Source organism: Chamaea fasciata, unplaced genomic scaffold, assembly GCF_029207755.1.
Source record: "Chamaea fasciata isolate MVZ Bird 193981 ecotype frontalis unplaced genomic scaffold, bChaFas1.0.hap1 SCAF_6, whole genome shotgun sequence".
In the NCBI taxonomy this organism is placed as follows: Eukaryota; Metazoa; Chordata; class Aves; order Passeriformes; family Sylviidae; genus Chamaea; species Chamaea fasciata.
Genome location: NW_027094091.1, coordinates 16356184 through 16592868, shown reverse-complemented (window position 1 = coordinate 16592868; position 236685 = coordinate 16356184). Strand labels below are relative to the sequence as shown.

The following is a 236685-nucleotide window of genomic DNA, read 5'->3' as shown; positions in this document are numbered from 1 at the left end:
CCTGAAAACAGGAAAGACTTTACATCAGAAAGGAAAAACTATCTGGTTTCATTACATGTGGCTTCAAGTTACATTACAAAAGGTTTTACATGGCTTTGATCCTCTAATTTGGCTAAAAACGGGGGGGAAAGAAAAAGTGATCTCCATGTGCACACCGCTGTTTCAGTGCATGCATGTGACTAAATTAGATATGCTGCACCAAAATGAGTGTGTTCCTCGCAGACGTGCTGCATTTAAATGCATAGAGTGCAAAGTCAAGACAGATTAGGTCAAAACTCCTTGCTGCCAGCTACCTTGAATTCTTAATCATACCTGCTGTTGTTCAGAGCTGCTCAGGGGAACCAAAAAGCCTGACTAAGTTCCTACCCTGAAAAACAAACAAAAAAAGTATGCACTTTCTACCATTATATAGCCGTGCATGTACATACAAACACACTAAAGATTTTACAAGAAGAATCTGTTTTCCATAATGCTTTCTTATGGAGCCACAATTAAGTCAGTCTTTAAGAGAAAATATTAAAGAAATGACTTCAAGAAATGACTTCACTAGAAGCAGTTTTACTACCATAGTACTTTATTTTATTTTTTTTGGTTACAGACCTCCTGTCTTTCATTTTTGTGTGCTGTTGCTGAAGAGGAATTACCAATTCTCTTTGTTCCCCTGGAGCTTGGAGTGCAGCACTGAAGAGCAATCTCCTTTCTCACTGATCCTCGGCAACAGTTAAATGGGGCAGCAGAGCAGAGCTGAGCAAGAGGAGCATGAAAGTTTTCCCAAAGTATCACAAGTGATTGCTCCTCTAACCAATAGGCTGCAGGACAGACCACCAGTTCCATACCCAGGTTTGGTGCACTGAAATCTTCTTTTCTTTTAGCAGATAAGAGTTCCAGTGGCTCCAGGCCAGCCAAGTTGTGTTTACAGCTGCTTTGCATCACTGAAGCAGCATGAAGCTGCTTAAATCTACAGTGAATCTGGCCCTAGATGTCTTAAATCTTTAATATTTTCTGTCTCATCTAATACAGTTGTTTTCCTGCATTTTACAAGCCTGTTAATTGCCATGTGAAATTCAAATGAACTGTGATCCCTTCTGCTAAAAGAACTCATACCCAAACACTCCTTTCATGTCTGCATGAAATAGGGTGACTTGTGTAGCTGGTCACTATTTTCTGGGCTGTAAGTGTCCTTTCTACAAAAGTTTGAAAATACATGTTTGTATTTGTTACCCACAAACAATTACAGCAGTTAATTTCCTTGTGAATTCCCTGCCTAAAACTTGATATAGCCAGAGATGCTTCCTCTTCAGCATTATTTCCCAAGCATGAACGCCTTACCTATTTGAATGTTTATACTTTGTTCATAGTAAAAACCCCAAACAGAACAGATAAAATGGGGCATATTTTCTGTTTGTAGTGTTTGCATGTGACTGCTAAGCAGATTTTCAGTGAGCTCTAGGCCTCTTCGCCCTTCCTTTCAATTACCCTGGTTACAGGTTGCTTTTCGGAATGAAAACGAAGAGGCATCATTCTCCATGTCACACACAGACTGGGAGTTTTATTACTTAAATGTTTTGACAGCCACAGTTCCCACTGATTGGTACTAGCACTTTGCCATAACAGTTTAATAAATAATCCTTGATTTTGAAATGCTGAAATGTTAATTATTTGGAGAGTGTTCTATCCATCACCAGCATGATGTTTTACCTTGACTAGACGCCTCAAGTTATCTTAGGGAAGGCACATGCAGGAAGGTGATTGCTGTGACTTTCTGCAAATGGGAATGAAGAAGTGTCATCTGGGAAGGCTGTGGGAATGGCAGGCACAGTCAGACCTGGAGTCAGGTGGGGGGGAAAGGGGAAGCAAGTAGTGTCGGGGATGCCTGGAGCAGGAGAGAAAGCATGAATTCCAATGGCTGGTCTGTAGTTTGTGATAATGAATGATGAGCAGAGTTTTGATCACTTGAGACTTTTGCTTCTCACCTTTAAGCTCCTTTTCAAAGTTATGGTTTGCTTTTTCTCACTACGGTTTTTTGCCATTTCTTTATTTTTCTTTTAATTTAGAACAATAATGAATCTTTTTATGCAGAGCAGTATGCGCTGTGCCCCATGATCTTGCTGTGAACATTCTGTGTAGATCTATGTGTCTTCTGTGGTCAGTTTTATTTACTGTTGACATTGTCTCATGTTCTTACCTTCCCTCTACAAAATAAGCATAAAACTACACAAAAATGAGTGAACTGTTAGGGAAGGAAATCCAATGAAAAACAAAACAAAACAACCCCAAAACAAACAAAAAAAAAAAAAAGAAAAAAAAAAAAAGAAGGAAAGAGAAGAGAGAACAGGCAAACCTCAGACTCACCAAACTTGCTGTTTCAAAATAGCAAGCAACTTATAAAACACAGGTCAGAAGGTACTCCTCTTATTGCTGTTACCATAGCAGAAACACATAAATGTGATTAAATAAATAAAGCTAATCAGAAGCAAAAGAAAAAAAATTCAGTAAAACCAGCTCAAGTTAATGGAGTCTCAGAGGACTTTGAAAGAAAACATAGTTCTAAAGATGTTCCGTGAGAGATTTTAGGCACAGCTGCAGGAAAAAAACCCCAAAATGTATCCTTTTCCTCTCTCTGGAAGCATTAAATCTGTTCTGGAAAGTAAACAAAGTCGACAAAGTTTCATAGAAACAACAGATTGAAGCCTAGGATGTTAAGAACTATGAGAAAGAAGAAAAATGTCCTGAAGAAAGGCTACTGGATAATTTTAAGGAACTTTAATGTCAGAATAAGCAACCCAGGCACATTAATCCTATCTTTAATTCTCTTTTGTGATATGGAAAGTATCCTAAAATGAATTCTAAAAAAAGGAAAAGTAGTAGCAGACAAAACCGGACAACAGTTCCTCTGGTGTAAGTCTACAATTCTGTAAAATAAATAAGTTTATATCACTCTGTGGCTGTCGGACTGTTTCAGAGGACCTAGCTAAACATTTTCTGAATCATAAAGGCCATTAAAATGTTTTATATCTGTATCTGGATGTATAACTTTCTTCTTTAAGGCCGGTCTTCTGATCCCTCTACAAATTTTAATGAATACCTGAAACGGGAACAAAAAAACCAAGTCTCAATTTCCTGTACCTAGTATAGGGCAGTGATTGAGAGTACTGAGGCTGGATGTGTAGAACTACAGGAGTTTAACTGGAATGAAATTAAAGGATGGAGTTGTAAAGACCAGAAAACACTACTAAGATGAGCATTCTCAAATAAAGTTGTGGATCTGGGAGGCAGTTTTAAAGCCTGTTCCCATGGCTGAGCAAAATTCCTGCAGCATGCTGTAGAGCTGGAGCCTATTTGCAGGGACAGTGGATAGCCAGAAGTCTTGCTGTTCAGTGAGATGACTGTTTTTTCTCAGCTTGACAAATGACATGCAGCTCTGACAGAGTACTTCTTCTTTGCTGGCCATCACCCCTACGGACACTGGCCAGAACAGCAGCAGCAGCAACATACCCTCCAACTCTGATTTAATCACATGGAGCCCAGGAGACTAGTGAATAGAGCTGTTAACTCTCTGTTTAGTTTGCTTTTCCCATCTGTGTTTTATTAAACTGAGAGCAAGATTTATTCACTTTTTTTAACGTCATGATCTGTTGGTGTCCAAGATGATGGTTGATGTTAAGGTATACATACACAGTTTAACCTGGCTGAGGGCCAAAGAGGCCTGATTTCCAGCCTAGACAATTTATTTACAGAAGGACACTAAATCCCTCTGCTCAAAAATATTTTAAAAAGGATGAGCATGACTTCCCAGTCTCCCAGGAACACAATACATGCAGAACACAGTGAAAGAGCAGGCTCTCCAGGCATGCAGGCAAACACTTCAGTTTGACTGTACTCCTAACAGCCCCTACATAGTCACAGCTACCAATTTTCTGATTTCTACTCCAGGAATCTTAAATACATTGGAAATACCAGCTCTTTCTATAAATACTTCTAAAAACCAAGAATCCAGAATGGCTCAGCTGGTGAACTGCAATTCATGGGAACTGAAATTATGTGCCAGGCTCTCCACTGTAAGGTGGGATAGCTGAAGCACAGACACTTGCATCCCTAATGAGCTACTGCAGGAATAACACTTGCTTCAAAAGGAGAAAAAGGAACCAAAAGATGGGATTTTGAATTGCTTTGAAAAGATACACTTTTCCTCAAATAATAGGGTTAACTCAAGACAGAAATATCAAGTGTGTGTCTGTCAGAACTGTAAAGGGGTTTTTGAAACATGTACATTTCAAGCAGCAACAGATAAAGCTCCCAAAATAGAGCTTCAATACAAACAGCCCCCAAGACTTGACAGTTTTCCAAAACTGCCGAGCATTTTCTTCTTAACAGCGAGCTCCCTACCATAATATACCACTCTCATCTCTTAGTCATCACCTTAGTCACCACATCTTAGTCATCCTCACATCAAAACTAACATGGTGACAATCCACTTCCTCTAGTGTCTTGCTCCCATCCCTGCAAGTACACTGTGGATTATCAGGTCTGCCAGACTTCTTGTCATTTCCAAAACCTCTGCATGCTCCTCTTTCCAAGCAAATGCCTGCATAACATGATATGAGTGATACTGTGATACCTACACAGAACACCCTCATATTACAATGATTCTTGCAGTACTAAGGCTCATGGTGTCTCCCTATGGCAATAAAAAGTATCCTGAAGGCAAAATTGTTATAACAATAGATCTTATAAAATGAACTGTATGTCTCAAATCTCGGTCGCAGCCTACCATTGGTTTGCTTAGAATAGTGTTTTTAATCCCTCAAATATCCATTAGCCCCAGAGAAGTTAACACAGACTGCTGAATCTGGCTCCATGTGTGGTAGCCACTGCTCTGAATTGACTTTCAGTGTTAACAAAAGAGCAATGTCTTTCGTTAGCTTTATTCAAGAATGGCTTTTTTTCATGCTCTTTCACAATTTTGTCCTCTGTGAGATGACAGTAAGAGCTGTGCATGAACCAGCACAAATTAATCAGTATTCATGTGTTTTCTCTTTTTTACAGCTTTTCAGAACACTGGCAGAAAATGATGGAATCTCCAGGTTTTATTTTTCTTAGTTTCTAATGAAAGAAGTATTCTAATTGTATGCAGTGCTAAACTGAAGTGAGAACTTGGCCACTATACTGAGTCGTATCCTTCAGCTCCGATGCATTTTATGGATTTCATTCAATACATTAAAAGCAGACTGTATGAGAGTGATTCCTACAGGAGGTAGCAGACACAAGGAGAAAAACCTAAGCCCTAAGCTCTGTGTTAAGAGCTGTGTGACTTATGTTTTTAAATGAGAACTGGTGTCTGGAGTGTTCTGCAGTGAACTAAATTCTCCACTATGGCAGTGATACCTAAAGTGACAGTTCTCTCAGATTCCCATTTCCCTTTTGGGGAATACAAGTACAAGGCAGCCTATTATAGCAGTATTCTAAGAAACTTGGTCTAAGTATTAGAAAGGTGTTAGAGTGACCCATCCCTTTGAGGAAGTTATCTCTTGTCTTGCACAGTGGCACTTTTTGATGCTTGAGGTGGCATCAGTAGCATTACTGAATCACCAGTTGATGTAGATGCCTTGTCTTTCTTCAGAGGGGCAGGTGACAAAGCTGGGTTCAGTTTTGGGGTGTTGGGTTTCTTTCTTTCTTCTTTCTTTCTTGCTTTCTATTTTAATGGGCTTTTTTTTGGTTCTGCTTGGAGACCACAAAAGGTCCCTCTCTTGATGACCTACCTCAAGATCACCAGCAGCTACCAGTATTGCTTGAATACCAATGCAAAGTTCATTTTTCTCTGTCACTATGAGTACAGAAAGCGATCCAGCTCCAGATACAGGGACTTTGAGCTCCAAGAGATCTTTCCATAGCCAAGAACACTGTTTAAGGCTGTTAGGCAAAAATGTCTTCTTTCTCCTCAAAGCTACCCCTATTTACAGATATTTTAGCACTCCCAGAAGCTGCAAAGAAGTCCTTATACCAAAGGCTGTTTCATTGGATGTTTAGACAAATTCTAAAGTAGACTAAGTAAAATAAACACAGAATTATTTGTAAAAAATATATTTTAGAGAAGAAAAACTTGTTTAAATATCATCCCATCCAACTGCTTAAATTGAAAATACTTAGTGAAAATGAATCCCTCCAAGGAATCAAATGACTTGCTAGAAGAACTGCCAAACTGCCATTTTTATAACCACTAAATTACTAGGATTGACTCAATTTGCCTTCTCCTGCAGTGTACTTTATTTATAAGTCTTTTTCTTAGTTTTGGTGTAAGTTCATCTGAGTTCATAATGCACAAACATTTTCAGATGTCACTGCCTCTTGGTGTAATAATCCCAAGTCAATTCTTTCTTCCAATTTTCAGCAAGGAATACACTAGATTTAGGGTTGGGTTTTATTCTGTTTTTTAACAAATATTCTTTGCAACAGATATTTAATTAAAGGCTGCTAGACAATTTAAACTTCTCAGAAGAATACAAATAAAAGCTGTTAATGAAGTAAATATCTGTTTAATTTACAAACATCAGTAGCATTACTGATATCAGTCCAAATATGACAAAGCACACTGCATTACACATGTACATCTAACTTTTTTGTAAAAAAAATAATAAAATAAAATTGAAAAAACATCTGCATTTTTACAGGGTACCCTGGATTTTACTGAAAGAAGAACACAACCCGCTATTGATTACCAGTTCTACATTATAATTTAGCAGCAACATGTTAACATGGGGAACATTAGGGCAGTAAAGTAGTTTTATTATTTGGGGAAAATCACAGTTTTTGATAGCACAGCCTTTTTTTCTTTTTTTATAAAAAAGGTAAAGAGCTCCATGGGAATATTAATTCATAAAGATCTATCTTCTAATGTCATTTTCTACACGTCATCTTATTTTCTGTAAGTACTGTATATAGGGAAAATTAACTTCTCTACAATTGCCATCTAGTGTAAAGACATTTTCTGTAATATATTACACGTTCTTGGAAGGTGTCCTGAATATCTGCAATATGTGAAACCACAAATAGTCACTGCTTTCTATTCAGTGACACCAAGTGGTCAGATTCTAAGGAAAAGTAAAAGGGAACGGAAAGGAAAAAACAGACTGAAAACATTTACCCCAAGACGACATGCTACGTTAGTTCTATTGCAAAAAAATCCTGATTTTTAAGTCCTTTTAAAAAAATTACAAAAATACTGGGACAAATATAAATTAATATATATTAAAGCATTGAAAAACAGTAAAAGGGATGGCCTAAAAGGGTTAAGTACAATGTACTTTGATACAATAAATATTTCTCAATGAAACCCAATACTGTATAGAGTTGTTTAGAACTCATAGAAACAGAAATCCATATTATTACTAATTTACCCATCAATAATCTATTTTATCATCCCCAGAACATTTATATTACAAAAAATTAATACTGTAAAAGGGAAGATAAACACATTTTTATGCTTCTTTTGTTAACATGCTGACATAAAAGTACACATCATCAGGAGATTTCAGGATTATAGTATATTCTTGTATCTCCATTTCCCATTTATAAATGAGACCCCGTCTTCTTAAGATGCTTAATAATTCCAAAAGACAAAATTTGTCTCAAACAATTGTTATTTCTGTATAACCTCATTCTTTTTGCTCGTAAAGCTTCCTCATCCATAGGTAAGTGATTGGCATGGTCTGTCAAAACAATAAAATAGACTGATACAAAAGTGAAAAAAACAAGCCTCCTGTTCTGGTCAGTATTTCATCTCTGAGCTGTTAAGTTGAAAGTCACATGTATAGTGTCAGTGTATCTTCAGCATGTTACAAAGAAGAATCCATGTTAAAAGCAGTTAAAGTTTCCCATCTCTGCTGCAATGTTACCAGGTCTTTATTTTTTTTTTTTTTTTCTTCAAAGCTCCTCTTGGGTATGAGAAGTCTCAGTTCAAGCACTTGAATCTTTTTATTTTTCAATGAAGAAAAAGTCTTTATTCTCATAATAAAAATAAGTCTGTTCTGTATTTTACAATATATTTCAAATATTTCCACTATGAAGCATTAATTAGTCCGACACGGTCAATAAGTATACAACATTTTCAAAAGACAAGTGTGACAGGGACACTTAGGAGGGACAATTTGTACAGCCACACTTCACCACTTTTTCAACCTCGTCCACAAACGATGACCCGTCCGTGCACTCGAAGGAGTATTTCCGCCTCTTGCTCCGTAGTGGCCCACAGCACTGCCCGGCTGAGCACCCGCCCTTACACTCTAGTCTCGATACCTTCTTGGTCGTCTGGCACGCAGCGTACCCTTGCTGCTTTTGGTAGTAATCTCGGACTCGTTCCCCTCGACAAGAGATTTCTGCAGGAAACAACGTTTAAAATGAAAGACACAATTTTGAGACGTATGCAGCACAGGAAGATGCTGTGTTACTATTTGCAGTTGGGATTGATATTTTAAAGTTTGACTGAGACTTTATTTTGGAAACTAGTGGCTCTACTGAATGGAATTTGATTAATGCTGGGTTTCATTCCCTATACCTCCTATTTTCGGTAAAGCTTATATACTATGTATACGTAAACCATAAATACGAAGCTATTACAATGACAAGAAAATTGGAAGCTTAAATCTTTTCCTCTTTTATAAAAATACACATCCTCTTTTGCTACATTGCTTGCAGCTGGTTCCGTTTACCATAGGGAAATGTTTCAGAGAGCATGCAATTTAATTTATTAGACCTGGAGTTTAATATTATTCAAACTCTTATTTAATATAAGTTACATTCTGCTAACTTCATAAATTACTGAGGTATAAAGGCAGCTAAAAATGAGACATCTGTTAAAAGTTCTACAACCGTATTCTTCTATTCACATCTATGTACAATACAAAATAAATGCCATCTGGGGTAAGGGAAAAGGAGGGAGAGGGAGAGCTTTGATAGACAAAGGAAAAAGAAAAAGGTAGGGGGAAAAGTCATCCTGTTTTCATCCATCTCACCTGCATAATTCGCTGTGATAAATCAGTTGAAGCTGAGAGGTCAAAAGTAGAGTTTGTGATAAAACTAGGAGCAGAATCATTGGATTTGGCTTCTCAGTTGCAGAAGGTAGAGAAACAATAAATACAGAAAGATACAGCAGGTAAAAGGTAGTAGTTAAATATAGTAAAAATGTGTTTCTGAATAAAGGCAAAAAAAAAAAGAGAAATGTTTTCACAGCAAAACATTTGATGAAAAAATCCTCAAAATGCAATCAAATTCATGGGAAAGGCTTGATTTTTCTCTCATCAAGATAAATTCTTATGGTAGAAAAAAAAAAGCAACAAATGTGAGTGTAGTGGAAAAAAAAATTGGTCATGTTTTTGGCTGTTCATGTGCTTGGCTGTTCATGTTTTACTAAAAAAAGCCTATTTTCTAAGACCACAACAATATTAATGATTTTTTTTTACCTTTATCACAACTGTCCCCCGTGTATCCGCTGCCGCATTCGCAATATGGTTTCCCAAGTCCTGAAAGCCTGCATTTGCCATGTTTACACCTGATGGATTGGCAGGGGTTAAACAGCTTTTCCTCTTCATCACAGAGGACTCCCCCATGTCCCTGCAGGCATTTACAACTGTATGAAAATGCATTGATCGGCAAGCAGGTACCATGCACACATCTACAGGGGAAACAAGCCCAAGAGAATAAAAATGAATTATTCATCAAAGTTCAGGCTAAGCAACATTAACTACAAATACTTTGGACTGTATTCAGAAGAAATTGCTTTTGTTTCTAATGGACTTTTTCAGTGAGATGCAGTGAAGTGGTTTATAATTGGTATGCAGGTTTACACAAAACAAGCTGCAGTACAGAAGTCCCTCTCACCAGAAAATAGCCACTGTAGATGTGTTATGGAAAAATTTTACAGGCCACAGTTACAAAAACCAACATTTCCTGTCTGCCTAAATTTTAAGCATGCTTTTGAGAAGAACACAGCAAAATCAAGCCAAAGAAAAAAGAAACTCACCTGAAATTCTGGTTCGTGTATCATTTAAAAGAAACTCCATATTGTCACTTACGAAATATGGGGCTCCCAGCACAAAGACAGGTCAGGCACTTCCTAAGAGAAACTATTCTGACTCAAGAAACAGTAGTTTCAAGCTGAACACGTGCTATCCCTTCAAATACATTAGTCTGTATTGCCAACTGCAAATAGCAGAGTCTTGTAACTTCGGAGGCAGGTCTGTACTCCACTGCAAGGCAACAGCACTCACCCAGAATTCATAACAAACCTCACACTAGAGGAGGCTGTGCATTATCAAGTCTCACCAAAAGTGTATAAAGCAGCTTATTTCCCAGTTGAGCTTTGATAAACATTTGTGGCAGGCACAAATCTTGTTGTTAAGACAAAAAAGATTGTGAGTTAACCTGCACCTGCTAAGCTTTGATGTACATTAGTATGGGAGCACAGCTGGTCTTCTCTTTGAGAGAGAGGTGGTGTTTCCCAAAAGGAGGATACTTAATTACCTGTTCCTAGCTGTAAGCTGAACATTAGGGGATTTCATCTTCTGAAATCATCACCAATGACTTGGAATAAAATTACTTCCTTTTCCTCATTTAGCAGCACAGGATCAATACCTTCCTTCCAAAGAGAACGTTCTCTTTAACTGTTGTTTCCATAGAAAATTTTTCTATCTACATAGATCTTCCTAGGGAGATCACAGTGAAAATTCCTCTATGGGGAGGAATGCAATCCTGACATACAAGTCAACTTTCCTGATGTATCTGCTCTCTAATATTTTTCCTATCTGTAGTGTATGACTCTAGAACTCACAACCTAATTAGTATGTTATGACAGCCACTTAAATGAAAAAAAATTGAGAGAAAAAAAAAGAAAAAATCCCATTTGATCTAAACCAAAATAATTTGTTTCAATTTGAAGATCGCAAAAATTCATCTAAAATTGCATGTCATCTTAAAAGAAGTCTATTAAGAGCAACACCTCATTTTGAAATTTTTAAGATAACATTAACAGTTTGGGATTAAAACCTGCAAATATAAAACTAATTGGTTAAGCACCTCTAACATCTCTATTAGTCTGTATTTTGAAGCAACCTCATTCTCTACAAAAATTGAAAACTGTTCCTGTGTTTGAAGTCTGATATTCCAAGACTGTTATTAAGCAATTCAAAATGGAAGACTTAGGCTGTATCACAGGGCAGATAGCTTTTTTTTAGTTTTCATTATGTTCAGCATTTGATCTTTTCACCATTTATAAAACATCCACTTTTAGGACATCTGATCTACAAAGTTACTCAGGTGGCACTGACATCCACCCTGTCATACTCTATACAGGCTTTAGATATCAAAGCAATCTGTGTCAAGATCTTTGGTAAAGTTTTGCTTTGACTTAGAAGATTATTAAATTTTAGCTAATGCAAACTTCCATACTTTTGTTTCCACCTGCTCTTTGAAGCTCTAAATTTCATCTTCAGACTGTACTGAAAGGAACATCAAGCTAAGTGCAAACTCTCGGGCACAGTTTCATGTCATCTAATTTTAGGTACCTGTGTCAGGCACTCAAGTTGGATGTGTAATTGCCATAAGCTCCAGATACAGGGGAGAAATGAGCTTATCTAGAGCATGATTAGACAACTTGAGGCCTTATTTATTCTTTTGAAATGTTCTTACTCCTTTACTGACTAGAGAACAAACTTTGGTCACTATATTTTGAATTCAAACACCTAGATGTAGGTAAAATAAATGTGTCTAAAGCCTTTTCATGATGTGCAGGGGTCTCTAAAAGATCACCTATATTTTTGAGACAGAGATCTCAGTGACAATTCTGTTGCTCAAAGCACAATGTCAAACTTGGATAAAATGCATCTATTCAACAGACAATTTAGAGATGTATCAAGAAATACAGTATTAAAATCTCCAGGAAGAAAACAACAACAAAGCCCTTCTCCACTCCAAATAAAAAACTTTGGTTTGACTTTCTCTCTGACTTTCTCTTTTAAAAGCTCACAGTACTGTATACAGCTGAAACAAATGCAATATTTTAAAGAGCAAACAAAATATTAATGCTATACTCACTCACTGTCCTTTCTTTGATACTGCCTACATCTGAGAACAATAACTTCATTATTTGCTGCAAAAAGTGCTCAGTTTGGGTGCTCATGTGCACAGGTATAAGAACCAAGGAAGAATCTAATATTTCAAGGACAGTCTGAAGAAATTGTCTGGCTTTTCTGGTAGTAGAACTTGTGGGTACAATTTGATGCTATTTTTTAATCCTGAAGTATTGAAGAATAAAGTCACATTTGCATTTTTTAACCTGCTGTGTCTACCTTTTTTTAAAGTTACTGTGAAAGAGGACAGCCTAAGAAAAAGACCAATAAAAATGAAATGCTGTAATGATACCATGTAAACCTGACTGGTCTAGCTCTGAGAAGAGTTCAAAACTTCAAGATACTGAAAGAGTCTATAACCAATCTAAAGAAAACTGTGTCGCAAAGCATGGTAACTGCAGTATAAAACTTTATAGGGTCAGACTCTCCACACACTGTGTGTAAAGATGATTTAAACATCATTTTATATGGGAGCTGAAAATCATCTTATTAGAATCTCATAGCAAACTTAGGCCACTGTTCCTTAAAAGTCAAAAAATTACAAAGGCAAATGCTGCACTGAAAAAGCAGCAGCTAAAAGATCTGAGCCGGCCTGTTGGAAGGAAGGAAGGGAGGAAGGGAGGAAGGGAGGAAGGGAGGGAAGGAGGGAAGGAGGGAAGGAGGGAAGGAGGGAAGGAGGGAAGGAGGGAAGGAGGGAAGGAGGGAAGGAGGGAAGGAGGGAAGGAGGGAAGGAGGGAAGGAGGGAAGGAGGGAAGGAGGGAAGGAGGGAAGGAGGGAAGGAAAAGAAAAGAAAAGAAAAGAAAAGAAAAGAAAAGAAAAGAAAAGAAAAGAAAAGAAAAGAAAAGAAAAGAAAAGAAAAGAAAAGAAAAGAAAAGAAAAGAAAAGAAAAGAAAAGAAAAGAAAAGAAAAGAAAAGAAAAGAAAAGAAAAGAAAAGAAAGAGAAAAAGATATCTGCCAAGCTGTAATAAGGACAGTGGCAAAGACACACAGAATAACACCTTTTTGCCCAAGATCAATAAGTACAGAATAACTTTGAACTTCTGAAGTTTCTGATCTTCTTGTGCTGGGAGTCCATGAACTCAAACTGAATCTGTCTCTACAGTAAAATTGAAAGATAAATATGCATAGATATCAATACTATAATATACACAATTATACATATATTTCTCTATCTCCATACATTTATATACAAGTACCTCTCTAAAGATATTTATAAATATCTAAAATAAAATTTTCTGCTCAAATCAGTAAATAGAATTAACACACTCAGACAGAAACAGAAGTTCACCATAAAGACCGAAATCTATTTCCCTGCTAAAACCTGGGGTACTCTGAAAGCATAAAATATTAGATATGTCCATTGTCAAAAACACAGTAGAGAATATTATTATTATTACTAATAATTATAATGATAGTTTAATTACCTCATTCTATACAACTGAAAATAAGCAAATAGAGGTTTTTTTCCATTTGCGACTTCTTCAAAATTATTTTTGTGCCAAGGGTCATACCCACAGTTGCATCAGTGCATCTCATTACAAAAGAAGCCCATACAGAAGTTTGTAATAGCACCTCCCAGGCTTTAGGCAGAACTTCAGTGAGATGTGTGAATCTGCTCCCCCTAAACTGAGGGCTTTCCTTCATAACGTTTGTGGAAAGAACATATATACTCTAACTTGGATGCTGTTCTCGCTTTTACATGCCCAGGTTATGTTGCTTCTTGCAAATGTGAACTTCTATGAAAAAAATACACATAACAGGAGACTTATATGAATATTATACTACTGTTTTTTCTTGAGGAAGGACATACTTATTTCCAAGACACGGGTCGTTAGTTTGTTGATCACAGAGCGGTCCGGTCCATCCTCCTTCACACTCACAGGAGAAGCCTGACTGGCTGGTAGCGTGGCATGTGCCATGCACACAAACTTTCTTATGACAAGGCTCACAACCTGGCAGAATTCCCACTTGCAGTGGCACATTTCTGAAGTCCTGAAGTTCGCTGTTGATGTATAGATTACGAATGCAACCATGGAAGCTGGTGCCATTCTGTCCTGGTGACTGGCGTATAGCTGCTATGTTATTTTTCACAGGCATGCCTAGGAAATTAATATCAGCAAACGATCAGTGTAATAATCTCATCATTTTCTATAATAATCTCACATTTTCTCTATTTTTAAAAAACTTTTAAAGGAATGCTCCTTCTTAATTAATTATTTTTAGCTATTCAGACTAGAACCACGAATAATAGTTTTTGGAAATTGTCCTGGCTGTCAAGCATGCATGCAAACCAGCTCTAAAACTCTAAGTGTCTAACTCACACTTAAGAGATGAATATAAGACTTTATCAGAAGGGAAGCTCAGAGCTCTGAAAAGGTCAGCTTTGCCTGGCTTTGACCTAATGCATTTAAGTTCAGGATAGCACACAGTTTCTGAATCCCAGAAAAACAAATTTGTTGAAATTTAGCAGCTGATATGTCATTTTTTGTAAGCTAAGATACTCAAATCCAGAAGAATTTACTAGGACTAGCCAATCAAAATGGAGCTAGCATACACATTTCAAATGTGAAGTTTTGCTACGGAAAATTTCTTGGAAAGGACAGTTTAACAGGTTGAGGTTCCAAAACCAAGAATACTTTTGTTTAGCATGTCTCAAAAACAGATTAATAAAATAAAACTAAAAGCCATTCATAGTTTGCCATTACAGTCTAAACCAGTCAAAAATAATAATTCAACATCAAACTACTTCTGGATATACACTTTTAGATAATGCAAATATCCTCAGTGTTGACCATTTTCATAGTAATTCCTCTGTTACAGTCTATAGTTGTTATAGTGTAATTAGAGCAGTAGGTGTTTGTGACGCACTTATCCTGTTACAATTATTGGAGAATAATTCAGAAAGAACATTACTATCAAACTTTTTCTTGTAAACTTGAAGTTTCTTCTACTCCTACCCCCTGCTTTTTTGTTTTCTTTTAACTTATTGCCAACATATTAGCCTATAGTAGATAGCCCTTAAGATACTGCTTTCTAATAATGAATACACAAATACCTAAATGAGTCCTGAGACTCACAAGTAAAGGAAATCAAAGTGCACTGAGCATTAAAAAGGATCTGTTTACCTGAAAATAAATATTCTTTTTAGCTGCATAGATTTATTCCTAGACAAAATCAACAGTTTTCATTCTGGTACTTAGATAATGACAAGAAAGCAGCAATGTTCTGCATAGTTGCTCCTTAACCATGTGAACTGATACTTCTAATAATTTTCTATATTACTCTGAACAGTTAAGAGTCATGCAGAAAGAAATACTGTGCAATCTTATGAAGTAGACCTGCCGTTCATTTAGGGGTTATTGTAATTTCATTTGTGCTAGGCTTCAGTGATTATAGAAATGAACAATACTGTATCCATACTGTTGAAGAGCCTAATCTTCTTTGATCTTATCAGTTAAGTAAGTGTATTGGGTTTGTGTGGCAGGCTTTGAGTAGTGTGGGGGCTACAGGGGTGGCTTCTCCAAGAAGCTGCCAGAAGTGTCTACCACATCCAGCTGGCTCCAGGATGGACCTGTCAAGTCTGCCTTGGCCAAGCCAGCCAGCGATGGTACCAACAGCTATGTGATAACATAGCTACAAAAGAAAAAAATCCCAAAAGAGTAATCGTGCAGATGTGACCAGAGAGGAATGAGAATATTTGAGGAACAGCTCTGCAGACACTGAAGTCAGCAAAGCAGGAGGGGGAGGAGGTGGTCCAAGCACTGGAGCTGAGATTCCCATGCAGCCCATGGTGAGGCAGCTGTGCCCCTGCAGCCCACGGACGTTCACAGAGGAGCAGAGATCCACCTGGAGCCAGTGGAGGAGACCCATGCCAGAGCAGGTGGATGCTAGAGAGAAGACTGTGACCCCAGCCTGTGCTGGAGCAGGCTCCTGGCAGGACCGGTGGAGAGAGGAGCCCCCACTGGGGCAGGTTTTCCTCAGACTTGTGACCCTGTGGGGGACCCATGCTGGAGCAGCCTGCTCCTGAAGAACTGCACCCCATGGGAAAAAAAGGGACCCATGCAGGAGCAAGTTTGTGGAGAACTGTCTCCTATGGGAGGGACCTCACACTGGAAGAGGGGAAGGACTCCTTTCTCTGAGGAGGAAGCAAGAGATGAACTGACCAGAACCCATATTCCTCACCTACCTGCATTGCTTGCAGGGGATAGATAATCAGGGGCAAAAGAGTTAAACCTGAGAAGGAGGGAAGGGTAGGGGGAAGGTGTCCTTAGGAAATGTTTCACCTCTCCTTGTCCTACTGTTACTTGGACTGGTAATACATTAAATTAATTTCTTCAAGTTGAGTCTGTTTTGCCACATCAGTGATTGGTGAGGGATCTCTCCTCATCCTCAGCTCAACTTATGAGCTTCCATTGTATTTTCTCTCCCCCATCCAATTGAGGAGGAGGGTGATAGAGTGGCTTTGGTAGGCATGTGGCACCCAGCCAGGGTCAAACTGTAAAATAGGCTTTGAGCTATTATATTTAAAGGATTCAGACTGCAAACAACCATGAGTTTCCATTTCCTCACATTTACTTGCCATATTCTCAAACCAGGGACAGGGCAGAGTCATCAAGGCCCCTTCACCCTCTTGTCTCCCTTGAAATCCACACTCAGCTAATGTTCACAGAAAATACTTGAAGTATCTCAGCAGAATAGATGCACTGAACTTACTCTTCGTAAAAATAAAAGATGTATAAAACTAGGCACACCTATGCAATGCTAAACTAGATGTTATATTTGAAAGTGTCAGGAAACTTAGATGTGATTTCTGGGAACCAAATAAGCATGTATGTATGATACCAGACAATATGTGCTGTATCACACATGATTCAAAAATTTTCTGTATATATTCTCTAATAAGGGAGACGTTTGGAAATGCAATGCAAACATATGCACAAACTTTCAGCCCATACACTTTTGCTTCTTCTAGCAAGATACCAAATGTCAGAAGGCCAAAGTGTGTGCAAAACCTGCTTATATTCTTTAGCAATATCTCTTAGGTAATTTTTATATAAAGATTCTTTGCCAGTTAGGAAAGAACTGACAAAAAAACAATACATACAAATATTTCAGATCTATTTTTGGCAAGGTAAGAGAGTAGTTCCCACCCCCTTTTAAGCTTTTGGATGCTAAATCTGACTACAGGTAAATTACTGTTCAAGGAGGCAAATGGTAGGAATCTCTCCTAAATAACAGTCACACAGTAAAACTGTCGAAACAAGTATCTAATTCTAGAAAATGCCAGAACGGATCAGGCACAAATGAGAAGCAGCTGATACTCTACCAGTCTCAGAAATAGGGACATCCATGAAAGAAGGTGCAACTCTCAACTAGGAAAATATGCTCTAATTTCTGAGAGAAGAATGTGAAGTATCAGTGATGTCTGTGACTCCTTTGAAGAATTTTTGAGAAGAAACAGATTGTCCCTTCAGAATTCTTACAAAAGCCATGCACTTTCAATATGATTTACTGAAATTTGTTACAGAAAGACTGAAAAATAACAACCACGTGTATTCTGACCACACAAAAGAGCCATACACTCGGAAAAGGCAAAAAAACCTCAAAAGGTATAAATCAAATAGCTCACTTTTGGTAGAAGTAATGTTGAATTGCATGTTTCAAACTGTGACATTAAAAAGAAATTAAAAAAGGGGAAAAAAAGAAAAAAAAGAAATAAAGAAAAAAGAAAAAAAAAGACAAAAAGGGGAGAGGCAGGGAGAGAGGGAATGAGAGCAGACACTGTACAAGGGTTTGCTGTCAAGTCTGAATTTCAGCCTGCCAACTGAGGTGATGCTTATCAGAAATGCCATTTTAGCAGGAAAGTGGTAAGAGTAAGTGTAAGCTACATGATGATTTAGGTGTCAAACTAAGACTTTGGCAAAGATAAAAATACTGCATAAAAACCTAGTGAGAATTTAAGTTCTCAACTGATGAAAATGTGTAATCAAATTCTCTAAAAAATCTAGGTATAGTTGGGTAAGAAAAAATTTATTGAACCTCAAAAAGATGGGTAATATAAAGATACAAGAGTAAAAATTGCCCATCCTGAGAATTTTAAAAATCATGAATAGGTAAATTAGATAAAGAAGAGGAAAGATTAAGAGCTGAACATCAACCTACCGCATTTTTTTCCCTTTATTTTGCTACCATGGGCTTCTATGATTGGTTTTCATTATTTTTTGGATCAACATTTGCTATGATAGCAGAAATAATTGTCTGTTTAGAGCCTGAATGGGAAGAATTAAAATAGAATAAACACAGAACCTCCCTAAGGAACATGCACTAGAATGCAAAAGACTGCTGCTCTTAGGTATCAAGCCACTAAGAGAAAAGATTATTTCTAACAGTTATTCCCGTTATACTTGAAGATGATGATGCAGATCAGTATGATTCTCCTAATGGAGACACAGAGTGAAGAAGCAAGGAAGAGAACCATATGTCACAAATCAACATCGCACTGGTAAGAATGTGCCCAGAATAAATGTTTACAGTTGGCAGTCTAGTCTCATTTCATCAGAAGGTGCTTATAAGAGACAGGAGGAGGATTATTGTTCTGCACTAAGCTCAGCTTTCAAGTGGCACAATTGGCCTCAGCAGTATTAAACAAATTGATGTCGACAATACAGGTAAGCAAGCAGTCAGTGTCTTATTAGAGTCTAGAACCTCTTCTCCCCAATGTGGCATAGGGCACTGTTAACAGAAGTGATACACAGGAAAAAAGGCAGCGTGCTTCTACAGGGCAACCCTCATTTGAAGGCATCAGTACATCACACAAATGCACTACTGATGGCATAGCTTTTTGCAAGGAGGCAGGATGCTTAAAAAGTTATTCTCAGACATAAAAGAATTAGGCAAAATAAAAGTATTTTTTTAACAGAAAGAACAGAACAGAATAAAACTCCTCACATGCCTCTTGCAAGAGTATAAGGTTAAACTAAGTAGAACATGAGAATCTGTAGCATTTAAAAAGTATTTAAAAACCATACTGAATCTCTGATCACTAAGAACTCAGACTTGCTACCAAGTAAGGAGGCATTAAGTGTTGGCTGAATTTTCTGACTTTTACCTGGATTGCACAGATCCATCAGAAATCCATCAGGAATTGCTAGTTAAAACAATGTATTTCAACTCATAGTACTACAGAGTAAAATGGCATCAAATGATCAAATTTTTTCAAATACTTTAGCTGCTCAAGTTAAAGAATGAAACAAATCATTTTTTCTTCTCAAACAAACAAAAGCCAAGCCCTGACTCATAGAGTGAGGCAACTGTCTGGGCACATTCTTACCTAGTGTCCCAACTCCTATCAGCCCTACACTGTAAGATCTCCAGACAAATTATACTTCATGGCTTTATACACCGCTATCATCCTTTTCCTGCAGATATCAGTACAAGGAAATAGGCATGTAAAATGAGCAAAACAGAATGTTACCAATCTACACTTTCTGAATAGGCATTACTAAATCTTCATGCAGCTACAATATGTTAAGCAGACTTCTTCAGTATAATAAAAAGCTTAATAACATAGAAAATGACAAAATTTTACAGTCATAAAAATAAACATAATTATAAAAAAGCAACCAGTGTAGTTTGAGGACATATTATTTCTTAAAATTGAAGCTATTGACATTAACTGCCAAAGTTTCATCTTAAGGTGTTATGTCAATGAATGAATCTCTAAGAAACACAAGAACGTGTTTCTTAAAGCATGTTACCAGAGTAAATTATCTATAATACCTCTAGTAAGAAGCAATAAGATCCTCTTACCTCCCACATACAGTGGAGAATCAAAATTCAGAGTGGATTGCTTGGACAAATTGGTAATTATCTTGGGGCTTCCTCCATCAATAGATAAAGATAGAATCTGATCCATAGCTAGCAGCTCCACAATGTGGAAATTGCCGTCATTAATTGTTTCCACACTGCAAGAAAACCATTAATAATAAACAGTTGATGGTCAGGTTAGAACGGCTTTTTACCTTTTCCCCCCTTATGAGTCAATACAGTTTCAGAACAGAACTCCTCCAGGAGTGCATTCTCCTGAAAATTACATTTTAAACAAAGACATGCACATATGCTTAAAAGCCAATAGAATACAACATCCATTCTTCTGCATGAATGATGACAGGGCTGGAATACCTTTTCTATGAAGACAGACTGAGGGAGCTGGGGGTGTTCAGCCTGGAGAAGAGAACGCTCTGGGGAGACCTACTGGCAGCTTTTCAATATTGAAAGGGGACTTACAAGAAAGATAGAGAGAGACTTTTTACCAGGGCCAGGGGTAACAAGACACAGCCCCACTCTTTTAAATTGAGAGAGGATAGATATAGATCAGATAGAAACTCTTAAGTAAAACAAGTCACATAAAGAAAAAGTTCTTTAATATGAGGGTGGGTTAATATGAAACATTGGGACAGGTTGCCAGAGAATTTGTGGACTTGTTATTGGAAATGCTCAGGATCAGGTTGGATGGGGCTTTGTACAACTTAAATCTAGTGGAAGTTGTGACTGCCCACAACAAAAAAGATGGAACTAGGTGATTGTTTAAGGTCCCTTCAAACCTAAACCATTATGTGATTCTAATGTTACTTCAAGATCATATTTGCACGCAACTCTATGTGTTTCCTACATTTTGCAGAGTGTGAGTTTACATATCTTGGGAGTATGAAGGCCTGAGTGAACTCCAGTGATACATAAATCTACTATTTCATGGAATATAGAACTGCATCTAACTTTAGGCCTGCCAGACGAAATCATATCAATGGTCCGGACAGCTCCACCGACACGTGCAATAAAGTTATTTGTTATCTTTATTGGGCATGGTAATTTAAGCGTGTTCAGCTTCTGGCTAGTACAGTGAATATGATTTTTTTTCCTCCTCATCTACATATAGCATTTCCTTCTGCTTACTAACAAAAACTCTCTAGAATGAGAATGCCTGAAGGTTCTCAAGGTGAAAATTCTTGTTTCAAGCATGGTTCTTACCCTGAATAAGGACAACCTTACTCATGCTACTAGGCACAAGAAATGGCTGCTGGTGCTTATCAGCCTCAATATCTACATAGCAAGTGCTTAAGTGCAGGAACTACTCTGCACTTGAAGACAGTTTAACTACATCAGAGAAGGAAGAATATCATTACTCAATTCTGGGACTGAATATATCACTGTACTTGCATAACTTGTAGTCCATTTTCCACAGGAGAAATAGAGCTGAATATATGCATGGAAGGTATGAGATGTAGTCCAGAATCCAGACATTAAAATCATTCTCATGAAAGCCTTTATTTGTTTCAGGGCACCATCAAGTAAGTGAGTTTAATCCTATGAAAAAAGTTATTTAAATGAACCAATTGTATAATGGCCTGAAATGGACAGTCACACAGTCAGTAAGCTCTTCTCATTGAGAAAGCAGGATAGCTGAAAGGGATTAAGTTCCTAAATCTCAAGGCAAAAATCAAGCAAATTACCTTAAAACATCCTTAGTGATGTTTTAATTAACCTAACTGCCTTTGTCATGGAACAGATCAGCAGCACACTTGGTCCTTCACAGCTGTGACACATTAAATAGCTTCTTAGCCATTTATTACCAGCTCTGTGAACAGCTTCTGCTCACTGTGGATCAAAGATCTGCATAGTAGCATGCATGCTTTACATAAACCCAGCTCTATTTGAGAGTGCAAACACATGACAGAGCAGACAGTGGCACAATAAACACTTTATGGGAGCTGCCAGAAGGGGGACTGCCAGTTTCCATGGGGGGAATGGAAATGGTCAGGGTTTATCATTCCTAAAGAGGAAGATTTATTCCAGGTATCAAGAAGTTAGTTTGCTCTGATCAAGCAATATAAAAGATGCTGTGATGAAGTTACTTAACACATTTCAATGAACCCAGGCAAAAAAAAAAAAAAAAAAAAAAAAAAAAAAAAAAAAAAAAAAAGTACTTAAAATTCTGGACTTTGGGAAGCAAGAAACCCTAATGTAATGTTCTTGTTTCAAGGAAACTTTTTTTACAACTTCTAAACCTTTCACTACATATTATTTAAAAGAATAAGAGCAACACATTTTAAAAGCAAGGGGTCATTCCAGGGATATACAAACCATAATGTGTAAAGTTAATGCATCTCTGGTAGGAGTGATTATTAAAAGCCTCTGGTTTAAACTGTTTCACTGGATAAAATTTACTGCAGAAAGAGACACCCTCCTAGGTAAGGGTGACTTAAATTGAAGGGGAAATAAACTCAAGGCATATCTGCAATATTTGCTGCCAATGCACTTACATTACTTCTAGCCCATTTCCTGTTGGAGATATGAGAGCTGAATGCATAGATCGTAATGAAAAGCTGTAAGAAGTACTGATTTAAGACTTCTGGTACTCTGTAGAAGAATAATGATCAGGGAAGAATGATCAGGGAAGAAATAGTCCCACATTTCCAATAAAATATGATGAAAACTAGTTTCCAGAATGAAAAGATTTTTTTTTTCTTTTGTGTAAAAAAGAGTTAACATTTTAAAATGGATGCCCAGACAGAACAAAACACAAGTGGATCAAATTTTTCCAAATAACCATCTCTAATGAATAAACATGATTTATTGGTCTTGGCAGTGACATCATCTGGTTTCTCAGATTGACTGATGAGTGCTTTTGGGATGACGGCTTATCCTACAGTCAGTTCCCATAACTGGGAAGACAGGAGGGAAACAAGGGAGGGTACGAAGGAAGGACTGGTCACATTCCAGGAGACAGCTTTAATGGGTAACAAAGGTACAGAAAGACAACATGCAATGAATGGATAAAAAAAAAGGTAAAGACCTTAAAAAGAGCAGGAGATATCATGAAGATTCTGAGAGAGTAAAATGGTAAGAGCTAGAAATAATGAAGGGATTTGAATAAAATGTGTAAAAGATTCTGTGCTACAACATACTCCTTTCTAGAACCTGAAATAGAAATTAAACAGTATTTGTAGAGCTATCACTAGATGCATGTATATACCTATACACAAATGTGGAAATGGCTTCCAATATAGAGTGACAAAATCACAGACTCATTTAGGTTGGAAAAAGCCTCGAAGACCAAGTCCAGCCCTGCCAAGTCCACCACCAAACAATGTCCCTATGTGCCACATCTACACTTCTTTTAAATGCCTCCATGAATGGTGACTACACCATTTCTACACCTGGGCAGTCTGTCCCAACACTTGACAACCGTTTACATGAGGAAATTTTTCTTAATATCCAATCTAAGGCCCTTCTGGTGCAACTTGAGGCCTTTTCCTCTTGTCCTATTGCTTATTTGTGGGAAGAGTCTGACCCTCACCTGGCTACAATCCTCTTTCAGACAGTTGTAGAAAGAGATGAGGTATGCCCTCAGCCTTTCCTCAACAGCAGAAGACTTCACTTCAGTTGGATTATTACATGATAGTTCTCAAATATCTCAGAGACACGCCATCATGCTTATTAGGAATGAAATGGAGGTCAATAACAATAACAGAAACAAAAATAATAACACTCAAACTGTGTATCTGCTTCATCAAACAACTGTGCCACTTTGCAACATGTCACTACATTTCCCATCCCTCTCTTCACTACATTTGCATTCTTCATTCATCACGTAATTCAGAAGAGACGATCAACTATGTAGGGGAGATGTTTCTTCTTATTTTGTAACAGTAACCTAATTGGGACTTTGTTAATTGTTCAGTTTGTTGTTAACCTCTTCCATGTTCATGTTTGGTTTTTTTCCCCTGTGAGAGTACCATTTTTCAATCTTTCTCTAGATAACTATAATGGACAAGTGTGAATTACCAGTATTTATTATATGTCAATAATGCCAGAGAAAGCATTACATTTTTGAGAAGGAAATACATGTTTTGAAAGGGAAGCAGTATTCTAGATAGATTAAAGAAATGAGAGCCAAAATAACTTGGAACAATATATGACCCTTAGTCCTATTGCTTTTTATTCTCAGACAGATGTACCTATTAAGGTAACAATCAACAAAAGCAATTAAACTCCTGAAAAAAGAATCTAAACTTCTTGTGTAGCCCTAACCCAGGGAGAAAAGAAAAACAGTATTATTTCAAATAGGAATATAATAATTTATAAATATAATGTGTTTTCACTGAAATGTCCCTAATAGAATGCAGAACAGTGTCACTGTTAAAACTCTAAAAAGAAAATATACCTATATATAATTTTACAACAAAAGGTGTAAATAGAGCAAAAAGAAGATTCAAGGAAAAGTGATGTAATACTCCCCCTTTACTTCTGAAAGCAATTTTAGCACCAAGCGGGCAGTCAAGGCCAGGAAGTGATGCCAGTTGTCTTTCTGCTCACTCTTGCAATGACTATTTGCTAATTCTTCTAAAGTTACACAATACCTCCCAAAAATTCAGATAACAATTTTTCAGAGAACCAGAGAAATACGATTAAAAAAAAAAAAAAAAAACCTTCTCAAAAATAATCCTACAGAAGCAGCTATGGATTCTTTCTCTTAATGACTCTGGAAGCAAAAGCCATTTCTTTTTCAAAGGTAGTGCCTTTTTTCAGAATCAAGTTTTTAGCTTTCTCTTCACTTGCCAGGGAAAAATCCCACATTATATGACTGCCTAACAGAGAAGAGAAGCTTCTATTTAATTTCTGCTTATACAGTGTAGTTTTTCATTTTACTTAGCACACCAGGAAATTATTTGGCAGTTACAACAAAGAAAAAACTCCACTGGTACATGTGTCTCTTACACAAATGTACAAATATTCTGCTGAGAGCTAACTCTTATTCTATTTTAATGCATCAAAAAATATATTGTTTGTCTGACATATCTGCATTACAGTCACTTGCCAACCAAATCACATCTTTTGGCAAGAAGTTTTAAGTGTCTGACAACACATTAATTTGCATATATTTCTTTCAACCATGTATTAAAAAATGTGACTTTGATATAAGTAACGAATATAGGTTTTGTTTCAATAAAAAATGTGTTTCATCTAGGTTCACCTGTAAATAGCAGAGGCAGGATATGATCCTGTGTCATAGCTGACCCTCACTCTACCCCGGTACAGTTCCACTGCTATATGATCTTTATCGCCTTTGTACAGCAGGATCCCACTGTCTTCATCTGTGGCAATCTAGTTAAAAGACAGAAATATTTCGAAACAACTAAGATTAGGTATTTAATAAAAATGAAGGGTTAAGTGCATCTCTGAATTGACTGCCATAGTCTGTAACTTCATTATAAAATTCTTTTTTGAAGGATAAGCTGACAAAACTCTTCAACTTCCCATCAATAAGCCCATCTACTTCAATGTGAACATAGAGTTACTGCATTAACTCTTCTGGATTTTTAGCTCAAACTGTGAAAAGCTCTTTAAGTGAGACAATGACAACTTTGGGTCATTTTCCACACAATGAAAATTCATTCTTTCTCTTTTCCAGAAAAGAGGATCCACAACACAGGCAAACTTACCTGCAGAGTGATATTGGTTTGGGGGCGTATCTTAGCTGAAGGGATTTGCAGATAGGATTCTTTGTTGACGAAGTTTATACTAATCAGCTTTTCACATTTCTCACCCTGGTAGCCTGATAAACACTGACAGATTGGTTCACTTTCTTTTATGATACACTGGGCCCCATTTTGACATTCATAATTATCACAAGGGCTGGTGCGAGGTAGAACCATTGGCGGTGAAAATTCACAAAACAAGCCACTAAATGAAAACAGAAAACAATCAGTGTTTCCAAGAAAAAACAACTTTGACAGAAGACATACATATTCATACTGCCTTCAGATCTTTCTCACCTGTACCCTTCTGGGCAAATGCATGTATATCCATTAACTGCATCAGTGCACTGTGCTCCATTTTTACATTTGTTGTCCTGGCAGTCATCAAAGTCAATATCACAATGCTCACCTACATATCCAGGTGTGCAATCACATCTGTAAAACAGGAAAGCAAATTGGATAGCACAGTGCCTTTTAATAATCCAGTGTGATTATGACGAAGTTAAGGAACTACTGTATTGTTCAAAAATCAAGGGGAAAAAAGGCATTACTAATACTTTGTGTGCAAAGACTGTATAGCTTAATCATACTGTTAGACAGGGAATCTATATATGTAATGAATACAGGTTTGCTAGTTAAAATGTTTACACACCTTCCATTATATTAAATAATTGTGTGCAAATAAATCTAGAGAGCCCTCATGAATAATTTAGACAGGTTTTAGAATTTATGAGCAACACATAGGGATGTTACTCATGGCTGCAAACACTAAACATAATCAACATGCTTGGCTGGTGAAACCAAGATAAATAATCCAGTGCTTGTACTGATGGTTATTTTCTTTGTCAACTGAACAGCTATGAATGGACCAATGGTCCATCTATGCAGTTTAAAGGTTATGCATATTTTTTTGCTTATAAAGTTCTAAAGTGTGATTTATTACAAATAATACTCCCTGTCATCTGCCCTCCCTGAATCCCTTCTGATCTAGAAACAGCAGATCCTCAAGACAGTATGTAATGATTTTTGTTTGTTGGTTTGTTTGGGGTTTTTTTTTTCCATGTGCAACTCTCATTGCTAATGTTGGTGTCAGTTCTTCAGGGAATTCTCATATATAGGACTGAGTGAATGCCCAGAACTTTGTAAAAAAATTATTGAAAAATATTAAAAATCCATGCATCCATATGATAATTTTAAAAATTAAGATGTTTTTAATTGATTTCATTAGATATTGTGATTCCCTCCTCAGTGTTATTTCTTTTACTATCTAAAATTTGCCCTAAGATGGCAAGAGTAATTTTAAATAGCCATGTGAGTTTAAATTTGGTACTTCAATCAAATATGTCTCATTTTTTATTCAACAACAGGTGGAACCAAGACAAGGGAAAAAGAATACAAAGCATCCTATTAAAAATCTGACTGAGATACATCTTTAAGTATACTGCATGTGCTATTTTCTGATTCAAAAGTAACAGGAAAGATTAATGAACTGGACAAGTATTAGACACTAAACTAGGTTTATTGAAGTGGCATAAAAAACCCCATAATGCACTACAACAGAAACCCAACAATTTTTCTATTTTCCAGTCTGAAACTATGCACGGAATTTCACATTCAACTAAATATTTAATATATTTTGCCATATTTTAAATAAAATGTCAATTCATAAGTAGTGGGAATGACAATAAATAATCTGATTTTAGCACAAAAGCATGCTGTGCATAAAATAGGTACTTGTGAGAACAATTTAAATTTGCAGGTTTCCTGTACTTATTAACCTAAAGCCTATTAAAACAACTTTAAATTGTGCATACTAATTAATCATGATAAGGATATGGTGTAATTAAAGATTAGCTTTCCTGGGGAGGGCCTTCTTTACTTTATACCTTCCAGTGTGCCTTCCTAATAATCTCTTTCACAATTACTTCTCTAAAAGCAATATAATTATTCCACTTCAATTAAATGCAATTATTTTCCTACTGCTCAAACTCCTATAAGAGTTTTGTATAGATCAAAATAAAGACTACCCTGTGTTTCTATCTACAATCTGGTTGGAATTAGACCTTTTAAGGATCAGTAAAACCCAGTAAAACATACTTAAGAAAATAATGCAGCTTTACATGAAAATCATGGCCTGTTCTGCCATTAGTATTTTGAGAATAGAATTGGCTTCCACTTAAACAGAAGGAAAGGAAGCTCAGCAGAATTGAAAAATACAAACTTCGATTCAGTTGGACTCTAACAACATTTCAGACTTACTTGTATCCTTTGGGTGTCAAGATACACTTTGAATCATGCTGGCAAGGATTCAGGTTTTGGGCACAGAAATCTAATTTCTCTTCACAGAGTTCACCTGAAATATAATGTATGTTGTCAATTCAGTGAAAATGTCACAGTGACTTGGAAATAGCAATGAACAGAATTTTAAAAGCAATGGCTTCAATATCCTTTGCTAATACTAAAATATGCATACTTCTTTACATAGTAATGAATACCTTTATAATAAATACTAATAAATAAATGGTAATAACGAAAAAATAAAAATAAATAATAATATACCTGGTAACTCCTTTATAAACAATATCAAATTCAACACAAATCATCTATACATAGATATAAATGTTAATTTTGTAATTCTTTTTCATTTACAGTATTTATCTAGCTCTGCTATATAGTAACACTAGCAATTAAACTCACTAGAACAACAAAAAAATCAATATGGTTTTCTTTTACTTATTTCTAAGCACATTACACACAGAAATAGCCAGATTTGCACTATCACTATAAGTAATCTATTACCTGAAAAAAAACTGTTAATATCATTGCATGTCAATACAATTCCAATTATCCAAAAATGAAAACTTGTTTTCTACTTTTCCTTAAATATGACTCTCCATTTTTTTGCATTTGTTAATGTACCATAATTATCTATAATCTGTTCTGTGAAAAGAAAAGAAAAAATAATCTATGTAAAATATCTATCCTTCCCTGATGATAGAGGTAGTGGCTCTAATTTCCAAAATGGGCTTATAATCTAAAAAGTATTTTAATATGGTTAAAAATTGTTTTATTTGCAATTTTATGAAAGGGAAACACAGGTTTGTAAATAGCATCCATATGAAGAATATATTTATAATAAACAGATATAAACCCTGTGTCTGCTGAATTCAGAGACTGACAGGTCCATCAGACTCTAAAACTATGGAAGGAGTAGGTCTGTCCCTGTCCTTTCTCCTGTAATAAAACATGAGCTGGCAAGCAAAGAGAAGTAAAACTGTACATTACAATGACAATGAAAAGAGCAGAAGAAAGGAGAAAATGATCAGAGACTTTCACTGCTCAAATTAAACTTGCCTTCAAAGAGGTGACATTTGGTATCCCTCAGTTTTACTGAGCTGAGCATGGCAGTGGCTTGCAGGGTAGTGGAAAAATAAACAAAACCTTAAAAATAGCTGAGGAACAGCCTATATTAAAGCAAAGGTAGAGAAAAAGCCAAAACTGAAGCAGGAGCAAAGAGGGTCATGGTTAAAAACACAACTGAAAAACATATACTAAGTGCGGAAAGAAATGGGACCTCTACATCTTCAAAAATGAGAGGACAAGCCAAAAAAACAGCTGGACAAGTATTTTGCAGCCATTCAAAAGATACAGACTGGTTCTACACAAAGATTTAAAAAAAAGATAAATAAGTAAATAAACAAAAAAAAAAATCACATTCCCAATTTGGAAGTAGTGCCTTTTCTCTAAAAACTAAATAAAGGTTTGAGTTAACATAATAAAATGGCCCTCATGAAGAGGTCACTTAAGAGCCTCAGGAAAACTGTCAGTAAAAATGTGACTTAGTCAATATATGTAGGAAATTGAATGGAGATCAAATGCAGACCACTGAAGATGACTAATACAAAGGATTATAATTCTATCCTCAAAGCCTCTTCAAGCTCTCAATGGAATTATTAGTCTGGAAATGTAAAACTGTTATGACTAGGTCACTGCACAAAGAATCCTGAAATACCAGGGATTGTTTGCATCCCACAATATATTAAACAAAACCCAGATCCCTTTCTCTTTTCAAAGGGTTTTGTTCAAACAAATACATACATAGCATTTAGTTAATTCGCAGAATTTCTAATAGCTGAAATCTGTTTAAAGACCAGTAGTGTTCAAGAGTTAGATTTAAGTATGGGAACAATGAGTTCAGATTTAAAGGATCATGGGAGTAGAGTAAGCAAAAATTACTGTTGTTTTAACCTAGTTTGTGCACATTCCCATAGTTTAGAAATGTATGTATGTGTCCACATATATGTGGATATGTATGCAGACATACACACACCTAGGCAAATATCTTATTATGGCATATATTGTGTATTAGATTACATGCAGAACTGAAAATACTTGACACCCCAACTACAAATAATAAAAATGTGGTTGTACAGTACTAAAAAGAACTTGGATAAAAGCACCGCTAAATATTCCCAAGATTATTAAATCTGACAGCGTATCACAGTTTCTGAAAGTGACACACTGAGCCTATCTCCCAAGCAGGGCTGGAGCCTACTGTCCCTTACACATTCACAGCAATAGTTCAGTGAAAAGAAAACCAAACTACCTGAAATGGCAATTTAGGAGTGGAATAATAAGAACAAGCATTCTTACCATTCCTGTCAAATTCATTAAACTGATCTTGCTGCAGGATATTAGTTGGGCTTAGATTATCATTGGCAGAGATTTCTGAAATAACTTGAGTGGTAAATAGTTTTACTCAATAGTGTCTAAGCCTGTACAATTTTGTAAATCTTCTCTCAAGTACTCATAAAATACAGAATCTCTTAGATTACTGATTTCTTAGATTTCTTACACTGCATTTTTGTATCCATAAGTTGCCGGCCCTAATATCTTCAGAACCACACTGAAAGCTGCATCACCTCATGCAGAGTGCTCAGGGACACTTGAAATCTCATTTCCCACTCTTGGCTGTGAATCCTACATAATGATTGGGCATTTAAGTTTTAAACAGGTTTACAGTTTTGAAAAATGTCCACTTCAAATTATAAAATCGCTGCTACACTACCAGGCATACTGTAGCCAAATGGCTTGCAAACATCACCAAATATCACCAGGCATTTTTGAGATTATGGTCAGAGTTTTATCTGAGTGCTCTGTAGAAAAGCACATAGAAGCAGAACTTTTTGTGCTGTGACAGCAGAAAACTAAGGAAACATTTCCCTTGCGTTTGCAAATTGTATGCATGGTGAATCATAACCCTGAAATTTTAGTTAAACAGTCCGTAGCAAATAAGAAACAGGATGGTGGCCATGTAAAGACTCACGTAAAAAATACTATGACCACAAAAGTTAGCTTTACTTATTGTACAACCTTTAATTATAAAAAAAAAAGGTATCACTAATGACAGATTTGTACACAGGATCAATAAAGAAAAAATCAAGATTGAATCCAAATATGTACGTCAGATACTCAATTTCTGAATGAAGACGTAAATACCAGAAGAACAGGCTAAGATAATTCAAATGTCTTGTAGAGCTAATAGATAATAACTGTTAATATTAATAAATGCTAATAGATCAATATTCTGAATGGAGCATTCCAAAATAAAACTGTTTCTGAAAAAGATAAAAGAAAAGGTAAGTAAACTATGGGACATGGAATCTAAAACACTGAAGAATATAGTTTCCTGGTAAAGAAACCCCTCCTTCAGCACACTGAAAAACCATTCTGTTATTCAGAATTTAAATGAGACAAGGTGAAAAGGAGTAGTTAATTTTGTTGAAAAGAAAAGATAGTGATGAAAGTGAAACACTCATCAGACAAAAAAAAACGGGTTTACCAAGTTAGGCTCCTTGGCTTTACTGGAAGGAAATCTCAGAGAGTTTCTTGATTTGAGAAACATAATACAAGGTTTAAAGAGCATCCTTCAAAATCATCAGAAAAGGTTGTGAAAACAGATCTCAATTCAAGGAAGCTTGACACCAGTATGTGAGTCAATATTCTTTTATTCATCTAAAAATATTGTAACTGAGGCTTCTGTAAGAGCTTGGTTAACTAATTATGTTTTTGAAAGATGGGAACATTTCTGTACGTAATAAAGAACAGACAAGTTTGCTTAAAAATAAGTAGCGGATAAAGTGTCAAAAATCCTGTGAAAAGCTTCCAAAGTTTAATTAGAACCAGCAATAACTCTTTTCATAAGACATCTGGCTTAATTAATCTAAGGGAGTCTGGATTCTGGTATAGCGTAGCATTGAAACCAGTGGAATTATGTGGTTGGCACAAATGAACACGACCCTCCAAGCTGAAGACAAACATTTACTGAGATATTGCATAGAGTATGATGTAGACTTGAACAGTCAGACAACATTATTAAATACTGATATATATTGATGATACTTTATAAAGGTAACCAAAGCTGTATGTCTGCTAGATTCACAGGTCAGTTTGTGTTTCCCGTGTGTGTTAATTCACTCTTATGACTTGATAAGATTATAAATCACTAAAAACTTAACCATGGAATTAACCCTCAAGGAATCATGGTTTAACCCTCTAAGATCATCTGAAAAAAGCAGAAGAGACAAGACGGCCCAGCACCCTTCCCAGCTGAATCCTAAAAGTGTCTAATGTTGGGGAATCCACCACTTTCCTGGGAAGATTATTCAAATGGCTCTGTGCCCTCATCATAAAAAGTTTCCCTCTTTGTTAATTCTAACTAGCACCTCTCCAGGAATAACTTGTACCCATTATCCCTCCCCTTTTCCATGTGACTGCTTGCAAAAAAGGAAGTCTCCGTTTCCCTTGAAGCCACCTTTTAAACACTGGAACAGGGTGATAACATCTCCCCAAGCCTTCTTTTCTCAAAGTGGAATAGACCTTTAACTCTGGATTTTACATTACATAGGTAATGTAGTGCAACAAATAATGAGTAACAAGGCAATGAGGTGGAAAAGGATTTACATCTTTGTTATTTTGAATAATTGGGCAATAAATTTAAAATAAAGCAATGTCAGTCACTACATTTCCGAATGAAGAGAACAGCTCTAACAAAAATGGACATGGGCTTCTTAATATAATAGCACATTGACAATTACAGTCAAGTTTATGAAGGAACAGGTTTAAAATCACCCTTGCTAACAAAGCTGAGTTTGAAATTCAAAAAAAAACCTAAACAGAGAATCCAAAAGCAAAAGTAGTCAGTTTTAATTATCAAAAAACAGGTTTTTCCTAGAAGACTTATTCCCTCTTCCAAAGTTAAAATACCTAATACCTACCACAGATACCACAGACTAGAAAGACTTTATGCGTGTGCCTATATATCCATTCCAGCTTCTGAGCTTAGTTATGATATACTATGAGTCAACTTCTGATGTGTTTATGTTTCATCAATTAGGTAGCACTATCTGACTCTATGACTGGAAATCTCTGTTTAATACTGTGGCTCAAACAGACAGTAGAGCGCAGAAGGGGTTGGAAAATGTCAGCGCCATTTAACAAACTATATAGAGAAAACTGCTGCATTTTTATTAAGTCTTGAGTTAGATGTGGGGTTAAAACATAAATTATTTCAGATCTTAAGCTCATTATTCAGAAAATACAAACAAAAAAATCTACTATATGAGGGACAAAATCTCTTAGAATTAATAAAAGTTTGCAGTAACCGTAGGAGACAGTTAATAATCATAAATCTGAACTTTTTCTGGATTTTAATTTTAGAGTCAAATTGCTGGACTGTTCCCATCTTTCACCATAGCATGGTATTTTTATCTATCCCCCATGCTTGTGGATCTCAATGTAAGATGGGGCTTAGTTTAGTTTAGCTTAACATTTCCATTTGTTTTATGTACACTGCTAACAGCAAAGAAATAGTAACTTTTAGGCAGGCAAGCTTTAAGACAATTAAGGTAAACAGAAGCGTGGATCACAGACTAGAATGAGTAATGGCAGTGATTGAACCAGAAGCAGCTATCTCAGCTTGCCACAATTATAATGCATATTTCCCCTTTATGCAAATGCAGTAAGATTACTTATATACTTGAGCTTTTAATATAGAATAGTAATTTAAAGTATATTAAGCTAGATGAAATAGAAAATCTTATAAGTGATAAAAAGCAAGAGTAACAAATGCATCTCTTTATTCTACGAATCTGTAACGTGCAGTTCTTACAAGGATGAGAATTACGACTTAATTTGATGGAATTATTTAACTTTTTATCAAGTTTGATATGACATGATTTGCACTTGATTACATGCATGCTTAAATTTCAGGAAGGTACTTATCTGATTACCAAGTGAATTCAAAGTAGCAATGCTACTGCTTTCTTGCAGTGGCAAGAAGGTTGTGTCTAAGGCTTGTGTAAACTGAGACAATTTCTTGGAATGATCCTTTTTTTTTCCTAATACTGTCACAATTCAAAAGATGTCTTGAATGATAAAACTGACTGATCCTCCAAGCGACTTCTAAGACTATCAATAACTTTCATGTTCAGCTGGAAAGCTAACATAAAAATGTATCACATACACATCTGCTAAGTTTTGGAGCCAAACTTAGCTCACATCCCCTGGATGTTTGACACTTTGTTTGTGAGGAGTTTGTCGTTTCTACAATCAGTAATTTTAATATGTTGCAGTTCACACTTGTGTAATAAACATGAAAAACAGAAGGATATTTCTGTTGTCCAGATGAGTAATAATAAAATGCAAATACAGCAACATGTCTAAATGGAAGACAGTTTAAGCACGGAAAACCTGTGGCTCGAATAATTTTCTGAAAAGGTCTTATACTCTGCTTCAGTTAGAGAAAAAAAATATGCTATGAGTTTAAGTTGTAGGAATTATTAATCAGATGTCTAAATTAATCAACATAGGTGTTATTAAGCAACGTAGATGATATAACTGCATGTCTTGCTCAACATGTTATTTCATGGATAATGAACATATTTTTATTACTACATATAGTATATTATATTGCTTCAAAAACTGAAAATATATTTATCAAATTAATAGCAAATATACCACAAAACTAGTCATTTGCGTTTAAAACTAAATATGCAATTTTATAAATATGCTGCTACTGATTATTCTAGGTCTCAGATTGAATATATGATTGGATTGCAGAGCAGATGGTTTATCTCTGTTAGTGTGATAGGTGCTAAGCAGAAACTTAAAAAAATTTAAAAATCAAACACCCAAAGTTAGTGTCATAAATCACTTCAATATTACCTTTCTTCTACCATAGCCCTGGATTAATATGGTCATTTAACTTTCTTTAGACATTTACAGTAAATAAGAAGCCACAGAAATGAGGAGCAAGAAGATTGTCATTTGATACTCCACCATATATTCTAGTAACACAATCTATTGAAAATAAAGCAAAACAGTGCAATAACACAGAGAATATATCAGCATGGAACCAAGGGCTGGCTTTAAGGTTAGGAGAATAAGGATTTCAGAACACAATAATGTAAGCTTTTTTTAGTCCCATATGAATGTCTGCACAAGTTTTTAATACATCTGAAAAAAAGACATTGACTGCAGTATTAAAGTACTCCTGTACAGCGATCTGCATCTTTAACAACATTCTTTTGCCATGTATTCAACACAACAGCCAAGTGCCTAATTTGAGGATTTGCAGTGAGCTTTCTAAATGTTATCTATATATGATTTAGTCATTTGTAATAACTGAAATCCATGCACCTTTAAGAAAAGGAAAGTGAGAAACCAAGGTAAGTGAAAATAGGCTTAAAAGACAACTGACCTTTCTCCACTTCATTCAGATTAGCAGCTTGCAGTGACAAAGACAGAAGAGACAAGAGACTTTTTACATTGTAATACAACAGCATAGCACATTAAGCTAATGCACAACTATAGCAGCAGAGAGGTTGATACAGCAAACGAAGCAAGCTTCAAAGTCTCACCTCCAGCAGAACAAAACAAACAGAAGGGTGAGAAGTACATGCCACCAGTGGCGTAAGAGAGGTTTTACTTCTGGATCAGTTAGTTCTGTGATCTAATGACTGATGACAATGAGCAAGAGCAATGATTATCTGTAATCTATAGAATGCACATAAAACAACCTGAAGTTTACTAGACTGGGGTTAAAATAAAAGAGATGGTAATGTTAAGAGAATAGCAAGATAAAAGAGTGCAGGACATAGTGAGGTATTTTTAATGTTTTCTTTCTCCAGGTTCCATCAGAAACCCAGAATGTCTGCTGATTCCATTTGCCTACTGTTGTGTCACAGTTACAGTCTGGGATCTTGAGAAAGCTCAAATTATAGTGCAAATACCATTCTTTGTCTTTCCACCTGTAACTGTGGTGGTTGTTGTAAAACTTAACTGAAGCAGAGCAAAACTGATTCCTGATTCGTGTGCAACAACACCACAATAAGCTTTCTAATTGTTTTTAAATCAACACAATATAGTTGAGAAGCGTTGATTTTCAAGGGATTGTTAGAAAAGTCAAAATGAGACTGTTAGGTTTTACACTGCAACGTTCTTTGCAGTTCATTTCAGATTCTAACAAGCCCTCCACATAAAAATAAGATTTCATAGTCAAGAATGATTTACATTTCACACCAGCATGTTTCAGCTGACTTCTTCATTCAGTGCTACTGAAATGTAAAGCATATTTGCAGATAATCATTCACCCAGAAAAATATTCTATGCTGGTGCAATTCTATGTTGAGTTATGTGTATGCTGTGACATGTTGAACAAAGGCAATTCAGAGTATTGTTAACCGAATTAAAAGAGGACAGGACCAGCCTACAGTAGCATTTTCCTGGTATATACACTGTGCCTCTTAGAGCTCAGGGACTTTCTGAGCTAGAGATCAATACCTCTGAATTAAAGTCTTTGTATATACTGAATATGAATATATAGCCTGTTGTCCTGATTATTAAGGTTTTTTGGGCCAGCTAGTACATGAATTCATTTAGTGAAAAATCTTTTCATAAAAAACAAACATTGGAAATATGCATATCTGATTTTAACCTGTTAGAACAGATATCAAAATCCAAATGTTTACAAAGTTCCTCATGAAAATCACTCTATATATACTTGATAGGGATTGTGTTATTTATCTTTCAACTCAGTTATTGGTGAGAAAAAAAGAAAAGTTCTACAAATTATTTGATACCTCATACACACTTGAGGCAACTGTAAAATTACTTTATATTCTGAACATTCCCCTTTTTAGATCCAGATGTACCCAGACTGCTTTCAGTCTAATTCTCAACACTGAAGGTTATTTATTATGCAAGACCATGAATGACAGATATGAGGACCCCCTGGCTAGCTCAATGTTTTACATTTTCACCTCATAACTTATTTCAAAAATCACTTAAGATCTCACACATTGTATCCTATTCTTAGAGGCTTTGTATGAGGGATAGTAAATTGTAGAATTCTGCACTTAACTCTGTGTAATGGAAAAGCTAAATTTTTGCTATAATTACTATAAAATGAGTTGAGGCTCTAGTGATGCATTTAAAAAAAGGCGCCTTTAAAAAAAAGTGTTGAAAAAAGTCTGATGAGCTAGTGTAAATTCTCAACAGCTTTTAACTGGGAGGTTAAACTTACTGATTGGAAATAGATTGTTTTGATTTCTTTTAGAACTGGTGAGAAGAGTCTCACGTGTCTTACTGACTTCAGTAGAGACTAAGAGCAGGGATTGTATGTGTAAAACTCACAGTATGATTATGGTAAAACTATGCGCAGATATGAAACAAATTTAAAAATGCATTTTCTTGTATTTTGACTAAAGAAGCACAACTGCAATACAAACATCAAAAATTTTATCAACATTTATTCTCTCCCTTTTTTCTCTATCCATAGATATATATAGAGAAACGATTCAATTTTTATTTCAATTTTAAATTTAAAATTTACATTTCATTTTCAACACTCCAAAAATGCAACAGGCACACTTGATCAAAGTTTCAGGCTAGCACCTAGCTATAGACAAGCCTTTGTATCCACCTTAAGGATATTTAATAAAAAGCAGTCCTTCCCCTGGCATACTGTGAATCCGACAAGCTATGAACTGTTAACAGTTAAAGGCACCCAAAATAAGGTTGAAAATGTAGAACTGAGCAACACAGGGAAAAAACACCTGCAAAGCTGCAGAGGAGGAATGCACTTGCAAGGGAACCATCTCCTATGAAATAGGAGCATGAAACCACTAAAGAGCAATACTGGACTGATGTGACTTTGCTTTGCACACTTCCAGCCTACACAAGAGAATACCTGATCCCATTTTTAAAGGAGATAGCAACTGATCCAGGGGAGCTGAACTTGACTCACATATACCTGAAATATTAGTTGTAGGAGAACTGCCGTTTCTACTTACTGCAGCTGTTATTTCTTATTTCTTTCCTAAAGGCTCAAATTGTCAATTGCACTTAGGTATAAAGGTATTGGTACTTGGCAAAACAGTATTTTCTCTTACGAAATTATGTCTGTCCTTCCACAGATGGATCATCCATGTATTGTTAAATAGCTTTTTGGCTTTTGTATCACTTTAGATATTGTAGCTTATCCTGCATGGGGAAATTTCTACCAAACATTTACCCAGAATAAGTACTGGATGAATACCTCTATTAGATTATGAAGTTATATTTCTTATACTTGTGTTTTAACATCTTCACTTGCTGTGCATTCCCAATACTGAAACACTGATTTTAAATCTGAATATCCTAAAACAGGGGAGCAATCCAACAGTCTGAAGAACTAGTGATGGAAACACTTTGGATGAGGAAGGAGTTAGCTGGGTTTTCAATAAAAGAAATTAATTTATGCATTCACCTCCCCTTACAGTTTCCCAGAGCTCAACTTTGATCAATTAAAGTAAAAATATAGGATGACTGAGTAGAATTAACTCCCAAATTATGGTGGATCTTACATTTCTTATTTATGCATTACAAATCATAATGAATTTAAGCTCTCTGTTCTTTCTAGTAGTCAACTATCTGATAGAAAATAGATCTGTCTGATTAAAAGATCTTTAAAAAATTCAATGCAACAATAGATCCTACTTCCTCTGTGCTGCTGTTCCAACTATCCTCCATTTCCACAGAGACCATGACAGCAAGCAAGAGATCCTCTGTCACAAAGAGAAGGATATGCTTTGGCTTGGTTGCCAACTGACAGGAACAAAAAACACTTGTCTTTTTATTCTGTGCAGGAAGCATCACACTCAGTATTAACATTTCTAGCGGAGTACAGGACAGCACCCAGGGGTGCCCAATACAGTTCCCCAATGGCACAGAAAATTTCTTTATAGTAAAATGAGGATTAAGGATAAAAGCAGAATAGTTTTTCAGATTTCTACAGCTATAGAGGTCCTCCATGGGGGTATCTAGGCAAACAGTAAGGAGAGGCACATTTTGAATGACCTTTAAATATATAAATGCAGTAATTTTAAAACTAAAAAAAAAAAAAAAAGGAATTAATGAGAGGCATTAAATCTAGTTTTGACTACAAACCATAAGGGAGAAAAATATGGAGGTACACCTGGTATTAAGTCAGTTGTAGAGTAACTACTAATATACCTGCAAAGTAGAAAATGTTACTGTTCTGCTAGGAATTCTTGAATTACCTTGCGCTTTCTCTTATACTCCTACCTGTATATTCAGGTGGACAAAGGCAAGTATAGTTATTAATTCCATCCACACAAGTAGAATTGTTTTCACAGTCATTGTCTTCACAGTCATCAACATTTACTTCACAGTTTTCACCTTCAAATCCATCTGCACAAGTGCACCTGTAATACGGAAAACCAAATAACCACACGGACATTTTAGCTGGGGAGTACAGACAAGGAGTTCTGTAATTAATAGAATTACAGTAGAATTATAATAGTCCACAACAGAACATGGCTGATATAATGTAAAAAGCCTTTATGTTAAACAATCTCAAAGTATTTTTTATAATTTAAATTACAGAAAAATGCTTCCAAAGTTATATCTTAGTCTTTAGTTTAAGGACCCTGCTAAATTAAATCATGGAGCATTCCTTTGGAAAAGCATTCTTCCTTTACATTGTCAGATTATATTTCTCATGGAAAGTATTCCTTTTGATTCTTTAAGGGTAAATACATGGAAAATACTGTGGAATCAGCAATTAGTATGTAATAGTAGTTTTCCACAATCATTCAGTTAAATACACCAATATAAAACTCTCTTTAATGTACTTGCGTTCATAAAAAAAAAAAAAAAAAAAAAGCCTGCATAAATTCTTCTAGGCAGTAATTTAATTTTTGCTTTTAATCATGTTTCTGCAAAATAAATACATCAAAATAGATAGTAGATGTAGAAGTCACTCAAACATGACTAGACATACATTTTCACGTAATTTGCACTACCTATAATTTCTAAAGCTTACACTATGAGATTGCTTTAATTTTCAAAATATGTAGTGTTCAAACAAATAAGTGAAAAAGGTCAAATTCTGAGGCATGACTATGTCAATTTAAATTCTTGAGGCATAGTATTAAGATGTATACACTTAAAATTTAATAGAAGACTATTTAATCCTTGGTCAGAATTTGGATTAAAAGTAAGAATAATGTCATAACGAATTGCAGGATAATGAATTGTATCTTTCTGAAGTGTCATTTCTAACAAGCTTGAGGTGTAGATTATAAAATGACTAATAATCTCACATAAGAATGCTAAAGAACTTTATTTCATAATTCATGAAGTACATCTGGTGTAATTGTACTGTGTGATTAAATAACTGAAGATTAAAAATGCTCACAGCATGTTTATCTGCTGGCATAGTGAGTTTCAAATGAATCATTAATTTTCTGTTTCACTGGGATTTACATTTTATCATTTACATGCTGTCTGTTGAAGTAATACACACAACAACAGATGAATTATGAGATTTTTTCAGCAGGGATCTAGCTAGCTATTAATTAACATAATGGAGTCAATACTATGCTGTCTTGACCTGATATGCCTCAACTAATCACAGTCATTTGTTACTGTTTTTAACAGATTCAAAGCTCTAGAAGCTTTCCAAGGATGGCAACATGTTCTGAAAACTTCCAAAGCAGTAAAAATCTGCCTCTGTGGTGTTCTCACCAGTAAATACAGAGAACCTAAAGATTAACACCAACATTAGTTTACCACAAAAATCTCAGTAGTTTTCCATCCTGTTATTACAATTAAAAAACCTACCAGAAACCATCTTTTTCTCCTTCTTTCAAATGACAAGTTCCACCATGGTGGCATGGGTTACTAATGCAAGCATGAATGGGAACATCACAGTCTTGACCCTACACAGGGAACAACAATTATAATGTAAAAAGAAAATACAAACAGAAAGGGAAGGGAGAAAAAAAATGCTTAAAGGTTTTTAAGGATAGGCTTGAATTTTAGTAAGCTTTTTCCTCTTCATGCAGTACTTACCTTGAAACCATATGGGCATGTACATCTGTAGAAGTCAACTGGGTCATTATTGCAGGTTCCATCATTTTTACATGGATTTGATAAACAAGGATTACACTTTGCAAGAATATTAACATCCACAGATCCTTAAAAATACAAATTGGATAGTCAGAAACAAGCAACTAATAATTTACATTGAACAGGATCTATCTGACATGTTGCTTTAAATTTTAAAATGCACTTTGTATTTTAGACTTCATGGTGTTTCTATATTAATGAAATGCTGAACTGTCCTTCATTCTCTTGATGTGACCAAATAAATATGGGATTGGATTTTTAGTTTAAGTATCACTTTCTAGTTTTTGTTAAGAAGCTGACACCAAAATGATTCCCAAATTCCTATTCTCTGAAAGCTGTACAGCTCTGATCCATGATAATTACCTTTCCTTTGTATTAACAAAATGAAGAATACAATTTCAGCTTTTGTTTTGTTAAGGAGTAGGAATTGCCTGTGAGGAAAAGGGCTATCACAGTTTTCAATCCTTCACATGATGGTGTTACTGAAAACACTTCTTTAAATGCATTTTTGTTTCAACCTATTTTTATCTGTTAAAAGACTTGTATATAAAAAAGAATTTGATTTATAACCTATTGGTTAGTTTAGTTTTTCAAATTGCAGGTATCCGCGCTCTTGAATAAGCTCTGAGAAAGAAATTTCTCTTGTAAACCAAGAAAAACTAACAGTATTTTATTGACACAGATAGATACATGTAACTAAGATGTTTTAAGAAAAACCATGACACAGCCTCAAACCAGCTTCTAGAGAAACCTGTTCCAAGAAAAACTTTAAGCTCTGACATGTTATGACTCCTCTCTTGCATACAGCCTCTAAAGCAGTATTTACACTGCTAATGAATTCACCAACTTTAGTACAATGCAATGAAAGTAATAATTTCAGTTAGATACTTGGATTTTAAACCCAGACTTCTGAAATAAAAAAGCCATTAAAACAATATACTAAATGATATATCATGAACAATCATCTGTAAATTCATCACAGGGGAAAACGAACAGTACACATGCGTGTCTTAGGAAAGAAGTCTGCTTGAGGTACACAAAAGGAAGGTCAGAAGGTCTGTTCTTAAGCAGATCACCCATTCCAGATCTGCTTATAACCTTACCTGGTATCAGAAAACCACAAGGCCCTGGAATCTCTAGAAGCAGGGCATGGATGATAAAGAGGTAAAAGTACAAGATTGAGAAGCTGTTAGAGGCCACATTAAAAAAATGAAAGAAAAAACCCACCCACAAACGTAAAAAAATAACTGGAAAAAGAAAATATTAATGGAAGATTCTGGCAGTAAAAGAATTCATAAAATTAGAGTAAGGTAAAGGGATTTGTTGAGCTTTAAAACTGAGATAAGACTTGGATATAAAACACCATTTTCACTGGGAACTATTCATTATGTAGGTAAAATTCAAGCACCCAATTCACTATCAATTGAATCCATAGATAGTGATAAGAGGGAATTACACACTACTCTTTTCCTGTAAATACATGTACAGTAGCAGACCATCAACAGATACTCTGAAAACAGCCCTTTTATTTATGGGTAAAAATTTTGTTTCTAATAGGAACATAGTATCTTCCTAATTTCTATTATTCAGCAGTTTAATTTTAAGCATAAGATAAATTTACTTATCTTTTAGCAACAGACTCAAAATGTCTTACAGGGCCATATTGTCATTGAAAAGCTGCTGATCTGCAATCTGTAATTGTGAGCAGCTTCATAGGACAGTGGCAAGAAAATTATTTTTTTTTCAAAGGTATCCATAATACCAGATCTCCACTTTTGGAAGTGAAACAAATACACAGTTCTTACCCTGCATAATAATATAAAGGATCTTTTTGAATGAGCAAGAGGGAGTAAGATATAATTTCTGGACTGTCTGACAGAAACATAACAATGATTGGAGGCAGAAGTGATACAGTTTGTTAAACTGACAAAGCTGGAAAATAACTAAACAGGTTCCTCATGTCCATGCAAATACTCCTTCAGCTGTATCCCTATGACAGTGTGCAATAAAAGCATATCTGCAATATTGTTCAGTGGATGTTGGTAAAGAAAAAGGTCAGATTGGCCAGCAAATGTCCTATCTAAAAGGAGGCTAAGAGATATTGCAACAGATTAGTGTCATATGCAATGAACACTGGCATGACCAGAGAGATGTACTGGTGAAAAATTTCAAGAAGGATTCAGAAGGAAAAAAAAATTCACTGGCATCACAAGTAACAAGATGGCTTCCAGTCATATTTATCTACCAAAAAAAAAAAAAAGAAAAAGAAAACAAGTTTTTTGACAGAAAGTCTAAAGAGAAAAGACTGCATAGATTAAATATGCAGTAAAGAAAAACTTTGGATAAGAAAAACTTTGGATAAGAAAAACTCTGACAAAGTCCCACTGCTTTGCTTTTATAGGAACAAAATGACAAAGTGATAAACCTCACCTTTGAAGACACATTAAAAGATGAGTAAGTCAAAACAACTCGAATATTGCCTAGACACTGAGAATAAGTTACTTCTATAAGATTAAAGAAAATATTCATCTGATGCCTCAGAAATCACAATGAGGTTAGTAATGGCTTACAAATATAAGAACACTTTTTTTTTCTTTTTAAATTGGAGTTTCAATGTATTTAAATCAGGACCATGAAAAATGAAGCTACAGTAGAAGCTTTCTGTGTTTTCAAAATATTTAAGGGGTAAATCAGTGGACTAGAAAAAGATTAAACAAACCAAGTTCTCACTTGATGTAAAGCAAAAGGGTGCTTTTCTAAGAAGTAATAGTACAGTTCAGAAAAAGAACCTAGGAATTAACAGACAATAATATAAGTTGTGATATAAATGCAGCAATATTGGTACCAACAGGGAGTTAAATACCCTGAGACACCTGCCCGTTTAACAACATTTAGATCGAGACCTCTGTAGTGGTTATCCCATTCCTTTATCTACATTTTACTTGCTTTGCTTTTTGTTTGGTTTGGCTTGTGCTTTTTTCTGAAATATCAGAGACATATTATACATTTAGTTGCAGACTGCAAGGATTATGGACTTATTTCCAGTTTTTATGGTGAACAGCTTGAAGGAAAAATGCTGAGGGAAGTGTAGATGTTTAAACTCTTATCCATGACTGAGCCAGTGCAAAGTACCTGTGTACATGCTGTACTTTGATGTACTATGTACAACATGAGGAATACTGTACTGCAAGTCCAAAGACTTTTTTCTCCATTTATTTTAAAAGAGATAGGAACTAAAATTTTTAAAATAAATACATTTCCTGAATGGAACCAATGGCTATATCCATAAGTATGAGTAATAATGACAAGGCTGAGTTAAGATGCTATAATAAATGTATTTTGAGTACAAAAGACTTTATTCACAGCTCAACTATTTGTAAAAATTAAAAAGTGACACTCAAAGAGAAAAAAACCTCAGCAACAGTACCTTGGCAAGTAAATTTCTTAGAAGGAGTTGTGAGAAGAAGTTTATCTGCCATTTCTCCAGGACCAGCACAACGTGCAATGCCAGGTTCTTTGTATTCTGATTTTACCCAGTCAGATAGCCACTGCATATTACAATCACAATAAAGAGGATTTGCTCCAATAGCACTGTGGAAAAAAGACAAATGAAAAACGGAAGTCAAGATTTTTTTCAAGGCTGTTTTTTAAAAAAGAAGCCAGAAAACGGGTTGGCAAAAACCATTCAAAATGCAAACCTGCTCTCCCACCACCAAATTCCTGTTACAGCACTAAGTGTCTGGATTTGGGTTCTAGATCAAGAAGTGATACTTTTAGTAGAAACATAGTCCAGAAATCTAGATGTTCTTAACAGCACTACGTGTGAACTTTGGTGAGCTACTACCAACTAGCTCTGTTTCACTGTTGGTTTGTAATGATAAAGGATCAGCTACATCAGCAGAGTGAAACTGATACTGGGCAATTTAACAAGAATAAAGTCTTTCTTCTGAAGGAATCAAGACAATTCCACAGACTTCTGCCCTGATATTTCTCCTTTTCAGTTTATGGCTCCCAGGCTGGTACAAACCATCTGTTTCTAAGCTTTCAAATTGGATTTAATTATTTCCTCTTTGGAACTGTCTCACTGAACTCACAGCTATGCGCAGGAATTCTGTAAGAGTTCTTTGCTGCATAAGTAAATAAAACTACATTATCCTAGCTCTGCAGTAGTTACAAAAGAATTGCTTCATTATGAAAGCAAATCCGTTTCTTTAAATGATAATCCGTGTGACTTGTTTTTAATTAAAAAATAATTTAGCTAGAGATTTTTAGAATTATTTTCTGTAACAGCTTTTTAAGTGTTTATTTTCTCTGCAAGAAACTATAAATACTCTTAAGACTCTGAAAACAATGAGACATTGTGTAGTTAATTAGGAGGATTGAAGCCTTGTGCTATTCTGAAAAGATGTACTCATGTTCCTTTTAAGAAATACAGTAATCATGGAACTTTTAACAGATAATCTCAACATGTGCAAACACTGTCAAATGGCTGTATTAGAACATCCTCCTTCTCCAGATGTTTCAATACTTTCCATAACTTTGAATCCATGTGTCTTCTAGAGATACAAGAAAGTCTTTGGCAAGCAAAGGCAGTAGGAACTACCAGAGCTGAAACATTTTTTTCTGCCCCACTGAGCAGAAAGCCCTCTCATATTAACTTTTTAATAAATTCAAGCTGTACTCAAGAAAATATACATATTTGTTCAGTCAGGCTTAAGTCAGAGCAGGAAAAAAAAAAAAGGAGATTAAGTAACAAGGGAATTTCCCATGCAAGGAGAAACACCTAGAATTTGTCCATTCTGTATTTGCAAAAGTGGATTACAGCCTGAACTAACAGAATTGTTCTGCTAAAATCAGAATATTAACAAGGACAACTGGTATCCATTAAGAAAAAAGCACCAGCAACAATCAAATCTATCCAAATTTTACTGATATTTCATGCAGATAAAATTAGTTTATTAACATTTGAATGAATTATCAATGACTGAAAGTTTAATCAGTATGAAGTTTCTGAGAGCTAAATATAAATGTCCAATACTGAATGAAAAGCAGATAATTAAGTTTTTAATAACTGCTGCTGTTCAGAACCCCTTTCTTTGGGCTGGATAAGCCCAGCTCCTGTAGCTTCTCCTTACAGCTCATACAATCTAGCCATCTCCCAACCTTGCTTGCCCCTATGCTGGATTTGCTGTAGTTCATAAACATCTGCTTTCTACTGGAGAAACTGGACACATATTCCAGATGTGGCCATAGGAGGGCCAAGCAGAAAAGAGTGATCAGGATCCTCAGTCCTCTGGCTGCTCACTTTAGCCTTCATTGCCATGAGGACACAATGCAGACAAGTTCAACTTGCAGCCCAAGCAGCAGGCCCAGGATTTTTCTGCTGAGCTGCTGCCAGCTTTCTGGCCAGTGCCCGGCCTCTGCACAAGCATGAGCTTCTTCCAGAGAACTTCTTCTCATTATGTCTTTCTTTGGCTATATGAAATTGGCTAAGCATAACAACAACAACAACAACAAAAAGTATACCAGCTGAATACTTACAGGTGTGATAACGCTGAAAGATCATTAAAGGCTCCTTCAGGAACAACAGAAATATCATTGCCATGTAAAGACCTTAAAAGAAAAGAAACCCAATAATATCAATGCATAAAAAAATCATCTTGGTTAACTTGGCAAGTTAAACAAGTTAACTTGGTTAACTAATAATCAAGGTTAACTTGGCAAATTTCATTTTCTTTCACAGTCTTCAGCTTTTCATGTGTTTTTTTTTTTCTTACAGTTCCTCAGTGTTTCCAACTGTTTGCAGTTTAATTTTTTTTTTTTTTTTTTTTTTTTTTTTTGGTAAGCTCTAACTGGCAGCTTATATGTCATTTGGCTTTTTCGTATGCTGGGTTTTCATAAGAAATATAAATACTGTAATTATTTTAAAACTGAAAAAAGTTGATAAAGTAGGTACAGTTATGCAAAGTAACAACTGGATTTAGAGATTACAGATAGCAGAAGAGTTTCTGATTTTTTCAGGATCTCCCTGAAATTTGCATTAATTATGTTCATATGTTCTTTTTAATCTTTCATGGATTCATAGAACATACAGACATTGACTGTTAATATAAGTATTAATATTTTTGTCTGAATTTGACAGTAGAGGTAGAAAATGAAAAACTTCATTAAGCATCACTACTGGGAATAGTGATACTTCTTTTGTAGAAAACCTGCTGGTTTCACCAAGCATCTGAAGTTCAACAAGGGCAGGTGCTGCATTCTGCACCTGGGGTGAGGCAGTCCTGGATGTAGGTTCGGGGTGGGGAATGAGATGCTGGAAAGCAGTGCCAGGAAAGGAACCTGGGGGTCCTGGTCAGGGGAAAGTTGAACATGAGCCAGCAGTGCCTTGGCAGCCAGGAGAGACAGGCCTGTCCTGGGGTGCATTAGGGACAGCATCGCCAGCCAGGCAAGGGAGGGGATTGTCCTGCTCTGCTCTGAGCTGGGCAGGCCTCACCTTGAGCGCTGCAGGGCAGGTTTGGGAGCCACAAAATAAGGAAGCTATTAGAGAGTGTCCAAAGAAGACTAATGACAGTGCTACAGAGCCTTCAGAGGAAGCTGTAGGAGGAGGGGCTGAGGCCACTTGGTCTGTTCAGCCTGTAGGAGACTGAGTGGAGACCTCATTGCAGTCACAACTTCCTCATGAGGAGAAGAGGAGGGACAGACACTGATCACTTCTCTGTGGTGACAGTGACAGGACCCAAGGGAATGGCCTGAAGCCGAGTTAGGGGAGGTTTAGATTGAATATTAGGAAAAGATTCTTCACCCAGAAGGTGGCTGGCATCTGGAAAAGGCTCCCCAGGAGTCAAAGCACCAAGTCTGACAGATCTGAAGAAGTATTTGGGCAATGCCCTCAGGCACATGGTGTGATTCTTGGGGATGATGCTGTGCACGGCCAGGAGTTGGACCAATGATCCTTGTGGGTCCATTTAATCTCAGCTCATTCTGTGATTCTGTGAAAAGTCTCTCTCCTTTTCTATACATTCATTCAGTTACATGAATATCTAACACATAGAATTATGGTTCTTGAAATTATCCATATTTGTACTGAATAACTGAAATTATGAAAGCACACTTAAATAATGTCATGCTTTAGGTATTTAATCCAACCAAATATTTAAATGGTTATAAATGACCCACACGGAGGCAAAAATTACATGTTCTGCTGTGGACTTTTGAAAAGGAATCTTTGCACACTTTTTTCTTAATGACAAACTGAAGCTGTAAATGAGACTGATTGTTCTTTATTTTCCTTTGTCCATTTTTGTGCCCTGTCAACCATGTTTTACCATGTTAGTGGTAAATTGGAAAGTTTTCTTTCAACCAGAAAGTAAAGTTATTGGTTTTCAATACTTAATTCTGATATCATGGCTTCAGAAATCCTCCCCCATTAAATGAAACAAGACAAAGAAATTTACTGTTGGAATAAAAATATTCAAAATTCAGGTGCAAACTCCCTGATACATACTGAAGTAATTTCTGCATATGGTATTTTTACTAGACTTCAATGCTTATAACAAGGAAGAACGTAAAACAAAAAAAGAAATCCAGCTGACATTAAAAATCAGAAAAGTAGGAAGTGCATGTCTTAGATTTTTAAGGCTACAGAATTATCACTTCTGAAATACTTGATAGGTGTTAAAATCTGCTAACTTCCTATGGTTCTGCGATCTTCTGTACACAAATAAAAAATTACAGAAAATAGCAATGATCAAAAAATAATACTTACAATAACCTAAGTGACTTCAACCCATCAAAAGTCTGTGCAGGAATACATCTTAGGCGGTTGTAACTAAGAATTCTGAAAATATATAAAATGCTGTCAGCAAGTGTATCAGCTATTCAGTAAACTATGCAGAGCATGACCAAAATCAGCTTTTGCATGCACAGCTAGTCAGGAAACTAGTTATTTTACAGCCTCCAAAACAAGCAAGTTTTAATATCAACTAAACTCCCTTTCTTTCCAAGACAAAACACCCCACTGTAATGCTTCCAAAGAGTCACTGCTACATGTTTAAACTTACAAGGTGAGCAGCTGAGTCATGTTGCTGAAGCTCTGGTTAGAAAGAGTGCTGATTCTGTTGTTACTTAAATCTCTAAAAAAATAAATTCAGAAATTCAGACCTTAAAATGAATGCCCCAGTCCCAAAACACTGTAAGTTAAACTGACAGACACATTTTCATTAGTAGAAGTAGTATTACCATTGATAAAACCATTTAAAGCAGCACCTGTTTTTACTTTCACATGCCATATATAAGCCCAGCAAGTTTAGATTGATCAATAAAAAGCATTCTCATTTCAACACAGATGAAAAAGCAGTGTAATGCATTCTAATACAATAGCAATGCTCATCATGCTACCAAGTTAATAATGCAATCCCTCATGAACTCAAGCACAAAAAATGAAAGCAATGTTTTAAAGTGGAAGTCATTCTAGTCATGTCCCTAATGACACCTAAGTAAATATCATTTAATACTCTACTTAACACGTACATGATGAAGACATCAAAGCCTAGAGCTATTATTATAAAGAACTTAGATTTACAGAAAAAGCAATAATGTCTTCTTTGGTCAAAATTCTAATGAATAGTCTTAAACATAATTATGATGGAAACTGTAGTGGTATGCTGATGGCTTCAAAGATGCTGCATTAAAAGTGAATATTGTCTATTTTTTATTCTCACATTGTTCTTTGCTTTTAATTTTATGTTGACTATTTCAGTATTGTTTCATGTATTTTGTGGTGAAATACTGCCTTTGTTTCTGAGGGAATCCTGGTATATTAATCTAAGAGCACTGCTAAATAGCCATGCAATATACATATTTCCCCACTTGAAATTTTCATGTAAGCATGGAAGATGACTGACTCATAATAAACATATTAGGCAAGTATAACAGAGAAATACATTCAAAAGAGAACAAAAAAGATAAAAATAAACTGCTTTCTCTGTTTATCTGGAACTCAGGAGACTTGTATGTAAGTCTTTGTTAGACCACAGGACTATGCGCAGTGATTTCTTTTTGCAAACACAGCTGAGGAACATTCTCAACTATATTACAGCAGAATAAGTAAATGCATGGAAGAGTTTAAAATAATGTGCGCTGCAGCTCTCATAAATGGAGACTGTAAATACTCATTTGCATTCTATTTACAATTCATCTATTCATAACTTCCCCAAACCATTCACAAAGATTTCCTATAAGTTCCACACAGGATAGACTTGACAATATTGCAAGGGCTTTTTTTCCGATAATATTTGAAAAATACAAAAAGTTTTGAAAGTGTGGGCTTTAAAAAAATTGTGACAGTGACTTCTTTTGTCTAACATGAGGTAAATAAAGGAAATTAATTTCTTGTTTTTGAAATGCTCTAAACCCAGTGAAAAATGAAATTTAAGGGATTCAGTTACTCCCCCTCCACTTTTCTTTCTGAATAAAATGAAACCACAAACTGCTTTAAGAATGTAACACAGTTCAGCCTCAGCTGGTATAAATTTTTATAGTCTTAAAAAAGACCATGGAAATTACCAATGGAATTACAGGCATTTACATCTACAGTTTTCCTGTTTTTCTCACTGTACATTTAGAAGGTAAAGAAATCATATTCAAACCATTCACGAAGGTAATAAATTTTAGAGCAACTAATGTTTTGCCTGAAATCACATAGTGAGTCAGCAATAGAGTTGGCAACAAGGCATTTTAGACAAGCTCTCTCCTTGGGTCATGAAAACCATATACTTTGGGAGAAACAATTACCCTGACTTTATAAGATCTTATGTCTCTTTTGAGGTCAACTATAATTTTTGCTTTGTTATTTTGTGATGTAATCACTTGAATAAAATACCCATGCTCATAAAATGTGAGTGAGTATATTATATGTAGGATGTGATAAGAAGAATAAAATATCCTCAGTTATAAAATATTTGCAGAATATGTTACCTTTTGCAGGCTTTTTCCTATAAAAAATTCAGGTATAATTGAGTAAGCTATTTTGTTTTGCTTTTAATTTCAGTAGAGAACATTGCTTTAAAACTACTTACATGAGTGTCAAATGCTTGTAGTTGGAAAGCTCTTTTGGAACAAGGGTAAACTGATTTCCATCCAAATAACTAAACCAGAAAAATAAAACAAAGAGCATTACATATTTCATTAAAATAGGAGCATCTTCATCCACTAATCTATGAATCCAACAGTAAAGTTAATAGCAAATGAATACATACTATTTCATTTTATAAGAAAACCTACAAATTTTGGTTTTTAGAGTTAGAACTGAGGATTGTAGCCTAAGATCCAAATGCAACTGTATCACATACAATGCATATGATGAAGTAACATAATAAACACCATCTCTTGCATTATAGTTTCTATTTCATGATGATTCTGCAAAACGAGGTCTTTATCATCTCCAGTTCCCACACACCTACACAGCAAAGGTAAATCTGACTTCTGCAAATCACATTAAGTGTGGATTTTCAGCTATCATGAAACAGACTCTGGCATTGCAGAGGTAGTCCTTTACACTACAAACAGCAAGGTCTAGTTTTATCTCTAACAGCAAATTCATTTGTCTTGCCTGTGGTTCAGGTCACCTTCCTTAATTTATCCCTGTAAATTTCATGATACATCAGTTTATCATGATACAATCCTGTTCCCGTGAAACATGTTAGTGACTGAAGACAGTAATCAATTACCCTCTACTAGAAAAGTTAGATTTTTTTCCCCCCTCTCAGTAGGTTCACAGCTCCTGTATTATATTGCTCACTCTTCTTCCATGCTCATAATTCTCAATAAGAGCCCTTCTCATCCTTAGAGTTAATGGGGACAGAGCTGTCAAGCTGTACCAGCACTGGCGTTACAGGCAGAGGAAGGTATCAAGCCTTGCCTAAAAAGCTTCCAGTGTGCAGCCAGACATAACAGAGCACAAGTGGAGGAGTTCTTCATGTAACCAGGGCAAGTAGTTTAGAGATTATAAGAACTGCTGAATTTACCTGACAGTTTGAATTGAAGCATCTAGTGGCAAGAAGGTTAAAGGTCTTTACTTTCTCAGCTGGGGAAAATGACTTTGCTGATGGTGGTATTACTTATGTTTCCTGGAACCCAACTGGAAACTACACCCTAGTTATCCCTACAGAAAGAAGATATTTTTGCCCTCCAAATACTTGCAACATGCTTGAGCTAAGAGCAGTCTTTGATAGGGACATTTTTTTGTTTTATTTTGAGCTTAATGTCTTTACATATGCTGTAGCATCTTCGGAAACTTTAGTTTTTACTACATGGATGAGCTGAAACACAGTTAAATTTCATTTAAAAACCCCCAACTATCTACATCTAATCAAAAGGCTGTCTTCTTTTTTTTTTTTTTTTTTTTTTTTTTTTTTTTTTTTTTTTTAATTGGACCATGACTTCCTAGGGCTGCTTACCGAATCCAAAATGTGTCCCAACAAGCTTTATACTTACACTATGCTACTGATGGTGAATAGAGCATGGGCTCACGTAATTAATTATTAAAAAAACCCAAACAAACAACTTTTAAAATTTTTGAAGAAGTAAGTATTCTGAGAAAATTCTTCTATCAACAGATATATTAGGTTATATTATTAAGCTTCATTAGAACTGAAGTACTACAAGTATCCACTTGCTTGATAAAAATTCCTCCTTGTTCCAATGAAGCAACTATTAAGATATTTTATAAAATGCATGAAGAGTACATCTTAGAAGAGCCATCCATGCTAATAAGCAAGAAGAATCAATCAGTATGCAACTGGTAAACAGGAACCACCTCCATTATTCCTTTGAAAAATATGCTAGATTGCATGCTTAGACACTAAAGCACACAAAATTGTACACAAATGAATTTTCAGTCACAGGGTTCCATTTTCAATTCCAAAAATATCTCTCTTTAGCTGCTTTGTTTTACATTGCATTGATGACCTCATACTAACAAATTGTATTTATACCAGACAATTCAAGAAAGTCCTCTTTGAGAAAAAAACTAAACCACCCAACTCAAAACCTAATGAAGTTATAGGTTTATATATCTGTGTGCTAATTTGAGGTCTTAATAATTCCAACTTATCAATGGCTAAAGACTTTTAGAAGCCATTAAACACCAGACTAATGATGGAAATCTCAGAATCTTCTATATAATATGAAACCATAGAACAGTAAAATTTTTTAATTACTTATGAAACATAGTTATGATGTTTCCTGGAAAAGCACTACATTAACCAACCATTGTGAAAAATTATTAAAAACTTGCCATATGTAACACAAACCAAGATTTTCTTCCTGTAAATTATTTATATTTCTTTCAATATTCTGACTTATCTGATAAAGAATCAAAACAAACTAATATCTCAATTTTTAGGTTCATATTTTCCCTCACATAATGCATAAAATTTGCTCATATAGTCTTACTTGCTCCTATAGTCCTATTCAATTAATATCTTCAAACAATACATGAGGTAGCAAGCGCTTTTTTTTTGTATCTATGTTACTGTCCACCTGCATATACAAATCATATCTTTCATAAAATACAGTCTTAGGAATTTTTCTCATAGGAAAAAAATGTTTCAATAGATTGATAAAATAGCCCAGGTTTTATAAAACTGCCTGTGTGAAAAGGAAGACATTCTATTAAAACCAATGTTTTTGCAATATCACAAAACTATCATAATCTCTGCATCATAGAGTTGGAAGGATCACAGAATCATTAGGATTGCAAGGGGCCTCTGGAGATCATCCACTCCAAATCCCCTGGAAAGGCAGGGATACCTAAAGCAGGTCGCACAGGAACATATCCAGGTGGGTTATGAATGTCTCCAGAGAAGAAGACTCCACAACCTCCCTGGGCAGCCTTTTCCAGTGCTCTGACACCCTCAACATAAAAAAGTTCTTCCTTATTTTAAGGTGCAGCTTCTTGTGGCTTAGTTTATGGCCATTAGTCCTTGTCCTGTTGCTGGGCACCACAGAAAAGTGTCCAGCACCATCCTGTTGACACCAGCCTTTGACATATTCGTATAGTATTGATGGGATCCCCTCTCAGCCTTCTCCAGACTAACCAGGTCCAGGTCCCACCGTCCCTCCTCATAGGAGAGATTCTCAGCCCCATATCACCTTTTTTGCCTCTACTGGACCCTCCCCAGTAACTCCTTGTCTTTCCTGAACTGTGGGGACCAGAACTGAACACAATACTCTGGAAGTGGCCTCATGAGGGTTGAACAGTGAAGGAGCACCACTTCCTTTGTCCTGCTGGTTACACTTTTCCCAGTGCACCCCAGGACAGAGTCCAACTCCTGGCCCTGCTCAGGACAGCCCCTAGAGTCACACCATGTGCCTGAGGGCATTGTCCAAATACTCCTTGGACTCCGGTAGGCTTGGTGCTGTGACCAGTTCCCTGAGGAGCCTGCTCCAGTGTCTGATCACCCTCTGAAAAAGAACCTTTCTTCACCATAATTTTACTTCACACTGAAGTGAAAGTGACTGGTTCATAGTTACCAGGGTCAATCCTCTTGCCCTTCTCAAAAACTGGGACATTTGTCAGCTTCCATTTGACTGGGACCTCTCCAGACAACCCCCTGAAATCATTGAGAGAGGCCTTGGAATGGCATCAACCATCTCTTTGAGTATTTTTGGATGAATTTCATCAGGCCCCATAGACTTAGAGAAAGCCAGCAAGAGCAGCAACTCCTGTGCAAGCTTGGTGTTGGCTGGGAGTTGATAATTCTCACAGTCATGGTGCTCCAGCTCAGGGCATTGGGACCCTCAGAGCCAATCACTGGTATTGAAAACCAAAGTGAAGAAAGCATTAAACATCTCTGCTTTGTCTTTGTCCCTGTTTGTGAGGTGACCATATTAATTGAAAAATGGACCAGTGTTACTTTTGGGCTGCCTTTGGCTATTAAGATATTTTTAAAAGCTCTTTCTATTGTCCCCACAGTACTGGCCAGCTTCAGCTCTAATTGGGCCATTTTTCTTTCTACAGTGACAAGCAACACCTCTATATTCCTCCTGTGTCACCCAACCTTGTTTCCTCCCATGTCGCCCAACCTTGTACTGGATGTACACTTTTCATTTTTGCCTTAGCTCCAGAAGATCCCTGCTTAGGTGAGCCGGCCTTCTGTCTCACCTGCGTGGCTTCTGACTGTTTTGAATTGCTTGCTCTTTAGCTTTTTACAGGTGGTACTTAAAAAGTGACCAGCACTGATGCACCTCAGTACCTTCCAGAGCATTTCCCATGGAGATCTTACTAGTTCCCTGAGCAGCCTGAATTCTGCTCTCCTCATATCCAGAGTTGAAGTTTTGCTGGAACTTTTCTTCCTGTCAACAGAGATTTTAAACTCGACTGCTTTATGACCACTGTGGCCAAGACAGACACCAGATGCCACTTTATTCACAAGACCCTCGGATTAACATGCAACAAATCCCAGGGAGCAGCTTCCCCAGTTCACTCCCTTAGTACCATAAAGTCATTGTCCAGGTGTTTTTAATTCCTTGACAAAGATGAAGGCCATTGATTTAGAGGATTAAAGGGCTTGATTTAGAGGTAAAAAGTATTGATTTAGAGGTATAAAAAACATGTTCATTATGAAAACACATTCATATTATTATTTTCTTTTTGCTTTTTTGTGCAATTGAACTTCATTCCTTTCTAACCAGTGACCAGAGATTAATCAGATGAACTACTGCCCTTAATTTAACCCATTGTAACATGATATCCACACAGTTATACAATGATTCAATGCTGGGAATATAAAATCTGAGAGTGATTACAATTTCATTTACATATATTTTTAAAGCTATTCAGTAACAGATAGTTTTTAAGACTAGTTTAGGACTTAACAAAGCACTGCTAATTCAAATTTAACCTCCAGTTTCTCAAGACAACGTGAAAGTCTTTATAAAGCAGTGGATCAACAAATTTCAACTCATCTACTAAATTCAATTTTTCATTTTTTCCCCCTCATTCTTGACCCTGACAGTAAAAATCTGACATCAATTTTCATAAAAGGGATAAAAAAGCATGCCACTTACAGTTCAGTCACATCTTTTGGGATGCCTTTAGGCAAAGCTTTTAGACCCTTGTTGCTGCAGCGAACTACTGTGTCCAGACAAGTACATTCTGCAGGGCAGCGGGCCAGGGGAGAGCAGCTATTGTCATCATTTCCTGGTTAATAAAAACAAACAGATGCTAAGATTGCTAATAAATGTCTCTTCAGTATTAGCAATTATAGCCCACCTAGATTTTCTTCAAGCCAATGTGATATTTCTGTACTATCATATCTCAAGGTAGGGGAAAAATTGCATCATCTATGCAAACCATCACTCTAAGAATTTACATTTCAGGTGATGCTTTGCATAGTGCCACGCTGTTTTACTAGGTAAGAATGCTATTATATGGAAAAAAAAAATCATTAAAGAAAGAATGAATCCTGAAAAGAAAGACAAAAAACTTTAAAAAGTATTAAAAACAATCTCTTTAAAAAAAAGATACAGCCTTGAAAATTGACAAACCAATAACGCAGTAAATGGAAATATGTGTGAAAGATGCAAGATAGCAGCATTTCTTTTAATTAAGAGTTAATGAAGCTGCAAGCTATAACATGTCATGTTATTTGATCAAGTAACCTGAAAGAGTGCTTGATTCAAGCATCAGTGTTTGGAAATATTCTCATCTGTACTATAACACTGGATCATTTTTTTAATATTATTTCTAAATTATTAATTACAGTCCTGAAGATAGGCATGAAAAACTTTTGAAGGCATGTATACAACAGCCCGTGCTGTTGTTTCCAGCCCATTTCCAAAAATGGGTGGAAAGTTTTTAAACTGACAAAGAAACTGAGCATGAAGGCCTTTCAAGTGCAGTACTTTGGGATCTATGGGAGCCACGCAGCTATCTGCATGAAAGATGAAATTATAAAAGGTTCAAATATTAATTTACTTACCATCATCACATGTAAAATCCTGAATTGCCACATCCTGGATAGGAATCTCTTTGAGGAAGTAAGGTTTTTGGCAGCGAGGGTTCCCCGTCACAATGCGTTTCTTCCTGAGCCAGTCTCCAAGCCATGCGAGATGGCAGTTGCAGTTGAAGGGATTGGCCAAGAGGTTTCTGAGAACCACAGGAAAGTTTATCCCACATGACACCATCCTTTCATTCTAAGAATTCTATTTTCAAAAAAGCATACCTCAAACACAGTTCTTCAAACAACACTGTGTGTAAATCACAGGTGAGAGGTGTAATTTAGGCTCTGTGTGGTGAATCTTGATGCAACTCGTTTAGAAATAATTTAAAACTGTCAAAGACCTGACTTCATGACAAGCCACTCTGTACCAATAACACAATAATTTCATATAGAGATGGAGGCTGATTACTTTACATTATTAGCTTTAACCTGACAACAGGTATTCCATTAATTTATCATCTCAAGATTTCCATCTTTTATTTGCTCCAGAAAATAAGTTTTCTATCTGAAGTGACAGCTAAGCTGATTACATGCCAGTTACAAAAATGAATTTACTTCTAGAAGCCTCAGTACTTTTGGCATCTCTTTATTGCAGCACAAACATATCGACAATTCCATTATTTATAAACATGTCATCCTTAATATGCAAAATTAGTAACTGGGTGCAAAGTGTCACTTTTCATGTAGAAGAGGGATTAAGTATTTTCCTGAATGATACTACCTACAATCAGCACTTCTTCATGAAACTGAGTGGCAGCTTTGCTTACTCTTTTCACATCCCTTAAATTACATCATATTTAAATTAAAAAAAGGATGTTTCTTTTTATAGAAAATGAGACTGAAGCTTCCTTATAAAACACATATGAATTAAGATTCTCAGCAAGACAAGGAAATTTAAGCTAGTACTTGTGGCACAGGGCACAAGGACAGACACCATGGTAATCTAACCAGCTGTGATTGTGTGCTGCCTATCCAAAATGAGGCTTTCTACCCTGGTTTAGATCAGTAAGCTTCCATGAGGGGAGCGAGCAGGATGTTTTTTCTGCCTTCTCAGACACTTCCACAAACCTGTCTAATGCTGTATCAAAGGGCACCATGAAAACATACTCTTCATATGCCTAAGATGGTCCAGAAAACAAAATTTCTCAAAACTGCCTGTATGAAATCCTTTTATCCCTGAACTTTACTAAGTGCTGTGAAATTACACATCAAAGTATTAAGGGAAATGCTCCCCAAAGGTCAGAGATTTAAACATGGCTACGATAAAAGACGAATGTGACCTACAGTGTGGAGAGCGAGTGCAGCGTGTCGAAGGAGCCGGGTGCCACGGTGGTGATCTGGTTGTCATACAGCGAGAGCAGGCGGACAGAGCTCAGCCCTGTGAAGCTGTCATTTCCCACACAGCTCACCCTGTTGCTCCTCAGCATCCTGAGAAAGAAGGATCAGCATTTTTCACCTTAGCCTGGGCAGGGACCAGGGCTGAAATGGCTGCTGGAGTAAGGGCTGAGAGGTGTGACTACAAGGGGGCTGCTGCCAGTGAAGGGACCACCAGTGCAGTGACCCCTGTGCAGCCTGTCACCTCACTGAAGAGACTGAGTGCAGTGTGTGTGGAGCAGCCTGGAAGGCATAGGTGGGTGGGTGGGTAGGTTTCACAGAGGAAAGGGGTGTTTCACAGAATCACAGAATGGGTAAGGTTGGAAACGACCACTGGGGGTCATCGGGTCCAACCCTGCTCAGCAGGGTTCTCTAGAGCTTTTCCCTAGAGAGTTACTCACTGAGTACCTCCAGATGAGACCCCACAACCTCTTTGGACAACCTGCTCCAGTTTTCCCTAAGCATTTAGGTTTCCTCTTTTTCTTTCAATGCCAGAAGGAGTAATTATGAATTTTTAACAGACGAGAAATGAAACCGAAATTCCCCAAACCAGCGAAACACAGCAGCCCTCTCTTCATGTTTCCAAGGCTGATGACTCCAGAACTATTTATATATAAAGCTATTTATATAGAGCAGAGGCTTGTACCAGCTTACCTCTTCTTGAGGTCCCTTTCACTTCATTTTTCTTAGCACAAATTCTAGAAACCACTTTTGCTGCATTCAAAAGCATTTAATTCAAATGAAATCAGCATTCCTCCTCAGCATGACTCTAAGACAGTACAGATTTCAGAATCCTAAGCTATCCTAAAATCTCTCAGATTTCTATAAAACTTACGAGCTTTGAAGTCTGTTGTTCTCTCTGTCCACCAAAGAAGGTAGTTTTCCTCCATGCTCTTGTCTAGGACTAGCTGCTTTAAACAATTTTAGCAGCTTTCACTGCAAGGTTAGAAACTGTAGACATGATTTATTTAAAACACCTAATGCCTATGGACAGCTGAAACCCCAAAGACCATCTAATCTTGGCTCTGGTCTGCAGATCAGAAGGACAGGCTCTCTGAAGAAAGCCAAGATGCTATAGATTGTATAAACATTTTTTCGAGTGGAAAGAACTAAGCCGCTTCATGGAAAGAATGAAATGAGTTCAAGCTATAGTGTGTTTAATCTTGCCTTCACTGTTGAAATGACAAAAAAATTACTTAGGAGAGAATAATTTCCCACATTTCAATACACACCAGAACAATTTCTTCCTCCAGCAAAAATCCCAATAATGGTTGAGCTGAAATGAATCAGACTCCATTACATAAAATGTGTAGTTCCCTTGCAAAATTCTGTTACTTTGATGATTATTCCCATTTCCATTTCTGAAGTGGGATGTTTACCCATTCTCAACTGCTTCACTGCTTTAGAGGACTCATTATACCCATAATTAATAACTAAGAAATTAATATAATGTGTAGTTGCTGGTAAAATAGGAACAAAAACTAAAATATGCTTGAATAATCCATAGCTAATTCTCCAAAATATTTTTTTTAGGACAGATACAATATTATTCTCCAAAATACCTATGAGAAAAGAAGAATAAAAACACCCAAATAAATATACTTACAATGTTTTGAGACTTTCTAGTCCTTTGAACATTTTGTGTTGAACACTTTCCAAGCGGTTGCTTGTAAGCAATAGTTCATTCACACCAGAGGCCCCATCAAATGCTCCTTCTTCTATATCTGTAATCTTGTTATTGCTCAGGTTTCTATTACACATTAACAGAAACAGATGAGAACTGAGGGGATTTTCTTTTATAAATGTCCTAAATTAACTGTTAAATGCTGCAGACTGAATAAATTCCAAGAAAGACTTAGAATCTTAGTTTTCCACTAAGCTTGGAAAAGACCTCCAAAATCATCAAATGCAATCTTGATGCAATAGCCAAGTTGTTGTGTAAAAATACAAAATATAAATACATAATTCAACTTCAAATTAGTAAAAAAAAAAAAATCAATGCCCTTCTAATTAAAGAAGCAAACATTTTTTAAGTAATAATCTTTGGAAGATGGCTTTTAAATAATGGCAGTTACCCAATCTATGCTGTTGCCACACAAGAACATATTTTCCTAATTTTGAATTTTATCAGTAACTATATTTTTTCAGGTCTCCAGCCTTTATAGCATTTTTAGATGAATTAATAACAAAATTATACTGTATGAGTACAGCACAACTAACCTCTCAGATTTATTTTATTTTGATAGACAAATATAAGAAAACAGTATAAACAGCAACATATGTAAAGGAAATGTGTGAATATAAACAGTACATGAAATGTTAATAATTTATGACATTAGTTAGAGAGGAGGGTTTATAAGCAAGATAGTTCATGTATCTGCAATTTGCCTGCAAAGTGGATCAAAATATGGGGAAAATGACCTAAAATATTGCAAAAATACTTAGTGTTTATGATTTTAGTTGAAAGATGGAAATTACATCCCAAATGGGTTGTATCTGTACTATATATATACAAAAGCAAACATACGCAACAGCACACAATTTCTTCAGTATTTTTCATAATAGTGTCCTTTTGTTTTGTTTGTTTCCTATCATTACTTATACATATTACAGAAGTACATAGCTACACATTAAACAGTGTTATAATACACTAGTGATTTTTAAAAAGGTCTTAAAAAACTCTCTGAGACAAAGTGAATAGAAGCAAAGCTAAAGACTATTAGATGGTATTAATGGTGTTGGGAAGAAAATCAAACATTATTTGATGCAATTTCTAGAATGGTGTTTAAATCATTCAAAACAAGAAAGATAATATTTCTCAGAAAAAAACCCAGGAAGCTGCGGCCTACTCTTCAGTGCTGACTAGTCTCTCTAGCTGAGCTGAAACACAACCTACACCTTGCCTGTGATGAAGGATACAATCATGCCATTAGTTAGGTTGGACAGGACCTTTAATATCATCAAGTCCAAGCATCTAATCCAGTCCTGCAAAGTCCATTACAAAAAGGCATCTCTAAGTCTTTTAAATTTCTCTAGGGATGGCAACAACATCACTTCCCTGGGTGGCCTGTTCCACTGCTTGACAGCCCTTTCCATGGAGAAACCAAACTAAACCTCCTCTGCTGCAATTTGATATAATTTCCTCTCATCATGTCATCTGGGAAAAAAGGACAACCCCCACCTCACTACTACCTCCTTTCAGATAGGTGTAAAGAGCAATAAGGTCCCCACTGAACTTCCATTTCTCCAGGCTAAACAATCCATTTCCTTACCTGCTCCTCATCACACTTGGGCTCCATGGCCTCCAGCAGCTTTGTTACTCATCTCTGGACTCTTTCCAGCACCTCAATGTCTCTTTGGTAGAGAGGAATCCAAAACTGAACAAACTGCTTAAGATGTGGCCTTACCAATGAGAAGCACTGAGGGACAATCACTGCCCTGGTCCTGCTGGCCACACTATTACTGATACAGGCCAGGTGCCATTTGGGTCTTCTTGGCCACCTGGGCACGTACTGGCTCATGTTCACCTGGCTATCGACCAGCACCCCCAGGTCCTTTTCTGCTGGGCAGCTTTCCAGCCACTCTTCCCCAAGTCTGAGTGCTGCATGGGGATGGTGTGACGGTGCAGGACCTGGCACCTGGACTTGCTGAATCTCATACCATTGGCCTTGGCCCATCTATCCAACCAGTCCAGATCCCTCTGCAGAGCCTTCCTACCCTCCAGCAGATCAACACTCCCAGTGAACCTGGTGTCATTTGCAAACTTGAGGAGAATGAATTTAATCCTCTCATCCAGATCATTTATACACATATTAAACACAACAGATACTGAGCCCTAGAGAACACCACCTGTGACTGTCTGCCGACTGGATTTAACTTCATTCACCACCCTCTGGGCCCAACCATCCAGCCACTCTTTTACCCAGTGAAGTATTATGTCTGTCCAAACCATGAATATCCAGTGTATCCCAGGAGGATGCTGTGGGAAATGGTGTGAAAGGCTTAACAAAAGTCTAAGTAGACAACATCCACAATCACAGCTTACACTTAGTTTCACAGTGGAGCTGTTCAGTCTGCAAGGTGGTGTGGAAGACTGGAAGTAAGAAACTCATTATTTCTAATCTCAGATGGCTTGTCCATGTCAAGCCCTCAGTTTCCTAAAATCTTTTTTGTTCTTGCTGTAACACAGATACTACTTCACCCACTTCATATAGATATTTTAAAGATTGATGTTGCATAGTTAATCAATGTTGCAGTGCATACACATGCTTTATTACTGATGAAGCACCAAATCAATGAAACATTTAGGCCTCAATTTCTCAATGTCATCTGTGCAGAAAGATCTTTGCACCTATTTTGAACCTCCAGAAGAAATATGAGGTTCACAGAAATACAGAATTCACTCATATCGGTGTCTCTGCAACATCAGTACTTCTTTCCAGCGATGCTTAAGCAGTCACTGTATTATTCTCTCAATGGAAGAATGGTGTAACAACTCATAACTATATTAGGAAGGTATGGTGCAGTATTATTAAACTAGTTGACTCTTCATTTATATTTTTTTTTCATTTTTTCCCTTTTCAATTAACCAGATTTTAAAGCCTTTGGGGGTTCCAAAGAGAGCTACACCAAGACTGAAAAAAATTCATCCTTTTTTTTTTCTTTTGTCTTGAACACCTCCTCAACTTAAAAGAAATACTGTTAAATACGAAGATCTGATATATGTATAAATGTGTGTTTGCATCTGCATGTATGACACAACAAGCATTTTATTTATTTCATAGAATCCTGCAATCATAGAATGTCTTGGGTTGGAAAAGACCTTAAATATTATCCAGTGCTATATATTATCTGTTGTAGGCAGAGACAACTTTCACTATATATTGACGAGGACATTAAATTCAGATCCTTAAGGGACATCATTTGTCACTGATGTCTTTGGGACTCTGAGTCACTGATCATTACCCTCTGGATGCTGCTGTCTGAGCAATCTCTTATCCACCTAAATCCACCCATCAAATCTGTTTCTCCTCAGTTTAGAGAGAAGGGTGTTGGGGGAGCCCATGTCAAAGGCTTTACAGAAGTCCTAATAAATGACAACTATAGCCCTTCCCTTGTCCACTGATGCTTCATATTGATACTTGATATTTCCAAAGTACACTGTAGCTGTAAAAAGTGCTAATCTGAGATTCCTGAAGATTGAATAAAACAGGGTATCTACTGTATACCACCAGAATGCTGTTGTGCCAAACATCCTACATTCTTTTTTTTAAGTATTGAAGCCCAATTCAAAGTGTAAGGCCTACTCAAGTGGAGAGGTCAAAGGCAAGTTCATTTTACATTGCTGGGGTTTTCAAAATATTTCAAACTAAAAAATGAGTAATAAATATTTAACTAATTGTGATCACACCAGCAAGGATCTGGTTAAGGCCAGCAATAGCTGAAGCAATACTATTGCTCCCTTAAGATTTTGATCACTAATACTGATCTCTTACAACTGGTAGTCGCTTGGTACTACTATCTATTTTTACTTGCATTTTTCTTCACTTACTATACATGTTTGCATTTAATCCTGAAATGATTAAACACAGTCGCAAAGTCTAACTAAATCACCTACCCTCAAATACGTCTTTTACATAAGCTAAGGGAAAGCTTTTCACAGTCTTATTTTTAGTAAGAATTGCAATTGGTAAGATTATAAACTACTCTTAGAACATTAACTGCTAACATGGGCTTAAATGGATGGCCTATCAAACTACTTTTTCTCAGTCATTTAAATTTTGATATTCCCCTCACCTAATGACTGTTTAATGAAGCACAGAATCAACGTCATGCCCTTAATGTGCTGAAAGAGGCAAAATTGTCTGGTTAAAGAGTAATACAGGAAGTTACAAAAGATTACTGGAATCTTTTCTAAGCAGCTTATACTGTGAGCTCCCTGCTGTGGCTGCATAACAGACCAGCTGGCTGGATGCTGCCATGAAGGTGTTGGAGCTATACACCACGAGAATTGGCTGCTGGCAGTGCCAAGCCCCATGCAGGACAGCTGCCAACTCTGACCTACCTCAGGGATTAATTTAAACCCATTCTTGATTTTTGATTGGAATAAACTGAATCTTTTGTAGATTAGAACTAAGAAAGGTGGAGAGACACAGCGAGGAGCTAATACACTATCTGAATAGACAAGGTCATTGAAGTTGCACTTACATTTTACGCAGCTGAGGAAGTTTCTTAAAGATTCCAGTAGCCTCCAGGACTGAAAATTCGTTGTTATTTAGTCGCCTAAAAGAAATCACATCAATTTCAGAAAAAAATTATTCAAGGATTGATACGGAATGTTCCACATTAAGTGAACTTTTCATTCTGGCTTCCCTGAACATCTGATCTTTAACTGGTAGCTGACAAACAATTCATTATATAGTGACATTTCTAATTTCAATAATTCCTGTGAATGAACGAACATTCTCATTCCTGTGAATGAACAGTCTCATTAGTTAAACTTAGGCATACATAAGACATTTTCAAAACCTGATCACAAAATTTCATACAGCTAAAACTGAAAAGGAATGTAAGATGATGTTTTTAATTTTTCAAACAAGAATGTAACTAAGGGAGGATTCCATGGCAACCTATAAATAAAAGTCTTTTAGAAGGACATATAAACCACTGAAGATTAGTCTTCTGTTCTTTAAATGATATCAGGTGGAGTCTGCCAGACATCTGGAGGTCCTCACAGAACACTATTTACAAAAATGAAATAATTACTCTTCTTTTGAATAGGGAATGAAACCCAATGTATAGGTCTGCCCATGAATTTAAAAACAATTCCCTCACCATGATTTATCTTCATACCACTACAGCAGGCACACATACATTGCTTAAGGCAGCATTAAATGCTGACTTGTAACACTGTTAAAAGGTATGCAATGAGCAACAAGTACTCGCTGGGCACTTCTCTTTCCTGCACAGGTATCAAGGCTGACAGTACAGTATACCTTTAAGAGCAGCTAGGTTAGGGGACCTTCTATATTTCAAAGAAATACCTGTATGGACCAGGTACTCCCAATTTCCTCTCTTGGAAAGAAAATGGAAATTATGAGTCTTGGATCCTTTATATGCTCTAATGGAGCTATATTATTAAGGAAGGGAGTCTGTCCAGCATTTCTTTAGAAATCTTAAAAAAGAAGGAGAAGATATGACTAACAAGATCAATGTGAATGAAATTCAGCACAATTCTAAACCTAGAACGCTTTTTGGAATTGCCTTATTGAAAGACAAGTTTAAAAAAAAAACCTAGAAAATTAAAGAAAGCTGCTTGTTCATCCTTTCCTCCTGTTCATTCTCATTGACAGCCAGAAGGGAAATTAAGGTTGTAAATCTGAAGGTATGGTTGTACAGGAGTTTCAATGTGGAATCAAACTAAAAAAAGACCGAAGTTTTTTGGATATACACAAAATATTTGCATATCACACAGAACTACAAAGAACATGAATTTCAGAAGATGCTATCACCTCTAAAAATGAGCTGAATGACTTAATGTGATTTTTAGTTGGACTATATAAAATATTCTTGCACATTGTCAATTAACAAAGTTACTTCTTCACTCTAAACAGACTTTTCTTTACCCTATGTATTAACAACAGACCCACTGACCATTCTAGTAATGTGTGTTCTTCAAATATTTTCCAGTGCTATACCATCTCGAATGACTTGATAATGAAAACATTAACTGATTTTAATAATACTTACTTGCTTGACTGCATATATTTTTAACCCCACTGAAATATGCAGACAAATTGATCATTTATTCTTTGCAACAATTTTTTACCTATTAAAAGTCATTTACTTTGTCTCTCCCTCATGTTTCTTTCACAAAAATGCCTCCAACCCTTTTAGTCTTCTTTTCTATGATTCCTGTTCTCCACAATTTTTTTTCCCAAACAATTATATCCTTCTTGAAAAATGAAGTCTTTAACACAGTACTCCAGCTGATTCTTTACTTTTGCTATGCACAGTACAATAATTATTTCCTATAATTTACATTCTACATTACTGTACATATATCCAGAAATGAAATTTGCATTAGTTCCCAATCCTTCTTCTTTAATATGTATGATAACCACATCCTTTTATCTTGACCTACTTGCTGTTTATGCCTCAATCTTGTATTTACGGTGCTAAATAGTTCTATCTAATTTCATATGCAGAATTTTTATTTTTATTTTATTTAAATTGTATTTATTTTATTTAAATTAGTGCACACACAATGAAATCAAAATTATTATAGAGGACTGGAAAGTTTACAGATGTGATGTGATCTCCATTCTGGACCTTAATATTATTTTTTTGAGCCCAGTGCTCTACACTGGTAAACACAGAAACTATAGTTATTACCCATCAATCACAAGATCAAGAAAATGATTTAAATTTACTTTCATCTGGTTTATTCAAATAAAGTATTGAAATACCATTCGCAAAACAAAACGCTAAGAGAAGCATTTGATCATGACGTCCACACATTCTGTTTTTCTAGATTATTTGATGTTTTTTCCTGTTTCGGTAACGCAATGGCTAAGATATTGCATGTTTTTGAAAAATAGCTGAACCTTCCTGGAAGCCTATATACTGCAGTGATATTCATGCTTTCTAAAACTACCTTGTTAGATGATCATCTATTGTAAAATCATTATATAAATTCTACATATAAGACTGAAATTATTCTTTATTTAGCATTTCTTCTGGGGACTTCATTTTGAGTGATTCCTGAAATGCTTCTTGCATTTTCCTATATTTTCAAAAGATACCTGAAAAAAATATTTTATTTCTAGGGTGCAATTACAGACTTGTACTTTATATCAAATACTTTACTGTCAGATTAGACAGATCATTCAATGTTTCTCTAGAAGACTGAGCAAGTGATAATGCGGGGAGTCAGAACAGCAGTTAGTTGGTTTGGTTATAGTTTTTTTTTTTAACTTTTACAATGAAGTATCTGTCTTGAATTATATTAATGTTTTCAGATTTTGTTTTTTTTAATCCAATTACTTGGAGGCAACAGGGTTTTTTTCCTGTGGTATTACTACTGTTGCAATTAACACAACAGACACTTTTTTATAGAATCACAGCATATGCTGAGTTGGAAGAGACTCACAATGATTACTGGGTCCACTTCCTGACTCTGTGACTGGTCACCACAGAGAAGTGATCAGATCCTGCCCCTCCTCTTCCCCTCACGAGGAAGTTTTGACTGCAATGCGGTCTCCTTTCAATCTCCTCTTCCCCAGGCTGAACAGGCCAAGTGACCTCAGCCCCTCCTCATACAGCTTCTCCTCAAGGCCCTGCACCATCTTTGTTGCTTTCCTTTGGACAACTTTTTTCCTTACTTTAGGTCTTCATTTCGAAGCTGAGATTCAACTCCAAACATCATCCTGCAGAAATTAGTCTAGCTCTCCTCATCACCTAAAGAAGAATCAGTGTAATTTGACTCTAACGCGTGTTTTTATATCACATCTTGTGGATTAAAAAAAAAAAAAAAAAGGAAGGCTAACTAGCTGCTACTCTCATACATGCCAATAAATATCGTGAACTGGAAATCAAAAATGGTCCTAGAACAAGACTGGGAAGTCCCAAGAAGAACAACAAAGACCAGGGATAAGAGAAGGAAACAAGAGGAAGAGCTGTAACTTTTGTATCAGTGAGGCAAATACCAAAAGAATGTATTTGGCTAGAGCAAATGGATTTTTAGCAGAAGTAAAAAAAATGAAGAAGCAATTTCTCTATCCTCTCTGGATATTTGCAAGACTGTTAAAATTTTTATTACATCAAATAACTTGAAGAACACTCTGAACAGCCTATCGAGTAGAAGGCTGAATAATGACTTTGTTAAACACCATCTTACTTGGATAGAGTGCTGGAATGAAAAGGGCTCTTTAATTGCAAAAAATATAAAGGAAGCAATGATGGAAACTGAAGAGAGGCAGAGTCCATCTCAAACTAAAAGTTCCCATAAAAAATAAATTAACAGAAGTGAAAGAAAATAACTTCTGTAACACTCTTAGGGGAATGGTGGATTTTTAATCCACTAACACCTCCAAATAAGACTGGATATTTTATGAAAGAAGGGCTGTAACCAAATATTTAGTAAAAACCCCTTTTGTTGACTCAAATTAGAGTATTCAAGATATAGAGCAAATAAGCCTTGATTATTTGATTGTTCTGTCTGAATTTAACAGGTAGGAACCATAATTACAGAAAGAAAACACCATATCTTCCACATGCAAATAAATTAATCTAAAAAAACAATTAAAATGCTAAATTGAGATTATTATTTCTTTAGAGAAGACAAAATTAAACCTGATTACTCCTAAATATCAAAGCAATGCATGCTTAATCATTTCAACAACTCCATTCCTCTTCTCTTGGTTCAGTAACTTAATTTATACAACCACTACTTTATGATCTCCTCCTACACTTTAACCTGTTACCTATTCCATCAGCTTTTATTCTTAAATTAAACAATTTTATCTCAAAATACAGGATAACATAAAATGTATTTTTGCACCGAAATCTACCTCCCCTCACACAAGACACACAATTTTTTTCCTCGATTGTAATTTTCAGATTTTAAATAAGAACATGTTGTGGTTTAAACCCAGAAAGGCACCACATTCAACACAGCCACTTGCTCTCTTCTCCACCATCAGTATCTGGGAGAGAACTGGAAAGGGTAAAAGCTGGAAAACTCATGGGTAGAAATAAAGACAGATTAATAGGGAAATTAAAAGTCAAGCACACAAGCAAAGAAAAACAAGAAAATAATTCACTGCTCTCCACGGGCAGGCAGGTGTTCAGCCATCCTCAGGAGAGCAGGGCTCCATCAATTGTAACAGTGTCTTGAGAAGACAGATGCCATCCCTCCAAATGCCCCACCCTTCCTCCTTTCTCCCCTTTATATACCGAGCATGATGTCATGGTCTGGATATCCCTTAGGTTATTATAATAATATCAGTTAATATCGGTTTGGGTCACCTGTCCTGGTTGTGTCTCCTCCCAACCTCCCATGCACTCCCAACTTCCTTGCCAGCACGGCAGTACAAAAAGCAGAAAAGGTTTCGACTCCGTGTAAGCCCTGCTCAGCAAGAACAAAAACATCTCTATATTATCAACCCTCTCCTCAGCACAATTCCCAATCATAAGCCCATATTATTCACTGTGAAGGAAATTAACTCCACCCCAGCAAAAACCACCACAGAAAATTACTGCGCAACTCCTTTTCACAGCTCAGAGACAGGAAAAAGTCTCCATCTGTGTTTTAAAAATATTCCAGTTTTAAATCCCTTTTCCTGTCCAGATATTCGAATACTTAAGAATAGTCTCATTATTTAATATCTGATTGCCATAGTGCTGCTTTGATGCCAGCTGTGGGCTGCTCTTTAAGAGGTGTGCCACCCTGTTGCTCATCCCAACCCAGTGGGTAACAACTTGATCACAATAATCTTGTCTCCACATCTCTATGCTGCTTTACCATGTCAAATCAAAGCCCTCTTTTTTTTTTTTTTTTTTTTTTTTTTGTCGTTCAACATTTTGCCTTGTTCTTTAAACTGAGTCTCCTAGGAAAACCAGCTATTTCCTTCCACCTTTGCTCTGCAATGACAGCCACTTTCATCTGCCTTTTCGCCAATCCTTCAACCACCTCTGCATTCCCTTTTATACTGCTCTTTGCACATAGAGAAGCCTTGTAAAGCTGTCTTAATTTTATCTTTCACTCCCTCCTTGAAGATTACTTCAGTTGTAATGCCTACAAATCATTCCCATGTGGCACTTATTAAGCAAGTAATCTCTGAGTTCTTCTCTCCCCATTTCTATTCATTATTTTATTATCTCATCTTCTTAACTCTGTACTATTTGTCTGCTTTATCTTCCTCTGGTCTCCTGCCCAACAAACATAATGCATGCTTTGCATAAAAAGAATTGTCTCTGTCTGTTTAAACATCTAGGTAGCACTTTTTAAGACAGACCTCTCTGGTTACTGGATGCCCTACTTTCTCCTGCAGTTAAAAGTTAAAAGCAAAATAAACCCCACTGCCTTTCAAAAAATCCAAGTGGATTGCTCGGGTCCTGAAGAACTAGAAACATAGAATAGTTAATTTATTCCTTTATCATGGGTTTTTAAGGCTACATGGTATTGAAATAATGCATAAATAATTTTTATGAATATTTAGTCCTTTGAAGTTCACCACAGAGGTTACTTTCAATTTTTGCTGTTTAAAAAAAGTAAAGCTGTGGTTTTACATTTAATAATTTTAGTTTTTTCTCTGTAAGTAATGGGTTCAACTTACAACTCTGCTGTGTACTGGGGAATGTGATCAGGAATTTTGTTGAGTTTCTGATTGGAGCAGTCCACTGTGGTCCCTTCACAGCGACATTTCTCAGGGCAAGCCAAATCTGCAAAGCAGTCTCCACTTAATTTGGATCTGTAATCTTCAGTGCCTGTAGAAGATTCAAGTCAAAACACAGAAACTAAGTCAATAAAGTATAAGATTTGCTTCTTGTGAGAGGGCTGAAAAGACGTCTGCAATGCAGATAACGGGTGGGTAACTTGGGAAATGCATGATAAACTTTGTGATACTGAACAGACACAAGGGCTTCAAGAGAGGGTTAAATATAGGGACTTAAGATATGCTGGAAAAAGAAACTGAGACCAACTTCACATAGCAGGATAACATTAACTTGAGCTTTTCACAGCTGTACTTTCTGCTGATTATGTTGTCAGCCAATCTAGCCTTGTTTATAGCTAATCACACAAATGCCACTCTTTGTTTTAGAATTTGCTTTTTTTTCTCTGTATCAAGAATAAATGGATCCTGAATGCCACCTTTTCTCTTTCTCAGGTTACAAATTTATATTGTTGACTGGACTTCATTAACCTCTGTTATTTTTTTTAATAGTCCCGATACTCCACATCATCTCAACAAATAAGTTGAAAGCCCTGTTTTCAGCTTTAATTTAAAAAATGTGTGATCCTGACTTAAGCCTCAGCAGCTTGCCATGCTGTAGAAAGCTGCGTGACGTTCCATGGTGCTTGACAGAACCATGTTTTACTCATACCTCACAACCACATGGTTAGATCAAGCACAACAGAAAATCTCGCTACATTATCAAAACTGCATCCATTAGGCCAAGGATAAGAGCAAGGGAAAAGAGGAAGGAGTAGGTATAAATTACAGGAGCATTTGAAGTTTAATACTTTCTTACATGACATGGCATTCTTATTACTGAATGTCCAGTGTCACAGGAACAGTATCACTGTCACAGATTAAATAAAAAGACAGTATTTATAAAAAAAAAGAAAAAAAGGGAAAAAAAAAAGAACCACATTGAAAGTTTCCTCCACCATTTCCCAGAGTCAGTCAAAGAAAACATCCTAAACATATCAGGAAAAAACATCCAGTAAGGAACTGAGGGTGGGTGACAAAACAAAAAGAAGCCAAAAGGACCTGTGGGTTCTTCTTGGACAAAGGTGAAAAGACTGAGACTAGTAGAAGGTGCATCAGGGCTGGGAGGTACACTGTGATTTAGTTCAGACACTGAACTTTACTTACAGCCAAAATGGTGAACTCCTGAAAAAGTAAAGATAGCCAAGAAGGAAAGAAAGACAGAGTAATGCCAATTAAGACAAAAACATGAACTAAGATCTCATGTTCTCTACTCAACTTTTGTTTGATTAGAAGATGGTGCTAGGGCCATTGTCTTCAGCAGAAAGAAAGAATAATTCATTTTGAGCGGCATTTAAAAATGAAGATGAGATTGGGGTTTATTGCAGATTTCTTATAGGATGATGATTATGCCTCCCATGAATTATTCTTCACTATTTTGAATGTGTTCTTTAAAAGTTGCTCCCTGAACATATATAGGAGTTACAGAATATTCTGAGTTGGAAAAGACCCACAAGGATCATCGAGTCAAATATACATGCTATGCCACTTAAATCCTTAATAAAACAAACAAATATAGGAGAAACAGATTGCTCAGTGGAGGGGAAAAACATCCAACAGTCATATATTATGTAATCTACCACTTGTAAATGTTTTAGTAATCCATATGATGGATAAACTACTGTAGAGTACTTCTATGAGGTAGCAGATAAATGACATTTTTTCAAATAAATTATTTAATACTTGCAAACCTTTAGTCTTCGAAATTACTATAATGAAATTTTACTAGGACTTCCTAGTGTCTGCAGAGCAACATCTCCAAATGACGTATTTAAAACAAATACTAAAAATGTTTAGGTGTTTAAAGAAACGCTAAGATTATTTTGTAATGTCCACTTAAGTATAAAGTAGTGTTTTTAGCACTTTTTAATGCCCAATAAACAAGTCTACAAATATGGGGTTTTTTTTCCTCCTGCATCCAGAGTTCATCACTGTTAGCCATTTAAAAAATTAAATACTCAGGGATAATGCCTTTAACAACTAAAATACTTTTAGGTAGAATCTCCCTGATAACCTGATAGAAAGAGAAAGCAACAGAAGCTGTATTTCAAGCAGCATGTGTATAGCCCATTATTTTAAATTTAATTACTTTTCTTCTCCTTCTTCTTCTTGTCCCCCAGCCCGCCCTCTCCCAGGAATAACGTTTTTTAACAGGTTTGTAAATAAACCTAAACTGCATGAGTGGCCATATTATAGCCAGGCTGTGAAGACATTTGCTGGCAAGAAAACATTTCTAACTCACAAGCAAAAGTTGTGCTGGCAAGGTTGAGTAGAAGTCACTCTGTGGCAGTACAGCTGTTCTACACATTAAGAAATGGAGTGGTACTACAGGTTTGTGAAATTGAATCCCTCTGTTTTATGCTGCTTTAAAACACATTTTTGTGGATGCCAGTGCTGACAAATTGCTGCCCTTTTTTGTACTTCATTTTGTCTTTTCTTCATATTCAAAACCATGTATTAGTATAAGGGCATGAAGAACTCCACGTGACTACTGGAAATCTAAATTTTACATCACACAGCATTTGGAGAAGAGCTGTTAAACGTACCAGCTAAAGAGACAACAACTAAGATGACAGGAGAATGATGATATACCTGCAGTACTTGAAAGAAGAAGTGCACTGGTGTCCTAATCAATTACTATAGATATTAAACCATGGCAGAAAATCCTGATTGCAAATCACATACTGTAATTGCAAATCACATACTGTAATTCATCAATAGATGCATTATTCCCTTGTTTATTTTGTTATTTATAATTTTTTATGAATATAATGTGAGTGAATTTTTTTTCTATTAAGAAAACAACACACACTGACAAGAAAGGTAAAAGAAAGAAAGATTCATTTTTCAAAGAGCTAGGGCCAACATTGGTAAACCTTCTGTAAAAATATCATAGACTTATTGTAGCTTAAAGGAGTGTGTAAATTGCTATTTCATGCCAAATCTAAAGTCATATTTTCCTTAATGGAAAGCATTTCTGATTCACTGTATGCATGAGACCAAAGAATGCCTCTAATTAAGAATATCAGCTTTCTTTTCCAAGCATTCCACTGTGATTTCCTAAACAAAAGGAGGTTGAGCAAGCAGCAGATGTGGCCAGCAGAGAGCATGAAAGCAAGGCAAGAAAACGTTCATTTGTAAAATGTTTAGTCTTTTAAGTTGCGCTAGCTCTTTGATGGCAGCATGGTTTCCTGTGTTTAAAAGCAGCTCAGGAGCCACATTTTAAAAACAGTAGCAGCAGAAAGGCAAGGTAAAAGGTAAGTAAAAGTGTCAGTTAAAATATGAACTAGCAGGTGCAACCTTCTAAATAATTTAAGTAGGTGTATCTTTGGTAGGTTGAGTGCAAATCTGTGAGAAAGAAAAAGGTAAATGGAGCTGCATGCTAAGCTCTTATATTCAGAAAACAGAATTACTAGTATTCTACAAGGGAAAACTATGTATAGCTACAGGTAATGATTCATGTTAATACACATGCATCAGTTTCCTAAAAGCTATGACAAACTTTGCTTTGGGGGTGAAAGGAAGAGAATATCTGCAGTTAGTCAATCTTACTGCAGAGCCAAACCTACCTGGAATGAAATACTGTTCTTTAGCTAAATAGAGAAAAAAAAAAAAATAGAAGATGCACCTGAATGTCAGCAAGCAAAGAATGAGTTTTATTAGATTAAGTATGGACTGCAGTTAACTACAGATAATTTAGTGAAAAAAATGTGTTCACAACGAGAGCTGATAAACAACAAAGTGTGAATTGTCATAAATGTATCCGGAACACGGATAACAAAACAGTTTTCATCTGGTATTTGCACTTGAGACTGAATAAACTGTAGAACGTGAAATGCACCTGGAACAGCTGGATACCATATGACGAAAGTTAGGATTTAAAGAAATGTAAGTAGGAAATGGAATAAGATTAGAAAAAAGAAAACAGTAAATTTCAGTATGAAGCAAGCTCCCTGTATAAAATGAATATGTTACGTTTCCATATTTAGCTTAGAAATTTTTACATCTTTCACATATTCCAGAGCCCTGTGGAAATTTAAAAAAAATGATTTATGGTGGTACTTGTAGTGAATAACTCTAGCATTTCATTCTGAAGTTTTTATATATTACATTTATTTTGATAGATGTAATGCTACTCAGAAATAGTGCCAAATACGTTAACTACAGTAATGTTCCGTGATCCAATAGTCTATGACTTCCCAGATTTCCCTCTGTTCAGGCAACGAACTAAAAAAAAATACTGTGATGTTTAATAATTCTGTAGAGAGACAGCTGCTTTCATTATAACTTCTATAACCACTATTTTTTTTTTTGGCCAATAAAGGAAAAAAAGCAGCTGAACTAAGAAAATTACCTGAGCAGCGGAATTTCTTGCTTTTGATCTGGCCGATCCTTTTGTTTGCCAGCCGGCGGGGGCTGGTGCAGCGGGCACCGCTGGTCTCAATGGGGTTTGTGTGGAGATAATCCGCCAGCCACTTCAGATGGCAGTCACAGATAAATGGGTTCTGAGCCAAATGCCTTTCATGAAGAAAAAAAACCAATAATATCACACATTATTTCCCTTTGGTCTCAGCAGTACCCAGTGCTTTTACTGCACTGTAGAATATGAAGTCATACTTGAGAGAACCATAAACAAGAACATACGTACAAGGTCTGAATCGCACGGAGGGGTGAGAAGGTGCCTTTTGCAATGGTCTGAAGCTTGTTGTCATACAAAGAAAGAAGATTCAAGTTGTGCAGATCTTGAAATGCGTCAACTCGCAGACAATTGATCTTGTTGGCATTCAATAATCTGTTTAATGGAAGAAAATTAATAAATTGAAAGAAATCGCTCCATGTCACAGCTTCAGCATTTTTCACAGACAATTCTTTGTGCACCTTTGCAACCAGAACAAGTGATGTAGTAACAAAAAATAATTGATAGTGACATAAGCAATTTCAGTGAAGTATTTTATTTGGGTTATATATATATTCCTACATATTTGAACCTTGGAGTTTAAATGTTTACATTTATTTAGCTCAAATCACATTTCTTGTATGCGCTGGTAGAATGTCTGTGTGGTATTTGTGCACTGTGCAAAGAAAAAAGCCTTAAAAATCAAGTATATTCAAGGAAAACTAGTTTCTTTTGCCAAATAAATAAACAAACAAAAAAGGAACTGAACACTGTGTTCATTAGCTGGAAGAGATTTGCAGTGGCACTTTTAATTATATGTTACTAATCAGCATGCTGCCACATTAACAGAGTTGTAGTAAAAACTGGTGGCATGGAATATATCCAAATCTGTCTTGGATTCTTTCTCCTCTGCATCTTCAAAGGGAACCTTTTCTTCCCTGTACCTCCCAGACTTTTAGTGTTAAAACAAACAAGCCAATCTAAACCAAGTCCTTTTGAAGAGCGAAAAAAAAAAAAAAAGCCATTCCATTAGATGCATTTTTATAACCAAGTATTTTTTACTTCTTTCCATTTTGAGCCAAAAATGGAATGAAATGGTGGATTTGAAACCTAATGCTCTGATCAAAAGTTTTGCCACACAAGTAGAAATTTACTTAGACCTAAATGTACTATCTATATAATGCATATTAAGACACGGACATTTTTCAAATACAGACTTGAGAGAAGGATAGGTCTTTTACCTTTTTTTTGTTTGTTTTCAACAGATCTGAAATATATTTTATAACGAACACATCTTTAAAGGAAAACAGGAAAGCGTATCCTGCCCATTGCTGTACTATTTTTGTGACTTTAGGAAATCAAAATGCAAACCTCTAGGTGGTGCTAGAACTTTCATTTTCTTTGTATATATTTATTGGTTTGCCATCTTCCATTAGTTGTTAGTAATAGACATTTTGCCAACCACTTCATGATGAAGTCTGGAAATTAGATAATTCTAAACAAGTCATGATGTTTTGAATTCTTTAAGAAGACTCTGACTCAACAAGTCAGTTATTCTGGGACAAGTTCTTTCAAAACCACCACTGTTTTTTGTGGTCTATTTAACACATTTCTTTTACATGGTACACCTATTGCCCTTCTGCTAAATAATGACAGTCTTTGATAAACTTATCACCATGATATTCTTTATTCCAGTACAAAATCTAAACATCAATGGTTTAATAGGTTACATGCGGAAATTTCCAAAGTGTTAAACTGAATAGCAGCTCAAGTTCACAGATTCAGAGTCATACAGGGTGTCAGAAAACATCAGAAGTCATCAATGAAACTGTGGTGCAATACTGTTCTTTTAAGGGTACAACTAGAAATACAATTGCACTGCATTTCCATTATATATTTTCTCTTCATAAAACACACAAATATTCCTTCTATGGTTCCCACACAAGTATATACGTCCTATTTGTCATTTACAGTGTATCCTATCTTTATGAGTTTTATCCTTAGAAATTCCACACAGAAGAATAATTTAATTTTAAGCATTTTAGACTGAAACATTAACTGATACGATCAAATTTATGGATGAATGGCAAGCTGGCCTACAACAGTCTTGATTGTTTTGGTTTTAGCATAACTTGGTTTTAGTGTACTTTGATCTTCTATTTGGGATTTCCTGCCAGTTCTTCTTCTGGCACAGATCTGTCATCATGTTTACCCTTTTGAATGATCCCAAAATAGAATAAATATAAAAAAAAAATACTCACAGCAGTTGCAGAGAAAAGAGTCCTTCAAATAGGCCCTTTGGAAGTTCTGTGATTTTATTGCCATAGAGGACTCTGTACCAGGAAAAAAAGCGAATAAAGCTACCATTACGAAAGGCATATGCTAGGAGATTTTGACTTCAAAAATAGAGAAATTCCCATTTTCCTGAAATGAATTTAATAACAACCACTTGATATGTGCAATATCCTTGTGGTCCTGTGAGGCAGCAGGATCACATGCTATCCCAAAAGGTGTGTAACCCAAAGAGCTCTCTGCAGAATCAGCACCTCACTGATTACAGGCTTAACAAGGGACCCTGATAAGGGATTTGAATTTTGCAAGAACAGCTAAGTGGGGAATAAAAGACGTTTGGCTTGGTTCAACTCTTTGCCATGAACACACTTAGTAAAAAATCTCATACATTATTAGTGTCCAACTGTAAAAGAATATTCAATTACCGCTACTATTCTGAAATGATTATTACAACTTTTTTATAGCAAAATTTTGCACAGAGCCAATAGGCCAAAATAGTTTCACTATAAGAATATGAGAAATTTGCTTCTGTTTACAGGTCAAAGAGATACCTACAGTGAATTGAGTGAACGTAAGCCCTGGAAAGCATCTGGAGCTGCTTCAGAGATCTGGTTATTGCTCAGGTCACTGAAAGAAATAAAATTCGATTCAATTAATTCAAACTATTTTCAAAATAATGAACTTTAGGATAATATGTAATTAGAATTAAGCGTGGATGGGCGAGAGAAATTGAAATATTTACATGAGACATTTCCAAAGAATTTTAATGTAAAACCACTGAAATTGCCAGTACACTGTAACAAAACGCACAGTTAAAAATAGTTCAAAATGCTTGGGAAAAAAACCCAAAATATTTACTTTTCCTAATTGCTTAAGTGCATTTTGTAAGAATCGTCTGCTTACTACAACCCAAGAGCTATACAGCCTCAAAAATAATCTGAAATGATCCTCAGTATCTTTTTTTTTACAAGAATTTTCACTACAGTTTCATACTGCTTCTGTGCAGAACCACATTAAACAATTTCAATATTTCGTAAAACCTGAATTATTATTATTACAAAGATGCTTTATGGTCTCAATAATCAGGCTGCCATATCAGTAACTGCAGTTCCCTTGGACCATTTTGACTTGTTTTTTATCTTGATATAGATATATAGATATATAGATATATATGTATACGTATATGTGTGTTATCAAATGTAAGTTGTTTGGTACGTACATTCTTCGAAGTTTTTTGTATGGGGAGAAAGCTCCAGGAGGGATGACCTTGATTGAATTTTGTTCTAACCGTCTGCAAAAGAAGAGCAACAACATAAAAGTACAACCCCCATGCTAAAAAAGACTCTAAAGCCATAAGAAACTAGAAGGGCTAGACTTCAACAGAGATGATATCTTCTGCTTTCTTTTTCAGTATAATTTTTATTTCTTTCATAACAAAAACAAAAAACAAAAACAGAAACAAAAAACAAAACCCCAAAGAAAACAAAAAACCACCCCACCAAACAACCAGCCAAACCTCTTTACCTGTAGAGTAATATTGTAAATTAAAACCAAATCTTGATTTTATATTTAAAGAAAACTTTTTTCAGAGCTTGCAAAATTTTTCTAAATTTTAAGACAGAATTGTCATCAAAAATTCCAATCTTGAATTTGTCTTAATTTACTCCCAAGATTTTATTCACATATAGCAATTTGCATAGCAATTTTTATTCAGAAATTCCTAAAGATTTCTATTAAATAATTGAAATATGCAAACCATGGGAATGGGGAGAGGAATATTCTTACAGACTAAATAATATATGTTGCTACCTGCAATAAGGCAACTGCCATACTTTTAAGGATGCACATGATTTCTTTAGATACTTTACACAAAATATTCTCTTTAAGATATAATATTAGATTTACACAGCCATACTTCTAACTTCTTTAAATAAGTATTTTAAATGCTTGTTTTGTATCTATAGTGACTGTAATTGAAAATTCCTATACTGTAAAGTGTGAATTTACTGATGGAAATCATTTTCCAAGAAGTTTTTGAACTTGTAGGAGGTTTGCATATGGGAAATCAATGCCGGTGTAGACCTATGGCCAAGGTGCCAACAAGTCAAAACAGAACCAGTGATGAGCACACTTAAAACAGAAGTTACTTCCTTACACACTTCAGTATATCATGATTATGGCCGTGCAAATTTCTGCCATGTGGACAGAAGAAGCTATTATACCAAAGAGTACTACAGGAAAAGCCATGATTATTCAAACTACATACCATGCTTATAAAAACAGTTCTCTATTTCCCTCTTTCATGCACAGGTATCAACTCTATGATTTATGTACATAAAGACAATGCCAAAATCTTCTAAATAAAATTAATCAAAAATCTGCAAGTTTACTGCACTTGTTCTAACTTACAAGGATATTGCCTCAGAATTTAAGGTGAAAGAGCCTTTTAAAATCTAGACGCAGAAACATTGGCCTATTTTTTTTTCCTTTTACTCTTGTTCTGTTAACTGTCTTGTTTCACTTTTGTTCTAATTGAGACATATGAGTCTGTGTGTGTGTGCAGTGTAAACAATAAACTCATATATTTTGAGTAAGCTTTTCCAAGAAAATACTTAACAGAAATAGTTCCTTTTTGTAAAGTTTCTCAAGAGATCATGATATAGCTGAACTGAAGCTTCTTTTCTGCCCTCATGAAGTCTCTTTCAGATAGAGATACATTTAATACTTAAAATCTCTTTACTCTGATCATGCTTTAACTTTGCAGAATTTGTTGCTGAATGGCTTATGATGAACTCAAGGAAAAAAAAAAACCAAAAGCTCCAGAAAAACCTTCTGGATGAAGAAAATCTCACTTCATCACAACTGCTCTAGTCCTTTTTAGGAAAATGTTGTCACCTCGCTGTAGATTTCAGGTGTATTTTAAACACTGAATCCCACGGCACAGGATGGAAAACTTTTTCTATAAACATGATGCTCATTCATGATCCTTGCTTTGGCTGAGCCTTTTGGACCCATGAAACACATTTTGCAACAGACTGGGAGTACTGACCAGGATACAAAGCAACAGGGTCACTTCTCTCCTATACACTTGGTGAGATGCAGAAGGCAAACACCTGAATAAGCAAAAGCTTGCGGAAGTTAAGGCCAACACCAAGTTAGGCCACACCCAAGTATTTTCCATCCTTACATTTAAATTTTAGCTTTATTTTCTGTGAGGTTTCACAGAAAATAAAGATTGGGCATGGTTATCACCTAAGATAGTTTTCCCACTCAAGTGGCTAAATCAGAGACAGGTAAACCCCCCCAGAAAATAAAACTTCCTCATTTTTGTAACTGGAAGGAGTTGAGAAACCAAATTAACCCAGCCATGAATAGCATGGTTGCCATCCATCCATTCCTGTTACACACTCTGTTTGGCAGCAACCAACTGCCTAACCCCAGGGATAGCCTAATCTGACAGTGATCAGATATGGAGCTCTGAAAACCAGCCAAAGAGTTATCTCGCACAGGGAAACACATAAGGCGTATGCAGAGGACTGGAAACGAGAGGGGTGGTAAAAAGGACAGGGAAGGATTAGGCCATAATACAGAGGAGGTCTTGGATTGCCAGAGAGGCAAAAATGCTTCTGGGTATATGGGAAAGAAGTATTGCAGTAGCAATGTTCCCACATGAGGCTATCGCAAGCCTCATTTACAAAAGCTGCTTATTAGTCCAAGATGCAGAGATTCATAACCCAGAGTTGGAGGGGCTCTAGTCTACATTCACATATCTTTAAACATATAATGATCTTAATTAAGTAAGATAAGGCATGTATCTCAAGGTCTAGCATTAAATTAGGATACAATGTTTTTTTCCAGTTTATTTTCTTAATTAAAAATACATATTAATTCTATAAACTGAAGTACGTTACAGGATCCATGTAGGCCATATTGCATGAGAAGATTGAATAGCAGATTTCATTTACTGCTGCCCAATTTGGCTACAAATTACATGGGCCCAAAACCCAAAGAAGTCTTGCTACAACATATTTCTGAGAGCTAATTTTCCAGCACTTCTAGCACCAATTCACAGGTGGATATGAAAATGAACTTTATGTCAACTTTACCTAACATTTCTTTTTAGTGAGACATTTACATTCTACCAGACAGAATGTGCAGTGCTGGGAAGCTTTTCTGGATAAAGGATTTCTTTAAGTAGGATCATCTAAGTATGCCGTTTCTTAACTTAGGCTAATGTGTAGGCACTGAAACACACCACATTTTAGAAAATGAGATTAACATAAGTCAGGAAGAATAAGATTATATAAATACAGAAGAAAAATCTTTTATGCCTCACTTTGTCTATAAAGAAAGTAAATGAAACCACATTTTCAAGCTTTGTAATAATTTAATTTTCTGCTTTATCTTCATAGAATCAGCTGAATTTCAGAGTGTAAATTCCAGAGAAAATCTAATTAGACATATTCCCAAGTCATAAAGTACAGATAGACTAATATCTAAAGGAAATTTGCATTCTACTGATAAAACCCATAGTAATTAAAAACTCCTTTATATTAATGTCCTATATTAAATGAAATATTTTTAATTCTGGAATAGGATGGGTTATAGTTATCAATTACTGAAAAAGCCAGCCATTAAGTGCTTGCAAATGACTTGGCCAGAAGTAGTATTATAATACCAAAGAACAACAACAAAAAAAGCTTGAATCAGTATTTTTCCATTAAATTTGTATTAAATTTTGTTCACACCAACTCCTTTCAAAGTCATTCCAGAAGTCATTTTATCTTATAAATGAACATCTATGTATCATAAACAGTGCCTTGGTGGTTTCTTTCTCAAAAGTCACAGTCAATTTTTCTGGCATATTTAATAAGCTAAGAAAATGGAGGAAGATGGTTAAGTACACTCTTCATCAAAGCTTGCATTGCCCCAAGTAAAAAAAAAGTACCCTGCCCACCACCACCCAAATGCCAATTAATGCTTTTAATATTTAGTCTCCATCTCTTTTTAGTGTTTCACTTCAAAGAAGTCCTGCATCAATACATAAGTGTTTTACTGTCTTTTAATGCTGCCAAACTAGTTGAAACCTTTTTTGAAGACTATTCCCTAATCTCCCCTATCTAGGAAATGTACTGTGAACATTTCTCTTTGGAAATCTTTCCCCTCTGCTTATCACTGCAGACACTGTAATGTACAACCACTTACTATTCTAAGATATAAAGGTGCTTCTGCAGTTGTGACTTCCAACCTAATCAAATCAAATCAAAGTAGGTCCCCAGCCAGTAGACAGATTCTTCCCACACGGTCCCCAGAGAGCCCTGTGACATGTAAATCACTTGACACTTTCCAGGAGGATGCTGTTCTGTACTATAAGCCTGCAGCACACCATTACTGATTACTACTTCCGCACTTACAGAGACAGACAACATGCTTATTTATACTGACACTTTTAAACTAGCTTATTTTCCCACTATAAAAAGTCATTTCTGTGAACTGCTGCACCAGGAAAGAGGACAGACTGAGAATGGAAAACATGCTGTTCTCTACAGAACCATTTTTACTTTAAATCATGCAGATGGGGTACAAGATATTAAACTCTGTCAGTAGGGAATGGTAAAAATAATATACACAGAGATGTGCTGCACCTAAATGCATGTAAAGGGATCAGAGATGTATTAAAAGCATTTCATAATACTAAAATAAAATAAAACATCTTGCTTAAGAAAATGTGAATTTGAATATGGAGGAGCAAATTAGACATATATTTTATAATTAAACAATCAGAATATAACATCTTGATTAAGTAAATTTGGATGACAGAATAGTGGCTTTAGCAGTTAATTAATCTACACTTTTAATTCCAGTATTTCCTAATTTATAAAAAGTCTTTCAAGAAAGCTGTCAAGAAATCCCAAAAGAATTTTACTACAGAGAGAAAGTGTAAGCTGTGAAATGAGTCTGATGTATTGCACAGATGCTGATTATACATGTTAATAAAATTGACAGCTCTTCTTTGCATTTTCCCCATCTGCTTTTAAAGTAAATGGCAAAAACAGCTGTCAAAAAACCAAAAAATAGATTTCAGTGATGGGATTGAGAAAAGCTCCTGAATCTGAAGAACTGCAATACACAGCCAACACATCCCTCATCACATGCAACATCTGCCAGATTTTGGGGTTTCTTTTTTTGTTTGTTTTTAAAATAGGGAAACAGTAATGATCTCCCTTGCTGGAGGAATCCTTGAGGCTATTAAACAAAGTACCTTTTTTGTTTCTCCAGAACCGCACCTCTAGAGTGCTTAAATTCACTAACTGTCACTTCTAGCCTTGGCAGCAGAAGAATTCTGTTGAAAGCTATGATATCATCCACATCTAACAAAACAAAAGATGTATTTTGAATGACTACATTACTTGCATTTCTTACTTTCAGGCTCTAAGTCTGTGTATTAATAAATCTGTTTGACAGTTTTCTAAATATTTGTATATAAAGAATCACTGTCAATGTTGCCCTAAAGCTTGCCAAACTGTTAACATCTAGTTCTAATTGTTCTATCAAATATTTCCTCGGGGGATTGGTTTTAAATGACAGACAACTCCTTAGTCTGCATTACATCAAGAAAGTAACAGGAATTGCAGTTCTAAAGCTATTAAACAATTCATCGCATGTATTCAAAAGCAAGCCTCAAACCTGCATTTCATTACAGAAAGGGCTATCTCATGCTCTGAACTCTAGAGCATCACTAATGATGGTGGGCTTGACATTCCTCCGTTGTTACAGGTTGGGGTTGTAGCAAAATACACCACTTGTTACATAATTATTTGCTTAGTACTTTGGCTTCTGACTCACCCAGAGTCAAGTCAGTCTCTCTTAATTAGCCCATTTTTGATGAGAGTTCTTATACTACCACAACTAGTCAGGCTGTTTAGATAAGTGTTTTAAATTCACAAAAAAATGGATACAATCCTGCTACACTCTTGGCCCATCACAAGCAGGGATCCGCCCACCTGTTATAAAAGAGCAGAAACACTACCTTGAAAATCCCCCCATTGTGTGAGACCACCAGGGTGACAGGAGTCCTCACTACTTGCTAAATAATATGTGATCTTGCACTACAAATTTGACACAAAACTAAAAAAGCTTTTTAACTGAGAATATGTGGTTGCTTACTTTACTATGTATTATAAATTTAATTGATGAAGAAACATTTGAATGATGACAAAACAAAAAATACTGAAAAGTCACTATCCATGTTTCTTCTCAAATTACTTCACTCACACAATTGCTGAGGAAAAGTAATCAGCAGTGAAGAGCCATGTGTGAAAATAAAATCTAAGACTAACAACACCTTTGGAGTATGGCACAGCGGTCAGAAACCTACAGGGTTTTTTCTGGAAAACTGACATGGGCCTTCTCCAGCTTCCCTTCATGCTGTAAAAAATACTCATTTATTCCATGCTTGAGTTATTTTCTTTCCCTTGGCAGCATCAGAGAGGTCTTCTCTGATGAAGAAGGTGCCTCTTCTACTTAACACCCACGAGAAAATTGCACAAAATCCCGAGAGGTGGAACGGTGCTCATGCTGGCCAATACCTACTGCTGGTTTCTGGAAACCAGCACTGCTTCCATATGCTTCTTGTCTGGTTGTTTTGTTCTGTGTCTCTACGTTCTCTTGACTCTTGAAATTGCCCTGTTGTCTGAATTTAATTAGTTTTCAAGATAGGACACAAGAGAATGAAGAAAGCCAAAGATGTGAACAATGGCAGCACAGAACACAGGCTAATAAAGAACAGATTAGATGCTATACGTACAAAAACATCTGACAACTCAAATGAAAAAGCTGGTTTTTTGTTTTCCAAAAAGAATAAAGTAATATGATTTACAGTAATTTTCAGATTAGGAAGATATTTGAGTAAGAGCATGACAAATCAATTCTCTTGTGTGTGTTAAGCAGGCAGGATTAGCTAAGCTAGTAGCAAAATCATCTATTTTTTAAGCATTTAAATGGAATATGCTTTAAATTCTGCCCAAGAAATATTAAGATAGGAACACCAAAGATATGTTACAGGTAATTCAGGGAAATCTGCATTGGTGAATTAAATATATGAAGGTGAAGAAGTTAATACCTCAACAGATTTCTTTACCTCATTCTAATTTGTTTCACATTTATTCAATACACTGCCTTTTAATGCATTTTTCCTTTTTTACATGTAGTTATTCTGTGTTTATATGCATATATCATATAAAAGATGTTTAAATTTTAGCAAATTTCTGAATTTTTGATTAAGCACACAAATCAGTTGTTTTATATTGCAGTGGGCATAAACACTGCTTTAACTAAGAAATAATGACCGTCCCAAGACCACAGAAAAGCACAGCAAGGGAACTGCATCATTGACACACTGATGAAGAGTCGTAGACGGAGGTCAGTGAGTGGCAAATCGTAAAACCTTCCTAGGAAAATTATAATACAGTATCATGTTTATTTTTATGCAAAGATTTTCAGTGTTTATGACCTTATTTGCAACATTTAGCCAACTAAACAGGACCAAGGACTTTTTTAAAATTAGGTGCTGTAGAACATGGTAAATTTCAGTTGCAGTGTATACTGATACTAAAATTTTATTTTCATGTCCGCTATTATGCAGCAGGTACTTCCGTTTCATTAGGAACCTTTTTGGTCCTCCTCCATATGTAAAGCCTCCTCTTAGGAATTCTCATGAATACAGACGTAAGCAATACATTATAACTAATAATATTGCATCTGAAGATTATGTACTATTATTATTTGATATAAGCTTTTGGACATAAAAATGCATTAAATTTTAGTCAAAACAGAAGCAAAAGCTCTAGATTTCACTGAAAATTCACTATGCCTCTATGGTCACAGTACTCAAATAAAACTCCTCATGTATGTAAAGCACTTCTCCAGTGTCTACAGTGCGATCAGACCACTTTATCTTGGTTAAGTCCATCTGTCAAAATCAGTTCTGTCAGATCTCATTTCCTTTCCCCTCTTTTCCTCTTCTTTTTCTCCTTTCACTTCCTTTTTTCTCCCTTCCCCTTTAATATAATCCGAGTGTTACTGTGAGAAGCAATCTCAGGAGCTTTTAATCCTGCCTAATTTCAAACAGCTCACCAAGACGTAGTTGAGTGCTTGGCATAACACACAATCATTAATCAGCACTTATGAAAACAAAGTATAAGAAGAAATGAGATGGGAAGAAGAACACATGAAGAAAAATAGCCAGAAATCAGGATGGTAAGATAAGACAAGACTGAGGAAAAAATTAGGAAACTCATGGAAAATGTAAATAATGTTGTCACGAAACCACTATACAATTTCTATTTTTGCCTTTCAAACATTATAAAGCTCCATTCACATGAAACAAAAACTTTATTCTGAAGCCTATAGTAATAAGAAGTCAGGGGCTTTTCAGTACACTGGATTGTGAAGGTGAACTGTAAAAATTCCTGACTCCCTTTTTTTTTTTTTTTCATTTCACATGCTATGTGGTTTAGGGTCTTTTCTGCCTGTTACAAAGACGAAAATTATCTATAAAACTGTTTTTTATTTAGCAGTGGCAATCCTCCAGCCATCCTTCCCTCCAGCAAAACTCCCTCCTCCCCAAAACGCCATTGTAGTGACTATTGTCCTTCTGAAAAAGAAGAATTTAATTAAGTACTTCCTTTGGTTATTAATTTTTTTAATATATAAAAAAGTGAAGGAATATGTAATTTAATTCTGTGCTCTTTTTGATTAAATAATCATCATTTGTACAAATTCATGGTCATCAGTGCAGGTACTCCTTCCCCCGCTTCCCCCTCTGCCAACCCTAAGAAACACTTACGGCAGATCTATTTATTTTCATTTAGGCATAATATTACAGTAAGGAAAGAAGTTTTGGAACCACTTTGACAGGTTCAAGCCATGAAAGAGAAAAGAAAATCAGAAGAATATAAGAGTGGCATTTTCATGAAGCTAGGTCTAGCTCATTAATGGCTTTTCGGCCTCTTTTGAAATAAAGGCCTGTCACACCATTCTGGGATAAGGTACCAGTACAGTTAATAGAATTGTTGCTGGGTTGTTATGTGTTTGGTTTCTCACAGTCTGTTTGAACACGTGCCAAAAAAAGTCTCTATTCGAAGGGAACCAGAATTACTTCTGCCGATCATTCTCAAAGAATTTTTCAAAAGGTGAATCCTGAAATTAAACCAAGCAAAAAGAGATTACAGTGATGAAAAACCAAAATGTGGAAGGAATGCCGGCATAGAGGCTGATAAATGCTATTGCCATTAGAAAGGCTATAATTTCTAGCACCAATTAAAGTAGTAGTTTTGAACCTTAATGACATTTAATGCCTTTAATACATGAATTGCATGACAAAGGAGGAAAGCACTAGGTGCGTGAGGCCACTTAAGTTGGTTAAGTGTAACAGATTGAACATGCCAATGAAAGGGCATCTCCTAAAAAATTCTGTAAAAGGAGAGAGGTTCAAAGAAAAAAAATCTAAACCAAGTCAAATTATGATGTTTGAGATGAATTAATGTATAATGTATCATGCTTTGCTTAAGTCAATGAAAAAATACTAAAGTAAGGTATATTAAATAACAAAAGTTGAAAGAGTATTCATATTATTTATGGGCACTGTATTTTGCCTCACAATGTTACAATACAGACATTAAAATAACAGATCTATGGGAAATTTTTTTAAGTTCCCAAAATGTTTCCTGCAGGTTACTCATGGTATGAAATCTATTCATTTGAACCAGAGACAGAGGTTCACATCTCTGCAACCTTTTATTTTTTGTGCTTTCTGTAGAATTCAGAGGTGCACTAAAACTGGAGGAGTTTTGGTGCTCAACCAATTTTTTGTAAAATTTGTATGGAATATGAATTATTTCTTTCTCAAATATTATCACATTGATTGGATAAATCCTGAAAAGAGAAGTCTATTTGGCTGTCTGTGAGTTTAGATAATAAAGTGAGGATTAATTTTGGAGAAAGGGTGTAACTAGTACAGATACAATTGTACTAATTCAATACAGATTAAGAATTACATTTACTGAGATGCTGAGTACTTAATTTTGCTCCAAGCTTTATCAAACAGAAGGGAAAAATAGAGGACACCACAGGTTTTATTCTCCTTTCATTTTCACTGGCAGCTACTTGGAGATAAGCAGTCACGTTTCTGAAGGCATCTTCCCAAGAGGCACTTGGTAGACAATACACCACCTGCCGACTGCCTTGGTGCAGCGAGAATTGCTGCTTTCAGCCAACTGACTTCTGTACCAATTGAGAAGTCAGACAGAGTATGACAAAATCGGCTCAGCAGCACCCTGACAGCCACCAGTAAATCCAACTACACTGGGATGAAACAGCATTTTGGCAACTGGCTCTGCCTCCACCTGCTCCCACCATCACACCTGCCTGCTTGTTCCTCAACCACTTCAGCTTCCAGTGCTAACTATTTTTCTCAGCGGTTTAGGAGCTCACACTGAACTCAGAGACAGACAGGCTGCAGCGCAGCGCAAGCGCATGCTCTCCTTGCCAGCTCTGCTACAGAGGCAGTAGCCATTAGCCTGAGAAGACAGTCCCTAATGTCTTAAAACAGCATTCCAAGACTACTGTAGAGCTATCAAGGCAATGTAAAGCCACAACATCAGTATTAGACTAAACAGAAAGTCTTTTCTTGTACTTCTCCACAGAGAGCTAACTCAGAGCTTCAACAAGCAAAATTTTACTCAATGGAAAGCGCCGATGTATAATACTTAAGAAATTCAATATTCCATTTAAAGGGTTCTTCTTTTAACCCACTATTTGGATACAAGTTAATTTATCAAACCCATAGGGAGAAACAAAAAAGCATAGAATTGTCAACATGCAATATACACTTTAAACCTGTGATTTTATTATATTTATCAAAAGGATAGAGAAAGCAACGTTATTAATATACTGCTTGGTTTTATACAACATTGTTCCAAACAGACTGACAAGGTAATGAATTCAAAGTATTCCTGTGCAGAAGCAGATCACACAACATTTTTTTTCAAACAAAGTTAAGAAATCAGTGTTTCATAGGGTACTGAGGAGCTGATTGAGGTCAAGGTTTCCACAGAGAGAAAGAACAGGAAAAATGGACAGAGAGCTTGGCAAAATATCACAAACCCATTAGCATGTCTTGAAGATGAACTTCAAAAGAATCTCATTTGAAAATAAATGGAATTATAGATCTTTAAAAAGTAAATATGGATTATACTCTTATTAATAATAACCTGTTCTCCATATGAGAACAAATAAGTAAGAGGCAGATATGGGTGGAAAAACAAAATCTCACAAAAATAAGTTGTCAGATTTTAAACACCTGTGTGAAGGAGGGTTGACAATAAAGTTTAATGTCACTTCACAGGAAAATATTATTATATGAGTTACAATAAAGAAAAGACAAAAGGATGGAAAGCGGCAAGCACCGGAGGTATTTGTGTACCATGAAGTTGGCTGAATCACAATATGACAAGCAGGTGGTACTCAGCACTGGATTCCTCAGACTCAGCTCATAAACAGGGGACAGAGGGCAGAGAAACATGTTCAGAGCAAGGGAATTTGGAAGTATTGTGGATTTTTCTAATGTCCCTATCAATAAAGTAGGAAATCTTCAAATGAAAATACAGCAAAAGATTGGCAAAAAAGGAAAGATACTGAAAAGATTGAACACTCTTTGGTGCAGGTAAATAAGAAGCATAAAGTTAACTTTCTTGCAGTGTGCACAGGAATCTGGTAGTATTATAAAGATGAGTGAATAAATAATAAATTGGCTGTTAAAGCCTGTACATCCTTCAGAAAACAACAGGGAGCCAGCACATTTCTCTCTCCCCCTCTCACTGAGAACTGGGGAGCTCCTGCCAAAGCATGTGCTTACAGGGTGATGAAGGTAATGAAGCCATGTGTGTGGGGACTGCACTGATGGTGGAAATGCAGCGCCCACTGCACCCTCTGCCTCATGCCCAGCAACTCCCTAGCACTCCGAACGCTGCCGTGACAGCACGGGCTCAGCTCTTCAAGTGTTTACTGTCAGTTACCATCTTGGCACACTGACAACAAGATCGCCCAAGAAATAAGTGAAAAAACAGCTTATTTTGTGGGATACAATCATTCTTTTCAATCTAATCTCAAGGGGTTGCTATAAGCAACAGTTGCAGAGGACTTTTTCAAAAAATGAAGCTTTAAAACACTTATTGTATGATAACAATACTGGAATGTCACAATCTCCCTGCAAGTTAAATTTAGTTTAAAGCAGAGAGGACTGAAGTCTTTCATAGACCAGCTTTAAAACGTGACATACAACCCGATTCAGTGTCAGAAATGTCTATGAATGCGATAATAGGATTACATTTACCGACTTCTTGTTCCTGACGAAATCATAACAGCTAAAAAAAAAAGACCTAGGACTCTGTAGGGCTAGATCAAGTTAAAACATGGTGCAACATGTACTGGCAGTTAAATAATGCAAGTGATTATCAGGTTGCAAAAGGCAAATGAAAGAAAAGTAAAATTCTGTTATAAAAACCTGATGATTCACTGTTATCTGGAATATTGTATTAAACTCTGGTCATTGAAGATGAAAAAAAATTGCAAAACAAGTATTTCAGAAAAATAAGATGAGACTAGTTAAGACAAGGAAGGTTTTTTCATCCAAAAATATTGAATGGAGTTGGAACATTAGTTCAGAGAAGAGATGAATGAAGATGGCACGTAAAATAGAAGGTGACAGAGAAAATGACGTATGTGACTGTATTTTCCTTCTCTCTACAAAACCCCCCCCAAAAAAACCAAAACAAAAAACAGACACCAAACAAAAAAACAAACAAACAAAAAAACCCCAACCTTTAAAAAACTGTATTTTAAACTGGAAGAGTTTGAGCACAACTCCCTCCCCCAAAATTTATTATCTTAATGTGAAGATGTAAACACAGTAGGGTTTAAAGCAGATTGGATATTTAAAAGAAAAGCCTTTTTTCCCCAAAATTTTTGCAGATTTTCAAGTTTCAGAGCAACCCCAACACTTATCGGGAGCAAAGAAAATATCTGTGCCACTGGTATTTTATTTCTGAAGTTGTACATTTCTGTTTCCAAAATATTCTTTAGGAACAACTGATATGGGCCACTCACTGGCCAGGGTGAAGTGCTGGCTTGATCCAGTCTCAGATTTCCCTCACCTCTTTATTGATAAAACCTTTTTAACTCCATAAACCACTCATTTTCCAACCTCTTCTCTCTCTCATTCCTTTTGATGCTATGAAGCTAAATACACCTCCCATCCATAAGAATCATAAGACAACTATCACTAATTGTTTTTTTTACATTAAAGCAGTAAGTATAGCATAAAACTTTCTCCGTATAAACAGCAAAATGCATTTGTCAAAACTTTAACTCCTCTCCAATATATTGACAATGAAGCAGAAACAATCCTGTGATTCTCAGCAAATACATGATCAAAGTATCAAAGGACTCTAATTCTTCCATTCAATCTCAGATTCTTCCCTCAATCTCAGAGCATTTATTTCTTTCCTTCCTTCCTTCCTGCCTTCATTTCTCACCTTACCTTCCACTCAACAGGAAAGTGCTATTCTCCCTGTGATAAGTTTAGCCTACCAATGGTTCAAATCGCATCTTGTATTGTACTCATCTGAGTTACTCAAAATCTATCACTGAAGTTCTGTCACCACACCAACGTTCATTGGTGTGCATCTGTTTAATACAAAACGATTACTAAAATTTGATTTTCTAATGTTCTATCTCCTCTTACACCTCCTGAGCTAAATACTGTGGTCTGCGTTTTTTTAGCCAGAACTTACGAACTAGATACAATTGACAGATAACAGATAGTTTACACTGTATCAGTATGAACTACATGCACTGTACATATGTATATAAGCACACATATCACTGTATTTTAATGGATTATAGATCTCAGAATGAGAAATAACCTCACTCTGGAAACCAAATGATGTCTAGGCTAGCAGGAAACATTGAGCATAAGTTCGCAATCCATTAAATGCTTAGCCAAATACTGAAGGTGTTGCTACATGGTTACTTTTACTCTCCAGGCCAATAAACTGCTGAAGAACATAGTATTCCATGCTTAAAACTCAAGAGCACTTTTTACATATCTAAGAAAAATATAGTGCAAACTTCAGTGTCTGTAATCCCGTGGTTAGCACCAGAAATAAAGCAAAAAATATTTGACGTGTACTCCCTACCTCTTGCAATATTTTTCCTCTATGTACATTGATGCACTTATGCAAGTAAAAACTTTGGTATACAGCTTATTAAATAAAGAACACTGTTCTGTGCAGCCTTCCTGGGCACTGTCAATGGATTTTATGAAAGATTCACTTTATTTGCAAGCAGAGGGATTATTCTGAAAGTGGTGAAAGCATATTATTCATATCCTAAGAAGAAACTATGGTAATTCCAACCCTGTAATGTTCAAAACCACAGGTCAGATATCAACAAGCCAATTAAAATCTCATTGTGGAGCCCTAATTTTAAACATTCAAGATAATCTTGTATCATCAAAATACTGAAATTTTTTTTATTCTGAATATTTTCTCCAACTCATTTACTTCTAGTCAGACCTCAGTTACCAGGTTGTCATCACAGCAACTTTCCCACTATCTCCCTGAAGGGAACTCCCAGATTCCCTTCCAAAACACTGGCCCTGCTGATCCCAGATAAAAAAGATGTTCACGTTGCTGTGCCCCTGTCCATCTTGACAGCAAGCTCACCTTTTGCTTTTGCTGCTCACTTGCACAGATGACAATGCAGCAGTAGTTTTCCTACATACAACCCACACAACCTCTCAGCCACGTTGCTTTTGGGGACTGCACCCTACAGCACCCTGGCTCTGACTCTGCTCTACAATCAGGACGTGGTGGTACTTTTTGTAAGACATATCATGGGACACTACCAGTGTCCATGTTCTTCTGTACAAAGGTAGATGCTATTAACACAATTGACTACATTTTACTCTTGCCTTCTCAGATTACCCTCTGAGGATACTGCTTTAAGCAGAACACTTATTATTGGTGGCATGGATTGCTGATCTTTCATGCTAAGATCTGGCTCTCGAGTAGGAAGGCAGATGAATAAAGTGACTGAAGGTGAGTGGCACAGTTTAACCCCAATTGGCAACTAAACCTCACAAAGCTGCTCACTCTCTGCCCCCACAACAAAATGGAGGAGAGAATCAGAAGCTTAAAACTGCAAAAACTCATGGGCTAAGACAAAGACAGTTTAACAGGTAAAGCACAAGCTGCATGCAAAAAAAGCAAAGCACAGAATTCATTCACCACTTCCCAAGGGCAGGCAGGTGTTCAGCCATCTCCAGGAGATCAGAGTTCTGTCACATGTAACAGTGACTTGGGAAAATAAACACCATCACTCTGAACCTCTCACCGTTCTTGTTCTTGCCCCAGCTGTATGTGCTGAGCATGATGCCAACATGGTATAGAATATCCCTTACCCCAGTTAGGTCCTCTCCCAACTCATTTTGCTCTCCAGCCTCCTCTGGTGGAGTTGGGTGAGGAGCAGAAGAGGCCTTGTTATGTTTAAGCACCACTCGGCAGTGCAGAAAATATTTCTGTTTTATCAACACTATTTTCAAATCCAAAACATGGTCTCATACCAGCTACTACGAAGTAAACTAATCTCACCTCAGCACAGAAAGTGACCCTGAAGGCAACAGGCTTTAAAGTCTGCAGTGAAAAGCCAGTCACTTGTAGAAGAGCAAGGATTCCCAAACTCTTTATAAACCAATTCAGAATGCAGTTTACTCATGAAATATGAGACAGCAAATACAAAGATAACTCATTAGATAGCATAAAGGTCTTAAACTCTTTCATACACCTGTATATTTGATTTTATATCTGAGGTTGAAGGTATATACCAGAATTCCTACCCTATATAATGCATTAATTTATGCAAATAACAAAACCTAAAACATAGGAAAAAAATGTTTTGTTTTAGTTAATGGGAAAAAAAGTCAGATTACGCACATTTCAGTAATGGTTTCTGGAAGGTTTGTTGGGATCTCGGTGAGGCCTTTCCCACGGCAGTCCACGATGTTGTTACTACAGGTGCAGGCAGCAGGGCAATGCAAGACACTGCAGGATGGAGCCATAAAGGACTGATGACCTGCAAAGGAAAGTGCAACATTTTACACTTACTTGAAAAATTTAAGGCAAAACTTCTAAAATAAATGTCTTAGTCCATCAGTACTTTCAAACTGCATTTTTTGAAACACACAGTTAATACTAGCATGCTGATAAAACCCAGAGAGGTGAAAGACAAAGGCCATTGTGACAGCTCTACATAATTTTTCAACTTCTTTAGCAACAGCCATTCAAAATCACCTCATTTAAAAAGACTGTGACCCATTTTTCAGATATATTTTATTTCTTGTATGCTATTAAAAACTAATTACTGATTCATTAGGTTTTCAGAATATTGTATAGTATTAAAAAAATGCACATCAAGAGAAATGAATAAACTTTGCTATGAGCACTGAATGTGACCTGCCAGTTTTGTACTGTTCTGGAAATATTTATTTGAATATGGTCCTTCAGTTATGTATTGCTCATAGACAGTTTTGGAGTTTTTATTCATTTCATGACATTTTCATTCAGTCACACAAAAATAAATAAAAGTTTTGACTTCACATCTCTCACTGTTTTAGCTCAGCAGACTTCTTCCTCCCACAATCTGAAATTCTTTGTCACTCAGGTGGCTAGTTCACATGAGTTCCCCCCTGATTTCTGAGTGTTGTATGTTAAAGTCAAAATTTTTAATTGCATTTAAACTTAATCATTTCATATTTAGGTATGCTTTAGAAATTAAAAACCTTATTATATTTTCCTGCAAATAGATAGACTGCACATTTTATATGCACTCATTTGTCTATCAATTTAATGATGCAGTACAGTTGTTTCATAATGTTACAGAAAGACATAAAGACATGATAAAGGCACGACAACCTTTTCCTTCTTTTTTCATTAAGTTAGAAAAATCTAGAGACTGTTTTGATATTCTCAAGTAAAAAAGAAACAACTTCTTGACTACGAAACCACAATTTCACTTAGGATCTCTCTCACAATATTTGCTGTCATGTATTAGTATAGGAAGGGTACACTGATAATTTAAGTTTCAGCCAACGCTGTTCCCACTTAAAACTTCATTTAACAACTGTCCAAGTTTTAAATTGCTGAAAAGATTTTGAGGTCAAGTTGGATGGGGCTTTGAGCAATTTAGTCTGGTGGAAGGTGTCCCTGACTATGGCAGGAGAATTGGAAGAAGATTTTTAAGGTCTCTTCCAAGCCAGACCATTCTATGATTCTATGGGACAGAATTTTACAATATAATAATTGGATTTCACATTTATGTTTGTGTTATTAAAGTAAAAACAACAATCAAATCTAATAACACACACTACTCTTTTAATACTACCAGTAAGGAAATGTTTCACCTACCTTTACTGAACAAAAATACAGTGATACAGAGAGAAAACATGGTTATTCCCCTCGCTAATAATCAGCATTATAATGATCAAGTTATAAAACTGTTCTTGACACCCAGGCTCTGCAGCCATCACATTTACATGTAAGATATATGACATGATCTTGTTAGGAGCCCTTTTAAATGTACATAAAGGCAGAATTAGTGGCAAGGATACTGTTAGCATTTGCTGTGTGAAGATGGCAGTGCCTTACACTTCAATGTCAGAGGCTATTTCATAAGGACAGAACATTGTGCTCTCCATAAAACTGTTTTAGAAACATAGATCTGTACAAATTTTGGCGTATTTGGCAATAGGCTTCTGGGGGTTTGCAGAAAATCAACCAGTAGGAGAAACCCTGCCGAACCACTGAAAAGACAGCAATATTGCAGCTGGTTTTTAACGTTCTTGGCAAAACTTGAAACAGCAGACAAAATTTACAGAAAATTTTCAATCTGAGTGTAAAAATATTTAAATAAGAAAGATAAACTTGCCTTCTTCCTCATCTAGAAGACACAAATAAAGGAAAAAAAATTGAATAGAGAAAATGTGATTAGTAATGAACTGTTAGTCACTTCATTATTTCACATCAAAAAATAACCTTACGCATTAAAGCATAACAACAAAAATTCAGAAAGTTACTTAGAGATTCAGACTAATATTTAAAAGTCAGAAAATAACAAGTATATACCTGTAAAGGTTAAAAAAAAAAATCCTTATTATTAACGGGTTTATGTTCTCAACCAGTACACCTTTTATTTCATTTCCTGTATCTCTCCCCCCCAGTAATACTTTTACAAGGCTATAAAAAATCTACGTGAATGCAACGTTTACACAAAATTTGCAAGGACACGCGCAGCCCCACAAACACCAATAAAAAACGGTTGAGTTTCTCTTAACAAGCACTCATGCTCGGATGGTGCAGAAGCCAACAGGAGTCGGCAGGCATCCCTAGCAGTGAGCCCTGAGGTGTCAGCGGGCGTGGCTGGGGGCACGAGGGGCCGGGTGGGTTTCTCTTACCGCTGCAGACAAACTCGCGCTTCTGCACCTCGGCCACGTTGTGCCCGCGGAGGTGCGAGGGCGCCATGCACTGCGTGTAGAGCCCGACGCGCGGGCGCTGCCGCAGCCAGTCCGACAGCCAGGCCAGGTGGCAGTCGCAGTACAGGTTGTTGGAGTGCAGGCGGCTGCGCGGAACCAAACAGGGAACAAAACACCCCCCGTTAGGAAGAACAAACAGAAAAGCAGCCGGTTTGCCCAGCCCTCCCTTCAGCAAGAAACTGCGCCAATTTATTAATAAAACCGCCAACCATTAACTTTTTTTACATCTTTCGTTGAAAGTCTGGGAGTTACAAGTTAATAAATTAAACTACACAAGCTGCAAAATTACTTTTTATTTGCAGTCTAATTAACTGGAAGAAAAAAAGAAGTCTTCCTAATAAATTAACTTTTCTGTAGTTTCCTGTTTCTTGTCTAAAAGAAAAAAGTAAATATACAGAAGCTTGAAAGATGACATGAGTCTCTTTAGTCCAGATCTCCATAAATAGTGAATAAGACAAAAAAATCTCAAGAAAATTGCCCTTGAGAGGTAATACTCTAATATCAGAAATAAAGGGTTAATAAAAGATTTTGTTTCCAAGTAGATATATCTGTACGTCTGGCCATTATTAGTCTCTATAGAAACAGCCCGAAAGATCCCTTTAACAGGTCAGACTCATTTTCTGCTGAACAAGATAGAGTAATAACTCAATATAAAGCACCTTCTTTCACATCTCTTTTCTGATTTCCTCTCTAGTTGTTTAATAGCAGAAAGTGGGATTAGTTGCTTTTGGCTGCTAGGGGTCTACATTTTAAGCAATGCCTGAAATTAATTAAAAGACTAAATAGAAGCAAGTGATGGAATTAAGAAAGTTGTCTCTTTGTTGATGTGGTCTGACACAAGACCATGGCTCCTTGCCAAGTGGAAAAAGCACTTTGCCATTGATAAAATACCAGACAAATGTATTCACTAAATTAGGTAAATTACCCTTCTCTGGCTCTTACATTTTCTTAAACTACCAAAAAGGATGTCCACAGCTATAAATCACATCGCTACTCAGAATCGTCCATAATAGGGCCATGCCATTTTGGTCCTTTTAAGCTGATGTGCTCAATCCTAACTAAATAAGTGGAAAGGAAGTGCAGGAAATTCAGGATGTAGACAAAGAGTAACTAATCCATTAGAAAATAATTCTGCAAAGCAACATGAAATGTGTAACCAACATAAACTAAAATATTAACCAACACTTCACCCCCCCCCCTCCCCCCAATAAATGACTAGAAATTAAAGGCAATATATTTTCCCTGTACTAATTCTGGGGTGGGTGCTTTGCAAATACACTCACAGTGCAGCACACTCATTCAGTGCGATCTGTGGCCAGCTGTAGGCATGAAGACCATCACAAATCAGAAGTAGTGCCACTGAAATCAGTATACTTATACAAGCATATTCTGACTGCAAATGGGACGTTTCAGCTATAATCCAGGACTCTGTGTGTCCAGTTTATTTTGTTTCTAAAATATATTTTCAGAAAATGAAATATCCTAACCAAAGAAAATGTAAACATTGCTAATTTGATTAACTCTATTTTATGGTTCAAACCAGAAACTGTATTTGAAAGTTTGAAAAAAGTACAGATTGCACATTTTTATGACTCCAGCCTGAAAGAACAGAAAGAAATTCTATTATCAAAACCTACCTGAGGTGACCAAAAGCCCATGGTCAGCCCTATTTAAGTACTCTCGGATTTGTCCAAGGAAGAATAGCTGCGATTCTGTTATGAAATCAACAGAACTACTCACCTGTGTGAAGTTTCTTCAGTTACAAGTCATATGTTAACCCAGGTGATTAGTCCTACTGATTTCAGAACAATTGTGCTCAACATGGGTAAAAGAGACGAGACAGGTTTTTTGTAAAAGTAATTCTTTAACACTAATAGCTACTCTTGAGCTCTGATATAAAGATTCCATTCTTACTTAATTTCCACTTCATTGGAAAATCTGTTTAAAAGTGACTGGACTAAACCTGGTTTTGCCGGTCAACACAATCTAGATTTATTTGTAGTCAATATAGATATGCGAAAACCTCCTTCCAGCCCATATGACTTGGATACACGGTCTTTTCACTGTGCTTTGTTTTAGGAGCCTGAAGAGTTCCTCTGTCAAAGTCATAACCTCTAAAAATGGGGACCTTATTGTAAATGCTGACACAACTTTAATTATAATAGCACTACCGGATGATGCTATAATTTTATGTTACAAAGAATGTTGGCAAGCCAGTTTAGTTTAATTAGGTCTGCTAGCAGTACAGTAATAAAAGCATAAAGATTTCCCATTTATCACATCTGACAGTCAATCACATAATCTCCAATGTTCCTAAATGAAATGTGACCCATTCAATAGCTCAAAGTAAAACAAATTTTTTACTTTCAAAAAACATCAATTTATTTCTCTGTATAGCTGTAACACGTAAGAAGAATTCCCCCTGCCCTCATCTTTTTTTGGTTAGAAGGTGAAGCTTTTCTGTGACTGAATGCAGCACTATCGAAATCCCATTCGGGAAGAGGCCGTGAAACTGTTTTTATGGAGTTATTAATTTCATATCCTAAAAAATTTGATGAAAAAGGACCCAACTTTTTCTTTATCTCCTGAGCCCCAGGTATAGCTTTGGGGTCACTTGTTAGGTTTACCTTTCAGAATTAGTTTACACAGACGCACACACAGACTTCACACTCATCAACCTCATGAGACATCAATATTTTTTATTTGAGCTTATGTTTGCTTTGCCTGTATATGTATTTATAGACCCCTGACAAAACTTGTAAGGGTAAAAAAAAAAAAAATACTGGACTGATAAGAATGGCAGCCAGCTTCAGTGGGACTACTCACAATGTTCTGAGTTTGGGCATATGGTTGAAACTTGCCACGGATAGTCGAGTGATGTTGTTATTGTTGAGAGTGCTGCAAAGCCAAGAAGAAGCATATTAACATCTTAAGAATTTTGTCACAATTAAAAAAAGGCACAGCATGAAAGCCATAGTGTACTGTTTTTAGGGATGGGTATCAGGAAAAAATTCCCTGCTTTTAGTTATATCTTTCCTTCCTGTTGAATCCCCAAGAAAATCCTGTTGAATCCCCAACAAAATCCCCAACAAACGAAATATGGTTTTACCATTACCATGTAAGTAGTAGTATTACTTAGTAGTAATATTACTTAGTATTGCCATTCCTAAGTAAGAAATCACAGTAGCCTATAACTGGCTCAAAAGTAACTTCCACCTATATTGATAACATCTATGGCATTCAAGTCAAACTTAACATCCTGAGGTAAAAATGAGTGTCCTTGGAGAAAACGTCTTGGTTCTAGGATACTGACTTCTCTTTCTAGCTTCTGAGATGATGAAAGAAGAGCTGAATGGGTTTTTCCAAGAATTTTAGAAAAGATTAATTCTGGGCTGTGCTTAGGTTTTATACGGAATGAGTTACTATAGATGATCCAGAGCTGGATGAACAATAGGGGAGCTTCCAATATGATAGGAGTCAGGAATTATAACACTTTAGCAAACTAGTAATTTAAATTTTAGACAAGGTGTTGGGAAATTGAGATAGTGACTAGAAATGAATCTTAGCTAATTCTTGGCTACACAGACCCATTATACTCAGTTACATGTAGTCTGTAAAGATTCAGAAACTTTATGAATTAACTTGCAGTTAAATATTATCTTTAGGCTGCAAATAAAATGCAAGCAAGCTTGACTCCAAAAAAAGGAAGCAAGAAACAGAATTTGCAGATTTGACTTAGAGATTAATCATCGGAGAAGAAAGGATAATGAGCTCTATGTAACTAGAACAGTAATAAATAATAACCCCCACTGAAAAAAGCTTTTCTCCCTTTTGAAAGAGAAAGTATTTTCCTTTTCCCTTTTCTTTTTTTTTTAAGCACAAACTATAATTTGTACCTATTTTGAACAAATTTTTCAGTACTGTCTAATCTTGAAACACAGAAAGGTACAATCACAGCACCCTGACCAGGATCAGGCCATATATCTCCACATTAACCAAGCAATTAATTATGGGTGCAATGTGCAGTATTTTACCTTTGTGTGCTTACTCATTCCATGTACTAAATCTTTCTTTCGCTGTGCATAAGGGATCTCCCCTGTGTGTTCTTAGGGATACATGAACAGAGAGACAAATAATAGAAAAAAAGAAAAAAAAAAACAAAACCAAAACAACTAAATAGAGTAATTGTGCCCTTTTTCAAAACATAACAAAAAATAAAACAACAGAAAATGGCCAATGTACTGGGTACATCCACAAAAGGTGTCTTAATGAATAAATGTCATTAAATTGTGGCAGCGTTTTTTTACAACGACCACATGGTAAATGATGGCTCCCACAGTTCTTCCTGCATAACTTCTTACAAGATTTTAAAATCATATCTTTTCAATGAAGGGAAGAGAAATCAGCCAATATTTCCATAGCTGTTAAGTGAAGGTATATCTACAAATGTTTTAATTTCCAGTTTTGGCTATTTGATGTTTGCCTTGCTATTTTGTATGTATGAATTATTAATTTATTTTTTCAGGGTAAAGAAAATTAGATATAAGAATAGATGTAAGGGATACATATGGAATTCAATTGTTGTTATAGTTATTTCTCTGTAATGATAAAAAATGCTTAATTTCATTACAGAGATGAAATTTAAAAAAACTTGGCTCAATACTTTTACCTAAGTGTTACATATTATAGCAAAGACTGTGATGACTGGTTTTTTTTTGATTTTGTAGACACTTTTCTTTTAACATGTCATCATTATATTTTTTCTGATAATCTGTTTCCCAAATACAGCCGATTTCCCCCTCCCCCCCGAAAAAAAACAAACCAAAAAAAAACCAACCCAAACCAAAAAACCAAACCAACCAAAAAAACCACCAAAGACAAAGGAAAACTAACATTTCACAGAAAATCATGGGGAGGAATATTCAGGGTATTTTTGTATCTTTAACACTAACAGCCTCTAGAATTCTACAATTATTTAACCAAGATGTAAGATTTGTTAATTTCGTAAGCACTTCAAACTATTACTAAACAGGATTACAATCTGTTCAAAAGCTTTACCTCAGACTTGAAGTTTGAAGTAATATCCACTTTCTCTGCTTAGTTAGAATAATTGACTCCAAATGAAAAAAATATGCATAGTCTTATTTGTTACTCTGTGGTCTGATCTACTCTATTATGGTCTGATCTACACAGCTTTCATTCTTTAAGCCATATTGTAAAGGAAACTTAATTAGATACAAAACCTTTAGTAGTGTTTGAAGTATCTATCTCAATTTCTCAAAATGTCATGAATCTTTACATAATTTTTATCACATAAGTCAAGACAGCAAACATTTAGTCATGTATTTGAACAATGCTAACAGACTATGTATATTCATTCACAAAAATTCTACCTACATACTTTTCAGCAGACTATTATTTTGCAGGTTACTTTCCTCTTTTTTCCACTCATTGAAATCAATGCAAAAATTGTACCCCTGACCTCAACTGCAAGGATGACTTTTAAGAACACTAAAATTTCAAGCACTAAAACATGCAGAAATTTTTTTTGATAAACATATAGCCTTGCACTTGTAAAGAAAGGTCATATTAACAAAAAAACCCCAAACCGAACCATAATAAGCAGATTAAGCCATCCCTGAAAAAATATTCTTTCACATATAATGTTCCAAACATAAAAATCTCAGAGAACATCACATTTACTGACAGACAACTAATCATCAACTTAACAATTAGATGTAGTATTGAACCTACGCTATATTGTACATGGCTTTATACCAGGGAGTTAACAATAGGCTTGCTATTCCATCATTGCAAGTAAAAAAATAATATCAAATTTGGCTGCAAGTTTCATTCACTTACAAGTAAAACCAACTAGTGTTTAATAGTAAAAAACTTTTACCATCTACTCACATACTCTTTGGTTTCTTAGACCTGCAGATACTATCTACTACCAGAGAAGCTTCTGTTCTTCAGAATATTTAAAAAAAAAACCAACCCACCCAAAAACCCCCAACTCAATAAAACCCATATTCTCACCCTCCCCAAGTTGTGATTTATCAGGAGTGATTCAAATTATCACAAGGCAACTCACTGATGCACAAATGCTTTCACTTCTCTTAATGAAGAAAATCCAAATAATATACGTCATTTTGACTGACAGAGCAAATATTTCAGGAATGTGTCCTGTGCCTCAGATTCTTTGAGAACTAAGGCACTTTGCTCATTACAGTAACTATTCTCAGATGATAATTTTGTTACCTTTAACCTCACTGATAGCCACTTGAAGAAAGTGAAAAAAAAAAAGTATGCAAAGAAAGTGTGGCAGTAATAATCTCCAGTGACACAAAAAAGGACATTTTCCTACACATACAAATGTATTTATGCAGAAAAAATATTTTAAAAAGAAGCTATTAACATGGACATGCTAAACATCTTGACATATAGCAGTAGTGTTTGCTAGAAAGTGCCTCTGTGAAAACATCCAGATTGTCAAACAGATATAGCATATTGTTCCTTATACTGAGTCTGAAAGATCAGATTGATGTTGACTATACAACAAAAGCAATCCTGAAAATATCCAGCACATTAACAGTAATGGATAATTATACAAAATTAATTGGGTTTATTAGTACTGCTGCCCTCCCCCTTTTAAAAATGAAATATATTCTTTTCTTACAGTGTCTGCCAAAGGCTTTTTTTTTATTATTTTTATGTTTAATGGCTGTCTTGGAGAGTACAGGAGTATCTATGCCTCTCCATATCTTCTTACCATTTTATGGCACATTGCAGTGGATTGTTTTAAGACATCTTTTCACTAGACCATCCTGACACCAGGCTGCAGCTTGCAGATAAGCTGCTACATTAGTACTCCCCAGACACTGAGCTCTCGCTACAAGTAAGAGAGATACAAGAAATACTTACAGCACTTCCAGGTCACGCAGAGCCCTAAATGCCCCATCCTCAATGCAGCTGATCTGGTTGTAATCCAGTTGCCTGTTAAACAGATTAGGAAGGCATTTGTAAGGGAGAGGCGTGCTGGCAAGGCGAGGAGCAGGGGAAGCCTCTCGCAGGGGTGGCTGAGGCAGGCCGGGCGAAGGGAAGGGCTCTGGCCATCGCTGCCCGCTCCAGGCTGTCGCACGGCGCCGGCCTGCACGCTGCCACAGAAATTCCTTTTTGTTCTCAACTCTCTGCGCAAAACAGCAGCCCTGGGAAAGCTCCAGTAAATAATAACTGCACCTTATATTAAATGCCAAAGGAATGCAATTTCATTACATCAAGAAAAGCTATCCATTAAAAGCTCTCAGCGTCATCTTGCTGAAACAATTTCATTAAGGTAAAGGACGGTAAATCACTTAATGTCACACGCATCCCCTCGGTGACCTAACAGAATCCATTTATCAGAGCAGCCCAGCTGCATGTTAATTCCGCCCGCCGCGGCGGGGACCAGGGACAGACACCGGTTTTAGGGGTCTCCCTGCGTGTGTGCATGCCTGGAGCAGGTGGGAGGTGTTACCCCCGGGTAGGCAGGGGATTTAGAGTAATTACCTCCTGGAATATGTCTACATGTAGAAATAACAGTGTCCAAGGCATTTACAGACCTGTTTACTTATCTCCTTTAGTTCTGCTTCAAATGAAAGTAGTGTTTCTGCTGTAACCTTCAGTATCTGGTTTTCTATAGACTTTGTGCTGTCTGCAATTATATGCAGAGAGTATGTTGTAATGGACCACTTGAATTCTAGACATAAAACTCAGAAATCCATCCCATACATTATTAATCCTAAAGTATTAAGTTATGAAAAATTTAGATTAGTTTCTCTGAAGATGATTATTACCTTTCCAGTTCAAAACATTGATACAGCACATATAGCCCAATTAAAAATGTCTGCTTAAATTAACAATCATGCAAATATAAAATTACACTTTCTCTATTGATAAAAGCTTTCCCTATAAATACGGAATTGTCTTATGCGTTCCAGGGCATGACTTGCAAAGCAAAGATGATAAAAAAACCTCACTTTAAAAACTTCTCTAAGCTGGTAGCTTGTCAGTGTCAAATAATATATATGAGTAAATGTGTGTGAACAATACTAAGAAAATGAACAAAATACAAATGAACTCTGCCCTTCTGTCTTCAATTATATATTAGCTAGCAGGGTTAATGATACTTTTACTGAAGCATTTTCTGTGATTCTTCTGAATCTGTGATAACATTTTACTTTATTAATAAATCATCACACCCACTGCTGAATGTAATGTACCAACTCCTATAAAGTTCTTCTAGTTTCATCTGAATTACTACTACAAGGGAATAAAATATTGTCATAATTGTAACAGTGCCTGTGTTTCTGTGTATTGAAAGCAAAATGCAAACTATCAGTTGCTGAATATGATCTTTAATCATTTTGGTGCAATGTTACAACACCACTGCTGCAGTGTTGGAATATTTAGGTCTACTTTTTAAGGCTTCCTCAATTTTTAGTAATGAATTTCATTTAACAATTAAGCTAATAGCCTTTTATTTTAAAGGGGTAAAATATATACACAGTACAATTCTCTAACCTCTAAAACAATTTATCAAAGCTATTTAAATTACTACAATGGCATGAAATGTTACCCTTGACACAATACAAAAGAGAAATTGTTTCCAGACAAATTGGAAAAATCTTTTAATGCCATCAAATTTGCCTAATGCAGTCTGCAGGTTAATCTGTAAAAGGGTGAGCTGTATGTTTGCCCATATCTTATTATCCTTAGCTGTCAATGTATAAATCAGTGCTGACACAGCTTCTTCTAAATCATCCGTATTATACACAAAGGAAAATCTTTTAAAGCGGAGAAAGCACTTGAGCAAATCTTGTCCTACACAAACTGAAAGGCAGATTTCTTCCACTAGACTGGCAGCAGTTGTGGTGATCCTGAAAACTTTTGGACTTCTTCCTTTAATGAGTCACCATGATCACTACCTTAGTGAAGGGTGAGTTGTTTCCATTTAAACCTTCTTACCAGAAAGATTAAGATTAAAGCAGAAAGTGCTCTGTTTGAGCTGAACTAACAAATTGGTTTCAGTTTGAGGAAGGGAAGTTTGCAGATGGGAGAGGAAAAATATTCCCTCATGTTAACAATTACTGTTTAAAAATTGAAAGATGCTACCCTCTTTATGTGTTAGATTATCTTCCATCACTTAACAACCATAATATAAAAATGATTAGACATACACCATGAAGAACAGTTGTTGTGATACATATACCTGTATTAATTTTTTTAAGCTATGAATGGGACATGACTTTGAAGACTGTGTGACTGGCTTGAGTTGCAATTTATGGTAAAAGTAAAGGTTAAGGGTAAGGATACCTACACTGTATATATGACCCAAAAAGAACGTTAGACAATATTCCACAAACATTGTAACATTAGCTTATACTTCTAACAGATATACTCAAGCAATGTGATTTTTTTTTTTTTATAAAACTGGTTATGGATAGCAAGTATGTATTAATCTATGACTTAAGGCACAAGCAAGAATACTAGAAATTAAAAAGTACATATTTATCTAATTTTAAGCTACGTTCTATTGCTTAAGTATGACTTTAAAAACCACACATAAAAATCTTCAATACCATAATGAAACCTTTCTCACCACTAAGCTCTTGGGTATACAAATAACCCTAATTCCATCTTAGAAAGATTTTCTTTTTTCTCCCAAAAACTGCTTTTCTTTTTTTTTTCAAATTATTAGAACACTCTGAGAACTGAAGCTGACCAGACACGGACCAGCAACTCTGGCCCATTCTCATCGTTCCCTTCTCCCCAGTTTGTGTTTATCATCTTTCTGCCTGCTCCATCTCCATTTTGGGTCTTTTTATGTGGGATCTCTCCATGCTTTTGAGAAGTTGCTGTTCCTTTCTGCCTCCAACATTCACAAAGCTTCAGCACTGCCATTCCTGTGAAGCTCATAAGATACCAAACAACACTTGTCACATTCAAAATCCTTCCATCATCACAGAGAATTCACTGGATTTTGCACCTCTGCCTGCAGCATTATCTGGATATTTTATTTATGAAATAATCTAACTGAATTAATCTACTGCTGCTTAGAATGTCAATGTTTATGTGAGTTTAGCAATAATAACTAGTAAGAATAATAAGCATTCAACTAATAATATGCCTACTTTAAAATGTTTTTTTATTTATTGCTCTTGTGGATACATCTTTTTTTATTTATTGCTCTTGTGGATGCATCTTATGCTGCAGAAACCTGTTGTTAATTTATATTTTTTTCCCTTCTGGCATATGTTGTCTACCAGATAATGATAAATAAATATCTTAAAATAAACTTTGTCATCCCACAGAACACTTAATGACTAACAGAAGATGTTGCATACATTTAAAAACTACTACCCTCATACAGGAAAAATCTGTTCTCTGACTCTTGACAGAGAAAACCTCCTTTACTCATTCCTAGAATGCTGAAAGTTGGAACAATTCAAACACTTGTCTGCTTTATTCTCCTGTTCTTCATAGTTTAAGGACACTTCGTGGTCCTGTGTGAGAGCTACTTTTTCAACAGAACTGAGTTATGTTTCCTACTTCTTACTTACTTCTCAATTTCAATTTCAAGACAAATCAATAATTTCAGAGGAATTAGTTAAAAATGATGTAAGAAAAAAGCACCAGAATTTATTCTGTTTTTCTCAAACTTCAAAGAACTGCTTGTTTCCGAAGACTATTATAATTTACATCCAAGTAACACATACTTGCTGAACAAACTATAAGTTTTAGAAACTAAAAGATTTATAGTTCAACTGCTCAATCCTCTAAAAATTGTCTAGCATTCTACTTCATTAATCCCAGAATTATCTTACAGGAGGACAATAATATAAAGAAAAAGTAAAAGTGAAACAGAAGAATGTTATCAAAAGGAGGATGTATACAAAATGAAAAATCTATATGCTATGTGATTCAAAGATATTACCACATTTATAAGAAATAACTTTTTAAAAGAAAACAGAACTTTAAAAATAGTATTTATTTTAACTATTAGTCAGAAAAAATTTGGTTTTGGGTTTTTTTTTCCCCCAAAGGCCACAGAGTCACCAATCTGCTTGGCAACAAAAGGTTTAGGAGGCACTAGAAAAGTGTCTCTATTCTTTCCTTCATGGATTCAGTGGTATTTTTTATTGTAATAAAAAACTTAAGCATACACAGAATATAGTTCACTACACCCTGTGAAAATCCTTCTTTATGTAAACTTGAATTACAGGTGGCTGAACAGACTAGCAGTTCAATTGATATTTCCAGTAAGAACAAGCATGAGAAATATTGAATGCTAGATTATTTAAGCATATCTTAGACAAGCAATGCATTTGGAACAGCACTTGTACCATTACAACTATATAGTATAGTGCAACTACCAATTACAGTGGAATTTTATGCATGATCTGAGAAGAAATAAGTAATGAGAACATCTTCATCAGGAATCTTGTTTTCAACTGCTAATAATTGAAATTTTAAAAAGTCCAATAATTCCCAAAAAAAAAGATTAATTCAAAATTCATTTATGTCTTTAGAGGCAGCTTTAAATGTTTCACAATCAGCATAAAAGAGATGTAAGGGCAACAACAAGTAATACTGCTGTTGTTTTGGACAAAGCTTAGTGTACTGGGAAGGACTCAAGCCTGGATGCTGGTGACTGCCTCCCTCTTCACTAATTTCCCTCATTTCCCAGGCAATTTAATGTGTGAAGCTACTACATTGCTCTGCAGCCTTTATCACTGGCATGGCAGCTACAGTCTCCCCCTCTTGCTGGGAAAAAATGGAACCAAATGAACATGAAGAAGAGAGTAGTTGAAAAAAGGCCAGGAGCATGACAAGAAAAACAGGGAACAAGATCCTTGCACAAGATACGGTGAAAATGAGCCCTACTGTTTTTGGTAATGATCAAGATTGCATATATTTAGCATCACAATTCCACCATGATATTGGTATATTCCTTTCCATCCTCTGCCAAGTATTGATTACACAGAGAAAGAGAAAATTGGAATCTTATAAAATTTTACACACTTGAAATGGAAAAGTCATAAGGCCAAAATCTACTCAAAAGGAGAGCATAGCACTATTGTTCTTTCAGTGGTGCCTTACACTTGTTAGTAACTCTGTTATTTTTCTTCCTAATTCAACCAGCTTCAAAAACAACCCCATTCAAGCTTACAATCTGGGCACCCAAAGCATTTTCTTACCATCTTAAATACAAAAAAAATCCTGAGTTTGGGAAAATCTGAAGAATCTTTCACATCCAGTGTGAGTACTGTATCACCAGGGAGGGTTATGAAACTTTCATTAACATGTATATTTTAAAAATCTGTGTTTATTTTCCCATTTATATGATAATGTCTGTTTATTTTTTTAAAAAGTGGGTGCCACTGTGTTCTCTGAAGAATCTAATGTCTTGGTCAGTACTTTTCTCCTTGACAAATCAGCAAGTTAAGGGTAACTTTCAGAATTATATTTCCAGAATTTCACCTTAATTTCTCTCAAGTCCCAAATCAGTAACTATAGTGTACACAGTGTATTACTCTTTAAGTCATTCAAGAATACTCCTTTGAATAGAAAAATTGAGACTTTGACACACTGTGGCTATTTAGTTTTTCTACATTTGAACTGCCAAAATAAAGGATACTGGGTTTCTAGTCTGGAGAACTACTACAACATAGAGTAGTATGAGAGAATAGCTTCCCTCATTTTTTGTCACTTTTACTGAAGAACTTAATGCTTTACAAACAACCAGGCTGCATTGGTGAGAGTGAAGTCAGGGACACTCTGGCATTTTTGAAATGACTTCTGAGTTTGTGAGATGGTGCATGGTGTTGGCCTCCCCAGCAGAAGACGGAGTCCAAACAGGGCCACCAAGAGAGGGTTGAAGGAGGTGACATCTGGGGACAGTCTGCAAGAACTGCATTTGGCCTTCAGAGAGAGGGGAAAGGGAGGATCTTATTGGCTGCCTACAGCTGTTTCAGGTGAGGGTGGAGACAGAGCCAAACTCTTCTCCATTATGAGATGAAAGGCATAACAAATGGGAATCTGGGTAATTCCAATTAGATGTTAATTACATTTGTGAGGCGTAAATGTTTCTCAGGGTTTCTTATTCTTCTTACGAGAAGGGTGTGGCAGGTTGCCCGTGTTGTCAATTCTCATAATGCCTTGCCCATTTTGCTTTTATCTTCTACAGAATCCGTATGGTGAGCATTATTAAGATGTCCAGAAAAAAACCACCATGGATGCATTTTATGGAAACAAGACAGCTTCTTCTGCAAAACAACAAGAGCACACTAGAGCTAACATACTGCAGGAGGTTATACTGGTATTATCAACCTTAAAGGAAGCACTTTCCTTCAGATTATCTGAGTTAACACCTCATTCCCTTTGCTCTGCAAAGACTAAGAAATATATATTAAGATGTTTTCCAAAATATTCCAGCTCCTGATTCAGAAGGAAGGTATTGGTGGAAATGAGAGAATGGTGAGTCTCCATTCAGGAATATAAAATACTTTATCAGGTCAAATTCAGTGAAACTTGTTAACCACTTTTAAAACAGCTTAATAGTGCTACTGTTCTGGATGGCCATCAATCATTCCATGTTTAAAAAAAAGGCTCAGTAATTTAAACTGAAACTGATGTAATTACTGTTGTTACACATTATATATATATATATATATATATATATAATATAATATAATATAATATAATATAATATAATATAATATAATATAATATAATATAATATATGTATAACATCATGCTCAGCTACTAAGCTATTTCTAGAACAAATGTCCAAAACTAGAACAAATATGGAATTCTGTTTATGACAATTTTTAGTAAGGATATACAAGTATTTGTTTTCTGGTAGCCAAACCTCTTTTGGACCATGTATAGTGATGAGACTAATTCTGAATAAAAACTCATAAACTGTCAATTAAACAAAGTAACAAGGCGACGTTGAGAATCACAAGCCCTTGCATGTTTTTGAGCACAATAGAGTTGAATATAATGGTTTTTTCCACTGAGGTATGATAGAATTTCACTGCAGGGAAGAACTGTAGTAGGGTAAATTCTTGGGCATTCTGCTAAATCTTCAAAAAGACATTTTCCTCACCAATTTGTGTGCAGTGCTGCAGGCAGCAGAATGAAGAGGATTCCATCACAGGCAGACAGAAAAGCAAAGGGATTCCTGTCCCATCCTCTCCTACTGAGGATACATCACAACCCTCCCTTCACAATCACAGACCACTCTTGTTTTTAAAGCAGTACAACTAGAAAGTTCATCTTTCTTTTTTAGCAATGGCAACTTCAATTAATAAAAATTATTTCAGCAGGAATTACATGAAAACTTCCTATAACCTAATATTTCCCTATATTTATTGATGCCACATAAGAGAGCAATCATATTTTTTCACAGTTGCATCATGCTGTAAGCTCCATAGTCTTTCTGAAATCCAGTATTTTATGTCCTATGTCTTTGTTGGTTGTTTATAAGTGATGAGTCCTTAGCTTACAGCAAGGGTTATAGCTTTTGAGAGCATGACCTATTGTTTTCTACTACAGAAGTTCATCACAATCTTCAGGTTGTTTGGCTTGTTCGTTCCTCTTAACTGACTTACCACTCTGAACAGAATGTCGAAAAGTCACTGCTTTGCTTTGTCTTGAAACTCACATATTTCACATTTAGAAACCACAAGAATTCAAAACCCGCCCATGAACTTCCAAGTCACTATCTCCAAGAAAGTACCTTTCTTTCAGAAAAGAAAACAGAAGAAAACTGAGCAAGAAAAATAGTCACACAAGTTTAAAAAACATATGCTTGCAAAACTAGATAATAGCATGACTTTTCTTTCTTTTATGCAAGCAAACAAAAGGCAAACTTTTAAAACCAAGGCAAAATGATTTTTTCCACATGAAACCATAAAATGTTTCAAATTGCCTGACATTCAAATATTAAACTCCAGTTTCATAAACTAATAGTCATAATGCCTTGTTGTCTTCAACTCTATTTCAATGTTTTACATTTCCATAAGGTTATTTGAGGATGTTTAAGATATGTTGAAGTATTTTGCCAAAGCAAATGATAAATATCATTTTTATGAAGATATTCCTTAAGCGGCTATAACAGTTCTTAGAAAAAAGATATCTGATACAAAAAAACCCCAAAAACAAAAACAAAAAAACCAGCACTGCATCAACAAAGCATTATCATCAGAATATATGGAAGGAAGAAGAAAATACTTACAGATTTTTTATGTCTACTGCTCCTCGGAATGCCTTCCTTGGTATTGCTTGAATCTGATTTTCACTAAGATCACTAAGAAAAAAAATAAGTTAAATGTAAAAAATTCTATATATATTAATTTAGTTTTGCGTGTAACAAAAAAATTTCAGGTTCAGTCAATATTTGCACTGAAGCTTATTTTAATACATCAACTGATGCCTTAATTGAAGAAGTAGCAATAATATTCAAAAGTTTATCTACGTCACACTAAGTAGTTTCTTTACAAAATAGCAACATATATGGTGAAAAATAAAATTTAAAAAAAAGCAGAACTGTTACCACTTTTCAACACTTCCAAATCCATGTTTGATAGTATGTTCAGTTTTATGTAAGGAAGACTAAAATCCAGCAAAAAGAACAAATAGTGAGCTATTGAGAAACAATGATGAAGCTGAGTAATATCTGAGATCAATATGTTTCTGATTTTTGTTTCAGTATCAAGTGCCTTCTATTTTAAAAGAAGGAATAAAAATACATTCTACAGCACATATCTAATATTTCTCCCCCAAATCCCTCTACGATCAGCTGTACCACACTATCAGAAATTATTATCTTTTATGAAAGAGAAATATTATTAAAACGCTTTTAAAATTATTGTCCAGTAGTGTTTTTTTGCTAACAGTATGAATTAACAGCCCTTTATTTTTTCTGAAACCCAGAAACATTTTTGTCCTTCACAGGTCAATATTGGAAATAAAATCTAGAGAACTGAAGATAATAGCAGAGGAGACAGAGAAAATAAAAAAGAAAAAACCAAAAGCAAACTAGGATCCAGAACCTTCCATTTATGCTATGCAGTATTGGCAATGATGCAGTGCAATAGGAGATGACCAATAAATACATTGAAGTCTTTATTGCTGTATCTATACCATATGCAGTCTGGAGGTTTCACCTCAGACAATAGTTTTCTACCCTGGACCAAATACACCTATCACACAGGGTACATCAATGTTTGAAGTCTTGTAGGGGGCCTATGTACCTTGCTGTATTAAAATTATGAAATCAGATCTTCATTTGGAAGCCTTCCAAGATGCACTGATCTATACACAATATGGGGAACAAAATTACATAAAGAAGCTTTCTTGAGCATCTGAATAAAAAAGTACAAACAAATCAGATGCACACAGGTGTCTCTACAGAGGGATTTTAAGTCCATTTGCACAGCAGTTTTCTTGTGGTTAACTAGATTTCTTTTTGCTAAAACCGATCCAGGATCTTCACTCTAGAAGCACACCAAATGCAATCCAGCTCCTAACAGAAGTAAAGTTTCTCTATCTTCAGCTTCAGAGACATTGTTAGAGGATCTTTTTCAGAGAGAATTTTTAGAGACACATTGCAAAACAGTTCACAGAAATAAAAGATCTAGCTCAGAGTAAGTGAACAAGCAAGAATCATTTAGTTGATTAGACATAAAAAGTAATGCTTTTGATATATTCTTTCTCTAAAACATAATCTAGCATGAGCTCATATTCCAGTTCTGAGCCATCGCTCCTGAAGATCCCTTTCAGATTTATGAACTTGCAAAAAATGATTTGAGGATTTTTTAAAACCCCATGCTGCCCAACTTTAACTAAATTTGTATCAATGTAATTATTTTGAAAATAATTCCACATACATTGACAGCAATTTTGTTTTATCCAATTCATTGTAAATTTATGGAAAATTACTTTCTATTTACTAAATCTTTCACAGTTCATGCACCTAACTGCACTGCTATATCTCGCAAAGTATACTTAAAACTAGACCCAATTTTAGTATTATTAATCGTGTGTGAAAAAAGAGAATTTGTGAGCTGTGATTTAATTTTCAAGCCACCAAAGTAATCTGGAAATGGGATATGACTGCACTGCTCTGACAATAAATTCAATGGCAATGAATGAAAAAGCAGCCTTCAGTATTTGTTACGGTAACATGATTTAACAGCCTACTTCCTTGGAAAAAAATTCCCTTATAAGCCTAAACAGAAATATCTATATTTACACTTCTGTTTAACTGCCTAATACATTTTACCTATATAAAAACTGTGTGTGAAGTTGCTAAGCTAGCAGTAGTTATTTGTATCGTGATCAATGATTAGTTTATAACACATATATATGTATATATCTACGTAAGCTACTGCCGTGCTCATAAATATATACTACAGGAGATAATGGGTAACGGTGCATTAAGCTTTTCATGGTATTTGATAGAGCATCATCATTCACCATTCTATATAAGTTAAAAAAAAAGTGAATGATGAGCAATATTGAGGCCAAATGTAAATTATTTTTAAAAATGTAACAGAAAATTTCAATGGTCAAATTGTTTGCTTCCATGGGAAATTTTGGCACAAATGCAAGGACTTAACAAGTGACAGCTACTGTTCAGCTACAGCAGGTTCCTCAATAGACAATGCACTGAGGCTCTATGTGTGCACAGGTATGTCTGTGTGTATGCAAATGCAAAAGACAGCAGACTAACTAACTGCATGCTAGATTTACTGCTGGGTCGGCACAGTCGACACCATTTCTGTGTAGCTGAAGCTCAAGTAGACTGAAGTATAGTGTTCCCTGGTAATTTTAGCTCATTTCAAATGTAAACTACTTGACTGCAAAGGTTCCCAACCTTGATGAACAAGGCATTGTTTAAAGCATACATTTAAACGTGGAGAGCTAAGTACGGTTGGCAAATGTTGTTTTCCAAAAGTAATCTTTTTGCAATGCATCAGCTGGTTTGGGAAAATTGGACCTGTTTCTGTACACAAAAGTGTAAGTTCATTTCTACACTGCTAAATTCTACTTCCCATAAAAAAAATATGATTTTCCTTACAGCAGGAAAAATTTTAGTAATTATTTATTGATTGCTTCAAGTTGTCATCTGCTCAGTGTAAAAAGGTTTCCTTATAAAGACCTTGAGGGGCTTAAACAAACATTCAACTTTTTCTTCTTGCATAAATTACACCTACATTTCACAATTCAGAAGCGGCATTAGGTCTTTTTTATTGATCTTTGAACCTATTCCACCGCAATTCTTAGACTGCTCAAAAAGAAAAAGGCCACAAGCAGCACAAGGTGCATTGTGACTTTCAAGGGAAATGGAGCAAAAATCTATTTTGCAGATAAAAGCAGCCAATTTTGCATGCCATTACATTGATTTGACTTTGCGACTTATATTCTGTAGTGAAGAAAGGCGCAAAACTCGTTTTCAGCCTGACGGTCATTGTATTGCTGCACATGTAACTATGTAGACGTCATCTTCCATTTCAAAAATAGGCAATCTTTGAATAGAGGCTCTATGATGGAAATAGATACCCCTAAGATGAAACAATGTCTAAGGATTTCAATAATATTTAAGCCAAGATACAACAAAACGTCCTACTTTTATAAGAAGACATCTGTGTTTTTCCAAAAAAAAAGTATGAACCTGGTGCACATTAGAAAGTGTCAATCTGACCAAGAAATTTTCATTGGAACAACTTATTCTCCATTAATATTACAGCCCAGGTATCCAGAGCTATTCTGGATTTTAATGTAAGGTTAAAAAAAATTAAAATCCAGAATAACTCTAGAAAAGCAGAATTTTTTAAAAAATACAGCTAGAGTGAAAAAGCCAAGGCTATCTGAGAATTTCTTTCTTTAAATAGAACATAACGATCTAGTGAGATGTTTTGACAAATTCATCTTTATGCAGATTCTAGCTGTCATAGAGGCCTCTTACAACTAACTTGTTCTTGACTCTATTATATAATTCCTAGAGAGATACACTCCAAATTATTAAGTCTAAAGGGGGGTGCCTTAGACATCGACCTTTCAAGAAAATTCCTTAGTGCAACTTTGTGGACTTCATTTATGTCATTCAGTGGTGGGCAGAGCACCTTCATCCCTTGTGCTGCACCGCTCCTCCTTGCTCCAGCATCACCAAACCTGTGCTCGGGGCCAGGTGTAACTTCAGTTTCTGAATGGGAGATGTTCTCAAGGACAACTGTCAGGTTTGTTTCCTCATGTTAAAAGGTAGTAAAGGGGTTAAATAGCAGATTGGTATCAAAAGCCACCTGGGTGAGTTAGACTGGCAGCAGCTGACAGAGACTTTTTAGAAGAGGCACATGAGCATCACTGCTGCTCTAGATGTACAAACCCACTGGGGTACAGCAGATTGTTTCAGATAATTTTAAGACTTATATATGTGCATATGTCAAGCATTCTTCTGAGTTTTAATATCCTGGCCGCAACCCCATTCTCTCAAATGTAAAAACAGAAAACCAAATCCTTACACAAACAAAGCTGAATCCCACTATAAGTGAAGATACACAGTGGAGAATGCACACAGATTTCTGAATTTTTGGCCAACTACGGCAATGTTTTGAAAAACTTGCTTATTATTTTTTTCTCTCTTTGAAGGTCAGGTGTGTGTTTCTAGAGGACTAAATACGCTGCATCTAAATAATTACTTTTTATAATTAACACAGTCTATCCAAGTATTCAAACTCATCAATAAAAACAGAAGAACAACTACAGATTATCTAAGATTCGTGATGCAGTAAGTTCTGCAATTACTTTGCTTATGGAAAATATAATTTGTTTTTAAACAAAGTAGATAAAGGCAATTTACATGCAATGGATTCTGATAGGCACATATGCCTCAGCTTTTAAACTGGTTTCTAAAGACTAAAGATTTAAGTTGGATCAGGGATTTAATTTGGATCAGGGAAAAAACCCAAAACTTAAAAGTCCTGTGAACATTTTAAATTCACACCAATAGAAGATACTAACATGTCCTCAGGGAAAAAAAAAAAAAAATTGAAGACTTATATATAGTATTGCTTTCTTATCTGAAGATAAAGCCCTGAGATAACCTAAAATTAATGATCCTGATAGAATGTTTCAGCTCTTAAAAAATGCAAACAGTACTGCATTGCAGTTATTTTATCACTTACCATGTATGGTTCTCAGCTGAATATCCTATATACCCTTTAAAAGGAGTGCTCAATTTTTAATTATATAAATTGAAACATCACATGAAATATCTATATCATAAACTGCTAAGGCTGTATCACAGTTTTGTTGTCTGGCTAAATCATTGTTCATTCTGAAACACTAAATCTTTTGAAGATGGCAAACCTGCTTGTAAATTTAATTACTTGTAATTTTATTTCCCTCTATGGTTTAACCTCCCTCTGTGTCTGACCAGTGATATCATAAATCTATACTGCCATTCTGTACTTCACAAAATACTGAGTACTGGGAATGAGTAATGTGTCTTGATTTTTAAAGGAAAAGGCAGAAATACTCAGCCCAACTAAGTACTGAATGCTTACTAATTTATGTCAGTTTATAAAAACATCTCAGAAAGTGGCTATTTCATGACTGGCATCCTGACAATTATTTACATATTAGTGACATATATTAAGTAAGCCTTGCTAAGTACTTCTCCCTTACTGGAAAACAATAGTTTTAACATTAGGTAGCTACATTTTGCATGAAATTCTCCATGCCTGTATAAAGTGGCAAAGTCTCATACATAATGAGACTACCGGGCATTCAAAGAAATAAAAGAATGAGAATTATTTAAAATATTTAAATTATTTGACTGAAAATCAAGTATATGATGAGATATGGGAGATTTCACTTGGAATACAAAGATGGTGAAAAAACCAGCGTATTTTAGAATAGGATAGTTCAGTTGAAAGGGACCTACAATTATCACCTAGGTCAATCAGATTATTTTAATGGACAAGTAACAACTTCTTTTTGGGAATATTAAGTATCAATTAGACATTTATTCTAAATTAGTAAAACTAACCAAACAATTAATTTATGGTCATGTCCATTTCAGCTGTTTCTATTATGATTGGTGTTTTCTTCAGTACAGTTCAGAATTTCTACGAGATTTCTGTATTTGAGTACACCTTAAAAAACATAAGTGGGAGGGAGAAGACATGCACTACCCATTCACTAAAAAGCTCCTTGCAAGAAGAGCCTGTGAAACAGGCTGGGGCATAGGCTGCTCACAGGATCCTGGACATCATTAAGATATCTGTGAGGTCTTGCATGGTCTGAGGTACTTCTCTGGTCACAATCACATTAATGAGGCACATCATCTAAAACCTCAATGCTATTCCAGAGCAAGAACCAAGAGCTATTATTTATTCCCCTGGCTTTGATCTCATGGAAAACAAAGTACTCTACCTCACTGGGAGGCACTGAAAACACCAGTAAAATCTGAGATATGGAAGGTGTGAACATGCTGCAACATGACAGCAAGGGAGCCACAGCCCCAGGTTTCAAGTGTGTCTTGAAATGTCTCCAGAGAAGGATGGCAAAAGGTTATTTCACATTATCATGAACACTGGCAGCTGCCTCTGTTTGCAAAAGCTGCCATAGCCATGGGCTTTCCAATGCAGAGGAGAGAATGAAATGCCAAAGTAGATTTTGCATGTTACAATGGATCTCTGACTTGGATTTCACTCATAAAATGCCAGGTTTCTACTTTCAGGATTTGAATAAATACGTTTTTCTACTCTGTATTAGGTGTCTTGGGTTAACATGGAAAAGTTCTGATCCAGTGGTTTTTTTCTGCTTGTGAAACTTCATTTATCACTATACAACCATACTCCTAAACTGCAAAGTTCCATCATGACTAGGAATTTGATCTAAGACCTTTTCTGGATGTCAAAGGGGCATGCTTTGACAACCACAAGTTTTATTGTATTAGGATAAAGTATGTAAGTACAAAAATTATTTTCAAAACTATGTAATGAAAATCAAAACAAAATACAAAGTCATCAAGAATACAGATGTTACTGGACATCGTGGTGTTAATGCAGGAGGAGCATCCTTTAAATTAGTAGCTCAGCTGAACTGGAGCTACTGAAGCCTATTAGGAATTCCATCATGACAGCAATATATCATATTGTAACATGAGCTTACTAAACAAACACAAATGTTTTAATTATAACACAACATTTTTTATCCCATGTTCAGCAAATACAATAATATATGCAAACAACTAAGTACCTTTCCCATCAGTCAAGCGAGGCTTAGCCAGTTAATTTTTAGAATACTGACATATGCTTGCTTTAACTTTATACAGTTACTGTATAACAAGTTGGCAACACTTATTCATACAGATAATCTTATACCCAAATGGCTTGTCATGTGCTTTTAGCAAGCATAGCTTTCTGGCAGACCTAAAGATCGATTAAGATGGAACAAGGAAATGTTTAAAAATATATACTTAAAAATTCAGTCTGAACTCTTATTCTGAGAAAGTAAAACAAACAAAGAAACAATACCAAACAACCAACAACTCTGCTGTACCATTATTCTTTCACTGTGAAATAAACTAGTTAGCTTCCTATTAATTTCAATGTGTTTTTTTTTCTTTTGTTCTCTAGTAAAACAATCACTGCAGCTATTTCTCTTCATATTGAAGATACAAAAGATGTCCAATAATACCAGCAGTAGCTAATAGGTCTCTAAGGCCCATATATATCCCCTTATGAAGATAAAACCTATAAATTATAATTTCAAACATTAGTTCTGTAAATCATTATTGCTGCTGCTTCCCATAGGAGGATTAAAATTTCATGTATGAGAAAGCTACTATTAACCTCCTTTTACAGATGGGGAAACCAAGGCAGTACGTGTCAGCAGTACCGTGGATCTGAGGAGCACAAAACTGAGGAGAAAGATTTAGATGACAGAATCTCAGGTTCTCTCTGCATCACTAATTTCCATTTGCTCTGTTGACTCCCTAGAGATTCAGATGCTGCACGTAGTAGGCACATAACCTATTCTCACGCTACAGCAGGATCACTCCCTGGGCCATGGTGAGCTACATTGCCCAAGTGAATATTTCACATTTCACAACACAGGTAAACCATCACTGCGATGTAGACTGAATGATTAGAGTCACAGCAATTCTCATGGTAAGAAATGTGGGGTTTCTCCTAAGAATATTCAGACTGAATTTCCCAGCCCACTTACATCTCTCATTTTTTAATGATAGCACTTTTGATTCTATCATTCATGCTTCTTTCATTCTTAATGCTGGAGGTTTTTTAAATGTCATCCATTTATAAATCTGTTATGGAATCAAAATGTACTTCTTATTATAGCTTTTGGCATACTATTATCTGTATTATTTAAGCAGCAAATCTTTTAATCCACTTTATGTATTTTTTATTAAAGAAGAGAGATCATTTATGTATAAGTATAGAACATATAGAGCAAAAGAGAAAAAGTAATGCACTACACAACAGTAGTACTGGTAGCCTGGTAATCTCCAGAGTTTATCAGTACCTTCAACCTTAAAATTAAGTATAAGTCATCCAAAATTTAAATTCTGATAATTAGTGCCAATCTTTTTTCTTTTGTTTGGGAACCAGCCTGACTCTTCATATCCCTGCAATATAATACACAACTTACTTATAATTTTTAGTATAAGTAATTGATGATTTCTGCAGACTCTAAATAGCACAGAGTACAATTACTAGGACTTTTACTTTTTAATAGGAATACATTTTGGATTTGGACTAAGCCAAAACCTCCAATCTCAGTCTTGGCAGAAAAGTTAACCTATGGGCTGCAAAATCAATTCCACTCTACAGTGTCTCCAAAAGTGTACTTAAATCAATTTGTATGCTCTGATACTACTGAAAATAAATGCTTAAGGAGATTCACCATTTATTCTCTATTGTTCTAGAGTGGCCTAGCAGGGCAAATGCTAATTGTGCAATAAAATAGGAGTATTAGGACCACACATGTATTTTATTGGAGTCTTAGAAATTATTTTTGAAAAGGAAAGCATTCTTTAATAGTCTGTTCCACTAAATTAATATATAATTCTCTTTTGTTTAGACTACAAAAACCTCAAAACAAAACAGGAAAGGAAATTACATGTTGTAGCTCCTAAAGAGGAAAGGACCACCCACAGTTTCAGAGAGAATTAAAATACTACTTCAAATTTGGCTTTGGCTTAATCCTTTTCATAGAAAAACTTGAAGCTCTTAAGAACACCCCTCACCTCCCAAAGGAAAAACCTGACAATTCTTTATCCTCCCTACAGTCTCAAATTGGTCAAGCTGAAGGAAGGCACTGAGTGACATTTTACTGACTGCTGCTTATCATGCATCCCTAATAGCACTATCATTCCCTAATAGGGCCCAAGACAGCAGCACAGCTGTGGTGTGTGAGGGTATCCTTGACCTACAGCCCTACTCAGAGTTTGCAGAGTGGAAAATGGCTTTTACCCATATGGATGCATTTCCATACGGTGAGGCTGTACCTCAGGTGCTGAGTCCAGTTCTGGGCCGTGCACCACAAACAAGACACTGAGGGGTTGGAGCATGTCCAAAGGGCAATGGAGGTGCTGAAGGGTCTGGAGCACCTGAGGGAGCTGGGGGTGTTTAGCCTGGTAAAAAAGAGGGTCAGGGAAAACTTCATTGCTCTCTACAATTGTCTCAAAGGAGGTTGTGCACAGGTGGGGATCAGTCTCTTCTCCTGCAAGTGACCGGACAAAAGGAAATGGTCTCCAATTGTGCCACGGGAGGTTTGGGTTAGATATGGGTTTTGTTCATGGATTTTCCTCTCCTTTTTCTTTAACCAGGTTGGAAATGAAGGAAAAATAAAAAAAAACCCAACCCCTTAAATCTTTATGTGTCATTTTTTCATACAAGGCCACAAAAGTGTGATTCTGTGTAGGGAAAGGGTGAAGATTCTGCTATTTTCATTTTACCAGTCTCTGATAGGTGATTTGGTGATTAATTTTTAATCAACTATTACACTTGACATGCACTGTAAGTTAAGAACTTTAAAAGACTAAAACAAGATTCTGCCAGGTAACTTTCACTTCTTCTGGTACGTTAGACACTCAGCATATGCATGGCTGAAACATCCATTTGGCTTGACTGGAGATCTGCTCACATTAAGAATAGATGAGATGGCATATTTAATTTTCCAAAAGACCTCTTCAACAGTATCTGAAAAATCTATCACTACTTTTCCCTGTAACAAAACTTCTTTTTAAGAATAAGTTTGCAGCTGTCAACATGTCTTTAATATTTAATATTGTTTCACCTGCTTTGGAATTGAAACTGTAAGCACTTTCAGGAACTGATTGAAAGGTTGTCTGGTACATTGTCTAGTTTCACTACACAGCCTACAATCCTGTATATTCTCTTCCGAAAAATCACTCAGCAAGCTGTGACAATTTCTGTTTCTTCAAAACAGAACAGAGCAGACTCCTGATCCAAGCCCATTATGCAGAGCTGCAATTCCAATACAGACAAGTAATAATTACATCCCTGGACACACACATTTTTTATGAAGTATAGCTCCGAACTTTTACTCTGATAATAACCTGAGTAGTTCAAGTGTTTCCTAACAGTAAAACTAACCTTGGACAATTTGTCAAGGGACAGGGAAAAATTTGGAGAGTAAACTAGAAAAGATCTTGCAGCCCATTAATGCTGAACAGCACTGTGCTCACTTCCTTCATTTGAGTCGAATGATGCAATTTGGGGATTGTCTCTCGAGATGGGCTGATTGCTTGATAAGACAGATTTATCGTACAGTCTTAGCTTTGTATCGTATCTGTAGGTGCATAATACATATGAAGGGCCAATGCTTCAAGCTTTAAGGCTGTTGCTTGTTAGTGCCAAAAACTATGCTAAAACAGTGAAAGACACCAAAGCAAATTATTAAAAGGATTACCATGGATGATTTAAAAAAACTGACAATGGCTAAGCTACAATCATTGCTACCTATCAATTTTAAATTACTGTTTTTCTGGTTATACCCATGTGCTTACACCCATGTGTCATTTCTCAGACTGCAACGTCTTTCACAGAAACTTTTTTGTTCTAGTGTTTGCTGGTTCGTTGGTATTTTTCTTATTCTGTGTAACAATCTACAGTGACTAGCGCCACTGGGCTTCTGGACCAAAAAACTAAGTTTTTTAATAAGAAAAGTAAAGCTTTAAACTTTTAAGCTTCTCTGTAAGAAAACTATAAATGGAAAGGACAAGAAATATGTATTTGTATTATCCTCCACTTCACTGACAATGAACTATAAAACAGCATTAAAAAGCTCAATTATTTGAATAATGGAATGACTGGAATTTTTTGTATATTGTGTTTCTTGTGTGGTATATATGTGCTGGTAAATTAAAGCTCTTAGGAGAAAAAAGAAATTGTAGAGAAACTTCAGGGCAATTACTGATACATACATTCAGGTACTCTGGAAGTAAAACTTCCCACTGACCATGATTAAATTACTTTAATACTCTAACTGTGCATCCCAGAAGTGTCAAGTCTCAAGTTTCTTCTGTTCAAGGGCTCCAGGTTTTTCTTTCTTCTTGAGCCTGCCTTATCTTTCTGTGACTGCTCCAGCCTCTTCCCCCAAACTTCTGTCACCACAGTTTTTTCCCTTTCAGTGCCATATCAGAATTTCAAGAGGTATTTTCCTCTAATAAAAGGAGCTGAGAATACAGCAGAGGCAGTACAACTGGTCTGTAAAAGAAGAAGAGTGCATCCTAGCTGGATTCAGGGGCTCTTTAGAATTTAAAACCCTTGTAAAAATGTATGTAAGCAATAGAAAGAAAATTCACCATTCCAGAAGGAATTAATCACAACTGCTTTCTTAATCTTAAAATGAACAACCATGGGTAAAAAACTGAAGCAGAGTGCTCCTATTCAACATTTCAAGAATGTGAAAAATCCCATTTTTTCTTAATAGCCCTGTCTGTATGCTGTTGCCACAATACCAGTATGTAAATTACATTAAAATGTTCTAGGAAAAAATAATCAATGCAAAATTGAATTTAGTATTTTTCATAGAAAAGCTGAAATTGTATTGCTACTTCTGCCATGTTTATCCCCTTTCCCCCCCTCAAACTTGCAAAAAGGTTGAGCTGCTTTCACTAGAAGTAATTTCCATTCAGACATTTTTTTAAGCTTGATTTTCTGTTCCAGGACTGCACTTTTCCACCGACAGCATCAAAAAGTAGCTGCTCTTAATTACATTTTTAAAACCCATCTTCCTTCCTTTCAGATGTTTTTCCTCCATCTGTATGTTTTCAAGCCTTTTTTTTTTCAAATTGCTAAATTGTTTCCCTTCAGCCAATATCCATACCCTCCTAAGTAGCTGATGGAGCTTTGCCTCAAGTAACTATCCAGAAAGTCCCACTGAGAAGTCCTAATAATTAGGGTAAAGAGGGATTGGGGGGAGGGGAGGGTGGTGGTTTTTTCGTTGTTGTTTGAGGATTCTTTCATTCCGGAGGATTGGTGCTGTGTTTTGCTATTTGATAGCACATAAGGCAGTTGGAGGTGGGGCGATGAGAGTTAAGCACTTGAAATAAAACAAGAGCACAGCACACTCAGGATGAGAAAGGGTGGCACTGATGTCTCCATTCACAAGATACTACACACTCCTGCAGTGAATCAATGGGCAGCTTCAGAAAAGAGAGATCCAGCTGAGCACATACACACTGAGAACAGTTAGGGTAATGGGACAAGAGACTATTAAATTTACTTATAAAAAAAACAAAACCAAAAAAACACCCCCCCCCTTCCCAAAATCCAACCTAAATGCCTAAACAAAACAACAAACAATGCATAAGCTTCCTTATTGCTTAAGGACTAATTCAGAAATATACTATAAAATGTTTACATACTTAGAGTGACTGCATTTTTTTTGAAGCATGGATGTGAGAAATGGATTCAAGAAATAAGGCTAAATACAAGAACACATGGCATTGTGCCTGTATCAATAATAGCCACTAAACAGATCAACATCTCAGCACCATATAGCCAGGCTTTTAGCTAAAGCATTCAGTGTGAATCCATTTGTATTTCTGGGGAATTCAGGAAGACTTTAACTAGCTCAAAAATCCTAGGACACGCATCTTGCAACAGCAGGAACATCTGTACTCACTCTTTTACCTGAGTACGAACAGGTCTCCTTTTAGAACGGGACCAGCTCTGAGCTCTGGGGTGATTGAATTTAAACAATATTTACACATAGCTGAGAAGGTGTGAGAATTTGCTTCTTCACAGGTTTCACTGCACTTGCTATCTGTTGCCATATGGCTAACTCCTTCTCATGCTTATTCTTCTGTTTCAGTTCATGTTACAGTATACACTTTTTACAGACCTGCAGCTTCAAACATCTGTAGCAAAGGTCCCAGAAATTGATTTAGAGGCTGAAACACAAGCATATCCAACCCTGCTCCTACACAAGGCTATATATCTTTGTTGGAAGACTGACACATGGTCCCCATATGCATCAGTGATAACATAAGCCTGCCAGGCACAGATGTACTTATAGCTCCAGAGAGATGCAATCTAATGATGGATAGGAATAACCCAATCATACAAACATTTGTATTTGTAAACCCTACCTAGTGCTACAGACAATATGTCTACATTTCACTGCCACATTTCTTCAAGGATATCAAGATGTTCCTAAGGTATGACACGTATACAATGAAACTTAATGTTATGTAAGACAGATAGACTGCTTTCTGAAGCACAGCTTCATAGTTGGAAGTTCTAAAAATTAATTGCTGTTCTGGCAAACCCAGTGAAAATTAAATTAAATTAGATACTGGAACTTTTTCATTAGAAGGTTCTGGCAAAATAAAGTTAATAGATGGAAAGCTTTCTGCAATTTAAAGTGACAGGTGCATTGCTTTCTCTAAGCTTTTAAATCTCATCTGTCAAAAAGCCTACTAAAATGAATTTTTAAAGCTCCTTCCAATCTACTCAACTTTTATGAATCAAAACACTGTGGAATTATTGAAGATATATCACTTAAGTCACAGCTTTATGGCAGTAAAGAGCTAAAATTTCTGTAGAGTTATACATCTAACATATTTAGGACAATGTATTAAATCATAAAGTAACTCTGTCTCCCTTTCCCATTCACTCCATTTTTCAGCATGATTTCCCACCTCAATTTCTAACCATTGCACAAGAAACACACAACTTGATTTCCCTAATTTAAAACCACGTTTATAGTAAATTCAGGCCAGTCACAACTCTGTTTCAATTATCTATTCCATGTGTTTAAGGTGATTTAAGAGAAAGATGGTTAACAGTATCTATGCCTTTGAAGAAACTTTTTCTTCTATGAGTCTTGGAAAGAGGCAGAAAAGTCTGAGAACAGGTTTTGCTGTGCTATTTACAAGCAAAACTATTTTCAATGAACATATGTTCCACCAGTGGGAGCAAAACCACTCACTGCTCATCTTCTCCCTGCCTTTCAGACATCAGACAGACCTGAGCCAATCCTCTACCTCTAATTCCTCGCTCACAAAACCAGGGAGTACTTAAGCTCCAAACTCAAAAGTCTCCAACTCAAAACTCCAAGCTCTCAAATGATTATTTCCAGGTTTTGGTTTTTTGTTTTTGGTTTTGTTTTGTTTTTTTTTTTTTTTTTAATTGGTTTGGGTTTTTGTTTTTGTTTTGTTTTCGATTGTGTGTTGGGTTCAGAAGTTTTTCGGGGTTTTTTTTGGTTGTTGTTTTGGTTTTAATTTTGCTTTGCTTACTTTTTTTTTTTTTTTTTTTTTTTTTTTAATCAACAACTAACCCTGATTTTCACAGGTTAGGAATGAAGTTTACTTAGGGAATGCTTCTCATCCCCCCTAATTCTGAAAATAAACAAAAGCATTACTCTTCAAACATCCTAATTATCAGCTGAATGGAAAGCTGTTACACATTGTAAGATGACCTGTGACAGTAAGGATTGTATAGGCACCTTCAAAGACTCAGGAGGGAAAATTACACTAAGTCACTTGAACATAGCTCTTATTAACCACAAACATATAAATAATCTCATCCCAATTCAGGAGATCACTGAAGCATATACAGTATGTGCTTAAATCCCATTAAATTCATTGTAACTGCTCACAACTTTACGGTTAAGCACGTGCCAAAATACACCTTTGAATCACAAACTACTTACAGAAAACCAGCAGTGAACAGATTTAAATTACAGACTTTCTTAATTTAGGTATACATGAAAAAAGACAAAATTCTTCTCAGATAGTGAAACTGAACAAGAATAATAAGGAAATTGTTTTCTGTAATCCATCTATACATTTTCATCATTCCCCATAATGAATTATTGTGACACCAAAACTAGTATTTCAGACAACTGGACCATGTGCAAGTCCTTAACATAATTATCTTCCACATTTAACAAAACTCGGGGGTTTGGTGCTGCTTTTGGGGTTTCCTTTGAGCAATGGGGGTGAATCTTGCCAAGTTCTCAGTTACCCTTGTAAAAAATAATTTTGAAAATACAAAGTCTCACATGCCTCTCCCTAGCATTTCCTATGAGTTCAAAGGATTTTCATCAGAGATGGAAATCTCTTCCAGTGGCCAGATAGATGAAAGCTTTGGGGTGGAAGGTCAGTATTTCAGGAAGACTGACCGTTCAACATAATACTATACTTCAAAATTACGTGTCAAATCTGCATCCCTGTAGAATAACACAAGAACTGTGCTATTGAGAATAGCATTCTGAGGAGGAATCAAAAGCAGTAACATATATTCTGGAAGAGTGAAAATATATTGCTGGAAAAGTAAACAGCTAAGGATTCATCCCTGACTTGCAACTAAGTCTGAGAGCTGAACTGCAGTGCTGCTGCCTGCTTCACACATGTAAATTAAAAATACACCAACACCATCAAAGGAGCCAAGGTATCATGAGTATATGTCTACAAACATTTGCTCCAAAAATGGAAAAAAATATTTAAATATTTTCCCTTAGTATCAATTTTAACTAGACTGTGGGTGAGAATGAAAGGTCTGCAATCTGTGAAAATGAAAAGATCAAATTCATCATTTAGTAGGGATACAGAATATCTAATTAAGCCCTGGATCGGCAGTACTTTATTTTTCAGTTTCTCTTCCATATCTCTTTTGCCCTCTGTTAACCATCTTCCCATCTATATCTATAAATAATGAAAATAAGCCAAAGTTTCCTCACTGGTATGTTTTACATAAATATATGAATGGAAAATATGTCCAGAACTGCTTTGATGAGCTGTATTAATTGAACACTTTAAACAAACATAAAAAATCATATAGAAATATGGACTTGAGAAAAGATATTATATAACCCTATTGTAAATAGAACTTAAAGAACCTTAAGGAAATAAATGGAACCTTAAGGAATAGGACTTATCAGATAAAAGCCAGCATTCAAAACATACAAAATGAAGTCTGTATATTGATTTTATTCAGCTGCTAAGTCTAAGCTCAAAAACAAATGTTCCGATGAACATTAGGGTATGTATTTTATTCTCCTGCATTTGTTTCTTCCTTTCCTTTAATTTAGCCGAAATTTCATTATACATACTTACTATTTGTAATACTGATTAACACATATTTTGATACAGATCAGGAAGACTCTTATATACACTACTGCATGCCTACACCACTTTCTACTTGTTGGGTTTTCTTGTTTTGATTCTCCATTTTTTAATTAGGGACGTATCACTTCCAGTGGGAAATTACCATCCACCTATGAAAACAAATGTATTTATGGTACAACACCTGTCCTGAAGAACCAGAAAACATCTCACAGTGTCTGTTTTCCACAATATTTTTAATAAGCATGATTTCTTTTTCCATACATTCAATAATAAGCAACACAGAATCTAGATTCCCAGTTGAGGCAGAGATGACATGTTAGCTTGCAGTTGTTGAACAAAGTTGAACAGGGAAATATGGAAAAAGCATTTGAACAACAGAGAAACCGCCTTTTTTTTTTTTTTTTTAAATAAAATCAGGATAAAACTCTGTGTAAATGTGCTTAACAATAAAAATCACAACCGCCAGGATTACAGTGTAAGGATTTCACATTACTGCCAGGTAGGTACATGTCTAATAGTTAATGTCTTTTGTCTTCCTTACATTTATGAACAGATAAAGATTATAGTAATAAATCCCCATGCTGAAATAAAACTGAGACTAATCTCAAGATTAGAAATCTAATCTCCATTAGAAATAAGATAGGTATTTAAAATGAAAAGGAAGTCAATTTGCTACAGGCAACATGACATTCTGTATTGTTCTGTATGGCATGTCCAGTGCATACTCCTGCATCACAGCTGAAGTATGTTAAAACTTACAAGCTGACACCCAAAGCAACAGATTGAAAGAAGAGTTTCATTAAAAGAAACCAAATGTGTCAGCAACCATCTTCAAGTTGAATTTTGGGCCTACAGCTCCCTGGTATTTTTTGCTTTGCTTTCCTAACTAGTTCCCCTATGGATTAACCTCTTCTCACCTCTGGTTGTATATACACTGCAAAACAGAGCTGCTGGACAGTTCATTAGAGAAGCTCCTGCTGTTTCTTCCACTGGAGAGGAGGCACCTCTAAGTTATCATACACAGGCAGGCCCAAGTCAACGTGTCTTCTAACAACTTCTGGCAGCTTTGATCATGCTGGTGGTTCATACAAGTTTCACAGGGAGAAAAAAAAAAAAGGCAGGAACTTTGAGGCATTTCCTGCTACTCCTTTGGAAACCGAATACCATCACTTAGTAATTCATGCACCATACTAGTACAACCGGGCGGGGGCAGCGGGGGACTGGATGTGGGGGCTTTTTCTCTCTGGCACATCTTAAAACTAGAAAAAATACATTTAAATGGAATTCTTAAGTGCACTGCTAGAAAATTTATGTTTCAGATAATTCCTAGATAGATGTTCAAACATAACACTAAATCTAAATTAAGATTTTTGATTCAATACTTCAGTTGCCTGTTTCTGAGATGTTATCCACCCCAATGTTTACAAGAAGCTTTGCTGTTACAGCCTCAATTTTGTAAACTGCTAGAGGCTGCCTCAGTTTTCTAGAGTTGCTCTATGTGGCATGGAGGCAAAGAACCTTAAATTGCACTTAAGCACTTCAAACATGCCCCTTCGTATCCAGCAACACTTCCCACTGCTCAGCTAGGTTTCTTTCCTTGACACCTCTGGTGGCCAAGCCAAAAAAGTCAACAGTCTGCAGCAATGAATGAATACTCCAGGATCCTTTCATAATGGTGTAGCTGATTGAAGCCCTGTTTGAGAGGCTTTCCCTCATTTCCCACACATTTTCTGACCCATTTTGTCCGCCTCTTCTCAGAGGGGTTTTGCCTGTTATATTGTGGGCTAAGCAGTAAACTAATTATCTTGTTCAAATCCCTTTGCAATGCCTCTAATCCTATTAGTTATAAGAATGTGTGAATACTGATTGCACAACTTAAAACATGGAGAAACAGAAAAAGAGACAGAGGGAGAGGGAAAAAGCCAAAAGGCAGGATCTGGGAAGATCTACTAGCCACTTCAGCTTTTCAAGACTTGTCAGGACGCTCAAGACTCCTGTCCATCACAAGACAGGACAATTTGTAAGGTCCATATTTTCATTTTCTGTCAGTCTTTCGTGCCTGCCCCAGAAGTGCTGCTATTATCCAAGGCAGCTCCGAGTCTTTTGCTCACAGCAGAACTTGCTGACCCTTGACTCCAGTTAACAGTTACATTTTCTCTCTTTCCCCTTTCATAATGAACATTTTAATGAAGGGGATGACAATATTACAATGTGTCAAAGAAGCCATATGAAGTACCGGAAATGAATGAATGTTAGTGTAGGCATCTATAGGCCCTATGAGTCCTCCTTCTTTTCTTCAAAGAAGCCTCACAAGCCTTATTAAAGAGCCCTCTCGCCCTCTCCCTCAGCTGAAGATACCAGAGCAGTTGCCTCCTGCCGTCCAGTACTGAGTGAACTTTAATCACTTTTCCTATTTTGTTCACACTGGGGAAGGAGCCAGACTTCAGTGAAAAGCCTGCAGTCACAGTTGATGTTAAAGAGCATGAAATTTATCTGACTTCGATAAAAGATGAGCTCTGCCCTTCCATTCCTGCTTTTGCTAAGCTGGCTGCTCCGGGGACAGCCATTCTCTGCTCCAAAAACAAATATTTGCTTTTAGCGTGGATGGATGCTGCTGCCTAGGAGCGTCTTTTCCCTTGCTTTTTAAACTGTACACTTAGTTGTTTCCACCTACAAAGAAGACTTGTGGTCTTGGGAAAGAAATTTAACTTTATCATTTAGACATGCTGTTTTGCAAATGAAGGTTTTAAAAATGCAAACAGTTCCTGTTTTACATGAGTAATAAGCTCTGGCTAATTGGTTACCATAGAAGCAAATCCACCAGAATTCTGAGAGTAAGAGATTTATCTTTATTTTTTTAACCCTTCTTCCCTGCAGAAATGCCTGTTTCAGTGAAAACTTAACTCTTAGGATAAAATACAGTTTCTTTTCTCACATACCATACCTGGAGATTTGAGACGTCATTTATCTGGTAAAAATTGTAATAAATTGTATTATTACATAGCAGTCCATCATTTGGTTTTAAAATCTTGCTATTTGGATTTGCCTCTACAGTTCCATTTTTAATGCTTGTTTTCCTCACAATGACACATCAATGACACATTTTTTGTACATATCTCACTGTGCCCATCTTCTCTAAGCATCACTGCTATACAAATAAGCATTTTCAAAACAACTGACTGTATAACTTTAGAAATGTGTATTTAAGAAGTAGTAACATTTCTGTACCATTTAGTTACTCACATATTTCAAATCCGTCACAAAATGGAATGCAAAGAACCCAAAAACAATTCCAGAAGCAATTTCTCTCCATGACAATTTATGTATAAAACCCCTGAAAAGCAGTAACAAAATTACATCAATAAGCTTAATAATAAATAGATTGTGCTAAAAAGGAATGAAAAGTGGTACTGATCCACTGACCATCCACTCTGCATGCCATAACCCACTCTAATCCCCAATTGACACTGACAACTGCAATGACAAGGGCTAAATTGGAGCCCTAAGTGGAAGTAATGATAGACTGCCACTTCAGTATGTCAGCAATTGCCCGATTAAAATTAATACCACACAAACGTTCTCCTGTAGAGAACTTGCAAAAGGAAAAAAAGTGCTTCTTTAAGTGTAACGCCTCCCAAAAATACGCCACCGTGGGCGGGATGTGCACCCAGTGCCCAGCAGAGGTGAGCTGGCCCTCAGCAGGAGCTGGGCGCACAGGGGAGGCTTTTCTTGCTGTACTTTTAGCTGTGACCACCTAGGGGCACTCAGTGTCCTACAAATCCATTGCAACTCCCAGCTTTTGATCCAGCCCCATTCCGGTGTAGAGCACTAAACATTTTCTCTGTCAAGCATCCTGCCTTATATACAACTTGAACAACAATGATGAGTATTGTTTATTGATACTTTATTACTGGCAGATAACCAGCCAGACAGCCTTGTTCCCTCTAAATGCTTCTAAAGAGCTTTTTTTTCATAAAGGCTTTAATATACCATGAAGATTTTCAATCAATAGGCAAAAATATACAGAGCATATCTTTTGAGAAAGTGATTTCAGATTTTAAGGCTGGACTTCTTCCAAACTTCCAAGAAACTTCCAAACTGTCTAAAAGCTGTCTAGAGGGAGTTCACTTAGTTATAATTCACTACTGCTTTGAAAAGGACATGGCAAAAATGGACAGGAATATAATACTGAGAAAGCACCACAAGATCAAGAGAACTGCAATTTTTCCTTCTTCACATGCATTCTTCCTTTCTACATTATATTTTTTCATATACAAATCTAAATGCAAATGTAACTGTATTCCTATATTTTGGGATTCTCTGAATTCTTTAAAAAATGGTATAATTAGTCTTTGAAATTTTCATCAAAAAAACCCTAAAGATTTTCAGTGAAGCAATCAGCAAAATAAAGTTTTAAATTGAAGCAAATGGTTTGTGTAGGCTAAACTGCAGCAGCCTACTAGCCAGTCCTATCTGATATTTTATGGTCAAGTTTTATAGCATGAAAATTCTGACTTTCTGCCACATTTTTTTCCGTTCAAACAGGGTTCACTTAACAAGCAGAATGCAGACCTGCTGCTTTCCCTTGTGGCCAACTTCACTTGTTCAAAGTCTTTGAGAATCTTGGAACACGGCAATAGCTCTTAAAAGAACTTTGGCCTGCAGCTGTTATTAACTAGCTTTGGACGTATGGACCTCCGTTGACAAGCACCTCATGTAGAGAGGTTAAAAAATTGCTACCATATGCTTTCAGCTTTTTTAACCTACAATGTAAAGGCTCAAAAGAAAAATAATAAAAAAACCCCAACAAAACCATACACCATTCAGTTCTTAAAAAATACAAATCAATTTACACATAAGCCAACACTTCCATCTTCTACTGCCTTACAGTTATGAAATATATATGTCATTTTTAAAAGGCTAGTGCAGTGTTCCAAAAGGCAAGAGCTTATTTCAGTGAAGGGAACAACTGGTTATAGGTACAAAGATCTCAACAGGCTTTATTAAAGGACACAAATAAAAAGCCACCACACACCTAAAACAAACTTTAAATAATCATAAAAATCTGTCAAGAGAAAATTTCTACTGCACAGAAAAGCATTCTCTCCTCAATAAAAGCTAAAGCTGTTTATTACACCTTGACTTTAGCCTCATGTGTGTGTACCTTACATTAGCTTTCACTTCTGTGATACAGTTCAGATCTGAAGGAGGAGCTGTACGCTCAACTCCTTGTTTCTTTTTTCCAGACAGATCCACTGGTTTACTGGAAGGTATTAATTGTCTAGACAAGAACAGAGTCATCACGAGATCAGAGAACTTTTCTTACTCACTGAAGGAAGAAAGGTACCAGCATTTGTGCCATACAGAGCCTGAAATGGATATTCAGTATTTTGAACCTTGCTGGAATAAACACCCCCAAACAGTTAATTGCTGAACTCTTACATCTCTGTTCCACAGACTCCCATTTCGTTCTCTCAAAACACCTTAACAGTGTAGTGAAGAAGTTAGTGAGCCTCACTTCAGCATACATCACACCTGGGTTTGAAGATTTCAGATTCTAGAAAGACTGTACAGATTTCCTTAGTTACTGGAGGATCCCCACAGTGTATCAATAGAAGTTTATTTTTCATTTTAATTTATCAGGAGGTTAAAATGCCTAATCAGACTGCTAGATGAAAAAAACCCCAATGTTAGCATGTTATCAATTGCCCCTTTTACAAGACCGTTCTGCCATTTACAGTATAGCCAAATATCCCAAGAAGTAATCAACAATCACTCAGAAGTATGTTTACAAATCCCAGCTACTGCTCCAGGAGATGACAAGAAAAGCCAAGGAGACTTACTTTCTCTTCTACCATAGTAAGCTTTAACTTCATGTTTTTAAATCCAGGTCAGTTTTCACAAAATCCAGGAATATTCCATGTGCCAGATATGTTTTTTAATCAGATAACAGAATACTCACTGGGAATAATAATAAAACTACCAAGAATTATATCTAGATAAGTGGACAAGAAACTGTAGATCTAGAAGAAATGCAGTCCCTAAATAAAAATTTTCTGTCATAAGTACTTACAGAATTTCATTACCATGTTGCCTAAACACTATGCATACTTAATACTTTTACAGTAAAATAAACATTCATCCTGAAAAGTACATAAATACAGTATAATAATTTCATTTTAAGATGGAGGGAAAAAAGAGATCAGTACCAAGGAAACAGCAGTGGGTGTCATCTCACCCATCTTCAGCCAGATAAAAAACAGATGTTCTAATCTTAATTGTCTACAGAAAGGTGAAGACACGTCTAGACAAAGAGGTCTAGTCTTTATCTCTGTCTCCACATTTGAGAATACACAAAGTTCTGAAAGGCAGCTTGGACTTAGCACCTCAGTTTCAGGGAAGGCAAGCTGGAAATCCACACAGACTGACCCTGGCATGCTGCCTAGTCAAGGTCAGAGAGCAGTCCACGTCAGTTGTGTACTGAACTGATGTCTCCCAACCACCAGGATGGTTCCCCAAGTATTTGTACACTAGTAGAGGAAACAATCCAGCACTGTTCTCTAGACAAACTAGAGCATCTAATAGAACATCTGTGGGCATCTCCTGAGCTCCACAGTCTGCTTTGAAGTATGACAGGCAGCCTGTATTAGAAAACTTACAACTGCTCAAAGAGCTGAAGTCAGCTACCCCAAAATCTCACTGCCTCTTTCTCAAAGAGATTTAATTAACGACTTTTAAACACCAACAAACTCTATATATTTTTATGCTAATAACAAGCAACACAACCTCTCTATTTCCTAAGAGGTGAATGGAATGGCATCCCAGAGACTTTTGATACTATTTACCCTCAGACCTGCTCTTCAGCCACCAGTAGAGTCAATTTTTTTCATTTAAATTATTAGCTGGAGCCACAGTTAGCACTTAAACATGCAAATCTGCTTATCACTTCAGGATGAAAAGCCTTAGTTGAATTCTACCCAGACAAAAACGTGATGAGAAATTGCTAAGACTTAGAAAATACAATGCTATTGAATATCCACATAAACTTTCACCTAAAGCTGACCAAAAGAACTTCTTAGTAAAGAAAATCTGTTATATATTACCTATATTGCAGTATCTGTCAACTTATGGACACATTGCCCTCTAATGAAATTGCACTAAAATATTAAGGTGCAGCAGGGAGGGGTGGAGTGTGTGCATGAAGTTTATTTTATGTGCTTGTTTAATTGTGAAGCTTTTTTTAATCTGGCTTTTGGACAAATTCTTAGACCATGACTTGCAGGATTACACAGCTTTACCACACAGGCACCCCTAAGGGAGGGATCCCCATTCTCCACTAATGGCACAAAGACATAACATAGAAGGCTCATGGAAGCACTCCATCTCCGCACACATTCCCTGGCACACAGCCAAGAGTCTGACAGCCTCAGCCCAGGAAAGTGCTGAGGATGCTCCCTGAAGCTTTCCCTGCTGCTAGCTCCCCCAGCCCAGGAAGCCCACTGGAGCAGGGCAGCCATGGGAGCCTCCACTTTCCCACCAAAAAAAGTCCAACACATAAGTTTGAATTTTTTCAGTTTGGAAAAAATGTTTAGAGTGGACCTTCAGAAGTGATAAAAAACCTCTTAACCCAATGTTTTGTCATTGTAAAAAAAAACCCCTTTCACAATATGAAATGCAGGAAGATGTATTATTATACATGTCTACTTACTGAATAATACTCTATTCCTAAAACACCTCTCCCCTTATTTCGGCTCCATGCACCATCTGATCATTCAAAAACTAAACAAACACGACCAAGACAGAAAAAGATACATTTTCAAAAATGTAACAACATGTATAGATGACTAACAGAAAAAAATATATACTTTTCAAATCTTTCAATAAATCTCATGTAATTCTCTAGCAGCAGTAGCAGCCAGCTAAAGCAACCAATTAAAATCTGTCTACCCTTCCATAGTGATGAAGGCAGTAAAAATTGGATGGATATTCTGACTGGCATTCCTCCCAATATACTCTGAGGATATAGCCAGTAGTACATGGAATAAACCGTCTCCTTTTATATTTCTTAAACACATCATTAGTATTTAAAGTTTACTGCTTTTGGAATGGTGACCTTTTAACTAAAGAAAAAGAAAATAAAATAATAAAAAGAAAATAAAAATTCCTTTCTAGACTACTGTTTTTTATATGCTTTTCTATGTGAGAGTATTGAGTGACTCACAAGTATTTTCCTCTAAAAAGCTGTCAGCATTTACAGTAAGTTCCTCACAATTTGTTCAGTATCATTTAGGGATTTTAATTAAGCTTGATAAAAGTAGGCCACAACTCTTTATTAATTTTGCCACTGTTAATAAGAGAGTGTCACAAAAGAGCAAAACATCTTCATATTCAACATCTTGACTAGTTTCACAATATCTTTATATTTTAACTAAACAGGATTTAACTCTCTAATGGAAGTTTTGGTGATAACAGGATACTAGGTCTTAAACCTACTTGCAGGTGTGAAGTTAAGAATTTGATAATTACAGTAAACACCAAATTCAAGATGTAACAAGCAAACAGTTGACTTGTTTACAGAAAAAACTTTTTTATTGCAATGTGCAACATGACATATTTCCTATATATTACAGTAAAATGAGTATTTTAACAGTAGCAGTTCTAAATATAGGAGAAATTTGTGATTTAGGAGGAACATTAATTTTACCCGAATTTAATAAAGACACCATGGCTTAGATACAGCTGTTTTATCAGCGAAAGCCACAAGAAGTTGAAGTTTGGTTATTGCAAGTTTAATTGGAACCGTATGTTAAGGTAATGGAATGGGTTCCAATTAAATAATCTGGTTGACAATTCACCAGCTCCTGGAAAGCATTAATCCTGATGTGCATGTTTAAAAGAGATAATGAACAAAATGTTCTCAGAACCATAGGATTGTCAACACTGGGCAACTTGAGTGAACGTACGCATTTCCATTTGGATTTTGCACTACTACCACCATTTCTAATGTTCATTTACGGGCAATTAATGTTCAATACGGGCAATTCTTGAGTGAGAAAACACAGTTCTTTAAAGAACAGGCATTCGTTAATGGATTATTCCTGTGTGTTGCTTCCTGGGTTTAGATTTAAATCACGGCAGCTATTACAGCAGGCACCTCCATTCTTGGGGGATGCTAATTCATCTCATGCAGCTAAACACCAGGCGGGCTTAGACTATTTATCTGGATGTCAATAGCGTTCTGCAGTTCACACAACTGACTAAGCAAAGATTAAAAACCTGTTGTTCAACGATCATGTCTTCATGGTCACTTGCCAAGTATTATGTTTCATGCCACAGATATAACAATATACTTTATTTGTATTGCAAATATACTTTATGGGTAGCCAAGCACTTTTTAGAATAAATGCAGCCCAATTACCTGTTCCAACAAGCAATAGGAAATTATTTCACAGAGAGGTGATGAGTAAATATCATTAAGAAAATTTATGAGAGGTTTTTTTTTCAATTATTGTTTTCCTATGTATAAATTCTTTTGTTACTTACTACATGTTAGCAATCAACTCCTTCAGGATCCTGGTATGAAAGCTCTTTGGAGGTTTCAGCAATACTGCAAGGCATAATTATCCCTTGTATCTGCACAATGTTAAACTAATTGCCCTCACATTTCACATGCAACATCAGAAGCCATGTGATGGTTTAAACTGAGCTCTGCCTTGTGAGCAGAGCTCTACCCATCAGGTTGGCAATAGAGTGCAAGCATTTTGTTCCTTGAAACTTGCCTTCATAGCTCCATTCTGAAGTGCACTGACTATTTATAAGGTAGAAGGAAAAAGAAAACACCAACCAGAGTCATGTTAGCACCTTCAACAACTGTCAAGGATATTCTGCTTCATAAGAAAGCAAGTCTAATTTTGACATGTATGTCCACAGAGTTATCTCTAAAGAAAAACAACAGAATTTTCAAAGAAGTGATCTTTCTGAAGTTATCAGAGAAATACAAATGAAAAAATAACAGTAACCAATCTCCAAATTCTGAACTTATCCTTTTAACATATTTCTTTGACAGACAGAGGCTTTGATGGGATACCAACAGCAAAACACTAAAAGCAATTTCTTCTGGATTCTGATAAAGTCATCTGTCCACCATCTGAAAAGGAAAGCAATGACGAGTTTTGAAATGAGAGCAAAATTGTGTCATATACACCATGAAGGCATGTGCAAGTTCTACAAAAACAGCAAAAGAAATAGGAAACTACACCAAGGGGAATTTCAGATCACTTCACATCAGTTTTTGCCTGTGGCAGATTTGATGCACTGCATTACTGAATCACAAGATGCTTACCAGGCTTTCTTTTCCCTGTCAACAACAGAAGAAAACTAATCTATTTATCATTTGATTTTTGAAATCTTTAGAAAGAATACGCAATTCGAACAACTGGAAGGCTAAATGAAAGACTGAAAATCAATAATTTTTATTTCTGTACCTAGCATCTCTCCAACAAAGAGAACAGAGTCACAAACATTCCTTCAGATTAACTTAATTATAACCTTTTCACATGCAGGGATATAGAGATAAACTGCAATCAGTACAAGTTCTCACCTTTCCGTCTACTCAGGTACTACCCTGTCTCCCATATAATTCAACCCAAGTGTATTCCTGTTAAAATATTTTAAAATTCAAATTTAGTCAAGTGTCAAGCAGCAGCAGCCTGCCTAGCAGGCATTGGCCTAAAGGATTCAATTTTTAAAAAATTAAATACATTTTAATTAAGTAAATACAGTTAAATAAGTTTGAACTGAGAGATATTACGAAAAAAATCCTTAAAATTAAGTAAGGTTTGAGGTATGGTAGTGATTGCAAGGATGTCATGTGCATATATGTAAAGAGGAAAAGCTTTTAAAATATTTAATAAAAGTAGCGTCTAAACATTAATATTAAACTCTTTAAACATTTCCAATCTAGCAGACTACAGAACTTTTCAGCTACTGGTCTCTCAGCTTTATTCTTATTTCAACTCATAGGAGATGATACGTTACTCAAAAATTCCAAGAAAATATATTCTAGATGATTGTAATAGGCTTCTCTACTTCAAAAATTTAGGAAATACTGAATTTCACACTATAATTGCAATCTATTTTAAAGAACACTATAACACCAAGAAACACAGACATTTTTAAGTTATAGTTGAAGGTAAAGAAGGAGGAATAAAATGAATCTGCGTCTCTGAAAAAGGAACTTTAACACTCAAGAATTTAATTAATTAATTAAGGACACTGTGAAGTGTAACATGGTGACAATACGAGTCACATCAGAATTTTCCATCATAGAATTTTGCGATTGATTTCTAGAAATGAGGTACCATTTTACTGAACAACAGCTTAAAAAAACCTACCAGAACCAACTAAAAGCTCTACTGCGTGTAAAGCCATTGACAATTAGCCTAATTACTTATATAAGACCCTTATTTAATTAAAACAGAATCATATCTTATGCCAGTATATAGATTTGCTTAATAATGACTGAATTGTTTTTCACAGTTTCAGAGAAGTTGGCTCAGAAACAAACTAAAAATACATATTTCAAGTCAATACAAGATAATCCACCAGCTCTAACAATTAAGATGATGCAGCACTCAGAATTAAATACTATTTCAAAAGTTTTGAGTGTCCTAGTAACTTGTGTGTAGTCTCAAATAGGAGACATTCCCTGCCTCTCACAGGCTACAGAAAGGGCTTAATAAAAACCGTGGAAGGAAAAGCAGAATACTGAAGGGCAGCACCTTTTTCAATTAACAACGTATTGTTACTGAAAGTCTGCATCTACACTGCAAAATTTGGAAGCAGATCTGTCCTACTGTCTTTGAGTCTACTAGTTCTAGTGGTTAAAATCTCTTCTGCCTGGGAAATTATCTTGAATGGAAAACATCTGACCCACAAGCCACCATACAACTCCTTAAAGCACTGAGCATCTAAATCAGAATCATACGAGCTCTTGGTCTTGAACTGAAATCAAGGTGTGCTTCAGTCTGCCACCCCCCCACCCCCCCCCCAAATGGCAAAGAGATTAGACAAATATTGACCAGAATGAAGAACCTGAGGAAAAAATATTTAAAAATTATGATTATGTGTCATCATGTAACCACAGGTAAACAGCTTACATGTGTAATCAAGAAAGGACCTGACACATATTATTTGCATCAACCAAAAAAGAGACTTGTTTCTAATAAGACCATAGCTCTTATTAGATGCTGATGTAATAATAGCAAAATTTTGGAGTTATCCAAAACATTAAGACATAGATGACTGCCACTGTCACAATTAAACTTTGAGGAACAATCCAACTCCAGTGTTTTTATGAGGATAAAATCAAAGTCATTCATCAAAACAACATCTCAGCAGAGCATTAGGCCTCCAGTGACATTTTCTCCAGGAGCCCAAAGGTTACTAAGGAAGAGGCAAGTATACCACTTTTCACTATTTTCTCCGTGAAGCCTAGATTACATCTCCTGGAAGTGCCTGACTGAAAATAAATTCAAGTTTCCTGTATTTGTTTAGAGGAATCTAAACGGAAAGCATGGGAAACAAATTTATAAACAAATTTGTTCAAGGGAGAGAGGCATAGACATATATTGAAACAGCTGCTGAGAGGTTGCTGTGGACCCCAAAACACACAAAAAGGAGGCTTTGAGCAGGGCTGTGGTTTCTAAGCTCCCAGGGAACTTCTCAGGCCAGAGATGGAAAATCAGAGGACCATGGATACCAGGCTTTCAGAAGGAACAGCTCTTTGGAGGATGCTTGCAAGCCCTCAGTACTCTCTTCAAAAGGCTGAAGATCCCATAAATTTGAGAAAGTATTGTAAAATTTACATTGTTCCCTAAAACAAGCCACAACTTCAGATTTCACCATGCCATTGAGATTTCCCTTCTCCTTTTTCCAAGGATGAATGAGGAGGAAGGAAAACTCGGGAAAAGCACAAGCGTTGTCCCCTTGTAAAACTGTCCATGGAAATCACTTCAGCGTAGCTGGCCCTCCAAGCTGTTGGAATGCCTCCTCATATATCAAAGTGGGAAAGAAAGGAGGTAGCAAGAAACTCTACAAATTCCTACTGAGTCAAACCATGTATTTCCATACTAAATTACACAACACCTTCTAGTATAACTTTTCCTATTACAAAGAGCTGCCCCTAAAAATAACTGTGAGATTTTTAACGTCTTTTCCTCGCCATCATTAAGAGTCTTCACAGTTATTCTCCAAAAATAATATTCCACATGGATTTATTTAACTATTTAAAAATCAAAGTTTTAATTCAGGTGGAGAATAGTCATCAGATCCTACCTTAAATCAAATTTGAAAATTTCATGCCAGTGCAAAATGGAAATGAGTATTAATTTCCCCACAGAAAATACTTAACATACATAAGACAGTTAATGGAAACAGAACTGTGCTAATGTATTTTACATTTTGAATACACATACATATGTTATTACTTCACACTTACATCATGTCCCTTATCTGATAATACTCATATGTGTTTAAAACATTAATGACTTTATCCTCACAGAAGCTCTACTCTGTTGGAAGCATTTTCCTGTTGATTTTATTCCACTTGTGTGAGCTCTCTGGGCACAAAATACTACATTGTACCTGTTTGGACAGTGCCTATTAATACCACGGAGAAACCATCATTAGCAAATTCCCAGTAACTAAGAAGTCACCCTGGAACACTGAAATTTTGCAGTGTGGAGACACCCAGAAATTATTTATGTGTCCAAACTATTATAAAAGCATACCATATTCATATTTCTATCTGCTTCATAATTCTACATCAGAGCTGATTCTGCTGTGCTATACACTGCAGAAATCTACCATGAGAAGAAAAAGTCCACTATTTCAGAGAATTTACATCTGAATTTAAAGCAAAAAGACTAGGGAAGCGAAAAAAGGCAACATATAATGTGATTGTAAAGCCACAGGTTAGTGGTATCTATAATTAAAGCTATTACAACACTGGCAAGTTCTTTTCTACCCTGCTTGCAAAGATCACTTATGTGTGAAAGCCACTTAACATGACCCAAATGGCTGACTAACAAAGGGGATCTTAACAGGATAATAAAACCCATACTTTTGGACAGCAAAAAAAAAAAAAAAAAAAAGCCTTTGAATTTTATAAATTATTTAATTATATATGGTCTATTTAACTGAGGTTTATAGAGACTAGAAAAAGATTTTAAATATTAAAGGCATGACTCTTTCTCAGCATATAAGAATTTTCTCTAAATCCCTAGGACATGTAAAATTTACATTTTTCCTCATAGGATATCTATGTAAGTAGAAGACACTGGAAAAGTTGAATTTGATAAACAAAAATAGTATTTATTAAAAAAACCTGAACATCAGAAGTTAAAACACCAACTGAAAGAGGGTCCGTGCTCCTCCTAGACTGAAGAAAATTTTGATTGATAGAATTTGAAGAAAATTTGATATATGATGCACATACTGGTGAACTCAGAAAAGAGCTGTCTTTCGCCTCAGCGATTTACATGCTTTGAGATTTAAATAAATAATAATTCACTGTAAGGATTTTATTTATAGTTCTTTTCTACAGGTTAAGAGAGAATTCCCACCTCAGTAGATACCTTAGTGAAACATTTCATGAATTAGTTTTGGACACGAATTTCCAAGCAGCTGTAAAGACCTCAGTCCTTCAATTATCTGGGGGAAAAAAAGTCATGCATGATTTTATTTCACTTTGTGTTTCTAGTGGTTTTGTACAATGCATTCCCATCTTTATCTCTACCACTGTATATGCCAAAAGAAGATAAACAGCTCTCTTATCATCCCCCACAAATGTCAGTCTCCAGGAGGTTATCTTACATCTGGCTCTCAGTGTTTCTCCTGGAAACTGGACATAAATGATTACCAGCAGCACTTGGAAAGCTTTGGTCAAGTAGCAGCTTTGGTCAGGTTTTGTAACATAAGCCTTCATCCTTCCTGTCCAGAGTGTTCATCACCTGAATCCAGATCCCAAAAACTAAGACGGGTGAGAATCTGAGGGGATTGCATTGGGTATTCTTGTGCCTTCAAAGAACAGGAAAGAGTTTTACGCCAAGTATTCACTTTATTGCCAATCCGTGAAAGCTAGAGCAGAGCTATTTCTCTGGCTCAGAAAGCTTACATTGCTTTTACACATACATGAATTAACTGGAACAGTGCTCATTAGGCCATTTAGATTTGCAATAGGCACATGAGTATTTACTGAAAATTAGGAATATCATATACATTTTATTAAAGACTAAGTAAAAACACCTAGGCTGTGTATTTCTTTGTCCTTCTGTATCAATTATTCCATTGCATGAAAGAGCACGTTGGGTTTCAAAATTTCTTTCTCATTTCCTAGTCTAGAAATCATTTCATAGCCTCCCTGTATCAATTTCAGTAGTACATATTTTGACAGATTTTTTAAACCAGATTATATTCCTGTTTCTATAAGATCCATCAGTTTCTAAGGCACAAATTGAGGCATTGCACTTTTCAAACTGTCATGATTCAATGAGATTCTAAAGGTCCTTCCTTACTGAGGCAATGAATACGTAATTATTGTGATTTACTGTAGGGAAGAGCATTGTTTTAAGATCAGAGGAGGCAACACTTGTATTGTTGAATGAACAAGTGGTATTACAAGACAGGGAAGTGACTTGTCAAAACCCCAAAACAAAAAAAACACAGAAACTCAATATTTAAGAATCATGATTCTGCACTGTAAAATGGTTTTGAAGTTCAATACAATTATACAACACCCAACAGCCCATACCACAAACAGTTCACAGACTGTGAATCTGTGAATCACTATGGTATGTTTTTTCACAGGACAGGACATAGGCTAAGTTAATGAGAAAAAATAAAAACTGAAGTGCTGCACTTGTTGACCACAGAAATAGAATTGTAAGCAACTACATCACGTAGTCATGCAGAATTTTTTGCCATAAATGCAGATGAATCTGTATGTTTGTATTTGATAAGTCATAGCATATGCATACATTTACAATAGCTCAAAGATATCTTGCTCCAAAACCTCATGAAAATGTACTTGCAAATTTACTATTCTTATTCTAAATAAATTTCAGATCTATCCAGACAGGATTGTACTTAACAAATTATTTTACTCAAATGAATATTTTACAGTCCTTTCTATGTCAATCTTCAGCCATGAATCCATTTGTTACAATTTTCTTCAAACATATTCTTGACTGCAGTCAATTACATAACAATTGATGCAATCTATGAAACAGCTTACCTACAAACACAGTTTCAAGGATAGGGTTTAGTAAAGCCCAACTGCCCACAAATTGAATATGCTAGGAACAATGACAAACTGTTTGCAAAATTAATTTCTGGGAAGGATGAGTTAAAGAATACTCTTCTCAATGAGTTTTATTAGAAACCAGAATTTGTTTCTCTACAGAAAATACCATGACTGCATCTGCAATCTTTAGAATGCTATTTAAAGTACACACGTGAGATGCTTAAGTGTGGGTGAAAATGGGAAAGCAATACAAAGATAATGATTTCTTCACTCCATAACTTTTCAGTTTTATCCTGGAGAAGAATTACCAACCAAAGTCATAACAAATGCAGAATCTGTGCATTCTGAAGATATTGAAAAATATCCATTTTAGAAGGAATAGCACAGGCAAGGATGTGACCATATGATTTCTGGAAATCATATACAAAAAGAGAGGAGTTATGGAAATAGTAATGACCTAAGTGTCTTGTGAACCGTACATCGAATACAGTTTTCACATAATATAAACATATTTCACCCTAGAATTTGTTATTTTAAATTAGTTTCAGCAAAGAGAAGTCCTCACCTGACAGTGAAATGAGTTAGATGACTTAACACATTCTCCAGTGTTGTTTTTTATTATTTCAGCTCATAGAAATAGAATTATTTGGTCCCAAAGGGACATTCAGAGGTCTCTACTCCAACTCTCTGCTCAAACCAGGGATCAGGTGGTTCAGGACCACATCCAGTTAGGTCTTGGAACACCTCCAAGGAAAGAGATCCCATAAGCAATCTGGGCACTTCCTTCAGTGTTCAGCCATTCTTTGTGGTAAATTTTTGCTCTCTATTATGTAATCAGTTTTATATATATTAATCTCCTTTATTGCCTCTTGCTCTTCTCCTGTGCAGCTCTGAGAGGAGAAGGGCTCTGTCTTCCCTGCATCCCCAATCACAATGTTGCACACAGCAACAAGGTCTGCCTCCACCTGCCCTCCTCTGTCTAAACAGACCCAGATCCCTCTGCCTCATGTGTCCCAGCCTCCACTGCAGTGTGTTCTTTCTCTAATGAGGAGTCCAAACCTGATCATGGTTACTGAATTACTTGAGAATACACATTTGAAAAGAGTGCTGCCTGAAATAAAGCTTTAAATCATGGTATAAAAAGAAGACAGTATTTATGTCATAGAATTTTTTTTAAAATCTGTATCCTCTTTCAGATTGTATTTCCATAGTTAAATATTTCAAATATTCAAAATTAATATAAAGAAAATTAAAATACTAGTTAGAATTTTTGAATGAAGGATTATGAGTGGTCATGAAAACATACAATTCCAAACAATGCTACAGATAGTAATATACCAGCAAAATTTTAATAAATCCCAATTAGACATCTTTTAGGCACTAGATAAGCAAGACATCAAGATGATGATAAGGTATCTTATGAGAGTCAAATAGAATCTCTATGGAGATCACTTCAAAGGCCAGTTTCCTGCATCCATAAAATCAAGTTTAAATTATGTGCTGCACGGATCTTTTGTATGTGGTCCTGTTAACATGAACAACCAAATTCCATTACAGATCTATGAGCAATTGTTTTCCATCTTTTCATGAGAGTAAGAAAAATTCTTGTTTGTTAGACTTTTTTTTTTCTTTTGATCTTACAATATTAACACTGATAGACATTAAAGGATGGCTGGAAAGGACTGATAGAGCATTTCTATGAACTTTTATTTCAACTCAGACTTAGGACAAAATCTTTAATCCTGGTACATAGAAAACTTCCCTTGGTGCAATTTGGTATTTTGTCTAGGAATAGAAATTGCAGAATCAGGTCTGTTTTGAATTATTCTGCATTTTTTTTTTCTTTATCCAGTTTCATGACTGTGATGAATTAACTTTAGAGCAAATAATGAAAGCAACACATTTGAACTGTATTTTCCTAGGAAGTCATCTTACATATTAACGGAAAATAAATTAAAATTCTTAAATAACAAATTACTTATTACCAATTACAAATTACTATCATCTCATTAAAAGAAGAACAAAGTAATACTCAAGCCTCAGTATTTGAACAGTTTGGGATTTGTTTTTAAACTGCTTCCTCATCATGGGTCAACTTAAATGGAAGTATTTTCTCAGAACTACCTATAGTCATGAAACTAGACAGAAAAAACTGAACACATGTGGGACTTACGAGGCCCCTCAGTTCATTCCTTGCTCTTCTTTAGGGCTCCCCTCTAAAAAATTAAGACTGACCTTTGCCAACATTACATGAATTTACACCAAGAACTTTCAGCAAGGACTGTCAAATTTTGCAGATTTCAAGGTGTCCTTTACTCTAAATGATGCATTCCTCCCATGCACCTGGAACTTAACCAAGATTTAGCTTTCAAGGTCATTATAGTTTCGCACTTCAGTTATGCCAGACAAGCATAAATCAAAAGAATTTCGCTCCTTCTACTTTCAGTGGTGACTGACAATGGATTAAAATGTTACCTGTTTGCAGTGATTTCAATGTGCAATTCTCAGAGCTACAGAAGATTGTTGCACAATGATGAATTTAACTGACAGCAGATGATGCAGACCTTGGTACAATAAAACATTCAAATTCATGCTAATTTTGACATTCTGCAAGTGTGTCATCAAATGATACCTTACAGATAGATGTTCAAATTTTCAAAATATTTTTTGAGTGTCCTAATCCTGTAAAAGCATTTAAATGTATGCACTCAACAGGACTTCTATTATTGAATTCAATAGAACCAAGATTTCATCCTCTGATTCACAGCACCTATACTGTATTAATCACAGCAGCTAATTTTAGTCTCCTACACATAACCTTGCAAGAACACCACACTCATTAGTATTTATTAACGCAAGTTTTTAAAAAAATTGTTCAAATACTTTTTTTAAACAGCAGCAGGAAAAAAAATCCACTCTCCTGCATTCTCATTTTGTTGCTGTTTTACTTTCTGTCACAGGACCAAACTGTCTTACCAATACTTCTTTGACTAGATTTCTGCAGTGTAACAGGACATGATATAACAAACTTCTATTTCAGGAAATGATGAGAAAGAAGATTTGCAACATCTCTTTTGAAACCTCATTTAAATAGTCCAAAGCTATGTTTTTGAAAACTGGTCTTAACAAAAAAATTGTAAATGCATATTATTCTTCCTTTCCCCTCACCCCTCATTTTCTTTTAAAAACTAATGGAGCAGCTTGCCTCTCCAGTCAACCAAGCCCTTTTCATGAAGCCATGCTGACATCTTTTCCTCCTTTTTCTATCCCCACAATGAAATTAGTACCTTGCAGAACTGTATTTCCTGACACGCTCAGTTTAATAAATCTTAAAATGCATGTATTTCTTTTACAAAGATGATTTTCACTTTTTCCAGTGACTGCTGTTCAGTGTCTAATTCAAGATTTGCAAGAATTTTATTTCCTGAAATTTAATAAGCTTATAATGTTAGTATTTTTCTAGCCAATTCTGTGGAATGCCAGTTTTCAGCTACTGGATCCACGTTCTTCTCACATTCTCAAGTTTTAGCAGCATGGAGAACTAAAAACGAACTTTTAATTGCTGTGGATCATCTCATCAAGTTTATTTATGCTTAAATCAACCTGTCAGTGGATAACACTATGGAACTTTTTGTACTTGTAAAAATGTATCATTTGAATTATAAAGCTATTAATTTTGACACAGGTGGGCTCTTCTTGGGCCAACATTTGTGGTAATATCATTTGGTGTATCTTGTGGATTTTCCACTCAATACGCAACTTTCCTTACTCTTTCATGTGCCCTCAAACATCTGCAGCTCTCATTCTCTAGCCAATACCATTTTGAGGGCAAATTCTTCTCTACTAATGCAACCATCTGATCTTTCTTTACCATCTACATATATATGTGGACGTTAAACTGCCACTCTACTCACATGTGCCAAAACCCACATGAACTTCCTATAATCTTCCTGAACCTGTCTCCATTTCCAGCTGCAGGCTAAATTAATCTTCACTCTTTATGTAGTATGTTTCAGGAAAGAAGTAAGCAATCCTTAGAAAATCTGCATGAATAACAAGAATGTTTTTTTCATCCATTTGCAGCTGAACAACTGAAAAGAAATTTCTAAAATGCCTTGGCAGTATTCCACTTTCTTGTACACACAATGGTCTGTATGGTCATACTCTTCTGACTTCACAATAGTGTCATCTACAGAAGTAGATGCCTATAAATAAGGAATAGTCAAAAATTGATTTTTTAATTCTTTTTTATAATTGAAATAGGCCCTTTTTTTTCCTCAAGTTTATTAGCTTTCTTATTTACAAGAAAACACCATGTTTTATTATCACAAAAAGATTATTAGTTGAATAAAATATCAAACAGAATAGAGTTGTAGAAGTGTCGTAAATAATTTCCCTGAGAATAACATTGGATATATTTTTCCTGAATTCAGCCAAAAACTTAAATGGACATTAAATTAACATTCTCTGAAGAGTTAAACAAATGTTAAAATTTCTTTCAACTCCTGTGGGAAGCAAGAAAATAAGCACTGTTATTTCTATTTTATGGCTAAAGAAACACAGACAGAAGTTAAGTGACTTGCCCATAGCAATGCTGTGAATCAACGTCAGTGCCAGGACTAAAATTTATGAGTTCCTTTTTCCTACCAAGAATGCTAAGACACACACCTATCTTTAAAATATATACTACTTAATATTTACTACTAAAAAAATATGCAGTGTGCACCTGGAATTGGATTAGTACAAATATGAATTAATGGTTTATAGTCCTTTGCTATTAGGTAAGTTGGGAGACGGATGAAAATACTTATTTAGCCACTTCATTACAGCTTTACAATAGCACATTTTTGGCCAAATCGACACTCTGCTGATCATCTGCCTTCCCTTAAAGCTCCTCCCCTCTTAGCTGAATAACACTCAATAACAATCACTGGCATTTGAAAATTGCTGCACTGGGTGGTCTTCATTCCTAATACAGGTATCCATATACATGCATTTCAAATAACTTACTTCTGCTTAGATCAATATTGCTATTTATAAATAATGTTAGGGTTGTTTTTTTTCTCATGTGAACTCAGTAGTGTCTGGAGACCAAAACTGAAAGGAAGGCAGAATTGCCCAGCAGCACTTCACAAAGGCACAGCAAGGAAGGAACTCAGGTAGACAAAAGCAAAAAAAGTGAAGAGGAAGCAAAGCGTATTTAAGTTGCTCATTCCAGAAGTCTCAAAGATGGTCAGGAACTGAACCTTACTTTTATTGCTGCTCCTGTTATTTAATAGAAAGCTTGGCCCCTCATCTGACATGCATGCTTCCCCCCTGAAGGTCCGGGTACCAAATTTTCCTTTCAAACCCAGGATGACCCCCTCCACAGAGTGGCATGGAAAACTTCAAAATGCAGTTCTCACCGTCAAAGCTGCGCCTGGCAACTCTCCAATGCTGGTCCAAAGTGCTAGTCCAAAGTAAATATACAATTTAACATATGCATAACAAAAATTAGGCAGCAAAAAGAGCTTTATCAACAACTAAAAAAAGGCAAATCCAGGCAAAGGAGCCAACAAAATTCTATCAGCGCAGAAAGCTGTAGCATGGCTTACTATGACTAAAATTAAATATACTTCAATGCATTATACTCGGACTATTTCCCTCAAACAAATTCTTAAAACAAATTAACCTCCACCACAGAACCATTTCACATAACAACTAATACTTAATGTTGTATGAAAATGTAACTTGGAGTTTAAATTAAATCTTGTTAAAATGCTTTCCTGAGATATTTACCCAATCAGCCAGAAACATCAGTTAATTGATGAAACAGTGATAGCAGTGTTGTATAAGTACAGAACCACCTACAAAAAGTAAAGAAAGTACAAGATAAAACAATCTGTGAGTACTATCTATTTCTGTATGAACAATTTAAATATCTGTGGGAACTTCATCTTGCTACAGGGGATATGACACGTGATATGCAACGTATTCTTCCAGAGAACCAACAAGGATCTTGTCAGTACTGAATAGCTGTGAGACTGAACAGAAGGAAAACAGGAGTTGTTAAAGGGACGCTGAAGAAAGAGACAGCAAAGAAATGTGTTCAGTTCGAGTCAAAATAAGCAAGAAAGTCACAACAAAGCCTCAAAAAAAGAACACAAGCACTGCATCATAAAATTATTTCTTACAGTTTAAAAGTACTGAAAAAAATATTTGAGCAGTTTTGCCTGGGCATGCTATTTTGCATGAATTTAGGAATATTTTCTTCCTAAGCTCTCTGCCTTACACCCTGCAAACTCTAAGTAGTGACAAGTACACAGTAAAATCTATTTATACTTACAACAATGCCATTTAAACCAAAAGCTGCTGCTAATTTAGTATGATATGAATAGAATATCATTATTCTATACAAATAGAATATAATTACTTCATATGTGTAATTGCTGCAGTACCAATTCCTCACGTGGAAGCCACAGAATTGTCATATTTTATGTAGATTCATATGTATGTAATTGTCATATTTTATGTAAGTAGGAAGAAAATGATAGGAACATTTTTGTAAGCAAAAAACATCATTAGTGGTCCCCATATAGTTCTATGTAACTCAGATAGGAAAAACTTTTTGATCATGGCCAACAATTAGGTTCTTCAGATGTTAGTTGCCTTTAAAAAGAAAGTTTCCCTGTGTGCTGCATTTATGGATCTTTGCAGACACCACAAATTGGAATGAAAATCTGTTTAGCTAAAAGGCTCAAATATAGAGGCGTTGGTGTTAACACTAAGAAAGCTGCCCACCACATTGTTGGTGGGTCTTCTGAAACCCAACAGCAGACACACCTCTGGAATAATAAAGGGGAAAAAAAGAAACCAAACACCCCAGACTACAGCTGTCACTAAATTCTAATCTTGTCTTCTGTTCTACGTGCAGTTTTCCAGCTTTTTTCAACCAAAGAAATTTTTCAGATATGGTCCTCCTTTGAAGTATCTGAATATTTTATGGATGAATTCCAGGAATCCAAAAGGAAGAACATGAACAAGAAATCCATAGAATGGCTACCTACAAATTTCTGAAAATTGTTCTCCTTAAGCTATAACATCCAAATAAGCACATTTTCTTTTGAACTATGGCCGATAAGCATGGCAAAGTAATGCTGTGTCCCATAAGCTAACCCATATCTTTATTTTTTGCCTTTGAAGAAAGATGTATATTGTTTTCTCCGGGAACAGCAAAAACACAATCCTTTGAGACAGAGATGAGGCTGGCTTTGCTGACCATCCTACCCCTGCCTTCCCTTTTGCTCTCCCAGACCAATACAACTGCACTTCCCTATTTCCTGTCCCTCACTGTCCTACTCCTTCCCCCAGCACAGCAGTCGGCACTCTGCACATGGCCGGCCTTTACGGTGATGGACAGGTAAGTGAAGTGCTCTCTGGATGCCTTTCAGTATTTCCCGTGCATGTTCACATCTAGCATTCAGAAATTACATGGAAAGATTGTTAAAAAATAAAACAGAATAAAAAGGAAAATAAGGGGAAAACTAGAGCAAATTTCTGTGTTTTATATGTTTTCTGAGTAAAATGAAAGCATTACTTTACTTCAGACTTCAACATAACATTACCAATGACCAAACTCAGGTACCAGAACAAACAAAATTAAGGTGTTTGCCACTAACTTTTAACCCTTTTTCATGATGGAAAAACTTTCCCTCATTGAGCTGCAGGGAATATCTTGGTTTCTATACCAGTCTCGGTCCCATAGCATCTACAAATCAACACAGAAATCAAAACTGCATAACATCATACTTTTAGCTTAGAAAGAAACCTTTCCTTCCATAAGCTTAGATATATGAACTTGTGTAAAACAAAATTTGATTCCTCCCTGTAAATTTCTTTTTAATATGAATACAGATTTTAAGTCATTGATATTGCTTTTCTAATGAGATCATTCCGTGCATTTAGCTTCCTAGAATAAACCTACAGCTATTGCTTTTTGAAATTTGTTATTATTACTTCAGAATGTTAAATTTCATATCTGAAAACAGAAAATGCTTATGCTGAAAAAACCGCCTCCACACTAAGATAGCTTTCTGCAGTATTATTTATCTTATGCTCTTTGCTTTTAAACTTGTTATTCTGAAAAGACTTGTCAGTATTAAACTTCCAAAAAGGAGAATTTATTCAATTGTTTCCTTAAAAGAATCCCAGGAATTTTTCCTTTGAGTCAACAAAATCATTCTTTTTTACCTGTACACAAAATGGAACTCAAAAAGACTGGTGAAAAATAAGTCCAACATTTCAAGGAGAAAAAATTTAAACACTTAATTTCAGCATATTTTGATGGAATACAGTCCAGGGACAGAAAATTAAGATATGTATAAATGTGCGTGTCCTGTTAAGAAAAAAGAGGTAGCCTTAATAATAATATCATTACGCTGTTTTATGATGGCAAAGCCCAGAAAACTCTTAAGGTTTGCATCTTTTCACAGGTAAATACAAACTCCTCCAAGCAAACAGCATTAATTATTGTTACTAATTAAGCCTACACAAGCTCGATCTGTTCCCCTGGAATGTTTTTGCCAAACCTTTAATACCTGCAGACTTCAGCCCGGGTGACAGGCTGTAACTCCTGATCAGTTACCCCAAGTGCAGCATTCCGAGCTCGCCGGAGCTTTGTGTTAACTTTGCACCTGCGCAGGGCCCCCGGCCTGGAGAGGCTGTGTGGGATCAAGTGCTCCTGCCACGGGGGTCAGTCAGCTGGATCAAAATCACAGCAGACTCCCTCCTAACAAAGTCTCCTTTTTGTTGTTAATTAAGACAGTACCAAAAAAATAAAGTTACTTATTCAGTCAGGAGGGCTGAATGCTCCCAGTAGGTAGTCTTTTCACAATTCAATTTCCCTGATGGGACTCGAAGAGGAAATGAAACAACAAATTGTGCTCCTGATGATCTAAGCAGAAGCTGCAATTCCACGGGGAGTCTTACTAGGTCAATTAGTTCATCAGGCTAACAGAGTGCCAATCCAGAAACCAGTGTCCCACCAACAAAGGTTTGAGAAAGTGAAGTTCAAGGCCCAGTTGTAAGGCAGTATCCAGTAGATATTATTGTTAGGCTTGGCAAAAGCACATTTATTGAGTATAAAACCAGAGTAGCAGTACTCCAAAGCCAGGGGGGTATGCCTGTTCTGCCAGATTCATTCTTTTGAATGCAACAGATGCAGCCCACCTTTGCAAGATCTCTAATGAGCATTCCTGAACAAAAGAAGTTCATCTCAACAAAATGTTTCCTTCTTAAATCAGCCATTGAAGAGGTAAGTACCTTTAAACAAGCCTTTCTCTGAAAAGTCAAAGTGCAGTGCTGCACCTGTTGTTTTTTTTCTTTTAAAGTGTTTTGATATTCTGTAAACTCGGTATTATTTCATGTTCTATTTTTATTGCATAGTATTTTACAAATCTGTGGCAAAAATAATTAACAGAAAATTTTTCTTACTACACCATCCAATAACATTGTAATGCAACTGATAGCATTTAAATATTTTTAAAGCCCCACTTCAGGCAAATATATCAACTTGTGCCAAGTTTTAACCCTTTATATTTTTAATAAGAACTTGATACTTCAATGGTAATTTTATAAATTGCAAACACTGTTTCTGATACCAAAAGAATACGCTTCAAAAGAAGAGATGGTCTAACAGGCTGTTTAAACTCACAACTTTCACCTGTAGTCGTGTGAATGTCCCCAAAATATCCAAGCACCCATTTTGTTGCCGTAACCTATAGGATCTGAATTACAGAACTCATTTTTACCAACCTCGCAGCAGGACTCTGGGATTAACAATTCTTCTCAGTTTGGGAACAGAAAGGACTATAAATTCCAGGCAGCTGTACTTCCACCTGCATGTATTGCTGCAATATAGTCGTCTTACTTGAATAGGTCAAACATGAGGCAGCTGAATCTGCAAATTTTCATCAATCCTGTTATGTTTATAAATAATTATTGCATTTTCTGCTGCAAAGCCACTCTAGATAGTCCAAGTTTTTGCAAAAAATCATTTAAAAAAGAAATAATATTGTATTTTTTTCCTTTACTGGTCACAGTTGTAAACAAAGCTGTGCAAAGAAAAGCGGGTTATTTGGTTCAAGTTTACTTTATTGCTATCAGCTACTGCAATATTAGACCTTGATGCTTTATTTACAGAACTCCCCACTGACAAAAAATAGCACTGCATAATGAGTAGACAAATGCATTTCAAGAGCACATCTTGAAAGCTGTTTTTGTAAAACGCCTTCTGGCTGCAGTATTTGAATGTACTCTGTGCTGACAGTCAGTAGGGACAACAACACAGATGTGCTTTGTTTGGCTCCTAATGGATTCAATCCTGAAAAGCATTAAAAAGAAAAAGCATGGAGAAAATTTAAGCTTTACCTTTTTATGAAACTCTGATCATGCACTCTCTTTCTCTTTGGCCATGCAGGTTGAAAAAGGACAGAAAAATAATATAGTCTATTTATGAGAGAATACAGTCTCATTTCTTTCGGAAAAAATATTAAAGCTACAATATATATCCAGAGAACACTAAAAATATCTTTAAACTGTTATATTTCATTTTATTTTCTTAAGAATTGGTTAATTTCTTTTTAATTTAAAATCATGCACTGAAATATTTCGGTCAATCTTCTTTATATTGTCTATTTAGAAATAACACTTAGATTGTTTGTAAGTCCTGTAGATGTTGTATAATTTGCTTTACTTAATTAGCTTTTTATAATTTAAAAGAACTGCTTTTACTTGTAACATCTTGAAAAAATTTGAATGTTTCTACAGTGTAAATGTAAGTGGCAGCTGAAAGAAATTCACAGTCGATGATCCATCATAAAGTCAGTCCTAACACTTAGAGTATTGATGGTAATGCTATTGCCAGTAAGATCATAACATAGAAGATATCAAAGAAGCACCTTTGAACGTGATTGTCTCATTTTACACTGGAAATCTGCATTTTGATGCAAACACAGACTATCACTAGCTCTGATCAATTATCCAGCTGTTCTGACATTAAAACTGAAACTGGAAAATAAGGTATCGTTACAGGAGCAATTGCTACTAATCATGTTGTGTGAAAACCTGATCTCTGTTATTAAATTTTCTGTCAGTAAGACTCGTGTGACAGTGCACACAAGATGATAAGTGTAAAGTAAACCTGAGCTAGGCTACAAATTTACATCCATCCTTACAGGACGTCACAATTTCTTTCACATTTCTAGGCACCACCCTCAACTGTCAGCTCTAAGAGTCTGTCAGGGGGGACAGAGAATACAGGCATGGAGTGCCTCGTGAATCAGTAGAGAGTATGTGAATATAATACAAACATCATAATTGCAGCCATAAAGTCTTCCAGATGCCAGCAAAGAAGCAGAAATAATGCCACAGAAACTTGTGTGAAAAATCTTGCTAATAGCAGGTTATACCGTTAGTTTATAGATGACGGCTTTGTAAATATTGATATAGAATTCATTGTCATAGACCACAGTAGAAAGGATGGAGAGTGCAGTAATACCCTTAGGTCAATTATATTCATCCTGATGGAACCGGATCTTCTCTTCAAGCAGAAAAAATATTGGTACAAAAGTCCACAGGTTGTCTACTAATTCTCTTGAGTTTTTTTGCAAGGAAGAGAAGGAGATTCCATAAACTATAAAAAGGCTGCTGTCTGTCCTCACTGTAAGAACATGTAAGTGACCTTTTCAACTGATGATACTTCCATATGACAGCTACCAGGAGCTCTAATTAATGCCCTATGGTCTTCACATTTGTGTGCCTATTAACAAATTATTAGCTCACCAGCTCATCGACAATAGATACCACACTCCAAAGCTTCATCTGAGAACCACTCAAACAACTGTTTGAAAACATCTCTCAGAAATGTCAAGCTACCATTCAATTGCATTTGGCATCATTTTAAATGACAGCTAAACCTATGCAAGTGGAAACTTGCTCTAAATAACATGGTAATCGTAAGATGTTGAATACTTCATTAGTAAATGCTCTAGGTCCTAGATTCTCTCCTACTTAGTAATGACCACAATTTCACCTGATTATGGGCTTTAAACCCAGTCTAGCAGACAAAGAAATTCTATAAAAAGAACAAACATGAAGAATGCTGTCATCAATGAACTTCTCACAAAAAAAAAGTTCTTGTTAAAACATGAGGTCTGATGGACTCATCAGATCAGTTGACAAAGGCAATATCATTAATAGAAGCAACTTCTGGAACCTCTGTAATGCAGGCAGTGATATCACTTTGACCTGGAGCATAAAAGAAACTCTTCTGAAAATACATTATTTCTAGTTCCAGTATTTTTAAATACTGAGTTGGAAAAGTGGAAAGGAGAAAACTAAATGAAATGAGAAAGCAGGCTCTTTAATGACAGTACTTCAGTTCTTTATGTTGCATACTCAGCAGACATTCTGAAGGTTAATTGAGCACTGACACTGCAAAAAAACTTAAAAGAAGATCCTATACTTAGAATATGGGGATAGATAACCTACAGGAAGCAAGGTACATTTTTAACAGTAAACAATTAAAACAAACAAACAAACAAAACCCAACCCAAACCAAACAACAACAACAACAAAAAAAAAACTCCTGGGGAAAAAGCAGCTTTTCATTATGTCTTCACATGAAACAAAACAAAACACACACAAAAAAAAAACCACACACAAAAAAACCCTCTTAAAATAAAATTTTCTTTTCAACATCCATTTTGAAAGCATGCTGAGAACCACTTAGGTACTTGAGAACAACATACTAGCCAATTCTGAAACTTTGTGCTCCTTACCTAAAACATCCAGTACAATTGATTTATGCCAAAATGTATTATTTGTCATGTTTATAAATTTTGGAGCAATGAGACAAGTGGGATTTCACTTGGTGCTCTCAGCTCTTCTCTGTTTTCCTGTCTGCCTACATGTCCACATCACACAGTGTTCTTATTGTTCACACAAGTCATTTCAAGTGTCAAGAATATTGTGATGGTTCTTGGATGAGTCAATGAATTATACAGATTTACTTTGAGAAGACTGAAACCCTGATATAAATGACAGCTTGGAATATAGAGATGATTTCACAATATAATGTAGGAAACGTCCGCCTTTGTTATATGATTATCATGCTAATTGCTATGATCATCATGCGATTTTGCAAATTATATTTGCCAAATAGACTTCAAAAAAGGAGCAAGAATTAAAAATATATTTTAAATTTATATTGAAATTTTAGATTTTGAAGTACCTCGACAAAATTAGGTGTGCCATAGTAGAATCAAAAAGAAGCAAAACCCTATGTAAACCCCCAATATCATTACACTTTCTGCAACTACCAATGAAGCAGAGCAATAACTTTATGATTTCAATGTGAATAATGTGAGCCACTGGATATGCCACAGGAAAATTCATAGGTCTTCCTCACACCCACTTCAAACTGGATTTATTCAGTCTACTGCAGTCAGTGATAGAAGCCATGTAATTTGGTGCCATGCAATCTTCAGATAAGTTTATGGAATATACCATATCTTATTCCCCATTTCACATGGAACTGGTAAAACCTCCCTTTTCCTTGGATTTCATATATACCCTTGCATTTTCATTTCCCTCAGAATATAATCAGAATTCTATTAAAAGAATGCATAAGGTTACTACATTTCAAAGGCATCCACACACTTTTCAGGAAAGGAACCAGTGCATTTATCCAAAACTTTTTTACAAGCTATTTTTAAAGATGCAGAAGTAAAAGGAAAGAAATCTAAGTTTTTGACTTTGATTTTACTTTAAAAGAGTTAGAGCAAAATGCTAAGTTTTAAGTAGTATTTTAACCAAGAGTTGTCAAAACACTTTTAGAATTCAGAAATGTTTGTGGGTTAAGAATTGCTGAACAGAACACTACACCAGTTCTTTTATTCTGTGCATAAGTATCCCCTGCAGTGCCATAGGAACTTTTTGATGTATTTTTCAAAAGGTTTTCAACTCAACCAACCAGGTGGTTTTAGAAACTCAAATTTTTGTGCTGAAGCCCTGTGCCAGCAGTTATCAAAGAATGTGTGGCATGCATCCTAATATTCTTGCTGTGTGATCAGTCTGTTTCTATATTTGTGTGCATATGTATGTGTATTCCCATATTTGTGGTCCAAATCTTGTGACTTTGAAAATAAAATGGTGTAGTGTGTTACTACAGCTATGTACATTGCAATGTCTCACGAACAGAAGCTCTTCAAGCAACTATTTACTGACTGCACTAGAATGGTTTGCAAAGCAAACTTTTCATTTCTAATGGTTTAATAATAATGGGGTGTTTTTTTTCCAAAAGAGATGTAAAGTTCAGTTTAGTGCTAAAACAGATTACTTCTCTCAGGTTTCTACTTCCACACCATGGGAGATTTGACTAGGTTAAATATTGCCATGGTTTAAGCCCAGCTGGAAGTTAAGCACCATGCAGCTGCTCACTCAACCCTTCCTCTCTCCCTGGCCCAGTAGAATGGGGAGGAGAATAAGAGTAAAACTTGTACGTTGAGATAAGAACAGTTTAATAATTTAAAATAAACTAAGATACAATAATATTGGTAAATGATAACATTAATGATAGGAAAAAAGGAAAAACGATGCACAATGCAATTGCTAACCACACCAGACCCCCCTTTCCCAAACCCAGATCAGCACCTCTTCCAGGTAACTCCCACCAGTTTATATACATTTAAGTGGACAAAGTGTATCTTTATCTAAATTATTAAAAGGAAAACATCAAGTAGTCTAGTATTCTGTTCTTGAGCTCTTCTAGTTACCTGAGCTTCCAATAAATGTATATACACAGCTATTAAAAATGAGATCTGTGAAATATTAAAGGAAACTTTTGTCTTTCTGCTTTATCACTGGATACTGATCATGTTACTGAAGGTAATTATTACAACCTACACAGCCAACAATCAGCTCTCATACAACAAATATCTAAGTCCTTGACTTCAATCTGAGCAGGAATGGGGATGAAGGAGAGCGCCGTGATGCCACATCAAGGGAGTGCATGTTGTGAAAAGCTTCTTGCTGCTCACTCTCTGCAGATACCAGAGAAATTCTGTAATATTGCTACCTGTGGTACTGAATACAGCACCTCTATGAGTAGCAGCAACTAGACCAGGCAGATTCCTGGAAAGTCTTTTTCCAGAAAAGGTAAATTCAGCTCCTTGAATTGCCTTGAAAATGGCTCTCAGGGAAGCTACACTAAAATACCTGTGTGTTTGTTCTTGAAATTCTTACTGCGGGCAACTAAGACTAAGCATCTGGGATCAAAATTTACTGCTGCACCCATGTATTGCACTGTACCAACTCTGTCTTTGCACTTTCATCAATTAATATAAAAATCCTGCTTTTGACTTTATTCCAGTTATTTTGTTTAATGATCAGCTCATCTAAAATTGGACAATTAGAAAGTGCTTCTTCACTTCCAAAGATGCATGTATTTAAGGTGCTAGAGGATGGCACATAATAGCTCTAAAAGCTGACAGAAGAGTACTCACTATCCAAACCTCTGTGAATAAGACACATTCCCCTCCTCTCCCCTTTCATGCTTATATTCTTTCGTAGAAAAAATACAAAGTTTCTACTTATAAACATAATTTTTAAAAGATACTCCTCTGCATCTTAATACATGTAAAATTTTATCAAGTGTTTTACATTCAGGTATATCTGATACTTAAAGATCCCATTCACCTGCCAACCACGTGGGCTTTTTGGGGCAATCGTCTAGATGAGTTCTACCTCTTGCCAAAGTTCACTATTTGTCTCTGAGTAATTTTCCACCACTGTAAGAAACGTTGTCCTTTCACACTAATGACAAAATCTGCATGCATTTGGCTGAAAGTTAGTGCAGGTATACATGGCTGACTTAGGGAAATCACTTCTAGCACATAGAGAATGCCACTCTCCCCTATCTACATGTCTTTCTGCCTAAAATCTGCTCTTAAGAGCTGCAAAAGGTAATTTAAATGCCTCTACGTAGTGTAAGAGTAATGATTTCTCAATAGATAATAATTTCAGGTTTATGAGGCTGTGCTTCAGAACTGGGATGAATAATTAGAACCAAAAAACAACCGTTGTTAAGCTTCTTCCCAGTGTTCTTATCTGTGTGCCATCATTGTTGCTTACAATGAAGCATGGAACAGGAATATGGGAAAATCTAATACTAACCATGACTGATGCAATTCTTAAGAAAGAAAATCTACCTATGGCTAGCAAAAAGTCCTCGGCAGTCATACAAGGAAGTGAAGGCAGAAATAAAAAAATTAGAACTGCATGACTGTCTGGACAACTAAGTATGTTAAAATATAAAAGTATCATTTCAGTGGTTAAATTCAATTTTGAGTGGGACAGAAGCAGTCCAGTCTGTCCACCTTACAGCTTCCCCTAGCTTAGCACCAGTCCTGATAAGAGGACACAAACAATCACCAGCCAGCTGAAGGAAGTGATTTTCCTGCTCTGCTCACCCTGAGTGCTGCATGCAGTTGGCTGCCACAATAAAAGAAGGATATAAAGCTATTAGAGAGCATCCAAAGGTGGCCATGAGGGCCAGTGAAGGCTCTGGAGGGGAAGCTGTGTGAGGAATGGCTCAGGTGCCATGGTCTGTTTAGCCTGGAAAAAAGACTGAGAGGAGGCCTCATTTCAGTTACAACTTCCTCGTGAGGGGAAAAGGAGGAGCAGGCACTGATCTCTTCTCTGCGGACAGAGAGCTGAGGGAATGGCCTGAAGTTGTGTCAGGGAAGGTTCAAGTTGAATACTGGGAAATGGTTCTTTACCCAGAGACGGTTGGGCACTGGAACAGGCTCCCCAGGGAAGTGGTCACAGCATTAAAGCTGACAGAGCTCAAAAAGTGTTGTGACAACACTCTCAGGCACATCGTGCAGTTGTTGGAGTCTCCTGTCTAGGGCCAGGAGTTTCACTCTGGTGGAAAAAAGTCTCCAGTGTGAGGGTGGTGAGGCACTGAAACTGTTTGCCCAAGGAAGTTGTGGATGACCCATCCCAGGAACTGTTCAGAGCCAGGCTGGATGGAGCTCTCAGCAACCAGGTTTAGTGAAAGGTGCCCCTGTCCACACCAGGGTGGTTGGATCAAGATGATCTTTAAGGTCTCTTCCAATCCAAGCCATTCTATGACTCTGTGATCCCTATGGGTCCCTTCCATAGGGATATCCAACTCAGGATATACTATGATTCTAGGAATGAATTCAAATATTAAGGCATAGTGTTAACGTGTGCTCTGAAACCAACCCAAAAACTTTAAATAAATAACAGAAAGGCAGCACATATGTACATACTTGAATGACATTATAAAAAAGAGGTGAAAAGAGGTGAAAATTATGTATCCTGCTTTTCCGAGTACCTATAAATATGTAACGTTAATCAAAATACAATTCAGGGCCATTTAGAAGTGGTTCAGGATCATCTCCTTATTATTCTTTACCTTGCTTTTTAGGTATTCTAAAGAATGAACCATGCACACATTAAGAATTCTCAGTACACAAAACAAGCTGTTGAAAAACAATCTTTCAATATTTATGTTTCACTATTATGCCACAAAAGACTGTAAAAATGCACATACATCTATAGTAAAAATAGGAGTATGCAAAATAATACTGAATGATATTAACCCCTTTCCAGGAAGCACAAAAGGTCCTAAGACACATTTCAATCTCATTTATATAGATGAATATAAAAAAATAACAAAAATAAAAGTCATGCTTATTTCAGCTCCCTTCACTACATGAATTTCACAGCTATGCAATTTTTTCAGCTATCAGTGTCGAAGCTTTATTCTTACATAGGTGATTTGAAATCTACAGATATGTGATCTGTATATATAGCTATGTATATAGATATCCACAATCAACATCAGTTCAGGTTTTACATCAGCAACACAAACATGAGGATGCACAAATATGTCTGCATGCCTACAGACTACTAATAAAGATAGACAGTGTTATGTTAGTTATGCAGCTTTTATTTAATTGCAAACAGAGAGCAAATTTTCATGCCATGCTTAATCCATCTCATGGTGGACTATTCCCTAGTGTTCATCCACAAACGTACAGCCACCTTCCCTGCGTCATGTGTAATAAATAGGCAGTCCCATCAGACTGGTGATCCATAGTAAAACTAATCATGTTTTCTTTTGGATTGTCTGTGGGTCCCGCTCAGTGTGTGCTACCTTCTCTGTACCAGGAACCCAGCCACGGACTCAAGAAGCAAGCAAAACAGCACCATTTAGAAGAAAAATGCCTTTATTTTGGATCTACCACCATGGGAAATTATATCCCTAGGAAGAATGAACCAGACCAAATGTGGCCACAAAAATACATGGTAGTAAATCACATGAACATGGGATCAACAGCAATGATGTGCTAATGCACCCTGTGCTCACAGCATTATCCCCTGAAATGCAATTCATAAAACCATGCATTAGAACAACGTCATCCCTGTGCTTCAGGACCACACAAACTTACAGCCTTTCCTTTCTGAAATCAAGTGTAAACCACATTATTCAGGTAATACTAGTTGGACCTAGTTCTCCCATGAGTGCCTAACTTATTCAGCTTTTGCCCTGCTTATGCCTTGCTGCCAGAACTTGTAACAGATTTTGTTTTTTTAGCATGAGTACCTAAAATATATGTTGTGAACTGTTAATATCAATAAACTAGAACAAAATACCACATTATTTTCAGCCCCTGTCTGGATTTAAGTCAGTATACTCATGGGAGAGGCTTTATGGTATAATCAATAAAGAAGTGAAAAAGGCAGCACAGCATCTTCTTTAAAGGAGAGAACAGAGGGCACACAGCAATTTAAAAACCATGCCAATAAAAAGAAAGGCAAAACTAAAGTGGAAAAGGAAACTCAAAACACATCCTCTTAATAGAGTTCCCAGCAGAGTAGAAGACAAATCCATAAAATATAATTTTTGGTATCCAGCTGAGATGCAGTAGCAAGCTCTCTCTAAGCACTCAGGGCTCCGCATCAGATAGGTACCGAACAAACACAGCTGTTCAAAATAATCCACCATGTGAATAGTAACCAAGTATCCAGTGATCTGCAATATAATCACCTACTGGTCTGTTCTGCTGCAGGAATAACCAGTAAATCCTATTCCCAATCTAGGCAGGTTGTCCTCTAAGAGCACGCTTAATTCACCTCTTAACAAAGTGCTGAACAACTCTTAAACTTTCTCTGTTGCACATCACATTGTTCTGATCAGAGTTGTTCCCAGCTCCAACCTCTGCTCACTACCTAGGCAGTAATAAACTGCACACAAACCACAGTGCTGCTACTGTTCTCCTCTCAAAAAGGGAAAGGTCAGAAAATGACTCCTGGAACATCCACACAAAACATATCTGTGAAACAACCTCATGAAGTTACTCTGATTACAGAAATACAGACGGGTGGTTATAATTGTCAAAACCTTCTAAATATAGAGAGGAGGACAACAGTGAAGTGAAATAACAGACTTCAAAAATGTTAGATTTGCTACCATATACTGAAGTGACCTTAGTTTGTTTTGTACTTGCAGAGTTGAAAAAAGGAAGGTCATGATGAGCCATCAGAACCTAACAGCACACAGACATGGGAGTGCTGCATCAGAGGCCTCATCCTTACTCCAATTAAATTGTGACACAGCAACATCGATTTTAATAGGCTCACGGTGGGATCTCTGTTGGAGTTTTTGTTACCATTGACCCAAATCAGAACTCAGCTGCTTTGCTTGAAGCAAAAAAAAGCTGGTGTCCACTAATCCCTGAAGCCCTTCTCTTCACCGTAATTCTTCACATTTTTCAGGAACATTTTCTGTGTAAATATATCTTTTGTTCAAATTGTACTCTTCTTTGGCAGTCTTTGAAAAGATCAATAAATTTTCTGTGGCATATAATCATAATCTCATTGTGGACTTTTGAAAATGTTTAAGTCACATATTAAAAATATTCTGCAGAATTTAAAAATACATCATAAATTATTAAAGGAGAACCCAATTTTAAAAATAAACATAAAATCAAGACATTGCAGTCTATATATACTTCAACATAATTTCTCCAGAGTTAAGCTTTCTATGCATGCAACACCTACACAAGACGGGTGAGTTAGAAAAAAAAGCACAGTACTTACTTCTCTGGTTTTGGCCATATGTCTGAACAATCATTACCAAATTTTTGTCATTTAAAGACCTAAACTCCTGAGGAAGTACAATGGAAATATCCAGTACTCAAATGTAATCATCACTCAAATACGGACTTAACAAACTGTATTTCAATGATTTGAGGTCCCAGTACAGTGAACAAACAAAATGAAATTATTAACGGAGTTTTTCACAGTTATTTGTTAATTACTCATTGTATTCAGAGATGAAAACTAGTGCCACAGGACATTACCAGAATACTATATCTGATGCATATGCATAGTTTTTTTTTCCATAGTTTCCTTGTGGCAGTGCTACCTTTTCAAATCCCGCTCATGTTTCATATCACTGCACATCAATGCACAACTACAATTGTGCTATTCTTTGTACATACTAAGGGACATAGATAAAGTCTATACAGTAATCTTCTGGTATTTTTTAATATTACAAATTGTAGAAGGAAAAACCCCACTGTGATCATTGAACCATGTCGTGAGCCTTCCTAGGAAATCTCTACAGAGATAAAGATAACACAGACTGACCTTTAGAAATCAGATGAGGGACACAGCTATCATAACAATGGTAGCTGAGTTCAAATGCTCATTCTGCAGAGAACAGAAATATAGCCTACTCTCTACAAATAACTTTTTATTTCTTTATTTATTTAATCCTAGTGGAAATGGTTTTTTCAAGCCTCCACTTGAAAGCTGGAGGTAAAAAACAAAGATAAATATGCCCAGTGACTTCACTAGATATAGCATTTTTTGATTTTTTTGAAATGTAAACTAAAAGACCTCCATTCAAGTGAGATCACTGTTGTACTAATGCACAAAAGGTTTCATCATTGTCAATAGCAACTTAGATGCAATTTGTACTTTAACATTTTTATGCTGGAGACCAACAACAGGCAGCAGCATGGGATTCTGCCTTCGATGCACTTTCAGAGACCAGATGACACAACAGCACGTGTAGAAACTTTGCCCGACTGCATTTTAAAGCAAAAAGCATAATAGGAAAAGCAGGGGTTTTTTTTTTAATCTTCAATGAGTGTTCTCCCTAAAAGCTGATACCCTGAAAAATGGAACATCCACAGAAAAAAAAAACATACATTTAGCGATGTGAGTCATTTTCATATGGATTGACCAGGGGTGGGGCACTAAGCAATCATATGTGTTTGTAGTGTGTTCACAGCCAGCCAGAATGACGATATCAGTAAACATAAATTCTTGCATTTATACTATTTGATTCCAAGTGGTGTTGAGCATGTGCATGCAATGAATGAAGCTATACAAGATGGGACATGAGAAATAAGATGCAAGCAGTGAAATAACTCATTGGTACAAAATGCTAGAAAAAATATCACTTCCTGTAAATATGCAAAAGCATCTAATAATTACAACCTGGTTTTTGTTAATATGTATTACCATATATTAGAAGTGCTTCATCTTAACTATGATTATATTGACTGTTTCTGATTTAAATTTAAAAGCTACACAAAATCTTAACCTTTTATCTTTAATAATATGGAAGTTTAGTTTAGATCACTGAAAGATTTTTATGCATGTCCATCAGCATATTCATAGATGCCTAAATATAAGCAGCTTGACGGCTTTTTTATAGTACCCTCAAATTCTTCTCTCGGCAGCAAGTATTTAGTGCCTAAAAAATTAATAACTATGAGATATCTGAATTTTGAGTTGGAAATAACAGTCATATTGAAATATTCCATTATTCTATTTAGAAACATGCATTTGAATCAAGTTTTCAATTTGCTAACTGAAATGTTAGAGATATACCATGAGTAAAATGCTACTGGTTGACACATGAATGACTGTACATAAAGGAATTTTTTTAGAGACCGAAAGGAGATTGCTTTCTTGAACAAAAAAGTATCATTTTCATAGAGAAGTTACTACAAGTTTTAAGAACCTTTATCAAGGAGAAATGTATCAGTTTAGACAGCACATGTAAATGCCTTCAAGAGCAAAGATAAAAAAATCCACCCAAAATTATAAACCTGCAAGGTCTTTCAGTGAAGCATTTCTATTTTCCTTCTGTCCTCTTTCCTGCAATTATGACATCATGAGTTTTGAAAGAAGTCAAAGTGACCTATATAATGGAGAAATACTGTAGAAAAAATTGCTATGCTTCCTTTTTCATTTCTCTGTCAGATCTCCCTTGCACACCCATAAAGGAGTTTACTGGTGTCGCCCAGTGTGCCACAGCATTCATGAATACATAAACAATGTATTTAAGATTGGAGCAGATGATCTGAGAAGAGCTAAAACAAAGCATAAAGCAGGAAAAAAATTGTATCTAATGTTACTGTGATGCTGAAGAGGCCTCTTAGTTTTCTGAGGGATTTTGCACGTTATTAAATTTGAGGATGTTTTCTCAATACAGTTTGCAGATAACATAAAGGCTTGGTGAAAGGACTTATGTTTTAAACAATTTAACGAATATTGCTCTATGAATATTGCAAATAATGAATTTTCACTGATGAAAATGTGTTGGGTTTTTTCCCCACAGGTCAGGCAAGAAACTCAAGTCCTATAGGAAGACTTACCTTCACCTCATAGATTTTGCTGGAGCTATGTCAATTCATACAATCTAATGATCTGGGGTTTTCTTCCCTGTGTTGAAAGAGTTGCCAGATAAAAAAAAAATTGCTTTTAGCCTCAAATTATATTTTTGGGGTAGACCTTATCTCTTCTGACAAACATTTCATCACATTGTTATAACGTTTTGCAGGGCTGCTCGATCCACACTGAAATGAAGATCAGACAACCCTCAGGCAATTAAGCATTCTTTGAAATACCATTAAATAAATTAACTTAAATTGACTTTGAGATAAATATTGGACAAAGAACCACAAATTAATATCAGGAAAGTTTCAGGTATCAGGCTCTATTTCTTCTGTTCACTCTTCATCAGAACGAAAGAAGTTAATAAGTATTTTAAGTGCCTTTATTAAAAACCCCAAGTCTTCCATGTTCTTTCCATCATCCTCAAAGACAGCCTCACACACTATAAAGCCAAAGGGACCACTCCTCTTGTCTCACACTCATTTCCAACACAATCCTCTGGATTCGTTTGCAAACTGCCTAATGCTATGGAGACATGCTACTTACAATCCTGATTTTAAGTTAAAATCCATTTATCTTTTAAAAATTAGCTTGCTTACTACAACTTCCAAGTGTTTTATGATGTATCCAACAGCCACAGAGCTCCTCAGAAAAACACTAAAAATCTTAGATAAAAGTAATCTGTATTTTTAGATTAAAAATACCTTTTTTTAGCAGCTGTGGCTTACCACAATCCTCAGCTATCAATGAAATGAAAAGTAGGTTGAAAATCATCACTGATTTTTTAGTGTTTAATGAAGAATGTTAGGCCATTTGCAGCTTGCATTTTGTAGGTAGTACCAGCCATTGACCACTGTCTAATATTGCATGTAACAACATTTAAAGCACAGATTCTTATACTTTTAAGATTATTTGCTTCCGAATTGTCATGACTGATAAACTACAATGTCATTTTATATTCAGAAGGCCAGTTTCTCTTTTGTTGACTCTTTTCTGAGTCTCTGTTAATCACGAGCATTGAATTTTGCCAGGACAGAAAGCTCACTTACAAAGATGTTGGGATGCAAGGAAAATCATCATCTCTCTTTGCTTTCAAAACCAGAAAACCAAACCAGTTTTCAAAACCATTTTTCAAAACCAGAAGCAGCCAAATCCTCTTGCAGAGCAAGCTCCCATGAAAGAGCCTCCTGGCCCCATTACAGTGTTAAGAGCAAAAGGGTGAAATGAATGTGTCTAGTCTCTGAAAGCTTTTTATCACCGTCTTTGGCCTATTCACTGCTGAGGAAGGTCAACAACAACTAAGTGAAGATATAACAAAAAGTAAGTAATCGACTAAGTGAAGATGTAACAAAAAGTAAGTAACCGTTTCTAAACATTCCTCCCTTTCCAGAACTGCCGGTAAAGGGGTTTGTTAGTTAAAAGGCATGAACCCCTTAACAAAACAAAACAAAACGAAACAAAAAAACCCCAAAGAAACAAAAAAAAAAAAAAAAAAGAAAAGAAAAGAAAAGAAAAAAGAAAAACACAACAAGAAGTTTTGAAAATGTCAGTAAGAAAAATCAACATACAATGGCCATGAAACGGAACACAAATAACACCAGGGTTAGAGAAAACTGGATTTTGTTGGCACAATGTACAGAGCAGAGAACTAAGAGGTGATTAAGTAAATTAATCACTTATGCAACCAAGTGGAACTTTAACTATGGAGCAATAAAAACACCTCATATAAAGGGCAAAGGCATTCAGGATATCCACTAATTCAAAAGACTGTTAATCTTCAAACTTGATAGTTAGAATGAACCTCCCCTCTTTAAACCCTGGGGTTAGATATAGCTCATATGAACTGCTGAAATGAGAAAATGCAAGGCATGTATTAAATATCCCAGAGGCAGCAGTACTTAGTCCTCAAACAGCCATTCAGCCTAGCTCTTTATACCTGAATGCTCCAGTGAACTCTTTGTGTTTCCTATACTAGATGGTATTTTAAGCATGACATCAACAACTATATATCATCCCTCTTTTGCTCGTCTTAGGTGGACTCTAACTTTCTGCACTCAATACACATTCATCTGTAAAACTTCTTTTTCTAAAACTGTTTTCACTCTCTTAAGGAAGCAAAACAAGGAAGTTGTAAGAGCATGTACTTTTTATAAATTCCAAAGAAAAACATTTTTTACAAAATGAAGTATATACCAAACCTAAGAAAAACTGAAGACTTGCCCTTTAGTCAAGAAAAAGAAAAAAACCACACAAAAACAAACAAACAAACAAACCTAACCACAACTATTTATAGGGGGAAATAGGACCGCTGAGTTCAAGATAATATTTAGTTATGATAACAAGGGAGCAGCAAAGGTAACTCACTGAAGTTCCATTGAATATGTGAACTTCTACAGGGCAAGTAATCTATGCTTCTTTTATAGTCAAAGAGCAACAAAAAATTATGGGATGCAAATGATCAAAGCAATTTCAGATTTTATCAGCATCAGAGAAATTATACCCATTATTCATGTATACCTTTGACTCCTTTTTCTATCAATTGATTTAAAGGGAGCTTAGATGAATAGCTCTGATTCAGATGTCTTTGTTCAGAGAACAGCTCTGGTCCTTAGGCTTCATAGGAGCTTGTCTTTCCAGTCCAGCAATTGAATTCAGTTGCAATGTACAACAACACTGAGTTAAGGAAATTTTATTTGATGTCAATAGGAATTTGACATCAATGAGTCTTAGTGTGATCACACTTCAGGACCACTAACTTTATTAGCTCCCAGATCTATTCAGGGCCATACACATACAGAAACAAAGAGAATAATATTTAAATTTGGCAGAGCGTTAAGAACAAAAAAACTGAAGCACATCCTTTATATCAGGTATTACCTAACACTTATATGAACTAAAGAGAATCTCTGTATATAGTTTTAAGGGTAAATGAAAGGATATTTATATAGAGAGAGGGCATTAATGACCAGAGGTTCTTATTTATAACCTGCAGATAGAGAAATTCCTTAAATATTCAAATTCTCATTGCACTAATCCGACTGAATTCTAATATGTTCAAAACATTTAAGCTCATAGATATTTATTGATATAATTTATAACAAGTAAGTAAATTCATGTCTTAATGCAACCAGTTTCCTGAGCTGTTTTAGCAGCAGTCAAATCTTAGAAGGAGACAGAAAATTTTAAAAATTCCCTAGAAATCTCTGAAGAGGTGGTTGTTATTTTATCCTATATGAAAAGAAAAACAACCTACAATTACTTAAACATAAAAATACAAAACCTTGAAAGATTTCGGGAGTATAATGAGGCAGTCCTGTGTATTTTTTTGCTTAAACTCAACTCCCCCTCATATGAATATCAGTGATACTTCCCTCATTAACTTCACAGGAGAAACAACATCCCCTGTAATGCAAAACTTTCAGTACAAATAAATAGATATTGCCAAAAAAAAGATGAAGATGTGTTACCGTCTAAATGCAGTATGACACAGGCGCCCGGATCTCACCCTGTAACTGTTCCCCCAGCTACTTCTGTAAAAACCCCTTTGCAAAATAGATGGGAGGAAAATTGTGGTGACAGAATCTCACTGAGAAATAAAGAATTTCTCGTCACTAGATATACACAGATGCACATCTCTCTGCTTTAATTAAAAAAAAGATACAAAAAACCCAACCAAACAAAAAAAACCAAACCAAAATCACAAAAAACCCCCACCAAACACCCTTCAACAAAATTTTCAGCAAAATAGGGTGTGATCATAAATATAAATGAAAACTGATCTTAAAGTTTTAACATTAGTTGAAGATGCCATTTTAAAAATGTAATTTACCGTACAAATAAGAATTAGTATGGTGTCGGAAGATTATCACTGGCTTTTGTGAAATGTTTCACTATGATCTGAAAATGCAAAAAAATATGTGAAAGAAAACCAAATTGAATAGGGATGGAAAAAACAGTACAAAACGGCCAATTGAAACATCCTGTGCTGAGGCCAAATCCTTCTCTTCAACAACCCACTTGCCATTACTCATGGATAGAAAAGGGAGCCATGAACAGAGATTTGTCAAATACAAAACTGGCTGAAGCAGCCACACTCAGCACTTTGTATTAGCTGAGCTGCAGCTGCCACAACGTTCCACATCTTATCTGATGCAAACTTTAATCGAAAGGGGGCTTATAAGAAAGATGGAGAGAAACTTTTCACCAAGGTCTGTAGTGACAGGGCACGAGGTAATGGCTTCAGATGGAAGGAGGGTAGATTTAGACTGGATATAAGGAAGAAGTTTGTTTTTAATGATGGTTGTGAGGCAGTGCAACAAGTTGCCCAGAGAAGTTGTGGACCCATCCACCCTACAAGTGTTCAAGGCCAGGGTGGATGGGGCTTTGAGCAAGTGGAAAGATCCTTGCCTGTGGCAGGGACATTGGAACTAGATCATCTTAAGAGGTCCCTTTCAGCCCAAACCATCCTGTGATTCTACAGCACTACAGAACACATAATCCTTCAAGAAACAATAACTGATGGGAACTAAAACTGCAAAAACACCCATAAGATAAAAAGTTTGAATTTAAAAAGCATTATCTTAAACTAAATCTAGCTTTATTTTAAAAGAAGATTTGAGTATTCTTGATGCATAAATTAGATTTTCAGTGTAATCTCTGTGAAGCTTCATAGCATACCACTGATCCACTTCAAAATTCTTTTTTCCCATATGATAAGATGATCAGTCCTTTTCTTTTTAACCACAGTAATAACAATATTTTGAAAGTAAGGTTATTCCTAAATTTAGGAAAAATACAAAAATATTCTCCCTCAACTCACAATTTGTCTTTTCTTTCTACGTTTGATTCTTCCTCACCTTGCTCTCTCCATGTTTGTGAGAGAGTAGCACTACCTGACTCCTCGAGTTTCTTTCTTTCATTTGAAAATGATGCCCAGGGTATAGAAGTACCCTGCAAAAAAGGTGTAGCAAAAGACTTCCATGCAGTTGACTTAATATTCCTCACATAAACATAAAATGTACATGACTCTTCCTCCATTCTTTTTCCTCAAGAGAAAGGTTTGCGTTTCAGACTACCAAAAAGTCTTCTCAGCAATTTTTATTTACATATCCCTAACTTTTCAATAAAGATGTGATCCTATGTGAATTCTTACATAGGTCATTTACTGGAAGTAGACCAAGTTCTTTCTTTTCTTGTGTGATTTTGTAGTAGACTGCCCTTTCCATAGACATTCTGGGAGATGAGAAAGCTATTTCCTCACTGTGTTGGGCAGGAGAAACCTATAACCCATCCCACAGGACGCCAAGGAAAGCCTTTTTCTGCACTGACTTGAAGTTCACATAGCCAGGCAAGAAACACTGCCCCATGACATACCAGTAATCCTTTGAGTGTTACCTGTCCAGTGCAACAGCATTCACAAACAGCGAGCTTTTTCTACACAGCACCATCTGAAAACACAAGTATTGAGGTTTAACCCCAGCTGGCAAGTAAGTACCACAGAGCTGCTCCTTCACTCCCCCTCAGCTCTCCCTCACGGGGAGAACTGAAAAGGAAAATTTTTGGGGATGAAGATAAGAAAAGCTTTATAATTGAAACAGAGTAAACTATACTACTAATAATAACAGCAATATTAGTAAATGTAATGGAAAGTAGAGAGAAGGAGGAATAAAACTGAAGCAAAATAACTGCTGCACACTACAGTTGCTCACCACCCACTGACTGATGTCATCGAGCAGTGATTGGCTCCCTTCCTGGGAACTCCCCCTGGTAACTTTTTATTCTGGCCATGACATTCCATGGAATATGCCTTTGGTAAGTTATGGAGGTTGAGAAGCTTCACATTATAGCCTTGGCAACATAAAAGCAAAATAATCAGGTCAGTAAGATAACAGTTTAACCTAATTTTTAAAGCACCCTGTATCTTTCGTATGCCACTAAACAAGTTTCTTCACAAAACATCACTGTTTCCCACCATAAAACAGCCATTTTTTATAGAGCTTTCCTTGCCATCTAGAAAGAATAGCGTTTTTTAAATTTCATTTATTTAATATTTATTAACTCACAACAGCTTTCCAAATAACTATGATAAGAATACTTGCATGTTGTATAACTGAGTTACAGAAACTAAAAAAGGCCCAACGGAAAACAGGTAGCCCCAATTTTATTCATCACTCTGGGACACAACTAAAACTCAAGAGAAAAACAGAACAAAATTAAGAAAATCAGATACAAATTCTTCTAAGTTCACTTTCTTTGCTAGTGTAAAATCAAAAGCAATGATGATAAACATACAACCCAAATTCTTTCCTAATTTCTTTCTGTACAGACTGGTAGAATAAATATTTCTTCCATTTTTTAAACCTATATATAGAGTATGCTATACATTATGCAAGTGTTTTACATTATAAAAAAATTACCACACATACTGGATTCTGTTTCATAGCCTTGTCGTTGTTTAGTCTGTACAGCTAATACTTCTTTAATATTTCTCTCTCACTTAATAAAAAAATCTAATCCCAAAGATTTCCTTTTACTTTTAAGCAGGACATTTCAAAATTTTATATGATATCTGAGCAAGAGCTATGCACAAAGTTTCACTTCCTTTAATTCTTCATAATAACCATTTTTCTAGTTTTTTTTATACTTGCAATACTCTCCATCAGAAAGCTTCCTCACTGTACAAAAGCTTACAATAAAGACAGAAGTATGACATTAAAAAACTCAAATAGGCTCCAGCTAATGGAGGCCAAATCCAAGACCAAAATCTGTGCCTCAGTTTTTATTCACTGCTATTTGGAATCTATATTAATGCAGATTTTTTCCTCCTTACATCTTTTGATTACTGAGAATTTTGCTTCCCACTGTTTCAGACAATGGAGGCTTAGAGAGCAGGAACAGTTTAAAGGGGTGGTGCACATTTAACTACCACTTTCCAGCCCTAAAAGCACACACTGGCTTTTCTCTTCGTTCGGACAAAAAGACAAGGAGGCTAATTGAAAACTCTTATCTTGGCCTGTTTCTACTGCTTTATCTCAGTTAAGTACAAAATACAGTCTAACGCAGGAATCACTTCATAAAATTCTAGTCTCTGAATACAGTTATGCTTAATGACAATTCTTTGATCTGGCCTTCGACATCTATTACTCCAGTTAAAAACGAACCTTTTAATATGGCACACAATGAACCTTTAACTGCAGTCGTATTTTAAAAACAGAGCATTAATGCAACTTCATTCGTAACTATGCAGTTATTACTGCCTTCCTTTAAACTCCTCTTCTCCCATAACAATTCAGAATCTATACGCTTTTGGGTGCAGAGTGACTCATTTTCCTTTCAAATTCATAATGAATAGTCTATGATTTACAAGATATTATTTCTGCAATGAAATCCATACTTTTTCCTTTTTTTGTGATAATTTGATACTTTCATATGTGATTTTCCCCCCATAGTGTTCCTACTAATCCGATTCTATCCTGCAAGAATGTGAGATGAATCTCTTTAGAATTCAACCAGTAGTGTAGGTCAAGTCCACGAATAAATTCAATAGCAAGGAATAGAAGAGGTGAATTCTCCTTCTCTTGACATCAGGTATTTTCAAGGATATATTTGTATAGGAAGAAAAAAATGCAGTAACTGCAATCCCCTATTTTCAGTGAATAAAATATTCCAGGTTTTCCTTTCCAATGGGCAAAAAAAATTAGCTTGGGGGTTTTTATCACTTAATAATAAATTACTCATTTACAAAACTATCTTGAATTTGTTTGAGCAGATTTTTTCCACTACATAAGAAAATTACTGCATTTTTTATTCACAGTATTGATTCTTGACCAATTTTACTTTGTTGTTGTTGTTGTGTGTAATATTTTGGAATGCTTAGGTAATCCTGTTGGAATAAATGGAGTAAGGCCTTGTGAGATGTCAGTGCAAAAAGACATTTACTAAAATGTTAGACTGCTCCTGGCCCTGATGGTTGTTCCAATCCTTGCTGAAGTTCAGGACTTAAACCTGCTCATATCTACTTGTACTTCTCCAAACTAAGAGCATTACCTATATACCTCTCCTGGTCTCTCAGCTTGTCTGTGGTTGCCATGAAGCTCATACCTCATGATAATTTCCCACGTGTTAATGAAGTGTCATTGAAGCCTCTGTGCATGTTGTTAAAACTTTCCTTGATAGATGATCAGAAATGAAGTTGGCTTGTATCAATATATACAGTACTACTCAGAGGCTGTATTTGACAATAAAAGTAAATTCATCTAGGGACTATATGCCATTTCAGACCTAATGCCAAAGAGCTAAAGAACCTTTATGACAGGAAATTCTTTAGTAAACTCAGGAACATACATACATATAGTCATGTAATATACTACATGTTACCATGAGAATTCTAGAAGTTTTTAAAATAAAACACCAGTTATATGAGAACAATCATCAAATGCTAAGATATTTTTAGGTTAATGACTAAGTTGTGACTGAAAAAAGAGTGCCTTCAAATACTGTTTTACCTCACAAACAGGGCTTGATTGCCGCAAATACACTTGATTTGCCACAAATCAGGGCAAAAAGAGAGATTTTCCTGCATTTTTACAGTGCACGCACCTTTTATTCTCATATGTTTACATGTATCCATACAAAGCAATGATAAGAAATAATATTCAGTGTTCCAAGTGTGAGTCTGGGCACTTGAAATTACAGTGTCCTTTTGAGAAATCACAGTAAGTGACTCAACTCCCAAAACAAAATGGAACTTCTTCCTCCAGCACTCATGAGGTTTGCTTTATCACCTCCTTTTTCTAATCCTTAGTTCATTAATACCCTTTCTCTTTTCTATACTGTCATTCTTTGTGAATGACAGTATGTCATTCTCACTCTCCCATACTCTTTCATTGTGTTCTCCTACACTCTAATATATAAATGCCCTTGTCATCTCTACTCCTGCACCATTCCTATCAGGTGTACCATGTTCTCAGATGCACAAGGAATGTTCTCCTCTTCTCACTTGGGGCATCACTAAACTCTGAGCTGAAATCCTTAATACTGAAAGTCTCAGTCTGCGCTAATACTATCAGGTTCTCCCGGATATTCTTTAAGTAATTAATAATAAAAAAGATGGACCCTGACAATTAGTTCAAGAATGACAAAATACACAATGGGTCAGATTGATTAAAGATCTTGGGATCGTCTCCTTGAGTTCTTGCTCGCCCACTCAAGAGAGAATTTTTCTAAGCAAAAATACTTTATGCATGTAAATAGTCGATAATACTTTCAGTGACTCTGGAGGAGAGATATGCCATTTTGATTTGGAGCATCACTTTAGCTGGGTTTACACAGAAGTCCAAGTATAAATAGTTTCCTGTACTGTATTTACTCTGAAAGTAAGGTGGGTTTGTGAAGAATCTTGTAACTCAACTCTTCTCACAAACTACTTGTTGGGGAAAAAACCCTCAACAAAGCCTAAGAAAAGCTAAAAAGCAAAACAAACATTAAAATAGAAAAAGTTACTGGAAAAAATTTAAACTGTATTCTTACGCTGAGTTTTCCAAAGACTGTTACACGAAATGGTATTAGGACAACAAATGTTTGTACAAAAAATTCATTTTAACAGAAATAGCTTTAATACAACATAAATCTACTTAATACTCTTCTGAAAAAAAAAAAAGAAAAAAAAAACAAAAAAAAAAACCCCCAAAAACCAAAACCAAAAAACAAAACACCCAAAAACTAATACTAAACTGTTATTCAAAACAATAATCTTTATCTCCTTTGCTGCTTTATGCTAGAGATGTCTGCTATTTTCCCAAAAGTATCTCTGAGGACCCTCAAAGCTAAAGGCATATTTAGGTATGCTTTAAGATCAAAAATTATTCACCACTTTCCTTGTTGAATCACATAATGTTCTGCGTCAATTATTTTTCCTTTCTTAGGTTCACCTCTTTTTTGTAGTTTTACATCACAGCATTTTCTGCCTTAACTAGTGTGAACAGTGCACTGCTCCTTGACCATCTTTTAAAATTTCTTGCCTATTCTCCACTAATTTTTCTATTCCAAGGTCCAGCCTCTGCACTTCTGCTGAACAACTAATCCTATTGGACTGATAGGTTTGTACTACAGTCTTAGTACTATACTGACTATAGTCACTTCAGTTCTTTTCTGCCCAGCCCCCAACGCAGCCTTAGAAGCAGCAAACGGAGCTTCCACATGGTGCCTCTAGCTGCTCTTCCCACTCCCAATAAGCCCTGCATTTCATGTGTAGATTTCTTCTTTCCCCCTCAAGAGTAAGTTCCCTAAATCCCAGTATGGAGTGAATTTCCGCTTATTTAGCTCAGCTGCTCCACAATGGTTCATGGGCTAGAACTACTGTTGAATATTTTCTGTACTAGACTGCATTTAGCACCTGTGGGTTCTTGCAGCAGTAGTGATAGAATCCTTCCAAGTTTGCTCACACTGAAACTACATTTTCCAACACTGAAATTTTTGTCTAACTACAGCAGGAAAAAATATTAAGAAGTTAACTTAGATACAGAAGTAAATATGTCTACATCTCATAAATATACAGAAGAAGCAGAGAGAAAATGATAGTCTTCAAAGAATCCAACAGGCACCACTCAAGAACAAAGAGGTCTTAAATTTTACAATGTTACTCTTTCCAGCTGAGCACAACCTGCTATATTAACAGCCTGCTATACTATACTGATTAAGCTATCAGTTTCACAGTTCCTAAAAGACCAGTTCAAAGACTTGATTAAAGATTTTGTAAGTGTTGTTGTATCTATAGCAAAACAAAATACCATGCTGCTACTACAGTTATAGACTGAAAACACTAAAATCTACATTCAAAGTTAGTGAATTACAGTAAGGAAAAAACAAAAGAAAAAAAAATAGAAAAAAAGGAGGTTAAGACCCCAAAAAGCCAGAGAATGGCATTTTATCCATACACCTTTTCAGAAATTGCTGGTTATTCCAGTAACCTGGAGCTATGCTCTGGGCAATATCGCAGGCAATAGATAACAAAATCACTTTGGGATTCCTACTGACACAAAAGATGTTCTTATCAGACAGGCTTTTGATTTGAGAACTTAGCAGTATTTGGTACAACAGCCATGAATCTCATTCTGTAGCAAGACTGAATCTGCTCTGCTTTGGGACCCCCACATATCTTATTGAATTGCATCAATGAGGAATTTCCAGACAGTTTCCAGCATGCTGACAGAGGGACAGTTAACTGTGATGTATCTTTTTTAAAATTAGTCTAACATTTTTAAAATGCTTTTGTTTCTATTATGCAGTTACTGGCTTACATATGATTAGACTTTCCATGTGACTACGTAAACTTGGGGGTTACCCACCTGAACACACAACCCTCATTCTATCAAGTAAGATGGAAAGAAACAAGCACATCCTAAATCTAGTAATCTCTTTCATTTCACACAGTACTTATAACCAGAGTCGGAAGTCTCAGAGCCCCTCTGCTCTCCTTCATATCCTAGAGAATTCTTATTATTTCAGTCCAACTTGCTATCTTAAGTTTACTACTGGCCTAAAACCTTTTGGGAAAAGACACAATTGCTTTAGTTCTGTGAACTAATTAAAAAATTTGGGTGCAGATGAAAAGAGGCAGTACATGTAATTTATCCTTCAGTGCCAATCCTTCAAGTATTATTCATTCTTTTTTTTTATAGCTTCAGAACTCAATGAACAGCATCATGCAGTGTTCATAGAAGTTTCAGGGATGTATATAAATACATTTGTTAGTTACATCAGTAAAAGTTTAGTATTAAGAGGTATGGAGAAGGCTGGGTGTCAAGAAAAAAGAGAAAGGCACAGGGCAAATATATTCCAAGGAAACCCAAATATCCTGGGGTCTGTGCCAGCATGACATTACTCATAAAATCTCATGGAGCCAAGTCAGCACAGACATCCCAATACACAGGACAATGTATAATGTAATACTTAAACCATTATCTCAAATTAGTGGCAGAGAGAGAACTGAAAACTATCAGAATAGAAAGCAGTATAAATTATCATGTAGCAACCATTTTTTTCCCCACAGATCTTTAGCTCATGCTGCTTAGACAACAGTGATGATAATATTCAATTCCCCAGCAAGAAAATACAATACCAGCCAATGTTTCACCTAATATTACAGCAGACTGTTTGTATTCTTTGTATTAAGGAAATATCTACAACCAAGAATGCATCCATCTCAGCACTTCTCATATACATAAATAACATGGTTTATAAACCAACTGAAAAGATTTGGCATACTAACTGTTCAAAAGAGTAATTGGTTTAACATAACAAACAAAGAAGCAATATTGTTTAGGTCACTTATTTGTGGACTAAACTAAATGATATAAGTAAGCATGGGATTTGATTTATCCTGTTCACCAGCTTGCTCAAGCTAATAATGACTGATTCACTCTGAAATGCTTATCAAATACAATTGATTTCTGCAACGTGAGCAAAGGAAGTAGCATGATAAAATGGAGCACATGCTAGGAAAAACCTAGGCATATGGAAGCATCGGGTTTGTTAAGAATTGATCATATGGCATGTGAGATGAACCAGCACAGCATAATTTAAACATAATGTATTTCTCAATGGTTTAACCTAAAGCAGAACGTAACAACTAGTTAGGCCTTTTCCTTAGTCCAGGATTTTTTAAATCATCAGGTAACTGCTTTTGTGGATTTCATTACCTCTTGGCTACTGCGGTGTTTGTTTTTCAGACAGACAGACATGCATGCTACAATGCTGCATTTAAGAGGTCATTGGTTTAGCATCAAAAAGGTCACAAAAAGCAACCACATTGACTGTGATACTCCTCTGAATCCCTAAGCACTCAGCTGGTATGACTTGGGAGGTAAAGGAAAACTATTGGAAGGTTTTACTCAGTAGAGGGTTTCCAAGCAACCTTGCACAGCTGAGCAACCTCAAGCAATGGGAACAATGGCTATCTTTGGCAAGGATCCATTAAAGGGAAGCCTGCAGCAACACCATTGTATTCCCACCACCAGTGGCTATAAATACAGACTACATTAAATAGAATAAGAAACAAAATAAAAAGAAACCTGGAAATGGGGTAAGCAAGGGGCTGTGCAGACTGACTAATTTTTGCATCGCTTTAACTCCAATTTTTGTAGAATATTTTAAAAGGATTAAGAACCTTTTCTTAAAGCACTAAACTTTGTACTGTGATATTTCTAATACATTTGTTGTTCTGGTCTAGGCACAGTCCTGACATACAGCAAAGATAACAAGGTGCTGTGAGATTGCTAGTCACCCACAACTCGTAACCAGTTCAACCCCTTGAAGCTATAATTTAGATCCTTGCTGGGATAGTTTAAGGCAGGTCAAGCTTGGTCTTTTCCACATTCTTATCTTGTGCTTACAGAGGATTTTCTCAAAATCTAAGAACTCCAGCCCACACATCTGAGTGAATTGGTGGTGGCTCTGAAGAGACACAACTTGGATGCCAAACAGCTACTTAGTGGTTTTAGACTTCAAATCGCAAGACAGGTAGAAAAACTAAGACTATAGTGAAATATTTTTTTGTTTTTTCTTACAGCCATGTTTTTAATGAAACTTCTAAAAAAAGCATTTCCCTTTGAACACTGCATCCAAATGATTCGTGTTATGTAGGGCGACCAGAAATGAAACTGTACAATTTTCTGCCATTAGCATTTATGATCCATTTGCATAAGCCTTAAAGCTTGTCTCTTTCTTTTGAAAAAGAAGCCTGATATTTTAATTAAAGTGTTTGTAAAGGAAATTCAGTAAGTACAGAATTTTTTAGTGGATTTCATTAAATAAATTAATCTGACTGGACTTCCTTTGAACTCTCACAGCTTCTGTGCAACCAGTTTTCTCTTCAGCAAATAAGCAACCATAATTAAGGTTTTTTTGAGCTTTGCAGAAACACAACCTTGTAATACCAAACAAATAACTGAAAATTCACAGTATGTTTGGTACTGTCATGAGTTACCTACTTGGCACTAAACAACCTAGTTTATTTTGTAGAATGTCAATAGAAGTACATTCCCAAGAATAAATCATCAAGTACATGTCTTATTTTCAGCAGATATTTTTGTCATATCCCTAACTACAGCAGTAAAATACCTTGGGGAAAAAAACACATTGTGAAGGTAGAGATTGTAAAAGCAAAGATAGAACAGATTTGCCTTTGAAAATAAAATACTAGACTGACAGACTTGGAAAAGGAACAAATTACTCAACTGCTGTGCAGTAAAAATAATCAATAGATAAGTAGGTAAATCTACAATTGGTCTTTTACCAGGAGGTGTTGAGCAGTACTATTTAACATTCATACAGCCAAAACAAATAAATTAAGATGTACAATGCTGAATACTTACACTTGTTGCCATACCACTTTTTGAAAGTTCAATATTTTGCTTTTAAAAACTCAGGACAGGAAAAAAAATCAAGTAATTTAAGTAGTTGTTTCCTTATTTTAGTAAAATCAAAATAATAACACATCAAATGTATCTTAGATATTTAGAATTATATTCATAAAGAGTACAATTTCTGATTAAGTTTCCCATTATGCAGACAAGTTTTCCTTATATGTATATACACATATTTGTATATTACAAATGTAATACAGCGAAGTTTTTCCATTTTTCCAAATAAAAGTAGACTATATCTTTTTCTACCTTTCTATTATCCTACTACAGCAGATGGTGATGATGCATAATCAGATTTCAGAGTCTCATTCAGATCAATTTCTGTATTTTCTACCATCAGTTAACCACTTGGATTGTTTGCAAACTCTCTTCAATTTACACAAAAAACTTTCACATCAAGCTGTGCTCATTCGGTCACACACAGAAAAGCTTTACACCAACTGAAGTTATTGTATAGACAGTTACTAAGTTATTATACTTGAAAACATAACTTGTGTAAGTTTGTACATGTACAGAATCTTTAGTCTAAACTTAGGATACGGGGCTTTTTTTAGCGTCTTTCATCAGTGTAAATGGTTATTTCACACTTGGATTTTTCCCCCGCTTTGTGCTCTTACCATCTAATCAGCCCAGGACCCAGATTAGGACTGTCATGTTGCATCAGGAGTTTACAGTGAGTGCTCACTAGACTGCCTTTAATCCTCCAAGGTTTACTCAAATATCACAACCATCTGGAGGAAAAGGCGACTCCTTGCTGGGTCCTGCTGACCACAAATTATTAGTAACGAGAAACAAAAGACGACAGAAAGCAAAATGCTAAGTATTTTCTCTCCTCCGTGTCAAATACACCTGCATAAGCACTTTCGATATCATGAGCAAAATCAGGAATAACTTCACAACTTCACTTTAACTTTTAAAACTTATTAGATGCCTAAGGTAATTTCGTTATCACAGGTTCTGAAGAGCAAATAACACAATATAATGAATATGTCAATGAGAAATTATTCTATGAGTTTGTAATCAATTTTAAAATAAATAGACATCTTGTTTGGGCTAGAGTTCCATTATATCAAACTCATTAGTTACATTCCATATTTGGAAAAAATTATAGATTCTTCAGATTTTTTTATTCCTCTGTAACTCAGAGATACTCATAAAATCCCTGTGACAAACTTAAAATTACATAAATATTTCTTAAGTAGTGAAAAAATCATATTACCTTAATCAAATTACACTAATATAATGGCAGTTTTACCACATTTTTTATTAGAAATCTGGCATAGAATTAAAATACATGGCATTATAGCTTTGTTCAAAGCTTTTACTTCAGAACAATGAGGAGAAGGTTGTACACTCAATGCAAGCTTTTGCTTATTGTAAGAAAGAAGTCTCTGTGGGTCTAGTTGTCATTTTGAGAAGATGTATTTCTAATCCTCTTCTCCAAGGAAAGCCACTTCCTAACAGGCTGGACAAGACTAGGAAGGCAGTTGTATCCCCATCTTTAAATAGCTTTATTTGCCACTGTATTTACTTCCCATGCACCACCTATAAGAGTTTACCTGTGTTTACTGTTAGTCATCCATTTAAAAATTAAGAAAACCAGCAAAGAAATAGATATTGTAGGTACTTTAGCTTCACACCTGTACTTGTCAAAATAGCATTCCTGTCCTTACTTTCTGCTTCTTCTCTGCATAGTATTTCAGCTAAAAAGTTAAGGAGGTGTGAAAACATGTACCAGAACTGTGGAGCTTCCCATAGTCATCATCTAAACAGAAAGAGCTTTTTGCAGTTAACAAGGCACAGTCCAGATTTAGCCTGATCAGCCTAATAAGTTACTTTAAAAAATTCAGAAGTAAAAGTTTTATTTCTTGCACAGGGTACATCAACAGCATCTTTGACCATTGATTTTCTGTAAGCTCACTTTCATGTTTGACCACTTTCATGTTTGCTCATTTAGATGCCAGGGTATTGTTTTATATCCAGAACTGACTAGTTAAATATTAGAGTTGATTACTCAAAGTGTCACTGGATGACTTGTAATTGCAATGAAGTGCCCTTGTTTCCTATTAATATATCTATTTGGCAAAATTTCAGCCGAATTTTATACCTACTTGCAATACATTCATCTACAGTTTTATTCTCTTCAGTGAACCCTTGATATCCAGTATTTGCATTCATAAGCTTGTAAATACCTCAGTAAAAGCTGGAGGAAAAAAAATCACTCTTATTTCAGAATTACAGCCCACTAAGTCTTATCACTTTTAAATCTGCTTTTCCTTTGCAAGCAGTAGGCTCTACTTGAAAATTATTTCTGATACTTCACGATGAACAGGCCTTATGTGCTGTGTAGGGCAGAAAGCTCTATTCCTTTTCTTGCAGGTACATGACATGTTCAGTTCTCATTATAAAAGAAAACATGACATTTTCATTTTTGCCCATAGTCGATTATTTTATTTACTCATAAGGAAGTACTACCTTCAGCACTTGAATTAATCATTAAAGCCAAAAAATGTTTTGTTGTAAGAAACATAAAAATGTCAGCTGAATTCAAAACACGAGAAAAACAAGCCTAATGTCTTCAGTGCTTTGCTTTGAACTGAATATAGCAAGACGACAATTCTATCCTTAGATCCTTCAAAATAAATAGAGCAGATGCTTACTTTGAGTTTTAAATCCTATTTTGCAGATACCAGTTTTATTTATATTCCTTATTCTTTTCCCACAAGAGAATTGCAGAGAATCTTCACTCCTTTGCCTTATACCCTCCTACCAAACATCAGGCAGCCAACTCAGCCTTAGGAGTATAATGTGCTAGGTCATCAAAATAATTCAGAAATCTAAAGCTCTATAAATGCATAAAATAAGATTCTCTCTGAACTGTTCATAAAAGAGAAAACAGTTTTTCTTGTGAAAAACTCCTTTCCTGCCACTGTGCTTCCTCTACCTGACACCACATACCATTGGTTTACGGAAGGGACTGACGTCCAGTCAAAACTCAGAGCCTAGTGGTGAGAACTAATTGAGACTTACCTCTCAAGTTAGTTTCTAATATTGAATAAGTATTTTGAAAAGGTAACACAGTTCTCAGAATTCAATAAAGATATTAGATGTTATCAGGAAGCTTCTAAATAACATTAAAACAGAAATGGTTTAATCTTATAATTTGTGGGAACTATTTATTTAAAGAACAGCAAATTTTCTTTTTCTAATTTGTAATATTTGTATAGCACAAAATCTTTAGGCACAAGAGCTACAACTCAATTTACATACCAACAAAATCCCATACCCCTCTGAAACTTTTACCTAGTACAGTTGTGACTATCTCTAGGAACGGTAAAAAATGTCATCAGAGAAGAAATATGCATAAAATTACCCTTAATCCACTGAACATGTAAATGCAAAATGGAGGAAAAAAAAAATCTTTCTCCTAGCACACATGTTCAGCAGAGCAAGAGCAGAGCAATCTACAGTAATGTATTTTTCAGATTTGTGAACTCACAATAAGTACCAATCACTATGACACACAAATTCAATCAAGCACCTAAAGCTGGAATGGAATTGATAGAGAACAAGCAAATAAAAATCTCACACAGTTATCACTCATAGACACCAGTGTTGTGTCTCAGCAGCAATGGGGAGACCATTCAGCAAACATAGACAGAAGCAGTATCCTTTAGATTTTGTAGAAAAATTAAAGATACGAGCAATACAGAAGTGATAGCACAACATAATGATAGATATTACTGTCATGTTCTCAAAGTAACATGTTCCCTGTAGTGAATAAGATTCAGAAACTTTTTGACTAGCTGTATCAACATAGAAAGATAATAACTTTTTTCTCCAAAACCTATTGAGAATAATATCACTAATAAGATGTGCCATAACCCGAACAAGTATAGACAGAAATAAAATCAAGAGTGATTTTCTTAGTAAGGCACTTTGCATATATAATACAAACATTGATTACAGAGATCTCCGCTGGGACAAAGTCAGTATCTGCTTCACTGATGCTTTACCAAAACAAGGCAAGGCTTTGGGCTACTTCTTTGTGACAGGGTTCAGGTGACAGTGAAGCCTCATCTCACAGACTTCTAGTCACTGATTCATGCGCTGAGCCCACAAACAGGCAATTAGAACACAAAAACCCCATCCTACATCATGTCCAAATTGTCATGCTTCAGTACCAACTTAGGTGCTTGGCAGAAGGGTTACGTTGAAAGATAAGGTTGTTTGCAGTCACTAAAAAGAAAACTAAAAGCAACAAACATTGCAGTTTTTTTCACAGGATAAATGATGTGTTCTGCCTTAAAGCAAATGTAAAATTTCAAACGAGAGAGGTGGGACAGATGAAACACAGACTGACCTTGTCTGTTGAAATCATAAAGGAACACTGCCAGGGAGCTATCAATACAATTCAATAAGACTAAAGAGTATGCTTATCAACCAGTCTCCATTTGGAAATAACCAGTCACAATAAATGAAATTATAGGATGCTTTAAAGCACAAATAATGGTTAGGGCCTCCGGGAATGAAAGTTTGTTCTATATGCTGCACTGATGAAGAATGTGCACTCCACAAATGTACCAACAACAGGAGGGAGGATTATTGCTCAAAATCTCTGTGGCCTGAACAGAAAAAGACAAAATAATCAAGAAATTTAAAGACACATACTAAATCCTCAAGAAACACCGCTGGGTGCAGAAGAGGGGACTCAGTTTAATTCCTCAATACAATTTAGGAAGATTTATAATACTTCCTTGAACAGTTGACTGGCAGGCATGCACTGTTCCTACCATACTTTATGATAATATGATTCAACTTTCAAAATCTGTTCCAGTCATTGCATTTGCCAACATGTTTATATTTCATATTTCTTGCATTTCTTAACTTCACCAATTGATTTTTGGACTATTTATTTGCTTAATTTCTTGAGTATAAACTGTAAATATATATGAGGCTTTAATTTCTCCATACACTGAAAGCACTTGATAAAGGCTGAAAAGGGTGCTCGTGCATCTTAATGTTAAAAAGAATTAATGCACAATATTGAACTATATTTTTATAAAATACTTCATGTTAGAAATGTTCAAACATTTTGCTTATGCATCCTGTTAATTCTGAAAAAGAAATAATCCCAGACTTTTATCTTTTGGTAATTAAGATACACACTGATACAAATTAAATCATTTTAAGTGTAATACTTCCATATGAATGGCATGATTAGATATTATTATTAACCTCTTGAAAAGACACAGATCAACAGTCATGGTCACATCATCCATCAAATTGAGATTACTACACCATGAATATTTTTAAGTCTGTTTAGTCACCAGACTTATCACACAACTTATCTGCTTCTTCAGGTGTACAACAAATCCTTTAATCATGTTAGTCCCAAATAATATGCAGTGCTCCCCCCCAAGCTGTCTAACCTTCTATACAGTGAGTAAATTTACCAATACAACAAGTAGTACACACATGTACTACAATCAACTGCTCAAAGGAAGCAATTTAGGATTTGAAAATTCTTATATAATTTCCACACTACAATGAAAAAAAGGAAGTCACTAGCACAGACTTACTGTTTCTCTGCAAAATGAAAATACACTGAGAGTCCTGTTAAAATAGGTTCTATAGACATTTTCTATTTCCATCCCATTTATAGGTAAGATAAATGTGCAGAATATGTAAATCTTTTTTTAAAAATATTTCTTTTAAAAAAAGAAAGATTTAAATGCTTACAAAAAGAGGTTGGTTTTCTAAAACAATATATATAGCTCAAGAACACCAAGCAAAGAGATTCAAGACTACTTGTTCAGCCATTGAAGAGATGTCAGCTGGAGGTATTTTGGAGAAAAAAAAAATCCATTCTAAGTTTCTCCCAGAAAGAGTTGTCTGTTCCTCATTAGCTGTTAGCAGCATGCACTGTCAGTCATCTCTACTTTGAAATTGAAAGACAGCTGAGAAATAAAGGAAGACCTTATCCAAGTTTTCTTTATTTCAGCTTTTTAGTGTAAGTTAATTCATATTTCTTATTTTTACAATTTCATTTATCAAAGATTTCAAATGTAGGGAAGAAAAACCTTATGATCTAGGTACGACAGTGGGGTGGTTTGGCCCTGGCTGGATACCAGTGCCACTCTATCACTTCCCTCCTCAGTTGCACAGAGGAGAGAAAATACAACAGGTTCATGGGTTGAGGTAAGGGTAGGGGAGATCAATCATCAGTTACTGTCATGGGAAAACATACTCGAGTTGGGGAAATCAGTTTCATTTATTACCAATCAAATCAGAGGAAGACAATGACAAATCAAATCAAATCAAATCAAATCAAACACTTTCCTCCAATTCCTCCATTATCCACAGGCTGAATTTTACTCTGAAATTCTAGTTCTTCCTCCAGCATGGGGTCCCTCTCATGGAAACAGTTCTTCATTAACTTCTCCAACCTGAGTCCTTTGCATGGACTGCAGCTCTCCATGAACTGCTCCAGTGAGAGTCCCTCCCACTGGATGCAGTCCTACAGGAACAATGTGAGTCCCCGAAGAGGGTCTCTAGTTCTGCCACAAAACCTGCTCCAGAGTGGGTTTCTCTCTCCACAGGGTCACGGGCCCTTCCAGGAGCCTGCTCCAGCACCGGTTTCTCCCAGGACACTGATGCGCGTGGCCCTGGACAGAGGCAGGTCCATCTTGGGCAGTCTGGCACTGGCTCTACCAGACATGGCAGAAGCTTCTGGCAGCCTCTAGCAAAGCCACCCCAGCAGCCCCCTTATCCTCCTCACTACCAAAACCTGGCCACACAAACCCCATACAGACAAAACTACCATCCAACAATTCCAAATGTTATCTATCCATCACCAGACAATCAGGAATTACTTCTGATGTGCAATGGGAACCAAACAGAAGAAGAGGTGATTTATTTTATCATTTCTGAGCCTGTGATAAATCTGTGGATTAAGGGATACATAAATATATATATGTTAAAATGTCTTTGCTTCAAAATGCGATTTGGCTCACTGACTTCATGTGTCTGTGAAAAGCTTCTTTTGTAATGTAGTGTGCATTTTTATATAAAATTTCATCAATTTTCTAGTAAAATAGAACTATCACAGAACAGAAAAACACCCTTCAAAAAGTAAAATGCAAAAATGTACAGAGAAAATGGGTTTAGCTTCATGCAAAGAAAGGAGCTTTGTTTTTTTGTAGTTATGTTAAACAAGAAGTGTATTCTGATTCCTTTAAATTACTTCTACTGACTGTTAAATCATTGTGTTTGGGCTCTTTCTTGATCTTAACCATTACTTTATTGCAACAACAACAGCAAGAAATGGATTCACTAATGTTACCTCCTTCTGGAATCACTTCACAGGTGTTAAATTCCTTGCACATTTTGATTTCAGGAAAGAGAGACCGACAGCACAGAGCAAACCAGCCAAAAGACACATTAAACTGGACTAAAATTAAGACAGCCCAGATGGGTAAACATTATCAACACAAAAGACTACAACAGGTACTCATAAATCATGCAACAGAAACCAAACATTGGTTGGAAAAGGGAGAAAGAACAGAATATGACACAGTTGGTTTTGATTAAAATGGAAAAAAGCCTGAAAACTCTGGGTGTTCAACACACAGGCATAATTTCAGAAATCTATGTGACATCAGTTGCTATAAACCATAATGGTTGCCCAGAGAGTATCAGATTCCACTAGGAACTTCATTTTTATTTTTAGACTATTACAATACAAAAAGGGCCAAATTTTTGCAACAACAATCAGCAAACCTTTATTTTATGGCAGCATGACAGAAAGAAACAATATGCCTTCTCTAAATATAATTACTAACCCTGTCAAGTTAATACAATCAGTAGTGTTCCGCTAGATTAAACTTTCAGCTGGATGAAAACAGCTCATTCTATCCACTTGCTATTCCACTGAAGTTAATTCTTGTCTAAATAAAGAATGACAAATACTGAGACCACTTCTTATTTTCCAAACTTGTGGAAAATAATTACAAATAATTTGTATTTCAATTATATTGAAATACAAAGAAATTTGAACAAAGGAGGTAATAACCAATTGCAGAAAAGTTCACGGGGATATAGCTAAAGGTAAATAATAAATTATAGTTGGTAATGTAGTGTTGAGGGCAAGTTAAAGATCTGAAAGTAGGAAATAACATGCAAGATGGATGAAAAGACCAGTGATAAGTGGCATCTTTCAAGGTTCTGTCTTGGAAGCAGCATCCTCAGAAAGTTTGCAGATGATCTGAATTTGACCAGTGCAGTTAATACTACTGAAGGACAGGATGCCACCCAGAGGGACCTGGGAAAACTTGAGAAGTGGGTCTATTAGAGTCTCATGAAGTTCAGCAAGTCCAAGCGCACTGTGCTGCAACCCTGGTAACGGTACTCCCAGACATGGGAATAGACTGAGAGAAATAGTCATTGGCAGCAGCCCTGTGGAGAAGGGCATGGGGATTCTGGCAGATTAAAAACTGGACATGGACCAGCTTGTGTGTGTGCTTGCAGCCTAGGAGGCCAACTGCATCCTGGGCTGCATCAAAATCAGTGTGGCCAGCAGGTCGAGAGAGGAGATTCTCCACCCTGGTGAGACCCCACCTGGGGAGCTGTATCCAGTTCTGGGGTCCTCAGCATAGGAAGGACGTGGATTTATTGGATCAAGTCCAGAGGAGGGCATGAAGATAATCAGAGGGATGGTGCATCCCTCCTACGAGGATGGGCTGAAAGAGCTGGGGCTTTTCAGGCTGGATGAGAGAATAAAGACCTCATTGCAGCCTTTTCAGTACTTGAAAACAGCTTATAAAAAAGAGGGAGACTGACATTTCACATGGGAACATAGTGTTATTAAAAGGAGGGAGAGGAGAGATTTAGATTAGATAACAGGAACAAATACTTTCCTGTGAGAGTGGTGAGGTACTGGAACACGGTGTCCCGAGAAGCTGTGGATGCCCTGTCCCCAGAAGTGTTCAAGGCCTGGCTGGACAGGGCTTTGAACAACCTGATCTAGTGAAAGACATCCCGTCCTGTGGCAGGAGAGATAAACCTAGATCATCATTCACTTTCCTAGCAAATAACTCTATGATTTACTAGTGAAATTTTGACTGTGTTGCTTTAAGAGTATAAGCAATAAATATGGTATTAAAATTAATTTCAATAAAAGGTTATTTGAAGGCAGATGATAAGAAGAGTTGAGACAGTTATGTCCTTGCTCCTTGTATGTACCTTTATAAATTCATATTTGTAATACTAAAGTATTAACTACCTGGCACTCTAAACTGATCATATGTATCTGCTTCTCTACAGTAATTATTGTGAAAGTAAAACAGTTCTGAGACCAGTAATGCTAGAACCTGCTATGTAAGTACAAATGGCTGACAGTGAACACCTTCACTGAAAGCAGTCTTTCAAAGGTTCTGTGAGATAGAGCATTGAACTTCATCTATGTGAAAAAAATCAAAGCACAGCAATATTAAGTTATAAAAGTCAATAGTTTCCATGGAAAGAGAGTAAGTTGAATGGTACCCTTTCAGAAGGAGTCCATAAGTTGTTTAAAATAGTGTTTGGGAAACAGAAACTTTTGAAAGCAATCAACCAAAAATTTTCAGAATTAGTGGGATACAAGTAGATGCTAAAATGAGCTATTTTCATCCCAGGTACTCTGGCAAATCACTACATGCAATTGCTTAAGATTTATTTATCCTGTTTATTTATTACGGATTTAATTGCATTTTGAAGGCACAGATCTGCCTTACATGGTGAATTCCCCCATGTAATTCCCCAAAGCTCATCTTGTAGAAATAGCTCTGCTCTGGTCTAAATTGTGTTACTAGCCAGCCATGCTGCAAGCTGATGAATGTTTGAAAGCATAAGTGTGTTATCAATGCATAAAAAGAGACAGTTGGCTCAGCTAAGAATTCTGCCCATTTTCCATACCATCTTTTCCAAGCAACTGGCTGTGTTAATGGGGAACGTGAGAATAAGCACCAGCATGGATTGAAAGCCCCATTTAATTCCTTGCCCCACAGTCAACACCATAGATACTTTTGCACCACCTCTGTGATTTGTCATACAAACACTGTAAGCCAATTTCCAGAAACATTTATTTTGCTTAAAAAAAAAAAGCAAAACCATTGATTTATTGCAAAAGCTAGGCTTGAATGTTTTGTTGCCATAAGATGACCTATTCTATGAATCAATAATGAACACCTGATCAAAGAAGAAAAACTAATGTCATTCCAACTGAATCAAGGGAAATATTAAACTTACTGGGAGAACCTTACCCTCCTTTCAAGTTAGGTGATTTTATAAAGTAGAAAGTGCAAATGAAAGCTGTTAAAAGAAAACATGTAAAAACAGCTGTGTACAAAATTGGCACAGTTTGTCTAGGACTAAGAAGACCATAGGGAAAATTATAAACTTAGCACCTGCTACTGGAAACCTCCAAAGAAATGCAATCAAGAAGCAGTAATGGCTCTACTAGCACTTACTTGATTTAAACAGCAGTGGTGTTTGTCTGTCTCCAGACATCAACTTCAAATGGCTACCTTAAAAATGTAACCCAGATTCTGAGACAGATTATTACTTCCACCACCTAACCATTGTTCATCCTTCAAAAAACGCAAGTGTTTAGATCCATGGCAATCTTACCTGTTAAGCATAGCATTACTAATTGCAGAGATGAATATAATCTCAAAAGGCAGTTACAAATTTTCTTTAATCTGATCATTTAAATATGTGTAAATTATGCCACATAGTGCCTTTCTATTGGACCTGCTTCTTTAGGACTACTTTATTGAAGGGAAAAAAAAAGAAAAAAAGAAAAAAAAAGACTTTTTTTGTAATAAAGACTGATCACCAACATTTTTTCATGAAAGTTTACAGGAAACAACTCTCATATAAAACCCTGATTGAATATGTACACTGATCAAGCATGATTTTTCAAGAAGAAGAATATGCTATAAAAAACATTACCTAAATACACAAAAGCTTTAGTCAAAATTTCAAAATTAGATACTGTACCTCAGTTGTAACTGTCAGGCTTTTTTTGTTTACTATAGGGAACATTTCATGAATTGTCTTTCAAAACAGAGAGAAAAATAAGAAATGTCTTCACTTTCAGAATTAATAGACTACTGAATATAATACAAAACTATTCCTGTTTGTATCAGATGAAAAGCTTCCTTCTCTAAGAACCAGAACATTGTTTTACCGTGGGCAGGATTTTTCGTGCCCTGGTTGCTTCACTGATTTTAAATTGCGGGAATTTTGACATACCTGTCACAACCATTACCTATAAAAACAAATCTAAGGCAATAATATGGTCCACCCATAGCACCGAAAGTGTATTTCACCTAAGCAAATCCAAAGTTCCTCCGATTGCTGTGATAGCCAACGTGAACATCAGCTTCAATTGGTTATTAAAAACTAACATGATAAAGTGACAGACAAGAAAATATGGAACCACTACACTATTTCAATGACATATTTAAGTACAGTAATTGTAATAATCAGTAATGTTCAATATTAGCATTTTCCCATCTTGTATCGATGAGAGCACTAGGATCCTTCAATTTTTTTGCCTGGGATGTAAGCAGAATGGGAGATTAGGTTAAGTTAAATTATTTCCTGAATAATTTGCTAAAAGCTAGATCCAAGAAGATAATCAGGAAGAAGACAAAAAATCAGAGCTGTCTTCCTCCATACACGAAGAGATACAGAAATAGAGAGAGAAGATGGCCAACATGTATCACAAAAGACAAAAAATTATGAAGAGAACAGTGAATCAAAATAAAAAAAATAATGGAGTAGAGGATTCAGACCCATGTCTCTAACATGTAGAGTTGGTATAAAAGAAAAAAGAAACCAGAAACTGTAATCATAAAGAAATGGGAAGAAAAATTTATTAGGGTTGCTTACAGTTAACAATATCTACATTCCACAGACCCAGTCATTGAGATTTTATCATCTGTGGGAGACTAAAATCAGGTCCTTGTAAAATTATGTGATAAGAACACAGTATTTCAAACATGCCTAACACCCTGAAAATCCCTCTGAGCTGGGTAGTTTTGGTTGGTTGTGTTTATTTACTTATTTTTTCTTAACCTATGTACTATTACTTTTTATCACTTTAACTCAAGACACGGGCCTAAATATATTTTTGGCAAATGTCAGCCCAACTTGACCAATCTGCTTCACGTCAATGACTTCTCTTTAAGATGCAATAAAGACCCCTTCCAACTGATGTTGCTGTTACTACTGGTTTACAAAACATGTCGAAACAAGAAGCGTGCAAAAAGAGATTAAAATCTCAGAACACAGCCATATCCTAAGCTGCATTTGAAAAGAAAGACTAAAACTATTACTATGACAAAACCAAAGTATCTCAGTTTCTATGGAGAGTAAGAAACAAGAAGTAACTTTTCAACTAGTAGATCACTACCATCCACGTGTCTTGAAAAACAATGGATTCCCATCCCCAAATCACCTTTTCCTTGAAGGAAATATAGTTCCTCGGCTTTTAAAAATGGACACAATTAAACTGTGTAGTTTTACCGTTTTTTTCAGACACTGAAATTTCCTCTTGTCAGCAGAACTGCAGTATTTTCAGCTTGAAAATCTGACTCCACAGTAGACCGTGAAGGTAGTAAACTGTGAAGAACATGAGTACTTCTGACCAGCATGAAAGAGCAGCATGACACTGAGCAAATCAACATGTTTCCTGTGCTCTACTTCCCATATTATCTATGTATGCACTGTATGACTGCCAAGAGCTCAGAAAAGTGGATTTCTCTAAAAACCCACTGGCGTCTAAAGCGTAATACAAATGATATAGTAATGAGATGTGCTTAAAAGAGGGGAAAAGCTGGGTTGCATTCTTGCAGTGCAAGAGGAGATTTATTCCCAGCAGGTCCAGATAAATTGCATCTGACAAAGCAGTACTTATGGAAATACAAGTCACCAACACATAGTCTCTTCTGGTATGCCACTAAGAAAGAAAAATTTTTGAATCATGTCCAAATCATCCAGCTATTAAAGTTGTGGGGGTCACAGACTTTCTTTGGAAAGTCTGCTGGTTAGGGTGAGAAGTCACCAGCTCTACAGTTTCACCCCTACTTTTTGAGACAGTAATGATGAGGATTATACATGTTGTCTAGCAATTCACTGCTGAAACTCTTCTGCACCTCATATTAACATGTAATTACCTCTGAGAAAACTTACATTATCAAAAGAACATCACAACATTATTTGAAAATGTATGGTAAAAATTCTGTATTCAGTATTTTTTTCACCTCATATTCATACTCATAAATGTACGCAAGACAAGGGGATCGCGGAATAAGGTACACTAAATAGGTTACTGTCTTACAGGTCTCTATACTCCCTTATAAACAGTCACAATGTAGCGAGTGTCAAGGGGTTTTCAATATTTATAAATGAGCAAAATTCCCTAAATAAGTAATTGCTCTTTTTCAAGCCCTCATATACAATTACCCCCATAAATGAACTCTCTTCCCTGGCAGATACAAGAACTAATGTGCATTTAAGATATTAATTCTGTCTTATTTTTTATGAAATGTCAGGTACATATGCCATCCATCTGAAAAGGCTTTTCCCTATTTGTGTGCCCAGAAAATCTACTTGACACTTCTAACATGAAAATGATTAATAGGAAATGCTAGGAGAAACTGTAAAAATATTCCTATTTTCTAGTTTACTAGTATTTACTACTTCTTAAAGAAAAATCATAGCATATATCATCTGACTGTGAATTTATCTTGGTATGTATTTCTTAGAGAAGACTTAACTCTTTTCTGTGTGTTCATATGGTCATTCATACCATCCTCTGCTGTATTAGGTCACTTCTTCATCAACTGTACTGATGCTTTGTCTAAAATTAGGTGATTTGGTTTGGACAGAGATTAGAGAAGTGATCAAGAACAGTTCCTGTTGGATGAAAAATGAAGATGGAATGATTTGGGACTTGTCCAAAATTGTTCAGTTTCTAATAAACAAGAAGTGTTGAATAGGCATTTTCCAACTCTAATAGAAGTTTGCTGAACTACTTTTCATTCAGAAACTATGAATTGAAATGATGATCAAACTTTCTACTGAGCTTCTGGTTGACAGGTAGGGAAAGTCCATTTTATAAATTAAAATACATTTATTATGTTTCAATTATTAATATTGCTAATGCACAATACTTCAGCACAGGAATATACAGAAAAGGTGTTTTTTTTAGCTTTGACAATATGTATGATGTATAATTAAAATGAGTGCAAAAAAAGAGACTACACTTTTTCATGTATTAACACCTCCTCCAATCTGAGCTAAGGACAACCATAAACAAGAGTTCTCACTATAATGCCTTACCAAAATCAAGAACCTCCCACATCTCCATTCCATGCCATTCATGGCCATCCCAAGATAAACAATTGCAAGTGAAACCAACCAGAAACTTGCCAGATTCTGACACAGACACATAGTACTGAATAAGCTATGCAGGTTTTATATATTTTTATATATATATAAACACACACACATATATATACATCTATATTTAAGTAACAAAATTTTATCTGGTCCATTTGTTATTTGACTTTGTATGAAGATGTTGGATATACTATGCTATACAAATGGCACATCAATACTTTCAACCAAGCTAAGCTTCTATCAATGTATCAATGGCATATTAGGATGGGCACCTATTTTGAACTGTTACAATTATTCTCTATCCTTTCTACTGAAATATCGATCTCCACAGCATGTGAAGAAAAAAATCTATATGCAGTTAATAAACAGAGTAGTGCCACGGAATACACAGGATTTATATAAATTTACCTGCATCTGTACTTCAAAGAAAGCTTGATAAAAAGGAGAGTGATAGCAGATAGGATCTCATCGTAGCCAAACAGACTGAAGCAACATAGGAAGAAAATAAAGATTTTAAAAATGTAGTTTAAGAGGAAAAAGAAAGAAAAAGTTATAAAATCTAAGGATGAAACATCCAGCCCATTATTTGTCCTGATGATTCCTATTCCCTCAAAAAGGTTCAACATCATCGCTCCAGTAAACACATAATCTTTGAAACTACATATATTCTTTAAGATGACACATTCTTATTCTTCAAGAAGAAAATCTTAAAGGTACAGGAGCAGGCTGTACTCATGTTCTGAAAGACAAGCTAGTGGGAAAGAATGGTCTGCCAGAAACTTAAAGAAAAAAGGAGGGAGAGTTTATGACCTTTAGAAGAAGGGGCAGGCCACAAGGATGTTATGAGGCTGTGAAGGGAGGAAATTACAAGGGGCAAAGCCTGACTCAAACAATCTGGCTACTGCTGCAAAAGGCAATAAAAAATCCTTCTATTTATACATCAGCAACAAAAGGAGGCTATGCAAAATTTCATCCTTTATTGCATGTGGAGGGAAACACTGACAAAGTAAAAGGCTGAGGTACTTAATGCCGTCTTCACCTCTGTCCTAGGTTAACAGACTCAGGGATTTCAAAGACCCTTTCCAACCTAAATGATTCTTTGGTTCTATTCCTCTGCTGCTTTTTTTCTACTGCTTCATTTGGAAAAAAAAGGAAGGGCACTGTAGATCAGCAGTCACTTTCAACCAGTCTGTGGACCTCTAGATCATGCAGCTAGGAACAGTTCGCAAAAAGTATGCCAAGCTCCCAGCTGGAAAAACACCAGGCATGTTGAATCCATATGTTCTGTAACAGAAAGCTTTGCAAATGTTTCTAATACCATAATTCTTCTTCAGTGGTAGCTAAGAAAGTCTCTTTCCAATTTTCTTTAAAACCTTTCATATTTTTCCTGTGTAATATCTTTAAAATTCATTATTTATTGACCATAATAAATAGCCATATAATTAAAAATCATAATTTGAAATTCTTACAGAAACAGCATCCTACTGTATGGCTCCTAAGTTATAAGGCAACACACAACATATGCAAACAGAGGATTTGGAAGGAGCTAAAGAGCATCCCAGCATATCTTACCCATTCTACAGACCTTCAGGTCTCCTAACTGCTCTTCTAAGCTCAGCTCTACTGAGAAGACTCCACCATCAGCAATCTTGAATAGGCACTCCTCACAAGCAGCTTAGCCCAGCTCCCTCTCCTCGTTCAAAGTATGAGTCTTCCCTCAGGCATTAATGTTGAAAGATGCTATATTTCCATTGAATCTGCTTTTCGCTAAACTAAATAAAATTAATTCTTTCAAACTCATCTCATTTACAGCCTTTACTAAAACTCCAACTTATTTTGTTCCCTACCAAACACCTCCCTAAATTTGTCCTCATCTTTCTGCTTGGGTTCATTGAAACTACCTACAGACTGACAACCTCCAACTATCAACTTGCCTAGAATAAATACCCTACTGTGTCTGCTATACGTCTGAAATGCACACGCTGTACACTTTAAATGGCCTTAAAATGCAATTTAAGAAAATACATTGCACTTCTGAAAAACATCCTGGCTAAACACTGAGCACATATACTAGAAACTCTTGCTGCATAGACTTGTATCTCTTATTTTAGGTGTACTTGACATCTCCCCCGTTAAACATTGCATTTTTTATTAAACACATATCTTAATAGTATTTTTCCCCATTTATAAACATTACTGATAGTTTTCAGTTTAATGAGGTAATTTTTCTGTAAGTAATGTGCCTTGAAGAATTTTAAACAGAAGAAGCAACAGAGATATTTATCAAGAAGCATAATGATTTGGTGATTCTCTGACTTCTGTCACATATCACGGAATGCTTTGAGACAGATTTCTGAAAGTCCAGAAGTTTGATTCTTATTTTACTTTGTTTCAACTCTAAACTTAGGATCTCCTGCACTTAGATTCCCTCTCTGGCCTCTTCTCTTAAACCAGCCAGTGATCAGCCATTTCTGAAGCCTCCAGTAATTTTTGACCTTATGCAACTCCAGATCATCACTTTCAGGTAATCAGAGTTCCTCCATAGGTAATCCTTTTTTTTTGTGTGTGGGATAACAACTAAGCAGAGTTACCTGTCTAGGCAGTAACTAGCAAATCATACAAGGCTCATCACACTTTAACAATTCCCTTAACAATTTTCTTTAACAATTTTAACATTTTAACAACACATAATTAAGCTTATCACACTTCAACAATTTCTATTATTAGCTTTGCATAACTGTCCTTAGGAGAACAATACAGAATGGACATTCAAAAAAAAAAAGCAGAAAAATAATGTAGTTATTTGTATTCTCCCTTACACAAACAGTTTCTAAGACATATATACAAAAAATCAGAAACAATTCAGTACTCCTCACCCTTGGCTATAATTTCCAGAAACATCCCTATCGTCTGCATCCTGCATTAAAGGCTGTAGCATCTTGTAAGACTTTAAGGAACTGCAATCCATTTTGAGTGGCACTACATAAATCATTAGTCAGAATATATAGACTTCAGACACTGGATGTAGCATCAAGGGATAAAACATGCACAATATCCATGTTTCCAGGGACAGTAAAATCAGAAATACTATCATATATACTCACAGAGACTCAGAAATTCCAAGATTCAATATTTCTCATATTAAAGTTTTTTTGGACCAGTGCCACCCAGATCTGAAGTTCTTTAGTATTTCCAACTACTGTCAATGTTTCCATAACCTATGTCCTTTCAGGTTGCATTGCAAAATGAGCATGGAGTCTTTATCTTAACTGGCATCAAATTGCATCTGTTTTCAGAAATAAAGGCATAAAGAATTAACAGTAGCAAAATTCTTAACTATTCTCTTGTTTTCTGAAATTAAATCACCAGATTCGAACAAGTCAGAATTGCCTGACATTAATAACCCTTCTTGGCAAATAGAATAAAATTTATACAATTAATGAGCAGATGCTTATTTGGATGGTTTTATTTGTCTTCTCGGGATAAAATTTAAAGAAAAAAAAAATAGAACCAAATTATTTACTGATATTTACCCTGCAAGGATTGTTTCTTTCCCATAATCATGAGAATGATCAAGTTTCACTCAAGTGGTCCTAAACAGAACTGACTTTGGGGAAGAGTGTGTTTGGAATCTTTCATTGACTCCTAATTGGTTTCTATTACAGTTAATTCTTGAAAATTCACTTGCCATGGGCATAACCACCTGACAACCATCTGATGCAGCAGAACTTAAACACACACAGAAGTTTTTTTATACATTTTCAGCTTCTACAGTGTAGAAGTAGATGTAAAATTATTCTGTCCAGGTATCTGAGAAATTAATTCTATCTTGACATGTTTTAGTATATTTTTAGTATGTTGTGGAACTAGTTTTAAAAGCTGTTTAAATGCAATGCGCATATCTATTAGATTTTCCAGCCTGGATTCTGAAAATGTTGCTTCGAAGAGATGGGCTACTGTTACTTCTTTTTGAAAAATAATTCTCTCTTCTTCCAATACCTACTCACTGCAGTCAGAAGCCAAAAACTGTATGTGTTAGCATACAATTCTTGCTAACTGTTTGCTTGGCTGATTATTGCATATTTCCTCTATGATCCCTCTGCTCCATTTATCTTTTGCAGTCTATCTTAGTAGATTCAGACCTTTTAGTACCTTAATCTAAAATGTTTACAGTTTTTTGTAAAAATTATTTTTATTTTGATTATATTAATAAAAACCTAAGTGTTTGCTTACAAAATGAACACATTTCAGAAAAAGACAACTACTGTAATACTCTTTATTCCACAGTTCAATAATTCCTTCAAATCAATCCACACACAAGAGCCTGCAATCAGCACATGAAATCATTTTTCTTAGAGCTGAAATAAATTCCCCTTGCTTTGGTTCATTGCAGAGTTAAGTATTTTTATTTATGATCACAGCATTGAGACTGAAGTTAGAAGAGGTCTTCTAGTCAACCCACCACAAAACAGAGTCAACCAGAGCCCATTGCTTAGGACTGGGTCCAGTCAGGTATTGAATATCCCCAAGGACGGAGACCCTAGTGTCTTCCCAGGAGACCTGGTCCAGTGCTTATCCCACTTATCTTATTGTAAAGAACTTTATATATTCTCTGAATGGACTTCCTTGTATTCTGTCTGATTCACGCCTTTTAAAGAGGTAATTTTTGTTCTATATTTTAGACAAAACTGTATTACTCATTATTCAATAATGGAAAAGTAAGGAAAACCTTTTCAAAATACTTATGCTTTGGCACCCACACCTCATTTAGGTTTTTTGTTTTGACAATTTCTCAGTTCCACATTTTATTATCTCCTGACACTGAGTGACAGAATATTATTAAACATTACATAAAAATTTGCACAGGATCTAAAACCTAAACAATCCATTGGATTAAGGAAGCAAAATGCACTTGCAATGTTCAATTTATCACCATGAAACAAAAATTTCAAAACACTCATGCAAAGCTCAAAAAAAAAATTGCCCAAAAACCATTCAATATACTTTGGTAGAAAATATTTCCTTTTAAAAGTAACATTTTACACTGGTCCTCAAACATATCTGTAGAGCAAGTAAACACCACAACTTCTAAACTAATTCTACCTAGCTCTGTAATGGAATTTGAGTTTTCCATAACTTCAAGTAGCAAATAGTCAAGTCACTTCATGTAGACCTAGTTATGGAAGGACAAAAACTTGTTGTTCATCCAGGCAGTCTCCAACGGGTGAATACCCCTGTATTATGGAAAAAAGATTTACACAATTCCCTTTTTCTGCCCTCAGCTGTTCCATTCCCATCCACTATAAAACATATTAGTTAACTCTATTGCAGACTCCCTGACTGATTATTTCAAGATGACTGTCCTTTTTGGAACAGTCTCTTTGGGGGAAGAAGCCTTATTCCTAACATATCTGATATGTCTTCTCAATTGTCCAGCTGGTTTCAGGTACAGCAACACCAGCACTGCTCAGGCTGGCATTGTCCTTGAGAAGGTTTTATCTTCAGTTCTAAAAACACTACAATAATGCATTTCCTTAAAATTTTTTTGAAGGTGCATCTTGTCTTGAGTTGTTCTTTAAGCTGTAAGTCCATAGTAAAAGTCTGCACTATGTAAGTTTATGCTTCTTAATTAATTTGTCTCCCTCTTGCACTGCTCCTAATCTCCTCCTTTACCTTCCAAAACACAAAAAACATACTAAATTTTGATGTTCAACACAGCCAGGTGGCTTTTTTTTTTTTTTTTTTCATTGTGGCATCAACTCACCAAACTGAGTTACTAATTTTGCAGAAAGGATGTTAGCTAAGTTACTGACATTGTTAATAATCCTTCAGTGATTTCTCATAAAACCTTGGTTTCATTAAACATGAAGTAGTTTTCACACAGTGCATTGAAACAGAAGAGAGCTCTTAATCTTACTGCCACACAGAGATATCCAAAATACTCCGAGGGGAGACAGTAAACACAGATTAACTTTGATGGATCTTTGCAATGGGACTATTGAAACACGGTGCAGTAATTCTGATTGCTAAGACACAAAATTCAATCATCCATGTTCTTTTTATAATAAAGGTCATACACACTGTAATCACATCCATTTTTATTTGGCTTATCAGTTTTCTCAAAAAAGAACAGAGGTAGATAAGGAGAACAATCAGCAGGTAAGAATAAAAAAATGGAGCAAAATGACACTTTAAAAAATCGCCATAGATGCCAAAAAAAATTTTTGATCTGCTACTAAGACATAACAGGACTAATTAAAGGAAAAGGAATACCATAAATACTTGTCCTATTTTAGACAAAAAAGTGTTCTCCACCAGCTTAACAAATAAAAACATGACTGAATAACATCAGAAGGTTTTTCAGTACGTAATGTTATCTAGTTTAAAGAGAAAAACCTAAGCAGTTTGAGAAAAGGCCACTACTGACCTAGTTAAATAGCAAACAAAACCAAGGGACAGAAAAATCCTCAAGTAGCATTTAATTGCACAAGACATTTCAAGGATTTATTTTTTATATTTTCCCAAAGAAATCCTTTGCAAAGTCGTATTTCAGCATCAACTTCACAATCAACTATTTTATACTGAATACAGTACCAATCAAGTTCAACATCAGCTCTGCAATTCACTGTGACTAGACTAAGGAATGTAAATGCCATGAAGTGTCCTTCAAGTCTTATGTTAAGCTTGGGCACCAAATGCCTTTGTAGTTCTTCTAGGGTATTACCATTAGTATAGAAGGGTTAATAGCAAAGGCTGATGATTGTTTAAAAATTCACATTACCAAAGTGGATTACATTGCATCTACTGATGGGATCAACAATGTAAGCCTACACTAAGCCATTATTGCAGAAACAAAGCTTGCATTTTAAGCCTTTGGAAACAAGCATAAAATGGACAAAAAAAAAAATTCTTCTGATGTAAGAACAAGGCAAACACTACATGCTTTTCATACAGACTCACATTTTCAGAGCCATACAGAACACATGAAAATGGACAAACAGCCTCCCCTAAAAGCTCATCATGAACTCCTGACAAGATCAGCAAACTTGAAGGCAAGGACAAAATGGATAACTGTAAGTGATCAAATGGTATAAAGGAAGTCTTGTCTCCTCTTTTATTCTAGATACAACAAGATTAATTATCTTGAATTTAGGAACGATTACTAGAAGAATCAAGTATGCTTCTTAAAGGCTGAGGGTTTAGATCCTTAGTTCAATGCTTGATGTTCAAAGGCACTAAAAGCTGCAAATTTCTGTTAAGGTCAGTGGAATCAGAAGTTTCTCAACACATTCATTTATCTGGTCAGTTAGAATTCAAATCTCATTCATTTAAGTTTGAAAATACTAACAGAAACTTTTGGCCTTTTTTCCACACTTCCTCTTTTGCTCTCTGAAACCATCACTGAAATTTATTTTATCTCTCCAATTAAAAATGAACAAGTTTTTTAAAACATGAAAATTAAATCCCAGGCTGAGCATGCTTTGTTATCTGGAATGCTACCCCAGCTATTTTGTAAGTACCTCTTCTCTAACACTCTCCTAAGGATGAAGATGCCTATTGCTATTTACAGTTGTAAATACAAGAGTTCAAGTTTTCTGACATGGTACTAGGCAGAGTAAAACACTGATGTTATGAAAGTAAATTAATATGATATATTTAGGAGTAAATCACTGCATATGCGATCTATATGAAGAAAACACCCTAACCTTTTTCAGAAACCCTTTTCTTCAGCAGAGAAGATTGTTTTATATTAATAGCATGAAACAGCTTATTTCAAAACCCGTGCTAAGCTTCTTCAGAATGCAACTAAACAGGAAAGCATTATTCAACATTTCCACAATTTAGGTTCCTAAATATAGCTTGCTTTTGTTTTAATCCTGTCATGATAAACTGAAATAGGATCAACTACTGAAAAGCTGTATAAATCTGATATTTCACATTAATCATACCTGAAGCAGACTACTGCAAACAGGTTCTGTTTTTTGAAGTGTTTTTAAACTGTTAATAGATACAGGATATATGACATTTGTCTTCTACATTTACTTTAAAAAGGGCACCATTATTTGAATGACCCTTTTAATGAACTTTACAGAAGTTCACATATAAGTATAATAAAGTTCACACACGAAACAATAATTTTTCTAGAACAGGAAAAATTAATTCAGTGAATTTTGTTAGTTCTTAGAAGCTTATTTGCAAGACTCAGACTGAGTATGCGAACTATTTTGTAAATTTGGCAATTAATTTAAACAAAGGCAGAAGATCTTTATATCAACTTTTTCTCATTAAGGATGCTGGAATATTTTCTTAAAATATGTTAGCTCTTCCTGAATTTAAAAAACGTATTTATCAAAAGAGCAAAAATATTAACAACAAAAAGAAGAAAAAAATTGTTGTGCAGGAAGATCATACACAATTAAATTTCCTTAAAATACATTGTGCACCTAGTTATGCTTTCATCTACTGATGAGATAGATATTAACTGTGAGAATAGTCTACTTAAGAAAATAGGAAAGGCAGGATATAACCTCTTTGATTTGGCTTCATTTCATGGGTTGAGATTTCATGGCTCAGAACAGTCTATTTGCTAGCACTTCAAGTATAAATTAGGGGAGGGGAGGGGAGAGGAATCATTTCTTAAAAGCCAGTAAGTTTTTGGCAAGTGATAGGAAAAAATTTGTCTACACTCTATCATTTTTCCTTTGTTCTTGCTTAATTTTCTAAAAAACTGAACAGAAAAGAAATTGGTTGTAGTAGCCAAGAGCATTTTTTCTGACATAGAATCAATTCATTACCCCATGTACCACTGTGAGATCTCATATGTAGTATGCACAGAGATAGACCAAGATGTGTCATTGACACTGACCTGATATCCTCATTTCTCGGATTAGAAATACACCCTATGTTGTAAAGCTACTCAGATATTTTTGCAAGAAAAAAAATCAAAAAAGTAACAAAGAAACAGAAATCATAAAGTGTCTATATTACAGCAAGAAGGAGCTGAGAAGCAGAAATACAATATTGCTCTAAAAAAAGAACACCTAAACTTGGTTTTCAAGGACAGTTTTTAGACACAATCACGCTTAGCAGAAAAGAGATCATACAGTTACCTAGCATTTTTTGGTGTTAGTATAATAATAAAATATAATTCCCCTCCACAACAATTTTTCACGTGTAGCTTAGGAGGCTTAAAAGTTTACACCCAGGGATCTTCAGTGATACCATTCTGCCATGTCCCCATGAACAGGATGAGCAAGGACCAATGGCAAGAGACAGCAAGAGGCTCTGGAGGGAGGTACTGCCTCCCTCTTTGGTACCTCCTTTTATACTATTCCTCTTCAAAATACCTGAGGAGTCTTGTTCTTTTGTCTTTAGACAGCATATTAACTTTCTCCAAGTTAATATGCCCTTTCTGTTTCCAACACAGAAAAGACTAAAATATATGTGCTGATAAAACTCTAAAACGTTCCTGTAATTATTTTAAGATTCACTAAGTCTTTTCCCTCCTTGCCTCAATTTTGTTGCATTCCCTAATCTTTTAGTTATTTATTAACATGAAAGAAACCACATTTTTTCTAAAAGTAAAAATAACATTAAAATGTAGTTTTCTACTAGAGCAATTTCCACTCATCTGACATTAAAACACCATTGTATTAGGATGCTTTTTTTCATCAAAGTGTTCCTACCATTCTTTAAAATTATTTTCTACAATACTTGTGTGAATAAACATACTTCTCTTTCCCAATGTCTTTCAATCAGAAGTAGAACTGGCATGAAGGAGTAATACTTTTGCACCTCAGTGAAATAGTTAATTGCTTACAAGGGCAAGAAAAAGGCCAAAACTATTTTCAATAAAAGCAAGAGGAAGCAAAATTATACTTTCATTCACGTTAGGGAAGTGTGACTGTATTTAATATGCTCAAATCTGAAGGCAGTGGGGAAGAGTATACATCTTGCATACCAGAAAGAAATAGATGAAAAACACTTCTGTGGAAAAATGCATTTACTGTCTGTTTTTCAGGTATCTAACAAATATCTCCTATTAATTCTTTGAACAAGAGAATGTTCTGTCTGCTGAACTGGCAATAGTGTGAAAAGCAATCCACTGGGTTTTGTTAAGGCTCAGCACACTAACTTACTTCTGATAGCTGGAAAAAGAGCAACAAGCTCCTCCACAGGCCTTGGCAAAGAGAAATACAAGTCCTACATGACAAAACTGCCTTTGAAATGAAAAAATGAATTGTGGAGATAGTAAATAATACAGACAAAAATCAATCAAGACACATTTCAAGGCAGAAGAAAAAAAAACAAAACGCTTTATATTGCTGATAGATCCCTTGGCACAAGGCACTGAACTAACTCAATAAAGATAATGACCACACACAGCTACAGGAGGACTCTTTCTGGTACCTACAGATCAAACTGACAAGCTGGTAGTAAAAACAATAAGATGGAAATAACCACAGTATCCCTAAGTCTAAGGAGTTTCACCTGTTGATCCCAATTAGCACCTGACCCTGAGTGCAAGTTGGAACATGCACTATCCTGTTGGATGACGGGAAGTCAGGGAAGCAAAAGGCATCCCATCAGCTAAGAACATCTTCCTACTCTAAGCTCAGAATCTGGTTAAAAGAAGACTCCAGACCTATCCTGGCTGGTGTATCTTGGCCAAAGATCTAAAGAAATATTAATAAAATAGAGGTTTTCCATACTGCCTCATCTCAAATTCTGCCTGGATATGTATTAGCTCAGGACTTTGGTTCATAGTACATTCATGTATCCAAATAATGATGCACCGAAGTGATAGAATAAATACAATTGGTAAGTAAACAGTGAAGAAAATGGAACCAATTCAAGCACATTTAATCACTGATTAGGAACCCAACCACACCTGCAGTAAACTTCAACAATTTTATTTCAATATACAGTTTACAGCAAATAAAAATCTGATGGTAAAGGTAAAAATCTTCTCAGTTCATAAAAACTTTGAACTTAATCAGAATTCAAGGAGTCCAAAGTGTTAAATGAAAACTCAAGTCATGCTGTTCCAAACCAAAGAACAGAAAAACTGAAGCCATGAAGTAGTTGGCCATGAAGGTCCTCAGCAACTGCCTGGGCACAGCCTTGAGCAAAATTCTTCAAATTCAGTGTTGATCTGCTGTAGGCAAAAGGCCCATCTGATTTATCCTAAAAATTATCTTGTTGCTTTACATCTGAGGGCAGGATTCATCAACATTTAATAAATCTAAACTTTCTTGGTTTGATTTTATATTTTGCAACCAATCTTAAATGATAAAATACTTACAGAAAACAATTTCCACTAAAGTAACACCAAGTATTACTCTTGAAATATGGTTTTAGTTTGAACAATGGTACTCAGAAACTCCAAACAGATGGTGAAGAAATAGTTACTCTGCTTGTTATTCTGCCTTCAGAAAACAATTCTTTGTTACAAACATACTTTATAATGGCATTGTGTAAGCAAAAAATGAAATGTGATTCAACTTGACAAAAATGTAAACATTTAATTAAAATAGATGAGTTAATCACAAAACAAGATTACTTATCATGTAATGTAAAAAGATAAAGTAAATCATTAGACTATAAGTAAATGTACATAACACGTTTTCACATGTGTTATTCCCAGTGCTTTCCATTTCAGCTAGGATTGTTCACCACAAGGACTAATTCAATTAAAAAAAAAAAAATTGCTCCATCTTCAAAATTTGCTGCTTTAAGACATTACACAAAGTAAAATGAATAGCTTAACATTTTGAAGCTTCCTCTTGCTCACACTGAAACTCCTCCAATTCTAAACCATTCTAATTAGGCACCTACTGTTTAATACAAAAGAATCTCTGAACTTCAAATAAAGGCATCTGCCAAAAAAGTTGGATAGTGTTTAAAAAATCAAACTGCCTTCAAGTATTAGTGTTTCTACAGCAGTTCTGAGACGGTTTTAATCAAAATTCTCACGTCAGACTGAAAATGTGGGGGTTTTTTCATATGTATATAGTAAAGCTAACCATTTTTTCTTTACTTCTCTTTTCAACTTTTATATTTTCCCCTAACTGTTTTTGAGATGCTTAGCCTTTGAATATGAAGCATGTTGTCAAAAAATCCCTGCTTCCATTTGTGTTTTCCCTTCAGTTTTATGCTATTACTGAATATTAATTGAAATAAATAACCTGTGACAATAAATCCAGTCACTAGTAGTCCTGAAAATTTCAGTCACGTGTTAGCTGACTCTAATGTGAAAAAGGAACATAAAACCACACTTGGTGTTCAGAGGTGCCATGTTTCCTGAAATACAATGAACACTGTGTGGGGATGCATATACATTTATACATACAATTGTGAAGGCAATATTTTGATTATAATAGTGATTTTAGTCATGCAATGAACATTACAACTATCTTTTAAGTTCTTAGCCTTGTTAATAACAACTATCTGACTCTTTCAAGTAATTATACACTCCAATAGAGTCAATGCATTACCCAGCTGCTGGCCACACATGCCAAGAGAAAGATTCTTATTCCAAAGTTACAGTAATTACTATACATCTCAATCTTTCAGTGCATCTGCATATTTGGAGTGCACAGATCTGCAGACTGTGCAAATTCCTGCCCTTGGTGGAGGCAATCCCCAGTATCAATAAAGGCTGAGGAATGAAGGGCTTGAGAGCAGCCCTGCAGAGAAGGATATGGGGGTAAAAAGCTGAACACAACCCAGAAATGTGCACTTAGAGCCCAGAAAAGCAACAGCATCCTGGATTCCATCAAAAGTGGCACAACTGAGTTTGAGGAGGCAATTCTGCCCCTCTGCTCCATTCTGGTGAGACCCCACTTGGAGCACTACATCCAGCTCTGGAGTCTTCACTACAGGAGAAACAGAGCAGGCCCAGATAGGAGGGTAATAAAATGCATCAGAGGGATGAAAACCTCTCCTGTAATGACAGGCTGAGGGAGTTGAGGTTGTTCAGCTTGGAAAAGAGAAGGCTGCAGGCATAATTGCTTCTTTTCAGTTCTTCAGAAGAGCTTATTTGAAAGATGAAGATAGACTTTTAGTAGTGCCTTCAGAAACAGGACAAGGGTAATGGTTTTAAACTGAAAAACTACAAATTCAGAGTAGGTAGAAGGAAGAAATTTTTACAGTGATGGTGGCAAAACACCAGAATGCCCAGAGAGGTGGTAGATCTCTGGTAGATTCTGGAAATGTTTCAGATCAGACTGGATGGGGCTCTGAGAAATCTGATCTAGTTGAAGATGTCCTGACCATTGCAAGGGGTTGGACTAGATGACCTTTAAAGATCCCTTTCAAACCAAACCATTCTGTTACTCTACAATGGACAGAGCCAAAAGGATTCAGGCAACATACATCCCAAAAAAGCCCTCTATAAGGCAATGACAAATTGTATTCATGTTCCAGGCATGCAGATTACTGCAGCCTACAGATGGTCAAAAGTAAATTTCTATGTTACAGCTCCACAAGGATTCCACCTGATAAAACTGAATTTGTCAGTTAAGAATACAGAATCACAGAGTCATTTAGGTTGGAAAAACCCTCTAACATCATCGAGTCCAACCTTAGACTGACCACCACACTGTCAACCAGACCACGGCACTTAGTGCCATGTGTAGTCACTAAACACACAGAGAAAGCCATCTCCCTTCTCTTCTGGGATTCCCACTGTCCACACAGATCTGCACTATCTATGACTGTACAGTCAAAACCACTATAAGTAACTGCAATCAAAAAAACAATTCGTTGAAGAAAAAGACTGGAATAAAAGACAAAATTAATCACAATGTTTATCTACACAGCATTTACATATTTTCCTTTTTTTTTTTTTATTTAAAGAACTTAAACTGTCTTATCAATTTGACACACAACACGGCCCAAAGATACATATCCATTTACAGATTTCCGCAATAAAAAACAAAACATCCACATCACATTTTACATGACAAGCAATGCATTCTCATGTAAAAACCAGGAAAAAAGTAAAATTTTGGAATAAGAATGACAGTTTCTTTTTTTCATTCCCTTAAAACCTTCTAAAAATTCAGATTAATCTTCATCTACGTCCTTATTTGAATTGTCATCTCTACAGCCCTACAAAAGTGAGGAGTCCCAATCAAAATAATTTGAAGGCAGCACTTTTTAAAGTAAATTGCATTAAAAATGAAAAAAGAGCACGCAAATTTCTGCAGATAGGGGTATAGAATCTCTAGCATGTGGCAGAGAAGGCTTGAAACCAGACCAGACATATAACCCACTCTCAGAAGGTTTAAAGACTTTGGTGTTACTCGGCTTGCTCATCCAAAAATAGACGCAGATCTAAGATTCCCCTGGCAGAGGAATGGCAAGTATTTACTGAGATCTACAAATATTCATCTATTTGCGCAATTTCCTACTACTTGAACAATCTGAAATAATTTGATGGGGGACACACATTTAGTTATGAGAAAATAGTCATATTACAAGTTAGTGTTTCTATAATTTCTCAGACTTCCATAAATTATTTCTTTCACTACACCAAAATTTTATAGCAAAACCTCAAGTATATACATCGTTTCACTGGCAAATACAAGTGAAAAATACAGGTATTTTGTGCAATATTTCCATGTAACCAGGCTCCATCATGTCATGCTGAAGAGTTAAATTACCTGACAATAATTTTGACGGCATTTTTGAATAAAGTAAATAGTATCAAAATTTGAGTTAATTTAGGAAGAGAAAGACAGATGAGGTCTCAGACCAAACCCACTCATCTTCGACTACAACCAGACATGTTATCTCAAATGGTGGTCTCTGTACATGTTAATGGATTGGAATCACATCTTTTCCACCTGTTGTACTTCTATACTTGAACTCATTTTGCACCAAGATGCTGTGGATACTCTGGTGTTTGGGGTTTTCACTTGTTTTGGAGTTTTTGAGCTTTTGTTTTGTTTTGAGAGGGAGTCTTACAGAGAACTTGCTTTTTTTTGATCTTCTGTCCCAGAGAAGGAAACAGAATCAGCCCAAATACCTACATCCTATCAGCATATAATTTCAATTTGTTCCTACTGAAAGGGTGCAAAGGGTCAGTTTGCAACGGAGCTCCAACTGGGACAAACACTTTATTTAAGCCACAACTTGACAGAAAATATCACCATATTATGCCTTAGGATACCTAACTGGAGTGACGCCATGCTGAAAAGACACTGTTCTCAGCCTTCCTATCAACTCATATCTCTTAAAATGTGCAACTAATCTATATTCTAATGGAACTGAGTGGGGGATATCACTAAGAGTGACATTTACTACACAACTCCACTGGCATCATAATGCAAACAGTACCAGAATGTACACCCACATAATTTGGATTATACCTAAAAATTTAGTATTAAGATACCAAAATATGTTAAGTTCAAGTCAATGCAATTTATCCAGAAATATCTATTGCAAAATACTACAATTTAATCTAGAGAACTGAATAAATCATTGGGCTAAAAAAATTCTCACTTTTCAAGTGTGGTCCTAAGCACTGTTTATTCACACAAAACCTCTTTTTTAGTAGGGGAGAATCAATATTATGACAAGTTACCATTTGTCAAGTCCTGCTAGGAGATGTATCCATTTTCCAGGCATGAATCTACTGGGACTCCTTGTTAACCATGGCAACTCTGGTGGTCTAAGCAGGGAACATGTCAACTCACTTACTACTTAAATTGGTTTCCGTTTTTTAACAAATGTTTCCACAAAACAACAACAAAAAATAGATAAAGTCAATGCACACGTGTGTAGTTAAAAACATTTTCCTAAGGTGGAAGTTAAATACTTGAGAAGCAGAGATACCCTGAAGTTAGCTTGGTAACACAAGTAGAGATAAAGTCAGACAGTCTTTCAAAGGGCCCAAATCTTTCTTTGAGAATATACATTGTGAAGTAATACAGACTGAAGCTGAGAATCAGATCTGTGTGCAGTTCTTGATCAGATGCTTAAGGCTTTATACTTTGGTCAAGCCCATTTACCTACTTCACAAAAGTAAACCAAGCCTCAAAGTGATTTATTACTGTTACCTACATCAATGAGATGGATGCTGTGAGGCTAATGTTGCTCCTACACTTGAAAATCCAGGGATGAAAGGCACACCATAAACCCAAAGTAGTAGTAGCATAAGTAAATGTTCAATGTAAAAGTTATCCTGGTCTTTGAAAAGCTATCTTTTGCTTTGAAACGTGTGAATATCGACTTATTTCTGTATTTACTGGCTCTACACAGTTATCCCACACCACCATAAAAATTCCAGATGTAATATAGTACTTATATTTAGAAACATTATCCTTTGTCAAGATAGTGGCATTTCCATATTTGGGAGGAAAAATTACTTTGATATAACATTTAACAGGACTTGTTATATTAAGAGAGCGATTATGTATGAAGATACGCACATAGTGGTCTAACACATTCATGTGAGCAGAATGAACTGCAATGTAAATACAAAACTTGTCAGCTGGTGCTAAGTGAAGATGGGAGCTACTGCCTACTTTTGAAGTTAGGACAAATCAAGTGTCAGGATTGGTCTCTGCATCTCTGTTTTCTGATGTCCTTTTTTTAGTGATGCTCTTTAAAGAGCATTAAAACATTTTGAGGGGAGAAGGAGGGAAACACTACAGCTTTTCTGTATTCCTTAGGCATTATAAAAAACTTCAGACACTTAATTTCATACAAAATCCCAGATATTTAGTTATTTCCTATATATATCAAAAAAACACCAGCCCTTTTAATTCCTGAAAAAATAGTGTAAGACACTCCAGCTAGTGGTTCTATTTCTAACATTGCATCAAGATATTACATCTTGGCTTGACAATAACAAATTTCTCCCCATAAAATTCAAGATGGCTTTCTTCCAAAATGAGTTTTAAAAAAACCCCAACCTCTTAATAAATCTAGCAGCTGAAAGTTCTCTGTCAAATTCCAGTACATTATTAGTAGTATTAAAAACACAGAGTGAATTTTTATTTATAGTTAAGTTCTATATATTTTCTTTGAGAAATGTTCTTATTAAATATGGGGGGAAAAAACTCCTGTAAAAAAAAAAAATCTGGATCTAAATTATTAGATCATGAGATTGTTTTTTCTAAATATATTCTTCTAAGAAATGATGAATTTATGATAACAGTTTGGTAAGTCATGAACTTCACAGACACCAGTACCATTCTATTCAATAAATGAAATATGAGTAAGACAGAAATCAGGTATCTTTAAGTTATGATATATTAAGATGGCAAAATTTTTCAGGTAAGCAACTTAAATCTTTTAACATGACAAACAGCAAAAGCTCTTTTAATGTTAATAATGAAATAATGAAGGCTCCTAGGTACAAAACAATCCAACTCCTGGGCTTTAAAAGTCATGTCAATTAGTAAGAAACACCAGGAGCTAAATCCACAAAATTAGTTCCAGGTTTGAACATCAGATGTCACTGATATTCTTAAATTTCCCATTCAACTGCAACCTAATCCTTTACACAACTAAAACCTCCACAACAAGGGCATTTATGTACAGGACCACCTAAATTCTAACATTTAGACACTTGCACCCACACTACTGCTTTATAAAATGAAGCAACTTCCTCCCCAAGTTTCAGGCAAAATACAGCTAGGCATTAGAAGATCACTCTGTTTCAAGGATGCAGTCATTCTCACATTTCTGTTCTCAAAAAGTTATTTAAATTTAGATGCTCTTCATCCCAGTAGGTTGCCCTAACCACCAGGCTGCTTCTGAGCTAAATTTCTCCTTTTCTACAAACTACTTTACTCTGTAAGACCAACCAAATACTCAGTATAAGGAATGGGGAAAAGGAGAAGGGAGTCACCTACGGTATTGCAATGACAGAAAGCAGGATTAAAACCACTCTGCAGCCACAGGTATGGTTTTCCTGAGAAGCAGAACTCTTTCGAAACTGAACATGACAACAACTTAGACTCCAAACCATTGAGTATGTGAGTAGGACCTTGTCCTGGCACACACAGTGTGTCTCTGCCAAGACACAGAGACAATGGCAATGTCCTATACATCTTGTGAGTAAGTCTAAGAAGCCATCTCTCCTGTTAAGAAAACTTTTGTTTAGCTTTCTCTTATTTCTCTTAACAAAAGCCTGGCTAACCATGTATTAAAAGAAAGTATACCAGTAAGAAAGCAAAGGAGGGAGAGTCACCCTATTATCTGTGGGGAGAGAAGACAAACTGTGCTGCTGGCCTCAGCATTTCCTACTGTTTTTCTTAATCCACTTCCTGCCAGCCCACAAGTTCCTAGGAAATATGGGGACCTGGGCAACAACTCAAGACTTGTGAGAAGTTAAAGCCATAAAGCTACGGGATTTACAAAAAAAGTCATGTAGGTGCAAACTGCAAAGCTTCATTGTTCTCAGCTGGCACTTAAACTTTGTAAGCACCACATTCCCTGTAATGACACTCCTGCCTTTATTCATGTCAGCCTCATCCCATTTTTGAAAAAGCTGAGGAGCATGGACCCAATCTTGTACACTATACACTAAATATCAATCCTAGATCTGTTTCATTTCTGCTACATCATTTCTGGTTTACTTACTTCATATCACTCCATGATCACAAATTCTCCCTTCACCTTCACATTTCAGGAAAGAAGAATTCAAATCCCAGAAGCAAACTGTACATGTTTTAGCAATAGCCAACAACTTAACTAACCACAACCCCTCCCATCATATCTCTCACACAAAAAATAAAAACAATTATTGCTAAAACAATGTGGCAGAGTGATTTTTCTCTTTCCAGGTATTCTGGAGACTAAACATAAAGATGAGATCATAACCCAAAATAATTATTAAGAAATTAAAACATAAGAATTGATTTCTTGCTAGTACAAAAGATATCAGGATCACAATGCAATTACAGCACAAGTAAAGCTTGAAGTCACACCATGTTTGCTGTGTTTTTTGAAGCCCAAAAGACAGGTACCATGTACCTCTGTTTCTGCATCTAGGAAGCTTAAAATCTCAGGCTCAGACAAGGAAACAAATAAGGAAAAAGCAAAAGGTCATAAAAGTGCTACAGAGAGAAATGGAAAATAATTTGTAAACAAGCAAAATAAATTAACCTGAAAACATTGAGTTCATTGAGTTCTCTGCTCTTCTGGAAACAGTCCTATATGTTAAACCATAAATAATCTGAAATAGATAACCAGTGATAAAAAACATAGCACAGTTCAAAAGCACTTCGGGAAGAATATAATACATTTGTGTATCTCTGAGTGAAATATTCTGAAGGATGAAAATAGAATACTCTAGATATAAATTAATAGGGGAAGTTGTGTTGTTCTGTATTCTGGTTTTCTTTTTTTTTTTTAACCTCATTAAAGAAATTGCCAGATCTGGAGATTACTAAGAACAGCCTGAAAACTATCAAAATCTTCAGTGGCACATGCTACATTTCTTACAAGTGAGATTTTAAAAGTAAGAAGCTAGTAAATATGAAAACCACTGGATAATTTTTATGGGTCCTAATATCAATTTAAATTATCTGTTTGGGTTTTTTTTTTCTCCTAATACATAAAAGGCATAGCAGAAAAGTATAGAAGTATATAATATTATACTTTAGCAGAACAATTCTAGTAAATTCTAAACCTTTTTTATATTAGCAAAGCCTTTCTTTCAACTTTTACCCTCTTTTTCATTGTTGAAGTACTCCAGAAGTTTTTTAATCTCTGCACTACTCAGACTAAAATACATTTTTCTTTGTTAATGATGTTTCCTCTGTCAAATGCAGGAGCTTGATGAACAGGTTGAAAAGCCACCTAACTTCACGGTTGCTGCTGGAACACTAACTTTAGCTTTGTCAAAAGCCATTTTCATAGTAATTTTCAATGAAAGAAATTTTCCACCTACTAAACTGATTATTACTTTGTGAAGGTAGAAGTTAATTTAGTCAACAACAGAATTAAAATACGACAAACCAGAGCACTTTAAGACAGTGATGCTGTAACTTACATCCAGATCAAAAATAAATAGCCATTAAGGGAAGAAATGTTAGTGAAGACTTTTTAAAAGCTCAAGAAATACATTTGTATTCTTCTGTTACATTATTAACAAGAGCAATGAGAATGAAGTCACAATAACATAAATAATTGATTTTTTTCTGTAACCTAGTTTGTGGCTTAGCAGGATGAAACTAAAAGAGAAGAAAAAATGGTTTATAATCCAAAATACTTCAATGTGAATTAACTGAATTTTTTATGGAAAGCATTTCATGTAAAGTATGATTGAATATAATTTCATATTAAATATGGTAATATAATAATTATTAAAATTGCTACATTCTTATAATTACAAAAAATATGTTGACAAGACTTTTCTAAATGCTTAGCTTGTGAAAGTGTCACTGAGTCAGAATCAGTTTACACAGCTAAATAATCCCCTACCTGATGTTATCAACCCAGTCTTTAAAATATCTATTGAAGTACATTTTCCCAAAGCCTTGGTAGCCTTTCACTAATTCAGACAATAGAAAAAGCTTTCCTAGTTTTGAAATCAAACTTATCACTCCAAATGAAGCCGCTGGAGAGAAGCAAAGAACAGTTAGTTGATAATAACTCTGTAACATTCTTCTCTTACTGTCCAGTCCTCTCCTCTCTAGGATAAGCAAACCCAACTATTTCAAGATTTTGGGGACCTACATTTCCTAAACTCTGTAGTACTCATTTATAGTTTTTTTTTAAGGCTTGTTCTTCTATAAAGTTTCTATAATTCTATAATCATCTATAAAAAAATTGCCCAAAGTAGATACAGATAAGCACCATAAGATGATCCAGCCTTATTCCAGCAAGGGCTCTACGAGGTCAGTGAGACTATATGCCTTTTCTGCAACAGAACTATGACTTCACATTTGTCCTGTGACCTCCAAAACCATTCACAAGTTGTATTTTCCCAAGCTACTTTGTGTATGCTTTCTGTATTAATTTTTCCTTCTTGACACTGGTCTTCTCTGTATTTTATGAGCAGATTTCAGATCACCTATCTAATACACTACAGACATCACAAATCCCAGTTTCAGCCAAGGTGTCTGCAGCTCACCACGTACCCGAGGCCCATAGGTTACAAAGGTGGGCCAACTTCAGTACCTGGGTACAGCATAAGTAGATCTAGGACTGCACTTGTGACATCTTCTCAGCCTAACAATGAGCTGTTAAGCATTTCCCAAGGTAGTTTCAGACAGGAAGATAAGTAAAGATTTACCTAAGGATTTACCTAATCCTATTTCCTTATATCACTTATGAGAATGCTGCAGAAAACAGAGTAACAAATAACAAAAGATACATAGGTCATATTCATTGCCCAACATTTATCCTGAAGGCTAGACTCCCTGACCCATTCCCACACAGAATACATCTAAAAAGTAGGGCATAAACCCACAACTGTACATTGGTTTCCTGGAGTGCAACATGTCTTGCACTGTTAAGACAAACATGTGAAAAACATTAAGCTGCATCACCCTGGGGAGAAAAACTTCACAGCAACATAGGCTCTGCACAGCCTTACCCTCATTCTGACTGTCCTACTGAGCTCCAAGCAGAAATACACACTTACACACATACATTAGCAGACTTGAGCTATCAAGATCATTTGAAGTATTTGAGTTCCACGATTTATTTTAAAAATATGTCACCATCATTTAGATGGATGGTGGCAAAGACAGCTCGATCAAAGTAATATACTGTAGGGGATAGCTCATTTGTCTTGGCTTCCATCTCCTTAAATGCATTTAAAGAGTCAGAAGGAAGCTTTTATGACATGAACCTTCCAGCCTTGCCCTTTTCATCTGGATCTCTGAGAACAGATTTCTCAAATACACATAAAAATAGTTTTAGTCAGTTTCCTAATTCAAAGCACAGGCTGGCAGAAGTGGTGGCTCAGGAGACAGGAGCAAGGAAAGCTAAATTTAAAGAGGGGTACAAAGAGTTTTTTGGCTGTCAGAATACCCCTAGACTTCCAAAAAGGTGGCTGGTATATTAGCCCCCGGATTAGACAAAATGAAACAGGAAGCCATGAAGACAAAAGAAACGTTTTTTTAAATTACCTTTTTTTTTTTTAACCTTCTGCCCCACCCCCTTCTAACTATGCTTTTCCTACAGTGATAACTTAACAATTGCTTTATGCTCCACCTCTCTACAGAATTCAAGACAATTTTCTCCAAAAAAGAAAATTTTAGAATGCTCCACTGAAAAAAAGGCATTTTTACAGGCATGTTTTATTTAAGATAATTTCACAGCACAAAGAATAAACTAATGGAAGATTAACACAATTCATCAGGCAATTAAATACCACTGTAGTCAAACCTACATTCTCACCAAACATTTCAAACAACTATACAACAATGAAACTTTTATTAGAAATCAGGCAGTTATTTACCTGAACATGAAGAGAGAACACAGTTTAACATTAATGGATCTAATTAATAGAACTGGTAATACAGAGAACAATTTTATTTTTTTAGAACAGCACACCAGTTACTACCTATTAGACCTTTTCGGTGGGCAAAAATACAGACTAAAAGAATAGGAACATTGAATGAGGAACAGAGTTCTGAGGAATACTGTTTGGCTCACAAATTCTAGAACTAAAATATTTTGTAATCTAAAAAAATTTTTAAAAATTAATTCACTAAGGAAACAGCTTCTGTTGAGATAATTTATCAGGCAACCCAATTGTACAAACTCAGATAAAATAGGTTCTGAGGGTTTTTTTAAAATTTCATCAGTTTGTGAATTTTGGATTAACTTACCAATTAAATGTCCAATTTAACCAATGCAATCAAATGGTGTCAAGAATTACTAGTATTTTCAGCATTGTTTTCAAATGCCAGGAATTACCCATACTAATTCTATCCTCTTCATTCACATACATTTTTTAAAATGTTGCTAGTTCCTGTTTCTTTGTTGCACATTACATATAGTTTGGGGTACATGGCTTAAAACCTTTTGAAAACTTTTCATATACAATTATGCATTTGGATAATTGAGGCATTAAAGCACATAATGCAGAAAAAACTATTACAAATCTTTCTGGAGGTTATTAGAAGAAGCATATAACTTTTGCCATTCAAAAACTTGGAATCTTTTATGAAAGATTTAACAATGCTTGAATAAAAATTCTCCCAATATCTACTGCCAAAGTAAAAAATATTCAAGATGCTGAGACTCTTACTAAACCCTAAAAAATACATCCAGAACTTAACTGCCATATGCATTTTCAATTCTTTGTTTTTTGTGTTTCTTTGCTTTCCACATGAAGCCCCCACCCTCCAGAGAGTTCCAGAGACTTTGGTTCCGTTCAGCTTTTTCCTGAGAATGAGCAGAACTAACCTGACCCAATTCTACAGCTGTTGCCAATGCCTAACAAAACACTTGGGCAAGGTAACAGGCAGGTCCAACTGAAGATAATAGAACATACTGCATTAATTTTTTTTATATTTCATTCTCAAAATACATTTTTACATTATCACAACACATTTTCCTGCTATTTGTTCTGCACTATACTCAGCGCTCTCCAGTCTATGCTGAATCATTTATCACAATCACAACAGCTATAATTTTTAGGGCAAAGGCCACTATGGAGGTGGAAATTTCTTAAATTATATGGCAAGGTTACAGCAGCACACTGACATTTTATGAAGAAATAAGGTGAAATCACCTTATATAATACAGAGGTAACAAACCTAAACATACTGGGTTTAAAAAAAACAAACAGTGGCATCCAAAGAAGGTTCTGGTCACTTGATTTTACTGCACTAAAAAAAGGATGAAAAGTTTTCACCCAGACTACAGTCTCTTATCACAGTCTTAACATAGTTTAACACGGTTGGCCATTGTCCATTTAGTTCACATTCAACTGGAGAAGAAAAGTCAGCTGACGAACTGGGTGAAATCCCCTGGCAAAATGGAAAAAGAGAGCCACTTGTTTGAAAGGAGAGCCTAGTTTAGGAACAGAAAAGGAGCCTGTTTCACAGCAAAAGATTCAGTTAGCAAGGTAATAGCATGAACCACCTTAACCTGAGATGTGAATGATGCAATAGATGTGTCTATGTGACCCACATGCGACACTTCAAGACTAAGTTGCAGCCCTGTGCTAGAATTTGCACTAGCTCTCCTTGATCTCCCAAGAAGAAATAGAGGCATTATGTTAAAGCTGCAAAGCTATCCAAGTATGGGAATTATCTTTCTTTACTCAAGTATCAATAATGGTCTTCAGCTGAAAAACAAAGTATTTGTCATTATAGTCCTTGTGTCGTCAAATTTACCAATATTGTCTTGATGGTACAAAACAAGATCTTCAAGGGCAAACCAATGAAGTTATCTGTCTTTCTGTCTTTTTCTTTCTTTGGTGCATTGCAGAGAGCAGGTGACAGGGAGAAGGAGAGGGTAAAAGGTAAAACTGTGCCTCTGTTGGTGAATATTAATAGCTACATAGAATTAACAATCATTTACTAGGTGGATCTTGTTTTGGAAGCAATAGATGTTATTCTGCAGTATCACACTAAAAAGGCTTTTTGTCATTTAAAGATTTTTCACATTACAAAAATAATAAAATTATGGAAAACATGGGAGATAGTGCAATGTCTGAATTACTTCTTGCCAACACTGTATTTTACTAATACAAACAAATATATCACTCTTGGGTCACACTAAAGTTTTACAGGAATGCAAGATAAGAGTGAAGCTTTCTAAAGAAATGAAGAAAAAGACAACAGCGGCACATTTAGTTTCCCCATTAACAATAACATCAAGATACATTGGCAGTAAAAGTTTAATAAAAATTGGATTGCAGCTACTTCCTGAGGCTTATGAGGCGTCTGTAGCATTGCACCACAGCATAGCATATCAGAACACATGAGACTGTTTACCCTGTCAATCACTTGTCAATCTATACAGCTTTCTACAAATACCTCTTGTATTTGGAAGCAGTTTCACAAACCTCAGTAATTAAAAATTTTAACACAATAATAGACACATTTAGCAAATCTACCAAACTAAAGCAACTAACACGCACCAGGAACAAAATGTAATGTCATGGTTACCTTTGGGCAATTAGTTAGAAATAAAAATCCCATATAGCTATTTAAAATACATGTTTATTTTTCAGGTCCTATTTTCATTTGTCTTGGGGATTTTTTTTAATATTTTATGAATAAGCACGTGTGTGTGTGACTTCAAAGTGAGCAAGTACTTTGTTTTTCTCCTGCACTGCATGCTTCCCAGAGCAAAAATAAGAAAACACTGTATTTTACACAAAGCATCTTGAAATCATTTACAGTAAAGAAAGCTAGACTAACTAGGTTTTTCATTAAGAATGCAGAAGAGAATTTTCAGGAGAAAATGTCATGTTCTCCAGGAAAGACAGAAATTGAGACATCACAGTGTCTATCCGTTGAGCTCACAGTAAAAGCAACCAACAAGTAACATCATGTTGAGGTTCAGGACAGTGATGAGAAATAATATACTGAAGATATTGAGAAGACAAAAAAGCTTTCACTTCACCCAAGAATTTGATGAATTTAATAACAGAAGTATGGAAGAAGCATGACTAAACATGATATACCCTGGGATCTGACAAGTTATACAAGAAGAATAAGCATCATCAGAAATTATTGCTGATATCCATTAAATGATCCTTTATTTCTTTGCACACAATTTTTTCTTTCATTGACCCATGACATACAAAAAAGGGATTTGACCAGTATAAAGCTCCTCCTGACTACCCAGGAAAGTTAATCTGGAACTCTGTCAAATTACAGGTTTGATTGTGCTATGCAGTCAGCATCTGTATTGGCGAGGAAATAAAAACTTCTGTACTGAATTACCCCATCCTGTGACTCTGGGTTCAGGTTTGGCAAGCTTATATTTCCCAAAGAAGCAAAACCCCCAGCAGCTCTTGCAGCTGGCCAAACAAAATATTGGTCCACAAAAGCAGGAGAAACAGTAGCATCTTTTTCCCAATATAAATCTAATGATGGTTTTATAATAGCCATCTAAATTCAGACAAGCAAGGTGATTTCTTCACCTGATACATAAAGCACATATCTGGGAATTATAATCTGCATTTTCAAGTGACCATATACAAAAATGTTGTTCTCTAATTTGCCAAATTTCTTGGTCCTGATTCATGATGCAGCTTCACTGTTTGGTGAAGCTGAACCATGAACAGTCTGCAATTTCCTTCTTAGAGTCATCTTACCCATTTTACACTGAGAAAATGAATGAAATTAGCCAACAACTCAGGGATTGAGAATAATCTGAAAACAAACAATTAGCTCCATCAGCCAGGAAACCATATGTACATTGTAACAATACTAGCTAGTACCGCGATAGGAAAAAGGTAACCTGGAAGGACCAGAAGGTTTCCGAATTTCAAAAAAGCATATTGCAACAATACTGTCATTCACTTTAGAGACAATATCAACTACTAGGACATTGATCAAGTAATCAGATCAATTAATTGTAGGCCATTAAGAAATCTTCAGGGCTAGAGCTGGCACTGATTGAAGTCGAAGAGGGCAGAAGATTGAGTTCTTCATGATGAAAAACACACATCTTCCGTCTACAGACACATCACTATTTTTCAAGATTCACATGCAATTTACGATATTGTTTCCTACATTTTTCATATGCTTCCCCTGGCACCAGATTTCATTAAGATGCTGGCAGTGCCATCTGCAGCTCCAAAAGCACCTCCTCTGTTAACGGTTTGATCTCAGATGAGTCATTCAGCCTGGGCTAGCGAGCAAGCAGAAAAGCCTCTTAAGCCTGTGTAAATAAGTCAACTCAATGAGCTGCATTAAACACCTTGCAAGAAACAGGAAGTCAAGTAAAGAGGGTAAAAAATTGCCTTTACCATGGTTTGAAATTCTAACCTTGAAATTTTGAATTTTAAATTCCAAAATTCTAAAATGTGCCACAGCCCACATTCTATTGCAAAGTCCTGCACCATCATTCAAGATAAACAAAAGACACATCATTCCACCCAGCAATACAGCTGTCCCTAATCTTTGGTAGGCTTACCTGGAGAACCTGATGGAAATAATCTCTCAGTTGCCAGTGCTGATACTCACAGTGGTATCAGTATCATATATTAGACATCCACTACTGGACATGACTTCATTTAGCAGAGGAGCTAAGCAGAACACTAAGAAAAAGCTACCAGAACATATTTATATGGAAATTTCTTTTATCAAAAAGCAGCAGCAGAGGTTGCATCACAAACAGGATTCAAAAAGAAGTTAAGACCTTTTTGTTCTAACAATAATTTTCCTACTCCCAAAACTTCTTTCTGAGTTAAGATTTTTTGGGTCAGTCTGACTTGAAAATTACTTGAGAATACAAAATAAACCAACAAAAAAAATCCCCAAAAAACCCCCACTACAAACAAACAAAACAAACAACTGCATTTTGAATTATACTGAGATATTAACTTTAAAAAATACCAAATGTGGAATTACAGTTTAAGTTAGTGGCCTTCAATGCTAGGAAGCTCAAGAAAGCTGTAAGTAACAGGCTCAGCATCCACAAGGGGGAGCCTGCCCTTGGGAACAGATCTGAACTCCTGCTCTCCCTTAGTTTACAGTTGTCGGACAGCTCACCAGTCCACAATTCAGTACAGAACATTTTCCACAAGTTTTAGACTTTAGTCAGGGCTGATGTTTGCATAAGAGGAGAGTCACAGAGAGGGAAAGCAGGAAGGAAGCTGAAACAAATCAAGAAATGGGGATGTGACCTTTACAAAGGGAATATATATATATATATTTATATAGCCTGTCTAAATACACTGATTTTCAAAAGGAAGAACCAGCCCAGGGAAACAGGAATGGAACACATGTACCCAAGAGATATATTTCTTATTTATCTTGTTTCCTATAGTACATTTACTTTTGCTTCTAAACTGCTTGGAAATGACTAAATATTTGTTAGTATTTCCATTTTGGAACTATTTATCTTTATAGCCATGGTAATACATTCACATAAAGGCATCAGAGCTGCCAAATTCCTTCATTACAATTTGGATCATAGCGTACAGGCTGGGGTGTTGGCACTTCCATCTCACTGGGCCCATAACAGCAGACACTCATCATCATCAAGTCATTATCACATTTTCCCTTCGTGGCTGTGTTTATTTTAAAAAAATTCCCATGCATTCAAGCACTACCTAGGTTTATTTTAGGGTACCAATTCTATAGAAAACTTTAGCACAAACAAATATTTCTTTACTTTCGCTTTACAGTTCATACCTTCTGGAGCAGTTTCTACAGATTCATATCTTCAACAAAACAGCCAAAAACAAAAGAAAAAGCAGAAAACAGACAGAAAACCATATTTATTATAAATCTTTTAACCACACCCCCTGCTCCTCCCCCACGAAAATTACTAAATTTCCCTTCAAAACTAATTAATTCACACCACATTTTCTTTTTTATAAAGTCTCATATTTGCAAAGTTTTACATAGTGTAATCCTTTCTAAACATTACACAACCTCAAAAGCACTGCTGATAAAAACTACACACAGCAGGATTTGTTATTAAGCAAATAAAGCAAAACCAAGCATCGATTAAAAAGTGATTTCTGATTATACAATATTTTCCTCCATTAAGGAACAAAAACCAAATTCAGAACATCTTTTCAATCTTCTTCCAGACCACCCAACTGAAACACTGAGCATAATTCAAGTTGTTTGGGTTTTTTTAATTACTAGTTATAGCTTTCTATACAGCGTTTATTCCCCTTTCTATACGGAAAGAAAAACAGGCCCTAGGTTTTCTGTACCTTTATTTAGAAAGAAAGACATTCCTACCATACCCAGGGAAATTCATTAACCAGGGCATGCCAAAATGATGATGACCTTACACTTGAGCAGTACAGATACAGTGACTATCTTCTGTTGGTATCTTTCTTTAGGCATATCAAAACTACTTGCCCTTTTTTAAATATTTGTCAAATTTATATGGGACCTGTAATATTATTGCGCAAAATGAGATTACACTATTAAAGATTTTCCAGCAACAGTCACATTTAGAAGACTATTTGAGAAGTCACCTCAAGTTCAGAAGCCAAAATAAAATACAATGGGCAATAAAGTCATACAGCCATAATTTAAAAATGCAAGTAAGGTGAAAAAAACACATTAATAACAGCAGACTTTCTTACAAAACAATCCCACCCACAGCTAATCATGCAAAAATGGAGGCTCTGAACACTGTTACAGGAATCTAGTTTAAGTTCCATTTTCCACAAAATACAGTTAAAAAGCTGTACATTTCTAAGGAACTATAAACTGAAACTACAGCATCACATTCTTATTCGCTACATGAAGATATTAAGCTAAGTTTCAAATTTATGTCTCTAATTCATCAAATAATAATGCAACATTTAATGGACACAGATATTTTACTTAACTATCTTATTTTGGAGAAACAGAGAAATCTTAAGACAGACCACCTTTATTAGCATTTTCTCTTTGACTACTTCTCAAAGACTGGGATTTGTTTTAGTTCTTTAGGGGGTTGCTGTTTTTGATTGTCTTAAAATGCTAGTATCTTAAGCAGTAATAATGAAGGCCCAAAGAACTACCAGTGCTAATGCATTTGTATGCCCACACATCACACACTAAGGCCTTGCTGTGTGCACCAAAGGCAGAGTTGTTAACACTCAAATTCCTCTTCCATGGAATACACAAAACTGAGTGGTTATCCTAATGGCGCTTTACTTCGGGAAACAGACTTTGAAATCTTGAACAGCAACAAAACTATGGTTCTTTAATACAAAATGCTTTCTACTTTTGTTTATTCAAAACGCAACAATTCTTATGCACCTTAATCTAAATTTCTCTAGAGTAAGCATGTGAAATAATACACTTTTCTGTCAGCACTTAAAGACTCTCTAGGTCTCAATCCTACATTACAAACTATTATGGTAATGTGCAGCTCTTGGAAAACAAAGTCTTCCCTGGACAAAAAGATGAATCAGCAATCAGCAGATTCCCAAGAATTTGCAACTTTCAGTTAAATGTTAACTTTTTCATATTTCAGAATTTACTCCCTACTACCAACTCACTGTCTAGTGTCTATCTGGGTATGAGAAGCACTGCTGGCTCCACCTGACTCCTTTTCACCACTCTAGTCAGATACATTACATGGAATACAACATTGCAAGCTGTCATTCATAGTGCAAGAAAGAACTCGCTCCTCTCCCCACTTGGCACCTTTGTGGATAAAGTCATGATGAAGAGAGCTTGTAACAGAATGGTTTGGAGACCAGCAATGAACAAAACAAATTGCAGAAAAAGCTTTGATTTTCAGGTACTACAGAGAAAATCCAACACCTCTGTCACTCCTAAATATTAAATCTTGTGAATTTATCATTTCAGCATAATTTACAGCTCTATTTATTTAACAAGAATTTGTGTATCTGGTAGTATTTTTTTTTTTTTTTTTTTACTTCAATGCTGAATATACACCAAATGACCATTCTTGGATCACCCATCTCAAAAACTTGCAACTCCCTGCAGAAATATTTTCTTGACCAATTAACTTTCGGATTCAACTACATTTCTCCCAGTTTTGTTTTTTGTTCTTCCCAATATACATTCACACATGATACTGATGTTATTTTGCTATTCCACTCATGTAAATAGGCTGACAGCACATACTAATTTTAAAGCCTTCCCTGCAACTCAAATCCATTTCCGTTTTCTTTCATTTGACTGAGGAAAAAGGCATAATAGGTTTTGCAACCTGATTTACAGGAACAGAAAAAACCCTCAGTTTAGCCAAAATATCGGTGAAATATTTTTAATGTTGAACAAAATGGAAAAAAAAATCCATTTGAAGGGAACTTCCCATAAAATTAACTAGCAAAGCAAACCACATCACCATCAGTTTTGCAAAACTCCATAACAAAGTTAGAAATATTTTCCATTTCCTGCAGTGCCTTTGATATGTACAAATGAAATGGGATGATGTTGTTATTCCATGCTGCACATTTACAGCTATTATTAAGTCTCTCACAATAGGTTTTCCCCTGGTAATTACAAACTTTAGTTTGCCATATTTTGTATTTCCCCATATTCTCCAGTGTATATGCACAGAAGAAATAATCCCAGCATACTCTTGTTTTTTTTTTTTAATTTGAAACCCTCACTATTATTTCCTCCACCAAAATTTACTGATGGATGTGCTGTTTAAATGGTTTAGATCAACTACCAATAGACTACAAAACAATGGACCAAATAAATACTTCACCACAGCATCTAAAACTTCCAGAATATGTGGCACAACTGGCCATGCCCCAGCAGCTTTGAACAGAGCATATAGTTTTATATGCAAGAATTCAAAGGTGATAATACATTGCATGTTGCAAAACTGCTTCATCTTAACATGGCATGGTAGTTGAACAAATTTTACTAACAATAATCTTTATTATAGATCTTAAAAACAGTTGTACAATTTTCTGATTATTTCCTAGTCCAAGACTTACAACATGGTGAAAAATTCTCTTCTTTTACACAGATAGAGCCACTTTTATCAGCCAGAACAGTGAGGATGACCTGCTGGCATTTATACCCTCAAATCTGAATGTGTGTGGCTACCCTCAATGGGAACCCAAGGAAAAGCAACACTATGGTTATGATTCTGCTATTGAGTTAAAATTTCAATTTGGCATCTGCTAAATTTACATGCAAAACTAAAATTTTGCCATGAGACATCTCTGTACTCTGCGCCAAATGAACAGTTTTGGCTTCTGTGCCTCTGACATGAACACTGTACTAGAGATCAAGTGGCAAAGCATTCCTCTACAGATTTTGTAGGCTGTCCACTTCACAAAGTTTTGTTTTGTTATTTTAAAAATGATTCTGACATAAAGTATTGCTTTCTGAGTGGTACTTTTATTGTCTTGTAGGCACATAAGTGACAAAGAGAGTACTATTGCTATAACAAGTTATGGCATAGGAGGGTTACACAGAAGTATTTGGTCTATTGAATTTACAGACATTACTAAAAGCTAGAAGGGAATTAAGCCTCTTGCCTTTTGCAAAGAATTCACAATTCATAAAGAACACAGAGAATATGACAGAATTAATTAATCATTGACTAGATTTAACATTTATGCAGAAGTAGTAAGGACCAGATAGGAATTTTCTCAAGTCTCAGAAATGATCACTGCTTTCATCCAGTATACATGTGTCAGTGCCATGTTTTTAGTTCATCTAAATAACTTTCTTTAGTTCTGCTAAGCTTTTCAAATTCTTTTCTCCCTCTTTTAGATGCACATTTACATTCTTTTCTCTCTAGTAGGCACTCCATAACCTTGTATTCAGAGAAGCAGCTATTACAAATCCACCTTCGTCATATTAGCTGTTATGCTACCTTCATTGCAACTCTTCCCTGTGGGTCTTATCAAACTCAATATGCAACTTTTGCAGCTTCAGGGTCAACTATCTCAATCCTTGCCAGCTATCCACCACTCCTACAAAAAAGCTGCAAAAGTGGGAAAAAGAAGAGTTGATGTTTCTTCTATCTTCCCCATGTTAAAGTACTAAAAGCACTGAACAACTGCTACCAAACCTCTCCTTGTTCACGCTACCTTATAAAGTATGAGCAGGCCTTCCTTACAACTGTATGGATTACACAGTCATAGCAAAAAAAAAAAAAAAAAAAAAAAATACCATTGAACTGTCTGGACAGAATGAGAAATGAAAAGAGGCAAAGAATTTTTCTCTTGTACATGTTACCCTGAAAATCCTCAAGGAGTGCTTAACTGAAAGGATTACCCCCCCCCCAGTTCAGCTCCTTATTTCTTCCCCCTAAAGACTAAGGGCCCTGGAAAGAAGCCTTCAGAATGTGGTCCTTTAAACACCCTTGAGCCAGGGAGGGCCTGCACCTGGGCTTGGCTGTAAAGATGAAAAGAGTTCTGCAAGTCCCAGCTTTATTCCCCATGAGGTGGGTCTGAACAGCCATTAGCAGAGCAGGCCTCTCAAGTGTCTGAGGGAGAGAATAAACCCCGCTTGGCATTCATAAGCAGCCTTTCCCAAGTAAAACCACCAGCCCTGGCTCCAAGTGCCCTTACAACAGCTACACGGATTGGGACAACAGGCTGGGTTGTTCATCACTGCAGCCCTGGCTTCAGTTCTTCTCCAAGACCAAGTACTGCACTTTGTACATTGGCACTTCCCTTACCGTAATGAGAGTCCCTTTAATTGGTACTTAGATAATGTAGGTGACCTTCCCACCAGGCCTCCGAGGCCCCACCAGTTCAGTGTAGTTTCAGCTGAAGTTCACTGCTCTGTGTGTACAAAGTGTAGCCTACGTCTTCCTACATGCACTGCTCATCTTAATCACTCATCAGCACAGAAAACCTACAGGCTCTACCAGGACTGAGAAGAGAGCAAGCTACACCGAGTGCAGGGTAAGCCTTTCTCATCTATCCCAAGTGTATCCTAAGGCTCCTTCATCCAACGTGTCAATTAAGAAATGGATTTTGCAGAATTAGTTTTCGATTAAAAATACTGAAGAAAAGACTGAAATTGCAATACACTGTTTTAACTCTAAACGCTCAACTATTTGAGACAAAAGCAAATGCTAGTCTCTGAATAATAAATTTCAACTTAATAAATATATTCAGAGAAGTTTGAGAAACATTAAGATCCCACTGGCAGATAGAAGTCTCACTGCAGCTGTAATATTTCATCAAGTGTTAGATGGTGTATGTCAGTTGCTTGAAAAAAAAAAGAACATTTACTGTATCAGCAGATTCCGTCTGCATTTTCTAACTCACTTATTGACATGTGAGACGGATATGATCATCAGGAAAAACAGAAAGAACACAAAATTTGTGGATCATCAATAAATGACTTAAGCTGTGCTGGGCTTTTTATTATTATTCTCTTAACATGCTTTAGAATTGTGGCGTTTGCTCCTTGAGCAAAGACCAAATAATAAACAAACAAGCCCCGAAACAATCTCTAAACCTATATGTAATTTCAATTTTTATTACTTTGTAAAAACATATCAGTTGAAAAGCATCCACTGTTTAACAAAGCGTATTTCATCCAGCATTAGATCTAGGATGCAAAGAAAACCTATTCAAACATGCTTTCTAGGGCAACATTATTGCAGAAAGGATTGTTAGATCAAAATTACAACAAAAAGCATTATGAAGGACCCAGAGCAAATTAAATCTTTTAGATAGCCTTGACTTTGATACAAAGGAACATATGGAAGTGGATCTGTGCTGGGTAAAGTGGATACACAATTTTGTAGAAATGTTCTTTCCCTTGCCAATTTCCTATTCTTTTTTAAGAACTCAGAAAGTAGCTACTGGAACCAGGACACAATATGATGTCTGTTTCAAACTACCTTTTTGTTTTTTCTTATAGAAGCTTGTATATCCTTATCAAGAACATACAGACAAATCTGGCAAAACAGCGTTAATTTTTTTTAATTACAGTAAAATTTTTGTTGATAAATTCTATATACATTTATTATTTTCTAAGAAATACTATGCTTTTTATAAGAAGGTGCACTTTGGGAAATATTTTAAAATGCAAAACTATTGAGTTGTTTGAATGCCTTGTGAGTAACTTTGAAGAAGCTTTAAAACAAATTCAATGCATTTAAAATGCTATATAAATCAACATTCAGGATGAAGGGTCAACAGGGGTTAAACTGTCTGTCCTTCTTGATTGCCTTCATAAATGTCTTTTCTAGCTGTATTATAGAAGAAACCACAGCATAACTTGGATATTAAAACCTCCAAGGAAACCAACAATAAAAGCTGCTAAGAATTTCACAAGGTTTTTTTTTTTTTTCCTCTTAGGTGTTAATTAAATGATCATTTAACACTGAAATGTAAACACAACATTTTCATCTGCTGACAGCATAGCCCATTATAAATCCAGGGTAATAAACGTCCTGGTGTTAATACTCTGAACCAAGTTCCCACAACACACTAAGATGCCTTGTCGTGTCTAAGGTTAAGCATCTAGACACAAAACAAAGATTGTGCCTACTCGACTTCCAGTTCAATTTTCCCATCGCCCAGTGACCTAGGTAACACTTTGAGCAATAAAGAATAAATTTAATTTCTCCAGCATTTTGTGAGGATTAGGAACAATTGTTGGCCTGCAATGACTTTTTATCCTTGGATTCTTTCTCTTCCAGAGCATTCCCCCAGTTCTAAAAGAAAATTCTGATGGTTTAAGACACAGAACAAACAGAACTTTAAATTAGGCTTTTTTCAATCAATTGGAACTCTTGGAGGGGAAGCAATCAACTTTTCTTTGGACTTTTCTCAGCTATTCAGTTACTTTGGGCTTTAATCTTCCACTTGTAGAAGAAACCTACCATCACAGGGACAAGCCTCTATACTTTCAGATTTTCCCTTGGCTTGATTTATTTCTCTTTTCTGTTCTTTTTTTTTTTTTTTTTTTTAATCAAGATGACACGGCTGCACTTAAATGTCCACTCTGTGCAAGCCAAGACTTACAGATGTCCTTTTTATAAAACTTCACACCATATTTCTGCACCACATAATAATGGCAATTCCTCTGACATGCTTTTTCACTTTTCATGACTTCCTTCACTGAGTTTCAGTTCTCTACTTAACTCCTGACTAAACGGTTTCCTGTATCATAATTTACCAAAGCTTTCAAGGTCAACCCTCCAGGAACAATCCAGGCACTGATTCAGACTGGACATGAATATGGTTACATGTGATCCAAAACCAGACACTTTTATTTTTGTATTCAAACACAATTCTCAGCTTTAATCACTATGATGCCAACAAAGACACAGAAGATAATTATTTATGTTTAGCGTCAAAGTACCAAAATCACAATACCTTAAGTAGACCTCTCAATTACTCTGAATATTTAAATAGAGCTATGGCTAGAGTAATTATTATGATTCATGTTTTCACATTAGACATATTTAAATGCCAGCACCTAACAGCATAGAAAAATTTAAATAACACAGATATTTATGTTGGTCGGGAAGAACTGCTGTAAGTCATATTTTTGTTTGCTTGGTATTTAACATAAATTTTCAATTAAGATTAAAAGTGACTGAACCGATTTGGAGTGTTTGTTCTAATAAAAATAAAATTATATGCATAATAGAATCAGAGAGTATTCTGAGTTGGGAGGGACCCACAAGGATCAAGGATCCTTGATATCAGTATAGATGCCTTTTGCTAAAATTATTCAACTATATAACTTATTAATGTGATAATTGACTTATTACATAAAGAGTTAATGACATGCCCAGATCAGAATTAGTTTACAGCCCCAGCAGTCCATCCAATTTGCCATTTCATCCCATGGCAAAAGAAATATTGCTTGTAAAAAAACAACAAAATTATGTTTCCATACTTAAAGAAATAAAAGCAAACTCAACCACAATTCAAAGACAGCTTCCAATTATCTCATAAGTAAAAAAATATAAACATCCATATTGAGAGCAACATTTCACAATAAAATAGTTTCCAATTTCAAAAATCTTTTACTATTACTTCCAGTAACAACAATTCACTTGGATATTTGGTAACACCATTTTTTTTCCTGCACAGCACCATAGCAGGCGACATGCAAATCCAAAAGAAAGCATAGCTCAGGAAAGGCCAACAGATTAAGAGATTCTATAACAAAGGGTAGGAATAGTAACATAGTGAAGTTTGAAGTCCAATAATTGCACAGAAAGATAATTCATTTTACTTTTTTTTTTTTCTGACTACATTACAAAAGTTCATTCTGGTTCTACCAACATTTCCACTCAGCTGAATCTAAGGCCAAATGCTTGCTGTTGCTAGGATATAGCTGCTGCAAGTTGTACACAAAATGCATAAAAGCAATACTTGTTTCTTTGCTCAAAAAAAATCAATCACCTGATGAATTGTAAGCATTTTTGCAACACTTTCACAATTTTCTAAAATGCCATCCTGCCATATCAGTGAGGCTTATGTCTGAAGCAAAGCTACTGTGGTGTTTTTTGTTTAATTCAGAACCTTGAGATAACAGAATTTTCAATTTTGAAACATTATAGCAGAGAATTAAAACTTTAGGTAAAAGCAAGTGATGGCAGGACCAGAAAAAAATGTGAACATGCGAGTCAAACTGCATAAAGCATTTGAGCTCCCAACTGCCTTTTGTCTTTACATTAAAAATGAGCAGGTAACAGAAGTAACAGTGTTTATAATATCTCACAAGAGTTTATCTCCTAGTTCTTCCATGCCAGAAATGAATGCCAGAGAACAGGTATTACAAACCTAGCACACGGGTAACATGTTCTCAAATTACTTAGGTTTATTCTCACAGGCAATGAACCTTAACAAGCATATTTTTAATACACATTAATTCTTTTATTTTTTTTTAGAAAGGCCTGTCTCTCTACTGACTGGGATTATACAAAAATAAACTCTGAGAAAAGTAACTGGCAGTGGCCATGCAGCATAAGAGACCACATTCACCCTGAAAACATTCCATACTGGGGCAATAAGACCTCATGTTAGCAAAAATGCATGGACATAGCAAACCAAAAAGTGTGCTCGCACACTGCAAAAAAGATTAGTAATTACTCATATAGTACAGATTTCTTTTTAATTACTGGCTTACAATACCACAAAGCCAGAACTGTATACTCATTTATACCTATACTAGTATGCAATATATCTTTGCTAAATAGTAATTTTGAAATATAGTTACATTCTGAGAGCTATAGTCACAGTTCAAGAATGGTGCCAACAAAATAATGCCAGTATTTAAAAACTAACTACAGTAGAATCACTATAATCTTGCCAACTGAACTTAACTGGCTAGATAAAACAATTCAAACATTCTTGTACTTGAACAAAGCAACTGTGGTAAAAAAAAAAATAAATATATATATACAAGTTAAAACACAAGCCAGACTGATACAATGTAGGGAAAACTTATTTGCTTCCATTCAGCCCTAAAATGATAAGACTTAATTCTCTCACGTGAAAAAAAAAAAAAAATGGAGTTGCCTTGTGTGCATGCTGCTAGAATATACCATAACAAACCATAAAAACTCAAACAAGTGAGTAAAATACCTCAACACGCTATCCTAGGGAGGATAGACCAACAAGGTGGCTTCATAATTCATGTTTGAATAAATGTTTCTTAAATTTTTGTCCATCCAGCTCACCTCTGCAATAAAGTGAAGTGTACTGTAATGTTACTGCAGCACACTGGAAACCAACCCACTGCGCTTACCTGACAGCAGTTCCATTAACAATCTACTCTCAAAAGGAGAAAAATTCTTCAATACTGCCTTTTCAAAAGGGGAAACTCATTTTTGCTCCTCATTGGGTTTAACACTCAGAGCAGCTGTTTGCAGTTGGAATATTTCAGAGTTTTTGAGATAACGAGTATTTTTCCAATGAGTGAATCTTTTATTGAGTACTTAAAATGGATTCAGACTGAAGTGTCTTTTCTGCAAAATTATGACCATAGTCTCACTTAGCATGATTACTAAAAGAAATATGACAAAACCATAAATTACACCATAACAACAGGGAGTCCAGCACTTAAAAAATATTTAAAGGTCCTTGTTCTAGCACCGTACATGCAGCATCTTATTACCTTTTTTTTACCTTCCTATCTGATGAGGCTTGTTTTGAGTTTGTTTTTTTTTTTTTTTCCTTTTTTTCTCTCTCGGCAGAGGTAAAAGCAAAACAATGGCCAGCAAGTGATGCAAAGGGCACCTCCAGCCCCGAGAGGCAGCGGGAGAAGCTCCCGGGTCGCCGGCTCCCCACGCCGGGAGCGGCCGCGGGCTGGGGCTGCCGGCCCGGCCGGGGGATGAGTAATGATGTCGTCCGGCCGGACAACGGTAACCCTGGCAACTGCAACCTGCAATTCCTGCCTAACCATTGTGGGATTTATTGTGGCAGGGGCCAAAGAGGCCAAGAGTAAAATGAAGCAGAGAACTATGGTGTCTGACACATCTAGTACCACACACTTTAATCATAGCTGGCAGAAATTAATTCAGGAGGAATTTTTGCAATGACCCCCCGTATGGCATGTTTTGCTGTTGCTGCTGCTGCTGTTGTTCTGGCCTAAGATAATTTTTTGAAGTTTTTTTGATGTTTAGTACTTTTCCCCTGTAATTATTTGCTGTGAGGAATTTTTTTAGTGACTAACAGACATCTCAAAATTGATGCTTATTAATCAGACTACATTAAGCTTTGAAGGTTTTTCCCTTCAGAGGAGAAATATTCACAGTGTGTACCTTCAAGTACACATATTAGAAGAAAAACATATATAAGACTACATTCACTACAAAGGTTGATTATTTTTTTCAAGGCCAACATTGCCTAACTTACATAGATATTAGTCAGTAAAGAAACTTAACTACATTCCAAGCACAAGAAATGTAAATCAAAAGGGACAAGCTTTGTGCATGTAATTCAATACCCTTTACATGCCACTGATTAATAAAGGTATTTTTTAAAACTGATTTTTCAAACAGCTTGGGTCCAGCACTTGGTATCCTGCAGCAAACAGCAATCAATGAACTGTGATCTAACCAGCCAAAGTAAGCAGTCAAAATCTATTTGCCTCAGATAAGCATTCCCTGTGGTCATTCTCTGTGCTAAGGTACCATCCCTGACGCTACACAAGGTAGCATGAGTGGCCAGACA

The 236685-nt window shown here is 35.8% G+C and overlaps 1 protein-coding gene across 1 annotated transcript; it reads right to left on the bottom strand.

Moving 5' to 3' along the window:
- Window positions 1-6178: 6178 nt before the first annotated feature.
- SLIT2 (slit guidance ligand 2) lies at window positions 6179-134324 on the bottom strand. Its single transcript, XM_066184901.1, has 33 exons — window positions 134188-134324; window positions 112626-112697; window positions 104267-104338; window positions 100169-100240; window positions 97265-97428; window positions 94749-94887; window positions 78914-78985; window positions 78250-78321; window positions 77664-77735; window positions 75655-75798; window positions 75361-75524; window positions 70851-71001; window positions 64720-64794; window positions 60119-60262; window positions 58423-58566; window positions 57118-57284; window positions 56204-56336; window positions 51211-51279; window positions 49195-49266; window positions 48900-48971; window positions 46673-46744; window positions 44559-44722; window positions 41075-41199; window positions 40844-40941; window positions 39284-39423; window positions 27917-28010; window positions 25955-26092; window positions 25622-25862; window positions 25153-25283; window positions 19929-20083; window positions 13930-14218; window positions 9456-9667; window positions 6179-8372 (listed from the first exon to the last, which is right to left on the bottom strand). Exons 1-33 carry the CDS (start codon window positions 134322-134324, stop codon window positions 8131-8133), a joined length of 4308 nt encoding a protein of 1435 aa, XP_066040998.1. The 3' UTR covers window positions 6179-8130.
- Window positions 134325-236685: the final 102361 nt, after the last annotated feature.

Coding starts and splice junctions, on each gene's coding strand:
- SLIT2 (XM_066184901.1), bottom strand. CDS start 134,324: ATGACTCTGTTCTTGTCTAGACAATTAATACCTTCCAGTAAACCAGTG. Junction 77,736..78,249: donor TTACGTTCACTCAATTCACT/GTAGGTATCTCT, acceptor TTCCTGGTACAG/AGTCCTCTATGGCAATAAAA. Junction 9,668..13,929: donor GACCCGTGTCTTGGAAATAA/GTATGTCCTTCC, acceptor TTTCCCCTGTAG/ATGTGTGCATGGTACCTGCT.